General features: G+C 44.1%; 2 protein-coding genes, 1 long non-coding RNA gene and 1 pseudogene across 11 annotated transcripts; 2 read left to right on the top strand and 2 right to left on the bottom strand.

Annotated features, from left to right (window-relative positions):
* Positions 1–41,677: 41,677 nt before the first annotated feature.
* Positions 41,678–56,095, bottom strand: ACKR3 (atypical chemokine receptor 3). Of its 5 annotated transcripts, none has more exons than XM_009238274.4 (3): positions 55,951–56,034; positions 44,956–45,017; positions 41,678–43,593 (listed from the first exon to the last, which is right to left on the bottom strand). In XM_009238274.4, exon 3 carries the CDS (start codon positions 43,565–43,567, stop codon positions 42,479–42,481), a length of 1,089 nt encoding a protein of 362 aa, XP_009236549.1. In that variant the 5' UTR covers positions 43,568–43,593; positions 44,956–45,017; positions 55,951–56,034; the 3' UTR covers positions 41,678–42,478. The 5 variants fall into 5 exon arrangements, with proteins under 5 accessions (XP_009236549.1, XP_054406003.1, XP_054406004.1 ...); XM_054550028.2 differs by lacking the exon at positions 44,956–45,017 and adding an exon at positions 53,910–55,721 and having other exon boundaries at positions 55,951–56,031; XM_054550029.2 differs by lacking the exon at positions 55,951–56,034 and adding an exon at positions 53,910–55,838.
* Positions 56,096–117,718: 61,623 nt separating this feature from the next.
* Positions 117,719–287,970, top strand: IQCA1 (IQ motif containing with AAA domain 1). 5 transcript variants are annotated; one of them, XM_009238278.3, is made up of 19 exons: positions 117,719–118,089; positions 127,892–128,216; positions 131,688–131,807; positions 136,785–136,976; positions 138,075–138,146; positions 159,811–160,016; positions 184,608–184,692; positions 204,124–204,249; positions 221,129–221,204; positions 228,274–228,380; positions 228,553–228,648; positions 233,710–233,777; positions 237,489–237,571; positions 246,093–246,200; positions 250,406–250,605; positions 267,464–267,550; positions 273,720–273,897; positions 280,541–280,779; positions 287,338–287,970. In XM_009238278.3, exons 1-19 carry the CDS (start codon positions 118,079–118,081, stop codon positions 287,464–287,466), a joined length of 2,508 nt encoding a protein of 835 aa, XP_009236553.3. In that variant the 5' UTR covers positions 117,719–118,078; the 3' UTR covers positions 287,467–287,970. The 5 variants fall into 5 exon arrangements, with proteins under 5 accessions (XP_009236553.3, XP_024099605.2, XP_063569218.1 ...); XM_024243837.3 differs by having other exon boundaries at positions 117,786–118,089; positions 233,713–233,777; XM_063713148.1 differs by lacking the exon at positions 246,093–246,200 and having other exon boundaries at positions 117,786–118,089; positions 233,713–233,777.
* Positions 206,663–216,337, top strand: LOC129058176 (large ribosomal subunit protein uL3-like; annotated as a pseudogene).
* Positions 259,145–273,763, bottom strand: LOC129058177 (uncharacterized). The gene is made up of 4 exons (XR_008523127.1): positions 270,676–273,763; positions 265,686–265,899; positions 261,298–261,540; positions 259,145–260,304 (listed from the first exon to the last, which is right to left on the bottom strand). It is a non-coding gene; the product is annotated as an uncharacterized LOC129058177 (long non-coding RNA).
* Positions 287,971–288,358: the final 388 nt, after the last annotated feature.

Here is a 288,358-nt window from a genome sequence, read left to right as displayed (position 1 = left end):
TTTACAGCGGCCTGACTCCTCCAAGGCATTTTCAGCCGACCCGTTGCTAAAGCAATTCTTTGCTGCCTGACCATTCTTTACCAGTGGCTTTTCTGTACCTAAGAGTCAGACTTTAAAATAACCCCTACTGGCCGGGTGTGGTGGCTCACACTTTTAATTCCAGCACTTTAGGAGGCCGAGGTGGGCAGATTGCTTGAGTCCTGGAGTTTGAGACCATCCTGGGTAACATTGCAAGACCCTCATCTCTACAAAAAATACAAAAATTACCCAGATATGGTGGTGCGCATCTGTAGTCCTAGCTACTCAGGAGGCTGAGGTGGGAGGATCCCCTGAGCCCAGGAGGTCAAGGCTGCAGTGAGCCAAGATCATGTCACTGCACTCCAGCATGGGTGACAGATTAAGATCTTTTCTCAAAATATTAATAAGTAAATAAATAAAATAAAATAACATTCATTGCTTAAGTACACAGGCATTTGAATATCTTATAAAAAACATGCATGTAAACAGCACACAATAAGGCAAAATGGAGAAGCCGCAAGTATATGAAAGAACAGACCTGGCAGAGCGAAGTCCTCAAGTTTCTTGAAATAAGCTGGTTATTACATCCAAGCAAGCTTTCGCGCAGGCGTCCTGGAAAATAGAGCACGGAGGGAAGTATGACAGGTTTCCCCTGGCAGATAAAAGGATGCCTACTGGGCAAGTAGTCAAGACCAACTTTTCCTGGCAGGAATTCATAAACGAATACGCATCGTGTATTTTTTCATGTTCCATGAAACTTGGAACTTTCCGTGTGTTCCATGAGGTAACATCATAGACAAATTACCCCCAGTGGGGCTGGCGTTCCTCATGCGGCAAGAGAGGAGAGGCCTCTGGAGCTCACACTGGGGTGCAGAAGCAGCTCCATCACAGCCACATTTCAGCGTGTGGTGTTCGCAGCAGAATCCAGCCCTGGGAGGTCTCTTTGCCTCTGGAATTGTTTCCAGCAAATTCAACATCTTGACAGACTTCTGTCATTTGCAAATTTCAGCCACGGGTCTTCCACACTGGCATCCAGTGACACTGGTCACAGGACTGAGCAGGCAGGTCCAAGGGCACTGACTCTGTGTTCCTCCCAGGGGCTTCGACCCAAAGACGCCGACATGGCATCCCAACTGGGTCAGTCTCGGACAGGCCAGCTTCGCCTTGGTCAGGAATACTGCGTCTCAGATGTGGGGTGGGCCACCAGGGAGAGGGGCCACAAGGAGCAGAGGCCAAGGGCAGAGCACACAGCCCCAAGGGTGGCTGTGCACCCTAGCAGCCTGGAGGACCCACGGGAAGCCCAGGAGGCTTCTGGGCCCCAAAGCCCCAGCGTTGCTTTCAGATCATGTTTACGTTATTGAAAACTTCATTGTTTTAAATTATTTTTTCCTAGGGTTCACTCTGCCTCACAGTTTTCCTTTCATTGTTTGAAGTATTGTTGTCTGCTTGTTTTTATTGTTTCTGTTCCTAGTTTATAGAATAAGATAAGCAGGAAGCAGGGTTCACGGGGTGGGTGGGGGGAGACTTTGCCTCATCCAGGCAGGCAAGCCCCTTCTTCCTTCCAGGAGGCCCCAGGACACCCTTCCATCCCCCACACCTCCACCGCCTCCCAGGCCTCCCACCCCCAGCACCCCAGCACCTTCCATGGGGAGTCCCTACAAGACGCATGCCCTTCTAGACCAATCGTGACTCACCCGAAGGGAAGCCCATCTGTGCTGTCAGGCAGGTCTCTGAGAAAGTACCGGGCTAAAACCCGGTCTCTGCCTCTGAACCCACCAGGCACCAGGCACACCTTGCTAACCCATCAGTCCTCCTCAAAGCCTCTCACCAGAGTGCTGCCAGCAGCTCCTGCAGCCGGGACCTGTTCTGCCACCCAACTGCGCAGCTTAGTGCCTTCCAGGTGCCTTCCACACCTACGAGGTACCACATATGGCAATCTCATGAGGCTGCATGACACGATGGGAAAAGCACGTGTCTTAGGTTTGGGTTCCCAGCCAGCTCTTCTGTTTCCGTACCTTGTGCTCCTGCACGACGCCACTAGGCTGCTCTGAGCACCGCTTGCATATCTGTGGATGGAGCAGTGGAGGCAGCCGCCCACAGTCGCATGGGGAGTGAGACCCCGCTTGTGAACGTCCTGCCACAAGTCCTGTGGTGTGTTAGTATCTGTCACTGTGATTATGAAGATAACAATAGGCTGCCCCGGAGGGATAACCTCCCTATTGCTGGAGCACATGACCCACACCTGGGGACTGCCAATGCCATGGGGGCAGGGCACAGGCATCGGCCAGATCCCGGGGGATGTGTGACTCCTGTGGACTCTTCCCAGCCAGAGAGGTGAGTCCCTTCTCTTTGTGCCTCTCCTGTGTCCAGGCCTCTGTGGGATGGTGACGAGAAGACAAGAGATGCACCAGCCCTCCTCCCGAAGAAACAAGATGGTCACACAATCAAAAACTGCAATGGAAAGGCAGATAGGGCTACACAAAATCAACAGAATCAGGTTAGAGCAGAAGAGAGAGGATTGAAGATGGACATCCACTCCACCTGGCCCCACAGGTTGGATGGAACGAAGGCGGGAGGGAGGGAAGAGGTGAGGGTGAGGGAAGAAGGAGCTCTAGGGGTGAAGGCAGAGGTGAGAAGGGGCTGCACAGCTTTAGCTCCCTGCAGAGTAAGCAGGGGCACCATTTTACAAACAGGCCAAGTCGCACATCTCGGAGCAACTCTTCTCTCAACTGTACCCTTCAGAGCTCTGGTCCCCCTCTCTCTTCTTTTGAAAGAGGCACATGCTCCCCCTGTCCCCACTTGGTCATCTCCCATTTGCTGCTGGCCACCACCTGGTCCTCGGGTGTCCCCAGCTTCCCTGACCTGGCTCACGGCTGTGCTGGGCACTGGAGCGCTGGATGCACCCACAGCCCTGGGCTGCTCTCACAGCTCCCTCTGCTCCATGAATTTCCCTTGCCCTGGACAGATCCCCTGTCTGGTTCTCTCCTACCCTCTTGGATTTTTCCTGCTTGGCCCATTTCTTAGATCCTACATCAACTCCCTGATTCTTCCCCTAAACTCTGCTCCTCTCCCAGTGTCCCTGAGACCATGAAAGGCCTGTCACCTGTCTGAATGAAATAGCAGAGGTAGCCTATAGCCTCCAGGAAGCCACCTCTTTCTATCCTTCCCACCTCCCAAATAAGCACCTGACAAGGCTGCCCCTCTGCTGAGCTGTGATGTGGCTGTGACCCTGGTACTCTCTGGGACATGCTCCCCCTGCCCCCCGCCTCCGGGCTCCCATCCCCCTGCTTCACCTCCACTGTCCACCATCAGCCATGCTGCTTTTTTATTTCCATTTCTTTGCTGTCAGCCTGTTGCTGGCCCTTCACCATCCACCCCAGCTGTCTCCTGCCATGCCTCTCTGCCCCCACACTGTGTTCCCTGCACTGACACAGGAACAGATTTTTCAGACGGGGTTGGGTGCAGCTCTCTCTCTCACCCACAGGGCCCAACACTCAAACTGTCCCTTATTTTTTTACCCGGAAAACTGCTTTTCCTCCTTCAAGATCCCACCAAATGCCCCTCTTCTGGGAGGCTTTCTGCATTGTCCCAAGTCATGGGCCACCCCATCTTCTGTGCAGTGCGAGCGTCTCATGCAGACCTCATCTCTCATGCAAAGCCTCAGAGGCTGTTTGCACACTTGTGACTCCACCAACTCACCAGCCTGAACTTTTTGAGAAGCCATCAGTGGCTGAGCCCTTTTCATCTTTGCATTCATTGTGCCTGGCACACGCTAGGCACTCCTTGGTGTTGGATAAATGAAGGAATGCTTGATTGAGCCAACCTACAACCTGGGGTCTCCTCTACTAAGAGTAAACATAGAGCCTTACAGAGAATTCATTTTACACTAACTTACAAACTCTGCAAAACAACTTTCTCTGAATTCTAAGAAATCCAGTATCAAAGCCCTTGATAGGAGGCTGACATGTACACAGGACCAATCAGAAAGAGGAATTCAAGAAGCTCTGGGTTTAGCAGCATCCACTGGTCTGTGCAAGGCTTAAGCCTTGGAGCCTTCTGCAGGGAGGCAGTGTTGCCATTCATCCCTGTCTATGTCTGTATCAGCTTCAGGGAATGCTGTAAATTTCATTCCACGTTTATTCTGCAAACAAACATAATAAAATGTGAAGGGCTCCAGCAGCTTTGGTGAATGAACAGCAAGGGAAAGCCATCCTCTATCTGCTGGATGGAGCAAGCAAGGGAGGCAGTTAAGAAAAGAGCTCATCATGTCAGTTTCCACGTCTGCCCCTTAATCAGCTGCAATGATTGGGTTACATGTGGAAGGCCCAAACGTGGTGGTGGTCCCCAAAGCAGGAAAGATTGGAAGAGGGGAAAAGTTTTCTGAATAATAGTTACCTTGTTGGAGTCGAATCTATTTCCTGAGCTTATAGAAATCAATGCTCAGTGCTTTCTGAGTCTCAACATCATCTCCTTCAGAAAGTGGGACAAAACCCAAAGGCGTGAAACCTCACAGCATTCTCGCTTCTTCTGCATGGCAAATCCACATCAGAATTCCGGTTGGCACTCCTTCGCCTTCTCTGTGGGTCCAGTGAAACTTTGCACAAAGCTCATACTCTAAGGGCAGCCCCCAAGCCTCTGAAACAGAGCAGGTGGAGGAGCCAGCCTTGTTCAGGTCCAGTTCTCCTCTGTCTCACAGTCACACCCTCCCCATATCTCAGCTTCCCATGGGGATTTAGAAAGCCCAGCATTGGGAAGCTGCTGATTGAGCACTACCAACATAGTCTCTCTACAGCAGGTAGCAACATCCTCACTTACTGTTCAATCATTCATTCACTCAACACTTATTGAGCACCTACTGTACACCAGGCACCATCTTCAGCACTGAGGATCCTGCACTGGAAGAGGCAGCCACGCCCCGATCTGTCTCCACACTGGCCACCCCTTCTCCTTCCAACTCTCCTCCCTGGGTGGCTGGTCCCCATGTGGTCATGGAGCCTCTCGATGCTATGGCTTGTTCCTTTTCTAGCTCCACTTTTTTCCCTAGACATGGAGGTGACTTCAACAACCCATTTCCAATCTTATTCTCTACTGCCTAGGGTTAAGCTAAATAATGTCCCATCTGCTCCCCAAGCAAAAGATGCTCATGTCCTGATCTCCAGAATGTGAATGTTTCTTTGTAAAGGGGGACTTTGCGGATGTGGTTAAGGATGTTAAAATGAAGAGATTATCCTAGATTATTTACGTAGGCACTAAATGTACCCACCAGTGTCCTTCTAAGAATGAGGAGTGAGAGCTATGGCCACAGAAAAAGAGAAAGCAGTGTGTTGAAGAGTGCAGAGATTGGAGCGATGTCCTATGGAGACGGAGGAAGGGACAGAAGCTGATGAACGCGGTGGCCTCTTAAAGCCAAAAGAGGCAAGAAAGCAGATTCTCCCCTAGAAGCCTCCAGAGGGAACCAGCCCTACCAGCACCTTAACTTTAGCCCAGTGAAACTGATTTCAGACTTCCGGCCTCCAGCACCGTGAGAGAACACATGTGTGCCTTTAACCCACGGAGTGTGCAGTAAAGTGTTAGAGCAGGCACAGGAAACTCACTCAGGCCTCTTCCCTCAAGTGGGGATTTCATGGTGCTGCAGACATCAGGCCTGGAAGGAACATTCCAGGGTGTCTAATATTTCTCCAGATTAATAATATTCATTAACTCATTGATTGGGCAACCATTACAGAGCACCTGTCAGAGTCCTGCCTGGTGCCACTGCTGGGACTGGAGGTGAAAACAACACACAGCTCCTGCCCCGTGGGGCTCACCTCCCTGTTTTGAGATTTGCTTGCACACATCCAGCGACAGGGAGCTCACTGCGCTCCAAAGAAGCCCGTTTTATCCCTAGACTGCTCTGGTTGTCTAGTCTTTGAATAGGACTCTTTGGAAATTTCTTCTTCCAACCACTTCTGAGAAAGCGATCTACCCCTTGAGGACTGCAGGAGTCCAGGGGCTTCCTCTGCAGCTCATCCCACATCCTTTGCCTTTGTGAGCACAGCCTGCAGCTGAGTCCCTTGCCCAGCGGCTGAACCTGCCTCATCATCCTCCAGAATCCCCAGCCTCATCCACACCCGCCATATGCAGACACACCTTCCTTGTGCCCGTGCAGTTGGTTTTGGGAGGGCAAGTACATTTTGCCTACAAAACTCCATCCTTTAGATAGGATCTAGTTCTCCCCACCAATAATGTCATGCATCCTGTTCACAGACCGCTCAGCTTTATGTCGTCAGAAAAGTATTTCTTCTGTTTCTTAGTTGAAGTGAAAACCTCAACAGTGATCGCTAGGCAGATCACTTCTAGCCCATGTCTCCTGATTCCAGGTCTGCTCTTCTAGGGGCCACTAGACAGACATTCTGAGGTTCTGCAATCTGGAGCTTGCCACCACCCTCATTGCTTTTCCATTCAAGACAGCGCTGGCTTCTTCCTAAGAAAGCAGTGGTTAAGGTATTCCTCACCCTCACCTATCTAGAGGCCCAGACCCCGACCCTTAGTGTGAAATTCCACTAGCATTAGGGCACCAGGCAAAACCCTTCCAGAGGGATCCCACGAAGAGGCACGGAGGCAAAGCGCATGGTAATCAGGATGCTGGCCTCCGACAAAGATTGGTGAAGTCTTCCTTATTGGTTCTAGGAACTGCAGCCGGATGCCCAAAGCACAAGCTAATCCTCCCCACAGAAAACAGATATCAGTAATTAGGAGCATGCCATTTATTGGAGACAAAGGACGGTATAACTAGAAAGATAAGTTTGGGAGGAATGGAAGCAAACAACCAATATATAATTAGGAGGTGGTGATCTGGAAGATGGCCTGGTATGCAAAAGCCCCCTGTGAAACCTCCCAACCTCCGCCACCTCAGAAACACACTCTCCCTTTTTTTGGCTGATGTCGTAGCTTGCTCACACTTTGGTTACAGCTTAAGGAATAAAGAGATGACTACAGTCTTTATGTGAAACATTTATCTCTGTTTCACATTTATCTCTGTTATAATCTCTGTTATAATCCTCCTACTACCCAGAAATAACCACTAATAACAATTTGTGGTCTATCTTCCTGGGTCTCTTCTTAAGCATGTACACACGTGAAGCTATTATGGAAAATATCTGCATGGAAATACCTTCAAAATATGTATTTGGTTGGGTCTTTTTACATACACACGCTCACATGCTGCATATTGTTCTGTAATTTGGTTATTCCGGTCAACAGATGGTGTGGGCTTTCCTTCCTCATCTGTGTATATCAGCTTACTTCACTCATGTTCCTGGCGGCAGAGCATTTTATTGTATGGGTGCCCTTGTGTATGTCTAGTTTTTCTCTTCATGATGAACATCGTGGTTGTTTCTGAATATCTTCTATAACGAATGGTGCTTCCCCTTCCCTGAAGTCTCTGTAATCATTTGCTGAAATTGGTCTCCCCAGTTCCTTTCCGGGATGTGTCTCCCACCGTTCATCCACATGCAGACCCATGTGCCACATCCTGAGGTCCGCGAGGTTCTGCCGCCTTGGCATGGCCCACACAGTGGCCTCTCTGGAATGTGCTCTGCACAGCCACTTGCCTGTCCACCAGACGTGGCTCCTCCTCCCACGCTCAGCTCCGAGAACACTGCTCCTGAGGACTTCACGGGTCTTCTTGTCTTCAGAACACTCCTTCCTGTGTCAGACTCATTTCACATCCCTGTACCTAGCACAGTGCCTGGAACACCGTAGGCATCCCATACATATGTGTGGAATGGAAACAAGAATGAATGAAACCCATGCAAAATTTGGCACATGTGGGTGCCTCCTGCAGTCGTGGGTGCCTGCAGGCAGTGTCCAGCTCACTGCTGTAGGCCTCTTTGGAGCTACTCATTTGCATTGCCTGAGTCACTGTCAGCCACCATGCAGTGTCACGGTCCTTTAAGCAACATGTGCTTTCTAAATTCCATCCCGGGGAAGCGGTTGGTGGAGGTCACTGAGCACAGCCTGTCCGAGACACTGAGGCGGAGCCCCTCCAACAGCGTCTCGTTGGGTCTTCCTCAGGAACCGCACAGGGTAATTCCTGCCAAGACCATCTGTACTGGGTTGAACAGTGTTCCCAAAAGTTCTGAGTGCACCCAGAACCTACAAATGTGACCTTATTTGGAAACAGGGTCTCAACAGATGTAATCAAGTTAGATTGAGATCCTGTGGGATCAGGGTAGGCCCTGAATCCAATATGATCAATGGTCTTCAAAGAAGAGAAGAAACAGAGACAAGCAAGCGGGGGACATCAGGTGACAAGAGAGACAGAGACTGACCTATGTAGTCCAAGTCCTTCAGTCCAAGGGACATGAAGGATTCCCGGCAACCACCAGAAGCCAGGAAGAGTCAAGGAGGGTCTCTTTCTTCCACAATTCCAATGGGGAGCAGGCTCTTGACTTTGAGCTTCTAGTCTTTCCAGAGCAGTAACAGGACACATTTTGTCATTTTAAGCCATCCGGTTTGTAACACTTGGTTATAGCAGCCATCAAAAATGAGCACTGTACACCACCATTCCTTTCCTCCCTCATTAGAGAATGAAGTCAGGGACCCTGGTTACACGAAACCTTTCCAAGACTGATCCACACACAGGCTCTGGTACCCTCAGAGAGACCAGCAGACCCAAAGTGGGCTGCATAATTTGCAGGGCCCAGTGCAAAATAGAGATGCGAGCTGTCTCGTTGAAAATGCTTCCTCCTGTCTTCCGCAGACTTTCTCCCAACCCGCCATGGTGGTGATTTGCTACTGAAGTCACTCTCCCTTGGGCACAGGATGCAAGGCAACTATAGACCTCCAAAGGCATCTGTGCCCATCTTGGCCCTCCGGGAGTCAGAGGTGGCCTGCAGTGGGTGTTGGGCATGGGTGAGGCACAGGCAGCTGCAGGGAAGCAGCAGGGACCTCAGTTCCCAGCACACGCTTGAATGGCCCATCGACTTCCCTTACTAAACACAAACACAAAGATAAAACCATGAAAGACTTCCAGACAGTGACTGCAGAGCACTGAACCCCAAGTGCAGGCCCTTCTGAGTGGAAGCCCATGACTAGGCTGCTCAGCCACCCAGGAGGGCGACCCTGAGTGGACCACCCCGAAAGCCACTCAGAAGGACACAAACATTATTGAAGTCTATTGCGTGCCTGAGCTTGGCAATTTAAAGCCTTGTCTCCCATTTCCACCAGGCCCTGGTGTGGTTATTCCTTTTTCTCAGATGAGAAAACTGAGGCTCACAGAGGTGAAGTCAGGTGAGCCCAGGTCTGCTCTTCTAGGCCTGGCCCGTCTCTCCTTACACACTCAGTTCCCCCATGGCAGGTCGGCCTCAGCCATCTGCCGGCCTGCACAGCAGATGGGGAAGAAAGTGGCCTATTTCCAGAGAAAGTTTGGGGCAATTTACACTAAGAAAGTTGCAATAAATCCGAAAACCACAGAAGCAGGAATACAAAGACAAGACTCAGAGAATAAGATGGGGGTGACAAATATTTTTACCAGAAAACCTAAGGCGAGATAAACAACCTGGATCAAAGTACAGAGCTTAGCTCCAAGCTCTCTGGCAGCTGTGGCACCATGAGGACTTCATGACTCCACGGCTCCTGTCCTCCAGTGAAGGGAAGCAGCTGCCAGAGGGACCTTTCTTATAAGGCTGCACTGCAGAAAGCCTGCATCCCCTGTGACTTGGATGATGCAGACAGCAATGACAGACTTCAAGAGTTTTGGGTTGCAGTTTTACAAAAACAGGCAGATGCTCCAAACCTGGTCATTTCATATAATGGTGCTTTGGATAAACTCCAAGGGCATCACATTTAGGTGACTGTGGAGCCAAGGAAGAGTGACTAAGTACAATATATGATCAGGTTCACCTAGGCCTGGTGCTCACATCCTGAGCCCTGTGGACTGAGCTGACTTTCGGAAGGACTTGGGCAGGAATCAGCAGTGGTCCCCCACCAGCCCCGACAGACTGCTGCACACACGACTTTCATACACAAAAACTCTGTTTTGAGTAAAACAAAAGGTTAAAGTAGCCAACATAATATTCTCTTTTTTAAAGGTGGTAATTTTTGTTTTCATTTAAGAAAGAAGCATGTGTTTCCAACAGCCTGACTTTGGCTGCCATGTAAAATGTGCCTCTGGCAGGGAGATGTTCATTTGGTGGCCTCAGCAAACGCCAACCTTGGAAGGACTTCAAGAGAAATCACAACCCAGCAGATGGAATGACAGAATCAGAGAGCTTGCAGTCAGCGTGGAGAAGGGACAAGGTGGCCACAGCCAGATGGGAGACTCCCAGGGCTTGGGTTCAGCCGAGGAGAGCCTCCAAGGTGGGAGGGGAGGGGCCGCCTCCCAGCCTAGCCCACCGTGGACCGGCCATGCTCAGACCAGCTCAGCCTCCTCATCTGTACACGGGTGATCATGGGAAGAAAGGCTAAATGAGCAAACATCAAGTACTGGACACAGAGCTGGAGACAGGCCCTCCCAGGCATCGAGTCCCTCCTTCATCCAGCTCAGTTTGCCCACCACCCCTGCCTGTTCCCATGCACACCCTACAATAAGGGCGGTGTTCTGGGTCCTGTGGGGGAAGGTAACCTGTAATAGAGAGCTCTTCTGGCAAGGGAGCACCTGGTAGCCCAGAGTTGCATGACTCCTGGAAAATTTCTTCAATCCCTAGGAAGGGGTGGCTGCTGCCCTGTGGGTCTTGGTAATCTTAGCTTGAAGGAAGACAGTACTAGTGGGGAACTTGACCAATTGGAAAACGTCACCACCAGCCTTCCTGCTTTTCCTTGATTCCCACTGTTCCATGGATGCAGCAAAGGTGGCAGGGAGGAAGCTGACACACACTGGAGCTGCAAAGGGACCCCAAGACACAACAGCTGATGGGTTCCGCTTCAAGCCAGGTGAGGCTGCACGGGACCAGCCCAGGGTTCAATAACCCATGAGGCCTGCAACCCCCACCAAAAAGCCTCTAGGCACAGCTTCAGAGAGCAGAACAGACTTCTGCCAGGCAGAAAGTCAGCTTTCTGTCCTGCACACATGGAGCGAAGGGAGGAGGGCGGGAGAGTCCAGAGGACTGGGGCGGGATTTCGAAAAGCTTTAAAGTCACAACAGTTGTTTTGAAGACCGCCAGGTAGGAAGCAGCCATGAGCCCTTTGTCTTCGGAGACAGGTGCTGGACGGACAAAGCAGAAAACGGGCAGGAGGGCAAGCCCAAGCCAGCTGGCCATGCCAGACAGGCTGAATAAGCCCTGCCTGAAGGTCAGGTAGGAAATCGTGGGCGAGTAACCCCTGAGGTTTCACGGGACTCCCTGTGTAAGTCAGGGTGGGATCGGTACTAACCTCCACTTACCCTCAGGGGAATAAAGACTCAAACAGGTAGCAGTTAGAGGGTTTTTCTCCAATGTGTGTAGTTGATCCACAAGACAGAAGCCCTCTGGGGGTGTTTTCAGGGGCCTGGGTGTTTCCAGGATTCACAAAAAACTGAGCAGCAGACTTTCCCCTGGTGCTGGCCAAGCCCTCTGTAGGGAAGGCATTTTGAAAGATGGTGGGTGAGTAGTTCCTTAGCTTCTGTGCACAGGACTGTTCATAGCAGAAACCAATTGTTTTTCCCAAATTAACCTTCTCATGAAAGAGAACCTAAACATTAGCAACTAAAGATCAATCATTTGTTGCTTTCCAAGGAGTGAGCTGTCCACCCGTTCTCTTCGGAGCATCCTCTTCCAGTGCGTTCACAAAAAAGGACTTCTGACACCCCTTCACCATATGGAAGGCAATGCAGCTGAGTGTGGGTGAACCAGGTACAATCCTGGCCCTTGGGGGATTTGCAGGCTAACAACAAGGGGACTTCAGCCTATGGCCATTATGGTCAGACACACAGTTAAATAGTGACGAGCTTCAACTCACATTCTCCCAACCCCAGGCTCTGACCCTCTCAGCAGGCTAACCCCACCCGACCCCCACATCTGACCCAATGTGAGACCCCACAGCTTCAGGCTTCCTGAGTGCTGGTCCCTGAGAGCTAAGATGGCCAGTAAGTTTCCCCTTCTGGGCCAACTCCAGCTGTTTGGCAGTAGCTTCTGTGAACACTGTGTTAAAAGGATTTTGAGCTGAACCTACTGGACTAAATGGCAAAGTGAACAACGACAGATAAACCACACCGGCTGTGCACATCAAAGATGTTGATGATGATTTTTTTCATTCCTGACCTGTAAATATTTCTGTTCAGCCAGCTTCATTCCAACAGATTGAACCAAGTGAATGACCCAACTTCATAAGAGCTCCTCTAACTCAATATCACATTGACCTTCATAACCTCAAAGCACAGCCTCCACCCCTCGTGACTTGCCCTGGGTCTGAGCGTGCAACATGAAGCCTGCCTGGCCCCAGGGCACAGCTCGTCTGAGATTGTTAGCAAAATAAATTTGGACCTGATTAGTTCACTTGAACCCTCCACCAGCAAGAAGCAAGCTTGAAGATATGGGCTGATTAATAATTGTTACTGAAGCTGAATGCAATTAGTTATATAATTTTGAACAGTTGAACTGTAATTCCACTGAGCTTACATCACGAGACTGAAGCATTAGCAAGGATTACTTTCAAAGGGCTGATAGGTATGACTAAACGTCCATGCACACTCCACTGTCTTTGAACCAAGTCCAGCATCAGAGGCTCACTATCAACATGACATTGCTTTAATGAAACATTTATGGAACGAATACACATGAGGATTTCTTTCTTGAAGAACCCCAATGCCCACTCCAGGTCCTGAGAGAAAGCATATGCTCCTGGATGGTGCATTTTGCATGGGCTGCTTTTCCCCACCCCATGCCCCCATGAGGCATTCTGGTTGCAGCTGTCCCTGCCACTCTCTGTCCAAAGCATGGCTTTCCCCCTTGCTTCTGTATTGTCATGACCAACACATTGTGGAGCTTCACTTTCCAAGTGCTCCTGCAGCTGCTGGTGACCTGAAGAAAGCCCTTTGACCTCACAGTCCTAAATTTGCCCCTTTGAAGATCATGGTGGTCAATGGATTCCATTTGTGCACCCTTTGGGTGCATTCCATTTACAAGAACATGAATCTGGACCTGGAAACTATTTTCTTTTTTAAAAAGTATATATGGTTTGCTTAATGACTTGTGATTTTTTTTTAAAGTACATATGGTATACAGCTAACCCCTAAATTCCCGAACAGCCACGTTGCTCTCCGCTTTTCTACATTAAGCCACATGGGCGCTTGGGGTGCCATCATGGCGTAGGAATTGCTTTCCTGCTCTTTTGTGATTTGCATACATTAATATAAAAGGCACTTAGAAGAGTGCCAGCTATGAATAAGGACTCTGTATTTCTTTATCTTCATCAGCCGGTCACAAGCCATCTCTTTCTAATTCCTACCATGCGACATCAAAAAGAAAATCCATCCTACTCTATCATAAAGAAAACAAGGCCTAGGGATGGAGGAGACCCATGCTGTGGGGCCCCGGCCTCACCCGCCTGCCTTGTTGAATGAGAGATCTCAGGGGCCCTGCCTTGCAAGGTGGCCGCAACCATGAGCGATGACTGATGACAGCCCTCCCCACAGGAGAAGAACCCAGTGAGTTGAGGCTGTTTCCCTCGAGGCCACCGCTCTGTAGGGTCTGTTGGCGATCAGAACAGCACAACTCAATATCCAAGTCTCTTCAACATCAGCATCTCCACATCGCCTGCCATATCACAGGCCTTTCCCACCTGCTTCCAAGGCCTCTCTCGTTTAGTGATATTTCACCGAGGAGCTGTCATTTAAAAACCTTGTTTTATTTTGAAAATTTAGTCCTACGAAAATGGGGGGCAATTTTGATTTCGTCATTCATTATTTGTTTAATTCCCCGTCTCTGCTGCAATATATCCAATGTGGTTTAAAAATATATAGAATAACCTGATTTGAAAACAAAAACAGGCTGGGCGCAGTGGCTCATGCCTGTAATCCCAGCACTTTGGGAGGCTGAGGCAGGCGGATCACGAGATCAGCAGATCGAGACCATCCTGGCTAATGTTGTGAAACCCTGTCTCTACTAAAAATACAAAAAATTAGCCGGGTGTGGTGGCAGGCGCCTGTAGTCCCAGCTACTTGGGAGGCTGAGGCAGGAGAATGGCGTGAACTCAGGAGGCAGAGCTTGCAGTGAGCCGAGATTGCGCCACTGCACTCCAGCCTGGGCGACAGAGCGAGACTCCATCTCAAAAAAAAAAACCAAACAAACAAACAAAAACAAAAGGACCAAGCAAAAGTGAGAAAGTAAATAGGTGATTTGAGTGGTGGGGATCAGCTGTAACTCAGCTGAGTCTTGCATTTTAAGGAGATGGTTTGGGCCTATGGACTCCATCCCCCTTCCATCCTTACGACTTCCTGTTGAATTATCTTACAAAAGAAGAAGGGAAATTCTGTAGCTGGGTTGGAACATATTGGTGTCACCATGGGTGCATGCTGCAGTGCTTGAAAAGACATGAAAAAGAACTGACAAGGACTCCCACTGACGGTGGCTGAAGGGACAAGGCCTCTACTTATTGGAGAGGTGACAAAGCCATATTGATGAAGAGCATGGGGAGCAGAAGGTGGATTGCCAATGTCCTTGAAGATTCCATTTGTCACAGCGTTATTGACTCATTAACCATTGCCTGCATTATTATTTCAATGAATCAACGAATTCAACTAAATGACATGGAGATATAATCTTTTATTATTCATCCATATATCAAAATAAAATTAATAGGGAGTATTTGGGTGATTTTACATGAGAACACTTAATCAGAAGGTAGGCCTCCTGAGCCACGAACTTTAACAAGCACAAATGCAGATGCTGGTGACTTGACTGGGTCTTCCATATGAGCTGGTTCAATGCTTTTACACCATGGCTAGTGCAGTGCCTCAGGGTTCTTCAACTTTTATCTGCGTCTAATTGCACCCAAAGAAAAGATTACGTATCTCAAAAATCTTACAGCTCCATTGAGCTGATACAATCTACCTTACTGACGGACAAGGAAACTGAGGCTCCCCTCCATGGGATCTGCTGCCTTAAAATTGAGCCCAGCCCAGGATCCAGCCTGGAATCCTCTGTAAAATTTCAGGCAGCTACCATAGTTTTGAAATTCCATTCATTTCTGTAATTTCTATTAGCCAGATCATTTTATGCTTGACCTTAGCCACACTTTGCAATCTTTTGACTGGGTCTTCCAGATGAGCTGGAAGGTCCTACCTGTTCAACGGTCTCACACCATTCTGGATGATTGGATGTTATATCACACACTATACATAAAACTATTACAACATGACAGATTATGCATTGCAGACCTGACATTCTTCTAACAGGACTCGATAAGAAAGGGAGGTTTTTGCATCTTTTGAGATTATTCCAGAAAGGAAAATGTAAAACAAACCAGCCTACAGATATGGCGTAGCCCCTCCATGTGGGTTAGCTTCTTGGAGGCCTACCGTTTCTGCTAGAAGACTTGGTAAATGATTGTAAGGACTAGCAACAGCAGTGACACCTATTCATGAAGCCTATGAGCTTTTAAAGAAATGGTTAAAGCCTGGGATTTTTATCTCCTGTTTAGCTTGCAGAAATGTCAGGTCAGGTACCATGTGAGACAAACACACCAAAGAGCGTCTAGGACCGGCCTGCAGCCCTGGCATTCCAGGTCTCTCATCTGGTATTCATTAGACAGTAATGTTATTAAGCTTCTAGTCACACAGGAGAAAAAGAACCATGTTCAGAAATGTGAAGATATTTGAATGTCAACAACCAGGCTCTACCTCTAGGGACAAAGTGTTCTTGAAAGAAATGTTATTGCAGCAACAAATCTGTTTTTCTGGTGATTTCACCCCATTTCCACCATGTTGTCATCAAAGTTCTTTTTCACAAATGAAGTGGCCTATGCTCCCATTCTTCATGTGGGAAAGACGCTTTGCTGCTCGCTGTAAAGCCTGTCTGTATCTCTCACTACCCCAGCCCCAGGAGGCTGGAGCACGCCGTTCAGCAGGTCAGGCAGGTCCATGGGCTTGGTTGAGGTCACACAGCCAAGAAGTGGCAGAGCTGAGTCCCCGCCCAGCACACCACCCTGGGATGCCCCCTCCACAGTCCCTGAGCACCCCATCCCTGCTATGGACTGAATTGTGTCCTCCCAAGATTCACGTGTTAAAGCCCTAAACCCCAGTGTGAAGGTGTCTTAGAGATGGAGTCATTAGGGAAGTAATTAAGGTCAAATGAGGTCCTAAAGGTGGGGTCCTTGGAACTGGTGTCCCTAGAGGAAGAGGAAGGAACCACAAGTCCACCCTGCTCCACACACACACACACACATACACACACACACACAGCAGAAAGGCTATGTGAGGACACAGAGAGAAGGCAGCTGTCTACACACCCGGAAGAGAACACCACCAGAAACCACATTTGCTAGCACCTTGGTCATGCACTTCCAGCCTCCAGAGCCGTGAGAAAATGAATGCCTGTTGCTTAACCCTTGGTCTGTGGTTCTTTGTTATGGGGGCCCCAGCTGATAAGACAGCCCAAAGACATGGAGGGTGAGGGGAGGATCTTAGAGGGATGAAGGAAGGGTCCTCTTTAGAAAAGGGCCCAGGAAGCCAGGGCCTGAGGCCACATTCCGAGAAAGTGAGCAGACAATGGGTCCAGGCCATGAGTCCCACAGGGCCAACGGACGAGGTTGTGCTGACCGTGTTGTGGGGTGCATGCTGCAGCGCCTAAAAGTACATGAATAAGTGAAGACAGAGCCCCAGGTGCTCCCTGAGAGGGACTCTAGGATATGTTTAGGGAGGTTCAGTCAAGGGCAAAAGAGCAGACCTCACTCTTGCCAGGAAGGGGACTGCTGTGGGTCTGGGCTTTACACGGGACACTGTGCTAAGCCTGGCCAGGCACCACCCCAGAAGCCCAGGGACAGGGATGGTCAGAGGCCATCTCCAAAGGGTGCAGACACAAAAGCAGAGCAGTGCCCCTTGTGTCAGGAAAGCCAGTCTCAGAAAAGGTGCCCTTGGTGCCAGGGCTATTGGTCCTCCTTCTCCAGCCAGCGCAGGAAGCAGGGTCCAAGAGGAGTGTCTCCACTCCATTGGCAGGAGGCAGACGGGGATGCCATCCAATGTCCATGATCAGGCTGAGGACCAGTGGATCTGGGGTGAGGCTGGAAGGTCCTACCTGTGCGGGCAAAGCAGGTTCATGCATTTATCAAACGTCTGCTGAGAACTGACTACATCGGACACTGGTTAAACCTGTTGGAGATCCCAGAGAGCACAGGTTCAAGAGCACAGTGGAAGCCCTTAGGGGGAATGGGGTCTCACCAAAAAGGAGCAAGCCAACCAGTAACTGTCTTGTGAGCAGGCACATGGCAGAGAGGGAGGAGAACACGTCTTCTCAGCAAAGGTAGTTGCAGAAAGACTACAACGAAGTTTGAACTTGTTCCTGAAAATGAAGAGACATCCTTGAGGAATTGAAATCTAGATGTAAGATGTTCAAATCTGCCTTTTGGAAAAGCCACTCTGGTGGCATTGTGGAGGAGGGTGAATCTGGAGGGCACAGGGACAGCAGGAAGGTGAACACAGTGAGCCCTAAGCCAAAGGGGGGGTGACACATGGACAAAAAACCATCTGTGAGCCCCTGGGGATGAGCTGGACTAGCAGGACAGAGAGGGAGGAGGACTCCCAGGCCCCCAGGTTTCTGGCTTGGGTAACAGAAAATGATGGAGCCCGTTCATATGGTGGGAAGACAGGAGAATGCGTGGGGGCAGCTGGAGAAAAGGTGGCGGGTGTGAGCAGGCCAGTTTGCCTGAGCTCCTGAGAAGTTGCCATGAAGCTGTCCAGAGAGCAGATGGGAACAGGCATCAGGTCTCAGACAAGAGATCTGGACTGGACGTGCCAAGCAGGGAGCTGCCTGGCCCATAGAGGCCCAACACATGTTAAGGACACTTTATGGGCGGAATTGTGCCCCAACCCCCAAAATTCATATGTTGAAGCCTCAACCCCTAGTATCTCAGAATGCCGCTGAGTTTGGAGATAGGACCTTTGAAAAGGTAATAAGGGTAAATGAAGAAACAAGGGTGGGGCCCCTAACTACAAGACAAGGAGAGAGGCCTCAGGAGGAACCAAACCTCGAGCTGAGACTCCCAGACTCCAGAACTGGGAGAAATAAATTTCTTTGTTTTAAGCCATTGGTCTGTGGCGCTTTGCTCTGGCAGGCTGGGCTGCCTGATACAGAACCCTGACATTCTATAAGTTTCATCTTATATTTCGACGAGGCTGTTAGGGCGGTCCCTAATCCAATCTGACTGGTGTCTTTATACGAAGAGGGGATTTGGACACACAGAGAGACACCAGGGATGTCTGCACACAGACCTTGTGAGGACACAGAAGAGAGAAGGCCATCTGCAAGCCACGGAAAAAGAGCTCAGAAGGAATTGAATCTGCCAACTCCTTGATCTTGCACGTCCACCTTCCAGAACTGTGAGAAAAATCCATTTCCGCTATGTGAGCCACCCTGGCCATGATACTCGGCTACAGCCACCCTAGCAGAGGAATGCATCGCCGGAGGACAACTGAGGAAGTTGTGAGCGAGGACAAAAGGGAAATCAAAGGCTACAGAGAAGGATCCGCTGCTGGAGACCCAGGAGAGAGGTAGCCAAGTCCATGGAGCACCAGGAATAGACACTTATGCAAAAAGTACGTGATGTGGCCACTCATGAGCAAAAAGCAAGGGCTGTTTCCACAGAGAAACAGGGACAAAGCCAGGTCGTGTGGCTGGAAGGAGCGACTGGCAGTTCAGCCTGTGGACACAGCAAGAGCACATGGTGCCCCAGGAGGCGTGGACAAAAGACAGGAATGGGGGAGGCAGCAGTGCTGGCGGGGTCAAGGGACAAAGGATCCAGGGAAGATTTTTAGATGTTGTTTCACTTTGCGTTTGGTAAAGAGCATGTGTGTTATACAAGAAGCCTCAGCCCGCTGCTACAGAAGAGGGGAAGTAGCTCATCTGTGGCTGGAATGCGTTGTCACCAACAAGATCCCGGCATAAAACAAAAGGCACACTCAGCTGGGATTGTGGAGAGAATTGAATGAGGGGGTGATGGAGAGGATGGTGGGCAGCCCTAGGGAAGCAGAAGGGGCCCTGAGACACCTAAGGACAATGTCATTAGACATCCAAGCCTGGGGGATGAGGGGGAAACGGTGACACCCACGTGTGGTGAGAATTGGAGCTGTGGAAGGAGAGGTGCCTCATGGAAGCTGTGCAGGATGCTGGTGCTGCCTGCCAGAACCACAGCACCGCGCAGGGAGGGCTGGAGAGAAATGGCCTGATGCTGTCTCATCTCACCTTCTGATCTCCTGGAAACTCCTGCAGGAATTCTAACCGAGGCTAAAGCACCAGAGCACAGCAAAGAGGGCAGGCCATAGGGTCACGCCGCAGGGCACAGAACAGAGTGAATAACGAATTTGGGGGAGCTGTGGGTTCAATTGCGTCTTCCCTCAAAAAAGGCTGTGTTGAAGTCTTACTTTCCGGTACCCTAGAACGTGACCTTATTTGGAAACAGGACTGTTGCAGATGTAATTAGTTAAGATGAGGTCAAAGTGGAGGAAGGTGGCCTGTCATCGGGATCACTGGTGTTCTTACAAGACGACGTCCACGCGTGGACAGACACACAGCGTGAAGCCCTGTAAAGACGAGGGTCACAGCGATGCATCCTTGGCCAGCAAAGGAGCGCCAAGGATGACCAGTGACACCAGGCACCCAGAGAAAGGCCTGCAACAGATGCTCCCAGTGCCTCCAGGATGAGCACGGCTCTGCTGGCTCCTTGACCATGCACTTCCAGCCTCTAGAACTTTGAGACAATCAATTTCTATTGTTCGAAAGTACCAGTTTGGGGCACTTTGTTACAGCAGGAAATTAGTAACAAATTTCCTGTGTACCCAAGTACACAGACTGACCAGCACGTTTAGACAGAACAGGGGAGGACAAGGTGCCTGACTGGGTAGGAGTGGCAGAAGGGGAAGGCTTCCTGGGAAGAGAAGGGGAGATGAGTTTTGTGGTGGGGATGCTGGAAGAAAGCCCAGGGCGAGCCCGTCCTTCCTCCTTGCTTTCTGCAAGGTCATCTGCATTCAGAGATAGGGTTTGAGCTAGTGGGTGGGGGCTGGAGGGGGAGCTCGAGGAGCCAGAGGAGAGCTGGGGACATCTGGCAGGGAAGGGAGGAGGTTTCTGAAGAAGGGTGCAGTCGCCAAGTGCCTAAGGGCTCTGCCCAGATGAAAATCCACCCTCTTGATTGGCACCAGTCTACACAGTCATGTGATTTTTCTCCAGCCTGGAATCAGAGGGAGTGAGGAGCTGCTTGTGTAAACCCAGGGCTGGGGCTTCACAGCACCATCCACTAGACCTTCTGCAAGGAACGAAATGCACCATCATCTGTACTGCCCAACGGGACGGCCCCGGACACGCTTTAATCCTGGCTGGTGCAACTGGGAAACTGAATTTTTAAAAAGAATTTAAACTTAAATAACCACAGGAGGCATTTTGCTACCATATTGGACACGGCATACAATACAGATGGCGAGGGAAAGTGAGGTCAGTGTGCGCCAGGGAGCACCTCAGATAGCTGGGACCAGCAAGCCTGGAGGCAGAAAAATGTAAGGCTTATCCAAGCAAAGGAACAGTCTGAAGTCATTAGAAACTTAATGATTCAAGGGGATAATTGGCCGCTTGCCTTGGAGTTGCTGGGTAACGAATGTCGTGGGCATTTTTAGGGGTGCAAGTGATGCTGAGGTGTGAGCTCTGCAGTGTGTGGCTATTTTCTAACATGACAGCTCTTTTCTCCATTGACAGAGGTCACAGCGCCCTCCAAGTGCCTTGTGCTCCTATGAAGAGGGAGCAGCTTTCTGAAATTTTTAACACCTTTCCAGATGTGCTGAAGAGATCCGTCCTAGAGATGTTGCAGGCGTGATATTTTCATGGCATTTTAAAGTATCACTGGATCTGTCTTCCAACATTTTAAAGAAATCCCTTAGGGGGGATAAGATGCCTGTTGACTAATTAAACTCAGTAACAAGCCATTTGCTCTCTCCTGGGGCTTACTAAGGTACAGATATTCCATAAAGGAGTCCCTAAAGGAATTGCATGTCTGTAGAAAAATAGTCAGTCACACTTGCATCATCCACTAAATTCTTCGCTCGTTTTATTGATGACAAATGCATTTTTGGAAACTTGGTAGTTTGCCTCCATGCCCATAAGGCCTCTTCTTATGAATTCTGGAGATCCATGGATGGGGAGCTGTGTTCCCCACACATATGATAGAAAAGCAAGCTGGGATGTGCTTCCTCTGGGGTCCAGGCAGAGGTGCTCAGCCCAGACCCCCCAACTCTCAATTCAGTCCTCTCTGTGATACTACGCAGTGTCATCTCCTGAACACCTTAGGCCAAGAACAAAACAAAAATATTTTAAACTCTTCAAAGTTCCATAAAATTTCCACCATCAGTATACATGCAGATGCAAGAAGAAAGGCAAAAGGAATTGTCTTGTAAACAGCCACACAAAAGAATTCTAAGTATAGAGGAAAAACAAATGTTGGCATACCTGCATTTGTGCCAGCAATGGAAAAGCCCACACAAATTAGATCAAGTGGTAGACCATCCCTTTTAAGAAAGTACTAGAAACCCAGCCATAGGGTCTGAACTGTGGTTTACACCATGCAAAAAGCTGCTCTGCCTTCCAATGCCAACTGCCAGTTGTTATAAATCTCCAGCTGCCAGGAGACCAGGTGGCCTGTCATGTGTTTCTCAATAAAATTAACAGGATTCATAAAAACCTACCTTGTACAATATTCTTCTTGTATTAACCAAAAAATCTGTGTTAACTCCTTGTTTAGGCTGGCTGTGGGCTCAGCCAGTGTCAGCTTGGGGCTGCCAGTCACAGGGTCCTCGGGGTGTGGGCCCTACTTGTTCCACGCCCTGGTGGTTCCCTGCTGTCATAGCTCTATGTCCTCACCATTCCAGCTCAGCAGCTATGTCATGGGGGAAATCCATCCAACTACAGATCTGTGAATTTTTCATGTATAATCCCTTAGTGCTCTATTTTTTTTCCATTTACTCAAACCTAATTGACAAAGTCATTCAGAGAAACTTTATTAAATATTGCCATTTCAGAAGTAAGAGCTTTTATTTTAAAGGAGTGGTTATGATGTCACTTGGGAATTTTGAAAAACAACTTTGTTTCAAAATCTACGAAGTTGGCCTTACCTCTTGAAGTCTGAGTGTTATCTCGGTAAAGTGAGTATTCCCAGACGATGTTTTCAGAGGGGAACAAGCTGGTCAACCCATACACAGGTGACCAAAACAGCAATCGCTCTCTCTAGCCAAACATCACGTGAGGTTTCTCTTACTAAAGCAACATCCAAAGCCCGCTTTGGCTCCTGTGGGTAAAAATCAATTACAACATCAGCATGAAGAGTGGGGTTTCGTGATTAATGGAGTCATTCTATACAGAGTATTTAGTAGCATAGCTAAAGTCCTTCACGAGCTGTGAAGCTACACAAACAAAAGTAGCTTTGGCTTGTGAGTTTTGTTCTCATGGGAAAATATCATTCAAAATAATATTTCATGTTTATTTCTTCTTCTGAAAGTTACATGCCAGGAACTGGAGGTGGAGGTGAGAGTCGGGAGAACCAGGCAGAGGCTGGATTGGAAGCTTTCCCATTGCCCACTGGAAGCAATGTCCTCATCACACTTCACTCCTGGGACGTGGGAGGGTGCACCGTGATGACACAGGTTTTGTTGTGATGACGGACACTGTTTACATATCTATCCACGCTCAGCACTCACCACCACCACCTGCTCCTGCAGGTAATTAGAGAGGAGCCTTGCTTCCCCGGGGCTGTCACTTGTGTGTCTTGGCACGATTTATGTTTTTTGGTTTTCATTAAAGGAACCCACAGATAGTTGCTTTCAAAAACCCAGTCTGCCCTAAGGACATGGTAAGTCTTGGCCAAATTTATGGGAGTTTCATGAACATGCATAAAACAATCAGCTGGGTCTGAATGAGTGAAGTATCTTTGTTACCACAAAGGGCACAGGACTCATTCATTCCTTCCTAAATTCAGCAAATGTGTGTGGGTCCTCCAGTGTCCTGGGCACTGCATGAGGACCCGAAGACATAAGAGGAGGAGGACTCAGTCTGCCGTTTGTTGCTTCCACTGCCTTCCTCCATCTCCTTTTATGTGAAAAGTGTAGTAGAGGCTGGAGAACCCACAAATGAGATCCACATTCTTCCCTGTCCTGGTGTTCCCAGAGCAACTTGGTTCCCATTCTTCCCATCTCTTCTCGGCCATCCCCGAGGTTGCTGGACAAGCAGTGGACAGACTGGTGTCCAGGGACAGTCAGGTCAAAAAGTCGTTCAGGTGAGCATATGGAGTAGATTCTGATTCTGGTCCTAGAGGAATTCCACCTCCTTCAGGTAGCCCTCGGGGACTGATAAACCAAACTGGAACCCCACCTCTTTGCTGTCATGCTACTCCATCAATCTTGAGTTAAGTGACTTTAGGGAACAGTGCGTGACCATCACTTACACAGGCCCGGACTCAGACAGGGGGTTATGCAAGTTGTCAGTGCAGGTGGGGCTGTAAACTTGCTATTTATTTTCCCCACTTTTACGAATGTTTAGAAACATGTGAATTCCTCAAACAGTATGCATGTAACCACAGGGTGTGGTTTTAGGAAGAAATCGCAGAGGACTATTAAAATAGAAAAGAACTTCACCTTTGGAATGTAAGAACAAAGACCTCTGAAAAATCTATATTAAAAGAGTGACAACCCACATGTTCTCACCTATAAGTGGAAGCTGAACAATGAGAACACAGGGACATGGGGAGGGGAGCAACACACACTGGGGCCTGTCAGGGTGGGGAGTGAAGGGAGGGAGAACATCGGGATAAATAGCTAATGAATGCTGGGCTTACTACCTAAGTGATGAGTTGACAGGTGCAGCAAACCACCATGGCACACGTTTACCTATGTAACAAACCTGCACATCCTGCACATGTATCCTGGCACTTAAAAATAAAAATTAATTAAGAAAATAAAAAAATAAATATTGAAGAGTAGCAACACAGAAAGGATTCTTTAAGATAACCAAGAAGACTGCAATGCAATGTGCTGTCTGGTTAAAGTTAAATCTGCCACATTTGCCAATGGTGAAATTGAGCTTATCAATTGGCTCATTTGATAACCATTCTCCCAGCCCCTCTGGTATGTAGGGGCCTGTGAGGGGCATCAGGCATTCACCTGTGTGTCAAAAGCTTTCTCACGCATGTTCTCAATCCTCTTTTCACCATAATGACAAACAATAGAGCAAGGCTAAAAACAAAAAAGGCAGACCAGCAAGGAGCCAGGGTAACCAGAGCTAATGGGACAAGTACACCATGCACAGCAGTGTAGAAGGGGTTTATAGGACCATCTCCATGAATTTGCAGAGCACCCTTGGAGACAGATACTTGTATGGGGTCCACGTTCTAGCAGAGACAATCAAGTCTCTGTCTGAGAAGCCGAGTCACTTGTGCAGAGCAAGAATTTTAATCTAGGTATGTCTGGTTCCCAAACCCTGTCACCATCTCTGCACCAGAATGTGCCAGAGAGAGAAGCAGGCTGCAGTTGGCAGGCAGAGGAGCCAGCTTCCTGGGGCTGGCAGTCCTTGCTTCCAGAACCAGTCTGTACACTGGGAAGTCCATTCCAGGGAAGTCCAGAATGAAAGTCTGGGCTTAGCAAGATCCTGGCAATGCAGATCCAAGATAGTGAGAGCCACTGAGGATGGGTCCAGGGGTCCACTCTGCAGCCAGGGACATCCAAGAAACAGCTCCCAAAATGGAATGACACACACTTCATCGGGAGCTCAAAGCCAGAACGGACCCCAGTGGTCCTTATCTTCTCAGGCTGGGCAGTTTCTTGGAACTGAATTAAAACCAAAATGGGTCCATTCTGTCTGTATGTTTCCTAATTAAGGGAGGGGTTAACAAAAACATCCATTATCTCCCCGCATCCATTCAATTGCTTATTTGGTGCAAGAGCCTCTGTTAATCCTACCATGTTGAAAGGCATAGGCCCTGTGCTAGAACCTGGAGATACAAGGGTACTGAAGCTACCTCCCCGAGGACAACTTTTCTTGGAATATGATGCAATAAGACACTAACCATAGAGAACCTAACAAAACACTGCTGAGTATGCAAATAGATGGGCATTTGCTAGATCAAGTAACCGAAATTAGACACTAAATATAAGAGAAGAGCTTGTTACAGAAATGACAGTCTTTTAAAGCAAAGCAATGCTTTCAGATTACAACTACAGCAGGAAGCTCGGCCTCCCCAATAAAGGATCTTCACAAAGTCCCTCTGGCCTCCCCTAAAAACAGTACCTCATTTCAGATATTTCAGGATTTAACACCAAAAACGAGCCGCATGGTTTGGTTTTTCCAGCCTTTCTAGACGACTCTATCTTTATCCCAGGGATCCAGCTTCTAAGAATAACTTTCTACCCATAAGGCAATCCATACTATTTTTATGCACTGTCAGGAAAAAAGAATGAATTGTCAGTTTAACAATCTTATGGTAATCTTTTAAGACCAAATCTAGCTATCAGAAAGAAAGGAGGGGAAAAGTGAGTCTCAAAGTTGAAAAGCTGGTGTAATTTGCTTGATATTAAACCTACCTTCTCATCTTTCCTTCATTTTGACTGGAACACCAAAGGTTCTATTTGCCACTTTTAGATATCACTCCTGGCATGCAATCTTATTTGGCCTTTGGATGACTTCTGGCTTTGGAGGATTCTGTAAAACAAATCTATATTTCATCAGGTGTATCTGCTCTTGAAACCAACAACTCAAGGACTGATGCCCAAACCTATAACTTGAAAAAGGGGGAAGAAAGAAGAAAATTCTTTAATAAATTGGATTTGGATTTCTGGCAGGGCTATGCTTTACTCTTGGCAGCTGGGCTGACTGTCTCAGAATATCCACTGGTTTCCTGATGTGGAGTCTGCATAGATGAATTTCTTTATCTGGAGTCACCCCGGATGGCAGCAGTGACTTCAGAACCAGCCAGTCTGAGGTCCACATAAGGGACTCCCAATCAGCTGTGTCCAGTGGGCTAGTCTGGTGGCATTCCTGGAGCTTCAAAATACCCAGAGCTCAAGCCAAGACTGCCAGGAGCACCGGCTTTTGTACCAAGAACATAGTCACCTTTTTATTTTTTTTTCTTTTCACTTTGTGGGTCTGATACTACTTTATAAGTAAAAGCCCATAGAGATAATTCTTTTTCTTTCACAGGAAAAAAAAGACAATCCATATACTATTCACTAGCTCAGTTTTCAGGGCACTGAGCAGGAAACCATTTGACATCAAGAGAGGACCGATTCCAAGGATGTCTCCTGATAAGATGAGTGTTGGTGGACCCTAGCTCTCTCTCTCTAATAATTTCGGAATTTATCTATTGGAGTGTGAGACAATTGTTTAATAATCAGTTTAAATCAATCATGTTCCAGCTTTCACAGTGTTTGTTATCACTGCATTAACTCTAAAGGCAGCACAAGGCAATGTGAAGAGCTTAGAGCTTAGTTAGAAGCTCTGACTTTTGCTCATTCATTCATTGATTCATTCAACAACTATGCATTGAGTACTTGGCAAAGAGCCGGCGTGCTGCTGAAAACTGGGTGTACAGGGACAATCTGGTTCCCAGTTCAGGCTCACTCTAGTTGGAGAGAGGTGTGGTAAAAGAAGGCAAGTCAAAGTGCTACAGAGCCCAGAGAGACAAATAACTTCTAGGCATCTGCTGGTAAGAATTACCCTATCTTGAGTGCACAAGGTTACCAGGCACTATGCCATATGCTTTACACACGCTATCTGATTAAATTCTCAAAGCCAGCCCTTGAAGAAGATACCCAACTTCAAGCCATGAAGAAGATACCCGACTATCCCCAAATTATTTTAGATATGGAAACCAAAGCTCTGAGGTATTAAATAACTTTTCCAAACTCACACAGAGGGGGAGCCAGAACTAAAACCCAGGTCGACTTGAACCCAAAGCTCAAGTTCTTTACTATCTTTTTGCACATTATTTGTTTATCTTAAGACCTCCAAGACTAGCCCTTTCTGTCTGCCTCCTGCAGGTACCTTGGTAGTGGGGTGGACAGGTAAAAAATAATGCACATATGCAAAGCATTCTTAGGAAACTCCTGAGTTTTCCATACAAGGAAATGGTCAGTGAACTAAGAAAGATTTTGAGATCTTTTAACAACCTTGTAACTTAACTTGAAGCTGAGATATGGTTACTTAAAGGTAACTTATTCAACTGATTTTCAGATTCTTTTCTGTAGCCAAGCTTAACCGCCGCAAGATTCCTAAGACCTTAGGATGCCAACCTGGCTCACCTCCTGGGCATTTACGGCAGGGTCTGCCTCTCCAGGGTGCTTGTTAGGAACTGTCTCTCTAAGATGCTGTTGACAGTCACTCATTGCAATCAGGCTCCACAAGTGCTGGACATCTCCATTTTTTGCAGGTCCCTCTGTCCTATCTAATGGCTTCATCGCATGAGATTGGAGGCAGCTGATCTCCACAGTTCACATGGAATTTCCTCCTGCTCTGGCTCGCCTTAGTGGAGCCAGTTGTACAGGCCTAATTGCCTCTCCATTACAAAAAGGTACCTTGCGGATCAGTTGTAATCCATGACCTCAGGCTCTTCCTAAAGTGGTTTTAAATTGGTTCACACACATCTCATATGTCTCCTATGACTTAATTTTTCCATGTTATGTTGAACACATTTTTTGGGATGGGTGGACATGCATTATAATCATTTGCCTGGATGCCACCCAAGCCAGGGATAAATACACATTCACAGAAGAAACCATATCCTCCCCCTCTCCCCCCACAAAAGACTTACTTATTTAACAGTACAGGTAGGTGCCTCTGGGGCAAATGCTTTCCGTTACACTCAATGCAAGCCACTGTCGTCATGCAACTTTCCCTACAGCCATCTTTTACAACCCTTGAAAGGCATGCTCCATCAGGGTCTTTCTTGAGATCGTGTTTCCCAAGATGTTCACCCACAGGGTAGGCCTAAGATGGATTTGCACCATTACTGACCTCTCTATTTGGTTTGCCTCTGGGAAGCTCAGACTTAAAAAGAAAAACCAAACTTAACTCTTAGACTTTGTGGAACCTGAGTCCTCATTCTAACCTGACTGATAATCAGAGTCACCTGGAAAATTTTAAAGAGCATGCATTGTGGGGCCCACCGCAGAGCTCCTACACCAAACTCACCACGGGTAGACCCTGAGGGATCTCTTTTGTTTCCAAACCTTCTCAGTTGGGTCTCCTTGCTGCCTTGGAAACCCTGCCATGTTCAATATTAGCACAACAGGCTAAACGAGCTCTGCGGGCCAGTTGGAATGTTCTACAATGAAAGGGCTCCACGGTCAAGGACGCTAAAAGGCTTTGTTTCAGGACTCCTCAGAGGTTGAGATGTGCCCAGGATACATTGGGAATTTCCCACAATGCAATGCAGCATTTCTTACACGTATTTGTCTACAAAGCACTCTTTCTCAGGGAGTGCTGCTAGAAGTTTAACTCAGCGGAAACCCCTTACCCCAAGAACAATCCTAACACTATCACCCGCAGACTGCCAGCAAGTCACCTGCCCCTGCTGCATCTGTTTTTTCTCTGTAAAACAACGTTGACCTGCACCTGTTACTGGCTAGGTGTGTTATGCCCGTGCACAGCAAGCCAATCACTCTGGTGATGGGTTTTGCAAAAGAGAAAAGATTTTATTCACAAGGCTACCATGTGAGGAGATGGGAGAACAAATCTCAAATCTGCCTCCAGGAAAATAGAGCTTAGGGATATTTACGGGATAGAAAGCAAGTGGTCTAAATTGTGGGGAAAGGTGGCTGGCAGGTAGGAAAAGGGAGGTAATTGGGGCATCTGCACAAGTGGAAATGAACCACATGGTTCTTCATACAAGATGTGCAGAAAATGGCCACGGGCACATAATCTGAGGGTGGAGTTCTTGGCCCTCTGATATCAAAAGGTCACTCTTCCAGCACCCCAGCAGGTGGGCTGGTGGGCTCAACTGGCTTGAACTGGACAAGAGCTGCCCCCTAATTCCTGAAAAGCAATTTTAAACACCTGTTACTGGTCTGGGTGTGGTGGCTCATGCCTGTAATCCCAGCACTTTGGGAGGCCAAGCCAGGTGGATTACCCGAGGTTAGGAGTTCAAGACCAGCGTGGTCAACATGGCAAAATCCCATCTCTACTAAAATTACAAAAATTAGCCAAGCATGGTGGCATGCACCTGTAATCCCCGCTACTCAGGAGGCTGAGGGAGGAGAATCACTTGAACCCGGGATACGGAGGTTGCAGTGAGCCGAGATCGCATCAGAGATGCTGTGCCAGCTTTCAGCGTCAGAGCCAGGACATCGGGACACAGCAGCACTCCACACATCACTGGCCAAAAGTGTAGCAGTTAGCCTTGCAACTCAACAGTGTGCTACCTCCAAAAAGTTGAGTGCCTACCACTTGACACATGTGTGTGCACTTGCACATGCAAACACATACACACACACAAACATACTAAGCACACACACATACATATACACACCACACACACAATACACACACCCCTACACAACACACTGCACACACATACACACCACACACAATACACACACCCACCACACCACACTGCACACGCACATACATATACACACAACACAATACACACACCCACACACAACACACTGCACACACACATAAATAACACAAACACAATACATACACCCACCACAACACACTGCACACACACACATACATATACACACTGCACACACAATACACACACCCACACACAACACACTACACACACATACACACCCCACACAATACACACACCCACCACAACACACTGCACACACACATACATACACACATTGCACACACAATACACACACCCACACACAACACACTGCACACACATATACACAACACACACAACACAATGCACACACCCACACACAACACACAGTACACACACATATATATTCAGACCACACACACAACACACTACACACACCCACAACACACTACACACACACACATACATATACACACTGCACACAGAATACACACACCCAACACAGCAGGCTGCATACACACATATACACACCACACACACAACACAATACACACACCCACCACAACACACTGTACACACACACACATATCTACACACCACACACACAATACACACACCCATCACAACATACTGCACACACACAACATATATATACACACTACCCACGCAAAATACATACACTCATCACAACACACTGCACACACACACACATATACATGCCACACACAATACACACACCCACACACAACACACTGCACACACATATACACACATGCCACACACAACACACACACTCCATACACACATATATACACATATGCTCATATGCACACACCCCACACACAGCACAACACACACACTATAGACAGACACCCCATTCACACACCTATACACACACCACACACACAACACAACGTACACACACTATGGACTCACACCCCACACACACACATATACGTACACCCCACACACAACACACCACATACACACAACACAACACACACACGCACATATACACACTCCACATGCAACACAACATACAACACATCACGCACACACATACACACCCATAAAATCACCCAAAATGTCAAGCTGTCCTCTCTGGAGCCTGGGTCATTTTTGCCATTGCGTAGTTGTTATTGCTAAAGGAAGTGCTTCCTTATACTTTCTTGCTTTCGCCACTGTGGGTCAGAAACATGATCTTTATGTTTAAAGATGTCACGTGTGCACTACTGGCCACACTCTGGGGTGTTGACTGAGGCTTAACAGCTCGCTTCACAAAGTCGACGAAGCATGAGAGGAGTGTTGACCTTGTGCCGGCTGGCAGGGCAGGGCCACACTGAAGCCATCAGAGCTGCACTTTCGGGAGAACTACTCCAGCCTTCGTGTGAAGGGTGACTTGGATGGGCAAGACGAGGTCAGAGACAAACTGATCATGAGACATGAGAGGGACAGGATGAAGGCGGCAGCCCCAGTGGTCAATGACAGGGAGGACTGGCCTGCGTGGAGAAGGTGAACCCATAAGGAAATTGCTCCAGCTTCCTGGTAAACACAGACCGACTGCATTGCTTATCTCCCATCCCCCTCAGTCGGGGTCCACTCAGGAGATGCCCATTTGAACAAGGAAAGTTTCATACTCAGAATATGACCCATAACAACAAATAACTGGCTTCCTTTTCCAAAACCTCACGATCGTGGCAGCGAGAAAATAAGAATCAACAACTAGAAATACATGTACAGAGATGTGTGTGTGTGTATTTGCCTTTTCCTCTCACCTTTTGCTTTCTGTCGTCTTCCAAAACCATAATGAAATCAGAAGGCCAGAGAGGGAGAAACCAACAAGAAACAAACTTATTTGTGCCACAAAACCCAAGACGTAAACACCTACCAACACCCCACTGGGTGAGATTAAAAGCATTATGATCTGAAAAACCCTGGTTGGATATGAGACCCTATATCTCGTCCTCACTTCAAACAATCAGAAGCTCGCCCCACCTGCCTGGGCAGAAGACCTAAGTTCACCCCATGAGGAAAGCAGACCGGAGGCTCTGGGCTTCAGGACACCAGGCACAGGCGATGGGGGGCACATGGCAAAGCCTAAAAATAGGGCAACTATGTGAAGGTTACGTGCTGGATGCTACGGCTCCTCCATGCCCCTCCCAGGCGCCTTCTCAGGTTGATACTTCCAGGGACATTGAACAATTTTTCTCCGGAAAAATAGGCCAGCCTGAGAAGAAGGCCCCTCAGCCACTAACATCCAGGGAGACCACAGGGGGACATCTGGAGACCTCAGTGAAATTCACTGGTCACGAAGCTCAGGTCAGCACAGAGCTTCCAGCCGGGCTTCTAGTCCTCATCGTAAAATGTGACTCCATCGCCAAAGATCAGTAGCTATTTGAGAAAAGCCCTAATGTGAAACACAGAAAACAGAAGAAGGAAAAAGGAAAAGAGAGGAAGAGGGAAAGCTTGGGTGGCCCAGCGTGAAGCAAGGCCCTGCGTGGGAGGAGGCAGGCTGACAGTGTGCATACCTGCATGTAGGACTAACAGCGCACATGCATATGTGTAGGGCTGACAGTGTGCACATCTATGTGTAGGGCTAACAGTGTGTACACCTACGTGTAGAGTAGGGCTGACAGTGCACACATCTGTGTGTAGTTCTGACAGTGCTCATACCTACATATAGGGTTAACAACGTGCACTCCTATAGATGTAGGGCTGACAATGCACACACCTGTGTGTAGGTCTGACAGTGTGCACACCTATGTGTACAGTAGGGTTGACAGTGCACACACCAGTGTGTAGGGCTGACTGTGCCCACACCTATGTGTCCACCTGTTAGTGGACAGAAACGTCCCTGGAGTGGGTTGAATAGTGTCCCCCAAAACAATATGTCCCCTGGAACCTGTGAATGGGGCCTTCACTGGAAAGAGTCTTTGCAGATGTAATTAACTTAAATATCTCGAGATGAGATCATCCTGGAATTAGGATGGGCCCTAAATCCAATAACAAGTGCTCTTAGACGAGAAGGGGAGGCAAAATGAGACAGAGGCGGAGGCCGAGTGAAGACAGAGGCAGAGACGACGGGAGTGATGCATCTTCCAACACAGGCTTGCCGGCCACACCAGAAGCTGGAGGAGGCAAGGAACCCACCACCCCACAGACCCTCCAGAAGAACCAACCCTGACCACACCTTGGCTTCTGGCCCCCAGAAGTGTGACAGCATGAATCTCGGTGGTTGTAATCCAACCAGTTTGTGGCAATTGGTCACGGCGGCTTTAGGAAACTAATAGAGTCCTCACACTGTCTGAGCAGGAGGCAGGAGGCAGCAGGCAGCATGCCTGGGCACAGGCTTTAGCCCTGACTGGTGGCGTTCAGACGCCAGCTCACAGGCCAGTGCCCTGCGGCCCCTCACCCCCACTCCTGCTTCCCTTCTCTCTGAAATGAGTGGCCTCATCCTTTGCACTAGCACTGCCTACCTGGCTGGGATGGGTTGTGGTGGCACACAATGGCTCTTTCCGTCTCTGGGTTGAATTTTAGGCTGTACATGAGGGGCCAGGCACACAGCAAGTGCTCAGTAATTGCTCCTATTTCATTCATTACTTTATCTCTGTTAGGCTTGTGTCCCCCCAAAATTCATATTTTGAAGCCCTCACCCCCAGTGTGGCTATATTTGAAGTAGGGCCTCTACGGAAGTAATTAAGGTTAACTGAGGGCATAAGGATGGGGCCCTGACCCAATAGGATTTGTGTCCTCCTAAGAGAGACACCAGAGAGCTCATTGTATCTCTCCCTGCACAAAGAGGCCATGTGCACACACAGTGAGATGGCAGCCACCTCAAAGCCCAGACCTCCGGGAGGCCTCAGAATGAAACCTACCTCAGGGGCACCTTGATCTTGGACTTCCCAGCCTCAGGAACTCTGAGAGATTTCTGGTGTTTAGGCCTCCCAGTCCGTGATGCCTTGTTGCAGCAGCTGAGCTGACCGATACAACATCTGAGCTCTGTTCTCCTGGGGCCTCCTTTGGCCCTAAGCTGAGGATTTAGGAGCAAGTACCCCAGTCAGGGAGTGGGTGAGGCAGGAGAGGGGAGGGGAAAAATCCAATGGAAGGTGTGATCAAGGGGAGACTCAAAGCATAACGCACACCCTGAAGCTGGTCCTGCCTTGTGGCACAGGAGCTGGACAGCCGTACTGCTAGGCACTGACTGTGGGACTCCAAGGCATGTCCAGCCCTCCTTATGTTGAGGGGTCCCAGTACCCAAGGGCAACAGCTTGAGGGGTGCAGGTCAAGTTTTCAGTAACTCAGTACACAGGCCATGTGGGGAAGGGTCGGGCAGAGGACAGGGGATAGAGAGCCGTGGGCACCAGGCACCTCTGCCCGTGCCCAGATTGGGTTTTGCATGTAGACATGACCCTAATTCCTTGGCTTAAAAAAATTTGGTGTGGGGGAGGGTGCGATATGATGAAGACACTGGGTCTTGCTGACCAGATGAGACTGTGAGCGATGGAGACACCGGGTCAGGGCTGGCCAGGTGAGACCGTGAACCCAGTGTGAAAATCTGGTCTCTGCCTCCTCCGAACCGCCACGGAGGCCAGCACAGGCCACTGTGGTGTGTGCCACCAGGCAAGGATGAGGAGAGGAGCTCAGGCTTACAGAGAGTTGCCCGTTCCTTCTGGAAACACACGTCCAGTGCTACATTCTACAGCACGGAAGGGAATTAAAATTTTGCTTCCCCACAAGTTCTATTTATACTAATTCTGTTATCGTCTCAAGAGGCCCCGCCTTAGGTGCGGGGGTGAAAACTGCTTGCTGCCCTTGGTGTCTGGGTCTCAGCCCAGGCTTGTGCTCATGAGCAGTGCTCCAGAGGGTCACCCGCCACGCATCCCACACTCTATGGGCACCGCCTGCAGCAAGGGTGCGGCTCAAGGGTCTGCCTGGGGTCAAGGGATCCTCAAGAACAACCAGAGCTTTCGAAAACCTCCAGGGAAAAAGGGAAACCCATCTGACAGATGTCGTTTTTGGCTAAGCAGGATTCCCAGATAGTTATGAACTCTGAGCTCCTTGTTTGATTGTCTGAGGGGGGAAGACAAGGTCCCAGGCTGCACAGCAAAGCCAGAAGGAGGCTATAGCCATTGACCCGCAGAGCCCAGAGGGCTCTCTGTCTACTTTCCCGACTTCCTGGCCCCAAGCCTCTTTTTCTGTCCTCACTGTTAGTGGCCATGATGACCTTTGATTCCTGCCATCAATAGCTCTTACCGCACAATGATGACAACATCAGTGTTGGTCAACTTCTGAACACCTCTCAGACACCTCCGCTTTTCCTTAAAGTGTCTACCCCCAAAAGTGACGGCATCCCAGGAACTGAGGCCTGCCATCCCCATACCTCATCCCCGGGGCTTGCCCTCCGAGGTCCCGGCCATCGTTGGGCCAAGATAGGAGGACTCCTTTTTAAGCCTTCCCAATTCCCCCCAATCTAAAGGATCCTTCCAGAATCCTTCTCACCATGTTGCCCCTTAATGATTTCTCTATGTTTCATTCCCCCTCTCCCCTTCCAGGCTGGGAGCATTTTAACAGGCAAAAAAAGTTACCCTCGGCCATCTGTAACATTTTTAAGACAAGCACAGAGCAGGGCACACAGTGGTCACGCACTAAAGCTTGTCCATCAGTGAGTAAACGAACAAACGTGTGGATGGATGAATAAATTAACAAGAACGAGTGTGGAATATGTCGCAGGGAAAGACATTCACCATCTGCACAGCTGGGCAACGGACAATTTTTCATTTACACTTTGGGCTCTGCACGAAATTCAAATTCTCATTACAGTGTGGCACGAAACACAATTCACACTTTTAACAACGGCCCTGAGAAACGCAACAGTGGGGAAACCTTTAATGCGTTCGTCCTATTGACGAGCCCCGCGTAAAGGAATGAAAAGATTAGCTTCAAACACTTTCATGTGAAAGGCTAAAAGGAAGCAAATCCAGCATGGCACGGTGGAGCCCAAGGCCCTTTCAGACACGCCACCACCACCGACAGGACATGTTTGCCGCTCGCCCCATGACATGTTGCCGTGCCAACATACATTCTGAGTCACCCAAGCAGATTTAATGCCATCGCCACAATGACTTTCTCTTTGCCTTTTCTTCTGAAAACTGTTAAAGGGAAGATGCCGATCTACCTAGGAAATGATTTTAATCAGTTTAGTTCCGGAAATAACTATGGAAATTCAGATTTTTTCATTCTGCTGCTTCTGAGCATTACAGGGTAACAAATGGCTGATGAAGCCACCACTTTTTTTCTCCCTACCCGTCGGGAGAAATGACATGATTGTCAGCCATTCCGAATCCCACATGGAAAGGTCTGGGTGCATAAGCATATGAAAAGCCAACAAAAATGAAGCTTTTGAAAAATAAGAAAAACTCCAGAATTGGGCATTCCTCTTCCCATGCCATCCAGATAACCATATCCCCCTTCACAGGGGTCCTGCCCCCAGGGCCGTTGATCTCAGAGCTGGAGAAGCCCAGCCCTGAAAAACCTAGACAAAGGCCATGAGCACCGCACCTGACAGCAATAGACAGGTGAACATGAACCCCTCGTAGACTTCAGACAAACCCAGAACGAATGAGGCACACTAGAGGCATGATAGATTTCAATACTGTGACATAACCGGACAGCACGTGGGTTAAGCATTGGGCAGTATAAAAATGAATCATGCAGATAACAAAACCAAAAAAGGCTTAGAAAAGGGTTAGGAACATTTGTGTGGCCCTATGCAGGTTTCAAAGCACTTCACTCATTCTTCTATCCATTCACTCAGCTGCATTGATTCTCATATATGCTCTCTTTTAATCTCTACAACAATCCTTTAATAAAGGTGGAGAAGTAATTTTGAGGGTGAGGAAACTGAGAAGAAATATTTCTAACGCCATGGAGCTAATAAGAAGCAGAACTGAATCTATCACCCTGGTCTCATTCAGTCCTGTCCACAGCTCTGTCCCGCTAACCATGTTCTTTCTGGAGCTTTTTAGGCAAAATACTTTAAATCTTAAATTACAATTTAAAGCCTCCCAAGGGTACTTAAAATGTCTACTAATGTTTAATTTGTGTGTTCCTATTTCAGGAGTACATCTTTTATGTAAATGGCAAATGCCCCAAATTCCTGTAGTTGAAACATATTTGGGCACTGTGGAGATGCTGGCGCGAATCCACATTGCATGATTGTCTGTGCTGCCCTGGCCTGTAAGGGTTCTGCTGAGTTGAGGGGCAGGAAATGGAGAAGCCATGGCTCTAAGGACTCAGATGCTTTTCCCCAGCTCTTTGTACCCTCAGTGAACCCCCTAGGCAGTGAAAGGCATCCAGAACTCTTGTGTCTTAATGGTTAGCTTTATCCTAGGCCAGCGTCTCTCCACCTCCACTCAGTTGACATTTGGGACTCAGTAATTGTGTTAGTCTGTTTTCACACTGCTGACAAACACATACCCGAGACTAATTTATAAAGAAAAAGAGGTTTCATGAACTCACAGCTCCACATGTCAGGGGAGGCCTCACAATCATGGTGGAAGGTGAAAGGCAAGTCTTACATGGCGGCAGGCAAGAGAGAAGGAGAGTCAAGTGAAAAGGGAAACCCCGTATAAAACCATCAGATCTCATGAGACTTATTCACTACCACAAGAACAGTATGGGGGAAACTGCCCCCATGATTTGGAGGAGGCTCCAGGAAACGCCATCAAGAAAGCCAAAGCTGCTTTTCTCCCAGCTGCCTCAAGTTATCTCCCACCAGGTCCCTCCCACAACATGTGGGAATTATGGGAGCTAGAGTTCAATATAAGATTTGGGTGGGGACACAGCCAAGCCATATCAGTAATTCTCTGTCTGGGGGCTGTCCTGTGCATCACTGGCTGTTCAGCAGCATTCTTGGCCTTGACTCACAAGATGACATTAGCATTCCCCACCCCAAGTTGGGACAACTAAAGATATCTCTAGACATTGGCAAATGTCTCCGGGGGGTGCAAATTGTCCCCGGTTAGAATGAGTTTGAGACAGATGTGCCTCATCTTTTCACTCACCACCCACAGGCAGATATTCTCTTGCCCGATTTCTCTGAAATGCATAGTTTCTTCTCAAGAAAAATGCAAATTATGCCCAGAGAATGTGATCGGAATGGCTGTTGTTTTCTGAGCATGTACTATGTGTGCCCCAGGCACCGTGACATGCATTTTGCAGAGACTGTGCGATCTCATCATCACGATTGCCCTATGAATCAAGTACTATCATCATCCAACATTATAAACAAGGAAGCTAAGTTTAGCAAAGCTAAAACCTGGCCCACATTCCCCAGGACAGTAAACAGTGATGGCTCTTTGGGCTACACACTTGGAAGAGGCCTGAGACTTTGAGAAGGTGGGTCTCGACCCTGTGGCCCAGGCTATCGCTAGGATGGTCCTAAACATGCACATGGAAACTGTGTCCAGGAGTGTGTGTTGGTCACACAGATGGTAGCAAGTCCAGGTGTATGCACAGGTCTGTGTGAGCGTCAGAGACTGCACGAGGTGAGCAAACTCTGCTACTCTGCCAGAAGAGTTTATGCAAGATTCAGGCCGTCCTCAGCCATCCTCAGGGCAAACGAACCACCATAAATCTCAACCGCGTATGAGTGATTTAATGTCCTATCAAACCTCATTCAAACTAATCTTGTTCCATATCAAATGTCATTGATATCGAGACTGTGGGATCTTAGCAGGCCCTGCATAAATGCAAACCACCAGGGACCTTTTCTTGGGAAATCCAAGACTGAGAAACAGGAAGTGGGAAATGTTCTATAGCAGTCGGTCGATCTTTTAAAGCATTTAGCCCACCTGAAACCACTGCCCCTGAAGGAGTAAAATCTCAGTGGCATAGACCCATGCACAGGTATCCGTGGCACTTAGGGGCAAAAGCTCATACCTCCAGGAGGAAGCTAGGGGAACTTCCTCTGTTGTCTTCCTCAGCCATCCAAACCAACAGTGCAGATCCACAGCACCCCACGTTTCCCCAGAGTTCTGAGATACCTGTGCTTACCTAAATGTGATGTCTCCCAGATCCATTATGTACATATAGCCAATATCCTCAGAGTAGAAGCCCAGTAAGGCAGAATTTCCACATTCCTAATAACATAGACCATGCCCCAGAGCTGCTGCCTCCTGGAGAGGCCCCAGGAAGCATCCGGCTACAGAAGATTCAAAATGTACTGCTGCTCTGCCCAGATCTGACCACAGATATCAGTGGGGTCTCATGCCAGGTTGCTTCGAGACTCTTGGAAGGACCAAAAGCCATCAGCCAGCAAATAGATGGTATTCCCTTGTGCTCAGATGATTTCCCATCTGGCCTTTTCAGCGGCATTATTTTTCTTCTTCACTTGCAGGGAACCCGGGGTACAATCAAGGTCAGCAGCTCATACATTGAACCAGATGGAAAGCATTTAACACTGACTCACTGATGACGGGCTGCCATCCGGGCTGCTGGGGGTGGCCTTCCGCTGCCCACTGCCTGCCATGCCTTGGGCATTTCAATCATGAAACAGGAGCAGAGTATTAGACCCTGGGATGGGAGGAGGCTCCAGGAAGCGCCATCAAGAAAGCCAAAGCTGCTTTTCTCCCAACTCTGAGGTCCCACCCTGTGCCTGGGGCTCCAGACATCCTTCCTGGGGTCCAAGGTCGTGGCGCTAACAGCTTTCTTACCACATCAGGAGGCGGGTGTCTTGGAAGATCTGTACAGAGAAAAGGATGCCAAAGAATGACCCTCCAATGGCAGCACTGCAGGCCCTCTAGTCCCTGGATTTGAGCAGAGCCAGGGGTCTCCTGTCCACCCCTCCACCCTTCAAGGCCCACCCCATATCCAAATACAGCTCACGGTTCTCTCTGCCTCCTCTGCACCACAGTTATAGGGTGGGGCTGATTTTTTTTTTCAGTATTAACTCCCCTCCCCTCAGGACACTCTGTACCCCTTGACCCAGCCTCTGTTATCCCACCTGGCTCCAGGGAAGGACCCTGCAGTGGAAATCAAAGGAAAGAGATTTTGAGTCCAGATAACTAGGAATAAACCAGCAAGTCTTCCAGCCCCAGGCAGGACAAAGAAGGGGATTTTTAGAAGGAACAGAAAGAACACAGTCACTGGAGCATTCCCAAGATGGAGCCTGCCCCTGCAGACAGCAGACCCCAGAGACGTCGGAGGGTCTGGGACAGTAGGCCACGGTGCCCTGGGCCCTGTGGGAGATGGAAAATCCCCCCAAAGCAAAAGGTGCCACCTGGTGAGTCCGGGTCCAGTTCAGTGTCACCCTCCTTCCCTGCCCCCTCCACTGCAGTGTGGGAGGAGGCAGCTGGGGCAGCCCCCAGGCTGCAGAGCAGCAGAAAAACAGAAAAGGGCCAGACCAGTCTCACCGTCCTGCGAGGCAAAAGCAGCAGCAAGAGCCATATGAACAGGGATGGCAGAGGAGCCCTGCAGAAGGATCGACAGGTCCTCTCAGACAACCACATAGACAGACAAGCCTGAAAGACCCCCACCCACCCCAGCACTGTTAGCCCCTGGGAACCTACTGAAATTCTAGGGTAAGCGGGTGGGAGAGACCGCTGGATGGACTGCAATGGCAATTCAGCATAGCAATTCAGTTGAATGCTTTTACTGTTCCAACTATTGCAAGGCTGAGCGTGTGGACTGCAATTGATGCCCTCCTCCCCCTCCCCATTTTGAATTTACTACTAGAAAAGTGTATTTCTACCTGAACTTGACTCCTAGAAGGCTCACAGCAAACATGCAAGCCATTTTTATTGTCAAGGAACACATATTTGGGTCGAGAACTTTCCTGATTCCATGTTGCCACCCTACCTACTCTTATTTTCCCTTCTTCTTGGTATCTTTGCCTCTTTGTATGCTGTTATCCCACTATCTACATTATTGTTATCGGACCACAATATGTATATACACCTGAGGATGTACATGTGTATCAAGAACATATTTCCAGTAAGTTACAGCCCTAGTTTCAAAACTCTAAGCTGTGAAGCCCTTTGCAGGAAATAGGAGCCCCCTGCAGTGGACTCGGTCTATGAGCCCCTGGGGACTGCAGGGCTGCTCATTGTGGGTCTGTGGGGCAAGGACTTGCACAGAGTGCTTTCCAACCTAGCAGCAGCCCCCAAGCCCACAGGTCAGACGAGCATCTGGGTCTGCCTTTGTGTTGGCAAACAGCTCTCTGTGCAGAGACGTCTTGGCAGAGGTGGAGGTGGTGAGGGCAGTGCTGGGAGCCCAGCCCCTCTCTGAGCCCCTGCCCAGCTGACTCGTCTGTTGAAGTCTCCGCCATTCTTGTGGCTCCAGGTAGAGTTAGAGAGGGCACAGCAGGAATTGGCCATTCTGAGAGCACTCTTTCCAACCACTAGAAAGGACATGCGCAAGCTGGGGATTCGCTCATTGGATGGCCTCAAGAGGGTAGCTGATTGGCATGGTTTAAATGAAAACTCTGAATAGGAAGTATTGCCCCTGGAGGTGTTTACCTTAGCAGACGAGATTTAAGGGGCTGTGCCACTGGCCCTGGAAGCACACAGGTGGTACAGATGAGGACACCAGTCCCGCACCCTGAAACTCTCCTGTCTGGATGGAGAGTTCAGACTGGCTCTGAACAGAGATGGCTCTGGCCAGCAGGAAGTAGAAGCAAGTGGCACCTTCTCTGTGCCAGCCTTCTCTCCTAGCTGGACCCTAGCAATCATCCCCCATACCAAAAACACTATTGCCTGAAAATTTAAAAAAAAAAACCATGCAGTGTGCTCAAATGTTTTTTCTTTTTATATCATTTCAAACAAGTGAACCTGGTAGCTTTTGCTTTACAGTAGCACTCTTTTTCTAAGCATGTTCATTCAGTTGGCCTGTGTGTGCCGTGTATATCCACGTATTATCATGCATGGTACTCAAGTGCCAAAACACGCTTTTAAAACTGAGACTTGATGCATTTTTAGGAAACAAAAATCTTTATTAAAAAAAATAATAACTTACAAATTGAGAGAACTCTCTGAAATGAGACTGTTCGTTGTGTGCACAGATTTGCAGTCCAGAACAGTTTTTTGTTTTTTTAAAATGTAACTTTACAATACTTTTAATGTCACAAACTGCATTACAAAGCAGTTTTCGTTCCATATCCCGTGCCGGTACAAAACACCACACAGATATAAAACTATGGTAAATAAAACATTTCAGCCAAGACTGGCATATATTTATATATTTATATATATTTATATATATAAAATTTCAAAACAGCTAACAATTAGTGTCATCCTTAGTCAAAACTGAAGTCACGCTAACCTTAAAACTATAACACTCTGAATATATGTCAGCACTATGCCTCCCAAACAATATTTAAAATATATTTAACTTTCAAATACATTTATAAGGTACACCAATAGTGAGAAAATAAAGTCTTAAAATTTAAATACAAATCACCATATAAAAAATTCAGGAAACACAGAAAATCCTATCTTACAGAAGTCTAGGCAAGCCTGTCCTCAGCTGGCTCTGACGCACAGCACTGCTGTGCGACACAGCTCTGCCTGTTGCAAAACTGTCAGCACGCACAGCCAAATGACAGCCGCGTCGTCAAGAGAAACAGAGAATGGATGCAGGGGGCACGTGCTCCCCTCTTCACGCTACTCAAGCATCAAGACCCGAAGCTACTTTGCTTTGCTCTAGAAAACCATAGGGCCCATCACCCTGTTCAAAAACAAGTAAACCCGTCCCAGAGCCTCTCCAGGGCAGATCATTTGGTGCTCTGCTCCAAGGCAGAGTACTCCGTTTCTGAGACTCTGGAGGCATCGATGAGCTTGGTGAGCCCTGTTTTGGCCGAGTACTTGAAGATGAAGGCCTTCATCAGCTCGTACCTGTAGTTGCGATTGATGAAGCTGTAGAGGACAGGGTTGACGCAGCAGTGCACCAGCGACAGGCACTGTGTGACGTGCAGGGCCGTGAAGAGGGCGTGCTCCAGCCGGCAGGTGAAAGGGATGTAGTGCAGGATGGAGAAGATGTCCAGCAGCACCGCCACGTGGTAGGGCAGCCAGCAGATGAGGAACACCACCACGTAGGAGAAGATGATCTTCCGGCTGCTGTGCTTCTCCTGGTCACCGGACGCCGAGATGGCTCTGGCCAGCAGGAAGTAGAAGACAGCAATGACGGAGAAAGGAACGGCGAAGCCCAAGACAACGGAGACCAGCTCCATGCCGATCAGCCACTCCTTGATGCTGTGCTCGGGGTAGAAGGACCGGCAGTAGGTCTCATTGTTGGATGCAGACGTGACGGTCTTCAGGTAGTAGGTGTCAGGCAGAGACACGCAGAAGGCCAGCAGCCACACCAGGATGCAGACGACACGGCGTACCATCTTCTTCCTGCTGCTGGAGGTGTTGGTGAAGTAGGTGATGGAAAGGTAGCGGTCCACGCTCATGCACGTGAGGAAGAAAATGCTGCCGAAGAGGTTGATGGAGAAGATGAGGTGTGTGACTTTGCATGTGAGCTCGCCCATAGGCCACTGGTTGTGCTGCACGAGGCTGACCACCCAGACTGGGATGGTGAGGACAACCCACAGGTCGGCAATGGCCAGGTTCAAGATGTAGCAGTGCGTGTCATAGCCTGTGGTCTTGGCCTGGATATTCACCCAGACCACCACGGAGTTGGCAATCATGCCGATGACGAAGATGAAAATGTAAATGAAGGAGAGCATGTAGAGCAGGACGCTTTTGTTGGGCATGTTGGGGCACATCACCGTGTCCACCACGATGCAGTCGCTGCTGTTGCACGGCCAGCTGATGTCCGAGAAGTTCCCTGGCTCTGAGTAGTCGAAGAGATGCAGATCCATCGTTCTGAGGGGGGCAATCAAATGACCTACGAGAAAACCAAGCAAACGAAAAAGATGGAAGAGAAAAGTCACTTCATTAGAAAAAACTCAAGTTTCAGGCAAAAATGCTTTTCCAAGGCCCTGATAGGCTCAGCTGTTTGGGTTTAGCTCTGTAATATCTTTGCAAAGAAGGGAGAAAAAACATCCATAATAAAACTCTCCAAAACAAAATAAATCATACTCTGAATCTAAATCCATGTGGTGCTCCAAGACAGAAACTGTGTTTGCTTTCTCCATCTTTTCATGGCTGTATTCTCAAGACACCGCCAGCCTGGCTGTGCCCAGGGTGTGAAATCAACACAGTACGGGGCCAAAGAAACGTCAGGCAGCTGAGCCCCGGCCACCGCAATGCTGATGGCCCGCTCACTCTCAGCAGGGGACAGTGGAGCCATTTTATCTACGTCCCCAAAGAATGGCAGGGTTGTCCTCTCCTGGCACTGCTGTATTACAAGTGTCCTGCTTTGGTGTCTTAATGAAAGCATTTCAAATCCTCCTCCAAATTTGCATTTATAATGTGACTCAGCACTTTTTACTCTTCTGCTAAATTCACATGTAAACCTGGGTCTCAGGCGGCTCCAGTGTGCAGTCATAAAGCCTCTGGAAGCACAGTGCAGGGTGCCCCACTACTTAACTGCACCCCAAACCTGAAGACTCTGGGTTGGCCGTGTGGTTTTCAATGAAGGGCAACCAACCAACTGTCTCAAGCTCTGGGTCAGCACCTGTTTTTCCATTCCTTTATTTGTTCAACTGCTTCAAGAGCAAAGTGTGCCAAGACTCAAAGCACAAAAATCACCACCTGCTGCATTTCAGGAGAGCTGACCATTTTCCCAACTGTTTTCCCTGCTGACCTGAGGTGAGACCAACACTCCATCACCATTTCACTCCCAGCCAGAATTCAGCCACGGGGTACCATTGTTATCTGGCACTGATTTCTCCAGATAGACTGACAGGGGCTGTCTTCTACTGTCAGTCCGCCCATGGGAAGGCCCTGAAATCCCTCTAGGCCACGGTCCTGGGTCAGCAATTAGCCCTGCCTGAATCCCACTGTAAAATGAAAACCTCAGCCCAAGGATGCACTGTTCACAGTGACATAGTCAGGTGGTTGCCCTTCTGCCTCACCTGTCCCAGGTAATGACTGGCCTAGAGTCAAGTCATTATTTACGAAGTTCATTTAAAGTGGATTCCAGGTTACATATGAGAATTTCCTGGAGGATCAAGGACAAGGGTCAGGGGATCAGTGTCCAGGTGGCTACGCTAGTGGTATGCAAAGCCACAGCTGGGAAGCCGCCCACTCTGAGATCAGACATTCCTGGGTTGGAATTCTGGCTCCTCTATTCATTAGCATTTACCTTGAGAGTTAATATGTCTGCATCTGCCTCCCCAGGACAGCAGCACCTATCTCACAGATACCCTAAGAAGAAAGAAGAAAGGGCCTAATTCAGAGCTTAGCCCTAGCCAATGCTCAATAAAACGTCACCCCCTTCTCCCTCCCTGGTCAGGAAGAAAGAACCCTGGGGATTCTCCCACCTAAGGGGAGCGGTTTTTCCCTTCAGCAAAAAGCAGAACCTTGTTTAATTCTATTCCCCTGGAAAACTGGCTCTTACTGGCTGAGTCATAAATACCCCCGGTGGAGCTCACACAGAGACTGGGTTGTTTGATGGGCTTTTCCTTTGGGACAACATGAACAGAATCCCTGAAAAGTGAGAAATTTCGCGGCCTCGGCGCCACAGCCTCCACATTCACAGCAGAGGACCTGGCTTGAACCCCAATTAGCGGAGACTGTTGCAGGCTTCTGGGCACTTCCCTCTGCGGGATGTAAATGACTGTGGGGTCCCCTCCTGGTGACCTAACCTGACTCAGTGTCCTCCATGGCCAACAGAAAGGGCTGGGCCGCCCATGACAGCCGCATCCCCTCCCCTCTAAAAGCCCTCCATGGAGGGAACCACGCTGGTCCTGCAGCGGGAGGCCTGGCAAGCCCTGATGCCCAAGCATGGGAGGGTGCCCATTATGGTGAGCAAGGTCAAGGTCAGGACAGAAACTCAAAGCAGGAGGCTCGGCAGACTTGTCCTAAGACGCAGCTCTAGAACTCCAAAAGGACGTAGGCCCAGCAGGGAGCTGAGGACACCCTGGCCTGCCAGACTGCGTCCAGGGTGGACAGCCAACCCCAGGCTGTGCCTTGAAGCTACTATCGCCACCTTCCCTTGGCCACCAAATGACCCAGAGCTGACGTTCCACTCTTCACCCTGTGATGGCAGGAGACAAGGATTTCACCTTTGCTCTCCCACATGGCCCTACTGCAACAATCCTTGTTCCTTTGTCCCATTTCCTTAAAACGAAACACATTTGCATCATGGCTTGGTTTCCAAAACACTTTCACCCATGATCTCATCTGACCCCAGAGTCCCGGGGAGCAGAGGAGCTTGAATGGAGGACGGACCCACAGCTGGGCAGCAGCAGGGACAGCAGCTGGGTCCAGAGGGCAGCTCGGCTGGCGCCTGGCTTGGGCTCCCTGCCCTGTCCCCACTAGCACAGCCACACAGCAGAAGCTGCCATAAATCCTGGGTTTTGGGCCATTCACAGGGGCTAGAAAGAAATGACCCTCAGTCTTTGTTCGCCAGAACTTGGATCCCGAATCCGTCCCACCTCTCTCCCCCACCATGGTGACATTCCTCTGGCTCAGGTCTTACTCGCCCTCCAGTGTAGAGACATGTCAGATGTCAACTGGCCAGGCGCCTGGCCACCGCTCAGCATGGACAGGCCCCAGCAGGAGGCAGGGTCACTCAGTGAGAAGACGCCTGGTTCCCACATCTCGAGTGTGTCCTTCCTTCCAGTTCCTCCACTCTTAGCACAAAACAGACACTCACCCACTTTGAGCTACCAGCAGCCTTCAGTATTCTCAGAGCCCAGAGTGGGACTGAGAGGTGGAAAAGGGCTCAGGGACCCCCATCCAGCCCTTGGCTTTCTACCTCTGCCTCTTTGGGTGAAGAAAATTTGATTTAGGGACCATTGGTCCTCTGAGTCAAAAACAGTATTTCTGAGATGGGAACTTCCCCGCTCAGCCGTCCTGGCCTCTGTCCTTGCTTCTCCCCTCCTGGGTGGCACAGTGGGAAACTTCCAACAAGGGCATGGCTGTTGCTGCCCAAGGGCTGAATGAGAGAGCAGAGGCTGGAGCTCCTCACTGCCCCACCGATCACCGGCCACCAATCATCAGTCACTGATCACCGATCCTCAATTATTAACCACCAGTCAGCCCAAGGAACAGCAGCCCACACTGGGACTGGCCAGGAAACAAAGCCAGAGGCCCACACCCTGACCACCTGCTTTCCTCTCAGGGCCTGGATGGGCCTCTCCCTTCCCACCACCAAAGGCTCCAGTGGTCAGATAAAGGAAGGAAAGTACAGCGAAAAGGGAGATTAAGCAGACAGTGCAGTCATCAAGTCCTCCGCAAATTTAAATGGGAGCTAAAGAAAACAAAAAACAGAAAAACAAAAATGTCATACGATAGCTTAGCCTTTTGTCATTTCGGTATTTTTCACGCATTAGGTTTCAGAAACAAGAGCTGTCTCCAGAAAACAGATTATTATTTGACAAAGACAATCCGCTTATTCAAAATAGGGAACTGCCATGTAACATGGAATGTGGTCTGCAACAAAGGCTCTGGCCGCCCCAGCCTGCGTGCAGGACGTTTAGGGTGGGCAGGGCCCACTTTCACTGAACACCATTCACTGATGGTGTGCGTCCGCTATTGGAGCAGAGAATCTTCCTAAATTACCTGCTTAGATCTTAATAAGTGACACTCTCAGAATCCCTGATAGGAACAAAAGCTTCATAGGGCAAACTATGAAATGTGTACCCAGGGCCCCTGGTTCTCAAAGGCCTGGTGACAAAGCTCCCTGCAAAATCTGAAAGTGGAGAGAGGGAGGGAGGCCTCTAATGAACCCTCAGAGGGCCCTGCACAGAAATCACAGGTCCCCTCAAGCAAAAGCAGGGGATTACCTCATCCCATACAGAAAGAGCTGACTGCATTCCGCACAGATCTGGATGGGCCAGCCCTTGGTTCCTTGTATACATTCTTAATGCTTCTCAGCCTGTGCGGGGTCTGTTTACGCTGGGAAGCTGGGACGGCCGATAGCCACAGGGCCTGAAGGAGACATCCACTTAGACCAGTCACCCTCTGCTGGAATCAACCAGCAATTCCATTCCCGCTTGAGGCCAAGGTCTAAGAAACATTTCTGGGTGTGAATCAAACCTGCCCACTGCCTGCGTCTCTAGGGCCTCAGTGCCCACGCCAGGGCAGGCAGGGGAATGAGACCCACTTCTGACACTTAGGTTCTAAGCTTCTGCATAAAAGATTCCAGGGGGAAGGAAGGGGAGGGGGTGCAGAACAAAAGACGTTTCTTTCCAGTTCTATGATGATACAAATTCACGTTTCTCTCCTCAAAATATCCATGTGTCTCCAAATGTACACAAGATGTTTTTTAAAGCAGTATTTATTTACGAGCAAACACTGGAGACAACATAAATGTCTTTTAACAGAGGCATGACTCAGTAAAGCCTGGTGTCTCCGCCATCTGGAATATAATACAGCTGTGAGAGGGAGGCCTCCCTTCATCCACAGGGAGAGTTACGACACGCCGGTCAGTGAAAGACAATGCGCAGATGCATGCACACACAGCACAACCCCAGACACACACATACACAGCACAACCCCAGACACACACATACACAGCACAACCCCAGACATACGCACACACAGCACAACCCCAGACATATGCACACACAGCACAACCCCAGACACACACACACACACAGCACAACCCCAGACATACACACACACAGCACAACCCCAGACATACGCACACACAGCACAACTCCAGCTATGCAGAAAGAAACACAAAAATTACATTTGTGTATTTTTATATGTAAATACACGTGCACGAAGGCATAGAAAAAGACCTGCAGTAAGTATAAAACTTGGGGCTGGGAAGGTAGGAGGAGGGAAGAAAAGGAGACTTGTAGTTTTCACTCTATGAACTTCTGTGTTATTTGAAATTTGACATCGAGAAGTATGTAAATTTTCATAGAGGGAGGAATGGTCCACAGAACAATCGAGGTTCATGTTGCATTTTCCTGGACCACAGAGACCCAAGGGAGAATAAAAAGCAGTGAACGTCAGCTTTCATTCCCTTTTTCCCAGCGCTTGCTCTGTTTTATCTCATTCATTCCTTCGTACAGGGGTCACCTTTTTAGCGGCCCTGTCACACGTTGCAGTGACAGGGAGAGAACTCTCCTGTGGCCGGCAGTGGGCAAGCACCTGTCCAGCCCTCCATCCCTGCCAGCCTATGGTCTGCAAAGGGACTCCTCTGTCACTCACAGCCCAGATGGTACTGGGGCTCCTCTTGTCAACTGCAGGACTTTCCCGGAGATGCACCTCTCTTTTCTGGGATGTTTTATTCATCAACCAAGTATCCTTGACAACGACCATGCTGCAGCAAGCAGCCTGGGGTATTTAGCTGCATCCAAATGGTCTCCCTGGGCTCACTCTGCAAGCTGAGGGTGAAGCCAGAATTAGAGGTACTCAGGTTTAGAGCCTCCATGGGTGGTGGCTGAGTATGCAATCAGCATGTCCTCACGCTAGTTAGTTCCTTCCAGAGAATGCCACGTGTTCAGGCACCTGGCCAGTGTCCCTCCAGACTCCCTTCCATACGTTTGCAGTCTCCAACCACAGACTCTTCCCAACTGATACCCTCTGCCCTTCTGCTTCTCCCACCTTCTGCTGGCCCCACACTGCACATCTCTATTCTGGAATGTCTTTTGTACCATCACGTTGTTCAGGTTTCTTGCCCCTCCACCTCATTCCTACCAAGCCCCGCACCCCCCAACAAGTCTTCTGTAACTTTGTGTAATTACAGCTATACAGCTATACAGCTACAGCCATACATAGTAGGTGCTCAATGAGCCAGCAGTTAATCATGCCCCACTGAGACCAGCGACCGTGGCCAGCAGCGGAGACGGGTGTCCAGGAGAGACTTTTCTGAAATCGTCACCGAGCTGGTGTTGACGGAATGAGCCTCTTGTTCCAGGAGGCACTGCTCTGGGGCACGTGAGGACAACAATTCAGAAACATCTCCCCCCAACCCCCGAGACCCCGCCGGCTAATTGGGAAGGCACGCAGGCCCATCACCCCCCAAGCATGAGCAAGGTGGTGCATGCCCCTTCAGCAGGAAGATGAGGGGTTTCCACTCTGGTGGCTTATGGGGGACTTCAAGGAGGTAGGGGTGATCAAGGATGTTCCAGGAAGGCAGAGCCATGGGTAGAGTCACCCAGCCTGGCTGAGGCAAGGACTCTCCACAAAGAGCAGATGGAGGTAAGAGTTGGGCCTTAAACGGTGGGCAAGGAATGTGTCCGGGGCTTGTCCACGCAGGAGCCAGGAAGGTCTAGAGCAAAGCCATGGCTTTGGAGCAGAGGAGGCTTTGAGAATGGAGGTGATACGAACCCCACAGACAGCTTTGCAGTGGGGTGCTTTAGTAGCTGGGTGCAGACCAGGCTGCTACACACACGTCACTCCTCTATAGTGGTACAGATAAGATAACTCAGGAAAGGCCTGGGGCCCCGGAACCAGCTCCGAAAAGGGGGGCCCTCCAGCCATCTGGGCCCTGCAGGACCTCTGCCTCCTTCACTGGCTTTCTGCAGTGTGAGACCTTTGTCATACAAGGGAATTTCATGAAGAAACTTGGTATTGTCCCAGTCAAGAGCTGGGACAGTGGCCCTCACTTTTTGCACACCTGGAAACTGAGGCCAGGCCAAGTGAAGAGACTGGGTTATGGTGGGCTTGTGGCTAAGAACAGAGTTCTCTTCCCCTTTCCAACGTCTCCAGGGACTCTCCAGCGGGAATCATGCTACAAAAGCAAACGCTCTGGTCTCTTTGAGCAGATAACACCTCTTTCACCAGGCCAGCCCCGCTTACGCTGAGCCTGCAAGTTGGATCAGGAGAATCCACACTACCTCTGAAGAACCATTAGGCAACTGCGCATCATTGAGTGGGGTGTGTGTGTGTGCATGTGTGCATGTGTGTGTGTCTGTGTGTTTTTAACCAATGCTACGTCGAATCTATGGGGAAACCAACCAAGTAACCTAGGGGAGCTTTGGCCCAGGCGGACTCTCTGTGACTATCTGCTAGGGCTGATAGCAGAATGGGGAGCTGTCTGTCCCCTCTGCTGCCAGCAAATGGAAAACAGTCTTGACTACACATTCACTAGTGACCGTGAGTGATCTTATTTTATGCAAGTACATACCTGCTTTGAATTACTTGAGAACTCAAAAAACAATAACTACAGAAAACTCTATACCCTGATTCAGATACAGTCCACCTCTTCCCAGGGTCCTTAGACATACTTCACATGAACATGTGGGATATCCCCGTCCACTTTAAGGATTTGGTCGATCAAATAAATCCCACGTCCAGAAACCTGATCTGGTCTATTGTGCTCAGCTGCCTGACAGGGAAGCAAAGCTATACCCACAAGAGCAGGTCCAGAGATTCCCACGTCACAAAGGCTGCCGTCTGGGCTGGCCCAGTGTAACCAGAGCCCTGATTCCCACCCAGCTTAGGACTAGGACGAGGCAGTGGGAGGTCAGCCAGGCTAGGAGAGCCTCCTCACCCCCGCCCTAAGCCAGACACAATGGGGTTCCCAGGAGGACACTGTGCAAACTTAGGCTCTGCATATACAACTGAGGGAGGATGTCCACATATCTGTTATAGCAGGAAAAGCAAAAGATGCTTACTATCTGGCTGACCCAGACTTCAAAACGCAAAGTCCCCCACACTGCCCTGGGCTCGTTATCTGTCCCTTTGCCAACAGCGGTTCAAGGCCACCTGAGATAGTCTCGGCCCTCATCCACTTTTTCAGTGCCTGGAACAAAACACAGTCTGCTTCCAAAACTACCTGTGGCTCTTTAAAATTGTCACCATAAAATTATGCAATTCCCTGATCACTTTAATATCGAAGCAATAGTGTTTTTTTTTTTCAATTCCAAATTAGTCGATAAAAGCATCAAATATTCCCTGCAGGAAACCATCAAGTATTCAAAATCAGAGCCGCCCCCTGCACGCCTCCCTGTCCTGATCTGTCTATTTCTGGCCTGCTTTCTTTTATTTCAGCAGAAAATACGTGTCCTGAAGCTTTGTCTTTTCCTTCCTGGACTTTAGTAACACTTGACATGACATAATCTTTAGTTTCTTTCTGAATTATGCCTACATACATGCAATCCAATTGAAGGTGTTTTAGTACTATTCTTGCTTCTAATAATAAAACTAAGTTATTTGATTGCCTGGTTTAAAGGTACAAATGCCTTCTGGCCCCAAATTCCCCTCATGTTCTACAAAATCACTGAGAAAAAAGTCTAAAGTTTTGCAATCTTTGAGGTCTTTTTCTTTACCCTCGGCTACTCTTAAGGTTTATAAAGTGACTGCCCTTCAGCCTCAGGTTTGAGTAACTTCAACCAATTTCCCTCACGTCGACTTGAAAACAGGAGCTCTCTCCCTAAAATGATCACACAAAAAGCCACTGTTCCTGATTAAGTAGAGTTTTTTGTTTTGGGTTTTTTTCTTTTTTTTTCATTCAGAAAGCCTATACTTGGCCTGTTCTGGGCCTGATTAGAAATCATAATACCTTCTCAACGCTTCAACGACTTGCTGTTAATACGGGGAAAACACACCCCCAAAGCCCTGCGTGTGTCGCACAGGCATGCTGCCTTGGCGATGCTTTATGGAACTTTTTTAAAACTACGACTGCAATGTCTGCCCCTTAAAATAAAAAAGCTGGTGGGCAGCAAACTACAGCCATTTCTCCATTTTCCTTTGCTTTCCCACCCCCATCCTGGGCAGCTTTCCCCCTCCCCCCAATCTCCTGGAGGTTGTGGCATTAAGCTCTGCAGTTGTGTGCACATTCAAGTGTTTATGGCAGAGACTGGGGGAAAAAGAGCAAATTGTTTCCAAGCTAGAGCTCCCATGTGCAACTGTGCTTTAGAAAAAGGCTTTCCATCTGGGGAAAGCTCATATTCTGATGAAAGAAGGACAAGCAGTTTATCCATTTAAAATCTATGGAAAGTTAAAGCACAGAAACCAGCAGCCTCCACTTTCTTTGCTAGGCGTGCCTAGCTGATGTCCACATTTTTCCTGGAATAAATAAAGGGACACTAAAGGCAGCATCTGCCTTTAAAAAAGAAAAGAACAAAGTTACCATGTTGAGACTTTGCAGACTGAAGTTTCAGGGGATGTCACTGCACCAAATACATTCAAAGGGCTGTAAACAATTTAAGGAGGCTCTCTCCCACTTTTGAAACACTAAGTAATCCTGTTGTGAGCAAAAGGAAAGAAAGAAAGAGGAAGAGAGAAAGAGAGACAGCCAGTCTGACTTTTACAACTTCTCATTCTCCCTGGAAGTTACAAGTCTTGGCTAACCACCCATCCCTGACCTCACTCCAAAGTTCTCTCAGTCACTCCTTGAATCTTTGCACATGCCAACAAAATTGAACAGAATCCACATTTTACCTGAAGAGTATATTTAAATTGCAAAATAGTAGACTTGTGTGTGCTTCCCCCCCACCTCCCAATTGAAGTTGGACTTAACACCTTCTAAGAGAACAATACTCAAATTAGATTAGCAAGCGTGCCATCAAGAGAAGACCCGGCTGTATTTAACATTCACGTTTATAGCTTCCGGACTTACAGACTCTGGTAAATCCCCCAAAGTACTGAATTCAAATACATCTTGGACTCACAAAGATTCTCAGCAGTTTTCTGCTCCATTTAAGGATGCCTCTTAATAAAGTGTTCATCGTTCTGGAATTACGTATTTACTGCCAATTTTATCTGTTTCCAAACTGATATACTAGAAGCAAAACAGGTAAACAGTGGGTGCCAAGCTAATCCCCATGCCAAATTGGTCAGGCAGAATGGATAGTCTGTGTTCTTGCAAAGTTCCCCTGCTTACTGGAGCTTAAATAGCCACACAGCAAATAAACACCAGATTCCTAAATACACATGGAAATTTCCTTCTGCAAGTGACTTAAGAAAACTGCCCTTTGCTTTCTGAAGAGAAAGGTGAAGCCCTCCGAATTAGCAAAAGCACTTTGCAATGCAGCTACGTGCAGCCTGGGTTTTCAGAAACCAGACCCGCAGACTCAAAAGCACCCATCTGAGCGATTTTAAAGAAGTCCTTTGAAAAAGACCACTTGGCTTAAGAGTAGAAGCCGTGCCTTCTTTCTGAGCAGAGCTGCTGCCCGAGCACCGTGTCCTTACCTCCGGGCTGGCTGGGCTGGCTGGGCTCGCTCGCCTTCCTGGCTGTGCTGTGCGCTGGCTCCCTTAGTGCTGAGCACTTTGCAACAACTGTGAGCTCTGCTGGCTGCAGACTTGCATTATATACACTGCAGAAAGGAGCCTCTAGCCTCTAGATGGCAGCTTTGTAACCCACATCTCTCTCTCCCCCGTGCCACCCCCATCCCACAGGCAGACACACACACACACACACACACCCCTCTTGTAAACCTCACTAGTCTGTTGTTTCCTGCACAAGTGTACTCTTGGGAAACCCCAGCCTTCTTTCATTTGCAAAATCTGATGAAGCCACAAAGTCCAAACCCCATGGGGGAAAATGTCAGCCGAAGAAAAACTGCAAAGAAACCCTAGTGCTTGGCAAAATCATCAAATATTTATCTGGTCTCAGGTATATCTTGAATAATCCCATTAACACCAAGAGTTCCTGTGAATGCCTCTTCGCTCTAGGGAGGACTTTGTTCCCAAGACAAATTACTCTGAACTTCTGAACTTCGATGTTGATTTACTAAGCCTGGGTTTTCCTTGTTAATTCCTCCAAAACAGAAATAACAGTTTTGGTATAACCAATGAATCGATACCACACCGTATATCCCCAAAGTGGGGAAAAGAGTCTTTATAATAGATTATACTTGAATACTTTTATTTGTAAAGGACTTTAGGTACAAAATCCTTGAGACTCTAATCAAGATAGTATTCTACAGTGTCTGCCCAGTGCCAGACACGCATTAGGAAGATAATAAATGCCTTTTGATAATGTCTTTTTCTGAGTTGAGTCTGGCAAACACTTTACTACAATTATTGCAATCTACATTCTTATTTGGAAGCGTATTGCTAAAGTTCCCCCCATGGAGGAGTTCAACCTAAAAATGTTATCCAGGTGATACTCATCTCTAATGCCCCATTTACAAAAATCGCCCATAAGATAGGGACCCAAAGGCCACCCGCCAGCCCATCCCATGTGCAATGCTCTGGCTTTCGTATTTGCTTTCTGATCTCCTGGAGTTCTTAAAGAGCGGCTCAAGTGGAGTGTGTGAAGGCACCAGCTGTATTCACGCCTTCTCCAGAGCTAAAACTTTTCGAGATTCTTTTTATACTTCTACTAAAAATAACAGCAGACGCTCGGTCCCAGCGCTGAATCTGGGGGACTGGGAGGTCAAAGTCTCACGTGGCTAGAAAGTCTCCGTGTGGAGAAAGCCCTTAACAAAAGAAATATTTTGTTTAGATAAAAGCTTCACATTTTTCTCCTGAACTGGCTGCCCAGCGAGAGGCGAGGTGCACACCTGCTCTCCGGGGGCCTCCGGAGGGGTCGCCCTGGGGCCGGCCTTTCCCAGCCCGAGCGCAGCGTCCCGCCACCGCCTCTGCAGGGCGGCGCAATCACTCTTCGTGTCACATCGGCACCAAGCACATCTCCAGGCTCCCCAGAGATGCTGGAAAGGAAAACTGCGAGCGACTGCGTCTACCCACACCCAAGATCTAGGAGAGACCTCGACTCTCCACAGCATACGTGTCCTGACTTTTTCTGTCCTGTTTCCTTCTTGTGGGGGACCCTGTGTCTGAGCCCGCTGGAAATGTACGGGGATCCCCTCTGGACTGCAGCTCGGTTTCCGCTTTCTGTGGCTGTAGCCGTGACTCCCGGGCCTGTCCTTCAGAGAACGCGCTCCGCATTGCAGAGCCTGCGCGCCCGGTGGAAACACAGAGTGGGTGTGAATCCGTTCTGAGCTAAGTGTACAGTCGCTGGAAGAGAGACCACATGGGCTGGGGACCCCGGACAGGATGCTAACGTGGAGGAAGGAAAACGCAACGCAGTTTTTTAAAAAAGGAGAACCCACTTCGTGCGTCCGGGGCCAGAATCCACGAGGCCGCCTTGCAGCAGCCTGAGCCCTGCCCCGCCAGCCCCGGCCCCGCGCCCTCCCACAGCCCCGCGCCCTGCCCCGCACCCATCCACGGCCCGCGCCCAGCCCCGCACCCACGCACTTCCCCGCGCCCAGACTTGTTCCGCACTCACGCACGGCCGGGCACCCGGCCCAGGCGCCTGCGAGGATTCTGGCCCCAGGGTCACCGCCCTCTCCTTTCGACGTCCCCCACCCGTCCCCTAGTTCCGCCGGGCGGGGCTGCTGGAGGCTTCCAGACGGGGAGGGGCGGACCAAGCGCCAGCGGGGAATGAGGCGGGGTGGGTCGGGAACCCTGGCCAGGCTCGCACCCTGGGAGGAGGAGCTGGGTGCTTGGGGCCTGAACTTGGCTGTCTCCTTGGGCCTCCCACCCTGTCGCAGAAAACAGTACTGGGGGAAAACGAGAGGGCAAGCAAGCAGGGCTTTTTGAGAAAACGAGATTCCATTGCCCTAGGACCTAAAAGTCTCTTTTCAAAGTTTTGAAGAGTGTCTCTGCTTTTGGAAGATTGTGTTTTCAGTGTAAGGGCAGAACTCCACCTCCATCCTCTAGGGGTCCCGGCTGGGTCCGAGAACTAAATTGACATAAGATAGATGAATAGGAGGAAAGCATAGTGCAAGTTTCACGCGGCATGGGAGCCCTCATACAGAAATGCAGACCCGGCCGGGCGCGGTGGCTCAGGCCTGTAATCCCAGCACTTTGGGAGGCTGAGGCGGGCGGATCGCGAGGTCGGGAGTTCGAGACCAGCCGGGCCAACATGGTGAAACCCCATCTCTACTAAAAAATACAAAAAATTAGCCCAGCGCGGTGGCGCGCCTCTGTAATCCCAGCTAATCGGGAGGCAGGAGAATCGCTTGAACCCGGGAGGTGGAGGTTGTAGTGAGCCGGGATTGCGCCATTGCACTCCAGCCTGGGCGACAGAGTGAGACTCTGTCAAAAGAAAAAGAAGGGAAGGGGGAGGGAGGGAGGAAGGAAGGAAGGAAGGCAGGCAGGCAAATCCTCCTTGGGGAAAGAAAGAAAGAAGGAGAGAAAGAGAGAGAGACAGAGAGAGAAAGAAAGAAAGAGGAAAGAGATGAAGACCCGAGCAAAGAAAGCAAGAAGGAAAGCAACAGAGAAATGCAGGCCCTAGCAAAGAAAAAGAAGGAAGGAAAGGAAGGAAGGAAGGGCAGACCCAAGCAAGCAGTTCGCGTCCACTACTTAAATACTGAATTGAACAGAGAAGAATAAACTTTGAAAATATGACTGAAAAGATTAGAGTGATGCTGTGCAGTGTTCTTTAGGTGGCAGCTTCTAGTCCTAAGGATAAGGACGCTGTCTTTCCTTCTGCCATGGGGAGAGTGATCTTGCACCTGCTGTTTTTCAAGTGCCTTTCACTGAAACAGTTACCATGCCAGAATGCATATTTCAACCTTTTCAATAAGGTCCGATATAATGGTTCCTTTGGGTAGGAATGTGTTTGGTGGCACCTAATAGAAAACTCAAGAGAAGGCACGAACAGGACGCTGTCCCTACCGCTGTCCCGGCTGACCCAGAACTCAAAGTTCCTGGATGTTTTGCTACCCCTGAGTGCTTATTGGAAAGGGGTCAGGAAGGGGTTTCAGCTAAGCTCCTCCCTCCTTCCCTGTCTGTAATCTGCACCTGGGGTTGTATGCCCCAAAGGGCAGGCAGTCAGCTCTGTCTGCTCTGGGATCTGATTTGCCTGTAGATGTGGCACCACCAGGCTTCTTCCAGAAACCGCACCTGACTTAAAAGTGTGAGGATCCTGGTGGGCCAGAGCGGCGGCAGGTAGGGTCTGTGCTCTGGGAGCCCCGTTAGAGTGGAGACAGTGCAGTTATGGTGACTGTGATATGACCCCAGAAAGGCTCAGCTGAGCCGCTGGCCTGAGGACGAGGCGTTCCTCATTCTTGGCGTTGTGACCCTGGGAAGAAGCTTCATTATCGGTAGCTGGGCATGGCAGGAGTCATTTCACCTGGGACCGGACGCTCCCCCAGAAAAACCGCAACACCAAGCCCCTTCTGCAGGGCAAGGGCCTAAAAGCAAAGACAGCCCCTCAACTCAAGGGAATTGGGTTCCTCTGTCCAGACAACCTGGCTTGGAATCCTGATATATACACACTGTAGGGGTGGGAAAAGTCTACCTCCTTCCTCTTAGGGTCCCAGCTGAGTCCAAGAATTTAATCCACATAAGATACATTAACAGGAGAAAAACTTAATGCAAACTTCACGCAGCACAGAAGCCCTCATAAAGAAATGAAGACCCCAAAGAAGTAGCTAAAGTCAGTTAATTATGTAGTGGATTGGACAGAGAAGAGTTAGTTGTGAAGAAGCCACTAAATTATATGGAGAGGCTTAAAAGATAAAAGTTATTTTTAACAAGATCTGTACAGAACTCTCCCAGTTTCAACTTTGACTATATAAAAATGTTGCATCATCTAGGGAGGGCATCTTTCACATAGGAATTTCACCCTCTGCTTTTAAGAAACAGCAGGAAGGTCAAAGTCATCTTGTTGCACCTGCTGTTTTTAAAGTGTTGAACTTAGTCAATACACTGGAATCGCATATTTTAACCTCTTCAACACCATGTCTCCTCAGATAACAGCCTCTTTGAATGTTAGGTTCCTATCTTTAATAATTATAATAGAACCTTCTATTCTAGCTGGGTGCTTGTCAGGATTAAATGAGAGGATGCACATGGGTGGTTTCTTGCAGGTACCTAGAATGGCTATTTCTCTTCCGCCTCTCTCCTCTGTCCCCAGCCAAATTCTAGTGATAGCATACAGTTTTAAAGGAATGCAACAGATATATATTCCAAGGCTTGACAACATTTTTGAACTCTCTGATGAAGTTTAGAAAGGTTTAATAGTCATAGGTAAATCTGAGTGTTCACTGTTTTCCCATCTTTCTGTTAAGTATGTTGCCTATCTTCTTTCATTTAATCTTCACAGCAGCCATAAAGGTGGCACTGTCTTTGTCCCACTTTTGTAATTGAGGAAACTGAGGCCCAGAGAGACTAGGTGACCTGCCTGAGGGTGGCTGTGACTGAATGGCAATGGCGTTCCAATCCAAGTGTGCTCGATTTCATGGCACATGCTCTTACCTAGTACCACAGGAAAAATATATTCTTAAAAGAAACACAGTTGTAAAAACCTATAGCAGAGGGTGTTAAGTCCTAAGACTGCAGACTTTTTTAAGTCTTAAAAGCAGACCCTAAGGTAAGAGTTCAGGGACAACTGATTTATTAAGGAAGTGCTTTCAGAAAAAAAAAAAAAAAAAAAAAAAAAAACTAGGAAGGAAAAGAGAAAAGGGCAACCAAGGGTATGATTTCTGGCTAAATCTCAGCCTCAGTGTGATCCCCGTGGCTCTCTGAGCCTGAATGACACCCTGAGTTTGCCCCTGTTACCAGATAGAAGGTCTTGACTGAGTGATCCAGGTTCTTAGCACATTGAACAAATAATTGAACAAAATGCACAAACAAAGCAACAAAAGAACAAAGCAACAAAAGCACAAATGTATTAAGCGAAAGTACACTCCACAGAGTGGGAGCAGGATCCATCAGGCGGCTCAAGAGCCCCAGTTGCAATGTCTTTAGGGTTTTTATTAAACTAGAAGAATTTGGTAACACCCCTAGGTACCCTTTAGAGGCCTCCAATAGAGTCCTCCAATTGGTTACACCTTATGCGAATGAAGGATTGGCCTGTGACCAATCAGGCTGAAGTGAAGGCTTCGCCCCTGACCAATCAGAGGCATTTCCCGAGCGGAGGTTTTTGTAGAGGGAGGGGCCTCTGGCCCCTGTCATAGGGGCATGGAGAGATGGAGTTTTCCTTTCGGTCCAATTCCAAGAAGTCAGAGGCCGGTGGGCCTTAGGCTCCCTGTCTCCAGACCCTATTCTCCTGCCTCACCCCAGCTACTGTCACAGGGGCTGGGGTTTCATACCCCTACATCCTCCAACTACTGGATTAGGGCTGCTGGATGGTAAGAGGGAGAGTGCAGCCCCTCAGATACTTCCTGATCACAGCCTGTGTGGGCACAGCGGCTGCAGTAACCCACCTACAGACAGTCTCTCAAGGGTTAGTTCCAGTCGCAAGCCTGGGCAGTAAACCCACGTTAACGGTGGAGGGGAGGCACATCAGAACCTAAGGGGGTCCCGGAATCTGGGAGCAGCAACACCAGTATCCACTGCACTAGGTGTCTATGGCGTCTCTCATGTCAATTTTGACCAAAGCAGAGGAGTGCTCTCTAATTAATCCTCAGACCACTCTGCTTCTACCTCAGGGCCTTTGCACCTGACACTCTCATTTCCTGGAATTCTCTTTCTGGCCTGTTATATGGCCATCTCCTCATTATTTTGATGCAGGCTTAAATATAATTGCTTTAGAAAACCTTCTTTTGCCATTCTAACCAAAGAATCTTCCCATCCTAGTTACTCTCTTCTTATCCTATTTTTTCGTGGCACTTACTACTATCCAAAGGTATCAGTGCACTATCTATCTTCTCCCCAACTGGAGTATAAATCCCTAGAGGGCAAGAATATTGCTATTCTATTCAATTCTGCATCCCTGTTTCCACACACTGTGCTTGGCACTTGCCGGATGCCCATAAATATTGACTAAATGAATAAAGTCAGATGAATGACACTTGTGAATCAGGTTTTTGTCCTCCCCATATTTTGCCCACCTGCTTCATCATGGAAATATGGGAGTAGGGCAGGGGGACAGTATCCAGGGTAAATGTTTTAGGAAAACTTAACACATATACTTTGAAAATTGGAAGTAGTTCACACCTAGGAATATGCAGATACTCATATGAAACCAATACACTTATGAAAAGGCGGGGCAACTTCCTTAGTCATTGGGGAAATACAAACTGTAGTCACAATGCCATCCAACTGCACACCAACCAGAAGGGCTTACATGAAAATTACTGAATGTGAACAAGGATGTGGAACCACCAGAATTCTCATGCACCAGTCTTCTCCAGTGCTACATGGTGAGAGACCAGCCTTTCTTTCCTTTTAAATTTCCTTTGCAGACCAAAACACATGGTCCCTATTGCACGTGAAGCTCCTCCCACACCCGCCTCATAATGCAAGTGTGACAGTATCCAAACCGGTCAATGCACTGCTGGACGTGAAGAGCCTATGTATTTGTATGTCAAAGCAACATCAAATTTCTATAAAAGTTTCTAAATGCTGACACTTAATTTCTGAATTTACCTCGTTGCAGTCTAATAACAAATAGCTCACAGTCCACATTCTGAGGGGCACTGCTGTCCCTGGGGGTAGGAATGTGAATTGGCATGTCCACTTTGGCAGTATTCACTAAAGTTGAACATGCTCATTCCTTGTGACCCAGAAACTTCACTGCAAGGTACATGCCCAACTTCAAGTTGTATACATTGCACCAGAAGAAATACTCAAAAATGTTTACAGCAGGACTATTTATGAAAGACCCAAACTGAAAATAACTGAACATTACTAGAAAACATTATAGACAAATATCCTTCATAAAGATAGACATAAAACCCCTTTAAAAATAAAAAAGCAAAGCAAATCCAACAATATGTAAGATACACTGTGACTAAGTGGGATTTATACCTGAAATGCAAAATAGGTTTAACATTTGAAAATAGTATAACTTGCTAAATTAATAAAATAAAGCATTTGACAAAATTCAAAATCAGTTCATGATAACAACTTTACGTGCACTAAAAATAGAACGATTTTGATTTGACTTACTTCCCCAATTTGACATTCCACATGTATGAATTTGATGTAGGCCTCATATGAATACTTAGAGCCAACATCATACTCAATGGTTGAACACTTCACTTCTAAAATTGAGAACAAAGCAAGGATATTCATTTTCACCATTTCCCTTCAACAGTGTACTAGAATCTCTAGCTAATGCACAAGGAAGAAGAAAAGAAATAAAAGCCATATGGATTGGAAAGAAAGATGTAAAACAACTTTTATTATCAGTTGACAGGATTATTTATGCAGCAAATCCTGATGAGTGTACTCATTAGCAAATCCTGATGAGCGTACAAAACAACTTCAAAAACTAATAAGTCAATTTAGAAAAGCCAAACAATACAAACTCAGTATACAAAAGTCAGTCATGCGGCCGGGTGCGGTGGCTCACGCCTGTAATCCCAGCACTTTGGGAGGCCAAGGTGGGTGGATCACCTGAGATCAGGAGTTCGAGACCAGCCTGGCCAACATGGTGAAACCCCATCTCTACCAAAAATACAAAAATTAGCCAGGCATGGTGGCACACACCTGTAATCCCAGCTACTCGGGACGCTGAGGCAGGAGAATCATTTGAACCCAGGAGGTGGAGGTCGTGCCACTGCACTCCAGCCTGGGCGACAGAATGAGACTCCGTCTCAAAAAAATAAAAGTCAATTGTGTTTGTATATATCACCTTGAAACACATAAAATTCATAGGAATAGATTTAACAAACAACAGTCATGACCTCTACACTGAAAACAACAAAAATAGTCCCGAGGGAAATTAAAGAAAAATAAAACAAATGGAGAAGGATCTTGTTCATGGATTGGGAGATTCACTTGTGTTGTTATCATTTTCTTCCCATATTCTTCTTTTTTTAGATTTTATTTTAATGTGGTAAGAACACTTAAAAGGAGATCTACCTTCTCAACAAATTTTTAAGTGTACAATATGTTATTGTTGACTAGATATAATGTTATACATTTATATATCAAAACTTTATGCTTAATGATTAGTAACTACCATCCCCCAAACCTTCACCTCTAGTAACCATCGTTCCACTCTTTGATTCTATGAGATTCACTATTTTAGATACCTCATATACATGGAATCCTGGAGTATTTGTCTTTCTGTGACAGGCTTCTCTCACTTAGCAAAATGTCAAGTTTCATTCATGTTGTCACGTATATCAGAATTTCCTTCTTTATTAAGATGGAGTAATATTTTGTTGTATGTATATACCACATTTCCTTTATCCATTCACCTGACAAAGGACATTTAGGTTGTTTCCTTACCTTAGATACTGTGAATAGTGCTGTAATGAACTGGGAAGTGTTTGTATCTCCTCAGGACCCCAGTTTCAAGTCTTTTGGATAAATACCCAGATCTGAAGCTGTAAAACTCCTAGAAGGAAGCAAAGGGGAGAAGCTTCATGACATTGATTTTGGCAATGACATCAGAAGCACGGGCAACGAAAGACAAAATAAACAACTGAGATTACATCAAACTAAAAACCTGCACAGCAAAGGAAACAATCTATGGAGTAAAAAGGCAACCTATGGAATGGAGGGAAATATTTGCAAACCATTTATCTGGTAAAGGGTTAATCTCTAAAATATATAAGAAACTCCTACAACTCGACAGGGAAAAAAAAGAACAATAATCTAATTTTAAAATGGGCTAAGGACTTGAATAGACATTTCTCCAAAGAAGACATACCTCTGTCCAATCAGCATATGAAAAAAGATCATCGAACTCAAGACTAATGGCTGAATGTCACTAGTCATCAGGAAAATGTAAATCAAAATCACAATGAAATATCACCTCACACCTATCAGGATGGCCTTTACAAAAAAAAAAAGGCAACAAGTGCTAGTGAAGACGTGGAGAAATTGGGACCCTTGCACACTGTTGGCAGGAGTGCAAAATGGTGCAACCACTATGGGACACTCAAAAAAATTAAAAATACAACTACCATATGATCCAGCAATCCCACTTCTGGATATGTATTCAGAAGATTTGAAATAAATGTTGTTAATGTCAGTGCTCTCCCAAATTGCTCCATAGACTCAATGTAGTCCTAATCAAAATCTCAGAAATTTTTTTGTCAAAATTGGCAAGTCGATTTTAAATTTTATTGAAATGCAAAGGATCTAAAAATAGCTAACACTCTCTTGAAATGGAAAGTGTTGAAAGACTCACAGTTTGCAATTTCATGACTTATTATAAAGCTATATTAATGGACCTAGTGTGGTATTGTCACTAGGACAAACAGAGCAAGGAAACAAAATAGACAGTCCAAAAATAGACTCACACACTATGGTCAATTGTTGTTTGACAAAGACACCATGTGACTGTTGAAGGACAGTCATATTAATCTGTGGTGCCAAAAAACAAATAGTCATCTCTAGAGGTGGGGACAGACTGGAAGGGAATTTTCTGGGGGTGGTGGAAATGTTTTGTGTTCCCACTGGAGGAGTGGTTATGTGGGTATACACATTTATCAAAGGACATCAACTGTACAGTTAAGATCTGTGCTTTTCATTAAATTTTACCCCAATAAAAAAAGCAAGTTGCAGAATGTTCATATAAAGTGATACTATTTATTTACAGTTCTAAAGCACTCAAAGCAAAGCACATATTGTTTGTAGAGCTATACAAAAAATCACAGATGGAAGAAAGGCTATGTACCAACTTGAGGACAGAGGTTACCCTGGGGCAGGGAGAGAGAGGGAAATGAGATGGAGGGAGATACATAGGAATATTTTCAAAGTCTCTATGATATTTTTATTTTTTAGGCAAAAATATTCACATTTGTTAGACCTTATTGGTGGGTACATAGGTATACTTTATATTACTTGCTGTTACCTATATTTGAAATTTTTCATTCTCAGCTTTCGGTTTCTTAAGAAAACAAAAAACCCCGAATAGAAAGTTCTGAGTGAAGCATTACTTTCTCTACTTTCACTTCATTGTAAAGTTTGACACAGAAAAGAATTTTTCTGATCTCTGAGTAAGGCCAGGAAACTTTTGCTATGAGAGTATATCAAAGCACAGAGGGCCTAATGGGCTACAAAGCACATAGGGTCAAACCCAGGTCACATTTTTCTGAAAAGTTGGTAACATTCTGAAGTATTGTGATTTCACACTCCTCAAACATCAATATATAGATTTTAGCTTCAAAACATAAAAATGATTCAGCTTAAAAATATCTAAGTCCTGAAGGGAATTAAAGAATAAATATCTCAGTATATCTACTGCAATTATTTGGGTTGATCATGGTTTTAAGATTTAAATTTTATATATGCTAATAGTTACATTTTTTTTGGTTTCCACTTACATTTGAAAATACTCTAAAGAGCTTAAAACAACATGAGACAAAATTAATAAGGGAGACCCTTCCTTCCTTTTTATTTTGAAATAACCATAAACTTAGAGAAAAATTTCAAGGTAAAGAACAAAGAATCTTTATTCCCTGAACCATTTGAGAGACAGTTGCTGAACTCATGCCCTGTCACCCTCAAAATACTTAAGTGTGTATTTCCCACAAATAGGGATATTCTCCCACTTTATCCCAATGTAACCACAAAATCAGGAAGTTAGCATCAACACTTTCCTTCTTTCAAGTTCCCAGACCCCACTCGAGTTTTGCCAGCAGAGGTAGGAGGTCGGCAGGACTCGTCTCCCAGACCAGACTGAGAACAGGCAAAAACTAGAAAAAGACACAAAAAGCGCCTCTGGTTGTTCTCGCTGCCCATCACCCTTGGTCATTCACGCCAGCGCCATGACAGTTTACCAATGCCATGGCAACAGCCGGAAGTTACCACCCATTTCCTAGCTATTTCTGAATGACCCGCCCCTTCATTAGCATGTCATTAAAAGTGGATGGAAATATGACTAGCAGCAGCCCATAGGCTACTACTCTCCACGCACTGGCTATGGGGTTGCCCTGCTCCCCAAGGAGCAGGCACGGAGATGCATCACTGCCGGACTCAACAAAGCTGCTTTTTTCCACCACCAGCTGGCTATTGAGTTCTTTCCTGAGCAAAGCCAAGAACCTGCCCTGTATCACAACTATCCAGAGCGTCTCTGTTCTAGAGAAAGACTCCTCAGAATCACGTGGTGCATTTAGTTGCTGGTCTCTTCAGTTTCCTTCAGTCTGGCCCAGTTTCTCAGTCTTCCCTTGACTTTCATAACCTGGACACATCTGAACATAACAGGTTGATTATTTTGTAGAATATCCTTCCATTTGGGTGTGTCTGATGGTTCCTTATGATGAGATTCAGGTCTTACGTTTCTGGCATGCATATCATAGAAGTGAGGGTGTGTTCTCATGGCAACCCATCCGGTGGTCACCAATACCAATTTATCCCATGAGTGATGTTGTTCACTGTGATTGGAACTGACTGTCAGTCTGTTCCACTCTCTTTTCTTTATGTCATTAATAAGTATTTTGAAGGAAGATTCTTTAAATGTGTGCAAATGTCTCATTCTCAAACTTTCAGTTTATTCATCTGTTTGTTTCCATCTGTATGAACTTGTGGTTTACTGTTCTATTTCGTGAGTTATAATCCATTACTCTCAGTATTTAGTTGACAGCTCAGATTATTCCTGATTTGGCCAGTGGGGGCTAGCCCCTGTGTCCTTTCAATATATGGCCATCATTCTTTGAATACTTCCTTGTTTTCTGGCACAAAAAGTCAGTGCGGGCTCATCTTGCACTTTCTTTAAGATTCCCTGGAATCTGCCTTTCCAAGGAGCCTTAGAGGAAAACAATATTTAGAAGCCAAGATCTGGGTGCAAAGTGTGCTCCTTGCTATTGGTGTGTTGCAACTCCCAGGCTCTCTCAGTGGTAAAAGCCAGGACATCTATACGTATGCACACACACACACACACACACACACACACAGACATAAGTTCACATGAAAATATATATGCACATATCTGTATTGACAGTAATTGGTTCCCACCAGCATCTCTAATTCCAATCCATTATACAAAATTCATTCAAGTTTTCTCCATTTCCATGTTTGTAACTCCCTTCTCCGTAGTGAGAGACCTAGCTTCCATTGTCCTCGTTATAATTATTTATTTGCTCAGTCCCATTGGATGTAACTTTATTAGCTTCTTATTGTTGCTGAAACAAATCACCATGATGTTAGTGGCTTAAAACAAGACAAATGGCCGGGCGCAGTGGCTTATGTCTGTAATCCCGGCACTTTGGGAGGCCGAGGTGGGGGGATCAACTGAGGTCAGGAGCTCGAGACCAGCCTGGCCAACATGGCGAAACCCCATCTCTACTAAAAACACAAAAATTAGCCAGGGATGGTGGCAGGCACTGTGATCTCAGCTACTTGGGAGGCTGAGGCAGGAGAATCACTTGAACCCTGGGAGGCGGAGGTTGCAGTGAGCCGAGATCACAACATGGCACTCCAGCCTGGGCAACAGAGTGTGACTTCGTCTCAAAAAACAACAGCAACAAAAAGACAAATGTATTTTCTTACAATTCTAGATATCCTGGGCTGAAATCAATGCGCCAGCAGGGCTGCCTTCCTTCTGGAGGCTTTGGGGCCACATCTGCTTTCTTGCCTTATTTAGCTACCAGGGGCCACCTGCATTCTGTGCCTTGGGCCCCTCCTCGAATCACTCCAACCTCTGCTTCCATCCTCACACCCGCTACTACTGATCCCGTGCCTCCCTCATATAAGGACCCTTGTGGCTGCAGTGACTCCACCTAGATAATTCAGGATAATCTCGCATCTCAAGACCCTGAACTTAATCACACCCCTTTTGCCACATAAGGGAGGATTCACAGGTTCTGGAGCTCAAGATGTGGACCTCTCTGGGGGCTCTTATTCAGCCTCCCAGCCTCCCACAGTAACTCACCTCCCATCTCCATGGCAAGCCCCACCCTGGCTGCACACAAGCATCCTCTTCTTGCTCAGGCTGCAACCCCTCCACGTTCCTGGTCCCCCGGTGTGGATGTCTTCCTCACCCTGTCTGGGACCTGATACCCCGACTGGGCGATCCTTCTGTGAAAATGCTCCCCTCATCCCACATGGACTCTAACTCCTCACACAGGAGCCCCCACCCTGGATACCCTCCTCACCCCACTCTGAGCCTCTGTGGCTTCCATGGCAGACTCCCCCCACCTAGTTGCTCTAGATCTGAATTGTTGAGAAAGGAAGGGGAAGACATGGGGAGGAGCAAGATCTTAGTTTCTAAATATGCTGTCCCTAAACGTCCTCCACAACAAACTCCCAGTTCTAGCTAAAGTGACATTTGCTTCTACAGAAGCCCTGTGGCAAAGGAATGAGCCAATGCCTCCTGCTTCTTCTTTTTTTTTTTTTTCCCTTTAAGGTAAGAAGGCCATGTAAGTTGATATTATTTGTTGGTAATTTCCAGAAACCCAACTAGAACTAGTTTAAGCAAAAAAGGAGGCATCTGCTGGCTCATGTAACCACACGGAGGCAGAATGAGGGCGGAGCTGGCCTCAGGAATGACAGGAACCAGGGGCTGTCATGACATCAGGATGTCTTCTCTGTTTCTTTTCTCTGCTTCTCTCTCCTCTTGGATGCATCCTCTCAAGCTGGAATCAGAGCTGAAGGCAGCTTTTAGGGCTCATTTCTTCTTAGTTTCATGACCAGGTATGAAAAGAGACTTCTCTTTCCTAGTCCCATTTCTGACACAGATCAGGAGTCACTCCCTAGATCAATCACCATGACCAGCAAAATGGGTCAGTTATGGATGAAATGGCAAAATATGAAATGGTCCAATGGTCCTGCTCCATTTTGCACCATCAGAGTGCAGCTGGAGCAAGTTTTTGAGGGGAGATATTCCCCACCCCTGCAGAGACCTAGACCTATAGAAGTGTACTCATGCCCATGATTGGTATAGAGTGAAGATTCTGAATTGTCACAGAGGTAAGATGTGTAGTTTACAAGAGACAAAGCAAAAGCAAAGAAAAAGCACAGCAGAAAAGTGGCTCATGTATTTGAAGGGCTGTCAGGTGAGATCTCGTTATTTCCAGAAGCAGCACTGCTTCAGTGTGAGCAGGAACTTCCTGAGCATCTCAGACAGGAAGTGGGGGCCACCTGCCGCTGTGGATGCCTCAGCATGAGCTTGGCAACCACTTGATTGGCGTGTGAGGATTTGAGATTCAAACCCTGAGGATGGGGGATGGAATATAGGACCTTTAAAGCCCCTTCCAAACTTGACATTCAGTGAACTCCTACTCTGATGCTTATTGACTCACCACCTCTCAGCTACAAATGCACCCTTTTTGCCTGTTCCGTGAAAATAAGTGTGGGCCCCTTTAACTATTTCTACTTTGCCGGTTGGCATGATATTAAGCTTGACCAGAGATGGTGCCAGAGAGATACAGCAGGAGGAAGGGTTTTGTTTCCTAGTTTGGTGTGTTAGCATCTAGGGCTCCTGCCCTGCTCGCACCTTCTCTGGTGCCCAGTTCTCCCAGTGCATGGCAGCCAGACTCTTCCCTGCACCCCCTGCTGTTTGTGGTGGGTGCCTCTAATGAGACACTTCCCCATGAACAGCTTTCTTGGTGCCCAAGAGAACAGGTTTCTGGCACCCAGGGAGTGCTGCAGTGCTCTCTCCAAAATCTAAACCTCAGCCCTGGGGGCAGGGGCTTCTCCCTGGATGCCCTATCTCAGCCCTAGTGGTCATGACTGCTCCTATGTCCACTAATCCCATCTTCCTTAGAGTTCTCTCTACTTCTTTCTAGCCAATCCCTCCTTACTCCAGTCCTCTGTTATAATTAAAAATTCTTTGAATCAAATATTCCCTGTTCAAGTTACCGTGGAGTTTCTTTCCCTGATACATCTGCCTTTCTTCTAAATATTACTTTCTTCCTGATGCCTTTCTGGATAGCTCTTATTTGGAATTCATTACTCCCTCTGGATCCTCAGTGATGCTCCACGTTATACATATTTGTATAAGATGCATGAAGAGTTAATAACCCCTTGAAGTTAAGGGACTATGTCTTACTGACTTATTTTCCCAGAAAGGAGGAAGGGAGAGGGCAGATATCAGAGCCACCTGGGACTTTTTCCAGTGACATCTTCCTCCATGAGATTGAGCTCCGTATCCACCCAGGATGCAGCCCTGAGGCTCGCCGTCACTCCTGGTGTACTGTGTCCTCATGAACTTCTGTCCAGGACCCTCTCCAACTGTGATGCAGACAGCAGGTGGGAAACAATTTTCTGAAAAAAGCTCTACACAAACAGATTGTTAAATAACAATGCAGGATAAGCTTCCCAGAATAACGGAAACAAGTAGAGATGAAATATTCAAAACATTACCAAAGAAAACATTTTCATTTTCTAAAGACGTCTGAGACACTCCACTCCCTTTACTGCAGCAGACGCTGACAAACCAAGGGGACTCACTCCACAAGCCCAGCACTCGTAGTTCGCAGCTGCTCTGAACACAGGCTTGCTGGTGCCCCTCCCGCATGGCAGGAAACCCTCCTGAGCTTCAGGGGCTGGTCCACATACTTGCTTTCAACCGTGGCCAGAGAATTGGGAGCTTCCTTTTTGGTTCTCAGACTTTAAGCAGGTGCTTCTGCATCTGTGACTTAACTCACTGAATTTTGATCCTGTTCCAAGCAACCAGGTCATTTTCCAGCTCAGCCTGTGTTCTCCTATGCTGGGAACCTTGGTAATGTGTTTTCTCTCCCTCTGGCCCTTCTTTATTGGCTTTTCCATGTCCTGTTTTTTTCTGCCTCAAGAAAAATTAAAGAGTTCCCCTTAAGGGACTGTAAGCATATATCTGCCAAATGGCACCTGTGGTTTTCCTTAGGCGTTGGATAGATGATGAGCAAGATCTTCCATCTGCCCCTCCAGGTCCACTCTCTGCCTTCCTCCACCTACTGTCTGCCTGGAAGGCTCCTGGGGCCTCTGGCTTTGGAGTGGGATTCACCCATGGGGCCCTCAGTAGGGGGAGGAGGAGAGGGATATCACCTGCTCTCCCCCCCAGGGGGCACTGCAAAGCAGCCAACCGCAGGCAACTCAATCTCCTCCACAAAGGTGGAGCCAGGTGTTGCGCGGCCTGGAAGGGACAAAATTAGGGTGGTCCTGTAAGAAAAGGAATATCACATGATAAACACAATGCCAGTGTCACTCCAACCACCAAGCATGGGCCAATGTGCAGAAGGAAATAAGAATGGGAAGAGAAATAGAATAACCTGATCCTGGCTAAAATGTGTGACTTCTGCAAATTTCTCAAACACTTTGCTAACATGAACACATCCTGAGGCCTCTCCTAGGGCCTGGGAAGAGGCCCGTACAAGTGGCCAGCGTGATATCTCCTTAACCTTCCTATGACCCTACTTCTCGGCCCTGGGGTCCCCTCCCTCCCTGTGTCCCTCCCTCCCTTGTCCCTTCAGTGGCTACATGCTCTACGTTATTACTCAACTCCAAGTTTCCTACACGCAGAGCATGTCTCTGTAAATATTCCTTTGAAACCAAATACTTCTGAAATCACCCTATTCCAACTGTGTCATCATAGTTCATCTATATTTTCTACCTTTTTAACAATAGCAAGCATTTACCATTTTTTCCAAATAAAATTATCTCTCTCCCCTCCTCCCAAAAAGGAAAGTTGTTTTGAATCACTGCCATGATAGTGATCACCACTACACAAGAATGAAAAGGAGAGGAGAAAGACTGGGAGGACAGACACCAAAACCTGAGAAGTGACTTTCTTCAGGTGATGGGGACTGTTGACAGTTTCCCTTAGTTCTGATTTTACTAATTTCCTCAAATTTTCACCATGTATAATGGAAAGTAGTTGAATGAACTTCAGATGCATGATCAGCCCTTCTCTCCCCAGCATCTGTCCCCTCCGACGCCCTCACATCCACCCGGAGGACACATTGAGAAGTCCTGGCCAGGGCGACTGAACAGCAAGGTCTCCCTCCCTTTTCACTCTCCTTTCAAGGGCTCACAATGCACATTTCCATCTTAAAAGACCAGCACCATTTTGCTCTGGGAAATCCCCTGGGTCTTCCTTACAAAAATGTAAATACCCTGAATCAGAGTATTGGATGGGAAACCCAGGCAGAAAGTTCCACGGCAGTAGAGACCAGGTTTCAGTTACCCAAATGCTGATTAAATAAGAGAAGAAGCCAGGCCCGAGTGCACAGGAGGGTCCCCAAGCCACGAGGAGGGGAAAGACCAGCAGGCCGACCAGAGCTGAGCCTCTGAGCAGAGGCTGTGGCTACTTGATCTGCCGGGACCAGGGCAACGCTGTCTCAGAGTCGGGTGGGCCCAGCCCCTCCTAGCCTTTTGTAAGGGGTCCCACATGCAAGGCTCAGAGAACTAAGGGCAAAGGGAGCCAAGCCCATCAAGGTCTTGGAGGTCTGGGCTGAAATATAAATCAATGCTGGTTCACACTGAAAAGGAGAAGCATGACATTGTTTCCAAACAGTCCAACGCACATTTTGTTATTTGCAAATATTCTATTTTGCCTTTTAGAAGCCATTGTTCTACTAGACCAGAGCGGGGAAGGGGAAGGAGTCTAGATACAGTCCATTTTTACACTGGAGTCAGTTAGACTGCGAATCAGCTGGTGCCTGGGCCCAGTTTTCCCACAGAGACAATGCACACTGGGAGATTCAGGTGGCAGGATGGCCCCTGATGCCAGCTGACCCACAGCACTGCCGGACTGCTGTGCCCACCCAGTACCTCAGGGTTTCAAGGGGAAATGCTGTCTGAGTCCCTCCTGGGGGCCAGGAGCACACTTTCCTTCCTGCAGCCACAAGGCTGGCCTTGGGGGCAGCCACTTCCAGCTCAAAGCCACCAGTGGGGTCTCCTGAGGCTTGACAAGGGACTCAAATGGCCAGGTAGGAGGGGAAATGGGGCTTGGGGCATGAAGCCTGAGAACTGCACTTCCTGGCCTTGCCTATATGTGGAGCCCTGAGCACCGGGAGGCTGAGGGAGAAGAGGCACCAAGCTTCCACTTCTCCTGGTGCTTGCTGGGTTCCTCCCAGCCCTGCCCTCAGGAAATGTGAGATGCAGAGGCAGGGCCTGAACTTGTGGAGAGCCCAGCAGGGCAGGTGTGCCTACAGGGCTGAGGAAGGCAGGGAAACTGAGGCAGAAACTTCCACAGGGAAGAAGGCACTGTCCCCATAGCAAGGACTTACAAACAAGGTGGAGGATTAGTAATATGAAACCAAAAGGAAGGGCCCGGGCTTTCCAGCTGTAGGAAATAGAAAGGTAAGAGTCATTCTTGCAGCCACCCAGCCGGGGCAGCCGTGTGTGAATGCACATGACACGGAAAGTGGTTTCATGAACAATAAACATAAGGACAGCGGTAAGAAATATGTATTGAGTAGCTGCTCTTTAATGGAGACTTTGACTTTGCATTGCTCTTTGAACCCTGGTGACAGCCCTGCAGAGAATTACTAAGACACCCATTTTACCAATGAAGGGCTGAGGCTCCGAGAGGTTTCATGCCTTGTCCAAAGCCTTGCTCAGCGACGAGGTGGCAGGTCAATCCCCAGGTGACTGAGGGATACTAGATTCATTTGCTCTCTGAGAGCCCGCATTGCCCGAAGCTAAGTCTCAGGCCTGCTCACCCCTAGCCTCACCCTTGGTGCAGACCACCTGCCTGAAACCAAGCAGAGTAATCTCACAAGCTGGATATCCTCAGAAGCTGCTGCCATAAATCAGCATGTATTTTACTGCCCGATGACGTGAAGAATGCTGACACATCAGCCCTAACTACACCAATGGAAACTGAAAGGTTTTCTTTTGCCAAGGTGAGCAGCGTGCACACTGGCCTGGTAGATGTGTGTGCAGCTGGGTACCCTGCCACACCCAACATCTCCCACGCGGACCTCGTCTTGCAAAGCCATACTGCCACATTACGTGTCCGGTGGACCCCAGGGGCAGGCACGAAGAAGGATGTTGTTGAATTCTCCTCACACACCGCCTTCACTGTGCAGAATGGCCAGGAGGAGCCAGCCCCTCACATGGCCTTACGGATGAAAACAGACTATGCACCCACAGGAATCCACACTGCTGCGGTTTGGCTGTGGCAATAGAACTGGAGCAGTTGATGAACCTGCATTTAAAGAGCCCTTGTCAAAAGGGCCCTGGGTACCTGGGCAGACAGTGCCTTGCCCACAGCAGGCAGCCTTAGCATAGGCCCTCACAGTTGGGGATGTCAGCAACACCAGAGAGCTAGAAATTCCCTCTGTCACATTAGAGAAACTGATGATTTGCAAACACAGTTTACCCATCAGTCCTCCAGAAATGAATAGGTTGAGACACAGTTCACAGCCAATTTTCTTCTGCCACACCCAAAACAGATCATGTCCACTTTCAAAATGCACTTCCCAGGGATGTGCAGGGCTCCACCATAGTTGCACCTGCCACAGCTATGGAGGGCAGGTCCGTGGTGGCTCGTTCCCTTTCACCCATGGGTTGGGTGGACCACGGACCACACGCAAGTCTTCCAGCACCAACTGTGATCCTACTACTGTTCTCACACCCAGAAGTGCAGCCAAGGGAGGAGGGTGCTGCCCTAATGAACATCTTGACTCCACTATTATTTAGTTAAGAATTAAATCACTTGAAAACCTACTGGCCACATACCTCCCAGTAGACCAGACACACCACTTAGTCAAGCAGCCTCATGAAGACTAATCTTTCTGAGAGACAGACATGCCACCTCGCTGTGTGCGGGGACCCAGAGGATGTGAGCCTTCAGGTCATTAAGGAGGAATGCAGGATACCTAGGTTACCCTGCAGCAGGGACAGGGAACCGATGGAGCCCTCAGCAGGGGAGACTATGTAGGCTTCCACAAAAGGATATGGGCAGGCTTACAGAGGCCAAGGAGGGACTGTGGAGCAGGCTGGGGCCAGCAAAGGTGGAAGCTGCTCCCTTTCCGCTCACTCTGCCTTTGGGTCTGCAGGGTCGGAGCTAGGGTTGGAGGAGAAGACACACGGAGAGGGCAGGGGCAGAGAGACCTGGACCTGAAAAGTGTCTCTGCTCAATTTTATTGGAAATGAGAAGAGCTTATCTCATATTGGATAAGCAAAGTTTACCATGAGTTCTTAGTAACACATTAAAGCAGTCTCAGGTTCCTTCCAAAGTGGACCTAAGGTAATTAAGGTTTTTCATCTAATTAAACTATGCCAATTTTAGACCAAAAGATGCTCAAGTTAAAGTTGTAAGAATAGCTTTAAATATGTGCGCCCTTGTTGCTTGTCATCAGGAATGACACTCCAAAATGATCATATGACCTCTTTAGATGCATGTGCATGAGATTTTAATAAGCTAGTTGGCAAGAAACTCATCCAGTAAGTATAAATCACAATTAAATAAATACTGAACTGTGCTAATGTGAGTTTTTATTGGCTGTTATGTCAGAGAAGGTCAACATCTGGAACTCTCTTCAAAAAATGCTCCATAGTCTCTGCCATTAGAGAGTCACATGGAGCTCTCCTCCCAAGTTGAATGATAACTCTTACCTGTAAGGTTTACGGTGTTCTTGCTCAGCTGTCCTCTTCCTGAATTGGTTTGCTCATGAAAGATGGGGCGGGTGACAAAGCTGAGAAGTCAGATCAAAGACCTCCCTGCAAGATGCCATACCCTCCCTGGGAAGATTAACGAGGGAGATGGTGAAAATCTTACCATCTTAACCTAGGTTCTGGTGGGAGGGAGAAAAAATGTTCCCTGAGAATTCAAAATAACATACCAGACTTTATGTGGGTTTAGGGCCTGATTTCATAACATCTTTGTGGTCCAAAAATATCTTGGCTAAGAATTCAGTTTAAAGTAGGCCTTCATGCAGTAGCCAGATTGAAACAAACACACATGCTTTCTGGGAGAAGCAGTCTCAACCTAGGCCTCAAACCATTCCCTGAATACCACTGATCATGAGTTCATAATAAAAAATAAATAAATCATAAAATACATGAAAAAACCCAAGATACTATGAGAATTAAGCAGGAACAACAAACAGCAGAATCAAACCTGTAAAACTACAGTTATTAAAATTATCAGATACAGACTGCAAAATTAGAATGTAGAAAAAAACATAGACATAAGAAATGGGAAGGAGAAATGAAAACTAGGAAAGGCCAGTGGGAATGCGGAAGATATGTCTAATTGCAATTCCAGAAGGAAAGACTTCAGAGAATGGGATGACACAACAATCAGGGGAAGTCGCTCCTCTGAGTTTTCCAGAATTGATGAAAGACACAAATCCTCAGATTCAGGAAGCACAACAAATCTCAGGCAGAAGGCATTGGAAGAGCTATCACCCAGATACACTGTAAAAAAAAATGCATGAAAGATAACAGGGAAGATCTTAAAAGCAGCCTGGAGAAAAGGCAGACTGCACAAAGAATGGGCAATTAGATTGAAATATGACTTTTCAGCTGCAAAAATGGAAGCTAGAAATCAGTGGATTCATATCTCTAACATGATGAAAGATAACAGCTGTCAATCTAGAATTTTAAGCCCAGGATAATTACCTATTAAGAATGAGTGCAAAAATTTAAAGAACATTTTAACTATCAAAAAATTGAGTTTTCTACCAGCAAACCTTCCTTAAAGGAACTTCTCAAAAGGTTCCACTACTTAAAGGAATAAAATGGTCTCAGAAAAAAATGGTCTGATATGCAAGAAGGAAACGTGAACAAAGAAAATAATCTGCTTGTAGGTAAATCCAAACCAACTTTATTCATATATTTGTGGAGCCTATTCTTTGTTTATAAAGAATATACATTCTTTGACAGATAAGCCTAGAGATAAATTTTCCTCTCTAAAGAGAATTTCTCATTTAGGACCTGAACTTCCATAAGTATACTAACACTTTTATACTGTATGACTTGAAATATGTTAAAAAGCAAGAAGAAAAAAACAAGAATAATATTTGTAAACAGTCGTTAGCTCTCTATAAAGAGGCTCTGGGCAACTTTTATTTCCTTCTTCACACTGTGCTAGGTTTTCTGCAGTTTCTAGAATCATTATTGCTGAGGTCTCACAACCACCTGTCATGACAATGTGTGTCTATGGACAGGGGTGATGGATGCCATCTAAGACAGGTAGAATAAGAAGTCTCCACCAACCTCCAACTCTCTGACTCTAGAGTCAATGCTGCTGAAGCCCAACAAGAGAGGATGTACTGTTCAGGGGAAGACAAAAGTCAGAGGGCCAATGCTGCATTGATTTACAGTGGGAACAACCACCTCGAAGGCCAGCCCCTTTCTCTCCCTGTAGGCAGCTCTTAGAGAGAAGCCAAAACATAGTGAGAACATGCTTTCACTGGGGTGGATTCAGAGCAAAGGGAGTGGGCTAAGTGAGCCTCCGGCATAACGGTCACAGGAAACACAGCCTCCTTGTCCTTCCTGCCAGTGGGCTGGGTTGCCCAGTCCCCTGAACGAGGCTCCCCATCCCCAGGCAGGGTCTGGATGGCACTGCCCACATCTGTTTGCTTCCGGTGCTCTGCACACTCTATGCTGCCCAGGTTCTCCAACCCTCTCTTCCTGTAGTGAGTAAAGCTTCAGGCAGGAGGGTGGTCACGTCTGGCAGGCCTGAGCACTCTGTCCACGGTGATTGGATGTCTGCTCATCTTTGGATGTTACAATTTAAATCTCAGAGCACACTCTGATAACTGTAAATTTAATTTATCATTATAACCACCAAAAACTGACAAAAAATTTTATTAAATTTATAGTGGAAAAGTATCTATGTAGTAAAAATCACAGTGTGAACTAGCCCTGCCCTTGTGGAGAGAGATGGACTCAGAGAGACAGAGGGGGAACTTCATTGATCACTGAAGTAAAGAAGTGTGTGTCAGTGAGTGGGCCCTGAGAAGCCATCCTTCCAGAAGGAGGCCTCAAAGAGGTCCTTTTCCTCCAGGAGCACACCTGTCATCAAAGTACCCATTGTGCCTACAACAATGTAAAAAATCATCTTCCTATCACAAATTCAACAAACTTAGCTAATTATCTAGCTTCTCCTGGGACCAAGAATCGTTAGAAAGAAAATTCTGGTACGGGAGCAAAACATTGCGTTGTTGGTGCTTCACAACTCACCAAACGTGGTCCTGTATCTTCTCCAGGAATACATGCAATGAGTCTCCGAAAAGGAAGCAAAACTCACAGTGGTGAAACGTGGCCCCTCCTTTGTAGTCATGCTGAGAAACAGAGAACAGCTGTCCGCAACTTCATTTCCTTTCTCGCAGACTTTAAACTTGGGGCTTTTCACTTCTCATTACGCCGTATGTTTTCGGTGTGTGAAATTCAACAATGATACACTAAACCAGGCAAATAATTTAATAAATAAACATGACTTCTCTTTCTAATAATATAAATTTGTTTGGCTTGGAAAACACAGTGAGCTCTCCCCATAAGAACTATAAAGTATATTCCCAGGGGTTTTATTTTACATCCCCAGATAGAAGAGATTCCGTGTCATATACCATGAAATCTTAGTGTTTCATAACCAAGTTGTAAAGTGCAGCATTGGAAGTTGATTTTGTCCGTCTGCCACAATTTTATTGACGATTTGATACACTCATTCTTCCCCGGAGCCCTAATATTTTGTGCACTCTTCTTGACATACCTTGAACATCATCGTCTAAACATTGATTATCTGCCTGTGGCACTCTGGCTCCCAGATCATGGGGTGTAGCATGTGTCTTTCCTACAGATATCTGCACAAATGCGGAAGAAATGTCAAATAGAAACCCTGAGTTTCTATGTGATGTGACTTTGAGACGGTAAATGAAGCGGAAAGCCTGGGTGTTGTCTTCTCAGGCAGGGTGACAGGAGGAGGGCTGTGGATCCCAGCAGAGGGAGCATTTCAGACCCGTGAGTGAGCCCACCAGGCACGAACTCTCAAACTCCCCTGGGCAACAGAGCCCCTGGAAGTCAGGGCGTTTGTCTCACATCCTTCAGTTGCTGAAAACAGAAGCCCTCCTAGCCACATGAAAGCTTCTAAAGATGAAGAAGGCACAGAAAGGACCCGGGGTGTCCCACAGCACCCAAGGGCAGTGAAGGCGAACACCATGAGTGACTATAGCGAACAAGCATGCCCGGCAGCCCCGAGATATCAGGCTTCTTGGGGGCCACGTGTCTTCCCCACCTCCGCTCTGCCCTGGTTGCCAGCCACCACCTGTGGACCAGAGTTCTCCTCTTTGGAGTAAAAACTAGTGGCCTGAGTCTTCTACAAATATTCCAAGTGTCCCCAATTAAAAACAAACAAACTCCACATTCTGTCTTCTATATTCTGTTATACTTTCTAAGATTCTAAAACAATTACCTACACTCTGTTCTCTACTTTCTCCCAAATCTAGCCCACATCTCTCTCCCAAGCACAAAACCTGGTACCTCGAATTCCTGATCTGAGCCAATCATTATCCGCCTGACCTCGCTTTTCCTTTTATTCCCTCGGCTCGGCTACAAGACCACCATTCATCCAGGGACTCAGCCCAGAATCCCGGGGGCCATCTTCATTCTGCCTTCATCTTCAAAATCTGCTCGTCCCTATTCCCATCGATTTAGGCCTCCAGGCATCTCTCCAGCCTGCCCTGAGCTTACCATCCCAAGCTACAAGCCCTCAGTCTTGCAGGGCCTGTGCTCATGCAACGGCCCCCCAGCCCCAGCACTGGTCTCCCTGCCTCCAGACCTAGCAGTCATTTTCTCCGACCTGCTCTGACAGGAAGCCACTGAACCTGCAAAGCTGATCATACGATGACCCCTGACACAACTGAATGCCTTCCCCCGATCCACAGCAGTTGTAATAACCTTTCTGAATCCTGGATCCTTTTTTGTCCTTATAAAGATATAAACTCCTCCGGGCGTGGTGGCTCACGCCTGTAATCCCAGCACTTTGGGAGGCTGAGGTGGGCAGATCACAAGGTCAAGAGTTCGAGACCAGCCTTGCCAATATGGTGAAACCCCATCTCTACTAAAAATACAAAAATTAGCCGGGCATGGTGGTGAGCTCCTGTAGTCCCAGCTACTCGGGAGGCTGAGGCAGGATAATCGCTTGAATCCGGGAGGCAGAGGTTGCAGTGAGCCAAGATGACACCACTATACTCCAGCCTGGGTGACAGACCGAGACTCTGTCTCAAAAAAAAAAAATACATACATACATACATATATGTGTATATATGTATATATTAGCATATATACATATAATACATATATGTATATATTTTGTATATACACATAATACACATATGTATATATTATGTGTATATACATATATAATACACATAGTATATATTATGCGTATATACATATATAATACACACATGTATATATTATGTGTATATACATATATATAATACACACCTGTATATATTATGTGTGTATACATATAATACACATCTGTATATATTATGTGTATATACATATAATACGTATATTCATATATTATGTGTATATACACATACAATACGTATATGCATATATTATGTGTATATACACATACAATACGTATATGCATATATTATGTGTATATACACATACAATACGTATATGCATATATTATGTGTATATACACATACAATACGTATATGCATATATTATGTGTATATACACATACAATACGTATATGCATATATTATGTGTATATACACATACAATACGTATATGCATATATTATGTATATATACATAATATGTATATGTATATTATGTGTATACACATATACGTATATGTGTATATACATATACGTATATGTGTATATACATATACGTATATGTGTATATACATATATGTATATTATATGTATATACATAATATATACATAATATGTATATGTACATTATGTATATATATACACGTATATGTACATTATGTGTATATACATAATACTTATATGTACATTATGTATGCACATATAAGTATATGTATATTATATATACACATATACACATACACGTATATGTGTATATTATGTATACACATATATGTGTATGTGTATAATGTATATACATATACGTGTATGTGTATAATGTATATACATAATACATATATGTGTATCTTACGTATATACATAATTTATACATAATCCATATATGTATATATTACGTATATACATAATATATACATAATCCATATATGTATATATTATGTATATACGTAATATATACATAATCCATATATGTATATATTATGTATTATGTACACACATAATATACATAATCCATATATGTATATATTATGTATATATACATATATACATAACCCATACATGTATATATTATGTATATATACGTATATACATAACCCATATATGTATATATTATGTATATATACATATATACATAACCCATATATGTATATATTATGTATATATACATCTATACATAACCCATATATGTATATTTTATGTATATATACATCTATACATAACCCATATATGTATATATGTATATATACATATATACATAACCCATATATGTATATATTATGGATATATACATATATACATAACCCCATATGCATATATTATGTATATATTATGTATATATACATATATACATAACCCATATGTGTATATATCATGTATATATACATATATACATAACCCATATGTGTATATATCATGTATATATACATATATACATAACCCATATGTGTATATATCATGTATATATACATATATACATAACCCATATGTGTATATATCATGTATATATACATATATACATAACCCATATGTGTATATATCATGTATATATACAGATATACATAACCCATATGTGTATATATCATGTATATATACATATATACATAACCCATATGTATATATTATGATATATACATATATACATAACCCATATATGCATATATTATGGATATATACATATATACATAATCCATATATGTATATATTATGGATATATACATATATACATAATCCATATATGTATATATTATGGATATATACATAATCCATATATGTATATATTTAATACATACATATATATAATACATACATACATATATACATATATATATATAAACCCTTCTCCCAGGAGAAAAAATAGCACATATCTGTAACCACTATGTCATTGAACAAGCACAATTCAATTCGTGGATATAACGATATAGTAATTTTATTTTGAATCCCATCAACCTTTCAAATTTACACTGGATGCTGAATCTTCTCCTGCTCTTGAATGACATTTAGGTCACATTTCATCAGTATTCTGGTCACTTCCAGATAATACAAGTGCCCATCCAAGGTAGTAGTTAAAACAACCAGTGTAGTGACTCCATTAAAATGTGCGATTTCGCTTGTAGTTACCCCTCCTTGCCGGCCCATGCCTTCTGTAGGCTGGGCACCCACTCTGGAGGGTGAGGGCTTCATCTCTTTACCCATGGTGTACATTTATCCATCCACTCCCCTGGGGGTGGGATTGGGACTCACGACATATCAATAACCCTCTCCAAAATTTTCTTTTTATCTCCAAGCCCTTTTCTATACTCTCAGTGTGGGTAAAGTGTTAAGAGTAATAAAGCTGCCTGTTTTCTTCACCACCTCCTGCAAAGTGGCCTCAAACTTTGCTTTGGAACATAGCAGTCATTTTCTTGGGGATCCTCTGAAACCGACCAAAATGATTCCACTTTTATATCCTGCTCCATATCATTTCCACGGGCCCACAAAATGTGAGCCCCATCCTCCCAGATGGGTGCCTGCCACTGATCCACAGCCCCTGAGACCAGGAGAGATCCCCAGAGGCAAGAGGGTCTCCTTCTCACCTTCACCTCTCTCTGTCCGAAGCAACCTCATTTTCCTTGTCTGCTAGAATAACTCTCACTCATTTGCTTTGAAAATATATGTCCAAGTAGCACCTCACCTGGAAAGAGTCCCTGATTTCTTCTTAAGTTTGGTAAAGCATTGATTGCACCCAACTGTCATTGCTTTATTTCCCAGTCTTCCACAATGAATTTATAGTCCTGGAGGGCAAGAGCCACATTCTTTGTAGCCTTGACATTTATCACAGGGCCCACATGAAGAATGTATTTTACAACTAGTAACTAATGGATAACTCAATGTCCCCCAAACAGAATAGAAACAATGGCATGATGTACTACTACGCAAGCTATGGAACACTCTGAGTTTCTCCAAGACCCTCTTAGAATGAAGGGGGAACATCCCATGTTAGATTCTCATATGTGAGTGGCATCCCAGATTGATATATACTTTCCTGTTTATAAGAAATGTCATATCCTTTTTTAGTTATATGTAAACTTAATTCAAACCGAAATGCAACTGCTCTTAAAACACCACAATGCTGTTTAAAACAAAATCTGTACCACTCCTTCCTAACCCAAAACATGTGTAAATAGGATTATAAGTTTCGTGCTGCCAATTTGGTTTGATGGTGTAAAAGACCCAAGATAGTCCACATGCTGTCAGATAATTATTGAGTCAAAGCTATTTGAAAAATTTTCCAACTTGTTTTTTTAGGCAGTGTGCCTCTACATAAAGAGGGATAGTAATTTTGAAGACAGGGGGTCCCAGTCTCCAGCAATTGCTGGTGTAAATGAGTGGCAAAAGGCAGACACAGATGGGTACATACAGCCCAGGGCGCCCACCACTGGCCACGCCCTCTCCTGGAGGGACCTCTGGAAACTGGCTATGAGGTTGTTCTTAGCTGGATTCCATCATAATGCTCTACATGATATTGCAGATTATACAGTGTCCCCAGGCAAGTCTGTCTACAGCAGGGAGATGTCAGTCCCTAAAATGACCGCCTCAGTCAGGATGAGCCCTTCCTCTTCCCACACAGCAACAGCACATTATGAAAACTCAATTGCTACCTTGCCTCCCAACCAGCAGAAAGGTCATGTCCAGTGATGTGCTGCTGTTTAACAATCTGCTCCTTGAGGGGGAAAAAAGCTTTATTTTGTAGCTCTTGCCAATGTCTATAGTGTAAAAACTCCCATCTTGGCTGACTGGAAACTACCAACATGATGTCACTGAACATGGACTTGGGAAGAGACAGTGCAATCTGTCTCTTGTTAGGCCCTAAACTTTCATCACCAAGAGGTCCATCACCAAGGTGGAGGCACATCTCCCTGCTGTAGACAGACTTGACTGAGCACACTGTATTAACTTGCAGTAGCATACAGAGCATTATGGTGGAATCCAGCTGAATTTGTAGATTGTTTATTTGTTGTTTTAGTTCGTTCTCATGCTGCTAATAAAGACATACCCAAGACTGGGTAATTTATAAAGAAAAAAAAGAAGTGTAATGGACTCACAGTTCCACATGGCTGGAGAGGCCTCACAATCATGGCAGAAGGTGAAAGAGGAGCAAAGTCACATCTTACATGGTGGCAGACAAGAGAGCATGTGCAGGGGAACTCCCATTTATAAAACCATCAGATCTTATGAGACTTATTCACTACCACGAGAACAGTATGGAGTAAACTGCCACCATAATTCAATTATCTCCACCGGGCCCCACCCTTGACACGGGGATTATTACAATTCAAGGTGAGATTTGGGTGGGGACACAGCCAAACCATATCATTTTTATACCCACTGTACAGGCATTAAGCCCCTGCTGTGTACGTGGTTCTGTGCTGAGTCAAACAAAACATGGAGTAGCAGATCTGTGCTAGGACACAGGCAACCCATTACTCTCAACAAAGTACCAAATAAGAAGTACTGACCCTTGGGAGATTTTCTTTATAATAGTATGACTCAATCATTTTGACTTAGATGCACATTTCTACATTTCTGAGAAGGAGAGAAAGAGGTGGAATCCCAGTCCTTGGACAGGGGAATTCTTTAGAAACTTGAATAAGGCTATGGGAGTGCGTCAAACGAGGGATATTTCATGAACCACACGTTCTTTGGTATTTAAAAAAGGCTGAAACTGCTGGTATTAACACATACCACTGGCTTTTTTCTGTTGTGGTAACATTTTTGGAGCAAAAGTAGAAAAAAAGTAGAAAAAGACTGAAAGTTAAGAAATTAGAAATGCAAAGTAAGCTTTATTTTTAAGAACTTTCAACAACTTATACTTTTATAATTTTATAAGATTATTGCAGAGAGGAAGGGAAAATACATGTTTTCTACAGTGATATCAGATAAGGATAGCCAGTCAATGCTTTTTATAGATGAGCCCAGAGACAGGGTCAGAAACAGATCCAAGTCACTACAGGCGCCAACGTAAAAATATAGAGATGCTAGCAAGGAGCTGTGCAGTAAGATGTCTCCAGTTGTCTTGGCTTGGATTCTGCCGGAAAGTGGAGTAATCTATAATAGGTATTTGGGTACAAGTGATTTAAGTACTTACTGTAAAGTTACAATAATCATGACTGTGTGCTATTGTGTAAAGACAGACGTGTAAATTCATGGAGCAGGATACACCCTAGAAACTGGCACACACATACATGATCCATCGATTTCCCACAAAGACACCAATGCAATCAATGAGGAAAGGGTGGTCTCTTCAGTAAATGGAGGAAAAATGTGGATAACCATGTGAGGAAAAAATGAACCTCAACACTAATTTTGCACCACACATTAAATTCATTCCAAATGGATCCTAGATGTAAATGTAAAAGATTAAATTATACAACTTGTATAAGAAAATAAATGTTTTGTGACCTTGAGGCAGAAGATTTCTTAGAACATGAAAAGCACTAAATATTAATGAAAAAAATGACAAATTTGAGTTAATTAAAGTAAAACCCACTGCTTTTCAAAAGACACCTATAAAAATGAAGAGGCAAGTCAGAGACTGGAGAAAGATATCTGCAAAGGGCTGGTGTCCAGAATATAGAAAGAACCCGTATAACTCAATAAGAAGACACACAACCTAACAAAAAAAAAAGAAACAGGCAAAAGATGAACACACAATTTATTTACATATATGAATGGTCATTAAGCAAATGAAAAGATTTTCAACTGAATTACCACCAGAGAAACACAAATTAGAACCACAATTCTTAGACACTATTTTACAACTGCTACAATAACTAAATAAAAACACAGACAATGTCAAGTGTTGGCAAGAATGGGGAACAAGTGGAATACTCACATATTGCTGGCCACAGTGTAAAATGGTACAGCCATTTTGGAAAACTGTTTTGCAGTTTCCTATAAAGTTAAACATACACTTACTATATGATACAGATGGCTGTGTCCCCACCCAAATCTCACCTTGAATTGTAATAATCCTCTTGTGTCAAGGACGGGGCAAGGTGGAGATAGTTGAATCATGGAAGCAGTTTTCCCCATACTGTTCTCATGGTAGTGAATAAGTCTCACGAGATCTGATGGCTTTATAAATGGGAGTTCCCCTGCACATGCTCTCTTGCCTGCCACCATGTAAGATGTCCCCTTGCTTCTCCTTTGCCTTCCTCCATAATTGTGAGGCCTCTCCAGCCAGGTAGAACTGTGAGTCAGTTAAGCCTCTTTCCTTTATAAATTACCCAGTCTCAGAAATGTCTTTATTAGCATCATGAGAACAGACTAATACAATATAAGATCCAGCAACTATACTATTAGGTATTTACCCAAGAAAAATGAAAATAATGGCTGGATGCGGTGGCTCACACCTGTAATCCCAGCACTTTGGGAGGCCAAGGTGGGTGGATCACTCGAAGTCAGGAGTTCGAGACCAGCCAGGCCAACATGGTGAAACCCTATCTCTACTAAAAATACAAAAATTAGCCGGGCGTGGTAGTGAACACCTGTAATCCCAGCTACTAGGGAGGTTGAGGCAGGAGAATCGCTTGAACCCAGGAGGCAGAGGTTCCAGTGAGCTGAGATCACACCACTGCACTCCAGCCTGGGCAACAGAGTGAGACTCTGTCTATCAAAAAAAAAAAAAAAAGGAAAGAAAAATGAAAATAATGTGTACACAGAGAGAGAGAGACACACACACACAAACGTGTCTATCAAAACTCATAGAAGTGTTATTCACAATAGACAAGAGCTGGAAACAACCCAAAGGCCCATCCAGACATGATAATAAACTGTAGTATTTTCTTACAGTAGAATACTACTCAATAATAAAAAGGAGCAAACTACAATAGAGTCAGCAACAGGGACGAATCTCAAAATAATATACCAAGTAAAAGAAGTAAGACACAAAAGTAGGCATAGTGCATCATTCCAGCTACATGAAGTCCTAGAACCTGAGAGCACAATCTATAGCCCTGACAAGAAAGGTGAGCCAACACAGCCTGTCCGCGGCTACTTTGCCCTGAGCTAGAGTATCCAGGCTTAGCAAATGAAAATACAGGATGCTCAGCTAGGTTTCAATGTCAGGTAAACCACACATCACTTCTTAGGATAAGAATGTCCCATGCAATATCAGAAATGTGCATGGCACCTACCTGCATGGAACATACTTATACTGAAAAACTATTCCTTGTTCATCTGAGATTCAATTTTAATTAGGCAGTCTGTATTTTATCTGGCAACCCTGCCTACACTGTAGCTTGCTGTTGGCTTTTTAAGGGCAGAGCAGATATTTACTCATCAAGAGGTCCACTAGACTTGGTCTTACCCCCAGCCACTCCTCAGAAGACAGAAAGCAAGCTCTGCCCCAGTCCACCTTAGAACTGCAGCCCCTTTCCATGCGTGGGGCCAGTTTTGCCCTTGATTTCTCCAAGGGACTCCTCAGTAGGAGGGTGGGGGTGGCAAGTCTTGCCATCCGTCCAAGGTCAGAGTGGTGAGTCCACACCCAGGGAGGGCACCTGGCTTCCCCTGTCGCCACAGACAGAGCCCAATCTCTAACTCAGATGGATCCTTTTGACCACATTTTTAGTATTTCAAATTGTGAAAATATATCATCACTGTGTTGCTGTTTCATTTTGGCAATTTGTGTCTGTTCTGCTTTTCTTTTCAGGAGACATCTAAAGCTCCTGTTACTTTGCAGAACACACTCAATCACAGTTAATCCAGTCAGGGATTATGGCCACACAAGGTTTTTAGCAAGTTTCCGAGAAGTCAAATACCAGGTGTGGTGTGTGCTAATATTAACCACCCTGCACAAGGAAAGGATCTGATTTATTTATATTGCTTTTCACGCTAGAAAAAAAAAGAAAACAAAACCTCTTTGAATCAAGACCTGTTAAGAGTTGTTTGGGGAATTATTTTTAAAAGAACTATTCTTTTTGGAATACCTACTTTCAACATAAACACTTTCTTATTAGGTTATTTTTATTTTTCTAGCCTAGCAACTAAAAAAGTGTAATCTGCAAGAGCTGATTGCCTAATAGAAGCACATTTGCTTGCTTGAAAGAGCATGAATACGCATTAGTGAAAGAAAGAAAACTGAATTTGATAAGAACATTAAACCTTTTGGAGAAAATGCAGACAAAATAAAGGCGGTGGAAGAGAGCACGTGGATGATGAAGCTGGGACGCATTTTCCCTCCCTCCAGTTCTTCTTGGAAAATTCCTAATTCTGGCTCATAAATAATAGTAGCAAAAAGGTAAAAACATAAAATTAAAGCAGCCATGTAAAGAGGCAAAATTCTTTGGATTTCAGCCATTCAGAAGGACAAGTCGTCCAGGTCTCATTGTGTACAGAGATATCCAAAGGGCCCTGTATCACTTGCATTTATGTCAGGGTGGCCCAATGGAGAACTGCTGTTCAAACTTCGGGGTCATGGTTTATTATGACACTGATAAAAATGATGAACCTGCTTGCTAGAAAAAAGCATATGCACCCATGGGCCCATACATTTACAGGCCATTCAAGACGTTGAGACACTGCCCCAAGCCTATTCATGGAGTTCTGGTAACAATCCTTGTGCTAGGCAAAACCAGCCTCCTTACCAGCTTCCGCCTCCTCCTGGCTCATCTCCACCAGCCGCTCACACTTAGGACCAAGGCAGGCTGCCCCTGGGCTTGACCCTGGCCTCCTCCATTCTCCCTGTCAGCAGGTGGCAGCCATCCCATTGCTGGTATTCTTAGAATCCAATCAGGATTAGTAGACTGCTTGCCACAGTGCTACACAGCCAGGTAACACCGTGTTTAACCAAGCAGTGGTGAGAGATTTAGGGCAGGAAAGGGGCTGAGCTTCTGCAATGCAGAGAGGCAGCATGGAGCCTCCCAATACCACTTCCGGCAGGGCCCAGGGCAAGTCCGTTGCTCTCTCTGAGTTTCTGTGTCCTCATCTGTAAATGGGAATGATAACAGTGACTGCCATAGGAGCTGCAAGAAGGATGAGACGATATTATGCATATAAAAGTGCCAGACAGTTTCTAGGCACCTAGAACCCTCAAGAGGCCAGCTGTCATAACTGCCGAGAGTTCACATGCATCTGTGTTTCACTATTAGTTTCACTTCACACCTGCAGAGGGATTTACACACCACAAGGCATTTCCTTTGGAAATTTATTATTGTAATTCACTATTAACTCACAATACCCAGGAGATAGGAAATAAATTATTATTCCCATTTTACAGGTGAGAAGACTAAGACTCAGATAGATAGGTTAAGTGAGTTGCTTTTCTTGATTCCCAAACCTGGTACCTTCCCCCAGAACCAGGTCATCTGGCAGAAACCCAGGAATTGAAGGTGATCAATGTTCCCTCCACCAGATAGAAAGACATGGGTTACCCACAAGCTACAACCAAGTCCGTGAACAGCACAGAAGCCTTTCTTGTTCCTGTCATATCACAGAGCTCTCTGCTTGAACTCAATCTCATGGCTTCTCATCCCACCTTTTACTCCAGCCACTGTGGCAGTAACCAGCTTCCTGCAGGAGGCACCTGTGGACACCTTTCCTATGACACACGCATGGTGTGCACACAGCCTGGGAATGACTCTGTGTGGCAGCCCTGGACAGAGGGAAGGCATGTACTGGATGACAGCTCCTCCTTCTGTCCTCAGGCAGACCGCTCTGAGAGGCAAGTCCCCCCCAGCTCCTCAGTGCCCAGTGGATGGGATCCCACAGCTCACAGTGGCGGCCAGCCTGAGGAAGCACTGTGGAAGACCTTGCCCTGCTCCCCACTTCACTCTCTCAGCCCTGCTCCTGTTCCCTGATACGAGCTCCCTGAACAAACCCCGTCATGCTAGGCCTAATACCTGGAAGGAACCCAATCTCCAGCAGGAGCCCTTGCTCTTGTCTGTCTTCCTTTCCTCCCACTGCCCTCCCCGCCATCCTCTCTGCACCCACCTCCCTCTGCTGGCTCAGCTAGGGGAGCCTACCAGACTACCAAGCAAAACCTGTCTTTATAAAAGCTGCTGTGACTCAGGACTTGGAAAGTCCCCTACCCGACTGGGGCCTATCGTGAGGTAGAGAATGGGAGGAGAGAGAGGACCGGGAAAAATAACGAATGCGTACTAGGCTTAATACCTAGATGATTAAATGATCTGTACCACAAACCCCCATGACACAAGTTTACCTATGTAACAAACCTGCGCATGTACCCCTGAACTTAAAATAAAAGTTTTAAAAAAAGGACTCCCCTCCCAAGGGACTGGATCCCAACATCAAGATTCCATGACTGATTGCCTGACATCAGCCCTCCCCTTCCTCTAGAAGTCCCCAGGTTGAGACCCGGGCTTTCCTCCATCATGGCCAAGCCAACTCTGTGGGGACAGAAGCACTGCTCCTAAACCCCCACCCCAGGGCTTCCGCCTTTCCACCCAAGGGGAGAAGCCAGCAGCCTTCCCCATCTTCCCTCGGATTCCTCCTTCCGTGCGTGACCTTGACGGGTGGCCCTGACACTTCAGCCAGGGTAGTCTGGTGCCAATCTTGACTGGAGTCAGACCCACAGGCAGCTGATTTATTGGAGACAGAGTCTTCTTAGCAAGTCTCCACTTTCGGTTGATTCTACACCCAGGGCCTCACACACACCCATGCCTGCCTCATCCCGACCCTCGGGTACAACACCAGGCTCATATCTGCCATGTTTGCATCAAGCACACAGCCAAGCTCTGCCTGTGAAACATTAGAAATACAATGAGTAATAACCATGGCATTCCCTGGCCTGGCTCCAAAAACACTGCATTGCTCCAAATCTGCTCCATCCTAGACCCCCAACCCAGTTTCCTGCTGATGTTTCGACTCTCTTCCTGGCCCCTTCTGTGAGTGAGAAAATATGTGAATATGGAACTACAGGACTGGAAACAAGCATCCACATTTGCGAGAAAGTTTCCTCCTCAGAGCCGGAAGGGCCTGGAATCCTATGGAATTCAGAATAACCAGAAATGGACAAAACCTCCACTTGAATGGATGAAATTCCCCCGAATAATAATAATGGGAAATTGCTTGCCATGTCCCAATAAGCCTTAGTGGGTCCCGAGGAAGGAGGCCATGGGGATGGAACTTCTCAACCCCAACTGTCCCCTGTGAGAGCCCAGCCTGGCTTCTTTTCAGTTAGGATCCCAGCTGCATCCCAAGAGGCTGTCCATGTCATTGCCCACTTTCTGAGCTGGGAAAACTCTAGATTCTAGCCATAGCCCCATACTATATCTGAGTAGTACATGGAAGAATCCTATGCCAGGCCAATGAAGGACGAGAGAGCCTCAGGAAGGCCACAGAAACACAGATTGTGAAAAAGCCTTTCCTTCACCATCAAATCCTTACATCTGTCTCTCCACCATTTTCCTCTAACCACTCAAGTCCCAGTAGTGGTAAGACCAAGACTCAAGGTCAAGAACAGACCTCTTTTCCTCCTCTCCATCCTAACCAGTTAAAGAGAAATCCAGGAGAATTAGAACAGAGATCTCCCATTAAAAACAGTTCCAAGATGTTGCCTCAACTTGTTGAGTTGGAAAGGACTCAGCAACAACTTTCTCAGGCAAGTTGACTCCCAGGAAAATGAAGCAAGTCACCCGCATTAAAAGCTAGAATTCTTTGGAGGTGTTGCCTTCAAAGACCCAATCCTTATAGTAATTCCACCCAAACACATTTGCCAAGAATTTCCTTCCCACCAGGCAATTCGCTCTCAGGGCTGGAGACATGAAGGGAAGGGACCCGATGCTTTTCATGCAGGGGACCCACGTGTTTCCCTGAGAAACCCTCATACAAGGCTGAGTCTTGTATGACAGTGGGACTGAGCAGGATAAAACCAAACACTTATGAACACCAGGGTCTGATGGTTAGCAGTGCAAAGGCCCCAAACACCAGAGAGCAGAGCAAGGCCAGCGATTGCTGACACGTCAGCCATAGAAGTTGCAAAGCCGGGAGAGTCGGAGCTGGAGGAACCGAGGGCAGCACGGGACGACTGTGAGCCACATCTTCCCACCTTCTCCCTGTTGTGGTCCTCCTGCTGTCCCCACACAAAGCCCATCAGAAAGAGGCCTGGCCTGGATGGTGATGCAGATTGAGCCCAGACATCCTTGGTCCAAGAAATGTAAACTTTAAGGTACACTTGGTTAGTGTTACTTTTATAAACTAGGCTATTTTTATACAATTTTTAGCAAATATACTACATAAAAGGGAAATTTTCCCTTATATTTTAGGGAAGGTAACCATCACAATGCCATTGTCATGTGATAAACTACTTTGTCACAAGGCCACTGTACGACTGTTCAGAGTTTGGTGCCTTTAAATCTGATCCCCATGGACCACACGCTAGAAGATTCCAGTTGGCAGAAGCATGTGATGCCATGAAGCTCAGCAGGACAGGGACAAGGCAGCTGTTTCCTGTAGGGCTGTGCATCTCCACAGCAAGTGCTCGCCCAACTGGGCTGTCTCTCCTCTTCCATGAGTGGGATGAGATGCATTACAACCTGCAAATGCTTCAGATGGAAAAAGCCTTTGGGCTTCCTCCACCAGATCTTCTGGAGGGGTGGGGGTGGTCTCAGCAGAAGCAGCTGACTGAGAACAATGATATTTCTTCTAAAGAAAATGCGACATTTTTGTGGATGAGTGTTTGGGGGTCACACAAAAGGAGTTGTCTGATCAGTTAATAGATGTATAAGGTGTCATATGGGTTCCTAGTCAAGTCATCCTCAGGTAAGACTGGCACTAGATGGGGTAAGTGGTGTTCATGCCCCAAACCTATCAATGGCTTCACTTCACTTAGGCAAAACCAGACCTCAACCTACCCACCATCTCCTCTTCACCTTTAAAGAACAATCAGCAAAATGTGTTCATCCATCTGTCCACTCATCTATCCATTCATCCACTCATCCACCCACTTATCCATCCACCCACTCATCCATCCACTCATCTATCCACTCATCCATTTATCCATCCATTTATGCAACCTTGCATTTGCTTACCAGATATGTATTGAGTACTATCTAGGCACAAATCTAGGTGATCATAATTAAGACCAGTCCCTACCATCACAGAACTTACATTACCAAAAGGAGGTAGGCAGTAAACAGATCAAAAATATATATGACACAATTTCAGGTGATGAAGTTATAAGAAAGAAAAGTTAGCAAGAGTTGATGGAAGGCATGGAAGAACTATTAAGTAAGGGATAATTATCAGTCCCTGATTATTTGTAATGACTCTATCGCCATATGTACAGAGCACACCAGTCCTAAATATCTTCTCTAAGCTGTATCAGACTATTTAAGGTTGACAGGAAGAGATATGCCCAGATTACTTTTGTTAATGAGAATCATTCCTAAGTATGTATTGCCAAAATGCCTTTCCAACTTTATTCCAATTTATAATCTGACCACAACATATAACTGAGTGGGTCTCCAGATTCCTCACTGACTCCTGGGTGTTATCATTACTTCCAGTCATTGCAATTTATAGATCAAAAAAAAAATTTTAAACAATTTTTAAAATTTAATTTGCATTTCTTTTATGACTTGCCCATTCATGCCCTCTGCCAATCTCTTGTAGTGTTTTCCACACCCTCTTCTTCCAGCCTTACCCTTGTGCTCAATAAGCCATCTAAACACAGGGGCACCTGCTAGTCACCCATTGGTGTGCTGTGACAGACACCTGCCACTCCCACCAGAGAGTTTTCTGAGAGGTGGTGCCATGGGAAGCAGCCGCAGCCGGTGCTGGGGGAGATGGAAGTTAAAGACTTCAGCTTCCTTGCTTTTCAGGTGGGGTAACTCTGGCTGTCTCGTCATCGCTCCTCAGTGAGAAGGAGCCCCGGAAGCCACAGTGGAAACCTGCCTGAACCTGCACCCTTTGTTGGTTTCTTTTTCTCTCCTGTCACATTTTCCCCACCCCGATAGCAGTGCTTTCTGGGATTGTCTCCCAAATACTCTACTTGCACTCAATTTCTTGCCTTACAGTCTACTTCGGGAACCCAATCTGAAACAGTGTAATGAGGACATTTACTAGATTGGACTCAAGGCCCACAATTCTTCAACAGCAAAGAGAGAAGTGATCAAATACAGCAGCCCAGTTCAGGCACCACTCCCACATGCTGCCAATAAGGAGGGACCATGGACTGATGCCCGAAAGGAAATCAGAGGTTGGCTTGTGGACCAGGAGACCAAATACATGGGCCCTCTCACCTGCTGTGTGACCCTCTTCACTGGGCTGGCCTTACCCCAGGGTCTACCCTTGTGGAACTGTATCTAACACAGAGCTGCAGACATCTACTTACCTCAGATGCAATGCCTTTGGGCACCTGGCCTGTGAGTGACGGTGAAAGAGAGGACCATTTTCCAGGTGATGAAGGCAGTATTTGCCTTGAGGCTTCCCAGCCTTTCATATGTAGTACTTAAGCTCCTTGGATCCCATTCGTGACTGTTAAGTGAATGTAACTTCGGAGGGTTTAGGAAAGTGGGGAGGTGGGAAGAAGAGCCTTTCAACTCCAAAGAAGGAAGACATGATAGTGAGGCAGCACCATAAGAAGCCACATGGGGTCTGAGCGTGCTGACAGGGTGACTCCAGGATCTCAGCCTGGGAGGCAGCTGGCTCGTCTACTGCGAATGCTTCCCTAGACCACCAGAGCTGTGGCACAGACACCTGCTCCCTGCAGATGAAGAGAGCACCAAATTGTGCAATGAGGCCTTTTCTTTTCATGGTTCTACGGTTTTAAAAAAGTTTGTATATTGGTGGGGAATACACGGATGAATACAAATGTCAGGTAATTCCACGCCCACCACAGCTCTCCCTGGATTTTCTGACAGTTGTGTCTCTCTTCTAAAACTTCCCATTGTCCCTTTCGGCTGGTATGCCCAGATCCATGTCATATTCAGAACCTGTGTAGAGAACTAGGGAAAGGCAAACCCAATTTTACACAGTCTATTCTCTGACTTACATAAGTGGAAGATTTGGAGATGTTGTTACCATGTCTCAGAAACTTTTCAGCTCTGACTTTCTGATTGTTTTACTGTTGCTTGAAAATCTGATATAAATATGTTCGTGTTGCCAGTATCTTCAAAATTAACTGTATAATGGCTGTATTAGGGCTGACACTACAATTTATTTGGCTGTTCTCCTAATATTGAATGCCACTACTGTACTGAAAATAAATTCATGCAGAGAAACTTTTTCTGTCTTGGGAGAAATTCTCAGAAGTAAGTAGAGGTCATAACATTCTAAATCATTTCCCTGGGGGTGAGCAGTAGAGGGTAATTATGTCCTCTGATTACTCCTGGGAGTTAACATTTTCTCACTTATTTGTATCGATTCTTGTGATGTTTACTCATAATCTCCCTATTCACGTGCTGACTACTTCATGTGTTTCTTATCAATCTGTGTGGCTCTTGATGTAATATGAATATTGTCTCTGGGATTTCTAATGTAACCTTTTCCTAGTTAAGCTATGAGTGCTAGGCCTGCCTGACTTTAGATCCTGAGAGCCATCTATGGATCCATCTCTATGCTGTGCACAACAGCAGAGCATCCTGTGAAGTCCTGAAGCAAATCAAATTCATCATTTTTTGAATGAGCTCAAATGTCTTTGTACATGCAACAGAGAAATCTGGGAGACAGACCTCCTGGAACTGCTGTCTGTTCCACTATCTTCTTAGATGAACATTTTGGAGCTTTCTAGAAAATTTCATTATTGTTTTATAGCCCAGTTTTTATTTACTAATTATATTTTTTCTTATGGAAAAAAATCATGATCTACCCATGTTTAACTTGTGGGTTTAACAGTCAGTGTTGACGATCAGTAATTATTCTATATAATAGAAGTCCTATATTGAGAAGACTCTATTACAAAAAATGAAAGCTAAAAAGTTTTGAGAAATAATAGATGGCAATGTATATATGAAATTTGGTATGAAACAGCATATAAAATAATAATTCCACTTTGTTTAGAAATGATTAACAGTTTAAACTTAACATGTGACCATTTCCCCTTCATAGAGCCTTGAGCATTTCCTCAGTGAACAATATATTAGAACATATATGGTATTTTACCAAGTACATGTTTACTGCCTATGAAAAGCAATGGATTGAGAGGCTCAGGGTTTGGCATTTGAAATCTGACGAAAAGCAGAGAGAGAAGGATTGAACAGTGCTGCGCTGGGAAGCAGGACGGGGCCGGCAGACCCACAGAGAGAGTGAGGTCACGGGGGGAGGCTGGCTCTCTCTGTTCCTAGCAGTTTTTCTGGAACAATGGCCCTTATGCGGTCTAGCTGATCTTGGATTCTGGATATGTCCTTGAGTCTTCTTAACATATCCTCTTTTTGTGTAAGTTAGTTGCATGGATTTCTTTTCCTTTTGCCAAGTGATTCCAGTGGTAATGCACTTTGCAAAGCTCTCTCAAATTCTCTCTTGTTCTGAGAGGTTCTAGACTGTAAAAGTCTTCAGGTGAGTCCTGGCTCTGCTACACTAGCTGTGTGACCTTAAGAAAGTTATATGACTTTGTTTTCATATTCATACAATAATAATAAAGCTTGCCTCACTACTATAAAGTCTAAAGGAGAGATAGATATATAGATATATAGATACAGACATAGATATGAAAGGTGCTTTATAAACAAGAAAATGCTACTGATATGGTTTGGCTGTGTTTCCCCACCCAAATCCCATCTCAAATTGTAATCCCCCACTGTTGCGGGAGGGACCTGGTGGGAGGTAAATGGATCACAGGGGCAGTTTCCCCCCATGCTGTTATGATAGTGAGTTCTCATGAGATTTGATGGTTTAAAAGTGGCAGTTTCCCCTGCAGTCTCTCTCTCCTGCCACCTTGTGAAGAAGGTGCCTGCTTCTCCTTCACCTTCCACCATGATTGTAAGTTTCCTGAGGCCTCCCCAGCCATACAGAACTGTGAGTCAATTAAACATCTTTCCTTTATAAATTACCGGTCTCAGGCAGTTCTTTATAGCAGTGTGAAAATGGACTAATAGAGCTACATTCAGCCTTTTGATATTATTTTGTTCCCAAAACCACCCTGAGTGGTTTGTAGGAAAAATGCCATCACAGCTGTTTTCTGGATGAGGACTCTAGAGTCATGTGGGGCTGCGAAGCATGGAGATAAGGCCCAGCCAGAGCTGACTCCATTGATGGGTAGCAGAGTCAGGACTGAAACCCAGGCCCATGCAGGCCCACGCAATTTCTTCTAAAGGTCCCCACTGATGGGGTCAGAAAGGCAACATAGACAATGATTATGTCTGGAGTCATTCAGGGCTTTTCTTTCCGGAGAAAGCACAACTCCAAACAGTAGGTTGTAAGCCTGGTCCCAGATTCCCTCATCAGACACAAGGTGGAGACACAAGGCATTTCAGGGCGTTTCAAGCCTTCCTCTCTGGCCAGAGCACTTATGTGATTCGCATTTAGTGTAATTATTGATGTCGTGGGATTTGAGCCTGCCATCTTGCTTTTTTCTACTTTCTCTGCCTTCTTTTGTCCCCACCTCTCTTCTTAGAGAGGAGCGCAGGTCAAGAGCAGAGTAGGCTCCAAGGTGGAGGTGCCACAGGAAAGTGGCCCTGCATCATGGTGGGGGACAGCAAAGTGCTGATGCTCCCTTGGGTTTCTAGGACTCAAAGGAAACGCAGAACCAACCCTTTGTCCTTTGCCACTCAAGTGAGATTTGTTTGATAAAGATACATTTTTCACTTTAGTAACAAGAATGGTTTTATTTATTCAAAAAAGAAATGCAGCAATAACTATAAAGTCAAACATTTTCATTTGCCAAAAGTAGTAAAAGAAAAAATACTAATTGTCCATCAATTAGTATGGCCTTCAATTGTTGATAAGATAAATCACCAGCTCACTTTCAAGGGCCCAGGAAAACAGAAAAGATGTCCTAGTACTCAGATCTTCTAATTGCACGTGAGGCAAAATCTGTTTATTTATACACGAGAAAGAAAGAAAAAGGGGGAGGCAGGCAAAGAGATCCAGATGAAAGTAATGTAAGCCCTGTAACTCTTTAAATGATCTGATATTGGCAGATACATGGCTGACTTGAGATAAGCTAGAGAAGTATCCTGTCTACATCGCCGGGCAGGGAGAGTGAATCTGGTCACAGAGAATGAGATTCTAGTATATGGGAAAAAGAGAGGAGGCCCAGGTTCAGCTTTGCATGGAGGCAGTGTTAACGCTCAGTGTCTCAGGTTTGCAAGCCACTAAACATCTCTTTTTGCTAAGCCAATTTGAGTCAGTTTTTTCCCTCCATTTACAACCTAAAAAAGCAAACAATCCTGCTTTAGATGAGGGAGAACTGGCCACAGACAGGGCTGGTAGGAGCGGGCCATGGCAAATGTGTGACTCGTCTGATCTTTGAAGGCCACACAGGAATGAAGTAACTGACGGAGTTGCTGTGCAGGAGAGGGGCTTGCCGTTCTCAGCCCCAGAAAGAGCTCACGTAGGCCGCTAGGCAGTAATGTGTCGTTTAGTGAAAGGTCTCAGCTCTGGAAGAAGAAACGGAACTAAAATTTTCTTCTCTAGGAAAAAGGCGCCCATATTGGGAAGGAAAACATGTGGTGGTTTCTGGTGCATGTTTTGGTTTATCTTTCACCGAGAAGATAAGGAACAGCCCTCGTCTGATAAACAGCTTGAGATTCCAAGTTCTCGACATTGCTAGCATTCATGTTACAAGTTTAGTCTTAAGTACAGTGTCAAAAAACCTAACCAAGGGGGAGTTTTTAGTCTAAGCTGGGACATGGTTGACAATTGTTATTGAAAGCATGTCTGGTGTGTTTACATTTCTGTAAAAGGTAACCCTCTCTGAGCCTGGAGAATGAGAAAAGCTATCAATAATGCCTCTTAACTTGTTACAAGTTCACACCAGGTCAATGTGCCACTAATAATTCCTTCAGCCAGAAGATTTATGTTGCCCCACCACTAGTATTTATTTTACGCCATGAGCAATAGCCCTCTTGTCAGCTCTCAGTGAGCCCATGTAAACAGCCTTGGTTTGCCGATGGTACCTTTACCCCACACCCCTCGCTTCTGTCAAGAGACTGATGCACCACCTGCAAGCTGGGTTTGCCTGCACATGAGAAGCTGGCCACCAGGGTCTACTGCAAGTTACCCTGAAGCCTGCTGGTCACTACTCTACTGCCAGTGTTTAAAGCATGTGTGTGTTTAGCACCTTTTATTTTTTATAATAAAGGAAAGCGGTTCAAAGTAGCGTTTTGTGCCATTATGAAACACAGAACATCTCTAAAACAGGAGAGGCCCTGGAGAGTGGCACCATTTAGATGATGTTTTCCTGGGCTGACTGCAGGCACTCAAGGGATGCTCAGTGAAGGGATCAGGTGGAATCTGCTTACCAGGACCTTAGGACAGCAGCAGCCCCTCCCTACTGTGCCATGACCGCGCTCAGCCTTACAAGAGGTCACGTCTAGAGTGGATTTGCTTCCTTTATTCATGACACAAAAGGGAATGCAAAAAATGATCAAGGTGCAAACTCTACATTTGGAAAGGTTGTAAAGTGGTGAGAAATGGATACGAAGTCCAAAAGAAATTACAGTAGTCTGCCTTTATCCTCAGGGGATACGTTCCAAGACCCCAGTGGATGCCTGAAACCTATTGAACCTTATATATACTGTGTGTTCTCCTGTACATACATACCTATGGTAATGTTTATAAATTAGGCATCGTAAGAGACTAACCACAATAACTACTAATACAGTAGAACAATTATAACAATATACTATGATATGAGTTATGTGAATGTGGTTTCTCTTTCTTTGTCTCTCTCTCAGAATGTCTTATTGTGCTGTACTCACCCTTCTTCTTCTTGTGATGGTCTGTCTTGATAAAATGCCCACGTGATAAGATGAAGTGAGGGAATGACTTAGGCATTGTGACATAGCATTCAGCTACTACTGACCTTCGACGATGCATCAGGAGGACCATCTGCTTTGGGTGCCCCTGGATCATCGAACCGTGACCATGTGGATGGTTGGATGTCAGGAGCAGATGATGTGGATAACTAATGGGTGGGTAGCATCTACACTGTGGAGATGCTGGATGATTCATGCCATGGGTGGGTCGGCACAAGATTTCATCACGCTACTCAGAGCAGCGTGCAATTTAAGACCTAAATTGTTCATTTCCGGAATTTTCCACTTAATATTTTCTGACCATGATTGGCCATGGGTAACTGAAATCACAAAAAGCGAAACCACAGATAAAGGGGGACAACAGTACAAAAGCAGGTGGGAGGTGTTAAGCACCTAGAGACAGCAAAGGTCCACGAGGAGCTGGCAAGGCGTGGGCTCACTCTGGATGGGGAGATCCAAGAGGGAGACAGCTGATGTGGAATACTTTGCTTCACACATACACATGCACATATGTGCGCACACACACACGCACATACACATCCATGCACATGAACCCACACACATAAATGCACAGATGCACACACCCACACATTCTAATTCCGTTACACTTGCAGAGCAGGGTCCATTCTGCAGAGGGTTTTCACAGGCATGACCCAACCAGCCTTGCAACAACCCCACATGGGAGAGAGATTTCACAGAACATCTCCATTCGATAGAGGCTGGCCAGCAGGAGATGCCACTTCCAAATACGTCTATTGTTTTCTTCATTAGCCAAAGTGTTTATTTTAAACCATCTGACTTAATGACATGTGGCAGGCAGAATTCTAAGATGGTCACCCAGATTCCCACCCCTGTTAGATATGCCTTTAAGCCCTCTCCCCTCGAATGTGGGCAGGACTGTGATTGGCATGAAATATTCGCTCCCTTGCTGAGACTTCATTGTAGTGGACTAGAGAGAGGTTCTCCAGCTGGCTTTGGAGGAATGAGCTGCCATGCTGGGAGAGGACCATGTGCGTGGGACCTGAGGGCAGTTTTCAGGAATGCCACAACTTCAGGGAAAAGAGTCCTGCCGACAGCCATAATAGCTTGCAAGAGGACCCAGAGCTCCAGGAGGGAACGTAGCCTAGTCAACACTCTAGTTCAGCCTTGAAGACCTCAGGAAGGCAACCTAGCTAAGCTGTGCTCCCGCTTCTGGACAACAGAGACTGCGATACTAAATGGCTGCTGTTTTAAGTCAGTGAGTTTGTGGCAATCAGTTACAAAATAATGAAAAATGAATACAGAGCACATCTTCTATATGGTTTATCCATTTCTCCTTTTTTTGCCTTCCCCCCACCCCCCACATCTGGCTATTTATTTTCTCCATGTGTCTCTGTCTGAATTCCGTATCCGTTACATTGTTTAATAATAATAGAACTTCCATATCACAGAAAAAAGCAAAAGTGAGCCTCGTTAATCCTAGTTCAGCTCTTTTTTTTAAAATTTATCCAAGACCTTGAAAGAAGCAGAAATAAAAGTAATCTCACTCTCACTTCTGGTTCTGTGGAAAACAGAGATTTATTCTTACCAGAAATCCCTGCATTTTCAACAAATAAACGAAAAGTTTTGATTTGGCACATGATTGTCCCAGATCAGCAGAATGGCCAGTGTGTGAGCACAGGGTCAAGACCTTCGTGCTGGGATCAGACTAGGAGGACACCAGAACCTCTTTCAGAGTCTGAAGACATTCCATCAACCATAAGCAGAGGAAACAGAGTCTCCTGATTTGTCTCAGCAGTGTGGAGATACCAACAAACGGGCCAGCAGCCCAGGTCTCATCTGGCCAACCTGCACACCTGCCCTCCTCCTTGCATCTCCAGGTCTCTGGGCACTTTTCGTTGACTCTTGTTCATCCTAGTGCCTTTGTTTGTTTGTTTTGTTTTATTTATTTATTTATTTATTTTTATACTTTAGGTTTTAGGGTACATGTGCGCAATGTGCAGGTTAGTTACATATCCTAGTGCCTTTTTAGAGGAATGCGGACGAGGGCCGCATGCCCTGGAGGCGGCCTTCTCTAAGAGGAGTAAAAGGTTGGAAGTTTGGTTGCTCCAATGTCAAATCTTTCTATACGAGAGAACTAAAACTGAACTCACAGTTCAGGTCACTTCTAGATTTGAAGTAGATAATTGGAAGGTGTATTCACAAACAATAACAATAATAAGTATATAGAACATTAAAAAGTTAAATGAAATTACAATTTGACTACATACCATTCATTTAAATTCTAGATGATTGTAATGATTTCATAGCATAGTATCTCATGATCCATGGCTTTTCTGAAATGATTTTTAAATTCAATCAGTTACAGTCACAGGAAAGCCATCAGTACTACAAATGGAGGTGCTGCCTTTCTTATTAGCTTTATGCTACAATTATTGCCTATGTCATTAAATCTAGATGTAGCAAAGACAGAAAAAGAACAGACGTTAAAAAAACAGTCTGAAGCAGAAAGTGTAAAGAAAGAATTTTTGGCAGAGAAACAACAAGTCCTATGGAGCGTAAAAGCTAAAAGCAATTACTTATTAAAATAATAAATCTTTCCAGCCCTGATGAATTAAGCGGTACTGGATCAGCCCTCCCATCAGAAGCAATGATAGAACTGGATCAGATTTGTGAATTGTCTGTTTTTCAGGCATTTTCAGACCTGAGGTAGCGCAGAATCAGAGAGAAGAGAAAAGTAACAGGGATGAGCTGTGGCTTCTGGGAGGAGGTTACAGAAAGACCCTGGCTCTCCTCCTGCTCCTCCTTTCATGCTCTCTCCTGCCTGCCCACTCAGATGGAGTTCAGCTACCATTCTGTGAGCTGGAGAGGCCTGCGTGGAAAAGAACTAAGGAAAGCCAAGGAAGAACTGGATTCCTCAGTCCAACAGCTCACGAGGAATTTAATTCTGCCAACAACCACTCAGGTAAGCTTGGAAGTAGACGTTTTCCCAGCTGAGCCTTCAGGTGACACCACGGCACCTGCTGTCTCCCTGACTGCAGCCTCATGAGGAGAATTCAAGGCAGAGGCACCCCACTAAGCTGTGCTTGGATTCCTGCCCCACAGATACTCCGAGCTAATAAATGTGTGTTGTTTTAAGTCACTGGGTTTGGGGATAATTTGTTATGCAGCAATAGATAACTAATGTAGGATAAACAACAAAGAAAATTAATCAAAACAAAGATTGCCCCTTTGAAAATATCGATAAAAATGATAAACCGCTAGCAAGATCAATCAATAAAAAAGAGAAAATATAAATTACCAATATCAGGAATGACAAAGGGAATATCACTATAGATCCTATGGATACTAAAATAATAATGTGGAATATTATGAACAACTTCATATGGTAAACCCCACAACTTATATGAAATAATAAAATTACTTGAAAGGTACAACTTATCAAAACTAGGAAGAAATGGAAAATTTGAATAGTGCTATATCTATTAAAGACATTGAATTCTGAGTCAAAAGCTTTCCACAAAGAAAATTTCAAGCCCAGATGGCTTCTATCAAACATTTAAGGAAGAAAATAGCAATATAACAGAAACTCTCAAAAAATACAGGAAAAGGAGCACTTCCTAATTTATTTTATGAGGTCCAAATAACCCTGATAACAAAACTTGACAAAGACATTAAAAGAAAGAAAATTACAAACTATAAATGTAGATGCAAAAATCTTCAACAATATCTTAGCATGCAAAATTGAGCAGTGTATATATAATAAGTGTAATCCACCAAGTGCAGCTTACTCCAGATATGCATACAAAAGTCAATCAATGTACTTCACTCCATTGACAGAACAGAGAGAACCATATGATCATTCCAAACATGCAGAAAAGCATTCAACAAAATCTAGCAGCCCTTCAGAGGGAGACCCACACATATATGGACACCTCACTAGTGACAAAGGTATCACTGCAGAGCAGGGGGAAAGGATGGTCTTCCTTCCTTCCTTCCTTCCTTCCTTCCTTCCTTCCCCCCTTCCTTCCTTTCTCTCTTTCTTTCTTTCTCTCTCTCTCTGTCTCTCTCACTCTCTCCCTCCTCCATCCCTCTCTTTCTCTCTCTCTTTCTCTGTTTCTTTCTCTCTCTCACACTCTCTCCTTCTCTCCCTCCTCCCTCCATCTCTCTCTCTTTCTCTGTTTCTCTCTCTCTTTTTTCAGAAACAGGGTCTTGCTCTGTTGCCCAGGCTGGAGTGCAGTAGTGCAATCACAGCTTACTGCAACCCCAACCTCCTAGGCTCAAGCAGTCCTCCTGCCTCAGCCTCCTGAGTAGATGGGACTACAGGTGGTCCAAGATGGTCTTTTTATAAATAGTGCTGGTTGATTTGAATTTTCATATAGAAAAGACGGAAATTTAATCCATCTACTTCACACACATTTTTCATAGAAAAATTAATTCTCAATAGATTATAGATCTAAATGTGAAAGATAAAACAATGAAGCTTTTAGAACATAACATAGAAGAATTTTTTTTCACCTTGAAATAGGTAAAACATTTCTTAAACAGGACACCAAATAAGCACTAATCTTAAAGAAAATGTTGATATATTAGATTTCAGTAAAATTAGGAAAATCTGTTCATTAGAAGACACCATTTAAAAAGAGAAAAGGAAAACCACAGGGTGGGAGATCTTTTCAATAAAGGCATTCAACGTAGACTTGTGCCAGAATACATAAATATCTTCTACCAAACAATAAGAAAAAGATAGAGGAAATTCAATAAAAGTGGGTCAAAAGATTTCCATAGGCACTTCACAAAATATCCAGACGGTCAAAGAGGTATACAGAAAGATTCTCAGTACCATTCTTACCAGAGACGTGCAAATTAAAGCCCCTATGACCGGATGCCCACCCCCCAGCAGGAGGTGAGTGGCAGGTGAGAAAGCAAAGCTGCTCCCCATGGCTCACATTACCACCTGAGCCCCACTCCTGTCAGATCGGCGGCGGCATTAGATTCTCGTAGAAGCGCGAACCCTGTTGTGAACTGCATATGAGAAGGAGACAGGTTGTGTTCTCCTTATGAGAATCTAACTAATGCCTGATGATCTGAGATGGCACAGTTTCATTCCAAAACCATGCCCCCAACCCCACGGTCCGTGTAAACATTGTCTTCCATGAAACCAGTCCCTGGTGCCACAAAGGTTGGGGACTGCTGCCCTATGAGAGAATGAGACTACAACTCTAAAAATAAAGAAAAAGATAGAAAATACAAAGGGTTAGGAAGCCTGGGAAGCAACCAGAACTCTTATTGGTAAAATTGAAGAAAACATTTGCACAAACATGTTGGAAAACTTTTTTGTCAATGTCTTCTGAGGCTGAACATGTGTATACCCCATAGTCCAGCAAGGAGTATGTGTGTGCACTGAAAGATATGTATGTGAATGATCTCAGCAGTGTTACTCCCAATAATCTAAGCCTGCATGCAACCCAACTGTCCCTCAATAGTGGAATGGATAAATAAGCTGTGATCTGTTCATATGTGGAATACTACACAGCAATGAAAACAAACTACATCTACATGCAAGAACATGAATGAACCTCACGATCAATCATAGGTAAGTTGAAAGGTGCTAGATACAAAAGAATAAAGTGGACCCTTGAACAACATGGATTTTAACTGCATGGGTCCACTTATATGTGGATTTTCTTCCACCTCTACCACCTCTGAGACAGCAAGACCATCTCTTCCTCTTCCTCCTTCTCCTCAGCCTACTCAACATGAAGACGATGAGGATGAAGACTTTGATGAGGATCCCCTTTCATTTAATGAATAGTCAATATATGTTCTCCTCCTTATGATTTTCTTAATAACATTTTCTTTTTCTTCAGCTTACTTTATTGTAAGAATACATTATACAATACATACAACAAACAAAATATGGGTTAGTGGGCAGTTTATGTTACCAGTAAAACTTCTGGTTAATCGTAGGCGGGTAGCAGTTACATTTTTGGGGAGTCAAAAGTTACATTCAGATTTCTGACTGCCTGGAGGGTTGGTGCCCTTTTAACCCCTGCATTGTTCAAGGGTCAACTGTACACTGTATAATTCCATTCCCATAAAGCTTATATATGAAGTCTTTCTTTACAGTGGAAAAATTAACCTTTGGTGTTAGGCAGCATTTGACTTTGGGAAGGAGGGATAGAATGGGTTTGGAAGGGGGCCTCTGGGAGCCTCTGGGATTCTGCTATTCTCGTGAGTCTCGATCTGGGTATTTCATACACAGGTGTTTTCGAATTGTGAAAATGCATTGAGCTGTACGCTAAAGAGTTGCCCACTTTACTGCACTTATACTTTTATAAAAAGTCTTTTTAAAGTAGCTATTTAGTATTTTTACCTGCATTTCATGTCCCAGGACATCTACAAAGTCTGAAACCATTTTCGTAGCATGAAAAGTGTAAGTAAACAACTCCCTGAGAATACACTAGGCAGACACATGCCCAGGATGGCTTTAATACGTAAACCTCCACAGCAGCAACAGACTGCATGGGGTCTAGACCAGTGTGACGCCTTGGGGGAAGCTGACAGGCGAGGGTTAGCGGCGTTCTGCCTGAAGTGAGGGCTGCTGCTCCTCCAGCCCTGGAACAGAGCAATGCCTCATCCAAGGAAGTGCTGCACTTCTCAGTGGAAAGAGTGAGCAGGGCAGAGCACGGTGGCTTATGCCTATAATCCCAGCACTTTGGGAAGCCAAGGAGGGTGGATCACTTGAGGTCAGGAGTTCGAGACCTGACTAGCCAGCATGGCAAAACTCCATCTGTACTAAAAATACAAAAATTAGCAGGGCATAGTGGTGGGTGCCTGTAATCCCAGCTACTCAGGAGGCTGAGGCATAAGAATGGCTTGAACCTGGGAGGCGGAGGTTGCAGTGAGCTGAGATCATGCCACTGCACTCCAGCCTGGGTGACAGAGTGAGACTCCATCTCAAAAAAAAAAAAAAAAAAAGAATAAGCAGAGGACAAGGAGACAGACATTTGGCAGACAGATGGAGGAAGAAACAAGCCTACAAGAATTCCTACCAGCCTCCTGCCTGATATTTTTTAAACCAAGATTATATTTCTATTAAGTCTGGTGGTATTCTATGATTAATTAATAGATTAAGTAGACATTTTCTCTGCTCTTAAATTACATCTTGCTGATGTAGTCAGAGCCATTGCCAATTCAAGACTTTAAGTATGTCTCATTAATGACTAAGTGTGTCACATTTTTAAGAGATGGGGTCTCGCTCTGTCGCTCAGGTAGTGGCACCATTATAGCTCACTGCAGCTTCAAACTCCTGGGCTCAAGCAATCTTCTCGCCTCAGCCTCCCGAGTATCTGGTGTTACAGGTGTGCACCATTGTACCCTAGCTTCACTTTTGTTTTATGAACAACACAGCTGTTATTTGTAATTAGCTTTCTACTCTCGGTACCAAAAGCTATTGTTTTGTTATAAGCACTGTGAAAATAAAATAGTAAGAGGCGGGATATGAGAGTCAAATAGTAAACACACACACCAGAAATTGGACAGACATATTATTTATTCAAAAGTTTTATCAAAATAAAGGAAACCGTCACTTGAGGTAGGTTTCAGACTGAATTTATCAATGGCTTGTGGAAATCGTGTTCATTTTAATAGACAGCAGGTGTTAAAACAATTGAAAAGTGACCTTCTCTGCATCTGGATTACAAAAGCTGCCTCAGTGTTTGTGAAAAAAACAGGATAGTAAAAAAAAATAAAAATAAAAAACCAACATCCTGCCTCCAGCTAGTTCCTTTTTCTTTTTTCTCACACTGGGCAGTTTTATTAATAGATAATAGCAGCAGCTCATAAGAAACACACACACACATTTACACTCATTTCCCAGTGGAAGTGATGTTTATTTGACGTAAAACGGCTTTGCTGTTTGTGAGATCTATTCTCTTTGGAACTCTATTCAGAAGGTTACATACGCATTGCTCATATCCCTTTAAATTAGTTTACTAGCATATTCTCAACAAAATCTATCAACTCAGATTCACTTCCAGTGCAAACTATGCGTTGATATGTTACGGTAACAGACTGGAGAGAAGCCGAGATTCACAACCAAAACTGTTTGCTGTTTGGGAATGTTGGTGTCAGCTGTTGCAGGAGTTTGTAGTTATCATTGTTCTGAATGCAATGTGCATGTTATGAGCCCTCAACGGAACACCCTGTAGGGAGCTGGTCTTTGACACCTGGGATTTCTGTGAAGCCTAAACTGAGGCATACGGCTAACAGAGATGCCGATTTTGAGCAGCCCTCCAGACTTCCCCAGTAGCTTACAGGACTACCGGCCACACAACAGCATGCTGGTTTAAATTTGTGCCAAGTGCTTTACATACATTGTTTATTTAATCCTTACAGCAATCCTCTGAGAGAAGTAGAACTGTCCCCATTAAATTATAACATGCCATCGACCTTAGGGGTGGCTCAAAATAAGTCAAAACTGTGAGTGTTAAATCTCGAAGTATTAGGTCAAGGGTCTACCAATGCTTACTTTTAATGATTATGAATTAGTGAAACACATTTGATTTAGCTCCAGGTACGTATTCGAATTGAACAAGCTTAGCGTTTCATACATTTCTTTTCGTACAGACATAACATCAGACATGAAAAGTGGAATGTTACCGCAGACAGTTTAATATCTGACATTTTAAAATACACCTCTTATGTAGAATGACATTTTATACTTAGAAGCATAGAAAATGTTTCTTACATCTAAGTTTAGAGGAGAAGGCCTTCAAATTCAATGTGAACTTTACACCTTTTCACTTTCATCTCCGCTGACTTCACTCTCTGCAGTTCTGCAGGCCTACCTGAGGAACGTGTTGGAACTGAATCAAAGTCAACCAGAAACTTCCACTTCCCTTTCACTGTGCCTAGAAGTGCCCATCAAATCACGGTAGGATCACAGCAGTCACTGTTCTCAAACTCCAGGACTCACACTCAGGGACAACTCAAACGACAGACTTATGACTTATTAAACAGGGAGGTAAACCCATCTTTCAAAGACTCAATTCCTTCAATACAAATTCAGTGAGGACGTGAGGAAAATTTCCAACAATGCTACAAACATTGAGTTTTCAGAAAAACACTTCGTGAACGAAATCTCTGGAATATAAAACATGTGAGTCAAATGATCACCTGGATACTAAGTACACAAGGTCACACCAGTTTTCTAGCAAAAGGCAACTTAAAAACCATTCAAGGAGTTCCATCACAATGCTTTGAGTGACACAGGGGGTATTCTTCCCTTTGTAGAGAAATAGACTTGGGTTCAGAAATGTTACTAGACTTTATCCAAGTCACACTGTTAGAAAATGGAAGAATCAGCTGGGCGCAGGGGCTTATGCCTGTAATCCCAGCACTTTGACAGGCCAAGGTGATGGATCACCTGAGGTCAGTAGTTTGAGACCAGCCTGGCCAACATGGTGAAACCCTGTCTCTACTAAAAATACAAAAATTAGCCATGCGTGGTGGCGGGCGCCTGTAATCCCAGCTACTCAGGAGGCTGAGGCAGGAGAATCACTTGAACCCAGGAGGCAGAGGTTGCAGTGAGCCGAGATGGTGCCATTGCACTCCAGCCTGGGAGACAAAAGGGAAACTGAAGAAAGAAAGAAAGAGAGAAGGAAGGAAGGAAGGAAGGAGAGAGAGAAAGAGAGAGAAAGAAAGAGAAAGAGAGAGAAAGAAAGAGAGAGAGAAAGAAAGAGAAAAGAAGGAAAGAGAGAAAAGAAAGAGAAAATGGAACAATCAGGAACAGTTGCTCCAACTGACTACAATTTTACAGTAATCAGATGCCCAGTTTTTATTTTCTAATGAACAACCAGCTTATAACATGCCTGACTACATTGTTACCTATTTTTGAGCATCAATAAACTAAGTAAAGTATTAAATGAAAATAAGCAGCATGCTGGGCTCTATAGACTCATAGGCATGATCCACACATTGCGAGAGTTTTAGAAAACCTATAATTCGGAAGGAAGGGACACAATGTGACACTGGGTGACTCCCGCTGTGCCCTAGCCAATAAGAGAGGCATGATGCCTTCCTGGCCTTTCTCTGGGGTGTTACAGAAACCTTTTCAAGACTTACCAAAACAGCACTCTGCCACTTACTCCAGCTGGTTCCTTAAAGGCTGAATCACATCACCAAAACTCTCAGGGAAGGGTCTATGTATGGTGTGAGAACACAGAGTATTGGGATTTCTTAGAAAGAAATAAGGGTGGTGAGATGCCAGTGCAAATTATATCCCAGAAGAGTGCTTCTAGACCAGGGTTTAAAAAATGACGTGCACTTGGCAGAGGAATACATCTTCAAATTCCTTCTTTCCATTTATCCTAAAAATAAGTTTCTGACTCCCTAATTTGAAACATCTTCCCATATGCTTATCACTTTTGAGCTACCTTCCTGTCTCCTTCACCAAGCTTCAGTAGGTGCCTCTGTACTTAGTCGCTCTAGCTCCTCCATTCTTCAGCCTCCATTCCTTCCCCAGCCCAACCTCCAGCTCTGCTCCTTCGAGCCACCTGCCACTGAAGCCTCAGCTCAGCTCGGAATTCTCCCTCTCTGAGCCACACCGCAATCCCATGAATTGTACTTTCTCAACATTTTATACCTTCTCCTCCATTCTTCGTTTCTCATTCAAAAATGTCTAGGTATCAGTTAGCTTCTCCTTGGTCAATGTCAGTGGTCAGTTCATAGCCAGTGCCACCCCCCAAGCTGCCAGGAGCCTTAGGCGAGTTCTTCAGTCTGTTGTGCTTAGTTTTTACAGCCTTGTCTTTTGGTAGAGTGTATTTCTCTCTTGTCATGCTTCTCTCTCTTAAACATACAATGTGCCATTTTAGCTTTGTAAGTGTGTAATTCAGTGACATTAATTACATCCGCAATGTTGTTGTACAACCATCACCACTATATTTCAAAATTTTTCATCACCCCAAAAACTCTGTACACATTAAGAAATAACTCCCCACTCCCTCCTTCCACCAACCCGTTAACCTCTAATCCACTTTCTATCTTTACAAATTTGCCTGTTCTAGACATTTCATATGATGTGGAATCATACAAATTGTGTTCCTTTGTGTCTGGCTTATTTCACTCAGCGTAATGTTTTCAGGGTTCATCCATGCTATAGCATGTGTCAGAACTTCATTCTTCTCTACAGCTGAATGTTGTTCTATTTACATATACACCACATTTTGTTTATCCACTCATCTCTACTTCTTGTCTTTGAATTGGTCCCCTGCCTCATAACCCTGTCAATTATCTTGCTCACATAAACCTCCATAGTTTGAGGGTCGCCGTACAATTCAGTCCAAACTTCTCGGCCTGCTATCAAGTCCATATAACATCTGGCCTGAGTCGATTCCCAGGTCAAAGGCAAATACCGGCTCTCGATTGAACATATTCCTGTACTTTTCCTGCTGCTCTACCTTTGCCGTGTTGTTTCCTTCACCTGGCATGGTCTCCCATTTCCTCAGGTCAAAGCCCCACTCACCTATTATGTAGCTAGCTCTAATTCCACCAGCATAACACCTTCCACTTTCCCAAGGGCAAAGTAGCCCCTCTCTCTTCTAAACTCCCAAAAGACTTTGCACTGTGACATTTAATCACCTCCTACCTTTATCTCTGCTACTCTACTCCCTGAAGGCTGAGTTCCTATCAAAGGTTTCTTTTTCTATTGCACCGCATTGAGTATTGTGCTTGGCATAGTATAGGTGTCCATAATATTTGCCCAACTGAATTCATACATATTGAGAACAAGGAGAAAAAAACATTTTCCCAGATACCTGGCAGTCTGATTATGAGGCTGTATAAAGACATGTACATTTGACATAAAATAAGACATCAACTGTTTAGGACAAAAACAGTAACTGTGGAAGAAATAGTGACCAATTTAGAGGAAATTATTTGAAAAGTGAATCAAAATAATGATTTGGACCTCAGATGCCTAGCAAGATACAGAGAATGGTTACTAAACAAGTAAGCTTAGGGTTTTCATGTAAGAAGAGAAAATAAGCTTATTAATATCACTCCGGCTTGGCAGGATGGGACCCTGGAATGGGACTGAGTAGGACAGAGAGACCAGGGTGGATGGAGCAGAGCTCTGGTCCTCCCTGGAAGTCCAGGACCTGCTCTGGTCCTTCAAGGAAGTAGCTTCTCCCTGGTGGATGTTAATGGTCAGTTCCATGGCCAGTGCTCTCCCCCAAGCTGCCAGGAGCCTTCCTGGGCAAGGTCTCAGTCCACTGTGCTTGGTATTTACAGCCTCATCTTTTGGTACAGTGTATTCCTGTCTTGTCATGCTTTAGTCTTACCGTTACTGGGGGAAATGGGAGGGGGTGTTGGCGAAGGAGGTGAGGAAGGAGCCTGGGTCCTTGGGTGAGAAGGTGGGAGCAGGAAGCATTGCATTGTCCCCACTTTGACTGGTTAGTGGCTGGCCTGCCACCATGTGGCAGGAAAAGGCCCTGCTTCCTGTTGCAGCCTGAGTTGTCTTAGGCTGAGGTGTAGACAGATGAGCTGCTTTGGGACACTTTAACCCCGGTTCAGGCCTAGTAAGGAAAAAGTTCCCTGGTTTGGCTGAATTGTCATGGCACAATGAAAAAAAACTATAGGAGAGAATTGTGCGGTTCTGAGTGACTGATGACTCATTAAAATAAAATAGGTCAGGTTCTGGCCCAGTGAACTTCATGTGATCACAGGAAATATTCCAGACCATTAAAATGATTTGTGAGTTTTTAGAAAAGGAAGCAGAGATAACAAGTATTATCATCTTGGATTTTCCAAAAACAAGGCATGCCAGATGAGCCTAATTGTAAATTTCTGTAGTTACTAATATAGTACATAAGGCGATGCTATAGCTAGGATATAGCTGCATATTACTGTGCACTTGACAATCCTTATCTCATGGATTTGCTGAGGGCAAGGAGAAATACAAGCCAGATGATAGCATGGCTGGCAGGTTTATAACTTGTGGATTGATGCTAACTTGAACTCATTTCTGGTGCCATGCTGTGGGCTCCCCGGCTTTGTCATAGAGAACATGTGTATCAATAGCATGGATCATTTGAGGGATGACATGGAACTGGATGGGATGATGAATGCACTGAATAACAGAGGAGACATTCAGCAGGAGACACTGTAGGCAGTTTTGGGGGGTTAGCTGACTACGGGCATCATGAGTCATCAGTGTGTCGTGGCCGCCCTACAATGGATCTAAGGTGTGGAGACTCAAGGAAGGGCCCCTTTTGCTACTTGATGCAATGCCTACCACCTCCCACTAGAAGCTTTTGTTTCATTGGTTCATGTCTGAAGGATGCTAAGTTGTGTTAACATCATTACAGAGGGAAGGAGAACTTAAAATCTTGTAATGTAGAAGCTGAGGGTTCTTACTCTGTAACCAAGAGGACTTTGATTAGGGGCAGGGGGTGCAGGTGGACAGGTGGACATGGGCTTAAACTTTTCAAAGACTGCTCCCATAAAAGAGGGATTGGAAGCCGGGCACAGTGGCTCACGCCTGTAATCCCAGCACTTCAGGAGGCCAAGGCAGGTGGATCACCTGAGGTCGGGAGTTTGAGACCAGCCTGACAAACATGGAGAAACCCTATCTCTACTAAATATACAAAAAAAAAAAAAAATAGCCTGACGTGGTGGCGCATGCCTGCAATCCTAGCTACCCGGGAGGCTGAGATAGGAGAATCGCTTGAACCCAGGAGGCAGAGGTTGCCGTGAGTCAAGATCGCGCCAAGATCTTGGCAACAAGAGTGAGACTCCATCTCAAAAAATAAAAAAATAAAAAATAAATAAATAAAAAAAAGAAGGATTGGATTGTTCTGTTTTTCCCTGGAGCTTCAGTGTAAAACCAAAGAGCAATAGTGAGAGTTTTCCGAAACCAGAATGGGCTTCCCAGAGGGGTCAGGCACCCCTCTCACTGCAAGTGTGTTGGCAGAGAAGGGATGCTCAGGAGGTGGCAGGGTCCTGGGTACTGGACGCATCTGAAGGAAGCAGATCTGATGACCAACCTGGAACAGCCCTTGCAGGCGTATTACCCCACGTGAAAATGCACGTGTGATGAGAAGCCTGTGTTCTCCTGAATGATCCCCTCCTCTCCTCCACTCCTGCAGGCAGAATTCTTCCTATCAGAGCCAACTTTTTTTCTATTGCATGGTGTTGAGTATTGTGTTTTTCACAGAACAAGTATCAATAAATATTTGCCCAAATGTCACATCTACCAAGAAGACTGAGAAGACTAATTTCCCCAGGGACCTGGCAGTCTGGTTCTGAGGCTGTATGAATTATTAAATGCTGAGGATAAAGTAACCTTTTCTACTGTATCCATGTACCTAGGTAGCAATGATTTTTCCTAAAGGATGGGTTGTTATGAGAACCAGTTTTTAGTAACATTTGTCTCACAGAAAACCTATTTTTTAAAACAAATATTAAGGTAGGTGTTGCTACCAACAAAAAGATAATAGGTGTGTTATCTTTGAATCCAGACTACCAGGTGATTTGAATACCAACTCCATGATCATTTTGAGTATGGCTTTGGACATACCGTTGCTTAACTTCTCTGGGTTTCACTGAGGTCAGGAGTTCAAGACCAGCCTGGCCAATATGGTGAAACCCCATCTGTACTAAAAATACAAAAAAGTAGCCATGTGTGGTGGTGGGTACCTGTAATCCCAGCTACTCAGGAGGCTGAGGCAGGAGAATAGCTAGAACCCAGAAGTTGGAGGTTGCAGTGAGCCAAGATCGCACCACTGCACTCCAGCCTGGGCAACAAGAGCAAAACTCCATTTCAAAAAAAAAAAAAAAAAAAAAAAAAAAAGGTTGGTTGGGGGAAGAAAATATTACCTACCTCACAAGGTTAATGAGATTTAATGAATGATCTATGTCAGATCCTAAATACTTCCTGGCAGAGAACAAGAGGTCAATGGGTGCAGCAACTGGCAAAGCTCATAAGATATAATCACAGAGGAACTATATTTGTTCTCTTGCAGAATTGAGAAGCCTTGTTCCACCGTCTTCTTATATGGAGTATTATGCTAACCTTTTTCACCTGATTTGTATCTTTTGATTGTCTGTATTTCATCATCAAGTAATTTATTTGCTAGAAGAGTTCATGGGTGGCTCATACTGAATGGTGCCTACATAACAGCCAATCCTGCCTTTTTCTGTGCTGACAGAGTCCTGATTGGGTTCTTTTATCTACTTCTCTACCTCTTAATGCAGGTAAATCCTCATTACTCTAAAGCAGTAATGCATATCATATTTCCCTGCCAGTTCTTTTTCTATCTTGGGATGTCACAGTATGAGGATATAAGACCCAGAGCTGTGACAGGCATTTTATGACCACAAAGGAAGTCATTTTGTATGGTTACTATGACAGCTCCGAAAGATGGAAAGACCATTGAAGACTGATCCTTGATGATGTCACTGAGCCACTGAGATCATGAGCCATCACCTCTATTCTTGGTGTTAAGGGAGATTTTAAATCTTCTTATTGTTTAAGCCAATGCTCACTGGTTTTCTATTATTTGCATTTGTTAACATGTCAATCTGTACATGAGTGCTGTATCTCTTGAGGGCTTTCATATTGGGACTATTAACTTGAATGAGTAGAAATATTCTTGGGTCACACTTTTCCCTCAAGAACTTTGTAAATATTGCTTCGTTTTCACCTGACATCAAAATCCGAGGCTAGCCAGATTTCTCCTACCATTTCTCTTTGAAGTTCAATAATGTATCCAGGACATTTCCTGATGTTGGGTGTTGTATATCAGTTTTCCCTGGAACACAGTGAGAATTTCTGATCTGCAGATTTAATTCTTTTATTTCAAAAATGTTTCTTGTATCTCTGAAAATAGTCTAATGTTGAAGGTCTTTCTTGCAGGAATATCAACTAACCCGTTTTGTAAATTGCTCAGGTGTCTCACTCTTTCCTCTCTACATTTACTGTAATTGAGTCAGGTTTTTCCTCTAAGTCAGTAATTCAGCTGAATTGTGCCTGGTCTATTTCTTGGTTTTTCTAACTCATTTTCTGTATTGGACTACTTCTGTTTTTCTTTTGGTTTCCTTAGCTGTGTAATCTTCTTTCCTTTCTCATTCTGTTGTTTTATATTTTCTCCCAGTTATTTTATTACCTTAATGTTCTTATTAGCTTATTCTATAACATGGAACACAAGTAAAGATTTTTCTGTTTTGGCAGGGCACGGTGGCTGACGCCTGTAATCTCAGAATTTTGGGAGGCCGAGGCGGGCAGATGTCCTCAGGTCAGGAGTTCGAGACAAGCCTGGCCAACATGGTGAAACCCCGTCTCTACTAAAAATACAAAAATTAGCTGGGCATGGTGGCAGGCGCCTGTAATCCCAGCTACTCGGGAGGCTGAGGCAGGAGAATTGCTTGAACCCGGGAGGTGGAAGTTGCTGTGAGCTGAGATCTCACACTGCACTCCAGCCTGGGTGACAGAGGGAGACTCCGTCTCAAAACAAACAAACAAACAAAAACTAAACTAAACAAACAAAAAAGATTTTTCTGCTTTTATTTATTTGGTTAGATTTTCTCCAGACTTTCTTTCTTTCACTTGTCTGGCCTATGTTATAATCCTTTCTTTTCTTCTACTTTTATGAAAGTCTTGGTTTTAGATATCGGAAATGCTGCTTCTATCTTATTCCTATTTAACATATATTGCTCTTTGAAAATGTTCTATTTGTTCAAATATAATGGAGGCGAATTCTCTTTGACTGTCTTCTCACTGTATCTGAGTTCCAGAGCTGAGATATTACACTTCCCTCTGCTTTTCTGGAACCTGAGTACACACTGGGGATAAGGACTGCTCCCCTGAATCCACACAACTTCCGGGCTCTATGCTCTCTTCTGAGATTTTGATAAGCTCCTTTACCACCATCCTCCCACTCTTGTCAATAGTGTGCCCTATTCCTGTGACAACATGCCCTTTGACTTTGAATCTTTGCCTCAATTCAATGTAGGGACCTAGAAAAAGGCAAGTCCTAGAGATTTCTCCTGTCCCTGCTGGGGTCCTGGGAGCGGTAGCGATTAACCTCTACTCAGGACGGTTTTATCTGGCCGGATTTCCCCAGTTGTTTCCTGGTTCGGCTCACCCTTTCATCTCCCTTCTTTTCAGTGTGTCTTCTTTGTATCAAAAAGCATTAATGAGAATTCTTGGTGTTGTGTCTACTTGGTCTCTTCCCCCTGAAGGGCTTTGGGAGAGTAGAGATGAGACTGGACACCATTCTCCACTGCATGCTGCTCTTTCACTGAGTTTTTGAAGTTAACGGTACAAGGTTGTACTCAATTTCTAGTCTGAGAAATAATTTGCTCCATTATTTGAAGGGGGTGCGGAGGGCTGGCTTTTACTATGTTTTTGCGCATTTCATTAGTAACGGTGGGGGAGAGGTTTTGTGATCCTGATTATCATTTTTACCCTGATGTCCTCTCCACGCCTTTGATAGCATTAAACCTGTTGTTCCAATAGGAACTGCAGGGTCTAAAATGTGCAAATAAACCTCAACAGTTACTAAAGACGAAGAAAGAAGAGCAATGAAAGCCAACACTCACAGCGACTTACGGATAACTGTTAACAACATCCACACTGCATTTTACATTTACAACGCACCCGCGCCTTAGTTCATACTCATTAAGTCTCCGAAGGGCGCGTCTGCGTAAGTCTTGGGTCCCCAGAATCTAAGTCTGCACTTGGCCCAGAATAGTTGCCCAGTAAAGTTCTGAACGACTGTTATACCCACTTTACAGATGGGAACACTTAAGACCACCATCAATAAGGGCCTTGCGCAAGGCCGCAGAGCTGAAGGTGGATGAAAATGGGGCCAGCAGGAAAGCGGGAAGACGGCCTGGAGGACCACGGGCCAGGGGCTGGGGCCCGGAGCTGGCTCGCCAAGCAGCCCGGCCCCGCGACGCAGCGCTCGGACTCCGACCCGCTCCCACGGCTGCGCCCACCCAGGCCTCCTGCGCTGTTCCCGCAGCAACAGGAGGCGGTGGCGCAGGCGCGGAGTGCGCGGGGGGGGGGGGGGGGGGCGGGGGGGGCGTGGGGGGAGGGGGCAGGCGGAAGGCAATGCGCAGGCGCGGCGTTCCCGTTGCTAGGGCCGCGTCGCGCCCACATGAGTGGCCGAAGTGAGGTTCGCGAGTCTCCGGGTCGCGACGGGAAGGAGTGAAGCACCCTCTCTGCGCCTGCGCGCTCCGTGCCTGCGAAGCAAACGCGGCCTCACCTTTTCCTGCCCGAAGCAAGAGATTATCGCAGTCCTGGTTTCTCTCTCCAGAAGACCTCCCCGCCAATCCTCTGTAGCTCCTGGTAGTGCCCTGACCCTGCTGCCACCGTCCTTCAGAGAGCAACGGAAGAGCTTCCCGGAGGGAGAGGAAAAGAGGGAAAGTAGCCAACAATGTCGAACGCGTAAGTGATGGGCTCCCAGCCACAGCCATGGGGTGGGCTTCCCCAAGCCAGAAGGTGGCTTGCTCTCTACTTCTCTTATTTTCTTTTTTCTTTTCTTTTCTCCTCCCCTCTCCTCTCAACTTCCCTCCTCTCCCTCACTTTTTTTCCTTTTAGGAAATTCAAATATGCCTCGGGATAGAATATCTGCTTATTGTGAGCAAGGAAGATCATACACTTAGATCTCCCCCTCCCCTACGCATCCCACCACCCCATGAGGATGAGCTCCCAGTCTTCCCTATACCCGCCAAGCCCTTAGGGGCTATTGCTGAGAAGCAGTATGCCATTTTGTCTGCTTTTTTTGTTAATCTTTCACGGTAATAAATACGTTGCTTTGTGAAAACACCCGGGTCCTGAAATTTAAGTCTAGAAAGATCTTGGGAAAGCATTATTGTCATTTGCTTTTCACAAACTCGAGTGGCAGTGGTACTGAAAGGAGTGTGTGCCTAGCACTGTGTCGTTTACACAGCACTTGCACAAAGTTACCTCATTTAGTCTTCATAAGAATAATTTCAAACAGGTAGTACAGTGCTGACCCTGTGGACACTGTTCTAACTGCTTCACAGCAACCCTGTAATGTAGGGGCTGTTAATATTGTTATTTCCATTTTACAAATGAGGAAACTTGGGTATGAAGAGGTGAAGTAGCTCACACAGCAAGTGAACAGTGCCAAGCCAGGCACTGTAGCTCCAGCCTGCACTGTTGCTATTACATACCCTATTTTCTAGGCAAGGAAATAAGAACAGAGAGGTTAAAGACTTGCCAGGGTTTGGGAGTGGGGAAGATCAAGAGTTCTGTTTAAGACCTATTGAGCTGGAAGTGCCCATTGGACATCATGTGGAGATGAAATAGGCAGTTAAAATATTCAGATCTTGGGTTCAGGAGCGAGACCCATGTCTGAAATATAAACTTGCCCGCTGTCAGCCTGTGATGGTCTTTGTGAGACATAGAATGAATATTAATAAAGAAGAGGTGTAAGGACTGAGCCTGGGATCATCCACAGTAAGGCTGGGGGAAGAGGAGACCTGGCAAAGGAATCAAAGACATGATCCATGAGGAAGAAACAAGTGGAAGAAATAATAGTGTTTCCAGGAGAAGTAACTTCTTTCTCCTCTGTCAAGTGCTCCTGAGACAAGTTGGGGTAGAACTGAGAACTGACTGTTGATTTGGCAGTGTGGAGTTCACCAGTGACCTTGACAGGAGCTGATTGAGTGGTATGATGAGATAGAAAGACTTACTCAAGTGAATGTAGGGGGAGAGAAACTATAGACGGTGAGCATAGCTAACTCTTGAAAGGAGTTTTGCTGCAAAGGAAAGGAAATATGTTGGCAGCTAGAGGCAGAAGACATGGCTCCAAGACAGAAAACAATAGAATGTTTGTGTGTGGAAGGGAATGGCCCAGAATGATATAGGAGGAGGAGGGAGAAGTGGGTGACATCGTTGGTAGTGAGAGGACATGGGATCCAGGGGGTGCTGGCCTTAGGTAGAGGAATTCAGCACTTAGCAATGGAACAGGTGGGAAGGCAGCATCAAGATGCTGTTCAATGGGTGGGTGCCCTGGAGGTGGCCTGGAACAATCATGGTAGATAGAAGATGATGGGGACTGAGGGGCAGTGGTGACAGCATCAGATGAAATGGGATTCAAAGCCAGGGAGTGTTAGGAGGAGGGAAGGCAAATGTCTGGAGGTGCACTGAAGAGAAGGGGTCCCCTTGACCCAGCCCCACAGCCAGAGACAGAGGGCTCTGGGGGGAACAGGAGTCTCTACTGAGAGGGCTTGCAAGCAGAGCCAGGCCTTCCGTAGAGCAAGAAGGCAGGGGGAGTATTTGGGGAAGAAGACGGCAAACTAGTTAAGATTGGAAGATTCAGAAGGTTTTAGCACATGCAAAATAACTTGAAAAGAATTCCCATTGTGCAATATTTTGATTTCCCACGGAAGTGCATATATTCAAGTGAATACTCAAGTGTTTCCCTCCCCTACCCACTCCGTTATAGGAAAACTGCCAAGCTGTAGAAATAACAGTCTGGTCTTTTTAACTGTCATATTCAGTCTTCTCCATCCACAATCCTCCTGACTTCAAAATCTGTCATATCTCTAAGTCATATGCTCAAGTCTGAAACCAATCATATACTTTTAAAACTGTTAAGTAGTCTCATGGATAAAATATTACCTTCTGTTTGCAAAGTGCATTTAAAATTCCAGGAACACTTTCACACCTGTTGTTCCATCTGTATTAGTCCATTCTCACACTGCTAATAAAGACATACCCGAGACTGGGTGATTTATAAAGGAAAGAGGTTTAATTGACTAACAGTTCTGCAGGACTGGGAAGTCCTTAGGAAACTTACAATCATGACGGCAGGTGAGGTCAAACATGCCGTTCTTCACATTGTGGCAGCAAGGAAAAGTGCAAAGCAAAGCTGGGGGAAAAGCCCCTGATAAAACCGTCAGATCTCGTGAGAACTTACTATCATGAGAACAGCATGGCGGTAACGGTCCCCATGATTCAGTTACCTCCCACTGGGTACCTCTTACAACACGTGGGGATTATGGAACTAAAATTTAAGATGAGATTTGGGTCGGGACACAGCCAAACCACATCACCATCCCACAGTAGTCCCTGGAGGTGTCCAGAGTTGGTCTCATCATCCAGGTTTGCCAGTGAAGGAGGCGTAAGCACGAAGAGGTTGAGTGACCTCCAGGGATGAGCTGCTCGGGACACTGGTTTCTATTTTAAATGTAGAGCACTTTTACCTTTGAAAACCACCTTGCCCTACCCAGGGAAAATAAAGACATTTTTCCACGCAGAAACTCGCACAGGAATGCTTCTAGCAGCATTACTCACAGCAGCAAAGAAGGCGGAAACAACCCAAGTGTCCATGGGCTGGTGAATGGATAAACAAAATGTGGTGTATCTGTACAAAGGAAACTTGGCAATAGAAAGAAATGAAGTACAAAGTATGCGACAGTGTGGATGAACTTTGAGGACACCGCACCGAGGGAAAGGAGCTCAGCACTGAACGCCCTCCCCCTTCTTGTGTGATTTCACTTCTGTGAAATGTCCAGAATAGGCAAAAAGAGATGGAAATTAGGATAGGGGTTGCCAAGGGCAGAGAGGAGTGGGGAATGGGGAGTGACTGCTTCACGGGTGTGGGTTTCTTTCCCAGTGATGAAAATGTTCTGGAGTTAGATAATGGTGGTAGTTGCACAACTCTATGCTAAAAACCACTGAATTGTACACTTGAAAAGAGTGAATTCTATGCTGTGTGAATTATCTCTCATCAATGCTCTTACGAAAAATCATCTTGCCGCCTCTCTTGTCTCATTTGACCTTCATGGCTGGGCTCAAGCAGAAGGAGGCTGAGGCTGCAGGGCGAGGAGGTGGGGCGCAAGGCCAGATGGGCTGAGCGCAAAGTGGGGGCTCCCCAGGCTGGCGTGGCCGAGGCATGGTGCCCAGGTCCCTGGCGGTCCAATGCGGGAGGGGGTGTGGTCACATGGAGAGGCACCAGGACAGCTGGGGAGCAGGAAGCCAGGGACAGTCTTGAGGGAAGAGGGTCTGGTGGAAAGAGATGACGCCGTCTCTCAGCGCTGAGGAAAACAGGTAATGATACAGGGATCCGTGTGCTTTCAAAGCAGCTCATTTTCCTGTCAGCCGGGAATCTTTGCCTGGTCTCTCCAGACAGGGATCCCCAGACAGACTGCAGGTGGCGAAGAAAGAAATGGCAGGACGCAGAAGGCTCAAGCCACCAGGACTGTCTTTGACCAAAAATTCCAGTTATGCGTCAGCTCCGTGAGGCCCTGGAAGAGTCCTGCTTCTCTGACCCAACTGAAGCCAATGAGGGCTCTGACCTGGAGCGACTGGGCTCACCTGGATAGTTCTGCCCACAGCAGGTCTAGACATCCAGAAAGTCTGGCTGTGCTCTGCCCCATCAGGTCGGCTGTGGTTTCCCCCTGGTGGAAGCAGGAGCCTCTTCAACCCAAGATCTCTTGCTGTTGTTGACTTTGGGTCTTTGTGGGGTTCAGGTCACCCTACCTGAACTTCACAGAGGCAGCCTCTTCAGGGTATTGTACAAATTTAATGCTCGTTGGTGTGGCCAGTGTTGGAAGTATAAGATGCCTTTTAACTTTTACTGTCTTTTCCACTCCCATATTTAAAAGTTATTACTAGATTTATTTATAGTCTTTAGTCTATTGTTACTGAATTCTTGGCCATATTAAATCTGTATGTATGTCTCGAGAGTCTTCTGTCTTTATAGCTTTTCTTTTCTTTTTTTGAGATGGAGTCTCTCGCTCTGTTGCCCAGGCTGGAGTGCAGTGGTGCAATCTCGGCTCACTGCAACCTCCACCTCCTGGGTTCAAGTGAGTCTCCCATCTCAGCGTCCCTAGTAGCTGGGATTACAGGCGCGTGCCACCACACCCAGCTAATTTTTGTGTTTTTAGTAGAGACAGGGTTTGTCTCTTTAGACAGGAACAGGTAGTGCCTTCTGCTTGCGCCGATCTGTACCTAACATTCTAGAATTTCCTTTAGTTAGATTTCATGTGGCTCCCACCATGTGAATTCTTAAATATTTAATGTTCTTTACTGGTGCTGTGAATGGGTTTCCTCTTTCATTTTTTTTCTCTGCATTAAAGTATTGCAATTTTGTTGTAATTTTTTTTTCTTTTTTTTTTTTGCTGGAGTGCAGTGGTGAGATCTCGGCTCACTGCAACCTCTGCCTCTGGGTTCAAGCAATTCTCCTGTCTCAGCCTCCCAAATAGCTGGGATTACAGGCGCCTGCCACCATGCCCAGCTAATTTTTGTATTTTTAGTAGAGATGGGTTTTCACCATGTTAGCCAGGCTGGTCTGGAACTCCTGACCTCAAGTGATCCACCCACCTCAGTCACCCAGTGCTGAGATTACAGGCGTGAGCCACCACGCCTGGCCCTTGCTGTACTAATTGATGTATTTTTGTTACTGATTTCCTTGGATTTTGCAGTCATGCCATTTATAAGCAGTGGTGTTAAAAAATGGTTTATATTAATTGCTTACATATCCCCTTGTCCTTTTTTACTGCTAATTTTGGGGGCATATTTCTAGCATTTCTCCACTGAAGGTCCATTGGGTCACTGGTTTTTGGCACTTTGAAGAAGTCATCATTCTTTTTTTCTTGGTGTGTGGGGAGGGCATTTTTAATCAGGCCTGTGCTGCAAGTTACAATTTACTGAGCATCTTCTTGGCATCTATGAAACAAGCTGGGGTTTTGCTGTACTGTTGCTCTTTGGAGTTATGCTTTCCTCTGTGTTGAACTGAAAAGCACTCCTGCAGTCAACCCTCCTGGGTTACAGGGAACAATTCTTTTGATCTGGAGCTGCGGTCTGTTTTCTAAGTGGAATTTCAGATCTGAGTTCTAAACAAAATTACCCTGTCATTTTCCTCTTGAATGTTGTCCTGGCAGGTTTGGGCCCCAAATCCTATGAAGTCCACAAAGCAACTTGAGCATTGTTCTGTTTTATGTCAACAGTTGTCACACCTGTTAGTATGTCCACACCTGTTAGTATGTCCAGCCTGTGTCCTCACTCAGGCCAGTGAGCACCTTGGGTTTACTGTCCCTTCTTGGGCCCTAGAAGTCTGGACTTTGGAAAACTCACACCATGCTGAGCCCCTGTTCTTGATCATTGTCCACAGGCAAACCATTCCCTTGATCGTCTCAATCGTCTTTGCTTCTTCCAGCCCCTCCTGCTTGTCTATTTGAGGTGGGACAAGCAGAATGTGAGAGGGTCCCAGGAGCTTTGAACTGGCATGAGGTGTTGCTTTTGTTGTTGTTCTTTTGAGTGATGGTTGTTGTTGTTCCTGATCAATGTAATTGTTTATTAGTCACTAATTCTACCAGGAGTCAATGTGTGTTCTGTGTGATATGGTTTAGATTTGTGTCCCCACCCAACTCTCCTGTCAAACTGTCATCCCCAATGCTGGAGGCGGGTTCTGGTGGGAGGTGATTGGATCACGGAGGTGGATTTCCCCTTTTGTGCCATTCTCTTGATAGTGAGTTATCATGAGAACTGGTTGTTTAAAAGTGTGTGACATCTCCCCACCTTCCTCTTGCTCCTGCTCCCACCATGTGAGATGCCTGCTCCCACTTTGCCTCCACCATGAGTAAAAGCTCCTCGAGGCCACCCCAGACGCAGATGCTGCCATGCTTCCTGTACAGCCTGTGGAACCGTGAGCCAATTAAACCTCTTTTCTTTATAAATTACCCAGTCGCGTGGTGGCTCACACCTGTAATCCCAGCACTTTGGGAGGCCGAGGTGGGCCGATCACTTGAGGTTGGGGGTTCGAGACCAGGCTGACCAACATGGAGAAACTCTGTCTCTACTAAAAATACAAAATTAGCTGAGCATGGTGGTGGATGCCTGCCCAGCTACTTGGGAGGCTGAGGCAGGAAAATCACTTGAGCCTGGGAGGCAGAGGTTGCAGTGAACTGAGATCGCACCACTGCACTCTAGCCTGGGCAACGAGAGCAAAACTGCATCTCAAAATAAATAAATAAATAACCCAGTCTCAAGTATTTCTGTATAGCAATGCGAGAATGGACTAATACACAGTGCCAAGTGGAATCCTAATTTTCTGATAATAACCTTCTTTCTTATAATAAGCTGGTCTGGAAGGGTGCTCTTTCACTAGCAATAGTTTAAATATTGCTAAGTTTTGAGAAATCTGGCATTCGGACGTGCTGGGGATGGGATTCTAAAGGCAGAATTCAGTCTCCTGACTCAGTGGGGTGTTGGGGGGAAGAATTTTGGTTTTACGCTCAGTCTGTTTGCTTGTGGTGTAACTACCTCTGTGTCACGAGACCCCTCCTTCCTCGTCTGCTTTCTCCCTGACAAACGGGAAGCAATGAAATCAAGTGGTTTAGAGCATGAACTCTGGAGCTGGACTGCCTACATGTACATCCTGCATTCAAACTGTGTGACTTTGGGCAGTAACTTATCTTTGCCTCAGTTTTCTCATATGTAAATTGGACTAATAATTATGCCTACCTCATAGGGTTGTTGTGAGGATTACACGAGTTATTACATGGAAACCACTTAGGACAGTGACTGACAGTATATAAATGTAAGCTATTACCTTCGCCATCATCATCATCATCATTATCATCATCATCATCATCATCATCTGAACCCAAAAGTCTTGCAAACATCAAGATACACTTTTACCTTTTCGCCAGAAAGGTGAAAAAAGCATGTTTAATCAGTGCTTCAATAAATGATGCTTAGTTTGTAAGGAAGAATGGAGCATGTTTGAGGAATGGCAGATGGTGAGCCTGGGGCAGAGGGTGCCTGGAGGGGATGCTTAATAATGACCTTGGGAATGTAGAAGAGAGAGTCCCAGTCAAACAGGGTGGCTAACCATGGGTACTTATCTCCTCTTCCTCCTGAATTGCCTCCAAAATGGCAATAAAGGATTTTAAAGCTACGAACTCACAAGGACAAAGAAAATATTTGACAAGAGATACCAAGAAAATGCAGGAGGCCAGGCACAGTGGTTCACATCTGTAATCCCAACACTTTGGGAGGCCAGGACAGGTGGATCACTTGAGGTCAGGAGTTGGAGACCAGCCTGGCCAGTGTGATGAAACCCCCATCTCTACTAAAAATACAAAAATTAGCCTGACGTGGTGGCACACGCCTGTAGTCCCAGCTACTCAGGAGGCTGAGGCAGGAGAATTGCTTGAACCCAGGAGGCAGAGGTTGCAGTGAGCCAAGATCGTGCCACTGCACTCCGGGCTGGGTGACAGAGTGAGACTCTGTCTAAAAAGAAAAAAGAAAATGTGGGAAAGGGAGAGCAGGCATGGATGAGAGGGAATGGAGGAATGGCAGAGAATGTGGGACCTGAAAGCCAGAGAATGGGGCTGGGGTGATCAAAACCCAGCTGTTTCCCTGGGAAGCCAGGCGGGGGCCTGGTTCTTCTGGGACAGGGCTGAAATTGGAGGACTGCTTGCAGATCTGTATAGGCCACATTTAGGCTGCCAATCACTTGTGTACCCCAGAGAGCAAGTGGCTAAGGCACTAGCCAACCAGGCAGAAGATGGCACATGCAGCCGACCTGGACTCAGGACGCCAGGCACAGGTAAGCACGGGAATGAGTGGCCTGGCTGACAGTAAACAAGAGGTGAGCCCCCTTGACCAGCCTGCTTCTCCTTCAGGGGATTAGGGCTGCCCCCTCCCCTTAGCATAGGGAAAGACCTTACAGAGAGATACTGACATTTTTGGGTTTCTCCTTCATCAATGATCAGGGCTCTCCACACCCACTTTCTACAGTGAAGCTCCTTCCCAGACACACTGACTTTCCAGTTCACTTTTCAGTCCTGGTTCTTGAACGTAAAAGCAGAATCAAAAAATCACCTGAAATTTGGTAGGGGAAGGTGGGACTCTCTACCATGAATGTATTGGCCCTGGCAGGAAAAGCGGGGACACTCATGAGGGCCTAATAAAGGGACCAGTAACAAAGACGTGGACATAGTCTCGGGAAACGGCAAAGGATGGGGCGGTATTCTGGGGCCAGTCACAGCAGGGCCACCACCACGCTAAGGCTTTGGTGGAAGGGCACACCCAGCCTTTGTTGCCTCGCCAGGGTGTGGACAAGACGGTCATACTCCTCTGCTCTCTGGCTTCCTCTCTGTTCAATCCACTAACTCAACTCACTGGAATGAGGGCAGAGAGCCCAGCTGGTGCATTCCAGAGAGCTCAGCCTCCCAGGCCACAGTCTGCACCTCACCTCACTTTTTTTTTTTTTTTTTTTTTAAGACAGTCTCGCTCTGTTGCCAGGCTGGAATGCAGCGGCACGATTTCGGCTCACTGCAAACTCCACCTCCCGGGTTCAAGTGATTCCCCTGCCTCAGCCTCCTGAGTAACTGGGACTACAGGCGGGCGCCACTATGCCTGGCTAATTTTTTTTTTTTTTTTTTTTTTTTTGTATTTTAGTAGAGACGGGGTTGGCCAGGGTGGTCTCGATCTCCTGACCTCGTGATCCACCTGCCTCGACCTCCCCAAAGTGCTGGGATTACAGGCGAGAGCCACCACGCCTGGCCTGCCCCTCACCATGCCCAGCCTGCACCTCATTTCTCACACTGTACATCATGGTTCTAAGATTCTTAGTGGTTGCCTTTTGCTGTACTTCGTTCATTCATTTTTCACTGCTGTGTGATAGTCCATTGGTGAATATACTACAATGTATTTATCCACTCTCTTATTGGTGGACATTTATGGTATCTCCAGGTTTTTACTATTATTTAAAAAATGCAAGTGATCATTCTTGATGCATATTTACAAGTTTCTCTAGGGTATAATTATTCATTCATAGGGTATTCACACGTTCAACTTAATAAGAAAATGCTACATTACTTTCCAAAGTGGTTGTTCCAATATATACTTCACCAGCTGTGTATATGGACAAATAAGTTAACTATTCTGGATATCAACTTTGTCATCTTTTAAATGGGTATAATGATAGTGGCTTTATGGGCCAAGTGAGGAACAACTTTATATCATTTAGACAAAATGCTTTTTAAACTATTTATTTGATGATAATAGTGGTGGTACATATTCAGAAATCAGAAGGACATCAGAACAGGATATAAATTGTCTATCAAGCCTTGCAACTGTATAACGATATTCTTAGCTCACACTTGATTCTGTGTTATATTTTGCTATACCAGAGGCCAAATGTTTATGTTTTACCAAGTGATTTTTATTTACTGTGTCATCTAAATTCTCTCTCTTCCCCCAGAATGTATAATAAGATGTGGCATCAGACCCAAGAAGCCCTTGGTGCTTTACTCGATAAAGAGCCTCAGAAGATGATTGAACCACAAAGAAATCAGGTTTTCATCTTTCAGACATTAGCCACCTTCTACATAAAGTATGTGCAGATCTTTAGAAACCTGGAGAATGTCTATGACCAGTTCGTCCACCCCCAGAAACGAATACTGATCAGGAAAGTCCTGGACGGGGTGATGGGCCGCATCCTGGAGCTGAAGAACGAGATGGTGGAGCTGGAACTCACGGAGTTCCATTATTTCGATGATATCCTGCAGGATCTCAAGCTGGCTCCCGTAAGCACTCCGTTGTTTTCTTAGTAGTTGATTTTTGTTATAAATAAGATACATACCCGATATCTGTACCCGATACCTGACAGACTTCCTGTCCATGTTTACTAGTTGGTGTATGGAAAATCTAAACATTTGCCTTCAATTATACCATGCTGTCATGGACAAGGTTTGGGTTCCCTTTGTTTCTGGTGCAGATGCATCTGCACACTTCTTGGCTGTGTTAGGCACTGTGGTGGCTGTGGTCTTACTGACATCGTAGTGTCTGCCCAGGACTGTTGGAATGCAGTGGGCCAGCCCTTTCATCAGCACCCTTGAAACACAGACCCTCCCAGCATCCAGTAGCAGCGCCCGCTCCTCTGTTTCCATGGAATCTCTCTGTAGCCTGTTGGTCACAGGTTCCCTATTGCCAAGTGGATGCATCTCCTCCTTACTTTGGGTCAGTGGTGACCCAGGGGAATGTATGGCTTACATGGCAGTGGGCCTCAGACGTCAAAGGAGAGCTCATGTGCTTGCTCTCCCTCCTTCCCTCTGCCTCTTCCCTCCTTCCCTCTCTCCCTGGAGCCCTCCCTGCTGGTGCCTGGCAACCACAGCCCCCTCCTGTGAGCATTCGGCCCCTGCTGCTGCCCTCTGATGTTCCTGCTGGGCATAGGGCCTCTTCTGACTCAGGCTGGCTGGGCTGCCAGGGCCACTGGCCACCTCCCCTCAGTGTCATGGTCCTGGGAGCTCACCTTCATTTTGAAAGGAACATTTCCTTGAAGTAAAATCAAAAGGAGAAAGTCTTTAATTTTCTACATGAGGGTTTCATGTTTCTTCTCCTTGAAAATATATGGGCTTTTATAAAGGTACCTTTCTTTCTGAGATAGGCTTTCCTCACATTGTTATTTTATCAGAATGGAGTAATGAGAATAACTGAAATGAATGAAAATGTTGACGATTATTCCAAAAGTTTTATGTTTATTGCATTCATCTATAAGAGCATGGGCTAATCACCAGACTTAATCTGGTGCACTTTACTACTAAAGTGACAATATGAACAATTTAGGATAACTGTGAAACAAACAGTTATTAAATCATATTCCGAAATTTAATTAATGAAGTAATACATATTCCTAAATTTAATTAATGAAGTAATACTACATTTATTGGTTGAATTTCAAGAATAGGAAGTCATGCCCCTGTTGTTAAGGAATAGTGCATTTGGGGCTCTAAGCGGCGGCCCCTCCACGGCCTTGCCTTTCCTGCTGCATCGGCCAGCCCCTCTGCTCCAGGGACATCATCTTCCTAAAGGCCATGCCATTGTTGCCATGGGGATGGGGCCACCAAGCACCAAGAGGAGTGACAAACGAGCAGATGGCATCCAGGAAGCCTTCGTGCAGAGGGCGGTCAACAGTGTTTCCTAGCAGTCCTGGAAATAGTGACTGAACCATGTGCTGTCACTGAATCCCACATGGTTGGGGTGGGCTTAAGGCATCTTCATTCTTGGCCACATCCCCAGTACTGACAAACACCCAGCTGGGTTCCTGCACTTGGTTCCATGAGTTCCCCAGATCCTTCCTTAAACTGCCCCTTAGTCCGAAGACTGTGTCTGTAACCTGCCACGTGAGGAACCTTTCCTAATGGGCCCACCTCATAGAGAGACATATATGGCAGGGAAGAGGCTTTCTCTACCACTGGAAGTTTCCTAGATTCCACTCCATAGGGAATGAGAAACCTCAAGTTTTCAGGGATGGACATGAAACACATCATGGACGAAGATGGAGCAACTAATATCTCTCTTCGCTTCTCTTCCATTCTCAGTGACTCTGTTTTCTCTTCCTCGAAATCCTAACTATAATTTTTTTTAGATGGAGTTTTCCTGTTGTTGCCCAGGCTGGAGTGCAATGGTGCAAGCTCAGCTCACTGCAGCCTCCGCCTCCTGGGTTCAAACAATTCTCCTGCCTCAGCCTCCCAAGTAGCTGGGATTATAGGTGCGTGCCACCACACCCGGCTAATTTTTATATTTTTAGTATAGATGGGGTTTCACCATGTTGACCAGGCTGGTCTCGAACTCCTGACCTCAGGTGATCCACCTGCCTCAGCCTCCCCAAGTGCTGGGATTACAGGCATGAGCCACTACGCCTGCCTGCTAACTATAATTTTGTGGTACCAAATGGACCAGATGGAGCTATAAGACAATGAGGTTTTGTCTTCAAAGTTATAAAAGTACCACACTTGAATGTGCTTGTTAATAAATAAAATCACATTAAATCAAAGTGTCATCATTCTTCTCCGATTGCCCTCTCTCCTCAGGCCACACCCACCCACTAGACTCTGCTAGTTCACTCTCCAATCACCCCCAGCACTCCATGAGCCTCAGAAAGGTTTGGTGTTCAAAAGACATTGCAACCTCCCAGAAGTCAGGGGGATACTGTCCCACCAAGTCTTAAAAATGATACCCTCTTAGGCTTAAATGTTTACTTAGGGGAAGCCCTACCCAAAATTCTCTGGGCTGGAGGGAGGTTATGGGGAGTCACACCTAGAATTGGAAAAAAATAAGATAGCCAATTCTGAAAACAAAGACCTTTGCTTTCCTGTCAAAACAGCCAGGCAGGTCTGACAGAAATTCTAGGATAATGTTTCTCAGTGGGATTGGCCAAGGGCATACCCATATCCTTAAATAGCACTTCTGTACTCCTTTTTACTCAATTTGGACTGATAAATGTTCATCTGACCCCCTGCTAGTTTGAAATATTTGGTGACATGCACAAATGAAGGATAGAAGTTTATTATATAAAAACAAGTTTCATAATAAAGCAAACTACTTTTGTAAATAATTTTTGCAATGGGAAAATTTAAACTATTTGTTTGATGATAATAGTGGTGGTACATATTCAGAAATCAGAAGGACATCAGAACAGGATATAAATTGTCTATCAAGCCTTGCAACTATATAACGATATTCTTAGCTCACACTTGATTCTTAGCTCACCATTGCAAAATTACCCCATTTTGCAATGGGGTAATTTTGGTAAAAATAAAACCCAATTATTAGAAAAAAAAGTGACTATTTACATACAAATAGTCAATAGTGCTAATGATAAATTATTAGGTTTAATTCAAAGATCTCTACAGCTTAATACTTTACTATTCCCATTTGAACCATTATTTTAGGTAAAACGAGGTAATATTGTATTTCTTTAAAGAAATCCATTAAGTAATCATTAGTTAATTGAGGCCTAATTGATGTGAACTCCTGATGCTTTTCTGTAATGATTAAAGCAAGGGGCATGGCTATGATTTTCTTTTTGATTTTGTGTCTCTTTAGTAAATGAATTCTCTTAACTCCACTGGCCTCATTTTTTTTTTTTTTCTTAAATGAAAATGGGAAGTAAAGCAAGCGTCTTTGATGTGCACATCCTTACTGTATATTTTAAATAAAGTTCCAGTCCTGAAATTGTGATGGAAATACTCTTTTTTATTCTTTCTCTTCTCTAGCAACAATTAGATATTCCCATACCCAAGTATTTTTTGAAGGAGAAGTTGGAAGTAATAAAAGGAAGAGAGAAAATTCTTGCTCAAATATTAGCGGATGGCGGAATAGATACATCTGACATGGTTTGTATATCATTTTAACAAACATTAATCCATAATCTGTGTAACTTCCTTTTTCTGCTGCTCCTAATTGTGTGAGCAACACTTAGATTATTTTCAGTTTAAGGAGAGAATGATCCCTCCCTCCTTGTTATACAGTACATAAGAAGTTGCATAGCTTTTGGACGTGCTTTTGGTGATATATAATCATTATTTTTCAAGAGCTTAGAAATTGAGATCAAAATGTATGTTTTGCTACTTTAATCAGTATCTGTTGATTATCAACGCAGTTTAATGTTTCATCTCAAATTCATCTAGCTGAAGTCAGAAGCTAAATGTTGTTCATGTAAAATAATTAAGTGCTGACATAACTTACTAGGAACTTGAAAGTTACTACACTTTCTAAAAATGCTGATTGGCCTTTTATAACTGCAGGTTGAGTGGATATGGTTTGACTGTGTCCCCACCCAAATCTCATCTTAAACTGTAGCTCCCACAATTCCCATGTGTTGTGGGAGGAACCTGGTGGGAGGTAATTGAATCATGGAGGTGGGTCTTTCCTGTGCCGTTCTCGTGATGGTGAATAAATCTCATGAGATCTGATGGTTTTATAAAGGGGAGTTTCCCTGCACAAACTGTCTTGTCTGCCAGCATATGAGATGTGCCTTTCACCTTCTGCCATGATTGTGAGGCCTCCCCAGCCACATGGAATTGTGAGTCCATTAAACATCTTTCTTTTGTAAATTTCCCAGTCTCAGGTAGGTCTTTATCAGCAGTGTGAAAACGGACTAATACATTGAGTGACACTTGGATCATCTTGAATGGACTGTCATTGGGGGAAGAATAATCCATAAAGATCCCTCCTGGGAAGCAAGGAGTAGAATCCATTTAGTTCTGTGCCCCAATACCTCCTTTGTCCCCAGGATTTGTGCAGCTCCATCTTTTTCCTATTTCCACAGCTGTCTTAGTCCTGACTCATGACCGCCTCCTGGATTCTTGCAGTCATCCCCCATGCAGCCTACTGGTGGGGAGTCTTCTTCCCACCCTTTCCACAGGGCACTGTCCTATCTACCTTCTGGCAGGATGGCAGGTCTGCCTATACATTTCAGTAACTCGCTGCCTCACCCTTCTGGCTGGCCTTCATGGCCTAAGCAGTAAGGCAGCACTTGTCCATTCAAGCTGGGACACGCCAGGGTGAAAGGGGCACTGTGAGTAACTATGCTGAGGCTGCAACTGCAGGCCAGGGTCCCAAGGTAAACCAGCACCTGCAGTCTTTCTACAAATAGCCCTCATTGGCCATTGCCAGCCTGGGGGATGGTGTTAAGGAAGATTCCAAGTGTATGCTGAGGATGGCAGGAGAAAAAAGTGCCCTGTGTGCCTGCCTCAGAAGACAGGTGAAATGCATGCCCTGTATTTGCCAGCCCAGTGCTGTCTCATTTCCCATAGGCATGTTCCATGCTGGATAGAGGGCTTGTTCTTCTCCCTTACATACCTGCTCATCAAAATGGTACCCATTCTGTGGAGCCTAACTTGATACACCATCCTTCAAGAAACCTTTCCTGACATACTGGCTTAGTCCATTTTGTGCTGGTATAACAGAATACCACAGACTGGGTAATTTAAAGACAATAGAAGTTTATTTTGCTTATGATTCTGGAGGCTTGGAAGTCCAGTATTGAGGAGTTGCATCTGGTAAGGGCCTTCTTGCAGTGTCATAACATGGCAGAAGGAATCACATAGTAAGAGAGCAAGAAGTAAGGGGGTGAGCTCATCCTTTTAGCAGGAAAGCTATTCCCTCGATAACAGTATTAATTCCTCTTGAGGACAGAGGCCTCATGACCTTATCACCTCTTAAAAGTCCCACATCCCAACACTGTTGCATTGGAGACTAAGTTCCTAGCACATGAACTTTGTGGGACACATTTAAACCATAGCACCCATTTAACTCAAGATGACCTCTCCTTCCTGTGCCCCTGCTCCCAGCTACTGGCCCTTGTTTTCCATTATGAATTCCTTAAAGTCCATTCCAAAGCCAACTTACTTGGGGGTCAACTAGCCATCCTTTCACCACTGGGCTCCTGTGTCTGTGCTTTCGTCCATGCATCAGTCAGAGTGAAGCACTCACACTTCATTCCCCAAAGGAATCCCTTTGCACCAAGCAGTGATGAGCACTGCAGAATTACTAAAGATTTTGTGTTGGAAAATGGAGAAGGAAGATTACATTGCACTCACTACAGTGAAATCCTAAAAATTCCTCTTTGCCATTTATCCTGCTCACTGTTCCTCTTCATTTGTTCTCAGTCACAGCAGGCAGGCTTCTTTGTTCCTTCAGCATCCAGCTTTGGCCAGCCCCTATCACCTCCACTGGGTTAAGTACTTCTTCTCCACCCCAGTCTCATTTCACATGTGCCAGGGGCTCAGCAAACCACAAGGACTTCCCTGCTGCAACTTCTCCATGGCCTTTGGTGTCTCATAAGGCCCCTTTCTTTAAGCTGCTTATATACAGTATATACCCCAGAAAGAATATATTGTGTGTGTATATATATATACATACAATATATATAACCCAAGAAGAATTTTGATGCATGAAAATTATTGTCCATCTCCTACATTAATATCCACTGTGGGCCTCCTTAAATGCTTAAAAATGTTTGACATGTTGAGTTCCCTACTCAAAATCCCTTAGAATTATTTGATAATGGCCACGACTATTTTCAGAATGACAGCCCGGAATCTAAAGGAAAGAAGTACAATACTAACTCATGTTTGCTGGGTACTGTATGTTAAGTTCATCATCTCATTTAATGCCAGAATGATAATCGTTCTACTCTAACTTGACAAGTGCATTATTGAAAATGTGTGCTCACCGCAAGTTTGAAGCAGTGAAATCTTACTGAAAACAAAACTCAGAGGGATTGTTATGTGAAAGAGCTTCCTCATAAGCAATCACATTCCTTGTGCCATGTTGGAGGGTAGTGGGTGGCTTAGGGGAAAGACGGTCAGTCTGTTCAAATTGGCTCCTTCTCTTCTTACCCATGGGATCTTGCATAAGTTACCTTACTTCTTCGATCTTCAGTTTTCTTCACTCTTAAGTGGTCACAGTAACACCGGCCTTGGAGTTTGCTCTTGTGAATATGATGAGCATGCGTACAAAAAGCATCTGACATCTACAGGTTCTCAGTATACATGTACCTTTCCTCTCCTTCTCACTCCTTCCTGTGCCCCCGACCCTGGCCTTGTTACACAGAGGAGGGATCATTCTGGCAGCAGTGGCCCTGGTGACAGCGCCCCACACATGAAGCCTCAGCACCTTCACCTTGTCCTGCTGTGGCAACCATTGCTGCCCTCTGAGGCCTGGAAACAGGCTTCACCTATGCTTTGGTGCTTTTCTTTTTAAATTTATTTTTAAATTCTTTTTAGAGACAGACTCTCACTCTGTTGCCCAAGCCACAGTGCAGTGGCATGATCATAGCTCATTGTAGCCTCCAATTTCTGGGCTCAAGTGATCCTGTCGCCCAGCTTCCCAAGTGGCTGGGACTGCAGGTGTGTCCCACCACACTCCACTAATTTAAAAAAAAAATTTTTAGAGACGGGGTCTCACCCCTTTGCCCAGCGTGGTCTTAAAATTCCTGGACTCAAGTAATCCTCCTACCTCGGCATCCCAAAGTGCTGGGATTACAGGTGTGAGCCACTGTGCCTGGCCTCTTTGGTGCTTTTCTGACTCCAGTGATCTGTCCCTTCTGCTTCCATCCATGCATGGACACCCCCCAAGCCAGGCCACGTGAGCCCCTGTTCCCTTGCTCTGGGGCCTCTGGAACAGCACTGGGGCCTCCCACTGAGCCTGCTCAGAGTTCACACAGGCCTCAGGTGCACCCAGAGCCCACACAGGCCTCACCTGCACCCAGAGCCCACACAGGCCCCAGCATGTACCCGGAGCTCACACAGGCCTCACCTGCACCCAGAGCCCACACAGGCCTCACCTGCACCCAGAGCCCACACAGACCTCACCTGCACCCGGAGCCCACACTGGCCCCAGCATGTACCCGGAGCTCACACAGGCCCCAGCATGTACCCGGAGCCCACACAGGCCTCACCTGCACCCGGAGCCCACACAGGCCTCACCTGCACCCAGAGCCCACACAGGCCTCACCTGCACCCAGAGCCCACACAGGCCTCACCTGCACCCAGAGCCCACACAGGCCTCACCTGCACCCAGAGCCCACACAGGCCTCACCTGCACCCAGAGCCCACACAGGCCTCACCTGCACCCAGAGCCCACACAGGCCTCAGCATGCACCTGGAGCCCTTTGTTCTTGTCCCTCTTTCCTCAAAAAATGACACAGCCCCTTGCCTAACTTTGTCTCCACATACACCATGTGAGATCTCCCAAAACAACCTTTTACTTACCAGCCCTGATTTTTCTGTTTTACCAGGACTCATCATGTTTGAATGTTTTAAGATGCAAGTTTATAGACACTGGAAGACTTTTCATGTATAAAATTAAATGCCCCAAAAATGATTTCGATATTAGTTGTATTCACTGGGCATTCTGTACTTGATTTTAAGATCAGCATTTTACTTCACATATATTTTAAATTTTAAAAGCTCATATTAGAGGTATGTTTTCCATTTCTATGTTTCTCCTCTTAAGTTAATGAAATATTGATAGCAATTTCAAGTTTTACTGAATCAATTTTATTGACATTTTTAGTATAATTTGCTGCCAACCTAAAATATCATGGAGCTAATTAGTATTTTGTTCAGAAGGATAAAGGAAAGTCAGGGGGCCCTTAAATTTGGGATCACAGCATGAGCATGGCATGTTATCAAAATATACATCATTCACTGGAAAAATGAACAGTGTTCAGCGGTTCTCACACTCCTCATCAGCCGTGGAGACTCTTAGCAGGATTCTGTTTGAAGTAAGCATGTGATGTGTCTGGGATCAATTGATGTGGTTAACATGTTCAAACATTGGTTTATCTTGACTGTTTTTTGCAGAAATACCCTGTAAAGAGTATCCCTTTCGACGAGGCTGTTAAATTAATCCAGATTGCTGAGAGGGCACGGCAAGGTCGCCTAAGGGCGTTATTCATGAAGCAAATCTATCTGCAAGAATATAGAGCAAAGCAATCCAAGATGCTTGGCAAGAAAGTGACAGATACCTGGGCTGCTGCACTCCGCATTCAGAAGGTGCAAACCTAGGGCTTCTGGAGTTGGGGTACATGGTGTCTTATACACTAAAGATACATCCCAGTTTTGGGGCTGAGCTTCAAAACTCAAACCCCAAATCCTACCCTTAATAAAACTGGATTACATTCCAGAAAGATTTATTAACTTACCCTGGGGAAACCATTAACTAAGCTTGGTCATATTTTCAAATTTTTACTCTAAATAGGTATTAAACTCAGGGCATTTTATTCAAATATTGTTAAAGACCATTGGTAGTTGTTTAAATGAATGTTGCTGAAATGCAGTGAGGACATAAATCCTTAATGGATTTTTGGAATACATTCACACACAGATATATAATTACAGAAGGGGGACCAGGCCTTAATAGCTTCCAGAAACATGCAGCAGCCATCACTAATAACCAGCACATCAGTGTCCCTTCTAGAAGGAATACGTAAGGTTTTCTTTCCTTATCAGATAAGCACCATGGATTTGTGCCCCATTTTTTTTTCAAATAGAGGCTAGGTTTACTTACAGGGAAACGCAGCAGATGGCAATGTGATACAAACTAGCATTAGGTTTCAGACAAAGTAAGTATAAGGACATAAAATTAGGCCAGAAGATGAGGACTCTGTCCCTAATTTTCCCTGAATAGGAATAGGAGAAGGTGATGGGGAAGGATGGATAAGAGTCTGTTTGCTTTCAGGTTTCTGTGGGAATATAAAGTTGTAGCATCTGAGTTGAAAGCTTGAGTTGTACATTTCTTGGAGGTTACTGTATTTCCCCACATTACTTTGGAAATTTTTCCTTTAAAACCATGAAGTGCCATCCTTAGATCTAGCCTCACATTCCTGCTACCTAGAATGTTCCTCTTGAAGAAACCAAGGTAAAGGAATCTCACTGATAACAATTACAGGTCAGTTCTGTGGTTCATTCTTTTTAACAATGTTTTTGCCTGTGATCACAGAAGAAAAAATATTCCATCAACACACACATGGGTAGCCTAGAGCTTAGGATTAGTTGGCATTTTGAGATGTGCAGTTTATATAGGAGAAACTGCAAGCCATGTTTTCTTTATATTTGTATGTATTAAACAAGTAACCATTTATTTGTTTTTAGGTTTGGCGACGTTTCCATCAATGTAAGGAAACTGAAAAACTGAGAGAAGAGGAGATGATCTTCCTGGGTATGGTAAGTTTTTTTTAAGAGATAGCATCTGGTTTTCTTAAAGACAATAGAACATGTGAGACTGTGTCTTCTTTAGAGAGTTTTTGAGGGAAGAAAGGAAAGAAAAATAAATGATTTAATGGAATGGAGTCACCCATATGTACAGAAGCCTGCCCAGGGAGATCTGAAGAGATCAGGGTTATATCCATTTACACATTTCTGTGCAAGATGCGGAATGCTGTAGATGTGTAAACAGGCTAGGAGCCGTCACAACCTGCTCTTCCTGTCTGATGGCAGCAGTGCACACCACTATATTAGTATGGACGGTCACAATGGTGGGTTTGCATTGATACAGCTGGCTTTTTTTTTTTTTTTTCTGGTGCTGGTGATTACTGAATCATAGAGATGGAAAGATGGATTAGGTGGATTAGTTATCTATTGTCATATAACAATGTTACCACCAACTTAGTAGCTTAAAACACCAATTTGTTGTCTCACAGTTTCTCAGGGCCAGGAATCTGGGTACACCTTAACTAGGTCCTCCACTCCGGATCTCACAAGACTGCAGTCAAGGTGTCAGCCAGGGCTGAGGTCTCAACTGAGGATCAACTGCGGAAGGGCCTGCTTCCAAGCTTTTGTGGTTGCTGGCAGGATTCTGTTCCCTGTAGGGCATCAGATCCTGGGCCACAGTTCATGCCAGCTGTTAGCTGGAGGCAGCCCCCAGCTCCATGCCATGTGGGCTTCTCCATATGGCAGCTGGCTTCATCTAAGCCAGCAGGGAGAGGGGGACTGCCCAGAATCTTATGCAAATGATCACAGAAGTGGCATCCCATCACCTTTGCCCTATCATATTGGTTGGAAGCAAGTTATAGGGGCCACCCACACTCAAGGGGAAGGGATTACATGAGGGAAGAAGACCAGGAGGCGGGGTCACTGGGACCATCTTAGAGTCTTGTCTGCTGCTAAAGATTTTTCTGCATGCTTTGCCTCATCAAGTGCACGGCCTCTGAGGAAGGCTGACTCATCCTCTGCCCGAGCCCCTCCTGAAAACAGAACCTCTGCCTCCCACAGGAGCCCATTCTCTTTCATTGAACTGCAATTGGCCTTCCTGCAGATCCCACTGCCAGGCTGGGCTCTGTCCCTGCAGTAGCTTGGAATGTGTCCTCTTTCCCTTTCATATGACAATCCCTTAAGCACTTGGAGGCAGCTCTCAAACCCCCTGAAGCCAATTCTTTGCAAAGCTCATTATGACCAGAGAAGGGAACCAGTTAGTCCTAGTGGGGCTTTGTTGACCTGCTCAGTTTTCATTAAAGGACATTGTAATTTTAAAAAGAAAAGAAACAAAGCCCTTTGGGGCCTCATTCCAGCATTGACCTAAGGTGTGTTCTGGTGAGCTACTTGGCTTGATACCCCCATCCAGTGCCCAGGTAAAAATGTTGAAACAGAAACATTCATAAATACAATGACTCAGTCTTTGAAGATGCTAATAACATACAAAGCCCTGGTGAGGCTAGTCAAGAAAAGAAGAAAAGAAAATACAAATGTATGACAAATATGTATGTATATGTATATGTATATTTACAAACACCTGGCATATATATATACATACATATATATGACATATATACATGTAGTCATATACACAGTATACAATGACCACAGGCACTAGCAAGTTAAAAACTATTAGGTGATGTCATGAACAACTATGGTCATAAAATAGAAAACATTGAACAGAGAAAACTGTCTAGGGAAGTATGAATAGCAGAACTGACCAAAGGAGAAGAAACCTAAATAAAACAACCATGTAGCAAATGCTGAGAAGATTTTCGAAGTCCTTCTGTTAGTTTTGGGTCCTGTGAGGGCAGAGGCCATGGTGGAATTCGGCATGCAAGAGATTTAGCAGGAGAATGTCTGCAAAGAATAAAGGGAGGGCCCCAAATAAGGAGGAAGAACCCTCAGATCACGACGCAGGTCGAGAAGGAGGCACCGAGGAATGAGGGCTGAGAAGGGGGAGTCTCCGCCTGCAGCACAGTGCCCATAAGGAAACTTAAATCGCTTTTAAAAATCCATGCTAATGAAAGAAAAGAGACCCAGTAAGGATGATACTCAGTTTGGGCAGGGACCCAGGGGCAAGTACAATCTCAGGGACTGCTACTGAGGGTTTAATTGCCCACCTTTCTAAGTTCTGTTTGTCTCATGACGAACACACCTTTTTTCCCGGTAGTGCCAACCTTTGGAATTTCTTTGCTAAAAAAAAAAAAAGCCAAGAATATGAGCAAAGTATACAATATACACATATTCATATTAGTATAGTTTTAGAGTTGTAAGAAATTGGTGCCCAGAAATAGTTAATTAGTTAAAATATCCTATGATGTATCTTTAGAAGTGATGTTTTAGAGTTTCTACATATTTTGTGAAATGTAAAATATGAACGCCATGATTCTATTTTTTAATTTTTGCTTAGCTTACATCTTTCTGCAATAAACATGTGTTTTATGTCTAAAAAATTACAGATAAAATGCGTGTTCAAAATTATGTCAGAGGGGGAAAAGACATGAATCATGACTTAAATAATTTGTAGCTTTTAAAATTGTACCTTCATCACATAATAGTCAATTTGAAATACATTTTGCCAATTCTGTGTACTTAGCAAATATATATGTCAGGTAGGACAAAAATCGGGATTCTTTTCTTTTCTGTCTATTTATAACAGTAGACACAGTAGAAATGTCAGAGAATAACATAACAAGTAAAACAAATACAACATTTTAACCAATGTGAGGATATGGTTTTCTTTTTAATCTTCTTTTCTTTTTAGGTTTAAGTGTTAATTTCTAATACTGCCTTCCTCTTCTCACTTTCAGGGAAAATAAATAAAGTGGTCACCACTATGTGGTTGATACTTTAAATCCTTTTGTTCTGTGATCAACCATAAACCTAACCATTTAAGCCATATTTTAATTAAGTCTTCTTGTATAAATATTCAATTTTCTTTTGGGGGATTTTAGGATTTAAAATAAATTAAAAGATTTTGCCAGTGGTATTAAGTATAACTAAAATATAATTTAGTTCAATTTTCAGGATATTGCCATGTAATTTTCATCAGTTTTATAATGGCACATTCTAAATGACATGGCAAGTTCGTTTAGTTTTAGAATAGTTTACATTTTACTCTGGCCCCTCATCCTGCATTGCTTCATCTGCAGTCATGGCCTCTCCACATGGCCTTTGTTGTTCGCACATAATTACTTTGCTTGAGGAAAGAATTCAAGTCCATGTTCCAGAAACTTGGAACTGCCTAGTTTCCTGGTGGAGGGGCATGGTCTTACCATATCTGTGTTTGTAAACTCTGAAGTTGTGATATCCAAGCTTACTGCCTTAAAAAACATAAGAAATAACACCAGAAGAGCAGATATGATTTCAAAAATATCTTGATTTTATCACCTACATTCTTGATTTCTGTTTGATCTCTGTGTTTCAAAAATAAGCCAACATTTGTTTTTGGAAATTGGAACCCCTTGGGACCCAGCTTGTCCTTTGCTTTTTAGTTGTTTAGGTGTGCTGTCAGAATCCAATGGGTCAGCAATTTCTGCAAGTTGTTATAAATTTTTATGATTTAGAAATTCACTGGGTGGAATATTACTCAGCTATAAAAGAGAAGGAAATTCTGACACATGCTGCAACATGGATAAACGTGAAGGACATTATGCTAAGTGAAATAAGCTAGTCACAAAAAGACAAATACTGTATGATTTCACCTATATGCACTATCTAAAGTAGTCAAACTCATGAAGGCAGAAAGTAGGTGGTGGTTGCCAGGGGCTGGGGGAAGGAGAAAAGGGGAGCTGTTGCTTAATGGATACAGAGTTTCCATTTTCAAGATGAAAAAGTTCTAGAGATCTGTTGCCCAATAATGTGAATATAGTTAACACTACTTAATGGCACACTGAAAAATAGTTAGACTGGTATGTTTTATATTATGTTTTTTACCACAATTAAATTTGTTTTAAAAAGTTCACTCACACATTGAAATGGTTCTGTATAAATCATGGCTCTTAGCTAGTGGTCAAAAATACAAAATAAAAATTACATGAGATTCTACTGTAATTTCATTGAATCTTTAAAATATCATCAATTGTAAGATGCATAATTATTTTTAGGTGCCATTAAGAAAAAAAAATGCTGCCAAATAAACCAAAACACAACCTTGAGTGTAATACACATCCATCCCTAACTTCAGATATGCTAAACCATGAAAAATGTACATCTTAGAATTAGTGAAATGGGGTAAGTGGTGTCTGTCTTATTAGCAAAATATGAAAAGTTTTTAAAATTATAATTATTGACAAGGTAGTGATGAGATGCTCATTCTTAACACAAGGAGTTAAATGGACTCAGCCTTTCTGAAAGCCAGTTGGCAAGTTGCCACAGGATAGTTAAGATATTTATATTCTTCATCCTTAAGTTATGTTTCTGTCTTAAGACACTCACCAAAAATAGAGATGTGTGTGCATAGAAGTTCCTGACAGTGTTCTTTTTAATAGCGAAAAAATTGGGAATAACTTATTTTAGTATTCTTACAGTATGTATCTAGTTAAATAATTACAACGTTAAATAATGTATGATGTCCCTGTATAATGTAGTGATATGCCAGCATTAAAAAGTATGTTTCTGACTAATTTTGACTACATGAAAATGCTCAAGGTAAAAATTCAGGATTTAGAATTATACATATAATATGTATAATTATACATAGAATTATACATATAATATGTATAATTATACATAGAATTATACATATAATATGTACAATTATACATAGAATTATACATATAATATGTACAATTATACATAGAATTATACATATAATATGTACAATTATACATAGAATTATACATATAATATGTACAATTATACATAGAATTATACATATAATATGTACAATTATACATAGAATTATACATATAATATGTACAATTATACATAGAATTATACATATAATATGTACAATTATACATAGAATTATACATATAATATGTACAATTATACATAGAATTATACATATAATATGTACAATTATACATAGAATTATACATATAATATGTACAATTATACATAGAATTATACATATAATATGTACAATTATACATAGAATTATACATATATGTACAATTATACATAGAATTATACATATATGTACAATTATACATAGAATTATACATATTATATGTACAATTATACATAGAATTATACGTATTATATGTATAATTATACATAGAATTATACATATAGTTATTCATATAATATGTATAATTCTAAAGTATATAGATTTCAACTAAAGTGTAGAGATTTCAACTAAGTATATACACACATCCATGCACATACAAAAGAAAGAAAGAAAATATGCCAAGTCTGAATAAAACTGATGTTTTAATGTGTGAGCTTTGGGAGATTTCTTTTTTGTCTGTAATCATCTTCATTTTCTAAAATAGTCAAATTTTACTTTGTTAATTAGAAAAAAAAACACACATTTAAAAGTAAAAGCAGCTCACCAAAATGTCAGAATAGAAGCAACCTGGCTTCAGTCCCCCCAACAGAAAATCAAAAACGAATATCCAGCACCAAGATTATCACCAGCAATGTCCCATAACTCAGATTTAAGGATGACATGACCTCCAGGGCCACAGAGAAGTAAAAAAATTCTGAGCCGATAGTAAGAAAATCAGACTTCTATATTCACAGTGCTCCTCCCCGCAATCTGCCAGGCACCTCATGTGTGGAAAAATCTCCCCCAGACTCATGGTTTCTACCCTGGAAAAAGATCAATGTAAACAACCAGCTTCCCCATCTTGGGTTCCCTTGCAGGAGAGCTATCCCTGCCTCAACCTACAGGAAGCATCATGAGTATCTGTAAGGATAAAAACCTTTTAGGTCAGCCAGAGACAAAGGGAAAGGCAGGACTAGCATCCCCAGCCCACAAAACTCTTCTCTGTATCTTGGCCAAAAGAGATGCAAAGTCAGAATGGCTGTTCAGCAGCACCACACTGTAGAAGGCAGGCTCCACAGGTACCCTGGGCACAAACCACTAGCCAGCCTCCCTGCATAGCAGGGATATCCCCTTTGGGACCTTCCCCACTGGGACAGGCAGCACTCCAAACATTTGCTAGAGCTAATGCAAACCTGGGCTTAAGGTTCCATACAGTACTGAAAAGGAGGCAGCTACCTAGCAATAAAGGAAATTCAACAGGTAAATTGTAAAGAACCCCTAAGCAAACATATCAAAAGGAAACCAAAACAATCCAAACAGAAAAGACTGGAATAAATAACTGATTCTTCAACGACAAGACATAGACATACACCAACAAGAAATAACAGCAAGCAGGAAATGTGACCTCCTCAATGAGACAAAGCAAGAAGCCAGTGACTGACCCTAATGAAATGGCAACATGTGTGCCGTCATATCAATAATTCCAAATAGCAATTTTAAGGAAACTCAGCAAACTCCAAAATAACACAGGAAAGCAACTTTGAAATTTGTCAGAGAAATTTAACAAAGGTATTGAAATAACTTCTAAAAATCAAATCCTGGAACTGGTAAATACATTTGCTGGATAGAAAAATACATTAGAGGTTCTTAACAGCAAAATGGATCAAGCAGAGGAAAGAATCAGCTTAAAGGCAAGCTATTTGAAAATACACAGTCAGAGGGGAAAAAAAGAATGAAAAGGAATGAAGAATACCTACAATATATAGAAAATTACCTCAGAAGAGCAAGTCTAAGAATCATTGGTATTCAGGAGAGAGTCGAGAAAGGGTAGAAGCCTTATTCAAATAAATAATAACAGAAAACATTTCAAACCTAAAGAAAGAAAAAATATCCAAGTATAGGAAGGTTAGAGATCACCAAACAGATTCAACCCAAATAAGACTATCCCAAGGTATATAATAATCAAATTCTCAAAAGTCAAGGAAAGCAATGGGATTCTAAAAGCAACAAGAGAAAAGAAGCAAATAACATATAATGGAGCTCCAGTTTGGTAACAGACTTCTCAAAGGAAACCATACAGGCCAGGAGGGAGTAGAACAACATATTTAAAGTTCTGAAAGGAAAAAAAAAAACAAAAACAAAAAAAACCTGTCAACCAAGAATACTGCACTCAACAAAGCTGAACTTCAAACATGAAGAAGAGATAAAGTGTTTCCCAGAGAAACAAAATTTGAGGGAATTCATCACTGCCAGACCCATCTAACAAGAAATGCTAAAGGGAGTTCTTCAGTCTGAAAGAAAAAGACACTAACATGCAGAAAGAAAACATTTAAAGATCTAAAAGCCACTGATAAAAGCATACAGACAAAGCCAAATTACTCTAATTCTGTAATTGTGGTGTGTAATCCACTCATATCTCTAGTAAGACTAAAAGACTATCAAAATTAACAGTAACTACAGCAGCTCGTTGAGAGACAAGTAATATAAAAAGATGTAAATTGAGACAACAAAAAGTCAAAATGTGGGGAGATAAAGTGTAGTTGTTTTCGTTTTTCCTTTGTTTCTATGCCTTTCTTTGTGATCAGAGGTAAGTCCTCATCTGTTTAAAATAACTTATATGACTTGTTGTAAGCCTTATGATAACCATAAAGCAAAAACCTATGATAGATACACTAAAAATAAAAAAGCAATTAATTAAAATATATTGCCAGAGAAAATCACCTAAACACAAAGGAAGAGTATAAGAAAGGAAGAGAGGAATTACAAACAACCAGAAAAAAAAAATGTAAATGGCAGTAGTACATTCTTACCTATCAAAAATAACATTTAATGTAAATGGACTAAATTCTCCAATTAAGTGATAGAGAGTGGCTGAATGGATTTTAAAAATTAAAAGATCCAACCATATGCTGCCTACAGGAAGCCAGTTTCACCTATAAAGACACACATGAACTTAAAGAAAGGAATGGAATAAGATATTCCATGCAAATGGAAAAAAAGGACAGGAATATGTATACTTCTATTAGATAAAATAGACTACAAACTGGCCGGGCGCAGTGGCTCACGCCTGTAATCCCAGCACTTTGGGAGGCCAAGGTGCGTGGATCATTTGAGGTCGGGAGTTCAAGACCAGCCTGGCCAACATGTTGAAACCCCGCCTCTGCTAAAAATACAAAAATTAGCCAGATGTGGTGGCAGATGCCTGTAGTCCCAGCTACTCGAGAGGCTGAGGCAGGACAATCGCTTGAACCTGGGCAGTGGTGGCTGTAGTGAGCCGAGATCGCACCACTGTACTCCTCAGCCTGGGTGACAGAGCAAGACTCCATCTCAAAAAAAAAAAAAAAAAAAAAAGAAAAAAAGAAAAAAAAAGACTACAAGGATTGTAAAAAAAGAACCCAAAAAGGCTACTATATAATGATAAAGGGGTCAATTCAGCAAGATAATATAATAATTATAAATATATGTGAAACCAACATCAGAGCACCCAAATATAAAGCAGACATTAAATCAACCTAAAGGGAGAGATATACTGCAATACAATAATAGTAGGTAGCTTCAACACCCCATTCTCAGTAGTGGACAGATATCCAGACAGAAAATCAATAAAGAAACATGAGAATTAAGCTACACACTAGACCAAATGGACCTAACTGACATTTACAGAACATTTTACCCAACTGCTGCAGAATACACACTTTTCTCATCAGCACATGGAATAGTCTCCAGAATAGACTACGTGTTAGGCCACAAAACAAATTTTAAAAATTTGAAATCATATCAAGTGTTTTTTCTGATGACAATGGAATAAAACTAGAAATCAATAACAAGAGAAAACTTGGAAATTATACAAACATGGAAATTAAACAACATGCTCCTGAATGACCAACGGGTCAATGAAGAAATTAAGAAGAAAATTTTAAAAGTTCCTGAAACAAATGAAAATAGAAATCAACATATGAAAATCTATGGGATATAACAAAAGCAGCACTAAGGGAAATGTTTATAGCACGTAAAGGCCTACATCAGAAAAACAGAAAGAGCTCAAACAACCTAATAGTGCACCTCAAGGTACTAGAAAAGCAAGGAGAAATCAAACCCAAAATTAGTGAAAGGAAAGAAATAAAGATCAGAGCAGAAATAAATGAAATTGAGACTAAAACACACACACACAAATATGAACAAAATGAAAAGTTGAGTTTTTGAAAAGATAACAAAATTGACAGACATTTAGCTAGACTAACTAGGAGGAAAAAAGAGAGAAGACCAAAATAAAAGAAATCAGAAATTTAAGAGGAGACTTAACAACGATACCACAGAAATATATAGGATCGTTAGAAACTATGACAAAAAAAACTGTACACCAACAATTTGGAAAGCCTTTAAGAAACAGATAAATTTCTGGACATGTACAACCTACCAAAATTGAACCATGAAGAAACAGAAAACCTGAACAGACCAATGATGACTAATGAGATTGAATCAATAATAAAAAGCCTCCCATCAAAGAAAAGTCCAGGACCTGTTGGATTCCCTACTGAATTCCATCAAACATTTAAAGAATTAATACCAATACTACTCAAACTATTTAAAAAAATTAAAGAGAAGAAAAGACCAGGTGACACTTGAACCACACAGGTTTGAACTGCATGGGCCCACTTATAAGCAGGTTTTTCTTCTGCCTCTGCCACCCTTAAGACAGCAAGACCAACCTCTCCTCTTTCTCCTTCTCCTTAGCCTACTCAATTTGAAGACAGTGAGGATGAAAACTTTTATGATGATACACTTCTGCTTAGTGAGCAGTAAATAATCTTCTCTTCCTTATGATTTTAATAACATTTTTTCTCTCGCTTCGTTGTAAGAATACAGTATGTAATACATGTAATATATAAAATATGTGTTAATGGACTGTTTATGTTATCAGTAAGGCATCTGGTCAACAAGTTATTAGTAGTTAAGTTTTGGGGAGTCAAATGCTATGTGTAGATTTTTTTACTGTGTGTGGCACCAGCACTCCTAACCCCCATGTTGTTCAAGGGTCAACTGTACTTTCAAACTCATTCTATAAGGTCTGGTACCAAAGCCAGACATGGACACAACAAAAAAAGAAAACTACTGGCCAACATCCCCAATGAACATAGATGGAGAAATCCTCAACAAAACACTAAAAAACCAAATTCAACAATGCTTTAAAAAGATCATTCACAACAACGAGAATACGTGGACACAGGGAGGGAAACAACACACACTGGGGCCTGTTGGAGGTGGAGGGCGGGTGGAGGGAGAGCATCAAGAAAAATAGCTAATGCATGTGGGGCTTCATACCTAGGTGATGGGTTGATAGGTACAAACCACCATGGCACACATTTACCTATGTAACAAACCTGCACATCCTGCACATATACCCTGGAAATTACAAGTTAAAAAAAATACAATCGGAAAAAAAAAGAAAGATCATTCACCATGACCTAGTGGGATTCATCCCAGGGATGCAAGAATGGTTCAACATACACAAATCAATAAACATGAAACCACATTAACAAAACCAAGAACAAAAACCATGTGATCATTTCAATAGATGCTGAAAAAGCATTCAGTAAAATTCATCGTCCCTTTATGATAGCAATTCTAAACAAACTGGACACCGAAAGAACATACCTCCAAACAGTAAAGGCAATATATGACAAGCCCACAGCTAACATCACACTGAATGGGGAAATCTTGAAGGCCTTTCCTCTAAGCTCTGGAGCAGGACAAGGATGCCCACTCTCACAACTTTTATTCAACATAATACTGGAAGTCCTAGCCGGAGTAATTTGGCAAAAGAGAGAAATCAAAGACATCAGAGTTGGAAAGGAAGAAGTCAAATTAGCCTTTTTTGCAGATGATGTGATCTTATAGCTAGGAAAACCTAAAGACTCCATTAAAAAACTGTGAGAATTTATAAATGAATTCAGTAAAGTTACAGGTCACAAACCAGCATGCAAAAATCAGTAGCATTTCTATAGCCAACAGTGAAAAATCTAAAAAATTCAAAAAAGTAATCCCATTTACAGTAGCTACAAAAAATATGAAACACCTAAGAATAATTTAAACCAAAGAAGTGAAAGATTTCTACAAGGAAAACTATAAAACACTGATGAAAAAATTGGAGAGAACACAAAAAATGGAATGATATTCCATGCTCATGGATTGGAAGAATTAATATTGTTAAAATATGAATACTACCCAAGAAATTTACAGATTTAGTGCAATCTCTATCAAAATGATATTCTTCACAAAAATAGAAAAAAAAATTCTAAAATTCCTATAGAACCACAAGAGACACTGAATAGCCCAAACAATCCTGAGCAAAAAGAACAAAGCTGGAGGTATTACATATACCACCTGACTTCCAAATATACTACAAAACAGTAGTAACCAAAACAGCATGATACTGGCCTGAAAACAGACACACAGACCAGTGGAACAGAATTGAAAACCCTGAAATAAATCCATGTATTTACAGCCAATTTATTTTTGACAAAGGCTTCAAGAACCTACATTGGAGAAAGGACAGTCTCTTCAATAAATGATGCTAGAAAAACTGGATAACCATATGCAGAAGATTAATGCGAGACCCCTATATCTCACCATATACAAAATCAAATCAAAATGCATTATTATCAAAAAGACAAAAAATAATGGATTCCTGCAAGAATGTGGAGAAAAAGGAATGCTTGTGCACTGTTGGTGGGAATGCAAATTAGCCACTATGGAAAACAGTATGGAAGTTCCTCAGAAGACTAAAAATAGAACTATTAGGCTGATAGAAGCATTAACAGTAATGGCAAAAACCACAATTACTTTTGCACCAACCTAATACTGTATGATCCAGCGATCCCACTATTGAGTGCATATCAAAAAGAAAGGAGACCAATACATCGAAGAGATATCTGCACTTGCATGTCTGTTGCAGCACTATTCACAATAGCCAAGATATGGAATCAACCTAAGTGCCTATTAACAAGTGAATAAAGAAAAGTGTGGTATGTATATACACAATGGAATATTATTCAGCCATGAAAAGTAATGAAATCCTGTCATTTGCAGACATGAATGGAACAGGAGGTCATTATGTTAAATGAAATAAGCCAACACAGAAAAACAAAAATCACATATTCTCACTTATACGTGGGAACTAAAAAAGTGAATCTCCTGAAGATACAGAATAGATTGGTGGTTACCAGAGGGCTGGAAGGGCAGGCGGGTGAGGGGAGATGAAGAGAGATTGATTAATAGGTAGAAAAATACAGTTCTATAGAAGGAATAAGATCTAGTGTTTAATAGTTCAATAAAGTGAGTATAGTTAACAATAATCAATTGTATATTTCTAAATAGCTAAAAGAGTAGGATTTGAATGTTCCCAGCATAAAGAAAAGATAAATATTTGAGATGATGGATAGTCCAATTACCCTAATGTGATCATTACACATTACATAAATATATCCAAATATCACATATACCCTGAAAATATGTACATCTATTATGCATTCATTTTTTAAAATAAAGAAATAGTACTACATTTTACAAAACAAAAAAAGTAATATTAAATGGCAGTAGAGTTTCATAAATTTTTCCCCTAAGATCTCCAGATTGTTTGGTGTATACGGATAGGTAGGTACATGATGATATGTCAGTATTTCTCTGTTCAACACCCGTAAGAGACACATGGATATAGAATGATAAAAACAATTGTTATGTCCAGTTTTCTACTTTAAAAATTAAATTAGAAGTCAAAAGATTTAATCTAACACAATCTAAGTTTAACATGAAATTTTACTTTAGAATCAGTTGGGATTCAACAACTTCTATTTAATTAGAGTTCCATTTTATTTAATTCAGTCTACATTTACTGAACACCTATGCTGTGCCACACACCAGAAACTTAGGCAATGGCTAAACACAGTTTGTTCATGCTGAAGTCTTACTAGCTTACACTGATACCATACAAAGATAGAATTACATGTTTTTAACTTTATTTTAGTGTTACTTTGTAGTTTACATGTACTCAGCTCAAATGAATGAAGTTTGTATTAATTTTTTCAGCAATACACAGTTTGGTATAAAGAGAATAACATCTGTTTTGTATTCCATGTGACTTTCTTCAGTTTGCTTTTTTTTTGAGTATGTCTTCACTTGGCATTACATGTTCTATTGAAATTGTACACCATTGAGAGATATAGGGATTCAGTTTTTAAAAGAATGTTGTCTTCTGTTCACTGTCTGGAAACCATTTTTAAAAATCCAAAATCTATCACCCTAAATCCAAGAAATGTTTGCAATTGAATGTATTTTCCACTATATCACTGGTTAAGATATTACCTACTCATTTTAAAATTTATTTTTTGTTATTTCATTTTGTTGCACTATACCAGTGTAGAAACCATTGACTTATCTGATCAAAACTGTATTTGTATCTTTAGGAGATGCTTGGCATATTTCTAGGAGTGACTATTTAGTAACTGAAACCAGAATTAGAGCAAGAGACATCATCATGCCTTCAATTCCTGACCAAATGTTTCTTTTACCACTGTCATATAAATTTTTTTTTTGGATATTGCCATTTTAAATATTTATATTCTAAAATCCACAAAGAAAAATAAATAGCACTCTAAAAATTTATGTGCAGTTATTTTAATTGGCAGAGCCAATGGAGTGGATCAAGTAGAAGGAAACTTAATGATTGTAATACATTTCATTTTGTGGATCCCTTTGAAATAATTTGTCCTACAGTCATGACCATCATATATTTTATGTTACCCTGAAGCTATCAATGTTTGCATTATAATAAAGAACACTGGGGAAACACTTATTAAAGAGGAAGACCTGTCACTTTTAAACGCGTCTGCTGAATCCTAAAAGCACCGTAAAACCCTGTTCACTTTCCCATTCTAACGTGAAGCAAGCTGTATTCTAAATTATTTTTTGGCCAATACATTCAATTTCTTTCTTATTAACAACTAACCTCAAGTACGAGCTTGGGCGCCCAAATGAGCGTGGCCGTCTCCCGAGACTCCGTTTGGGAAAGCTCTGTGCATATTGTAACTGTGCTTTTGTTGCCCTCAGAACATGGGGTTCCTCTTTGGGAATTGCTCTCAAAGCCAAAGTGAGCAAAGAATCTAAATGAAATGCTCTTTGATGATCACACTTTCATTTCAAAATGAAATGAAACTATGTAGTCTAGCTTGGTCATGTGCATTATTCATCATATTTGCTGCAGATGATCTTTGATTGTTTTTATTTAAAAAATATTATTCTCAAAAAATAGATTTGCTGTGATTTGTGGGGTTTTGTTTGGCTTTGTTTTTGTTTTGTTACACTTTTTAAATACAAAAGGGCTGTTCCCTACATGTCCTGGGAAGGAAGCAGCACCTTGGAAACGAGTGTGAGTTTCCAGGCACCAGCTTTGAAGGCCTGCTCCCCTGCATTGAGGGAGAACCAGGCATGGGGTTGGGGGACAGTTGGGAGTGTGCACTTCCCAGGCAGACAGAGCTAGGCTCAAAGCCCAGCTCTGCAGTGTGCCAATGGAAGGATTTTGAGTGACATACTTAACCAGTGAGCCTCGGTTTCTTCTTCTGTAAGGGCAGGAGAGTGCTACCTATTTCACAGAGATGCTGTTAGGAGGCCCTTATGACAGATTGAAGGAAAATGGTCTAGCCTGGAGCTTGGGATAGGATATGCCATTATGGAATGCTGGCTGATATTAATTATCTTGAAAAATTATAGTATGTTGTCACGATATCTGACTTATTTCATACAGTGGAAAACTATCAAGAACTATAACTTTTCATGCAACAAAACACAAACTATTCAAAATAAATAGATTGTTGTGTAAAATACATGTGCAACTGAGTTTAAACTGTAAAACGTCCTGGCCTTTGTCATCATTTACTGCTGAAGTTATGAACTGAAAATGTAATCTGTTAAAAATATGATCCTGTAAAGCAAAGGGTTTGGAGTAGCCCATAGGGTTTAAATCTCACCTGCGTCTACCATAGCTAGCTGCAGGGGGGAATTGTGGAGGCAAAAATGGTGCTACCTGTGCACACAGCTTGTGTTGTTGCACCAGCAAAAAGTTTGCAAACACAACAAGCAGTGTGTCCCGTACAACTGTGTCTGCAGGGCCATCAGACACCTGAGTGAGGAGATTAGAATTTCAAGAAGGACGCCTGGAAGCATCTGTAGTTTCAAAAGGCCACTTCAGGAGGCTTTGGGGAGAAAAGGAAAAGTCACCGTTTTCTTTTCTGTTACGTGGGATTTTGCAATCTAGTTACTTGGGAACCTCTGGTTTTATTTTTAGTTTTTTCTTCGTATTGGGATGCAGTTTTATTCTTGTCTCAGGTCTCCAGATCATCAGAGACTAAATGACGAAAATAATTCTCTTCCTTACCCTCCTGTTTGTCCCTTGAGCCCAGGAATCCTTTGTCTACATTCCAGGGCAGGACATCTGCCTTTACTTATCTAATATGAGGGCTCATTGCAAAGTGCTCTAATGCATCAGATTAAAGCCGTTAAGGTCAAGAACCCTGGAACCAACCTACCTGGGTTCAGATTCCAGTTCAACTGTTTTCTAGCTGTGTGAACTTGAGCTGGCACCTTGACCCCTTTGTGCCACAGTTTCTATACATGCAAAATGGTGGTAGTAATAACTCCTAGCTCATAGATTTGTGTCAAGCATTAAAGAAACTGCTATCTGTAAGGGATTTAAACTAGTGTCTGGCAGTAGTAGCATGCATTAAGCACTATATAAATGTTAGCTGTTAATTTTTTAAATAGCTTATAATCACGCATTTAGATGCTCATATCATTCATAATTCAAAAATCCTTCTTAAATTGCCATCTTTTACCTATTTAAGTTAGCAAAGATCAAAAAAGTTAACGTTACAGTGTTGGCAAGGTATAGAAGCACAGACATTGTCATGCACTTCTTGTGAGGGGAGAGTAAATAGTCCAGCCTCTTTGCAAGGTAGTTCAGCAGTATTACAATTACAAATGCATATTTTTTATAAAAGTATGGTCTATAGTACCCATTAACTTTTTTTTTTTAAGTCAGAGAAAACCTATCAGCAGAGAGAGACAGCAAAGCACAGAGAGTAAAAACAGAGACTCCAGAAATAGATGCCTCAGTCCAAAGCCCCAGTCACTTCCTGGCTGTGTGACCCTGGACAAGTTCCTTGACTTCTGTGTACCTCAGTTTTCTCATATATAAGATGAAGATAATAATGCTACCTAGTAGCATAAGGCTGTGTTGAGAAATAAGGGAGTTAATACTTTTCAACCACTTAAAATAGTGCCTAGCAAACCATAAATGCCATCAGAGTGTTTATTTTAATATATTTTTAAAGAAAATAGTACACAAAAGTAACAGATGAAAAGCCCACCACTAATTAATTACAAGCACAACTAGACCTCTTATAACCCAGTTCCTAATAAAGCAATTTTTTTACATACTAAAACTTTTTTTAGAAATTAGGCTTAACAGGCTAGAACATTTTTTATTCTTTAATAGTTTTGTGCCCACTAAAATTGTTGCATCTAAGATAAAGATTTACCATAATTTTACTCTGAGCAGAGGGCAAAAGCAAACCATCAGCTCTAGCTATCTGTACTATCTTTTTTCACTTCTCCTGCTGGGTTCATCTTTATGAGTAGGTATATTGTATAAACACAGATACATAAATATAGATATATTACTCTGAAATGAAATGATGAAACAAAATGGCTGATTTTAATAAACTAAAGAACACCCCCCTCTTCACATGATCTTGAAATGAACCAACTGAGGAGCGGTGCATTCCGCAGCATGAGGTCTTCCATGTGCAAAATTAGAGCCAGGGCATGAGGCGAGCCCAATGATCTGACCGAACACGCGCCTCTAAGTGCTTCCTAATGAACACTGAGGTGTCCAGGGGGGATGCGGTGCTCATCAATCTCTGCATTGACGATGGCGAGAAATTTCACAGGATGGTCATTTGCTGGGAATAGATGTCTACCCTGCTCCTTCTTCGCCTTTGGTAACAACAAAGCACCACAAAGAGCACACTCCGGCAAGACAGCGAGCTGCCCCAGAAAGTTAACAGCATTCAGTCACTTATTTGCAAGTATATTTGCAGCTGATAAATTGAACAGACTTGCATTTGGACAAATGTCCATTTTCTCTTACTAATTTGAAGAAGGATTTTTAAAGACAAAGCCCATCAAACATTAGATAAGCATTTTAAGTTAATGGACCGTGTAGTCCTATTTCCCCACAAACTCAGGAGGCATCACATTATGTCCTATTTTTACAGCAACATCAATTATTAATATGTATATTTTTGCTGACAGAGGACCTTGCTATAAATGTAGGTTTCGTTATCCAGTTCTGGGTCATTAACTATGGAAAGCTTGTAAATATAATGGTTTATTCACATGGGAAGCCTTCATTAAGATGCATTATTCTACAGCTGATGTATTTCAATATATAGTATACTATTGTGTTCTCTGTCTCCCTTTAATATTTGTAATTTATTTTTAAATGAGTTGCTGTTTATGCAGTGAGTTAACAAATTTGAATTCCACATGACCAAAGTTGCTAAAGAGGAAAAGATGTTTTAGCCCAAAGGAAAAGCTGCTCATTAACATAGGACCTAAATATGTTATAACCTTTAAATTCAAAAGCAACCGGAGAAAGGAGCCACAAATGACCCAAATGTATTTTTGTCAGAGAAAGTCTATATCAAGAAACATGCATGAATACACACATATTAACAGCACAGCATGGTGTAGTAGGAGAAACACAGCACTAAAGGAGCCGGGAAGCCTCATTGCTGGATTCTTCATTAACATGGAATGACGGGAAAGTCACTGAGTTCTGAACCTCTGTTTCCTCATCTGTTCAGTGGGATAGTCATGTCCTCATTCTTACCTCAAATAATAGATGTGTGGCCAACACGGTGAAACCCTGTCGCTACTAAAAATACAAAAATTAGCTGGGCGTGGTGGTGCACTCCTGTAGTCCCAGCTACTCAGGAGGCTGAGGCAGGAGAATCACTTGAACCTGGGAGGTGGAGGTTGCAGTGAGCCAAGATCACGCCACTGCACTCCAGCCTGGGCAACAGAGTGAGACTCCGTCTCAGAAAATAAATAAATAAATAAATAAATAAATAAATAAATAAATAAAATAGATGTGGACATGAATAAAGAAACGCAGTACAGGAATATGTAAGACGGAAACCATGCCAAGGGGCTATTAGGAAAATCCAATGACAGCTGAGTGTTTTGTTGCACTCATGGATTGTGGAAGTACTAGGAGGTTTCTTGGACACTTCGTATAGGGCTGTTAACAAGACACAAATCAGAGTCATCTGCTCATTCATTCATTTTTAGGGATGAAAGGAGAAAAGACTCAGGTAAAATATAGTTTGTCTGTATACATCTATGAAGGAAATCTTCAAATAAGAACAGGAACAACATAATTTGGAGAAAAGCAACATCAGATGATACATTATACAGTAGATAATTGTGACATTATTAATACAAGACTTCAAAACAATTTTACACTTTCATCACAGGCAAAAAAAAAATTTGAATCATTTATTGCAGAGATCCATTTTAACATCTCCATGAAAACTAAATTAGCCATTGGAGAGATTAAAGTCTCTATATGAATTTATGCTTCTGTCTTACACACTTAAAATGTAAGCACTAGGAAAGAAAAACATTACCTGGACGATATAAGAATTGGATATTTTTAATGATTATATAAAGGAAATTCCTGCTGTTCAGTTTTGACACAAAATGCATAATATAAAGAAAAGTCATGCTTTTGAGTACCTTATTGAGGCAATTAATGATCATTTGTTTTTAACATTGTTCTTTAAAATGATTCTGTAATTCTCATTCTATATTCGCTTTTCTATTACTTTAAAAAGTAATTTTTAGGGTTTTTTTTTCCTAGCATCATAAAAGTTGTATGTTCTCAGCCGGGCATGGCGGTTCACCCCTGTGATCCCAGCACTTTAAGAGGTAGAGACGGGCAAGTTGCCTGAGTCTAGGAGTTCAAGACCAGCCTGGGCAACATGGCAAGACCCCATCTCTACAAAAAGTACAAAAAATTACCCAGGTGTGGTGGTGTGCACCTGTACTCCCGCTACACAGGAGGCTAAGGTGGGAGGATCACTTGAGCCCAGGAGGCAGAGGTTGCAGTGAGCTGAGATTGTGCCATTGTACTCCAGCCTGGGTGACAGAGTGAGACCTTGTCTCCAAAAAAGAAAAGCTGTTTGTTCTCATTTTACTAAACTTAGAAAACTGGCTCAAATTTCCTTAGGATTTTCTAATGCATATATTTACAAAGTATGATACGTGTGGTTTCCTTTTCTCTTTTAACTGATTTTATGGGGTGAGTGGACCCTGTATTTTAATGACATCCTCATTGTGAAATCCCTCCCACCTTTAGAGGTTCATAGGTATTTCTTAGAGAGTGTGTGTATATGTGTGTGTACATTTGTGTTACATTTAACTAATTAGTTTAAAATTTATTTTAGTTTATGACATGAATTAAATCTTTAAGATAATGATTTTTTCCAAGTAATTGACTTAAGTTTATAGTTTTGCTAATGTCTTTTCTAAACAGGGTCTTGAATGTTACCATATTCTTGTTTCACAGCTTTCAAAATGGACTTTAATGTTGTTCTCTTACCGTTGGACGTTTCTTTACTCCAGAGCTCCCTAGTATTCCTGGATCTCACCCACTTAGCTATTGGTGCAGCCTGTCCTAATGACCAGAATCACAATAGTGTTCGCCATAGTGACTACAAAAAATAAGAAAGGAACAAGTATAAAATAAGAAACTATTCTGGGAATGTAAGAGCACGCCAAAAATTAAAACAATAACAATAACCACTCCAAAATTTAAATAATCCAAATGATACACATAACTGAAAGTCAAATTGGTTCTGGAAGATAAAGCTAAAGAAATCTCCTATTTGCACTATACCATAGTGATTTTTTTTCTCCTATTTACACTGTCAACTAGTACAAATAGACAAATGGAAAATATAAAAGCTCAGAGTCATGAAAGATCAATCTGGTAGTCTGGCATTTATCTAATGCTAATTGCAGACAAGGAAATGGAAAAAAAGAAATAATAGAAGGAAAACTTGAAGAGTTGAAGGCAATTCTTTATATTGAGTAGACCTACCAAAGGAGAATACAATGAATGAAGAAATGCCTACACCTATATACATTTTGATGAACTTTCAAAACTCTAAGAGTAAAGCATTATAAACACTTTCAGGGAGGAAACAGCTTATTTGCAAAGGAACAACAATTAAATTTGCAAAAAAGGAACTGGAAACTCTACATATTAGAAGTAGAATTCCTCAAGGGAACTACCAAAATGCCATTCAAGTGGGAGGGGCCAAATGAAGACATCTTTAGAAATGCAAGTCCTTATAATATTTTTGGCTGTACATATTCATTCTGAAAGTTACACTCAAGGACATACTTCAGCAAAATGAAAACTAAATACAAAAAAGAAGAACGAGGGTCATATGATTTGGATGTTTGTCCCCACCAAATCTCATATTGAAATGTGATTCCCACTGTTGGAGGTGGAGCCTAGTGGGAGGTGATGGATCCTGGGGGCAGATCGCTCATGAATGGCTTAGCACCATCCCCTTGGTGATGAGTGAATTCTCTCAGTTCACACAAGATCTGGTTGTTTATACGAGTCTGGGACCTCCCCTTCTTTATCTCTTGCTCCCTTTCACCATGTGAGGCACTGGCTCCCTGTCACCTTCCATCATGATTGTAAGCTTCCTGAGGCCTCGCCAGAAGCCAAGCAGATGCTGGCACCATGCTTCTCATACAGCCTGCAGAACTGTGAGCCAAAATAAACTTCTTTTCCTTATAAATTACCCACTCTCCAGTATTCTTTTATAGCAGTGCAAAAATAGACTAATGCAAAGGGTAAACAGAGAAACAAGGACATCTCATAGTTAAATGTAAACATATCTTGCTTTTCAAAATTAATTACAGTCTATGATATTATAAAATGAGAGGTTGTAGGAAGAAAAGTGAATACGTGCATAGGTCCTATACTTGTTCAAAGAAGCTCTAGATTATGATAAATTCTAGAGAGAAATATAGATGTTAAGTAACATGTTACAATTTTAAGATACCCAGTAGAAGATTAAAATAAGATGTATAATTTTTAAACCACTATATGACAAGAATGAACAAAACTAACTCCATAAATCCAACAGAAGGTAGGAAAGGAAGAAAAAAAAAAACAAGAAAGTGTGTTAGATAAAAAACTTAAGATGAGAAGATTACCTCCAAATGTTTCTTCTATACAATGAATAAAATTTTTCTTTTCTATAATTCTCAGATTGAGTTTTTTTAATCCAGATCTATGTTGTTGACAGGAGAGAAACCTCAAACATATTGAAGCTGAAAACTTCAAAACAAAAGAACATAAAGCATTACATCAGGGACTTTGGATTAAATACACTGAGTAAATGCACTCAGTTAGCTTTGCTTCCTCTGGATGCTTGTATTTCTTATTTGCCTTTGCTAAGACACTATGGAAGATATTAACACATTTGTTTAGTTTCTGATATTTTTACCAACTCTGTAACTTTTATTTCCTCAAACCTTATTGCTTGTATATATTTTCAGAATCCACCTCCTCTCTTTAATGAAGTCAGTGCTACAGTAATCCAGGCAGAAAAGGTGGACCGCCTGCGGAATGAGGTGCAGATAAAGCATGAAGAGGACTACAGGGAAGCCCTGGTTACCATCAAGAATGACCTAAAGTTGATAGAAGGCCTGGACATCAAGGAGAATCTTCAAGACCAGATCCGGCATTGGTTCATCGAATGCAGGTGAACATGAGCTACGTCGTGACATATCCAGTCTATTCTTTAGTGGCTGAGGTTATTGTATGTTTTTAAGCACAGAAGCATGTTGATATAGAGTCATGAGGTTTCTTGGCTTCGTTTTAGAAATGTGAAATGCCAAGGCTAAGAATTCAGAAATTAATTTTTTTAAATATGGAAAAATGGCCCACATAGTGCCTCTGTGACCACATGGCTTGGAATATAATGAGTGCATGACATAGCCCAAGGATGGCAGGACTTCACAGGCCAGGTCTGTCCAAAAGCCAGGGGACCCAGAAACAACCTTCCCTTCTGGCATCTAACCAGCCTCTCTACTTGTAAGAAGCTTGAGATTCTCAATCATGGTCCCTCTCGGTCATAATCCTTTGAGGCAGCTGCTGATTCCTGGGACTAGACACCTGGTCACCCGGTCTCCTTGAAATGATGGTGTGTTAGGTGGTTCTTGCATTGCTATAAAGAAATATCTGAGGCTGGATAATTTCTAAGGAAAAGAAACTTAATTGGCTCAAGGCTCTACAAGCTTTACGGGAAGCATGATGCTGGTATCTCCTCCTGTTTGCCTCAGGGAGCTTTAACTCAACTCACAGCAGAAGGTGATGCAGGAGAAGGCATGTCAAATGGCAAGAGCAAGAGCCAAAGAGAGAGTGCGGGGTTGGCAGCAGGGGGTGGTGCCACATACTTTTAAACAACCAGATCTTGCAAGAACTCACTCACTATAGCAAGGACAGCACCAAGCCATGAGGGATCCACCCCCATGACCCAGACACCTCCCACCAGGCGCCACCTCCAACACTGGGGATCACATTTCAACATGAGATTTGGAGGGGGCATCCAAACTTTATCAGATGGGTAGATAGGTAGTTTTGGAGACAAGGCTCCAGGTGTGTTCATATTTAAGGGTGTTCTTTAATGTTCCTAAATAAAATGGTAAATGAGTTAAAACTTGTTTACAAAAGATGGTTTGTAAACGGTATTCATCAGAGAATTTTTCTACACAGCAGAATACTTTGTTGGTAACCTAATTAGAAGAGTTTTTTAAATCAATTTTGTTTCAAGAAGGGAAGAAAAGAGGGCAGATTGTTATGATCAGTCCCAGGAGCCATAGAAGGCAGGCTTGGCCATCTGTTTTCTTGATGGGGTATTGCATCATATCACTTCAGGTCTCAAGATGCTCTGATGCCAACTGTGGTTAGCTCATCAGGACCAGAGAATTTAAATGTTGGCAATAGAAAAATCAAACTTTCTCTCAGAAGATTCTATTAAAAGATATCTGTGGCAGGCAGCCTCTAAGCTGGCCTCCAGTGATCCCTCCGCTGAAGTGTTAGCTATACCTAGTAACACTTCCAAAGACAAGAATACAGCTAGAGTGATGGGATATCACTTTCATCTGGCTCCCCTTTCCTGCTCTCTCACTTGCCTTCTCCCTTGCTGGCTCAGAGGAGTCAGCGACCATAGTGTCAGCTGCCCAGTGGAGAGGCCCACAAGGCAAGGAGCTGGGGGAGGCTCCCAGGCAACAGCCAGCAAGAAGCTGAGGGCCCCCTCCAGCAGCCTGAGAACTAAATGCTGCCCACCAACCACAGGCATAGACTTGGAAGTGGATCCCCTCGACCCAGGTGAGCCATCAGATGAGACCACAGTCCCCGCCAGCACTTTGGTGGCAGCCTTGTGAGAGACCTTGAAGCAGAGGCGCCCAGCTGAGCCACATCTGGTTCCCCACCCAGAAACCATGACATGATATGTGTTTGTTGTTTCAAGCTACTAAGGCTCAGAGTGACTTGTTATGCAGCAATAGATACCTAATACATATCAATTACTTTTACAGTGATTTACAAAAACCTAAACTACTACAAACTTCTTGTGTTAACTTCATGTGGGATCCTAATACACTATCTCCTCAATAATACTTCAATTTTATATCAAAGTTTCTTTACGAATGTTTGCTTCAATGACATGCTTTTGACTGAGAGTTCCATCTTTTCCTACAAAACAATTTTAAAAGTGATTACTTTTAAAAATTCAAAATTGATTACATTTGTGAGGTTTTCTTTCCATGTCTTATTTATCAGGTATATTTTATTGCAAAATGGGATATTTTGAATGAAGGGGTATTTAAAATGAGGAATTTGATGTTGTGTAAATTCTGTACTGTTGGTGATGAATGGAGACAGAGGGCTGCTGTTAATTGAGCCGACGGTATCGATGTGCACATACCCCTCTTTCTCCATCCCTTTCCTCCTTGCCTTCTGGGGATGGTTTCATGAGAGCATACATTTGTCAAAACTTATAAAATTCTATCCTTGAAATATGATCAGTTTATTATATATCACTCAGGCCTCCATAAAGCTGTTAGAAATATATCACAGTAATGGTAGTATATCAGCAAAAATGCCAATGCTTTCGTTCTTTAAAATATCATGTTCTGTTATCCAGAATACCAAAACCCAGTTTTCCAGTGCTACCATCGTTCTCAGACTCCCACTCCTGCTCATGGTATAAGACTTGCATCTTTACCAAAAATGGGTCACATATAAAAGACAATAAATAAATAATTTTAAAAAGCGGTGGGGGAGGGAAGACTTGCATTTGCCAATTATAGGTGACTCTGTCTCTTCTGGTTTAAAGTAGTCTCTTTCAGGTTAACTGTCTCTCGTGGATAAATGTGAAGTCAATTTAAATGTCTTTCTCTCAAGAATCTTGCCCCATTTTTCTTCTCCTTACTGCATCTGACTGTAAAAGGAAATTCCATATCCTTGGACCAACAGCTGGCAGCTGGGGCAAAGAGTGCCAGGCACACCGTTTCATACCCTGGTGGTTTTTTGTTGTTTGTTTGCTTGTTTTTGAGACAGAGTCTTGCTGTGTCACCCAGGCTGGAGTGCGGTGATGTGATCTCGGCTCACTGCAACCTCCACCGCCCAAGTTTAAGCGATTCTTCTGCCTCAGCTTCCTGAGTAGCTGGGATTACAGGTGCACACCACCATACCAGGCTAATTTTATATTTTTAGTAGAAACAGGGTTTCACCATGTTGGCCAGACTGGTCACAAACCCCTGACCTCAAGTGATCCACCCGCCTCGGCCTCCCAAAGTGCTGGGATTACAGGCGTGAGCCACCGCACCCGGCCCCTGGTGGGTTCCTGCAGCCATGTGGTATGGCAGCACTGGTCCGGCCCACCTGGTCTGTTGGGGGCTTCCTTTGCAGCCCATGGTTTCCGCCACATGTCCCCAGGCACTGGCCACCCACAATCCAAGCCTCTTGGGTCTGAGCCCAGCTCTGCTGGCTGCTGGTTCTCCCCCATGAACATAGGTGGTGCCAGGCCCAGGTCTCAGGGGCCTATCCAGCAGGTCCCCTCCATTTTGCTACCATCAACCCCACACCATCCTGCCCAGGTGGGAAGATGAGCACCACCTCGAAGTTCTCAGATTCTCCTCAGCCACTCCAGGGCTTCTGCTAGGGTCTCAACATGCACCCTGTCTTTGACCGAGGCCCTTACAGGATGGGGCCCAAGGGCTCAGGGTCCCCACCCTCACTCCTCTCTTTCCTTCCCTCACCGTGCTGCCCCCACTACTTTGTTGTTCAAGTTGAGAGTGACTTGTTAGGAAAGCCCCCTGACTGTTCCCTCCCAGGTTCCTTCTGTTTCCTCCTTTAGCTCTGAGAGCCCCTCCACTTTGCTCTTCTAGGCAGTCTGGCACAATGATTAGGAATGCAAACTGGAGCCATCACTTCCCGCAAAATAGCTGTGTAAGCTTGGGCAAGTCATTTAGCTTCTCTGTGCGTCAGTTTCCTCATCTGTGATATGAGGACAAGAATTGTCCCTGTTTCACGGAGTTGTGAACAGATGAAGGGTGCTTAGACCTCTAAGTGTGGGCCACTGTCATTTCTCCCAGGCTGTAACCACTGCTCACTCAGATGCCCCCTCTCCCATGTAAACTGCAAGTCCTATTAAGACTGTGCCTGGTACTAGGATGAAACTGGTATATATATTTCATGAATAAGCAGTGAATGGTGCAAGCCAATGGTATTACAGTTTTTCGTTCTTATTCAATTACATAATTGGGTCTGGAGAAAATATACTTGGGATGATTTTGTGCAGTTGCCATCATGGAAATGCAGGTAGAAAGGCATTGTTTCAAAAGAATTGTCTTCTGATTAAATCACTTTGGTTTACACCTAAAACTGTCCTCAATGTTCATGAATTTCTCTTATCAGGAACTTCCCCCATTTTCTCGTGTGTCAGAGAATAGGTATTCAAAAATATATTTTCTGTAAATGAAATGATTCTTTACTTTCATATAGACAGGGTAAAATCTAATTTGTTATTAAGTGGCAAAACCAAGTTGAAAGCACTGTGTACAACTGTAACCCCAAATATGCTAAAATATATATTTTATATTCACAAACACATTTAACTTATTAAATATATGTTTGCAGTCCAGTCACGGTGGCTCACACCTGTAATCCCCATACTTTGAGAGGCTGAGGTGGGCAGATCACCTGAGGTCAGGAGTTCGAGACCAGCCTGGGCCAACATAGTGAAACCCCGTCTCTACTAAAAATACAAAAATTAGCTTGGCATGGTGGCGGATGCCTGTAATCCCAGCTACTCGGGAGGTTGAGACGAGAGGATTGCTTGAACCCAGGAGGTGGAGGTTGCAGTGAGCCAAGAATGCACCACTGCACTCCCTCCTGGACAACAGAGCAAGACTCTGTCTCAAAAAATAAATAAATAAAATAAATATATGTTTGCAGATGGATGGAAATTTCAGGAAGAATACACTAGAAACTGTCAGCATGGCTACTTCTAGCAGCTAGAGTCGTGGGGTTACTTTTTGTTTCATATTTTTCTGTACTGTTAGAAGTAGAGAAAATAAGTATTATTTTTATAATAAAAACCCTCATTAAAAAAATGTATGTGAGGACAAAGAAAGGCCATCTATTTGGGTTGATTTTACATTTTTAAGACACCCTGATTTTAGAAACGTCAATGAGTATAATACCTTGGGCACCCGTGGCAACCATCTTTTGACAAAAGGGCAGAGAGACGGGGCTGGCCGTGGATGTGAGTTGCTTCCCCACCTGAGGTCCCGGCAGGGTCATGGGAGACGGGAGCAGCTCTGGATATCATCCCGGGAGCACGTTCTCAGTTGTCCCAGGGTTTATGGATGCCCTTTGAAGATCCAGCCCTCACTGGCCTGTCCCTTGAGAACACTTTATCCGGTGTCCTTGACCTGACAGTTTGGAGTCCAGTTAGAGTCATCCTCGTGGGTGTGCTGTGCAGACTTCACAAAGATGTAAAAATGCCTCTTTTTGAAGTAATGGAAGGTCAAGGGTGAATTTATTTTCCTTAATTGGATTACACTTATCTGATTGACTTTGATAAAATCCCTTTCCTTGCTTTTTTAAATCAAAGGCAAATAAAAAGCAAATATTGTCTTTTGAAACATGAAACACAGTCAGTCCTCAGGATAAATTCCAATAGGACACACAATGACGGCTCAACAAATTCTTAAAAGTTACAGTTAATATGCATTCCCACGATTTGGAACACTTATGCTTATCTCATTGAATCAGCACTTATAGTTGTCAAAAGGGGTTGTTTTTTAAGTCAATTCTTACGTTATTGTATATGAAGTTTTTTTCCCAATGTTAAAAGTAATGTTCATTGTAGAACATTTGCAAGATAGAGCTTAAAGAGGAAAATTAAAATCATCTGTGAGGATATAGAGATAGCTACCATGAAATTTTTTGATAAATTTCCTTCCAGTCCTTTTCTCTCACATATATATATTATATATATAATATATATGATATAATATATATTATATTATATTATTATATAATATATATTATATCATATATAATTATATGATATAATATATAATATAATATATAATATATATATTTATATATATAAATTTATATATAAATTATATATATATAAATATATATATATATAAATTACAGTTTTAGGAATTCTTTCTCCAGTTTGTAAAATTTCACATTGAGATTTCGCTTGTCCTTAAAATATTCATCCAAGGAAAACTATCTTTGTTTTGATGGCCTCACTTTGGATTGCATGGATGCACTAGTTAATTAATTGATTATGATCTTTTTAAATATTTTACCAAATTGATAAAAGAAAAATGGTATGTCAGTCATCTTTTAATTTGCGTGTGTTGTATTAATAGGGAGATTAAATAATCTTTTGGTTTCTTCGTCACAAGCATTGTAAAATGCCCAGTCATTTATCCGCTTCCCTTTTGAGTGTTTTTTTCTTTTCTTTAAGTGATTTCTAAAATGTAGTTATATATGTATTACAGATGCTAAAGCTTTTTGAATTATTGCAATAATGACTTCTCAGTTTATCATTTGCCTTTTTTTGTTTTTTGAGCCGGAGTCTCGCTCTGTCGCCCAGGCTGGAGTGCGACTGTGCAATCTTGGCTGACTACAACCTCCAACTCCTGGGTTCAAGAAATTCTCCTGCTTCAGCCTCCCGAGTAGCCAGGATTACAGGCACCCGCCACCATGCCCAGCTAATTTTTGTATTTTTAGTAGAGACAGGGTTTCACCATGTTGGCCAGGCTGGTCTCAAACTCCTGACCTCAGGTAATCCATCTGCCTTGGCCTCCCAAAGTGCTGGGATTACAGGTGTAAGCCACCATGCCTGGCCTGTCTTTTTTTTTTAACTGACTTATAGGAAAGCCAGAAAGAGAGGGAAATAAAGCAACAGTGAGAAAAACGATACCGTCCCCAGCAGCCCATTGCCCATTTTCTGCCAGTGAATGCCCTCTTGCTGGCTGGGAGCCCCTGGGCATCACTTCTCTGATGCTGTGGGGTCAAATGAGGTAATGCCAATAAAATACTTGGGCCCCACAAATTACTTGTTGGGTTTATGCATTTTATGTGTACATTTTCTGTTTTGAATGAGATTTTCTTCAAATATTTTCGTTATTATCGGTTGCATACTTGTATGTAGTTTGTGCATCCCTAAGTGAATTCTCACATTAGTGCTTGTAGTTTTTTAGTTAGTTCTCTTGGATTTTACGTCCTGCCCCCACTCTGGTGTGTTTTCTCTTGCTTCACACTTAAGCTCTACAGGCCTAGAATTTTCTAGATTATGTGATAGTTGTGTTTATTTTTCTTTGTACTGGATGAACAATTTGAAATAGCTATTTTTGTCAAATATTGCAATTTAAGGAACATGATTTGGGTTTGGAGGTGCTTCAGTTGTTCATCAAGCAAACATTGATGCCCTCTACTTAAACCTTCGGCCCTACCTCCTACTCCCAGAGTCACAACTCAAGTGTGGGCTCCTTCCCTGTACCCTGCCCCTGGCCTCCCTTGTAATTGGAACCATTTTGGTGGTTGGACACATTAGATGTGTATTCAACAATAATAATAATAATAGAGTCTCACGGTTACCAAGCACTCATTCTGTAATTCTATACCAGGAATTTGAAGTGCTTTATACATTAACTAATTTAACCCTATTATTGGTTTGCTATTGAACTGTAACAAATTACCACAAACTTGGTGGCTTAAAACAATAGAAATTTATTTTCTCCCAGTTCACAGGTCAGGAGACTGACATCAAGGCGCTGGCAGGGCTGTGCTCCCTCCAGAAGCTCCCTTCCTTGCCTCCAGGAAGGGGGCTTCCAGCATTCCTTGGCTTGTGGCCACATCGCTCTGTTCTCTGCTTCTGTGGTCACATCACCTTGTCCTCTTCTACATGCGTCTAACCTCCTTCTACCTCTCTCTTATAGGACACTTAGGACTGCATTTAGGACATACTTGGCTAATCCACAATCATCTCCCCCTCTCATGGACCTTAATCACATCTACAAAACCCCTTTTTCCATATGCGATACCATTTACATTACAGACCCTGGGGATTAGCACTCAGTATCTTTAGGGATCATTATTCCGTGTCTACTACAACTCTCAACAGCTCTATGAGATGAGCGCCATAATCCCTTTCATTCATGAATAACGTTCATAATGAAGGAAGAAATTACAGACATTTGTATTTGTCCAGACCAGGGCTGTGCAATAGGACTTTGTGCAGTGGTGGAAATGTGTTTGATGCACACTGTCTGGTGTGGTAGCATCTGGCCACATGTGGCTACTGAGCACTTGAAAGGTGGCTGGGGTGACTGAGGATCTGAATTTTTAATTTCATTTCATTTTATTTCATTTAAATTTAAGCTTAGATGGCCCCTTGTTGCTAGTGGCTTCCATATTGGATAGAGCAGTCATGGGTACATTTGTTGTCAGAAAACATCTTGCTCTGATCGGTATTTTTCACGGCTTGAACTGCCATCTAGGTCTCAGGATGTATCAATAAGCTTCATGTTAAAGAATCATAAAGGGGTCTCAGCTGTAACTTCATCCAGCCCCTTGGTGTGATAACAGAGAAGCCTGAAGCCCAGGTGGGCTGCGTGGCCCACAGCCAGCCTTGGGACTGTGGGCTTCTGCCACTGAAGATGCAGCAGCCTCTCCTCATCTCCCCACAGGCTTCGGAGCCACCTGAGTGGCTGTCATCTCTGGACCCTGGGACTGATTCTAGGCCTCAGGGTCTTTCCAAGTGAAAATTCCAAATTGCACCATCATGGAGCATTGCCATTTCTCCACCACCTACGCTTGTTACTTAATTTGTTGAAAATATGCCTGACTTCCAGCTCATTCTTCAGTGCAGAGGGAGGTAAACACCCACCCTCTACCCCACTCCCATCAGGTGCCAGCTCTGGCACTGGCCGAGGGGCATTGCTAGTCTGATTTTAGCAGACTCCTTTTAACTGACGTAAGCTTAAGGAATCTGAAAGTGATGTAAATTAGGTAGCCACATTCCATCTTTTAAGCCAACACATAATCAGTCAGAAGTGGCCTGGGAAAACTCAGGAGCTTGAGGTTATCGGGGTCCTCAGCAGGTGAGCCTGATTGAGGGTGTAGACCAGCCGCTGCTTTCAGTCTTGTGATGTGATGGTGTCTTCTGCATCTCTAATCAACAAATGCATTGCAAATGCCACACACATGCAGAGGAGCAGAGGCCCTAGAGCCAGGCTGCCTGGGTTCAAATCCTGGCTCTATCACTTGCAGGCTGTGTGACCTTGAGCCAGTTACTTAACCTCTCTGTGCCTCCATTTTCTCATCTTAAAAAGGAGGGTAGGGGTAGTAATAGTACCTACCTCATAGGTAGAGTAATATAGATTTGTAAGTATAAAGCCCTTAGAACAATATGTGGCACAAAATACACCCTCAGTAATCATGTTAAACCTATAGGAAGTCCATCAGATTCTCAGATAAATGACTTGCAATTTGGATGTTTCCCATATCCATAGTACCCCATGTTTTTATTCTGGAGTCTGGGGCCTTTGTATTCACAGCTGTACACAGCTTCTGTGGCTCCCACAGTCAAAATGCTGCGTTGCTGACCTACAAAAGGAGAGGCTGGCTGGTGGTGGAGGCACAGAGAGCAAGGGCTGCCAGGGGTGGGGGTGGGCATGCAGCTGAGGGGATAATAACAGGGCAGACAAACTAAAAATTAAAAAAAAAAAAAACAGCACGCAATGTGCTTGAGTCTCCAGGGCAGGTGAGCAGCATGCCTCCAGATTGCCAGCAAATGCACATTCTTTTTGCAGGAGGTCTTGAAATGCTTCATTATTTTTTTTGTTTTCATTTTAAAAATTAAGATACAGCTTAAATGCAGTAAAATTCTCCCCTTTCAGCGTACAGTTCTGCGAGTTCAGCTTTGTCGTTTGAAGGCTTGCGGGACCTGGGGAGACCTCCAGGTTCCTCGTCTGTCATCTTCCCAGTAGATGCCAGTCGAATTTGAGAGCTAATCCGCAAATAGCGAGAGTGACCATACTCACTGTCCAGAGACCTTCGGGCAATGGACAGAATGTCGCGTCTTCACGTTCCTCCCTCCACTCCAGCCTGATGCTCTCCCTGCTAGTATCTCCGAGCTCTCAGGCCTGCAGCACCTCCCATCGCTAGTCACGCCTTTAAAAGCTGGTCCTTTCTTTCAGATGAACTTGCATTTCTCTACTGCTCCTGCCAGGCAAGGGCACGGCACCAGGGGCTGCCCCAGGAAGCTGTCGTGGGAACCCAAGGCTTAGACATGCTCAGTGGCTTTCTCAGGGCTCATGGCTCATAAGAGGTGAGGCTGGAATTCATATTCAGGTTTCTGATTCCCACAACACCAAGTGGGTCTCCTCCTTCCGAACATGCCAGCACGAATGTCTTCAGCCACGTGAGCAGAGGAGTAGTAGGTGCTCAGCGTCATTTTGTTGGGAACAGATGGTGGTTGCACAAAGTCACGCGGCTCACTATGTGCCACCTGGGAACCCAGGTCTTTCCTAACTCCTAATTGCCTCTCTCCTACTTCTTAGCATCTTCATGCAGAGCATAGTGATGGTTCTGTGTAGTTAAAAGGAAACGAGAAAAAGACAGAGGAGGGGAGAAAGAGAGAAGGAGAATAATCACGGGATTTGAGAAAGCTGGCTGTGGCTTGCCCCAATTATTTTATAGATGACAAAGCAGATTCAGAAAAGTCAGGTAACTTGGCTAAAAACCTGCCTAGTTACTGGCAGATTGAGAACTACAATCTGGGTGAGTAAAGACTTTTTGAAACATGAGCATTGTGTAAAACTAGAATTGTTTCTCAAGAGAAAGTTCAGAATTGTTCTCTCTGAGGACTTCTAAGGACATCAAAGGAAGCCACCTGAAGGTTCACAATAGATATCTTCTGAGGACCATGGCTGTATGTATTCTTTCCCTTTGTAGTCCAAGTTTTCTGCATGGAGCATGAATTACTTTCAGCATGAGAAAAGAAGTTTTAGAAAGACAGAGGGAGACTGATGGTCACATACAGAGAGGTGAGTTAGAGGCTCATTATTTTGAATTCCTTGTGTAATTATATTTTTACTAAATTCTCAGAAGCAGCTGTGATCTGTAGAGATGTGAACCATGTGTAGGTTACTCATATGAGAAGGAAAATGACTTTTTCTACTGTTTGCTTTGGCGGAAAAGATATTAGGTTGAACGGTGGAAGAGGTGGGATGAGAACTTAAGGTCCAGGCATTATTCACTGAGGCCTTAGGGACAGGTGCACAGCTCACGTGAAATTACAGGTTTTGATGTCGGTCGTCACAGGAAATCAAGTTAAGAACATCCAGCAGCTCTAGGCTCTCTTGGTTTATCCGGGCGCCAAGTCATGATGAAAGACAGATTCAGGGCTCTTTGGCAAATGCACTGAATGGATTTTCTTTTTATAGGCCCGCAGGCTGTTCCAGGTTGCACCCTTGGGTCCAGCACACCCTCTGTTGTGCTTTTCTGTCCATCCCACTGGAATGCAAGTGATAAGCAAGCTCCCCGCTGCTGCTGATGGGGCATGACCTGAAGAACCCATGGGCTAAGCAGTCACTGCTGCCCTCCGCATGCCATCCAGGGCAGAGAATCACTCTAAAGAGGGGAAGGACACCACTAAAAAAATTAAAACTGGGCCAGGCACGGTGGCTCATGCCTGTAATCCCAGCACTTTGGGAGGCCGAGACGGGTGGATCACCTGTGGTCGGGAGTTCGAGACCAGCCTGGCCAACATGATGAAACCCCCGTCTCTACTAAAAATACAAAAAATTAGCCAGGCGTGGTGGCAGGCACCTGTAATCCCAGCTACTAAGGAGGCTTTGGTAGGAGAATTGCTTGAACCCAGGAGGTGGAGGTTGCAGTGAGCTGAGATTGCACCACTGCACTCCAGCCTGGGCGACAGAGTGGGACTCCGTCTCAAAAAAAAAAAAAAAAATTAAAATCGGTGCTATCCTGGGAAAGTGGAGGACCTCAAATCTACTGCATCTCTGCTGCAGTCACCGTAGCTGGGGAAGTAAGAGGACTTGGGAGTCATATTCTTTACACTACTTAATGCATCTGCGGCAGAGGACAGAGCTGTTCTTTGGATATAGAGCCATTCGGTTTGTTCTAGCAAGCTCTTAATTTCTGTGTCATTTGGAGATGTATGTCAACATGTATGTGTTGCTTTGAGCAGAAACAATCAGGCCTTTGTGTTTCATAAATATGATAGATATTCATTTAGCACTTGATCAAATAAGGCTGGGGGATCTTCAGAGTTTGCCTCTAGACCCTAAAGTTGTCCTTTTCTTCAACTTACTCTTGTTGCTACTTGTAAAAGATTACTTCTTTTCAAAAGTAGTGCATAAGAAGTGAATTCAAATGTAAATGACTGAACATTTTGCTAACCTAACTTTTCTCCTATGTCTGTTTTCCTAAGCTTTCTGGATTCCTGAATTAGAAAAGGGAATGACCTGCTCCTATCAATGAGGAGGGGTTGCTGGGTGAATGATGGCGCAGGTTTTGAACGATGGGTCGGTGAAGAGAAAGGGATGACAGTGCCTTTAATGGGAAAATCTTTCCATCTCTTCCTAAGGTACTCTCTTCTTCCCTGGGTATTCATTTTTCTACACAAGTAAATATTTAAGAAAGGTGAAAATAAAGCATGCATCCCATTTTCTGAGTAGAAGAGTAACCAGAACCAAAATAGCCAATTGTGTGCTGAGTAATATATTGTTCCTTTTAATAAAATTTAAAAAAAAAAAAAAGGAGGTTGGATGGGGAGGTTCCTGTAGGAGTCAAGCCTGAGGAGAATTCAAGATAATACTTCCGAATCAAGAAGGACGCTTCGGTCTTGAGTGATAACTGCTAAGACTATCCCGGTAATAAGTAGAAACATCAATGAATAAATCAGATTTTGTAAGGTGCCGCTAAGAGGTTGCCTTGCTTCGCATAACACTTTTTCCTCCCCTCCTTTGAGAAATAGTGAGCCCCTCAGTCTCCCAAGAAGGGCCATGGTAATTAAGTCCATGTGCAGTCAATTGCCTTTATTGAGTGTAAGTGAATTTATAGGCAGCAACTGCCACCTTTGGAGGCTTCTGTGCAGTGGCACAAGCTGCTTTCTTTAGAACGCAGGAAAAATTTATGAGCCTGCTGACATTAATGGAGGTGGCTGGATGACTTGGGGGGGGACCGGCCAGAAACCCCTCCATCCACATATTTTTCATACTTGATGAAACACAGATAAATCTCTGTCCTGTGAGTCTGAAATGGTGAGGCCCGTTGAAGCTCAGTGTTGGACCTCAGGGGAAAGATTGATCATTGTAGTAGCTCTGCTTTCTAAATCACTGCGAACTCCAGAGATGGTCATTTTCACATTTGTGCAAGAATTTTTGACAATATGCATAAATTTTTAATAGGCCTTAACTTGACCAAATGCTCCATACCTCACAGTTGCTAACCGAAAGATAGCAGGCATACATGTTTCTCTTATCCAGCTTTTGCAAACAAAAGAATGTAAAGGCAGATGGCTATGTTGAATGTGTTTCTATTAAGAAAGTAACATTAATCATGGAATAAATTATGTAAAAAATTAACATTGCCGTCCCCAGCATTGACACATGTAAATCAAAGAGTTTCCAGAGCTGAAAGGAACTGTGGAAATTGTCTACTAGGCATACATACTTATTTTTAAATAACTAAATGAATAAAGCTTGTTCAATTGCACCATTCTGCAGAGAGGAAAACTAACCAAGTACCCACCATGATACAATGATTTGCCCTAATCGCACAGCTAACTAATCAATGGCAGCTGCCCTGGGCTGCTTCCTTTCCAGTAAAATACAATTTTCATTATACATCTAGCCTCCCAACTGCTTCTTTATCGGGTGTAAAGCTTTATTTTAAAGTTTCTGATTGGAGCCTTCACACCCACAGCATGGCGTCCTTGGCCAGTGGGCTCCACTGGGTTCCCCACCTGTGAGCCTTACCATTTTAAGTTCTTACATAAAAGGCATTTGATAAAATTACTCGTCTTATTTTTAAAATTTTTAAATAGAAAAGGTTAATTCACAGCATAATAAAATGTAAGCTCGATAAGGACAGAGATTTTTATGTCTTCTGTTCACTGCCTTTTCCCAGAACAGTATCTGGCATAAAATAGTCTATAGGGATGTTATGAAGGAATGAATGAAAAACCAAGTATTTTTTAAACAAGACAGCTATACTCATATATTTTTATATATAAAGTGTTTTTGTTTTATTTTAAACAAGACAGCTATACTCATATATATATATAAAGTGTTTTTGTTTTATTTTAAACAAGACAGCTATACTCATATATATATATAAAGTGTTTTTGTTTTATTTTAAAGACAGCTATACTCATATATATATATAAAGTGTTTTTGTTTTATTTTAAACAAGACAGCTATACTTTTTTATATTTTTTTTAAACAAGACAGCTTAATGGAGAAATACTATAGGTCTTCCCAGGAAAGGAAAGGACAATGTAGATGACCTTTGCCCCTAATGTAATTAGTGCCATAATATAAATTATTGATAATACAGTGACATGAAAAGGAAATAAAAATGAATACTTTAAAGAAAGTGGCAAAATGTGTTTTTAACAATCAGTGATGGGCTAAATATGGAAGAAAAGTATAAGAACCTTATGAAAATTGAAGTCTATGAGTGTTAAAAGGAAGAAATGAGAAAAGACTTGAATAAATGGAGAAATGGACTATGTTTCTGGTTAAATAGAAAGATGATAAATCTGCTCTAGGTAATTTATAGAGATAACGCAATTTCAATTAAAATCCCAACAGGATTATTTATTGAACTTGAAAACATAATTGTTAAAGTCATTAGGATTAAAATAAAATGAGAACAATAAGGAAGGACAAATGGCACTGGATAGTCAACTTTATTATAAAGAAAAACAAGGTAAATGCATCACACTAATACAAAAGCATAAACATACATCAGACAAAGTGGAGAGCCCAGGAGCTGACAGAAATCGATGGAAATGACTAATGTATGATAAATGAAGGTTAAAAACATGGTAAGAATGGAAAATAACAGAGTTGCAGTAACTAGATTGCTTTAATTGTTAAAGCCAACAAATAGTAGAAAGCTGAAGAGGCTGGGTGTGGTGGCTCACACCTATAATCCCAGCACTTCGGGAGGCTGAGGCGGGTGGGTCACGAGGTCAAGAGATCTAGACCATCCTGACCAACATGGTGAAACCCCGTCTCTACTAAAAATACAAAAATTAGCTGGGTGTGGTGGCGCATACCTGTAGTCCCAGGTACTCAGGAGGCTGAGGCAGGAGAATTGCTTGAACCTGGGAGGTGGAGGTTGCAGTGAGCCAAGATCACACCACTGCAGTCTAGCCTGGCAACGGAGAGAGACTCCGTCTCAAAAAAAAAAAAAAAAAAGAAAAGAAAAAAGAAAGCTGAATAGAGAATGTAACTCCCCTAAAGACAGGTCACAATTTCCTAACTCTAGAAACAAAAATATTTTCAAAGAAAATTGGACCCATTCCACTGTAAAAATTATAAAGTCAATAATCAAACTCTAAAACTAAGACATAAAACCAAACATGATATTTATTTTTATTACAAACCATTCTATTGTTTTATGTAATTACGTAGTTCCTATTTGCTGTAGCAAGGACAATAATACTGAAATGTATGTTTTTTAAATTAGCAGTCTTCCTCCCTCCAGTCCCATGCCTCCAAGCTAATCCAGGTGGACAGCTTCTCACCTGTGTCCGAGCACCTGCAACTGTAAATACACACATAAGGGTTTCTCCTCCTGTCCCTTTTTCTTTCAACCAAAAGCAAAGTGGCAACTCATGTCTCTTCACAGCCTGGTTTTTCCTCTTATTATTTCAGGAAGTGAGCGGGCTTTGCCCAGTGTGCTTCCATCATCCGGCAAAACACTGGCTGGGGAGAGGAAGTGGTTAACATGTAAGGCGTCTTAATTTTCCCATTTAAAATAATGAGAAATAGGTCTCCAAGAGAGTGTTTCCTGCACAGAGCACCTGATTTTCAGAACAGATTGTTGCGGGGCTAGCAGAGATGCCTGTAAGCCATGAACTAAACTGACGTGAATTGAATAGAGTAGTAGCATGCCACAGGTCTAGCCAGGCCAGCAAGGCAGGCACACAGCCTCCCACAGTGCAAAGGAGGTTTCTCTGCCCCAAGGGAGTCCCAGCCCCTGCTTCCGGACTGTGGGGTTCAGGGGGAAATCCTTCCAGGTACGATAAGGAAATGGCAGCAACACGGCCTGAATCACTCGGCTGCCAGGCAAACACCCCGTGGACAAAATAAAGTATTGCGGAGGCAGAGGCGAGAGAGTGTGCAGGTCTGGCTGGCCCTGGCTTCGTGACAGAATGGTGCCTTGGGGAGGTGCCTCCTACAGCAGAGTGATCCTTTTAAAACAAAAGACATATTATGCCATGTCTTGGCTCAGAGTTCCCAGTTCTCTCGCTCAGAATGAAACCAGTGCCCATACGGTTAGGTTCATCTATGTCCCAGTTTACTAGTGTCAGGCCTAGTTTATGTTTGATTAATAACAGCACCTGGTGGGTGTAGTGGCTCATACCTGTAATCTCAGCACTTTGGGAGGCCGAGGCAGGCAGATCATCTGAGGTCAGGAGTTCGAGACCAGCCTGGCCAACATGGTGAAACCCCATCTCTACTAAAAACACAAAAATTTGCCAGGCGTGGTGGCACGCGCCTATAATCCCAGCTACTCGGGAGGCTGAGGTAGGAGAATCATTTGAACCCGGGAGGCGGAGGTTGCAGTGAGCCGAGATTGCACCACTGCACTCCAGCCTGGGTGACAGAGCGAGACTCCGTCTCAGAAAAAAATAAAAAATAAAAACCTAACAGCGCCCTCTGTCATTCTTAAAGGTACCCTGGTCTAGGCATGAAATTCCATGGCTCCCCCACTTATAACAGTCTGTGTGATAGTCTCTGCCCCGACCCCCGGCCTTGTCCCACCGCCTTACAGCTGCTCTGCTCTCCTGGCTGCACCTTGGGCTCTCCGGAGGCCTCCTCCTCAGAGCCTGTGCCCATGACTAAAAAATAATAATAATAAATACGGCCAGGCGTGGTGGCTCATGCCTGTAATCCTGGCACTTTGGGAGGCCAAGGGAGGCAGATCACTTGAGCTCAGGAGTTCGAGACCAGCCTGCACAACATGGTGAGACCCCGTATCTACTAAAAATACAAAAATTAGCCAGGCATGGTGATGTGCGCCTGTAGTCCCAGCTACTCAGGAGGCTGAGGGAGGAGAATCGCCTCTGCACTCCAGCCCAGGTGACAGAGTGAGTGAGACTCTGTCTCAAAAATAAGTAAATAATTAAAAATATACCAAGTGGCACATTCCTTCACTTGCTTTAAGGTTTTGCTCAAATGCCATCATATCAGAGAGTCCTCCCTAATTATGTTGTATAGTATAAGTTTTTTGATCAAATAAAATAATTTCCCTCTCATCTTACAGCCAATGGTCTTACTGAGGTGTGTATCTTTGGGGTAGAGAAAAAGGGGGATGTTAAGCTTTGGGGGGATGATTATCTCAGTTTTTCTTTGCAGTTTGTAAAGTACTTTAATAGATGCAGAGATCTTTCCTAATTAAAACAATTTTAACACAAAATTCTCTGCAAAATTATTGTGTTGAATATGCTGCTTTTGTCCATAATAATTATTTAAATTGCAGCTTTCCCTCAATTATACTTCGAATCTTAATTCCAAAGCCACTTGATTATCTGCGAACTGTTTTGCTGATTTACAAAGTTGATGTGCAGCATGTGCTACAATGTCACTCCTGAATCCGCCCTCCCCCACCCTCCCCCGGCCAGCTTTCATTTGCTCTCAGATTGCCGCAACAGGCAAGGTCCAAGCCCAGCATGTGCTACAGTGTCACTCCTGAATCCGCCCTCCCCCACCCTTCCCCGGCCAGCTTTCATTTGCTCTCAGATTGCCGCAACAGGCAAGGTCCAAGCTGACTCTTCGATTGGGCATCCAAACCACGAAATGGAACCAGCGATGCAGAAAATGGAACTCATCATGTGGTCACATGAAAAATATAACCTGGACTATCTGTGTGAGGACTCTCTCATTTCACCCAAATCTACAGAACAAAACAGAAGAGGAGAAACAAGAAAGGCAAAGGTCACCCAGGAACACAAAGTGTGAGAAGTGGATGCTGATTTGGTCAGACCGTTGTAGGTTTCTCAGGTATTTCCGAACCATTAGTCAACATTTGGTCACCTACAAGTGAATGCTGGTGCCTTTCTTAGGAATTACACTCCTCTGTAGGAGTGATCCTCTTAAAACATAAGTCCCATCATGTGGCTGATGCTGTCATGGAGGAGATAAGGAAATCTGTAACACAGCGGCCCCCAACCTTTCTGGCACCAGGGACCTTTCTGTCCAGGTCTCTCTCCTCGCAAGCTCCCAGCGTCTCTTCACAGCGTCTTCCCTTCATTTCTTCTTATCACAAGGACACCAACCCTACTGGATGGGGCCCTCCTGCTCCAGCATGACCGTGTCTCTGCCAGTTCCATCTGCAGTGATTCTGTTTCCAACCTGGTCGCATTCTGAGGTATTGGCAGCTGGGACGTCTGCATGTGACTATGAGGGGGCGGGGGGCGCAGCACAGCCCATCATCCCTTGTGAGAGCTACTTTAATGGAGACAGGTCCCATGAAGAGTTCTTGAAGAGGCAGGCTGGGAAGGAGACAGATGAGAGAGTCACTGGAGGAGGCTGGGAGCTCAGGAAGCTGCATGTTTGTTAAATGAGTGAGACCTGAGCATCCCACAGATCTACGGGGGAGTGTCCGATCGGGATGAGGCACGGAAGGAGGAGAGGGTCCCCAGGAGCATGACGTGGGAGATGCCAAGGGCCCAAGAGACCCCATGCCCAGCAGCCGCAGTCAGGGGAAGTGGCAAGACAGGTCCGAGGTGGACGAATCGGCTCTTGAAGATGGTGGCTCCCCTCTGCCCTCTCCCTGGGACACACAGGCAGACAGTGCCTGAGCCCTGAGGAGTGTGTGGCTGGCAGTGCCTGTCCAGGGCCCAGAGCCCAGCATTTGGCAATTCCAGTTGTTTGAATGCTGTAGATGCCCACACCGTGTGGCAGCCCTAAGCACAGCAGAGGGTTTTCCAGGCATTCGGCCTGTGTGTCCCAGGCACCACAGTTGGTGAACATCTGTGTCCAAGCATCCAAAGGTCAGCCTGTGCCTCTCCAGGGGCCTGAGACCCCGAGAAAACAAAGACAGGGTAAGTGCCCATTAGGGCAAGAGGGCGGCTCCGAGGAATCAGGTTCCACAAAAAGCAGAGACTTCAGTTTCCACTTTTAACCAAGAGAACCGTCTTCCTGACGCCCTGTAATTTGGGGTCCTGAGTTAACTCCTGGAGAAGTCCCCAGATGGGCCGTCACCTGCAGTCAGTGCCTCAGACCCCATCTGTTTGCACCAGAAACATCATGGGAGCCAAATATTTTCCATTCACTGGTCTGTGATCATCAGCCCTGCCCCCCCTGAAGGTTTTACACCTTGTGCAGCGTGCTGAGCCCAAAGCACAAAGCACTCATCACCTCGCAGCTTCCTTACAATTAACGGCAGGAGCAGGACCAACTGTGCCTTGATTCTGAGGAGGCTTAGTCAGGATGTGTCAGGATGGGTTCCTGTTTGTGCCCCAGGACACAGCTGAAAATGGGGGGAGGGAGAAATCCAACAGTCAAGGGGGTAAAGTCTCAGGAATATAAAATAGAACTCATAACTGTCTCTCTTAACATGCTCCAAGTGGCCAAGTCACAGGCAAGGAGCCAAGGAGATACTCAGTCAGTGCAAAGTCAGGGGATTCTGGGAGTATCGCACAGCAGGGGTCCAACTTCTGTGGGAACAGAGGCCTCCTAGCCACCCACGGGAGGGACAGATGGAGTGCAGTGAGCAAGAAAGGGATAGTGCACACCCATCTGTTTGCACAAGCATGTGTGGGTGTGTCTGTTTATGTGTGACAAAGAGCTATCAGGCACATTGTCACTTTCTAGATACAAATTTTATATTTTTAATGTGTACCCTACAACAGTTTTTTTTTCATTCTTTAAGGATAAGACTAATTAAATTTCAGATTATGACTAATTATATAAACTAACATGACAAAGGAAAACTAAATATGTTCATCTATTAAAAATAGCCCAGGCAGAGTGGCTCACGGCCGTAATCCCAGCACTTTGGGAGGCTGGGGTGGGCGGATCACCTGAGGTTGGGAGTTTGAGACCAGCCTGGCCAGCATGGTGAAGCCCTATCTCTACTAAAAATACAAAAAAAAAAAAAAAATTAGTCAAGCATGGTGGTGCACACCTGTAGTCCCAGCTACTCAGGAGGCTGAGGCATGAGAATCATTTGAACCCAGAAGGCAGAGGTTGCAGTGAGCCAATATTGTGCCACTGCAATCCAGCCTGGGTGACAGAGCAAGACTCTGTCTAAAATTAAATAAATAAATAATATATTTAATATTATCTTTGCCAAAAGCACCATGATAATGTAATATTATTAAATCTTAGTATGACAGTCGATGTGTTCCATAATTAAGAATTCCACGTTAGAAATGATGTATGTAAATTCTTTTTGCTTTTTCATATGTCACTAAGTTTGTTTTGAGTCCTCAAAAACACTCAAGCTTTACGACACGAAAATAAAATTATGCAGTGAGGTTCCTTGTAAAAGTGGTTATTGAAGGAATAATGTGAGTGGGACTGAAGAAAACAGTGCTGTCATTTTGACTCCTAATGTATTCATGGTTTCTTTCTAAGCCCTGTCCAGGCTGGGCAATGCACGGGTCTGTGGCGGAGCGTGGTAAGTTTAACAAGGTTTCAGACATGAGTCTTGTGGACAAGCACCACCTGGGGCCCAGTATCCGCATCAGCCATATGATTGTGGAATGTGAGCTGTGTGAGGGCAACCTCATGAAGAATAGCTAATGGACTCTGGGCTTAATACTAAGGTGATGGGTGGATCTGCCATCTTTGAATGTCAGATCTCTGTCTCCCATCACTGCATCTAGAATCTAGTTGGGACTAGACAGATATTTGTTGGTTGACTATATGAATGAAAGGTTGGATGGATGGAGGAGTGAATACGTGAGTGATCCCACCAAAATAACTCCTGTATAGAGAAAGAGAATCAGGTTCTGTGTGGCCCCAGAGGGTAGCTCAGTGGTCCAGGGAGTGAGATGACAGTTCAGTGTCAGAAAGTATCCAGAAGTGGATGGGCTGCCTCAGGGGAGTGAGCTCCCCATCATGGGAAACATTTAAGCAGTGGCCAAGGGAATGGCTCTCAAAGTGTGTCCCAGGACCCCTGGGGGCCTTCAAGACCTGTTCAGGGGATCCAAAAGCCAAACTGCTTTCAAATGAATGCCAAGACATTGCTTGCTATTTTTGCTTTGTTGACATTGGCACCAATGGTACAATAGTAGCAGGGAATCAAGCCAGCAGCTCCAGCACTAAAGTCACTGTAGACTTCACTGCTGTACACCTGCCTTTAAAAATAATTTTATTTAATCTAGGCAATACCATTCAAGACATAGGCATAGGCAAAGATTTCATGATGAAAACGCCAAAGGCAATTGCCACAAAAGCAAAATTTGACAAATGGGATCTAATTAAACTAAAGAATTTCTGCACAGCAGGAGAAACTATCATCAGAGTGAACAGACAACCTACAGAATGGGAGAAAATTTTTGCAATCTATATATCTAACAAAGGTCTAATATCCAGAGTCTACAAGGAACTTAAACAAATATACAAGAAAAAAAAAACCCATTAAAAAGTGGGCAAAAGACATGAACAGACACTTCTCAAAAAAAAATTCATGTGGTCAACAAATACGTGAAAAAAAGCTCAACATCACTGATCATTAGAGAAATGCAAATCAAAATCACAATGAGATTCCATCTCACACCAGTCAGAATGGCAATTATTAAAGAGTCTGGAAACAACAGGTGCTGGCAAGGTTGCAGAGAAAAGGGAATGTGGAAGGGAATTGTGGAAGACAGTGTGACGTTTCCTCAAAGATCTAGAGGCAGAAATACCATTTGACCTAGCAATCCCATTACTGGGTATATAGCCAAAGGAGTAAAAATAATTCTGTTATACAGATGCCTGCATGCATATATTCATCGCAGCACTATTCACAATAGCAAAGACATGGAATCAACTCAAATGCCCATCAATAATAGACTGGATAAAGCAAATGTGGTACATATACACCATGGAATATTAAAGGAATGAGATCATGTCCTTTGCAGGGACATGGATGGAGCTGGAAGCCGTTATCCTCAGTAAACTAATGCAGGAACAGAAAACCAAACACTGCATGTTCTCACTTATATGTGGGAGCTGAACAGTGAGAACCGTGTGTCCCCCACAGATACATGGAGGGGAACAACACACATGGGGGGATCAACATACTTGGACACATGGGGAGGGCCTGTTGGGGCAGGGGTGTTGGGGGGAGGGAGAGCATCAGGAAGAATAGCTAATGGACTCTGGGCTTAATACTAAGGTAATGGGTGAATCTGTGCAGCAGACCACCAAGGCACACATCTACCTATGTAACAAACCTGTACATCCTGCTCATGTACCCCACAACTTAAAATTATTATTTTTCTTTCAACTTTTATTTGACAATGTTCTTGAGGATGCAGTAAAAAATAATATTATTCAGAGTTGACCCTTGAAACACATAGCTTTTTAATGTTCTATGTGACAAAATCAGCAGTGCTTATAAATCCCTTCTGCTGCACACCAAAGTGTGAAGATTGTCTCCGAGAAACACCTGTGAGGGGGTTAAGGCTCAGACTGAACCAGCCATTTCTTAATGGAACGTCATCTTTCCCTTGAGAAAACAACTGACAAACTCTGGACTTTGGGTTTTGGGGAGACTTTTCCTCAAAAGTGAATCAGATGAACCTGAAGAAGAACAAACCATCAACAACAGTTGTTGCCAATGGTAAAATTTGAGCTTTCCAGAAAAAATTATGATTTTGGAAAATTTGTATTCACTCCTATGAGTTGGAGAGGTTCCCATGACTTAGACCTTCCATTATAAGATCTGTGGTGTTATTAATGAATGTGATTTTCAATATGATGAAATGTATCAACTGTGGGAAGACCCACATAATTCTGCAAACCATTGTTTTCCAGTGACCAAGACCTGAGGACACAAAATCATGCATGGGCAAAAGGTCTATTCCAGGCAAAAGACAGATCCACAGATTTTCCTGTGACAGAGAGGGGGAAAGTTCATTGATATGGGTTCAGATTCCACATCACAGCCAGCCTGTAGGAAGCTACCAGTTGTCTAGCTGTGGTGTAGTATCAAAGCAGAATATTCAGTTAGCTAAAAGGGCTATTAAAATACTTCTTCTTGTTCTATGTACTCATCCATGTGAGACCAGATTTTCTTCCTATACTTCAACCAAAACAAAAGATTTCCACAGACTGAGTGCAGAAACAGATATAAGCATCCAGTTAGTTGCCATTCAGCCAGACACAAAAGAGACTTGAAAAGATGCAAAGCTGTGACACTCTTCTTGCTAGTTTTTACCTTTAGTTTTGGAAAATATATTTATTATCCATAAAACGTTATTTATGTTAACATATAATGAGCTTACTTTATTTTTAAATTAACTAAAATATATATTTTATAAATTTCTAAGCTTTAATTTTTTGTTTATTTTGGAGATAGGATCTTGTTCTGTCACCCAGTCTGGAGTGCAGTGGTGTAGTCATGGCTCACTTAAGCCTCAAATTCCTGGACTTAGGTGATCCTCCCACCTCAGCCTTTCAAAGTGTTGGGATTATAGGCGTGAAACACTGTGCCCAGCCAGATTTAATATTTAACACAGTAAATTATTGATAGCTGTAACTCATCTAGCAAAAACTCTTTGGGATCCTCAAAAATTAATAACAATATAAAGGGCTTCTGAGGCCAAAAGTTTGGGAACCAGTTTTTTAAGAGCCATTTTAAACATGGTGGTCACCTCTAAACCTCAGATTCTGTACTTCTGTGAATTAATGGAACTAACTTGGCAAGTAGTCTTACGTACAATAAATATAACATTCATGTCAAAGTCAATTTCTTTTAAGAATACTATCTACCCCTTCTGAAATTCTGAACATTAAATTTCAAAGTCTGCTTTTTTAAAATGTAGAAATTATGTGGTTACGGAAAAATAATACTATTTGGAACCCATATAGGGCCTCAGACTTAACTAAAACCTGAAGCATGGGTGTGTTATTTCACACATTATTACTAACTGTGTAATTTCGACAACTCCATCCTCCTGTTTAGTATGAAAATCCTGTGTTTATCCTCAATTTTAAACAGGAAGAAATGATTTGTGCTTCTGTCTTCATTCTTAACTCAAACACAAAGCATCTCAACATTAAAAAAAAAAAAGAAGGAAAAAAGTACAATCTGTTTTAAAGAGAGATGTTTGCATCAGACTAACAATTCTCTAGAGGAAGGAAACCTGCTACTGAATGTCATCAGTACCTTCAGTTTCTTCAAGACACCATGCCCGGCCCTTGATCTACAGGGAACCCTCTACCCTTAATGACCATCACTCATTTAAATGAACATAAGCAAATAAATTAAATGGGATATCTAACAAGAGAGGACTTCATTTCTATTTTAATTTGCTATTTTTTTTCTGCAGAAATTTAACCGGGACATTTCCTGAGTACCCTGACATTGAAGAAGGAGGGTCAGCTATTATTTTTTCTAACAAGACCATACAACAGGTACAAATATGCTTGAGATATAAAATGTAAATATATCAAATGACATTTCTTTAAACTTTAAAATTAATGAATTTATAGCATTATTAGGTCTTGGTTATTTTCCTACAAATATTTACATGGAAATACTTTTGGGTATTCATCATTGTACACACTTTCATATTTATTCAAAATGAGTTCTTTTTTTTCCCCCGTCTTATCTTTGAAAGAGATGTGATGATGTGTGAAAGTTGTTTTCTTAGTAAATTCTGAGTAGCTTGGCTGCAGGAGCCCTTCGTGTTCTGGTCCCAGCTTCCCTCTCCCCCTCATCTCCAAGCCCCACCTCCTCAGCAGGCCCTTGGCTCCAGCAGTCCACTCACCTGTGCTCCTGGCTCATGCCACTGCTCCTTTGGGCGTGCCATGCTCTTCCTGAGTTCTAGGGGCCTTTCTGCTTAGCTCCTGCTCCCCTGTCAAGACCCATCTCCTTGCCTTTTTTCAAGTGAAACACCTTTGATCATCTCTGTAGATGCTTCAGTGGCATTTGATGAAATTGATATTTAAAACTATTTTTTTTAATGTCTTCATAAACTAGGAATAGGAAAATTCTTCTTAGCTTCACAGTATTTAGCATAGAAACCAAGAGAAGATTTGCATTATACTCAATCATGAGGCATTAGAGGCATTGTCAAAATGAAAATCAATAAGGACAATTTGTCTTATCTCCTGGGAAAAGCACAAATTTTTCCCCAACTGCCCAGAACCTGGGTGACTAACCCTTCCTGTAAAGCCCTGTGCTATTAACATCACTCATTTGACATTTACCCTATGCTACTTCACATGGACACCTTTCTTTTAAGGGGCCTTCAAACATACAGCATTTTATTTGAATTTCTATTAAACTGGTTCACCATTTACAAGCTTGTATCCTAACATTCATGTGCATGCTTTATCTCTTCCTTAGCCTGTCAACTTCTCAAGAGGAAGGACTTTTAATTTGCATATATAAACGTTCAACAAATATTTGCTGAACAAAAGAACAGAAGGCTTATCTTCTCCATGAGATTATAAACCTTCTGAGGGCAAGAACTATATTTTACGATTCTCTAAAATCATAGAATTGAGTGCATAGTAAGTGCTCAATATTTATTTAGTTTTTCTTAATAATGATAATATTAGTTTTACAGCCATGAGAACATAGTCTCTAATTTTTTAAATTAAATTAAAAACGTTTTCTTTTTTAAGGAAATAAAATTGTTAGGTTAAATCTGTTGGAAAAAAAATAAAATCAAGAAAAGAATAGTTGCTATCAGAACTATTGGTGAATGTTTCCTTGGACATCCTAAAAAATGCCAAACAAATAAGAAAAAGGAAAGAAGTGATAAATATTTTAAAGTGATAATTTTGTCATTGTTTTAAGATCATGTAATTATCTCCCTAGGAAACCCAATACATTTAACAAGAAATTATATTGACAAATTATACAGAATTGTACAGAATTACACTGACAAAATCTCACTGAAGAAAATGAAAGAAGACTTGAATGATAGACTGAACAATTATTTATCTGGATAAAAAGACTCAATAAAGTACAAATACACACTATCCTTTTATTATTCTATGAAGTTAATGCAGTTCCAATTAAAATCAAAACAAGTTTTTATTGACATAATTATTTTCAAGTATCTGAAGAATGAATGCATGGAAATATCCCAAAAGTTTTTTTAAAAAACTGTGATAGGGAACTTTCCATATTGATATAAAACAAATTGTAAAGATATAAAGTAGCCAAAACACCACAATGTTGGAAAATGAATAGACAGATAACAAAAATAACAGATAACATTTGTTGGACAAATATTCTGTGCCAGGTACCATGCAAGCACTTTATATAAGTCAACTCATTTAATTCTTCCAAACTATGAAGATCAAAAATTTGGCCAAATTAGTTGTGGGGCTGAGGTTCAAACTCAAGGAGTCTGACTTTAGAATAGTGTGCTCAGAAATTTAGTCAGGTACACATATCAGAATTCAGTAGTGTACTGATGACATTTCAAATAAATGGGGAAGGACAGACTAATAAATAATATTATTTAATAAATAATAACTGGCTCACCATTTGGCAAAATCAAGTAGAGCCTTCCTTATTATACCAAAACAAATTTCAGATGAATTAAATATTTACATGTAAAAATGTTAAACCACAAATTACTAAAGAAATTGTTTGAATTGGAGAAAAATTTCATAAGCATGTCACCACAGGCAAACACCATGAAGAGAATCTGCCCATATACTTAACTGCACAAAACTCAAATAGCAAAATGGCCAAAAAAAATCACAAATGAAGTTCAAGGTATATGATAACTGAGGAAAACATTTGCAACATACATGACAATGGGTATTTTTCATATATAAATATTTCTCAGAAAATAATAAAAATTGGAACACCCTGATAAAAAAGCAAAGAATATAAACAGGAATTTAACATAAGAAAAATTTTTAAAACTCACTGGCAAATAAATGTATAAAGTAATGTTGCCATATCTCTTTTCACCTATAGTACTGGTAAAAATTTTAAGTCATTGTAATGACTGGAGTTGGTGTGCATGTGGGAAAAAGTCACTCTCATACATTGCTACTGGATATGTAAATTAGCATGACATTTTTAAGTGACATGGATCAAACAAATATCAAAACTTTTCATGTGTATGTGCTTTGGCTCATAAATGCTCTTTGAGGAATTTATACTAAAGAAATAATAATAACAGAAGTTGTCATAGGCCAGAGATCAACATCCTTTTTTTGTAAAAGGACAAACAGTAAATATTTTAGGCTGTGGCACATACATTCTCTGCTGGCACTACTCAGCTCTGCCAATATGGCATTGATATGCTTTGTCTCTCTGTCCCCACCCAAATCTCATCTCAAATCCCCACATGTCAATGGAGAGACCTGATGGGGGTGGTTTCCCCCAGACTGTTCTTGTGATCGTGAGTTCTCACAACATCTGATGGTTTTATAAGGGGGCATTTCCCCCTTTGTGCTCTCTCTCTCTCTCTCTCCTACCATCACGTAAGACATGCTTGCTTTCCCTTCCGTCATGATTGTAAGTTTCCTGATGCCTCCCCAGCCATGTGGAACTGTGAGTCAATTAAACCCCTTTTCTTTATAAATTACCCAGTCTCAGGCAGTTCTTTATAGCAATGTGAGAATGAACTAATACAGGCATCAAAGAAGCCATAGATAACATGTAAATGATGGGCATGGCTGTGTTCCAGTCACACTTCATTTCAAAAATGGGCAGGCGGCCGGCCAGAGCCGGCCCATGTGCCATAATGTACTGACCCCTGCCATGGATGCTGTTCACGTCTGCCTTGTTTATTGCATTGACAAAGAAGAAAACAGCCTGATGTTCTTTAACAGGGAATTCGTTAAGTAACATGAAGTTCTCTGCAGCAGTAAAAACCAGGCATTAGCTCAGGGTTTCAGGACTTCAGCATGACTGACCCTGCTGTCAGCCTCCCTGTGTCCCTGTGCTCCCCTCCAAGAGCCCCCAGAGTTAAGCACACAGGAATTGCTCTTCCTTCACTTCTCCATCAGAAACCAGCCTCTGCTCCCAAAGGCTGTCTCAGCCCTCTAGAGGACTCCTCCCTCCTCCACTGAATTCCGTGAGCACTAAATATTGACCCTATTATTTGGCAGTTAGTCAAGCCCTGCCTTGAGTGATTGTCATTTTGATTTGGGGTTGTTTCACTTTTTGTATGTGTTTAGGTGTTGTCCCACCAGCTAAATTGCCAGGCACAAGTTGTGTCTTGAAAGTCCATGGCAAGCATCCAGACACATTTTATGTTCAGTTAGAAAGGTAGCGATTATAGGATTAAGAATGTTGGTAGAACATCTAAATTGCCATGAGAAACATTAAAAAATACTAGTCAAAAGAAAATTGAGAATGTCTGGTTAACACATTGAAAGAGAACAGAGGAGACCACAAAGCAGCTTAGCCTTGAAAGACAGATGATTGAAGAGTCAGAACGGCATGGTGATTACAAATCACAGTTCCCCCACACACTAGACCTGCAACCTTAGACAAGCTTCATCCCCCCACCCCCAGATTCAGTTTTCTCATCTGTAAATGGAGATTACTAGCAACATCTACCTCCCTGCCCTGAGGTAATAATTAGATGAGACAATACACGTGAGGTACTTAGAGCAGAGCTTGGCATATTGAAACCCTTCAGAAAATCGTAGCAGTTGTTACTAACGTTAACAGTAGCCATTGTACTCATAGCCTGAATGGAGAATAAGCCAGGCATTATCATTATAACAGTAAACATACAAGGCGAAATACATATTAATAAAACACAAAATAATACAAATGCTTTTCATGAAACGAGCATAACGTTGATAAAAAAAAAAACCCAAAAAAGATTGAACACAAAAAAAGACACAGATCTGTCTCCCTTATGAGTATTAACACAAACATTTTAACTGAAGTGTTAGCACACTAAAATCAGCACCACATTAAATTAGTAAAACACCACAAGTGGTGATTATTCCAGGATGCAAGAATGGTTTGGGTTAAGGATGTCTATGAATGCACTGCATCGTATTAAAAAATCCAAAAGGGAAAACCATAAGCTCCTCACTATGGAGGCTGCAAGGGTATTTTACAAATTTAACATCCATTCTTGATATTTAAAAATAGAACTCCACAAAATTGGAATAGATGTATACTTGTTGAACATTATAAAATGTTTCTTAATTCAAAACCCAGTGTCATGCTTAAAGAAATTCACTAGAAACATTTCCACTAATGAGTGTCAGGAAAAATTCAAGAATGGCCATCATCACCACTATTATTTAACATTGTCCCGTAGGAACTACTAAACAGTATATCCCCTTTCTAGTGTTCTAAAGGGGAACAGAAGAGGCAAATGATCACCTTTTGCACATACGTTCAATACTTAGAAAAGCAAAGAGAATAAACTAAAGAGCAAAAAAGCAAAGAGAATAAACTAAAGAGCAAAAAAGCAAAGAGAATAAACTAAAAAACTACTTAAATAATATGAGAAGCAAGATGGGGGGATTACAAAATTAATATGCAGAAAGCAATCACTGTTGTGCATCCAAACAGTAGCTAGCTAGAAAATATAATGTAAGAGACCATTTACAACAGCAACAATGCAAAGATGAAATGCCCAGGAATAAGCTTAATGATAAATGTACATTCTACGTGAAGAAAAGCTTACAACACTCCTGAGGGATGCGAGGAAATGGAAAAGCATATTGTGCTCATAGGTAGGAATGCTCACACCATACATACCTTGACTCCTAAACATCATTTGTAAACATAATATGATCCAAATGAAAATACCAATAGCATTATATTGGGGCATTGGCGGGGAGGAGGCAGGGAGGATGACCAAACTAAACTTTAAGTAGAAAGCAAATAACCGAGAATAACCAGTGGAATTCTGAAAATGAAGCATGGTGAGGAGGAACTAGCTTTGCCAGGTATGAAAACATATTCTTAGGAGCCCATTGGCAGACAAAAGATTAAAAAGACACATCAGTGGAAAAGAACAGAAAATCAAGAAATAGACCCAAATACATATGGAAATTTATAATAAAGACAGCATCTCAAATGTGAAATGAAAAAAGGAAATAAATAGTATAAGAAGAGCCAGGTTGTCATCTAAGAAAAAGGAAAATTAAATTCCCAAGTCTTTATACTTTACTTTGGAATGATTCCAAATGGATCAGACACTTACATATAAAACAAAACAAAACACAAAAGGACTAGAAGAAGCTAAGAAAGAAATATGTCATAACCTCAGAATGGGAAAGATCTTTCTAATTATGGTACAAACCCAGGAATCATAGCAGAAAAAAAATTGATAAATTCAACCACACACACAAAATGTTTTAATCCTACGTGGAAACAATGACCCTGAGTAAGGGAAATGACAGATGACACCCTGAGAGAATTATCTGTGATGAGTATCACAGACAAGAGACCTTTCTTCTAATATGTAAGGAACTCCTACAGCTCTACAAGAAAAAGAATAATAACCCAATACAAAAAACAGCAAAAGGATATGAATAGACAGTGCTCAGAAAAGAAAACTCAAATGAATTTGAAACATAATAAAAGATGTTCAACATATGAAAAGACGATCAACCTCACACATATAAGAGAAATGCAAATTAAAACTACACAGACAGACAAAATTGATCAACTGAACCTCAACAAAATGCAAAACTTTTGCACTTCAAAAGATACCATTAAGAAAATGAAAATACAAGTAACAGACTGGGAGAAAATATTTGCAGAATACCTACCTGTTAAAGGACTTACAGCCAGAAAATACAAAGTACTCTTACACCTCAATAAGAAGACAAACAATTCAGTCAAAAAACAGGCAAAAGACTTGAACAGACAATTCACAAAGGAAGATGTGTGGATGGCTAGTAAGAATATGAAAAGATGTTCAACATTATTAGTCATTAGGGTAATGAAAATTAAAACGGAAATGTAATGCTATTTCACACCCATGAGGATGGATACAAAAAAAAAGACAATTACAAATGTTGAAGATGTGGAGAAAAGGGAACCCTCATACATTGCTAGTGGGAATGTAAAATGTTGCCACTTTGGGAAACATCATGCCAATTTCTTAAAAAGTTAAACATAAATTTACCAAAGTACCTAGCAATTCTTCTCTTAGGTCTCTATCCAAAAGAAATGAAAACATATATCCACACAAAAACATTTGTAGATGAATGTTCATAGCAGCATTACTCATAATTGCCAAAAATTTGAAACAACTTAAATACATATCAACTGGGGAATAGATAGGTAAAATATGGTATATCCATGCAACTTTATATTATTTGGCAATTAAAAAGGCACACACAACTGATACATGCTACAACATGGATGAACTTAAAGCATTATGCCATATTAAAACATTATGCAATGTGAAAGAAGCCAGACACAATGGACTATGTGTTTTATGATTCCATTTATATGAAATGTCTAGAAAAAGTAAACCTGTAAATACAGAAAGTAGATTAGTGCTTGCTTGGTGATATGCTTTGGTTGTGTCCCCACCCAAATCTCATCTTGAATTGTAGTTCCCATGATGCCCATTTGTTGTGGGATGGACCTGTTAGGCAGTAATTGAATCATGCAGGCAGCTATCCTCATGCTGTTCTCATGATAGTGAGTGAGTTCTCACAAGATTTGATGGCTTTGTAAGGGGCTTTTCCCCCTTTGCTTGGCACTTCTCTCTCCTGTTGCCATGTGAAGAAGGACGTGTTTGCTTCCCCTTCCACCATGATTGTAAGTTTCCTGAGGCCTTCCCAGCCATGTGGAACTGTGAGTCAAGTAAACCTCTTTACTTTATAAATTACTCAGTGTTGGGTATTTCTTCATACCAGCATGAGAATTGACTAATACACCTGGGAAGGAGAGAGAAAAGGGATTAGCAATTAATGGAAACGAGAGAATCTTATTGGGGTGATAGAAATGTTCTAAAACTGATTTATGGTAGTGGAACACAACTTGATATACTTGCTGAAAAATTATTGAATTGCACACTTGAAATGGGTGAGTATATGATATGCTTCAATAAAATTATATTTTGAAAAGAGAAAACAGGCACCAGGCCAGATTTGGCTCTGAGGCCAAAAAAATTGATGGCTGACTTAATAGCCAGTAAAGTGCACTTTTAACTTTGGAAAATTTTGCTCAAGTTGATAAGCAGGAGCAAAATAAATTTAATATTGGCTTCTCGAAAAAACAAAAGCGACTACATTTTCCACCCATGCAACTGGCAAACAAGATGCACTGTTGACAACAAGCATGTGGGGAAACAGGCCCTCTCCTACACTGCTGGCAGAAGGGTAAATTGACACAACCCATGGTGGGAAGTTTAACAGTATTACAAATGTGCATACACTTGATCCAGCATTTCTACTTTAAGGAATTTATCCTGCAGATATGTTCACCACCTGCAAAATGATATTTGCATGCATTTATTCATGGCAACAAAGTTAGTAGTAGCAGATTACTATTAGAAATAACAGCAGATTACTATAAGAAATAACCTCAATCTTATTTGGTAGGGGAATGGCCAAATAAATTGTTACAATACACCTGTGAAAAATGAACTGTGAAGCTCTGTATGTACCACTAAGGAAAGATGGCCAAGATATATTATTAGGTGAAAAATGCAGAACAAGAACAGTATGTATAATACGCTAACATTTGTATAAAATGACAAGTTGATGTTTATAATGTGCATTTGTGTGTATACATGTGTACATCTCTGTGCACTTGGAAGATTTTTCTATCACTGAAGAGTGCAGGTAAAATAAATTTTGTATTGGTTTAAAAAAGAGACAACTTCAATGACATATTACTTTTCACCTATACAATTGGCAAACATAACACAACGCCAGTGTGCTCTGTGTGTGTGTGTGTGTATGTATTATATGTGTATTTGCATATATGTATATAAAATGTCTTTAGAAGCGTATCCAAAGTATTTGGGTTGACTTTTTAGCAAGTGTATTATGATCAGCCACACACTGGAAGTCACCACAAACCCCAGTGGCCTGCTTAGCCCAGGGCTCCAGCAGACCCCTGCTGAGGAACTCAACAGCCCTGCTGAGGAACTCAAGACCACCACACAACTACCTGCAGCTTTCACCACAGAGGACCCCTCAGGGTTTGTTATCATGAACCCCAACAGCATATTCTGCAGAGGATCCTACAGTTTTCATAGCTGAGGAAACCAACTGCCTGCACAGAAGCAGTGGACCCCCTTCAGCTTTCACCACTGAGGACACTGCATTTCTTTTCACCTTCACAGTCTCCAGGTGCCTGAGTCTCCTACCTGTCCCCCACTGGAGCTACCCGGAGCCACATGACTGCTCCTGCCACAGTGACCCCAGCCCAGTGACCCACCCAAGTGGCCTGCGTGTTCCCTAGGTGCCTAAATCACCACATCTCCTTGAAACCACCCCAGCTACTGCCTCCACAGGTTCTCTGGGCCAGGGACCCAGAGCAGCTACTGCATGCATGCCAGAAAACAGCCTTGGAGCCTCCTACCACAGACTCCAACCCCACCACTGCATGCACCCAAGGCTGACTCCTGTAGCCAGGCTATTGCAGTAGCTGCTAGCCTGGCCCCCACAACTAGATGAGCATAACCAGTTGGCCATGCCCTCCAGCAACTATCCCCACACTGTGCTTGTTCCCAAAGCTGGTCCCTGTAGCTACATGTGCATGCACCCCTCCAGCTCAGCCTAAAGCTGCCCATGCATACAGATGGTGTTGCTGGCCTGCAGCTGGCCTCTGCAATTATACATATGCAAGCTGCTGGCCCCCACTGCCACATGTGCACCTGCAGCTTTGTGGCCCCAGCCACAAAGGACTAAGCAGGTGCCAACATCACAGACTCCAGCTGCCTGAAATGGCAAGACTGAACGCTCCCCCAGATTTGGAGCCACCACATACCCCAACACTTGGTACCTCACAACACCAGACCTGATGCTACAGTGCCCCCAGCATGCCTCTGTCCCCCCACCCTGCTGCCCACAGGTGACGGACTTTCCTTACCAAAGCCAGTCCATAAAGTCTGGAAGAGGTGACTACTTCTTGAAATTTGCGGACTCATTTATAAGACTATATGAAGAATCAGGGAAACATGATACCACCAACGGAACACAATAAACTTTCAGTAACTGACCCTAAAGAATTGGAGATCCATGAATTACATGACAGAGAATTCAAAATAAGTATTCTAAAGAAGCTCAGCAAATTACAAGACAATACAAATAAACTATTTAATGAAATCAGGAAAATAATAGCAGAACAAAATGAAAGAAGGATCTACAAGACAATCAGAAAGTAATAAACAAAGTAGCAGCAATAAGTTCTACCTGTCAATAATTATCTCAAATGTAAATGAATTAAATTCTCCAATCAAAAGACATAGCATGGCTGAATGGATTTTTTTAAAATTACCCAACTATATGCTGCATACAAGAGATTAACTTTACCTTTAAGGACGCATATAGAATGAAGGTGAAGGGATAGAAAAAGATATTCCATGTAAATTGAATCCAAAAGAAAGCAGGGGTAACTATAATTATGTCAGACAAAATATACTTTAAGTCAAAAACTGTAAAAAGCGCAAATAAGATCATTATATAATTATAAAGAGATCAGTTCGTCAATAGGATATAACAATTGCAAATATATATGTAGCAAGCATCAGAGCATATAAATATGAAAAGCAAATATTAATAGATCTGAAGGGAGAGATAGATTACAATACAATAATAGTAGGGAATTTCAGTACCTCACTTTCAACAATGAAAAGGTCATTCAAACATAAAATCAATAAGGAAACAATGAACTTGAACTACACTTTAGACCAAATGGACCTAATAGACATATACAGAACATTTGATCCAACAGCAGCAGAATATACATTCTTTTCAAATGCACATAGAACATTCCCCAGGACAAATCATGTATTCAGCCAAAAAACAAGCCTTATCAAATTTAGGAAGATCAAAATCATATCAAGTATATCTTTTCAGACTGCAATGCTGTGAAACCAGGAACAATAAAAGGAAAATCTTTGAAATTTCATGAATAGATAGAAATTAACAACATGCTCCTAAACAACCAGTGGATCAAAGAAGAAATTTAAAGCCAAATTTTAAAATGTCTTGAAACCAATAAAAATGGAAACACAACATACTAAAACCTATGAGATGCAACAAAAGCAGTACTAAGAGGGAAATTTCTAGCAATAAATGCCTACACCATAAAAGAAGAAAGATCTCAAACAACCTAACATTATGCCTCAAGGAACTAGAAAAAGAAAAACAAACTATTATTAAGTACAAAATTAGTAGAGTAAAGAAATAAAGATAAGAACAAAAATAAATGAAATGGAGACTCAAAAAAACAACAGAAAAGGTAAACTAAGAGTTGGTTTTGTGAAAGATAAAATTGACAGGCTGTTAACTAGACTAGGAAAGAAAAGAGTCAGACAAATAAAAATGAAAGAGAATACATTACAACTGATACCATAGAAATAGAAAAGATCATGAGACTACTATGAATAATTATATACCAGCAAATTCATTAGCCTAGAAGAAATGGATAAATTATTATACAACAACGGGACTAATCACGAAAAAATAGAAAATCATAGTGAGTAGAGAAATTGAATCAGTAATCAAAACCCTTCCAATAAAGAAAGGCCCAGGATAAAATGGCTTCTTGTGTGAATTCTACCAAACATGTAAAGAACTAATACCAATGCTTCTTAAATTCTTCCCCAAAATTGAAGAGAAATAAATACTTCCAAATTCATTTATGAGGCCAGCGTAAACCTAATACCAAAACCAGGCAAGACACTGAGAGAAAAGAAAATTATAAGCCAATGTTCATGATGAACATAGATGCAGAAACCCTCAACAAAATAATAGCAAACCAAATTCAAGAGCACATTAAAAGAATCATTCACCATGATCAAACAGGATTTATCCTTGGGATGCAGGAGTAGTTCAACCTATCCAAATCAGTCAGTATAATATACCACATTAACAGAATGAGTGATAAAAATCATATGATCATTTTAATAGATGCAGAAAAAGTATTTGACAAAATTCAGAACTCTTTCATGATAAAAACTCAACAAATTATGCAGAGAAGGAACTTAACACGATAAAGACTATATACGAAAAGCCCACAGCTAAAATCATACTCAATAGTGAAAATCTGAGTTTTTCCTCTAAGATCTGCACAAGATAAGGATGCCCACTCTTGCCACTTTTATTCAACCTAGTACAGAAGTCCTAGCCAGAGCAATTAGGCAAGAATAAGAAATAGAAGGCATCCAAACAGGAAGGGAAGAAGTGAAATTGCCTGTTTTTGATCTTGTATATAGAAAAATCCAGAGGCTGGGCACGGTGGCTCACGCCTGTAATCCCAGCACTTTGGGAGGCTGAAATGGGAGGATCACTTTAGCACAGGTTTTTGAGAATAGCCTGGGCAACATAGCAAGACCCTGTCTGTATTAAATTTTTTAAAATTTTGAAAAAGAAAAAAGAAAACCCCAGAGACTCCACTAAAAATACTATTAGAACTGACAAACAAATTTAGTAAAGTTGCAAGATACAAAATCAACATACAAAAGATCAGTAGCATTTCTATACACTAACAGTGAACTCTCTGAAAAAGAAATCAAGAAAACAATCCCATTTATAGTAACATTCTTTTAATTTAGGTATAAATTTAACCAAGGAGGTGAAGGATCTGTATATTGAAACCTGCAAAACATGCAAAACATTGATGAAAGAATTTTAAGAGGACACAAATAAATAGAAAGATATCTGTACTCATGAACTGGAAGAATTAATGTTGTAAAAATGAACATATTACCCAAAGTGATCTATAGATTCAATGTAATCACTATCAAAATTTCAGTGACACTTTTTCACAGAAATAGAAAAAGCAATTCTAAAATGTATATGGAACCACAAAACACCTCAAATATCCAATGAAATCTTGGGCTAAAAGAACAAAGCTAGAGACATCACACTTCCTGATTTCCAAATATATTACAAAGCTACGGAAAGCAAAACAGCATGATACTGGCATAAAAACAGACATAAAGATCAGTGGAACAGAAGAGAGAGCCCAGAAATAAACCCACACACTACAGCAAATTGATTTTCAACAAAGGTGTCAAGAACACACAATAGAAGAAGGATAAGTCTCTTTGATAAATGGTGTGAGAAAACTGTATATCCACATGCAGAACAAGGAAATTGAACCCTTATCTCACACCATATACACAAATTAACTCAAAATGAGTGAAAGCCATGAACAAAAGACCAGAAGCTATAAAACTACTGTAAGAAAACATAGGGGAAATCTCCATGACATTGATCTGGGCAGTGATTTTCTGGATATGACCCCAAAAGCACAGGCAACAAAAGTAAAAATAGATAAATGGGATTGCACCAAACTAAAAAACTTCTGCACAGCAAGGAAACAAAAGAGAAGAGTCAGCCTATGAATTGGGAGAAAATATTTGCAAACCATACATCTAATAAGGCGTTAATATCCAAAATATATAAAGAATTTAAAGACTGCTATAGCAAGAAAACAACCTAATTTAAAATTGGGCAAAGGACATGAACAGACATTTCTCAAAAGAAGACATACAAATGGTCAATATGTACATGGAAAAATGCTGAACGCAACAGACATACGCAAATTAAACAGTGAGATATTACTTCACACTTAGGATGGCTGTTATCAAAAAAACAAAAAATGACAAATGTTGGCAAGGATGTGAGAGAAGGAGACCCTTGTACACTGTTGGTGGGAATGTAAATTAACACAGCCATTATGGAAAACAGTGTGGAAGTTCCTCAAAAAATGAAAAATAGAACTACTATATGATCCAGCAATCCCACTACTGAGTATGTATCCAAAGGAAATGAAATCAGTGTGTCAAAGAGATGTCTGCACTTCCATGTTCATTGCAGCATCGCTCACAATAGCCAAGGTGTGGAAGCAACCTCAGTGTTCTTCAATGGATGAACGGATAAACATAATGTATTGTATATACCCAATGGAACATTATTCAGCTTTAAAAAAGAAGGAAATTTCTGTCATTTGTGACAACATGCATGAACCCGGAGGACACTGTGCTAAGTGAAATAAGCCAGGCACAGAAAGACAAATACTGCATGATCTCACTTATAAATAAAATCTAAAAAAAAAATTTGACTTACAGAAGCAGAGAGTAGAATAGTGATTACAAAGGGTGGGAAGGGAAGATCACGGAATGGAGAGATGTTGGACAAAGGGTACAGAGTTTCCATTAGACAGGAGGAGAAAGTTCTGGAGATGTATTGTCCAGCATGATTACTACAATTAACAATATTATATTGTATATTTTTAATTGCTAAGAGAATAGATTGTAAATGTTCTCATCACACACAAAAAATGCTAAGTATGTAAGGTGATGGACATGTTAGTTAGCTTGACTTAATCATTCTACAATGTGTACATGTATCAAAACATCATGTTGTATACTGTAAATATATTAAATTTTTGTCAATTATGCCTTAATAAAAAATAAAAATAAAAAGAGAAAGTGCATCTTCTTGGCTAGTTAATAGTATGGGGAGGAAACCTTTCACTGTATTTATGTATAATTACTCTTTCATAACTTTCGAATTGTGAACCATGAAAATGTAATACTCAAAAATTTAAACTAATAAACTATAAAAAGAGAGAGATGAAATAAACTGTATAATTGGTAAGACTTTAAAAGGCTTAACTGGTAAGGCCACAGTGAAATGTATACTCCACAAATAAGGATTTCATCTTCTTTTCAGCTGCTCATATTTATATATCAGACTTTTTTTTTAAGTCTTTACATTTCTGAAAGTTTTTTTTTTATACTTTAAGTTTTAGGGTACATGTGCACAAAGTGCAGGTTAGTTACATATGTATACATGTGCCATGTTGGTGTGCTGCACCCAGTAACTCGTCATTTAACATTAGGTATATCTCCAAATGCTATCCCTCCCGCCTCCCCACACCCCACAACAGGCCCCAGTGTGTGATATTCCCCTTCCTGTGTCCATGTGTTCTCATTGTTCAATTCCCACCTATGAGTGAGAACATGTGGTGTTTGGTTTTTTGTCCTTGCGATAGTTTGCTCAGAATGATGGTTTCCAGCTTCATCCATGTCCCTACAAAGGACATGAACTCATCATTTTTTATGGCTGCATAGTATTCCATGGTGTATATGTGCCACGTTTTCTTAATCCAGTCTATCATTGTTGGACATTTGGGTTGGTTCCAAGTCTTTGCTATTGTGAATAGTGCTGCAATAAACATACGTGTGCATGTGTCTTTATAGCAGCATGATTTATAATCCTTTGGGTATATACCCAGTAATGGGATGGCTGGGTCAAATGGTATTTCTAGTTCTAGATCCCTGAGGAATCACCACACTGACTTCCACAATGGTTGAACTAGTTTACAGTCCCACCAACAGTGTAAAAGTGTTCCTATTTCTCCACATCCTCTCCAGCACCTGTTGTTTCCTGACTTTTTAATGATTGCCATTCTAACTGGTGTGAGATGGTATCTCATTGTGGTTTTGATTTGCATTTCTCTGATGGCCAGTGATGGTGAGCATTTTTTCATGTGTCTTTTGGCTGCATAAATGTCTTCTTTTGAGAAGTGTCCGTTCATATCCTTCGCCCACTTGTTGATGGCGTTGTTTGTTTTTTTCTTGTAAATTGGTTTGAGTTCATTGTAGATTCTGGATATTAGCCCTTTGTGAGATGAGTAGATTGCAAAAATTTTCTCCCATTCTGTAGGTTGCCTATTCACTCTGATGGTGCTTTCTTTTGCTGTGCAGAAGCTCTTTAGTTTAATTAGATCCCATTTGTCAATTTTGGCTTTTGTTGCCATTGCTTTTGGTGTTTTAGACATGAAGTCCTTGCCCATGCCTATGTCCTGAATGGTATTGCCTAGGTTTTCTTCTAGGGTTTTTATGGTGTTAGGTCTAACATTTAAGTCTTTAATCCATCTTGAATTAATTTTTGTATAAGGTGTAAGGAAGGGATCCAGTTTCAGCTTTCTCCATATGGCTAGCCAGTTTTCCCAGCACCATTTATTAAATAGGGAATCCTTTCCCCATTTCTTGTTTTTTCAGGTTTGTCAAAGATCAGATAGTTGTAGATATGCGGCATTATTTCTGAGGGCTCTGTTCTGTTCCACTGGTCTATATCTCTGTTTTGGTACCAGTACCATGCTGTTTTGGTTACTGTAGCCTTGTAGTATAGTTTGAAGTCAGGTAGTGTGATGCCTCCAGCTTTGTTCTGTTGGCTTAGGATTGACTTGGCAATGCAGCTCTTTTTTGGTTCCATATGCACTTTAAAGTAGTTTTTTCTAATTCTGTGAAGAAAGTCATTGGTAGCTTGATGGGGATGACATTGAATCTATAAATTACCTTGGGCAGTATGGCCATTTTCAAGATATTGATTCTTCCTACCCATGAGCATGGAATGTTCTTCCATTTGTTTGTATCCTCTTTTATTTCATTGAGCAGTGGTTTGTAGTTCTCCTTGAAGAGGTCCTTCACGTCCTTTGTAAGTTGGATTCCTAGATATTTTATTCTCTTTGAAGCAATTGTGAATGGGAGTTCACTCATGATTTGGCTCTCTGTTTGTCTGTTATTGGTGTATAAGAATGCTTGTGATTTTTGTAGATTGATTTTGTATCCTGAGACTTTGCTGAAGTTGCCTATCAGCTTAAGGAGATATTGGGCTGAGACAATGGGGTTTTCTAGATATACAATCATGTCATCTGCAAACAGGGACAATTTGACTTCCTCTTTTGAGGAATTGAATACCCTTTATTTCCTTCTCCTGCCTGATTGCCCTGGCCAGAACTTCCAATACTATGTTGAATAGGAGTGGTGAGAGAGGGCATCCCTGTCTTGTGCCCGTTTTCAAAGGGAATGCTTCCAGTTTTTGCCCATTCAGTATGATATTGACTGTGGGTTTGTCATAGATAGCTCTTATTATTTTGAGATATGTCCCATCAATACCTAATTTATTGAGAGTTTTTAGCATGAAGCGTTGTTGAATTTTGTCAAAGGCCTTTTCTGCATCTATTGAGATAATCATATGGTTTTTATCATTGGTTCTGTTTATATGCTGGATTATGTTTATTGATTTGTGTATGTTAAACCAGCCTTGCATCCCAGGGTTGAAGCCCACTTGATCATGGTGGATACGCTTTTTGATGTGCTGCTGGATTCGGTTTGCCAGTATTTTATTGAGGATTTTTGCATCGATGTTCATCAGGGATATTGGCCTAAAATTCTCTTTTTTTGTTGTGTCTCTGCCAGGCTTTGGTATCAAGATGATGCTGGCCTCATAAAATGAGTTAGGGAGGATTCCCTCTTTTTCTATTAATTGGAATAGTTTCAGAAGGAATGGTACTAGCTCCTCCTTGTACCTCTGGTAGAATTCAGCTGTGAATCCATCTGGTCCTGGACTTTTTTTGGTTGGTAAACTATTAATTATTGCCTCAATTTCAGAGCCTGTTATTGGTCTATTCAGAGATTCAACTTCTCCCTGGTTTGGTCTTGGGAGGGTGTATGTGTTGAGGAATTTATCCATTTCTTCTAGATTTTCTAGTTTATTTGCTTAAAGGTGTTTATAGTATTCTCTGATGGTAGTTTGTATTTCTGTGGGATCGGTGGTGATATCCCCTTTGTCGTTTTTTATTGCCTCTATTTGATTCTTCTCTCTTTTCTTCTTTATTAGTCTTGCTAGCAGTCTATCAATTTTGTTGATCTTTTCAAAAAACCAGCTCGTGGAGTCATTGATTTTTTGAAGGATTTTTTGTGTTTCTATCTCCTTCAGTTCTGCTCTGATCTTAGTTATTTCTTGCCTTCTGCTGGCTTTTGAATGTGTTTGCACTTGCTTCTCTAGTTCTTTTAATTGTGATGTTAGGGTGTCAATTTTAACTGAACAACCTGCTCCTGAATGACTACTGGGTACATAATGAAATGAAGGCAGAAATAAAGATGTTCTTTGAAACCAACGAGAACAAAGACACAACATACCAGAATCTCTGGGACACATTCAAAGCAATGTGTAGAGGGAAATTTATAGCACTAAATGCCCACAAGAGAAAGCAGGAAAGTTTTACAGTTTCTAAGGTCCAAACAATGTCTGTGTTACAAGTGCTCCAGTACAATGAAGACCTGGGCAGCCACACCTTGATTCTATGAGTCAAGGTGAGCCTTTGTCTGTTTTGTTTTGTTTTGTTTTGTTTTGTTTTTTGAGGCAGGATCTCACTCTGTCGCGCAGGCTGGAGGGCAGTGGCTGGATCATAGCTCACAGCAGCCTCTACCTTCCAGGCTCAGGTAATCCTCCCACCTCAGCCTCCCAGATAGCTGGGAGTACAGGTGTGCACCACCACGCCTGGCTAATGTTTTGTATTTTTTTATAGACATGGGGTTTCATCATGTTGCCTAGGCTGGGAAAAGATCATTTTTGCATGGCCAAATATGTGTACAACACATGCTTCACCTCTTGCCTTTCTCCACACTAGGATAAAACGATATTAGCCCTTGTCTCCCCACCCCCAATTTTTTAATTGCTCCATCTTCAAAGGCAACTGCTGTACTTAATCTGGAGTATGTCATTCCCTTACATTCCTTTGTACTTGGACTACATGTGTATGTACCTGAGACTGGAGTATGGATTGTTGGTTTCACTCTGTGCATTTTGTACGATGGAATAAGTTGACATGTGTTCTTATACATCATGCCTCTTTTCTCCCTACATTATGAAATTCATCCTGGTTAAGCACGTGCTGAATCCCAGCTCAGCTACTCACTAGCTGTGTGTCCCTGGCTGGGATACTGCACTGTATGTGTCCCAGTTCCCTCATCCATAAAACGGGGCAACAACAGCAACCACCGTGCGTCTGGTGTAGCAGTGCAGGAGTCTGACTCTGTGAGGCTCTCAGAAGCATGCCCGGCGGATCCTAAGTGCTGTGTGCGGAGATGCTGGCTCCATTTTAGAGCTGAGGAAACTGAGTCTCAGAGGGCTTATGCAGCTTGTCTTGGCCACATGACGAGTCATGAGCAGAGCCCCGGGGGCCAAACAGGAAGCGTGTCCTGTCATTATCACCTTTATTTCTCCTGGAATTCACAGCTCTCTAAGGCAGTGAGTGAGTGCTCAGTGAACACTGTTGTATTGAACTGAATTATATGTTTTTTTAACAAATCTATAATAATTCTCCAGTGGTGCTAATCCTATGTGAACTGGATACTTTTTAACAAATATTTTATAATTTAGGAGGATAAAAGGTCTTTTGTCATTGTAGGGGATATAAATTAAATCACTGGTGAAAGAAACGAACTCATGAAAATGGAAGTTATTGCAAGAGTGGCTGTTGCCATTGGAGCCTAGCAGGAAACAGTGGCATCCTCCCCCTGGATTTTGACGAGCTGTGGGCAGGGCTGGCACATCCAGCTGTTGCTGAGACGTTGAGGAAGCTATGACCTCCCCTAGAGTTTGTGGAACCTCCAAGAGCTGGAGTGGGTGGAATTAAGGAAGGAACTGGGCTCAAAAATGTCGAGACTCTCTCTCCATCTACACTGAGGCTGCTGCCCCCTATTCATGAATCCAGCTAAGGGTAGATGGTAGGCAGGAGCCCCACCATGCCCCAGAAGGGGTGAGCCTCCAGGGTCCAGGGCCAGGCAGAGAGGTGATACTGACCAGCACAAAAACTTCCTTTCAGACAGGGAAAACAGTCCTTCTCTTGATAGGGATCTATGAAAATGGTATAATTATTTTGGTTTTCACTAGGTTATTGAGGATGTCATTGCAAACCAAGAGGAAGAAGAAAAAAACGAAAAGAAGAAAAAGAAGAAAAAGGAAAAACAACCCAAGAACGCCAAAAAACAAAAGAAAGGAACAAAGGAGAAAAATAAGGTAAAATATTTGTATGAAATTTTAGAAATTTGATTTCATTTTCTTTTTATTGACTTCTTTGCTTTAAGTCAATGAGATATTTACAAATCTGATGGGAGTGCAGCCATTTGTTTCCTAGAGAAACCATGTTATCGACCAACAGGTTTTCAGTTTTTAAATACTGATCAGCAATCTATTGCCACATTTTCTATAACTTGTAAGTATCAATTAGGATCAGTCGTAGTTTCAACAACTCAGATACCTCACATGTTTTTTCACATACGTGATAGATTTGAGTTTTCCTTCCTCAAAATAAATTATCCCACTTGTCTTTCCTCAATGGTAGAGAGAAGTAAAAATGCTTAACAAATCAAGTAAACACTGGAAAGTCAAAATAATCATACTAATTTAACCAAAATGTGTTCATTCAAATTTATCATCTAGCACTGACATCTGGATATATTTTAACAGAAGTATTTGTTACCAAAGGAAATCAGAGTTCACACAGCGTCACATTGGGCCCGTCCTTCCAACGTGTAGGGGGGTTGGAAGCGGAGGTGGGATGAACTTGCCAATAACTGGGGGGGTCTTCATGGTGAAGCCTGCGGGAGAAGTACACTCTTAGGGCCCACATGCTTTCAGCATAAACTCTTTCTATGAGAAATAGATCTCAGGCTTGAAGATGGCCTCATCCTAAAACATGACTATGTTTGAAGTAGAGTGTGTTGCAGTCAGATACCACTTCATGGCTGACCAAAATCCAGTCGGAATCAGCTCTGAAGAGTGGATCCTTAAAGACATTTATGCAGCCAACAAACATATGAAAAGAAGCTCATTATCATTGGTCGTTAGAGAAATGCAAATCAAAACCACAATGAGATACTATCTCACGCCAATTAGAATGGTGATTATTAAAAAGTCTGGAAACAACAGATGCTGGCAAGGCTGTGGAGAAATAGGAACACTTTTACACTGTTGGTGAGAGTGTAAATTAGTTCAACCATTGTGGAAGTCAGTGTGGCGATTCCTCAAGGACCTAGAACCAGAAATACCATTTGACCCAGCAATCCCATTACTGGTATATACCCAAAGGATTATAAATCATTCTATAAAGACACATGCACACGTATGTTTATTGCAGCACTATTTACAATAGCAAAGACTTGGAACCAACCCAAATGCCCATCAATGATAGACTGGATAAAGAAAATGTGGCACATCTACACCATGGAATACTATGCAGCCATAAAAAAGAATGAATTCATGTCCTTTGCAGGTACATGAATGAAGCTGAAAACTATCATCCTCAGCAAACTAACACAGGAACAGAAAACCAAACACCTCATGTTCTCACTCATAAGTGGGAGTTGAACAATGAGAACACATGGGCACAGGGAGGGGCACATCACACATCCAGGCCTGTCGGGAGGTGGGGGGCAAGGGGAGAGAGAGCATTAGGACAAATACCTAGTGCATTCGGGGCTTAAAACCTAGATGATGGGTTGATGGGTGCAGTAAACCACCATGGCACATGTATACCTATGTAACAAACCTGTACGTTCTGCACATGTATCCCAGAACTTAAAGTAATATTAAAAAAAAAAAAAAAAGATCACGATCCTGCTGTGACTCCAGTCTGCATCAGCTCTCCAGAGTGAATTGGTAGAGGTTATGATCCACAGTGACTGTTGAGAGGCAGTGACCCAGCTCCAGCTCAGACAGCCACAGTCATGCTCCTCATGTTACAAGGATGGTTCTGACCAGCACACAGACTCGCGAATTTCTGTGTGGGAGGAGCAGCACCGAGGATCTGGCAGACTGTGTCTGGGAACCCTGGTGCCAGGTCACAGTGAGAGAGAAAAGGGATAGCCTGTGCGGTCAAGCAGGACGAGCTACTTGAGTTAGAAGTTACAAGCAAGGGAGAAAGGGGAATGGTAAACATAAAATCACAGCACCCAAATCTGGCACGATGTAGGCAATGGTAACAAAAGCCAACATTTTGGCCGGGCATGGTGGCTCACGCCTGTAATCCCAGCACTTTGGGAGGCTGAGGCAGGCAGATCACCTGAGGTCAGGAGTTCGAGACCAGCCTGGCCAACATGGTGAAACCGCATCTCTACTAAAAATATATACCTGCAATCCCAGCACTTTGGGAGGCCAAGGCAGGCAGATCACCTAAGGTCAGGAGTTCAAGACCAGCTTGACCAATATGGTGAAACCCCATCTCTACAAAAATACAAAAATGAGCCAGGCATGGTGGCAGGCGCCTGTAATCCCAGCTACTCAGGAGGCTGAGGCAGGAGAATTGCTTGAACCCAGGAGGCGGAGGTTGCAAAGAGCCAATAATGTGCCACTGCACTCCAGCCTGAGTGATAGAGTAAGACTCTGTCGCAAAATTACATATATATATAAATAAAAAAGTAAATAAATAAATAAAAGCCAACATTGTGTTCAAAACCCCAGGCATGACTGCGGCTGGCCGACTGAAGGCAGTCGTTCCTTCCACAGGCTCGGCTCCTGCACTGTGACCCGCAGTGGTTCTTCCGTCTGCCTTCATTTGTCTTCATCCCTTTCTTTGACCATGTTCCACTGATGCTCACTGAATGAACAAAAGAAAAGAGACCCCCTACTGCTCATTTGCGGCACAACCCGATTCACTGGCAGTAGATGCTGAGTTGGGCCCCTTGGATACCCCTTTCAGGACCAAGGCACTCAAGCACCTGGCTCCCCACATGACAGTGCTGACACTCACAGCTAAATCCCACCCCAGGAATTGCTCCAGTCTAAGGGAGCTACTGCAAGCCAGGTTACACCCCTTCTGGGGCAGCCTGCATCCAAGGATAGTCACGTGATAGTACCAAAGGCCAGCCCCCTCACCTTGCCTGGACAACTCCAAGAGTTCTCCCAGCTTCTGTTGCTCCCTTTGGGATTAGCTGATAGCTCTCTTGCAATTGCATCACAACTTAGCTTCTCCCTCTGCCCAGGGCTGCTTCCCTCCATCTCTTCCTTCTGGGTGGTGTTCCCAGTAGACCACCTACATCCATCTCCATTTGAGTGTTTCCAGGGAACCCGATCTGGGAGACCACCTAGGGCCCTATTGTTCTGCCTATACCCCAGAAGTTCTAGCTTGTTCTGGAAAAAAATAAAAGCCCCCTGAATACAGTTAATTTTAAAAATCATACTCTTACTCTGCAAGATAATTTTGAAGAAGTGCCTAAGAATAAAGAGAATTGGAAGCATTCCAATTTTATTCTAAGAATCTCTTCCTCTAAATATGCACAAGGGAGTTTTATACTTGCAAATTAAAAATTCGCTGTTAGTGAAGCTTGTTCCGTGTAAATCTGAAATTACCAGCTACACAATCTGGTCTTTGTTGGGTGAAAGTATTTTATTAACTAGCTATTAAAGAGTCACTTAACGATGAACAGTTTTGAACAAAAAGCAAAGTTTGAGAACATCAGCATTTATGAAATGCTTGCAAATGAAGGGGAAACGCCTTCAGAATCAGAAATGAAGTTTTTCATGAAAAATGCAGATCTGCATAGTGACAATGTGATTATTAAAAGAAGAAATGGTCATCTCTAATAAAAATTGATATGTTTAAGTTATGCTGCTACACTTCTTAGAGATCAGATTACCCTTTCCAGAGACTTTTAAAAGTCTTACTCTGGTATCAACCCTAGAGTACCTCAAACCATTCCTGAGACCAGTTGTTCAAATCCTTTTGTGAGAATTGACATTTTGACCTATAGCAAAAGGCATTATAATTCCTCGTGGTTAGAGGGCAAGGGAGAAGAGAGAGGAAAATAGTTGTGTCTAAGTTGTCTGGACACTGGCTTATCCCAGCCCTCACAGGGCCCAGCTGCATGATTGTTCTTTCACTATTTTGATAAGACCACGTATCAATTGCCAGTTCTATATGCAAATTGGAAAACTTGAAAAGACCTCATGTTTTAATTGAAATATTAATATGTTAGTTAAAATATTCAGATAATCCTATCTGAATATTTCAACTAACCTCTTTAAATGGAAAATAGGTTATTTTCTAAATGTCTCACAGGTAGAGAGCTAAAAGCTTTACAAGTCCATGAGATCGTTACAAATTAACATAAATATGAAAAAATCTATTATAAGTGCAAAAAAAGTCATGAGAACTGCTGAATGTTTTGGTTGAATTTCACAATGAATCAGTGTTTCTGTGTGAATTTCCAATTTATTGCAGGGCTAGTGGAGTGAGAAAGAGCAGGATTGTCGTGGTGGATCTCTGTAATTGTACACAAGACCATTTTAGAATAAAATATCTTGTGATTAATAATCTTGCCCGCATTTGATCTTTTCATCAAGAAACTTGGTGAAACAGTTTAATGTTTAAAATATGAACATTCGCAGTTCCTTATTTGGATCCATCTGGAGCCCCTCCATACTGAGATACTGAAAAACAGAAGAAAACAGAACAGTCTGGGATGTTCGTCTTCAGCTCAGGGCTAGTGGAAGAGAAAACACAAAAGCACAGTAGTCCTGCCCAGTGGCTCGCACCTGTAATCCCAGCACTTTGGGAGGCTTGGTCAGGAGGATCACTTGAGGCCAGGAGTTGGCACCCAGCCTGGGCAACACAGCAAGACCCCATCTGTACTAAAAACAAAAAAAGAAGTGCAATAAATACATTCAAATATGAGGTTCTAAAAATTAGTCTCTCATTCATAGGCAAGAAAATGAATCTCTAGGTAAACTTCACACCTTACACAAGTATTAACTCAAAATGGGTCATGGACTTAAACATAAAACTATGAAGCTTTGAGATTAAAACAGAGGAAAAACATCCTCAGAATCTAGAGCTAGGCAAAGAGGTCTTAGACTGGACACCAAAAGCAGGATCCATAAAAGGAAAAATTTATAAATTGGGCCTCATCAAAATCAGAAACAGTTGCTCTGTGAAAGACCCAGTGAAGAGGATGAAAAAAAAGCTATAGATGGGAGAAAATATTTGCAAACTATCTATCTGAAAAGATTAGCATCTAGAATATATACAGAACTCTCAAAAAAAATAGTCTTTCTTTTGAGTTCTCAGTTTTAAATCCAAAATTGTTGTGGACTGCAGTTAAGGAATGCTCTGTGGAAAGCACTTTAACAGAAGACAGTGCTAGTGCCAGGAGGACATTTTCTGCTAACTGATAGCAGTCCTGCAAAGGTGCTTTCAATACCAAAGTAATCGCCTTTGTCTCACAGTTGTGTGGACCTCACATTGGCTTTAGAAACAAAAGTCGCAGTAATAGAGCACTATGCAATCATCCTTACAACTGTTTCCTCTGTTATTTTTCAAGCCACATGTTACACCATTTGGAACGATTTAAAGTGGTATTGACCTGTCATAACATGATCACATGAACATTAATGAGTCTTCTCTAAATTCACTCCAGCCTCAAAATGATTAAACTTAGTGCTAAATTCTTCTGGAAAGACCCTTGGACCTTTACACAGCACAATTCACATTGAAAGCATTTGTTTATCTGCAGTGCCAGCAGACCTAACTCTGACCACAGCTCCTTCTCTCCAATTCCTTGGCCCAAAGAGGTGCTCCAAATTGAACCATTAAGCCAACCACATTCTTAGGTTATTTTAGAACATTTCAAACCAAATTTTGCATGACTTTACAAAAATGGAAAAGTGAATGTCATGCATTTCCAAAGGAAGTTATCAGGAATGAGGGTGCCATCAAGGAAATGTATGTCTGGAGCATCTTCTCTGTCCACTGAAATACAATAAGAGAAGAAGATGGAAAGAAGTGAGAGGTTGGCTTGTGGGTGACAGAGATAATAGAGTCCTTAGCCTAGGGAACAGGGGCCCCATGGTTAAACACCCTGCAGTTGTATGTAAACTTTCATGGGAAGGAACATTCTCTGGGGAAAAGGTGTGTGGACTTTCTTCATGTTTTCAAGAGGTCCCTTTTATAAAAAGCTCAAAAATCACTGCTTAGAGAAAGGATATATTTGGTTACACAGGCAAAGGGCCAATGGAGGCACTGCAGACTCAGGATAGTGATGATCTTAGGCACCAGAGTGGCAGAGGAGGCTTGATGGGGGATATGGAATGGCAGGAGACTCTTTCAGGAGCCTACGCTCATAGCCCAAGTCTGCCCACATCTCCCCATCTCCACAGCAACCACCTGACCAAGAGGCATCATTGCCTCTCACAGCTGCAACTGCACCAGCCTCCCAGCCAATGCCCCCACCTCCTCTCCTGCCATTCTACAGCCTGTTCCCCTGCAGCAGCTAGAGTGACCCCAAACTCTGATCGGCATCTCTGACAGCTCTTGGAACTCAAGAGCTATGCAGTAATTATTTTTGAAGAGAAGAATAAATGCTCAGATGAAGATCTGCCCTTGGGTGAAAGTACTGGATATAAAAAGATGAAATAGATGCAAGAGACATCGCAAAGGATGCAAGAGATACCACAAAGGATGACTTGCCTGGCTGACAGGGTGTGGAAGAAACAGGAGGAGACCAAGGAATTGACGTGAACTCCAGGTGTCTTGAGTGGAACAGAGGGAAGATTGAGAACAGATGGACCAGGGCTGGCTTTAGAGCTATTGAGTCAAACCATTGTCTATGGTTCAACAGCTGGAAGTTCAGGACAAACTCAGGAGAGATAAAGACCAGTGGTGCAGATCAGGACATATCCCTGCACAGGAAAACTCTAGTTGAAGGCGGGGCACGGATGAGTTGTAGGAAAATTCATGTGAATGGAGGCTGGAGAATCTGGATTACAGCCACATATTGAGGCAGGAGGAATAGCTAAAACCAACTGGGGGATGGGAACAGCATGGAAGGCAGGAAGAAATCCAGCACCATGAACTTCCTATATAGTCTTCCAACTGGGAATTTCTGGAAGGATGAAAGGAAGGTTTTCTTTCTGCCTCCTGACTCCCTCTGCCATGAGAAGTGAGAACTGGCTGGGCGCAGTGGCTCACGCCTATAATCCAGCACTTTGGGAGGCCATGACAGAAGGATCACTTGAATCTAGAAGTTTGAGACCAGCCTGGGCAACATAGGGAGACCCCCATCCCTACAAACAAGTTTTATAAAAGTAGCCAGGCATGATGGTGTGTGCCTGTGGTCCCAGCTACTCAGGCAGCTGAAGCGGGAGGATCTCTTGAGCCTGGGAGTCAACGCTGCAGTGAGCTGTGATTGCACCACTGCACTCTAGCCTGGGTAACAGAGGGAGACTCTATCTCAAAAAAAGAAAAAAAAATAGACTCTACCAGCAAGATTTGATGGCGTGATGTCTCACAAGAAGTTCGCCACTCCCAGACATGGGTCCCTCGGCTTCCTGCCTCAGAAGTGCACAGCACGCGTCATGGGAAGGTGAAGAGCTGCCCTAAGGATGACCCTTCCAAGCCGGTCCACCTCCCAGCCTCCCTGGGATACAAGGTTGGCAAGACCCACATCGTGCAAGAAGTCAACAGGCTAGGATCCAACATGAACAAGAAGGAGGTGGTAGAGGCTGTGACCATTGTGGAGACACCGCCATGGTGGCTGTGGGCATTGTGGGCTACGTGGAAACCCCTCAAGCCTCAAGGCCTCCAGACCTTCAAGACCATCTTCTCTAAGCACATCAGCGATGAGTGCAAAAAGCACTTCTCTAAGAACAGGCATAAATCTAAGAAGAAGGCCTTTACCAATTACTGCAAGAAATGGCAGAATAAGGATGGCAAGAAGCAGCTGGAGCAGGACTTCAGCAGCGTGAAGAAGCACTGCCAAGTCATCCACGTCACTGCCCACACCCACATGCACCTGCTTCCTCCACGCCAGAAGAAGGCCCGGCTGATGGAGATCTACGTGAACAGAGGCACCGTGTCCAAGAAGCTGGAATGGGGCCGGGAGAGGCTAGAGCAGCAGGTACCTATGAACCAAGTGTTTGGGCAGGACGAGATGATTGACGTCTTCAAGGTGACCAAGGGCAAAGACTACAAAGGGGTCACGAGTCATTGACACACCAAGAAGCTACCCTGCAAGACCCACTGAGGCTTGTGCAAGGTGGCCTGGATTGGGGCATGGCATACTGCCTGTGTGGCCTTCTCTGTGGCATGTGCTGGGCAGAAAGGGTACCATCACCGCACTGAGATCAACAAGAAGATTGACCTGTAAGATCGGCCAGGGCTACCTTATCAAGGACGACCAACTGATCAAGAACAGTGCCTCCACTGACCATGACCTGCCTGACAAGAGCATCAACTCTCTGGGTGGCTTTGTCCTATATGGTGAAGTGACCAGTGGCTTTGTCATGCTGAAGGAATGTGTGGTGGGAACCAAGAAGCGAGTGCTCACCCTCCACAAGTCTTTGCTGGCTGAGACCAAACGGCGGGCTCTGGAGAAGACTGACCTTAAGTTCATTGACACCACTGCCAAGTTTGGCCATGGCTGCTCCCAGACCATGGAAGAGAAGAAAGTATTCATTGAAAGTATTCGTGAAACCACTCAAGAAAGACCAAATTGCAATAGAAGACGGAGCTTAATGCCAGGAACAGATTTTGCAGCTAGTGGGGTCTCAATAAAATATTTTCCACTGAAAAAAAAATGACGAGTGAAAACTAAGGCTATGATGGAGGCAGTCAGGAGGTTCTTTAAAGAGAGAGAGGATCACAGCGGGGAAATGATGCAGCAGAGGTGAGGAGAAGGCTTGAGAAGAAAGTGTAGTCAGGGCACTCCAGAGAAACAAAACCAATAGGAGAGCGATGTATAAAACAATACATGTGGCCTGTGTGTGTGTGTGTATATATATATCCTCTGTGCCCTTTTATATTTATATAGAGAAAGATTCATTCATTATAAGGTATTGATTCCTTCGGTTAGGGAGCCTGAGAAGTCCCACCATCTGCCATCTGCAAGAGGGGGCCCCGGGAGAGCTGGTGGTAGAGTTCAAAGGCCAGAGAGCTGAGGGCCCGTGGTGCAGACACCAGCCCAAGTCAGAAGACTGGAGAGCTGGAGAGCCAGTAACCAGCTGGCAGCTTGCATGGCCCATGTGAGAAATGTGATTTATTTCTTACTGCTGTACTCATAACCAAGAAGCTCTTTCTGACAAAAATTAACCCAGATACCATCAAAGAAACTTGTGATAAATGTATTTAGGACACAGCTATACGTTTTTAGACTTGCCACCGTAGATTCTCTCCTATCTCTTGTATTTCTTTTGTGGGGGAAAGAGTAGCACTCTGCAGCCCTCAAAGCCATGTGGAATGTTGATTCCCTAGTGCTGACAGAAATGCATGAGCAGAAAAGTAAAACGACGAGCTAAATGCAAGCTCAAAAATAGTGGAGATGCAGCCGGGCACAGTGGCTCACGCCTGTAATCCCAGCACTTTGGGAGGCCGAGGCAGGTGGATCACGAGGTCAAGAGATCGAGACCATCCTAGCCAACATGGTGAAACCCCATCTCTGCTAAATATACAAAAAATTAGCCAGGCGTGGTGGCACACGCCTGTAGTTCCGGCTACTCGGGAGGCTGAGGCAGGAGAATGGCATGAACCCGGGAGGCAGAGCTTGCAGTGAGCCGAGATCGCACTACTGCACTCCAGCCTGGGCAACAGAGCGAAACTCCATCTCAAAAAAAAAAAAAAAAAAAGTGGAGATGCTTGATCTGTTTTTCAAGTTTAGTTGTATAAGCTATCACGTTGTTTGGTGCATATTAATTTTTAAATATAGTGTTCAGCCATTACAGTTTCTGGGTTGGTTTTCACTTCTGAATCTAGAGAAGGGGATTACTATTTCACTCTCAGACCAGTGGGAAATCGTCAGCCTCTTCAAAATCACTGGTCGATCTCTCCCCTACCCCAGGATATGGACCCAGAGGGGAGGAGCAGGTAGTCTGAAAGCCGCTGAGTGATCCCTTTGACATTTGAACTTGTATGTTAACAGATGTATGCCAAAATGTATACCCTCATTTCGAAAAATCTAACGGTTGCAGCCCTATTTGAATTTTTCCACAGCCCTACCAGTGTGAGATGTTAGCCATCCCTCAACAACCTACTTCAGATGCACATATTTGCCAATAGAAACTTTTCAACAAAACCTCCATGTATTTGAATCGCTCTTTAAGCCAGGCAGGAAATTACAGCAGCAGTTAACATTTGGGGAGGGCAAGAAGAAGGCGCACGGTTTATCTCTGACTGCCCTCCTAATTTCACAAAGACAAATACAGAGGATAAGATATTTGATAACAAAGCCTCTTCTGGGAACATTTGCATTGGCATCTCTGCATCTCTCAGTATGTCCTACTGACTCTCAGTAAGAAACTTTAGAAACGTTCTCCATGCAGCATTTATCTGTGTTGTGTAAGGGACAAAGTTCACACAGTAGCCGGAATCTTACAAAAAATGGTCAGTTTCCATAAACCAGCTTTTTAAATATGCACTAGTCCCCCCTTATTCTCAGTTTCACTTTTCGCAGTTCCAGTTACCCACGGTCAAGTGTGACCCATAAGTATTAAATGGAAAATTCCTGAGTTTTGAATTGTGCACCATTCTTCGCAGTGTGAATGAAGTCTTACACCATCCTGTCCCATCCCACCATGGACGTGAATCATCCACTTGTCCAGCATGTTCATGCTGTATACACTACCTGCCTGTTTCTATATAGGAAAAAGTATAGTGTATGTAGTGTTTGGTATGATCCGAGGCTTCAGGTGTGCACTGGTGTCTTGGAATGTATCCTCCTTGGAGAAAGGAGGACTACTATCATCTAAATCAAATCGAGAGGCCTCCATAAGTTTATTTTCACTTAACAACTGCTTTGTGCTGAGTGATTTATAACTGATCGGGCCATGAAGAGAAAGTGAGAAGCCAATGAGAAAGCAACAGTCTGCTCTAAAGGAAGCTTTCTGTGCAGTTGAATGTCTCAGCAGTACCCAGAGACCGGGCAGGTCAAGTCTAAGTGCTACTAACTGTGATATTTGAGGAGCCCCAGAGAAAGCAAGGCCCAGAAAACTGGAGCCATGGAAATGGGTCAGTTTGCAAAAAAGGGAAGAAAGTTGGATGCAACAAACCACAGATCATGGCATGCTGGTGTGGCCAAGCAGAAAAGGCAGATACTACAGTGACTCAACTCTGAGGTCAGTCTGCAGGTGAGAACACACTTCTCCTCTCATCTGTTCATTATTTGTTCAGCCAGCAAGCGTGGAAAGCAATGGAGATGGAAAATGGCGGAGGCATGAATAAACACTCCCCTCCAGAAGCATGAAGTCACTTAGGCGGGCCAAATGTAAGAAATTTACATTTGTTGGGTGCCATGGTCTGAATTTTTGTGTTCCCCCACCTACAAAAAATTCATACATTGAAAGCTAATCACCAATGTGGTGGTGTTAGGAGGTGGGGCCTCTGAGGGTGATTAGGTCCTGAGGGCAGAGCCCTTGTGATTGAGATTAGTGCCTTTGTAAAAGAGACCCCAGAGAGCTGCTTTGCCCCTTCCGCGGAGTGAAGACATGGCTAGAAGGCGCAGTCTCTGAAGCAGAGAGCAGCCCCCACCAGACACAGAATCTGCACCTTGATCTAGGACTTGCCAATTTCCGGAACTGTGAAAAATACATTTCTTTTGTTTATAAGGCACTTAGTGTATATTTTCTTATAGCAGCCTGAGCCGGTCAAGTCATTAGGAATAAACACCTAAAAACCATTCGTATAATTTCAAAGCAGGAGAAATCTGTCTACATGGTATATGCATTAAAAAGATAGGAGGACTTTGTTAACTCCAGGCTCATGGTATACTGGGAATGTCCAGACAGCAGCATAACTGCAGGCCACCTTCACATGCCGCAAAGGCCAAGGAGGTCACTGGCCATGGCTCCACCATGACCATTAAACCAGCACCGTTGCTTGACTGGGAGCCTGGGTAGCTAGAACAGTCCACAGGAGATGGCCAGGAGGGCAAACAATATGGAAATCTCTTTTGAGCAATGGGGATAGGAGTCAGGAAGGCTTCATCTGGAGCAGACTTAGGGCATGAAGAGGGTGCAGACTCCCTGAGGCTCCAGGAACTGGGTGTCAGCTGATGGAAGGACAACTTCAATGAATATGTGGCCTTCAGTCTAGCTGCCTGGAGTGGTTTTAGGAAAAAAATGATTCCCAATGTCCACACACCTTGGAAGAAATTCTCACTTAATTGAGCATAATTGGTCTAGGGACATTGGATTTTTTTTTTCTTTTTTCTTTCTTTCTTTTCTTTTCTTTTTCTTTTTCTTTTTTTTTTTTTTTAACTCTCCATTGGGTTAAGTCAAAAAAGTTGTCTGACAGTGGAGTGGGCCACCCACCCTGTGTAGAGGAAGAGAGCGTCAGAACTCGGGTCATGGCTGGCCTTCCTCACCCCAGGAAGTGGGCCAGAGTGTGCAAGGCCAGCCACAGTGGTGGGATGGGATCTGGAAAGGCGACCCCTGCTTTCTATTGGGGGAAACGTGTGTGTGACAGTTACAGGGAGGCCCTGGACCCGGGAACCACCTAGTAAAAGGCATCGGGGGAAGAGGGGCCGTGGGAGGCACGGCGAGCGAGGATCCGGGAGGCAGGAGGACTCAAGGATCTCAGAGGCAGGCGCCGTGCAGTACTAGTACCTAGTGAGTCCCACCCACCCTTAGTAGCTGCTCAGGAAAGGTTCACAGGTAAACAGGTAGGCTCGTGCACTTTCATTTGTAAAAATCAAGATAAGGCCACAAAGTTAGGAAATGAACAGAAAAGCAAACAAAATGAAGTTCAGCCACACCAACTAAAGAAATATAATTTTTTAAAATACCTTGTTACACCTATTCATCCAGCAAAACTTTTAAGCCATAAATTATGATTCTGCTATAACAGATGGACATCACATATGCCTGCAAACTAGCCTCCTCCCCACCCCTCAACCCCCCATTCCAGCCAGAGTGATGTCCCAAGGGGCCAATTCCTTCACACCAGGCTCCTGGGTAGCTGCCCTGCTCGTAATCCAACACCAAGCTCCCTGAAAAGCACAGCTCTTGGTCCTTTCAAGGGCCGTCCTCTTTCTCTGTCTCTCCATCTCTGTCCCCCTGTCTCTCTTTTCCTCCCTCTTCTCTCCTCTGCCGCTCTCTCTCCCACCACTCCAGCCTCATGTCTGTCTGCCCAGCCCCACGCAGTCCCCATGGCTGCCGAACCTCCTTCAGCCATCCCTGTGAGACACAGCCTCCCCATCTGGGCTTCACACATGCTGTTCCTTCTGCTGGAAACCTTTTGCCACACCTCAGTCTCCTTCCCTGGAGCCCTCCCCTTCACCCTCCTCTTCCTCCCCTTCATCCATCTCTAAGAGCACAGCTTCACCAGTGTAGGGGCTCCCAGAGACCAAACATAGAACAATCTGAGTATCCAAAACAAAAATGGCAATAATAGACAATAACATTGACAAAAAAGTAATAAAGGTGTATGACTCCTTAGTGATACCTGGAAAGAGAGAGGCAGACAGACAGACAGATGATAAATAATATATCTGAGGATAAATATACTAATTAAAGTGATTTTAAATTTCTCTTTCGTTCATGAATTCTCCCTCTTTCCTCCCAGGCCTTGCTTTATCCACAGCTAGTCTTTTTCTTGCTGCTGTTGCAGGCTTTTCTCTAATGCCTGGTTCTCTTGGGAGCCAGGAATGGGGCGTAGCTAACCCAAGCCTTGTGTCGTAGGTGGGACTTTCTTACCAGAGAGCTTTGATTTAGTGTGCACTCTGGAAGGTGGGTGAGCTGTGTCATAGGCATTGGGCCCCATGGTGTTTCTGGGTCCAGGTTCTCTCCCTGGTTCCCCGCTGGCTGCAGCTCCCCCTGCACGGCTTATGGGCTGCGGTTCCAGGCATGCCATGCCCCGCCCTCCCCATGAAGTGAGAGTCCCCTCCCCAGCACCCCGAGCCTCCCCGGAAGCTCTTGTGATCCCGTTTCATGCGTCTTCCCTGCTTCCTGGTGACCTGAGCAAATGCAAAGCTGAAAGACACAGTGGACTCAAAGCAAAATGCAAAGCTGAAATGCAAAGCTGAAAAAAGACACGGCAGATTCACAGGGGGACAGACCACAGATGACAGTCAGCAGGGGCAGGAGGTGTGGCCTCTGAGCGAGCTGGTAACCCATGGTCTCAGGGGGCTGTGGGAAGCCCCTGGGGACACTTGAGCCAGGAGGTGACTTGATCAGAGCTACAGTTGCCTCAGAAAGTAACTGAGGCAACCGAGTGTGCCTTTGCTCAGGGTGTAACCCAGCACTGTCTTGGGAGGGAGAGCCGCTGCCAGCCCTGGGCTGGGGAGGATTCAAGGAAGCCCTGGCTTTCCCAGCCACCTGGGGCACGCGCTGGGGAGAGTCCAATGGCTCCACACCCGGCCTCTTTTATTCCGATGATTGTGTTGTATTCTCATGTGTATCAGGAAACCAGTGTATCCACTATGGTTTCACTTCAGCAATAGAGAGTGCCTCTTTAAAGAACTTAAGTTTAAGTGAGTCTTTAAAGAAACGATGGTTCTGTTGGTCAGGAATTCTCAGATCTGGCAAAAATCACAATGAGGGATGCAGTAAAGTAGCGTGACAGTGGAGACATTTTCATCAACCCCAAGGAGACCCTGCACCCATTAAACAGTCCCTCCCCTTCCCCCCTCTGCCCCACCCCTACCCCTGGCCACCACTAATCTGCTTTCTGCCCGTGAGTTTATCTGTTTTCATATAAACGGGATCATACACTGTGAGGCCTTTTGGGTCTGGCTTCACGCTCTCAGCCTAGGTCTTCATGCTTCCTCCGCTCCGTAGCCCATGTCTGTGTTCGCTCCTTTCTGTGGGTGAGTTCAACATTTCATTTTATGGAAATACCACATTGTATTTACCCATTTATCCGTGGATTGAGCCTATACTTTTCCTATTCTTGTTTCATCCAGGAAATGTCGCACACAGGCCAAGCGGCCAGGCCCCAGGGCTGACAGAGTCCTTCCTGCCTGCTGTGTCTGGTGGGAAAAGCGGGCTGTTCTTAGGAAGTGACAATCCTGCAACAAGGGCAGGAAGGCCATCAGAGAGGATTTCAGGAGGACGGGAGGTCTGCTCAGAGTCTGAATTCATCAGAAAGCGTAGGACAAGAGTGGCCTTCCAAGCGGACAGGACAGCAGGGGAAAGAGCATGGCAGGTGCAGGGAGGGTGGCCTTGTCAGCATCTCTGCAGTGACGGCAGAGGCAGGAGGTGGCAAGGGCAAAGGCCACAGAGGTGGGCGGGGCCACTTCTGGGGGACCACACCTGTGGGGGTCGTGTGTGGTCTGCTGAGGGGCTTGGACTGTGTCCTGTGGGGAACGGTGCCTCCCAGGAGCTCCAAGACAGATGCCTCTGTGGGGCTTCCAAGGGAGGAAATCGTGAGGCCAGGTCTGCTGCAAATCCCTTCCAGCAGGAGAGAAGAGAGTGACCTGCGTTAGCCAACCTTGGAGCAAGGGGCCAGGGCAGTGGGACTGGAGGCGGAAGCAGGAAGACCCCAGGAAAGCCTCCGCGGCGCAACAGTGGGGTTTGGTGATTGCTTGGCCGTGGGGAGAGAGAGGAGAAATACCTCTGGATCTGATGCATGGATACTACACAACCACAAGGGACTGTGGGGGCACCGTGTTCAGGCCACCGCATCCCGGAGCCCAACCCTGGAGCGCAGAAACGGAAGGGCCCATCAGGTGCCCAAGTCAGGGCATGCTCAGGAAGCAGCCCAGGGGAGGCACGCCTGCGCCACCCAACTGCCGCCCCTCCTCCCACTGCATAGAGAGTACTGAGCCTGCTTCGGGAACCCGAGGACAGAATGGAGGCCAGCGTTGTTCCTTTCACCCTCTCTAAGGGTAGCAATAGCCATGATAGTGGTCATCGGAAACCTGACTGTTGAGGCAGCGTCAACGTTATTGCAGAGAAACATCACATGTGGGTTTGCAGGGCCTAGCTCTCACTATTAGGCGCAGGTGAACCCTGGCGGCAGACGGGTGGAGTGGGTGTTGTGCTGGGGCTCAGAGCAGAGCTATGGCCTGGGCTGGCAGCAGGTAGCACCGCAGTCTCCCATCTTGGTGCACAGAGTCAGCAGCAGGAGCCAAGGATGGTGGCCAGGCTCTCTCTGCTGTGGGGGGCCCAGGGTAGGGAGGCTAGCTAGACTCTGGCTCCAGGAAGGAAGCAGGGCCCCAGAGTCAGGCGGCAGCTCCAGGCTCAAGGATGGGGCAGGTAGTGAGAGGAAGGAACAGCCCTGGCGCTAGAACTGGCAAGCAGCGCAGCTCAGCAGAGGACGTGGAGTAGCTCCAAGGGCTGGTTACAAGAACGTGGAGGAGAGAGACAGATGGACTCAGGCTAGGAACTCAGCCTTCAGAGCAAGGAAGGAGTGAGCATGAGAAGACAGGACCAGGCTGGGTGTGGTGGCTCAGGCCTATAATCCCAACACTGTGGGAGGCTGAAGGGGACAGATTGCCTGAGCTTAGGAGTTCAAGACCAGCCTGGGCAACATGGCAAAACCCCACCTCTACAGAAAAATTTAAAAATTAGCCAGGTGTGGTGGTGCACACCTGCAGTCCCAGCTACTGGGGAGGCTGAGGCAGGAGAGGCAGGAGGGTCGCTTAAGCCCCGTCTCCAAAAAAAAATAAAGAAAAGAAAAAAAGTTTTTTAATCAAAAAAGAAGACAGGATCAAACTCGGGGCATGGGGTACCCCAGGGGAGGCCACTGAGAAGGGAAAGCCGGTATCAGCAGGGGATGCTTCGGTGAGCCTGGACCACCCATGCCTGGTCAGTGGACACAGCACTCCATACTTAGACGGGCCAGAGGGTCACTGCCCAGGGGGACCAGAACTGGGCCTGCACAGCATGAACCCTGGTCACGGTTATCACAGCGTCTGCGTCTTTTGCTGCCCGGTCTTGCCTGGGATTAACGAAAATATTCTGCTTTGAACAGGAAGAAGATGAAAAATGGAAAATGTCACCAAGTCTTTTTCTTCCTGCAATGAAGGAAGGATGTAACGCATACAAAGGTCAGTTTAGGAGAGCGTGCATGGTCACCGAGACAGCAGCACGTGCTGGGAACCCCATCACAGGAGGCTGCTGCATGCCACTCACAACCGAGACTTCTGCCTGTCTCTATTTTAAATTTCCTGGCCAAGCGAGGTGGCTTGCGCCTGTAATCCCAGCACTTTGGGAGGCCGAGGCGGGCAGATCATCTGAGGTCAGGAGTTCAAGACCAGCCTGGCCAACATGGTGAAACCCCATCTCTTCAAAAATAAAAAAATTAGCTGGGCATAACAGCGGGAGCCTGTAATCCCAGCTACTCGGGAGGCTGAAGCAGGAGAATCGCTTGAACCCAGGAGGCGGAGCTTGCAGTGAGCCGATATCACGCCATTGTACTCCAGCCTGGGTGACAGAGCGAGACTCTGTCTCAAAAAAAAAAAAAGTCCTTTTGGTGGCCTTAAGCATACAATTGGTTAAAAGGCAAGATGCATATAGGATGAGAAGACAGTCAAGACCTCCATCCTGTTTTTGAACCCCTAAGACGTCAGCTGAATGTCTTCATGCTAGTGGCAGGGAAGAAAGATATTTTTAGATTGCTTAAATTAAGAAAATTGATACTGTATGTATAGTGAAATGTCTTATTCCTATTAGACTAAGACGTGTGCCTCAATTCTGACACACGATTTTTTTGTCAATTGTTCAGCCTGATGAGCATAGCTGTCATCTGGCTGGATCCGCAAGTGTAGGAACTGGTCTTTCAGATATTTGCATTTTAATTTCCTAGAACTATTACCCAACTCCTGTGGTTCTACTGTGCCCTCAGGATAAATCCAAACACAGTGACCTGCCAAGGTGACCTCAGTCATTAGTGCTAGTGTGGAAGTTTCTGAAAGATGCAATCCGGATGTGAAGTGGAATCTTTCCAAATGGCAGTCATTCGTGGCCTCCTTCCCAACCTTGGTCTTCTCTGGATATTATTAACTTAATAGATGTATTTTTAAATTGACTCAGGGCTTTCACCTTAATAATTGCACCTTATCCTAAGCAACAATATGAATGTGGTCATAGGTTTGATATGCTAGTGATATAAGATAAAAATGTCTGTGTGCCACTGAAAATTCTCTTACATACCACTAGTGGCAAGGGCACCCCACTGCATGAGATGCTGAACTAAAGGGGAACCCTGGGGGACACGATGACATTGGCAGGATTTGGCAACTCAATCCATTTTCACTGGGAAGAAAGGAGGTCAAAAGGGAAAGCTAACATTTATTAAGTACCTAAGACATGCAAGCCTTGGAGTTTTTCCATGCCCATCTCATTTAACCTTCACAACTGGGAGAGGTAAATGTTGCTCTCCTCGTGTGGGCAGGTACTGGTAGAAGCCCCGCTGTCATCCAAGCTTAAGAATCCATCAACTCCTTAACCATGCAGAGCAGTCACTATCAGAAACACCTTTTCACTTGCATATTCCTTCAACAAACATTCAGCATCTCCAGGGTGTCAGGTGCAGTGCCAGCCCGGAGATATAAAGGTAACACCTGCCAACAACGAGCTTATATGTTGGGGGTTACAGTGGTGGGATGGGGTGGAGATAGTGGCATAAACTGAGTAGTTTCTGTAAGTTCGGATGACAGTAACAACATCCAGTGGGTCCTGCTGGGAGTTACTGTCATCCACACAGTGGGGCCATGGGCCTGGCTAGGGTCGACTGGCATCAGGTATGTGTCTGCAACAACATCCCATCTAAGACTCTGCTTTGCATATCATCATTTGGCCTTTACAGCCACCCTCACTGGCTTGGTACTGCATGTATCTATAAGATAACTCCCACACCTTCAAACATGCCAGGTAACTTACTAATTTGTTTTCTTCTGAAGAGCACCTTTGTGGAGCCCTCCCTCTCAGCTGCGATCCTTGAGCCTTCCTTGGCCTTTGCTGACTTCTTGCCTCTCCCTCATTTTGGTGGAGCTCATTCTCTAGGATGACCCAAGAAGGGACTCGCAGAGGGGAGTTTTGGCTGCCCTGGGCATCTGAAAGCTGTCCTTCACTCACACTCAGACAGCAGGTGCCCCGGGATGTGGAAAGCAGGGCTGCCTTCTCTTCTGATACAACTATGTAAAGACAACTAGGGCACAGGAAGAAAGGAGCCAGAGAGCAGAAGCCTGCTGTCCCACAGCAGGAAGTCAGGGGCTCATGTCTGAGATGGATAAATCAAGAAGTAGCATATGAGCATGTTATATAGACACTAGGAAAAGAACACAGAAACCACCCGAAAGAGCTTCCACGAAACCAGATCGCTACACAGGCCCCTGCAGCCGCTGCACTTCCTCCAGCAGGCTGGGCACACTTCACCTCCGGCCCTCATGCTTTCTGTTCCTCTGGCTCAGAATGCTTGTCCCTTTGGGCCTCGGTGCCAGTGAGGCCTTCCTTGAGGGCCCTTGTGGAGTGACAGTCCCCCTCTGCCCGTGCCCACCCTTTGCCTGCTATACTTACCACTTGGGTATGAGTGTGTGTTCACGGATGATTCTCACAGTGCAATGCCAAGTCCTTGAGGGCAGGGCCTTCCATTATCCACCTGCTCTGAGAGCAGTGCCTGGCCTATAATGGGCTCAATAAAGTCAAAACGTAATAACTGAATTTGTCCTATGTATTTTTAATGAATAAATGAATATAGGAAAGAATGCCATTGGATAATGTAATTGGCAGGTAGACAGAGTGGGACAGGTTTTTTATTATAATCTGTTTAATACTCTGACTTTGTTTAAAACAATGTGTATCATTTCTATACAAGCAAACATTAAGAATTAGAGAAATCTAATGCTCCCATGGGAAGCCAACTCTTGCGACCTGCTGACCGGCCCAAAAGCTCTGAAAACTGTCCACGCCTTTTGTGTAATATCTGTTTCCATTAAGACTGAAAAAGCAAGCAGCGTCCCTCCTAGAAGCAAACCTGGAGTGTCATTTTCCTGGTTGGATGTTGTGGCATTGGACTTGTTATCTGCCAGGTCTTTGGTAACTTAAAGGAATTAAATGTCTTCCTCTTAGAATGCTTTTCTTAAAAATCAAAGGTTTTCCTCTTCAAATAAAACATTAGCATTTTAATCACTAAGATTAACCTCTCCCCCCCCCGCCCCTCTTTCATTGCCCCCCTATGTGTGAAACTGCCTTGGCCTCGCTTTTCACATTCTTAGGATAAAAGCTCTTTCTCCGCTCTAGGAGAGAGTGGGGCAGTTGTTGCCCTTTGAGGGCCATGAATAGCTTCCTGCATTTATAAATGTCCATGAAATTCTTGAAGGGATTGAAAAGTGCCCTGCGCAAAAGTGTCATGAGAAAAGCAAAGTTTCAGTGGAAAACTCAATCCATTTAAACGATCTAGAGAGGAAATGGGCAAAACGGCTCTGTAGTGTTTTATTTTAAATATAGTTGCAACTCCAGAATGAGAATGTGTTCTACCGTACAACTGTTTCTACATAAGTAATCATGGCATGATTTCCCTTCTGTTAAAGATTCTGCCTTCCTTTGATTATTAAATACGTTATTTCCTGATTTTAGTGAATCTAGTGAAAAAGAAAAGTAGCTTCCCATTACTAACAAAGCTGTTTTGTTTAAAGTGCCCTGATGTAACAGGTAGGTGCTGCTATTGCAGAAGATTTAGAAATCCTACAAGGGGGATTGTTATTAGTAAACAGCACGTTATAACACATTTAAACCTTTTCTAGAATTTTCGAGGGAGAATGCTTACAATTTTAACACATAAAAGGAAGCATTGATTCCTTTTCCTATGTTTTATCACTACGTGTTATTCCTACATTTTGAAGTTTTTCACAGTTTAAGCTTATGTACATTTCAGAAAATTTACTAGAAAAGAGCAATTCACTTCAAATGCAGGAGTCGTAAACTCTCCGGGCCTTTGGAGTACATGCATCCTACAAGCTAACCACAAAATCTAAGGGAGTGCAGGGCAAAGAACGAACTTCCACATATTAGTGGCATGAAGCATCTCCTCCACCAATGGGATGCTTCAGACAATGTATGCAATGCTTGTTTTCTATACCCTGGCTCTCGGGCTGGCTCTCACTGGAAAGGATTATGTGTAAGGAGAGTTGTTCAGCCCAGGCTTCCCAGCTGCCTCCTGTAGGCCCACTCCAGCCCATCAGCCTTTTTCGCCTCTTCTCCCCTCTTGTTGTCACACCTGTTTTGGGCTGGCCACCTGCCCCGTGTGAATGAAGACACCCCTTGAACTTTGGCCTCACCTCTGCAGTCACCTTCAGAGTCCCATCTGAGCCCCCTTCCCACCCCCAGCGCTGTGCCCCCAATCCCTGGGCCACCTCTTATAAGACTGCCCTGTCTGGGGAAGGACACCTAAGTGCATTGGTCCTATGAAAAATTTACCACCTTTGTGATTTATTTTTTGTCTGTTTGTAAGCCCACATTAGCCATTCTGAAAGAAATTTGCATCATTTTCTGCATCATTTTCAAAAACCTGCCCAGCTGACCTTGCATCACCACAGGCTGGTCCTCCATATCTCTGTGGCAGAGACGGTGCTCAGCCAGCAATACACACAGCCCTGCCCTTCAGTTTGCTGGTAGGAGGTAGGCTAGCCAAGAGCTCTTGCTGGGTCCTGCTGGAACCCCCACCACCCACCCCGCTCAGACACCTGCTGAGCCATCTGCACTGTAGGCTGTCCGGGAAGTCAGGTGGACCTGCCTCTGCTGTGTGTGGCAAACAACCCCTTCTGCCCAGAAAGTGCTGTGCTCACCTCTGGTATCAGCATCTGCAGCTTGTGAACCCAACCCACTCTTTTTGTTTTTTCTTTTTGAGACAGAGTCTCGCTCTGTTGCCTAGGCTGGAGTCTCAGCTCACTGCAACCTCCGCCTCCTGGATTCAAGCAATTCTCCTGCCTCAGCCTCCTGAGTAGCTGGGATTTCAGGTGCGCGCCACCACACCTGGCTAATTTTTGTATTTTTAGTAGAGACAGGGTTTCACCATGTTGGTCAGGCTGGTCTCGAACTCCTGACCTCGTGATCTGCCCACCTCGGCCTCCCAAAGTGCTGGGATTACAGGCATGAGCCACTGCACCTGGCCAGACCCACCCTTTTTGAAAACTGGAGCTGCATTTCCATGTCCTGTCTTCCTGCAGGTGTCCTGTCCTGAGGGTCCTGACTCTGACCACTAAAGACACAGGCACTGGCCCCAGGGCCCCGATTCCTCTTTGCTGGCATGCACCTGCTTTGGGGCTTTGGGGCATAGCTGTTTCTGGTGTAACTGCTGTCCTGCATTATCCTCTCCCCTCGAGGGGTAGAGAGTGTCAATGAGGTAGGCTAAGACCCTGTGAGATGCTCTGCTTCCTGGGGGATGGCAGCAACTATTTGGGGCTAAACTGGAACTGTATATATTTATTTATATATAAATATTTATTAAAAATAAATTAATTTATTCATATAACTTTATATATTTTATTCCATTTACCATCACCGTATCGGCATGAGGAAGGGGTTATTTTCATTTCTCAGAAAGGGGAATGGTCTCTGCAAAGGCTGTCCCCTGCTAAGGTCACCAGCTGGTAGGTGGTAGGGCAGGGGTTCCACCTGGCCACAAACAGTGGCTCTTGCACCAAGCTGTGCTGCCCCAGGCAGGTGGCAGGTGGCCAAAACCCTCGGGACAATTGTCCTGCCTATTCGCCAGTTCTGAGTTTGCATCAGAATCTCCCCAGTCTTTCCCCACCTCTCCTGAGAGTCTAGCTTTTCCTGGGTCTCACAGCACCTTATCCCTGCCCCTTTCCTTGTTCATCCCTTTTGCCAGTTCCTGGTCCTCTGTGGTTTGTTCAGAGACTCAACCCCTCCTTCCCATTGGTTTGCCCATGTGATTCTCTGGGGAAACTTCTCTATGCTAGGTCTTCATGTTTGATGGCTCTGGGTCTCCGGCAGCCAGATTTGTGCTTCTGTCTGTGACTATGACTTTCCTCCCAATGTAGAGTTAGAGCACCACCCTCTCCCTTCTCGGTCAGTGGGTCATGCCATGCTTGTCAGGGAAGCCATGCTGAGAAGCCTCCTTCATTCATTCACCACCCCACCTGCCTTGGAGGCCTGCAGCCTCTGCTGTCTTCACAAGGGGCAGCCCTTGTCCCTTAGAGGTTGGGAGCCTCTGTCTGTGCCCCGGGTCCTCAGCTGCCTTCCTAGGTTGAAGGTCATCACAGCCCTAAAGGCAGCTCCCAGTGAAGTGGCCAGACTGGGTGGCGGTTGTCAGCTTCACAAATTCCAGCAAATTTCCTTTACATTCTCGACATAGATTCCAGAAAGATGTCTCCTTCCCCAAATGACAAGTCTTGGCTTCCCACGGGAGACCTCTTCCAAGTCCCAGGTCGAGGATCCAGCTATTTCACACCTCAGCATACATTTGGAGCCTCCCTTCTGAGAAAGGAGCTCTATTTCCATTTATTTTAGTGATGAGAAATTATTCTTATTTTGTCTAGGGCCATGTTTCTCCAGGTCCACCCTCCTAACCACCAGGAAGAGGCAAAAGGGAAATTTTAAATATGTGTGATTTCAAAAACATCCAAAAAGTAATTCAGAAATTTAGCTGTTGAATTAGGGAGAAATACTGGGTACTTGTGTGTTTAGTGTTGTCTGTTTTATAATAGGAGGCAAGGGATCATTCCTGGAGAGTTCAACAGGCAACAAAATCTTTCATATTTTAGTGAATCATTTGAAGAAAAAAAGTAAGATAAAACATTACAAAAAAGGTCACCTATGATTGTATAATCCCAGCATTAACATATTGTTTTTACATGATTATAATAATACAGTAGAATACTATTTATCACACTTAAAAAATATTGAGTAAACTAAAACTCAATATTTTTACATCAGCAGTTTTTTTTTCTTTTTTTAGTGTATTTACAAGCACATATATGAATCTCATCTGTCCAGCTTATTTTATTCAAACTTTTATCCTATGCAATAGCATATAAAGTTAGGCTTATGTTTATATTGCAGTAACTTACAATTAACCTATGTCTTTTTAAAATTTCATTAACCTGTATCTTTTTAAAATTTTTTCTTTTTCTTTTTCTTTACCCTTCTGGAGTATAGAAATCTGGATGAAAAAAGATGAGTCTTGGAATTTCTCTCAGGACTATGATCCAGAACTGATCAAAGAGGAGAAACGGAAAGAAGTAGAGTCAGAGATCAGGATACAGGTACGGCTACGTTTATGGTGTAGTAACAGCAAATCATTTACTTCAACCATTGTGCTTCTTTACAATTTCCTACTAATGACCCACCCCATAACTTAAGGGATTTTTAAACTTCACAAACAAAACACAAGACATGCAAAGTGACTTAAAAGTAGTATGTTTTGTATTCTCCTAGGTTGATGAGTTGATGAGACAGGAACTTGAAAACTTAAAGCTAGCTGTGGACAGAGAAAGGGAGCGCCCAATGAAAGCAGGAAAGAAAAAGGACAAGGTGAGTGGGGAAGGAGCCTGCAGAGGGGTGAGGTGGAGCGGATTCAGTCATGAAAAGCAGCTCCTGACATGCTGTGGCATGTCCAGGAGGGCTGCCTATTGCCAGGACACCTCACGGGGAAACATGCCTGCCTTTGGTAAATTTAATTGGTCCACCATTTAACCTCTGGGCCTGTGGATTCATAAATAGGATAAACCCAACCATCTGAGAGTAACATCTCCCCAGCCCCGGTCAGTTGCAGATTCATATTACCCAAGCCCCACTGATAGAATGGGAACTATCAAAAGAGCCAAAGCACATTCCCCAAACAGTCCCCCAACTGTACCTGTACATAGATCTATAATGGAGGCCAATGGTAATGAGCAGGTTTTTGTGAGTGAGGGAATCACAGGGAAAGGAATTGGATGAACTGGAAGTGTAAGTTGCCACCAATCCATCTCACAGTGGTTTAGAGTAGCTAGTTAGATCAGGGTATTTGAAGTTCATTTAGTTTGGCCCCTGCTTCTACCTTCATTCCAGAGACAGCCCTGTCATTGGGGCCAGAATACCCAAGGTAGAGGGCGGAGAGTTCTTCTCCCTGTCAGTGCTGGCATGAGCATAGGCAGCCTTTGCTTCTGTGGCAGCTTTCTCCACGTTCCATGACTGAGCCGCTCTTCCTGTGATTCACACATTTTCTTAGAGGTTTCCACACATTCAGCTGCATTTGTGACTACTTTTGCTAGATCAGGGGCCATGCATGTGGTCTTTTTAGGATGACTGGCTCTTGATCCATTTTGTGTTGATATTATGGTTTAACCCTGAAGGCAACTGAATTGGTGTTCTGAAGATCTTTCACTGTAAGCTGAAAACACCAATTTAATAACCATCCATAGATGAAAGTACCTTCACAAGAGCTCTGGGATTCAGGTGAGAGGCTGCAGCACCTGGGTGGAGCACAGAATCATAAAAAAAAGATGCATTGAAGAGAGTAAGAATGAAAGTTTCACTTTACCCATGTCACCCCAAAGCCCACACAGCCTAGTGCCAAGAGAGATCTCCTAGACCCATGAGTTTTATCTTGGAAGAAAGGGACAGAGAAGTGAACATCTGACTTCACCACAGAGCTCAGCACCAGGCCAGTGAACCCCAGTACCATGGGCCTCCCACAAACCCTGACACCAGGCCCACCCACAAAAATCAGCACTGGGCCTGTCTTTGGACCCCAGAACCATGGGCCTCCCACAAACCCTGGGTGTGCCTTGCTTCTATGGCAGCTTTCTCCACTTTTGTGGTGTAGTAATAGCAAGTCATTTACTGCAACCATTGTGCTTCTTTATTTTTGTGGGCCCACCCACAAAAATCAGCGTTGGGCCTGTCTTTGGATCCCAGAACCAGAAAAGAATCAAAGTATATCACTACAAAACATCATTAAGTTACAAAGCAACTTGTAACTTGAGAGAGGAACAAAAGAACCTCAAAATAGAAATAAACCTAACAAAATGGCAAAAGTAAGTCCTTACCTTTCAAAAAATACTTCAGATGTATATGGATTAAACTCACCAATCAAAAGATACAGAGTCACTGAATGGATTTTAAAAATCCAACTATATGCTATATACATGTGATTCATTTCAGATTTAGGGACACAGGCTGAAAGTGAAGGGATCGAAAAAAGATATCTCATGCAAATAATAAGCAAAAGAGAGAAGAAATGGCTATACTTAGACAAAATAGACTTCAAATCAAAAACTATCACGAGACCAAAAAGATCATTAACTAATGATAAAAGGGTCAATTCAATAGGAAGATATAACAATTATATATACACCTTTAATCAAAGCACCTAAATATATATAGCAAATACTAACATATCTGAAGGGAGAAATAGACAGCAATACAATAATAGTAGGAGAACTCACTATCCCACTCTCAGTAATGAATATATCATCCAGACAGAAAATCAATAAGGAAACAGCAGACTTGAATAATACTAGGGACCAAATAGTCCTAACAGTTATTCTACCCAACAGCACCAGAATACACATTCTTCTCGAGTATGCATGGAACATTCTCCAGGATATATCACATGCTAAGTCACAAAACAAGTCTTAATAAGTATAAGAATATTGAAAACATTCCAAGTAACTTCCAACTGCAATGAAATGAAACTAGAAATCAATAACAAAAAGAATACAGAAAAATTCACAAATATGCGGAAATTAAACAACACACTCTTGAACAACCATTGAGTCAAAGAAAAAAATTCGCAGGGAAATTAGAAAATATCTCAAGACAAAAATGACAACACAACATACCAAGAATTATAGGATGTAGCAAAGGCAATACTAAAAGGGAAGTTTTTCACAATAAATGCCTATATTAAAAAAGAACAATCTCAAATAACCAACATACCTCAAGGAACTAGAACAAGAGGGGAATATTAAACCCAAAGCTAGCACAAGACAGGAAATAACAAAGATTAGAGCAGAAATCCATGAAATAGAGAATAGATAGACAATAGGAAAAAATGATAAAACTAAGAGCTGGTTTTCTGAAAGGATTTTAAAAATTGACAAACTCTATGCTAGAGACTAAGAAAAAGATGAGATTTAAATAAATTCAGAAATAGAACAGAAGAAATTACAACCAATGTCAAAGAAACAAAAAAGATCATAAGAGACTATTATGAACAATTATATGCTAATAAGTTGGACAACCTAGAAGAAATGGATACATTCTTAGAAATATACAACCTACCAAGACCAAATCTAGAAGAAATAGAAAGCTTCAACACACCAATAACAAATAAAGAGGTTAAATCAGTACTCCAAAACCTTCCTGGGATCCTGGAAAACAAAAGGATATTAGGGAAAAATTAGTGGAAACCTAATAAACTTCGGGTTTTTATTGATAATATTGTACCAATGTTGGTTTCTTAGTTGTGACAAATGTCCCATACTTGATGTAAGATGTTAATGTGGAAAATTATGTGAGAGGTATTTCTGTACTGTTTTTGTAGTTTTTCTGTAAATCTAAAACTATTATAAGATTAAAAGGTTTTGTTTACAGATGACATTGTTTTCTTGTGGAAAATCCCAAGGAATCTACAAACTCCAAATCAACTTACATCAGCAAGGGTGCAGGATATAAGATAAACATGCAAAAATCAATTGTATTTCTACATATCGTCAATGAATACATAGACACCAAAGTTAAAATGGAATGTGATTTTTAAATCACTCAAAAAATGAAATACATATGTGTAAATCTAACAAAACAGGTGTAGGACTTGTATGTTAAAACTGCACAATGCCAGTAAAGAAATCAAAGCAGATCTGAATAGACAGACATACCATATTCATGAATTGGAAGACTCAACATAGTAAAAAATGTCCATTAGGATATTTTTATAGGATAGGATTAATGCAATTCTACCAAAATCCCAGAAATATAATTTGTAGACATAGACAAGTTTATTCTAAAATTTATATGGAAAGGTAATGGAACTAGAATAACTAAAGCAATTTTGAAAAAGAAGAATAAAGTGAGAAGGACCAATTTACTCAATTTTAAGGCTTATCATATAGCTACAATAATCAAGACTGTATGCTATTGGTAAAGAGCTAAACACATAGATCAATGGAACAGGACAGAGATTCTAGAAATAGGCCCACGCAAGCATGCCTACCTGACTTTTGATGAAGGTGCAAAAGCAATTCAAAGGAGGAAAGATACACTTTTGAATAAGTAGTGCCAGAGTAACTGGAGATCCATAAGCAAAAAGAAATGGACCTCAACCTAAGTCTCATACATTATATAAAAATTAATTCAAAATGGGTCACAGACTTAACTTTTAGAAAAACAAAAAGAGAAGACTTTGGGGGCTAGGCTAGATAAAGAGTTCTTAGAATTAGCATCCAAAACACAATTTTTAAAAGGAAATATTGGACTTCATCAAAACTAAAGATGATTGCTCTGTGAAAGACCCTGTTAAGAGGATAAAAAGACAAGCTACAGACTGGGAGGAAATATCTGCAAACCACATATCTGACAAAGATCTAGTATTCATATACTAGACATATATAGAACTCTGAAACATATAAACATATAAAGAACTCAAAACTCAAAAGTTAAGAAACAAGCAACACGATTAGAAAACGAGTGAAAGACATAAAGAGACATCACACTGAAGAAGATGTACAGATGGCAAATAAGCACATGAAATAAGCACATTTGAAGCATGTCCCTCTAGGCTGTCACAAGTACCTGAGTGCAAAGCCCCTTGGGAACTAGAGGTAGACTGTTGCCTGGCCCTGAGGGCTCCAGATTTGGGGCTAGATGCTAACAGAGAAAGGCAATTGGGTACTGCCTTAGTCTGTTCAGACTGCTATAACAACGTTCTTAGGCTGAGTAATTTATAAACAACAGAAATTAATAGCTCATAGTTCTGGGAGCTGGGAAGTCCAAGATCAAGACACCAGCAGACTCGATGTCTAGTGATTTTGTGTCTGGTGAGGCCTCATTATCCACTTCAAAGATGGTTCCTTCTAGCTGTGTCTTCACATGGTGGAAGGGGTGAACAAGCTCCCTCAGACCTCTCCATGACCGTGGAACCCTTGTGACCTAATTGCCTCCCAAAGGCCCCATCTCTTAATACCAGCACCTTGGGGGTAGGTTTCAACTCATGAATTTTGGGGGAACACAAGCATTCAGCTTATATCAGTCACCAAAGGTGAGCACAGCTTGACTCTGTATGTCCACACTGCACTCTCATCCTTTGTGGGACACCAAGCCAGAGCCCAGAAAGTCAGAATGCTCTTCCCTGTTTGGAATTTGGCCCTGTGCAAGTTCCACAGTGGGGACCTCACGTCTGTCCACACAAGGACACACCACATAAGCAACTTGGGATTTTCCAGGCTAGTCCCTACGTTCATGATAACACGGCAGCTCCGTGTTCACGCCACCACAATTAACTTTCCACCTCCCACCACCCCCAGAAAACAACGTGCTTAGCTAATTTCTAGGACTTATTTGCTTGCTTGTTTTGACTAAATTGTTGGTTATTTCCTTTTTTTTCGAAAGAAGAAAGGAAAGAAAGGCAAAAAGAAAGAGAAAAAGGCAAAGAAGGATAAAGATCTGACAGCTGACAGGTGAGAAATGGACTTGTTATGTTGTGATGCACATGAGAAGCCCCAGAGAAGAGCACAGGAAACCCCGAGTGCGCCCCCTCTGTGATGCCACGCCCTGTTCATCCTCCACAGTCCCGGAGTGGTGGGAGCCACCTCTAAGTCCTACAAATCCCAGACTGGAAAGATGCCTGAGTGGCCCAGAAGGCAAACCTGGACCCCCATGGCTTCTGACGTCATAACATTTTTTTAAGTTTTAAAATTCATGGAAGAGGTGTTCTTTAAATTATTTGTTTAAGAAATAACACCCTGGTGAGGCTTTTGAGGAAATACGGAGACTCTGAGTTCTCACAGGGCAGGAATCTGCGCGAGCGCCTCTGCTGAGGCCGTTGCTCCTGCCGCGGAAGGAATGAGAGCAGTGAGGCCCAGTCTCAGGAAGGGCTGTGTCCTTTCTCGGAACTTCATGGGCCCAGCTTCAGCGCAGGACGAATGAATTCAAGTGTTCATTTTTAACTTGAAGTGGCCTGAAAGTACTTTAACATTGAAAATAAACAGTACCTAGGATTTCACATATTATCAAGGAATTTAATTAAAATCCCTAATAAATAATGTGGGAAGTAATTTTGAATGTATATTTTTCTTCCCTTGGGTCTTAATGGGTCAACACCTGTCGCTCCCCTGTTGGGGGTTCTCTCCCCTCCCTTGGTCCTGTCGCTCTTCTGTTTGGGGGTTCCCTCCCTTCTCCCTTGGTCTTGTCGCTTCCCTGTTTGGGGGTTCCCTTCCCTCTCCCTTGGTCCTGTCACTCTTCTGTTTGGGGGTTCCCTCCCCTCTCCCTTGGTCCTGTTGCTCCCCTGTTTGGGGGGTCCCTCCCCTCTCCCTTGGTCCTGTCACTCTTCTGTTTGGGGGTTCCCTCCCTTCTCCCTTGGTCTCGTCGCTCCCCTGTTTGGGGGGTCCCTCCCCTCTCCCTTGGTCCTGTCACTCTTCTGTTTGGGGGTTCCCTCCCCTCTCCCTTGGTCCTGTCACTCTTCTGTTTGGGGGTTCCCTCCCCTCTCCCTTGGTCCTGTCGCTCCCCTGTTTGGGGGGGTCCCTCCTCTCTCCCTTGGTCCTGTCACTCTTCTGTTTGGGGGTTCCCTCCCCTCTCCCTTGGTCCTGTCACTCTTCTGTTTGGGGGGTCCCTCCTCTCTCCCTTGGTCCTGTCACTCTTCTGTTTGGGGGTTCCCTCCCCTCTCCCTTGGTCTCATTGCTCCCCTGTTTGAGGGTTCCCTCCCCTCTCCCTTGGTCCTGTCACTCTTCTATTTGGGGGTTCCCTCCCTTCTCCCTTGGTCTCATCGCTCCCCTCTTTGGGGGTTCCCTCCCCTCTCCCTTGGTCCTGTTGCTCCCCTGTTTGGGGGTTCCCTCCCCTTTCCCTTGGTCCTGTTGCTGCCCTGTTTGGGGGTTCCCTCCCCTCTCCCTTTGTCCTGTCACTCTTCTGTTTGGGGGCTCCCTCCCCCCTTGGTCCTATTGCTCTTGTTTAGGGGTTCCCTCCCTTGGTCCTGTCACTTTTCTGTTTGGGGGTTCCCTCCCTTCTCCCTTGGTCCTGTCACTCTTCTGTTTGGGGGTTCCCTCCCCTTCCCTTGGTCCTGTCACTCTTCTGTTTGGGGGTTCCCTCCCCTTCCCTTAGTGCTGTCGCTACCCTGTTTGGGGGTTCCTGCTTCTCCCTGTGTCCCAGCATTACTCTCCCCAAACTCTGTTGGAGGGAAGCTCTGTGAGGGAGAAAGCCCTGCCTAGAGCTCTCTGCGGGGGAAGAGGAGGCCAGAGCACCCAGAGGGGCACCAGACATCTGTGGCCTCCAGGGAGGCCAGAACACTGCCGCGGCCCTGGCAAGCAGCCCCTGGAAACACAGTCGGAGGGAGTGTGGGTTTCTGCTCTCTAGAGAAATGGCTGTCACGGGACATCCATAGGGGGAGGGGCTGCAGGTTTCTCCACTCAAGGCTCCATTGGTTGAGAAGCAGTTCCAGGTTGAGATGCTGTGGCTGACTGCTGCCTAAGAAGCAGCTGGTCAGCGTTTTGAGTCTCAGGTGCCCCAGTTCGTGGGGAGGTACACATCTGTCCATGCATAAACACCGGCACCTCCTGGGGCAGATTTGGGGGGCAGAGGGGCCTCGGAGTCCCATCCCTTGAGGAAGGTGCAGCCCATGCTCACACACAGTGCCACGGTGTCTTCTACTAGCTTTTTTTTTTTTTTTTTTTTTTTTTTTTGAGGCAGAGTCTCGCTGTATTGCCCAGGCTGGAGAGAACTTGCGCCATCTCAGCTCACTGCAACCTGCGCCTCTGGCGTTCAAGCGATTCTCCTGCCTCAGCCTCCTGAGTAGCTGGGATTACAGTTGCCCACCACCAGGCCCAGCTAATTTTTTTGTATTTTTAGTAGAGATGGGGTTTCACCATGTTGGCCAGCCTGGCTTGAACTCCTGACTTCAAATGATCTGCCCACCCTAGCCTCCCAATGTGCAAGCGTTACAGGTGTGAGCCATCACGCCTAGCCTCAGACCTTCTTAATATCATTTGTTCGATTATGTTAGAGAATCTTCTTCAAATTTATGTTAATGTTTTATGCGTATATTAAGTGTTTATATTAAATAAGTATTCAAGTTAAAACACTACAGTTGATACTTCCTTGATATTTATGGGTCAAATATTGCTATCCCAAATTCCACTAAATTAAATATTTCTTAACTTTCAGCAGAGGGCATACTACTTTAAATATGTTTGATGCAATACAACTCCAGTCATCCAAAGACTGGGGTCATTGGATTAACATTTCCCCGAATAGTATTTGGCTTGGGTCTAACTGATATTCTTGGTTATCTTTTAATCACACTAACTTGGATCACAGGACAGTCAGAAGAACTGTCTAAATAAAGTTGTATTTACAATTCTGAACTTATAGAAACACCAGAGTAGGATGGAAGAATAAAGAAGAGGAAAAGACAAAACATCTCGAATGATTATACTGAATAATATTTGAGTTTAACCTATCTAATTTCTGCAAGCTAAACCCCAGCAAGTATCATTGGGAGTTTCATCCGTTATGTGGGATACTATGTCCATTTTTTTCTCAATTAGTATCAATTACCAGTGTACTGGCTATATGCCCAAGGTCCTTTTAGAGAAGTGGTTTTGACATCTGTAAACACTCTGTAAAGTATAACACCCTCCTAAAAAATCATCACCCTCATTGCTTTAGACGTTTTATCTTCCATGTAAGAATTATCTTCAGTATAAGCCTTTGTTCTTTGTAGATGTTTCTTTCAAACAATTGTGCAATTGGGTTAAAAGGAAACGTAAATTTCACAAAGGATTAATGATGTACTACAGCTTGCAGATGCTAGCCGAATATATAATTATAGGTCCATTGCTTTACTATTATTGGGTAATTTCTAATTCATATTTGTGCTATCATGAAGACTGATGGAAGGGCAGACTGCAGGAGTTATAGCTGGTCCCAGACGCCCAAATATATCATTCTTATTAATGGGAAACATCAGATACACACATGGATGAGTGAAAGCATTGTTTTTAAAAAGCCTAATTTATCCCCAAATTGTAGAAACACTTCAGAAATCCTTTTATTTGCATATGAACAAATGTAATTCGAAATAGATCTGGTTTAAGTTCTCCACATATGTTATCATTAACAGAAATACTGCTGATTTCTGTGTGTGTGCCTCTGGAACAGACGCTCTGCTTTCTCCCCAGGACCATCGAGTCTCTGTATAAGGAACTGGTGGAAGAAGGATTACTGATCCCGGCTCTGAAAGTCAACCTCTCTGATTACATTGGTGAGTACACAGAGAATAATGCATGTATGTGTCACGTGTCACCTCTTGTGTTTTGAAATCCCAGCAGCCAGAAATATGTTTTATTTACATTTTTGTTCAAGCCAAAACCTGGCCCATGGTGGCTCCTGGTAAATGTTTGTTGGATTGAATTGATTCAAATAACCTAAGAGGATGCTGTGAACTAATAGATTCTCTTAATAAAATGGTTGCAGCTCTCTCCCCTAACGTAATAGAAGCAGGTTTTTAACCTACTAGCAAGGTTCCTTGGTGCATTCTTTCTGGCATAATCTGATTTAAGGAAATGGGGAATTGTTTATGATTTCACTTGTAAAAAATGCGCCTGGGCAGCACCTAAGGCTTCCACAACAGAATCCTTACTGGAGGAATTCTTTCCAAAAGATACCTTCCAATAGAGACACAAATATTGGGGAGGAATGAGGTGGGGACATTTGTTATCACAGCCTCACCTGATGGTTTTCTCTAAATTTTTTAAAAACACCATGATGACCTGAAAACACACTTAAAGCTTAAAATTCCTCACAACTGTACCACCCTAATGCAGTTATTAGTTTTACTTTTATGAAGAAATTACCCCCAATGAATGACAGCATTCTCCTACATAACCACAGAAGGAAAACCACTCAGAAAATCAAATGCAATACTGTTACCTAATGTACAGTGAACCTTCAGCTTTCCCAATTGTCCTGACAATGTCCTGTATAAATATTTGTCCTTCTCCATCCAAAATCCAGCCAAGGATGGTGCAAGTGATTGTTGTGTCTCTTCCGTCTCCCGTAATTCCTTCCATCAGGAACAGTTTCCCAGCCTTCCGCCATCTTTCACAACACTGACATTTTTGAAGAGTCTGAGCTGTTCACAGACTGTCTCTCAATTGAATGTGTGTCATGGTGTCCTCATTATTCGATTCAGGTTAAACATTTTGACAGGAAAACGATGGTGTCTCCCTGTCAGTGTTTCCCACTGGGGGCACTTAATGCCACTTTGTCCCATCAGCGGTGAGGTTAAGTTCTTCTCTTTCTATCATTCCTTCTACATTGAATAGATATCATTCTTCTGTAAGGAAGTGTGGAATCTTTTAAAGTTGTGTTATCAGTGTAGACACATGGATTCTTTTTTTATTCACTGTATTATCATCTGTCCCTATCATTATCCATCCTGATATTTACATTGACCCAATTTTGCTCTGTGAGGGCAAGAAGGCTGGCATTCTCCTTTGATCAAAGGGTGGTTATTTTAATCTCTTTGCAAGACAGCCTTGTTTTTTTCTTGAGGGCTTAAAGGAGCCCTCACGTTTCCTAATAGCATAAGAATTTTGCCAGAATATTTATTAAGATATGTTTTGGGTTTCTATTTATTTTACTTTCTGTGTTTCTTCTTCAACTGCTGGAGAATTTTCTCCTGTACCTTGATTCTGTTTTGTTAATTCTGTTAATATTTTTAAATGGCTATTTTTAACAGAACCGTCTCTTATTTGTGGTTTGGATTTCTGAACAAAAGATCCTAGTGCCGAGTACAGTGCCTGGCACGTGGTAGATTCTTATTACCTATGTGCAGACTGACTTCTCAACTAATTATTAATTTCTCATCCCTTCTGAACTTTTTCAATGATCTGTCAATTTCCAGGAAGCATCTTTAAGACGCCTGAGATCAAAGTGGAGTCAGCCGTTTAAGAGTGACCCTGATATGGTTTAGATCTGTGTGCCCACCAAACCTCCTGTAGAATTACAATCCCCAGTATTGGAGACAGGGCCTTGTGGGAGGTGAACGGATCATGGGGACAGTTTCTCATGAACGGTTCAGTACCATCCTCCTTGGGACTTTCCTCATGGTAGTGAGTTCTCACGAGATCTGGTCGGTAGCAGGCTGGACACAGTGGCTCACACCTGTAATCCCAGCACTTTGGGAGGCCAAGGTGGACGGATCACCTGAGGTCAGGAGTTTGAGACCAGCCTGACCAACATGGAGAAACCCCATCTCTACTAAAAAAAAAAAAAAAAAAAAGTCATGGCACACGCCTGTAATCCCAGCTACTTAGGAGGCTGAGGCAGGAGAATCGCTTGAACCCGGGAGGTGGAGGTTGTGGTGAGCCGAGATCGCGCCATTGCACTCCAGCCTGGGTAACAAGAGCGAAACACCATCTCAAAAAATAATAATAATAAAAATAAAAACATAAAAATAAAAGTGTGTAGCACCTCCCCCTTTTCTCTCGCTTGCTTTCATTCTCACAATGTGAGACGTCTTGCTCCGCCTTTGCCTTGTGTCATGATTGTAAGTTTCCTGAGGCCTCCCCAGAAGCTGAGCAGATGCCAGCATCATGCTTCCTGTATAACCTGCAGAACCGTGAGCCAATTAAACGTCTTTTATTTATAAATTACCCAGTCTTGGGTATTTCTTTATAGCAATTCAAGAACAAATTCATACAGACTCTAAGTGAAAATGACTTAATCTAACCAAAGTAGTCAAATATCCACCAAAATCTGGCACACTTTGACCTTGTCCATATTTTCATTTTTTCACTTGTCCATATTTTCATTTTTTCCCAGTTAAGGTCCTTAGCTTGAAAGATGGCAGTGTATCTTCCCAAATCCCCACATAGTAAAATAGAGCAACTAGAAAACAAGACCAAAACCCCCCAGGCAACACTTGCACCAAAACTAAATGACAAGTTTTCCCCATTGAGCCCCAAAGTACAAGCTTTAGGGACACCAAAGGACCTGAGAACAGGAGACCCCAAAATAACCAGAGAGCAATGGGCCAGGTAATGTGCAGTGGGCCAGGTAAGAATCAAAGCTGAAACTAGGAGGGGTTTGGCCCACCTCAATAGCAGATGAGTGCAAAGGACCCGAATAAGAAAGTGTGAAGGGGCTGGGGCGGTGACCCACCCCAGTGCCTTCCTCCACAGGGCCCATACTACAAAGAAACTCTTGGGAGTTAAATCAAAATTGAACAGGATGAGAAAGGTAAAGATGGAACATAGAGAAGGCCCAGAAGAAATTAGGGGAGGGGACCAGAGCCAGAACATCTCAGAAAGCAAGCCACCGCATTTTTAACATCTATAAAGACAACACAGGAGGGAGCTCTGTGAAACTGGGAAAGCTATCCTGCGCCACACTTCCTTCTAAAAGTATTGGACTATTCACTCATATAAATTTGATCAATGGAAAAGTTCAAGGTCAACGCCCATGCAAAATTGTCATAAGAAAAAAAGAATAAGAAAACATTAACTTCCCAAAAAGACATCTCCACAAAGCAGGTCTATACTGAAACCTATTTCAAAACAGGTTAATATACAGTAAGAGGTCGAGCGCGGTGGTTCATGCCTGTAGTCCCAGCACTTCAGGAGACTGAGGTGGGCGGATCATTTGATCAGGAGTTCCAGACCAGCCTGGCCAACATGGAGGAACACCATCTCTACAAAAATTACAAAAGTTAGCCAGGTGTGATGGCACACACCTGTAATCCCAGCTACTCAGGAGGTTGAGGCAGGAGAATCGCTTGAAGCCAGGGAGGTTGCATGAGCCAAGATTGTGCCAATGCACTCCAGCCTGGGGGTCAGAGCGGGACTCCATCGCAAAAAAAAAAAAGTTAATATACATTAAAAAATTATAGAAGACGTGTGAGAACAGCATAAAATAGAATGAGTAAAACCCAGAAATGAGGTGACAAATCTCAATAAATATAAATAAAGGGGAAAATGTTTTAGAAAAAAATAAATTATAATGAATACAAGAGCAAATAAAGATAATAATGCTTTAGAAATAAAAGGCGAAAAGACAAATTTTTAAAGTAAAATTAGAAATGAAGGATATTAAAAGAATTCAAAAGAGCATATCAAATATTGATGACAGACAAAGAAAATCCAACATACAGATAATACGAGACCCTAAAGAAGAAAATCAAAGCAAAAGAACAGAAAAAATGCAAAGAATTTTGGCTGGCCACAGTGGCTCACACCTGTAATCTCAGCACTCTGGGAGGCTGAGGCAGGAGGATCTCTTGAGACCAGGTATTTGAGATCAGCCTAGCAACATAGCAAGACCCTTTTTCTACAAAATAAAAAATAAAAAGTAGCTGGGCATGGTGACACACACCTGTAGTCCCAGCTACTTAGCAGGCTGAGGCAGGAGGAGCGCTTGAACCTAGGAATTCGAGGTTGCAGTGAGTCAAGATCATACCACTGCCTTCCAGCCTGGGTGAAAGAGCAGGACCTTGTCTCAAATTTTGATTTTATAAATATATATAATTTTAATTCATGAAAATTTCTTTTAGGCCTTTTCCTGTTTAGAAAAAAAAAGTGCAGCTTGCTGCTCATGCTCATTTAAGTAAACATGCTCTTTGAGGCTGAAGCAAATCTGACTGATTTTCAATGTGAAAATAAAATATAAAAACTGTTCTTGGAGTTATTTCTAAACAGAACTAATATCAGAATCTTCTGAATCATCAGAATTGTCTATTTCAGAAAAAATCAGATTCATCAAATAAATCTTCAGCCAACAACCACTGGAAAACGATGTCAAGCTCATGCATAGGAATGCTACGTTTCCTAGGATTTGATATTTTTCGGCAATCAAGAATGACTATATTTCCTAAATGGAAATACCACTAGTGAAAACAGAATGCTATAAATAGAATGATGTCTTTTGTTTCTGAAGTCAGTATACTAGAGCTATGCAAAAACAATAATAAAAACGAGATATTTCGTGGCAAAGTTATCTTGGGGTAAATGCTGCAGCTGAAAGCACCTCTGGCAAGTATTCTCGGGGCAAACGGGAAAAGGGTTTAAATGTTTAAAAAACATTATAACCACATAATGAAAGACAATACTGTCTATTGAGAATATTGACTCAGATTGATCAAGAAGACATTCTAATAAAAGTGCCTTTGGGTATCTGTGTAAAAGAGATCATATGACTTGGAAAGGAAAGAAAATTAGATTACCCTCAGACTTTTCCACAGCAATGCGTTACACCAGAAGTAAATGGAGTAACATATATAAGATACTCAAGGAAAGGAAGCAGGGTCCTAGGATTTTGTACCCAGCCAAGTTTATTTTCAAGTACATAGGACACAAACTGATAAACATGCAAGAACTCAGCAATTATCACCCTGAGCCCTTCCTGAAGAATCTGCTAAGAATGACCTACTGACAGTCAAAAATGACGCGAGACACCTTGGCACGATGATTGATAGTGAGCATTCTCTGTATACCCATAAAACCAAGACAAGGTGAGGGCTTCAGGAGAGAGAGTGCAATGCATAAGAGCTGTGTGCACTGACAACATGGCATTGCAGACTTCCTACCTTAGGGGACTGGGCTCTTGCACAGCTGGGAGCTTCTTCCTGATCACATAAACTCAGGGGGCTTGGGAATGCCCCCCTGCCTCTGGAAAGCACACTGCTCTCAGCACCCAGCTAAGTCATGCCTTGTCATCTTGTCTAAGAAGAGCATTAATGAGATGAGGACCCAGGCACCCTCACTCACCCTTGGGTTCCCTGGTTTTGAATGTATTATCTTGGTTCCTTTTTAACACCTTGACAACAGAGGCATGGCCCAGAGGGTTCCTCTGTTGCCTATTCCGTTGCTCCAGAGGCCAGCACTGCAAAGCCTGAGTGCCCAGAGCCGTTTATTTCTCCTGCTTCTAGAAGATGAGAGAGGATGGATGTGGGCTGTTCCTCCCCAGCCCTTCATCCAGGCAGGGCAGGAGCAGGGATCCCCGGACACAGAACATGGTTGCCCGGATGGATGTCTCCACCAGGCCAGGAATGCTCTGCACAGATCCAGCGTGCTCAGCCGCTGGACACGAAGTTGCTTTTTTTTAGTCTTCAGATTTGTAATCCCACTCTGTCCTCAACACCATTGAACTCCCAGCAGTCATTGGAATCACGAGTCGTTAGAATCACAGCAGGTAAGAGCTACAGGAGACAAGGGGAGGAACAGAGCCAGAGGATGCAAAGCCTGCACTGCAGAGCTGGGGACGACCCCTTCCTCCAGGCCCAGCCCTCGGCTCCCACCAGCCCACCCCCACCACCCACCCCACTGCTTGCTGCACCCCTGCATGGCCACCCTGCTCCAGAACTGGCCCTGTGCCCAGCAGCAAGCACCTGCCACAATCTCAGGTGTGCAAGAAATAGCAAGTTCCTTATTTTCTTTATATCACCTTAATTTGGCTTCACAACCCCCATACTACCAAGGTGATTTAAACTCAGTCCTTCTTGCCAGTCCCCACTCCTGCCCTAGGTATCCTCAAGGCCCCCAGTTCCCAGGTAGCACCAGGGTGCTGCAGAGATATTCTAGGGGCCAGTGCCCATGAAGGCCCCCCAGACCTCCAGGGCCTGGGGCTGGATGCCCGCTGGTCAGGGACCACTGACCAGTCTCTCCTCCCAAGCTCAAGGAATCTCTCCTTCCTCTCGTCCTTCTGAGGCTGCCTCCCTCCAGGATGCCAGGCCTTTACTTACTCTTTCTGTGCCTCAGTTTCCACTACTATGGGATGAGGTAATTACAGTGAATGCCTCACTAAATCGCTGTAAACATTAAGCAAGTGGCTAGATGGAGCACCCCAGGCTGCACCCTGCACGGCATTCAGCTGCCCCTGGCGTGTGGCTGGCGATCTTTGGTGATGCTTGGTGTAAAACCATCACCTCCCTCTCTGCTTTTGTCTTCACGTGGTGCTCTGCCTCTATGCATGTCTGTCTCTGTGTCCAAATTTCTCCTTTTTTACAAGGACACCAGTCCTGTTGGATTTAGGGTCCACTCTAATGACCTCATCTTAATGAAATCTATCTGCAACAACCCTATTTCCAAATAAGGTCGCGTTCTGAGACGCTGGGGATTAAGACTTCCACTTAGAATTGCAAGGGGATTCGATTCCACCTGTCACGCAGCCCCTGTTTGGTTTTCTGCCCCCTTGATCTGGGTTTCCTGGCATTTTCACACCCTCTATCCCAAATGCCTTTTCGTCTGCCACTTTCTTCTTCCCTCCCCTGTGGAAGATCTGATGTCTGTGCCGGGAATCCTGAACTTTCCAAGTTGCAAATGCACGGATGGGAAGGGGCATGGTCTGCGCGGGGCCACTGCAAACACGGGAATGTGCTTTCAGTGCGAGTCTCAGAACTTGGCAGGCAGCCCGGGCTGCTTGTGTCCTTGCCTCTGTTAGAACCAACACCCACTAATTCAACTGAATATAATTTGTTTAAACAAAATCTGTTAGGTTCTAGAAAATATGGTGCGTCTGGAGATGAATACGGGTTTAGATGTCACCTTGAATGTCATGTTTGCTGGCAATGAGCGCTGGATTTAGTGGTTGTTACAGGATCTCTTTCTATTCTAGTGGAGGCTAAATTAACCACTCTTCTATTTATTACCTGCTCATTAAAAAGTGTGGTATCTGAAGCCATAATAGATGCTTTCATTATCACTCATTCTCCCAACCAGTACCCATTGTCCTTGCCAAGGACGTTTTGTTCATGTGGAGGCTCTGAAAGGCTGCCCCCCGCCCCACAACAAAACAGCGGTCACTGTCCGAATTTTAACTCTGATTTTCTTAGCATTTGAAAATGCTTAAAAGCTTGGGATATTTTCAGTGTTTCCTACACACATAAATGTGCATATTGTACTTGCCGTACACGTGTAGCATCCGAAGCTCTGCAGGACCAGGACTCGCTATAGGAAGAAAGCATCAGGGAAAAAAATCCAGACACGGTGATTCATTCATTGAATATTTTTATTCCAGATTCAGATACAAATCAAGAGAGAATCATATGAACCTATAAAGGTCCATCCTCATGACAAATGGAGACAGCCAAACTAATTTTCTTGGTGACCTTATCTAAATTAGTTAGAAAATAACACTTCAGATTTATGACTAGTTACAATTAAGCCCTTTGATATCTTCTAATTAAACCTGTAAAGATTTATTTCTGCATTATTCCTTTGGTAATCTTAAAAATGATAAAAATGTAAATGAATATTACCCTCAAAAGGAGATGTTTCTATTTATCCTAAATTAGACTCATACCCTTCCTTTCAAATGACTGCATTTTACACTCAGATTTATACTGCTCCAATACAAATTCTACATCGATCTTAAATAACTTATTTTTAAAGTTTGCACAAATGTTATACATAATCTATTGGAATATAAATAAAGCAGAGCCCCCTATATTTTAGCCTTTTTTGTGTGTCCTTCTTTTTAGCACTTTGTCCCATTTCACATAACTCAATATTCAAATGTTGTTTTAGAAAGTATTAGGAGGTTAATAATAGTCAACATAATTCCCAGTTTACTCTAGCTAGTAGAGCAGGGCTTTCTTACCTGGATAGTTTTTCTTCAAACCTCTATCTGAGAAAAGGTGTGTTCTTCATAATGACTCTCCTGATAGGATTCTCTTTGCTCTGAAATGTTCAATTTGTATTCTCCGATCATTTTGCAGATGCCAAAATTATGCAGCTCAGACCAGCGCTGTTTTCCATTTATTGTTCCTCTGTTTCTTTTCTCTCCAGGTGAGTACAGCTACCTGGGGACTACTCTTCGCCAGGTATCCATAGAACCCATGCCCTCCCTCCTAGATGTCAGACAGCTCATCACATTGTACGGAATCTGGCCGTTAGGTAAAGACTCGGCGTGCGTGGATGTGCCTTTTCCAAAGCAGCTTGCACTGCTTGCTGGTTTGGACAGTGTGTTCCTGTTTGTCATCAAAAGTACACTGCTGCTTAACTTTTCCTACTGAGAATTCTGAGTGGGCACAGTTTCATTTTGATAGTGCACCCATGAGCACAGAAACTACTACCAGGGAGAGCACTTCTGCACCCTCTTTGTGTGCCTGCTTAGCAGTGCTGGGCTGAAGGACATACGGGCAATGAGCTGGGGAGATAATAGGCAAAGCAAGTACCTGCAATTACGATTAATCAAATTAGAGAATGAGCTAGGGCTACCACTTGCCTTTTACCCACAGGCTCCTATTACTAGGTCCTAAACAGAGGCAGCCTTTCAGGAGTCAGTGCAAGTGTGTTTCATGGATCTAAAGGATCACCTTTAAGGCCCTGCCAGTTTTCACCGAAGTCTACTCTCACTGCTAAATGAGGTTCAATTGTGACTTTTTTCAGACAGACACACTAGAGCTCTGTGGTGTGCAGGTGGTGCAGGAAAGATGGGCTCTCCGTAACACAGATATCTGCGGCTCACGTTCGCTTTTTTCTTTTTTTTTTTTATGGCTTTGATATGTGTATGACCTGAATCACCAGGGGCAGGGATGGCAACTCCAGCCAGGAGTTTCAGTTCTGACAACAACTCTCAAATAGAAATCACCTTCTGGGTGTTTAATTTGCTTTAAAATGAGATGGGAGTAGTTCAAACCCTCATTGTTCCACTTTGACTTCAGAACTTAAGCCTACTGGCAAGAAATAGTTAATTCCTCTTCTAAATTAATGTCAGAAGTAGTAAATGGAATTTGGGGTTAATATGCATTTATATATATATAATACATATGTTTTATATAATAGCATGTAATTTATATTATATATAACAAATATATCATATTTGAGGGGCAACATAATTTGTGGTCAACAGAATAAATGTATAGATGTCAATGGAAATAAAATAGAGGAGACCTCACACTTCCTTGAAGCATCGTGGAAGGCAGTAAGACAGAAAGCACCAAGAGGCCAGGCGCGGTGGCTCATGCATGTAATCCCAGCACTTTGGGAAGCCAGTGTGGGCGGATCACCTGAGGTCGTGTTCGAGAGCAGCCTGGCCAACATGGTGAAACCCCGTCTCTGCTAAAAATACAAAAAAAAAAAAAAAAATAGCCGGGTGTGGTGGCAGGTGCCTGTAATCCCAGCTACTCAGGAGGCTGAGGCTAGAAAATTGCTGGAACCCGGGATCATGCCATTGCACTCCGGCCTGGGTGACAAGAGTGAAACTCCATCGAAAGAAAGAGAGAAAGAGAGAGAGAGAGAGAGAAAGAGAGAGAGAGACAAAGAGAGAGAGAGGAGGAGGAGGGAGGGAGGGAGGGAGAGGGACAGGGAGGGAAGCAGGAAATAGAAAGAACCAAGAGCCAACAAGTTTGGAAGGGAACGCCTCCCTAATGAGGTTGGTGTATTTCACAGCTGCAAAGGATACAAGGTGGTATCTGTGGTTTCCAAGCTGGCTTTGAACACACCACAGAAGGGCCCTCAGGAAGCACCCCACCTGCACCCTCCCTTTCTCACTGAGGAACCTACTGTCAGAAAGGGCTGCAGAGTCCTCCGGAGAGCAGAGCTGGCTGGGGCATTTGTTCTCATGGCAGGGCATGTGTGCCAGGTGTTTGGAATGCATAGAAACATTAGGCAGATGAATTGTGTGCACAGTTAAGCTTTTGGGAGGCTGATTTACATTTCATACATTAAAATAACATCCTGTTATAAAAGGGAATGTTTGGGGGCTCCAGTTGTTTCGATCACCTTGATGGTGGCCGCTGCCCAGACTAAAAACCCAGCCACTCAGCAGAGGACCTTGAGAACATCTCCTGGCCGCTTACATACTTGTCCAGGAGACACCGGCTGCAGCCTGGGGCTAGGGCTTAGACTCCGAAACCACCTTGGTAGAGAAGACGAAGCCCAGGAAGTATCTGGTCAGCATCCACCCACCCTCCTGGAGGTATTACTGCCACGTAGAGATAAGGGAGAAGTGAAGGGTGGGGGCATGCTCACAGAGCAGAAACCGCGTCCACTGTTTCATCTCCCACCAAACCCCTCCAGGTGGACGTGGTCCAGCTTTTACTGATTCATAAGCAGTTCCAAGACGCAGAGGCACTTCCTTGGAGTCACAGGGCTAGGAAGGGGCTAAACTGGGTTGAGGACACAGAACACTGGCCTCCTTGTTATCTCTTAATCCTCGGAAAGTTGAACAGGGCTCAGGTGCGAAAACTGGAACCATACTGTGTCTCTTGGTAGCTCTACAAGAGGGGCAGGAAGAGCTGTGGACACTGGCACATGTGTGTCCTGCCAGCTCCTGGGCCCTCTGCCCACCTTTGCCCTCCCTGAGGTCAGCCAGGCCCCAGTTGAAGAGGCCTCCCTGGGACCACCCTTTTCACCTCTCTGGGTGACCTTGGTGACCACCCCCTTTCTCTGGAAGGCCACTGCCTGTGTCACTGCCATACACTCTCCTGGGTCCACCCACCCACCCTTGCTCCTCTGCCTCCTGCTGCCCCCTGCCAATCCAAGGCTCTGTCCTCAGCACTGTTCTCTCCTCGCTCCACCGCTCCCAGAAACCTCTCCCGGCCCCCTGGCTTCAGCCAGCACCCCTGGCACCTGCAGTCCCCGACCACCTTTCAGGGCCCCTGACCGCTGGCTCCTCACCCCTCCCTGTGCCAGCCTGGCTTCCCGGCCCCACATGAAGCCTGCCCACACACCCCCTCACCGCACGCTACCGTTCTGCCCATTCCTCGGAGGCCGGCCCAGGTGCCACCTCCTCCTGGAAGTCCAGCCTGAGTCCCCCACAGGGAGCAGTTTCCTCTGAACTCCCTGTAGCTCTCCTGGACCTTCGCACCGCTTGCCTCCCGTTCTCGTTATGGCAACTCAGGTTAAGCTCCGCCCCTGGCCTGAACTCTCCACAGCAAATCCTGAGTCTTTTCCACATTTGTGTCACTCCCCGCCACAGTCCCCACTCCCACAGACCCCCACACTAGCTCCCAGCCAGGGATAGCACAGAGCAGCCTTCCATACCAGGTGTCCAACGCAGGACAAATGAATGTCATCTCTCTCCTGTTGTGGAAAACAGTCTCTCCTTTATCCCATTAGATTGCTGCAGCGCCTACTAACCACATAAAAAGCATGCTCATTGAGTTACATGGTAAAGAGAATTTGCTCAAAACTATTTTCCAAGTTTATGTGGAGAATGGTAGGTAACCATAAAAATTACGTGTCTAATCATCACTTAAATTTTCTGTATCTTTTCAATTATACAAGAAAAAAGAAAAGCATAATCATTATATTGACATTTACAGATTATCAAAAAGAGCCCATTAAGTGACAGAACGCAAACTAACATGATAGTAAATGATTTGATCACAGCACTTTCCAGAATTTAATCCCATTCACTTTTTAGTTGCTTTGTGCCCAATACCTGCTCTGCTTGTGTTCTCTGCAATGGAGAATACTCACACCTGAGGCCCCTTCTGGGCACTAAGGAAATTGATAGTGTGGTGGAGAACACAGGGCATGAACCTCTGAATGACTCCAATAATTCAAGTCACTTCATTATCAAGTGTCAGGTTAACTCTGCCGCTACTGACAGCTAGAAACCAGGGCAGGAGAAAGAAGTTCAGGCTACTGCTGCCTGGATCTCCATCTTCCCTTTATCTCACAACAATCACTAAATGGTAGGCAAGAGGGTTGCAGGGAAATAAACACTTAGTCAACCTTATTGTCTATGTCTCCACATTCCTCTTCCCAAGCTTTCAAAGAATTTAATGCTGCTGCCGACAAGCAGAGAAAGCATTCAAAAAAAAAAAAACCAGCCAGAGGTAGGCTATTGCAGGAATGCTCTTTAAAATTATGATTTTAGGGGAAATACTGATGTGGAGAGGGGGAGAAGAAGGGTATTAAGGACCCGCAGAGACCCTATGGCTCTACCACGAGCCCTGACATACAAATTAAAGGTGCCACAGAGCCGGCTGGGATGGAGGCGTGTCTCTGATTTGAAATGCTTTCGACGCCTTTATCACTGTTGCAGAAAGTGGGGTCACACGATGCAGTTTTGACCTTGAGTTATCCTAGTTGAAGAACCACTGATTTTCTTGGCAGAACATTAGCAACTTTGCCTCTGCCTTTTTTAGGTTCTGCAGCAGTGCATGAGAAAGCTCCTTTGGTGAAATCGCTACTGTTAGCCGGGCCGTCCGGGGTAGGGAAGAAAATGCTGGTCCATGCCATCTGCACCGAAACGGGAGCCAACCTCTTCAACTTGTCCTCCTCTAACATTGCTGGGAAATACCCTGGCAAAAGTGGCCTCCAAATGATGCTGCATGCAGTCTTCAAGGTATTGATTACATTTCTTGGTTTCCAACTCTCCTCCCTCTTTAAAATTACATTTTCAAACCCTGCAGATAATTTCCATTGGCAGACAAGCATGACTCTCTTAAATTTCCTCATTGTCTACTCCTGCAAATTACTTCATTATTGCGTATGGCCAAACACACACAATTAGAAACAACTTTTTCTTTCCATAAGCACCCTACTGTGCCATTCCAATCACCCTCCCTCTGCCACAGGAACCCTTCTGGAAATGCTTTCATGTCTCATTGAAAATTAAACCCACAATTTCTTTGTTCGGCCCACCTCACTGTAATAATTGGCATCAGGTAGAGATATTTGCATTATTTGGATTCTTCCTCACATGACATGAGTTGCCAAGGTATGGCACCTTCTGTGCTTCTATGCACTCCTCACGCAGGTGTGATGGAAAAGCCTGCAGGCACCTAAGCCGACCAGAGTAATGTAAAGACGTGGTGATATCACAGGATCCGAGCAGCTCTGTGATCTTAGCTAAGCTCCTAGCTTCCCTGGGTCTCCATTTTATCATCACAAAATGAATGTGTTTGAAAGAACTTTGATACAGAATATTTTATATTTAGTATCAAGGCTTTACAAAATTTAATTTCTACTTGGTTGAGAACCTCCAGGTTAGCCTTATGCTATTCATTTCAGTTACTGCCGTGCCAGCTTTTACTGTATCAAAACCTACATGGTGGCAAACACTGTCCCATATTGGAGGCTAGGTGTTGGCTCTGTATCTGCTTTCTAAGGGGCTCTAAAGCATGAGAGATGCTCATCAAGAGGCAGTTTACAGGAATGATAAACGGACAGGAATGTCTCCTTAGTGTCATGCTAATACACTGAAAAACAAGGGAGCGACAGCAGTAGGATTTCTTCCCTTAGCCACGTGATCCCTCCCACTGCAGCGACTTAGGACATCCCACTCTCCTTTTCTCTCGTGCTTGTAAGGAAGGAGTTCAGAGAGGAATTTGTGGAGTATACAATGTGTAACCACCATTGTCGTGCACTTTATGGTCATTGTACAACTTTTTTTTGAAATTTATATTCAAGTCATTTACCTACAGTTGATGCTTGAACAACACAGGGGTTGGGGGGCTAATCCCCTGTGCAGTTGAAAATCCACATATAGCTTTTGATTCCCTAAAAGTCTAATTACCAATAGCCTACTGTTGACTGGAAGCCTTCCTGATAACAGAAACAGTTGAATAACACGTATTTTGTATGGTGTATGTATTATACACTGTATTCTTATAATCAGCTGGAGCAAAGAAAATATTAAGAAAACCATAAAGAAGAAAAAATCTATTTACTATTCATTAAGTGGAAGTGGGTCATCATAGAGGTCTTCATCTTTGTCTTCTTTACATTGAGGAGGCTGAGGAGAAGGAGGAAGAAGAGGAGGAGTTAGCCTTGCTGTCTTAAGGGTGGCAGAGATGGAAGAAAATCTATGTATACATGCACCCACACAGTTCAAATGAGTGTTGTTTAAGTGTCAACTGTACCTTTCATTGGGTTATTGTTTTCATTGGTTCATTTCATTGTTTAGGTTAATTTCATATTTTTTAGTATTTCAAAATTTCTGAGAATTTTGAGGAGCTCTCCAACTATATGCATTTCTGTATTTCTCCCTGTAGTACTGTCAGTTGCTTCATATATGTTGAAGCACTGTTATGAGATACATCCACGTTTAGGATTGTTATGTCTTCCTTCCTGGCTGATTATTTTATCATTATGAAATGACCCTTTTTGTCCTGGAAATACTCCATGTCTTGAAATCTACCTGGTCTGATACTAATGGAGCCACATCAGCTTTCTTATGCTGAGTGTATACGGTATATTTTTATGCTGTTTTATTTCCAATATGTCTGTGTCTTTATAGTTAAAGTGCATTTCTTATGGATAGCACATAGTTGGGTTTTGCTTTCTTATTCAATCTGACAACATATGTCATTTAACTGGAACATTTGCTCCGTTTATTTTTATATGCAATTATTTAGATGACTGAGTTCCGTCTACCATTTTGCCATTTGTTCTCCATTTGTTCCATTCCTCTTTCATTCAACTTCTCTTTTCCCGCCTTCTTTTTGGTCTCTTTTTATTTTCCTTTTTAGTGGTGGCCTACGGATTACTGTAGTCATTCTTAACTTATCACAGGCTATGTAGAATTAATATGGTATTTTACATAAAATATGAGAATCTTGTGACAACATAATCCATTTATTATCTCTGTCCTTCATTTTCATATTATACATTTTACATCTATAAATGTTATATATGCCACAATAGAATGTTATTTTTGCATTTCACAGTCATTTGTCTTTTTAAAAAATTGAGAGAAGGAATATAGTCTTTTATACATCTCCATATATTTGCCATTTTTAGTACTCTCTTTGTTTCTGTCAAGTTAAGTTTTCAGCTGGTATCATTTCCCTTTCAGCTAAAGAACTTCCTTTAGCATTTATTTTAGTGTAGATCTGCTGGCAACAAGTTTTCTTGGCCTTTATTTTATTTATCTTAAAATATTTTTACATTGCCTCCATTTTTGCAGGATATTTTTGCTGGATATAGAATTCTGGGTTGACCTTTTTTTCAGCACTTTTAAGACATTATTCCATTGTCTTCTGGCCTTCATTGTTTCTTATGAAAAGTTAGCAAATTTTTTAATTATTTACCTCCTGTGTGTAATGTGTAGATAAATAATTCTATCTCCTGTGTAATCTCCTGTGTCATTATTCTCTGAATGGTTATAAGATTTTCTCTTTGTTTTGATTTTCATCAGTTTGACTATGATGTGTCTAAGCATTCTTGTTTGGTTTTTGTTGTTGTTGTTGTATTTATACTGCTTGTAGCTCACTGTGGTCATTGAATCTGTAAACATATGTTTTAAATCAAATTTAGAAACTTTGGGCCATTATTTTCTCCAATTTGTATTTACTTCATTCTCTGTCTCCTCTCCTTCTGAGGCTCTAATTATATACACATTTGACTGCTTGATATTGCTCCACAAGTCACTGAGGTTCTCTGTTCTTTCTAGTTCCCACATTGGATATTAATCTGTATTCAAATTTACCTATCCTTTCTTCTACCATCTCTAATCTGCTCTTAAGCAGATTAGATTTGCCATTTTTTAGTACTCTCTTTGTTTCTGTCAAGTTAAGTTTTACCTAGTATCATTTCCCTTTGTCAAGTTAGGTTTTCACCTGGTATCATTTCCCTTTCAGCTGAAGAACTTCCTTTAGCATTTATTTTAGTGTAGATCTGCTGGCAACAAATTTTCTTTTTTCTGATCTTCTTATTTTTTATTTCTGATCTTCTTTTGCTTTTCAGTTCTAGCACTTACATTTGCTTATTACTCGTTTTCATTTCTCTGCTGTAGTTCTCTATCCACCCATTTCATATGACCATCTTTTTTCCTTCAAGTCTTTGAACTTAATTGCCTTAGAGTCCTTATGTGCTCATTTCAAAACGGGGTCATCATGGGGCCTATTTCTATTTGACTGCTTTTCCCTTGACCATGTGTCACATTTCTCTGTTTTTTCATCTGATTGATAATTCTTATTGTATATTAGACATTGTGGATGGTACATTGTGGAGCCTCTGAAGCAAGAGGGGCTTTGTTCTAGCAGGCAGTTATATTACTGGCTGATCAGCTTGAACTTGCAGAGACTTCGTTTTCCATTTTGTTAATATGGGTCTATTTTGACTTTGTCTGTGGTCCAAAGCAAATCTCTTAGTCCTGGAATATGGTCTTTACTCCAGGGTTTCAATGGAAAGCCTGTTTACCAAGCTCCTCTGACTTGGCAGTAGCTGAGGAATGTGCCCTGTTCTCTTTGTTTTTCATCTATTGCTTTTCACTGAGCTTCTTGGAATCTTCCCCCACGCAAGCACACATCTAAAGTTAGCCAGTGATTTGAAGGTGAGCTGGAATTTGAAGACAGGCAGCCTGACTTGTGGCCTCCATGTGCTTAACTATCAAGCTGTAAGCACTAAGTTCTTCAGAGGAAAGGTAAAATGAACCCATCCTCTTGCCCAAAAGAACACCTCAATTTGTTCATTCTAAACATCAAATTTTGTTGACATTTGTCAAGTAACAGACAGAAGCACATAAATATAAAAATATTAGTGTTTTGTAAGCATCTATATATCCCAGACTGTTGCATACATCACTATGTATTAACTCACTCAGTCCTTACAACAACTCTATGAGGTAGGCACTACTATCATTATACCCATTTTACTGATAAGAAAACTGAGGCACAAATCATTTTAGTAATTTTCCCGGTTGCAGTGCAATGATAGGCTCTCACACAGTCTGGCTCCAGAGCCTCCAAGTTTCAAAACTGCATTATATGGCCACTCACTGAAATAGGGCTGAATTAAGTATCCGTTTTCTGACTCACCAAACAGTTTAGTAGCTCCTGGTGTGAATCTAGGACAGAGCAAGGATGTGATCTTTCTGTTCTCACTCTAGGAAAGTCTTTGTTCCTGCTGCTGAGAGATTTTGTCTTGATACCAGATAAGCGATCTTTGTGCTTATTAGAATTATCACAAACTGGCATTGTGTGGACTGCAAAATGCTGGGTGTCAAATTATTAAAATGTGGAGCACCACATTCACCCACCTGGGCCACTTCATGTCAGAGTGCCTGACATACACCTCATTAAACTTCACCTTTCTTGTGTATATAACTGATTAATGAAAGACCCAGAGGTCTCAGGAGTGGGAGTCAATCAATTAAAAATTGTGTGCGGTGAGGCTGCCATGTCCCAGTGTGATTGACAGAGCAACTATCTGCATTGCAAAGAGGTATTTGCTTTTAATTAACCAAAGGCAAGCGGGACAGGATGCTTGTGCTAGTAAGTTGATGGCAGGAAGCTGGAGTGCCTGACTGTGCCGTGTGAGCTGCAGAACACCGGCCGTGGCTCGAGGGCAGCAAAATATGGTTCATGGCATTTGCAGGAGAAGGTGAAATAACGGAAGGGCCTGATTCCTCATGGAGTCTTCCTATAGAGAAGTCCTGTTACCGAGTTAATCTCGAGAAGGTAAATAATGCAGCTACTGGGAAATGCTCGTCATTTCTCACTTCAGGCAGGTGGCATTCGCCTAACTCACAGCACCGTGGAAGCGCGCAGGGAAAATGAGTCTCTGATTTATTTCACAACCGTAAATTCAAATCCATTTTGTGAACATTGTGTTTGGAGGATTTCTTTATTTTACACACAGTAACTAATGGAGTAATGAGTGAGGGGTGAGGGGAAGCGTTTCCTTTTTAAGAAATGTGTCTACAAGTAAATGACTATTATTTCAGATTCCCTATACTACTAAAGCTATACATAGAAAAGAATATGCATATCTTGGAAATATAAGGAATATCGTATTTGTCTAACCAATTAAGAAATATTTGACAAATGATGAACATGCAATAAACATTTCACAGGTGAAAGAAGTTATAAGGCAGGGCTGTTGCCTACCACCCACCCCAGGTACCAGCCTCCTTGAGTCTGTATAATAGTAAATCAGGGGACAGTGGAGCGGGAAGGGCTTTTTCTGACCTCTGCCCTGGAGCCAGGCACGTGCTAAGGCGTTTTACACATACTTTCTCTTCTAATTGCATCAAAGCTCTGATGAGGTATGAATTAACGTGCCCATTTTACAGATAAGAAAACTGACACTCAGAGTGCTGAATTTCAACAAAAATGCAAGAGAATCAGAGGACTGACCTCTGGATTTCAGTCCAGGTCAGGCCCCAAGACCATCGCATGGCCCCCAGCTGGCCTCTGGGGAAGCATCAGCTCCGCATGCCCCACCCTGTGGGAGGCTGTGCCCTCCACAAGACACAGGGGCAAGGCCATTCCTGGGCCAGTGAGTCTGCTGGGAATATCCCAGTGTGAGAAGATGAAGCAACTGAAAGCCATTCTGCTTCTTCCTGCATCCGCCTTGCCAGTGAGCATGGCCCTAACCCTCCAGACCTCTCATTAGAGAGAGGCAAGGGAAGGCCAGGGCAGAGCGTAGGGAAGGAGGCTGGAGCAGAGGATGCTTCCGTGGCCCCCTGGATCTGTGGCGAGGGTCCTCTCTGCCTCTGGAGGTTCTTAGGTTCTGCTTTCCTCGCCTCTGCTTGGTGACCTGGCCCCTGAGGGCTGAGTTAGAATGAGGACCTGGGAGAACAGGGTCGAGGCAGTGTCAGCTGTAGGACACGTGACCCACAGTGGTCTGCAGCATCTGGACAAAAGGGACCCTCGATGCTCTTGTGTCCCAGTACCATCCACCCGGCTCCTCTGTGGGCTCACAGCCAGCAGCCTTACGGCAGCACACCAAGAGCTCTTGCCCAGATGTGGTGTGTGGTGGTGTAGACAGCTAGTTCAGGTGTCAGCAGGGGTGCCTGGCCAATTTCTGTAGCTCATAAAAGGTATGTTTCTGTAGCTCATAGAAGAAGACTTGTCTTCCTGATTAATAACCCAGACAAAGACATTGCTGCTATTTGTGGTTGATTTTATTTTAAAAAAAAACACACACACAGACACACAGAGATGTACAATTAGTGTAATACATATGTTAGTCTCATTTTACAAGGTGAATATCAGTAAGGATAATGCAAGGCCTACATCTGGCCCCCAAAACAGGGCTGATCAAAAAGGAGGGGGAGAGAAAAGAGAGGAGCAAGGACATGGGGAGACGGACACAGGATTTAGCAGCTCCAGTGCAGCCTCAGGTGTGGACACAGTGGGAGGCCAGTGCCCTGAGTCTTGAGCGGGTCGTCCATGAAGAGGCCAGGCTCACCTTCCACTGTGTGTAGACACAGCTGCAGGCTGAGGAGCGACGTGCACATAGGCTGCAGAACCTTTTCTTTTTTACGTAGACTATTTTTCAGAGCAGTTTTCGGTTCGGTTCCTGGCAAAAGGGAGGAGAAAGTGCAGAGAGCGCCCACATAGCCTGTTCCCACATAGGCAGGGCCTCCCCACTCTCCACGCCCCACAGTGGGCCACACTGACCATGTGCTACAGTAAGGAACCCAGACAGACACCTCACTAGCGCCCAGAGTCCATCAAAACCCACTGTGGGTGGGGGTGCAGGCCTCTGTATGGCCAACAAGGCCTCTGCCATTGTTTCCCCTGCCTGGAACATCGGTGTCAGTCCTGGGAGGCCACGTCAAACCAGACACCCGGGAGGGGGTCCAGGGTGGGGAGGGAGCCTAGACCCCAACACATAGGAAACTTCTCGGAATTCAGACACATGCACCTGCAAAGAAAGGAGGAGAAAAAAGACACGAAAGAAAGGCCCCTAGACCAGGGTGGGCCATGTAGCCGGGTCCAGCTGTGTCAGAGGCTGCCGTGGGAAGGGTACTCCCAGGAGGAAGGCAACAAGAGAGCCAGGCTTCTCCAGGACCCGGGATACACATCCCTCTCCACCTGTCCAGTGACGACAGGGAGCACACCACGCAGGGAGGGCGTCAGGCTGTGGAGGCCCCGGGCGCCGTGTGTCAATCAGGTGTAGAAACACACTCTGCAGGCTGTCAATCACCAAAAACACAGAGTGGCATCTGCAGGTGTTGTGTATCGGGGCAGTGGGGACAAGGCAGGACCAGGGTTTGATGCCACAAGCATTCAAAATGTTTAGGCAACCCGGAAACACTCGGGGTGGGGGCGATGGAGGTGCCTTGGGAAGTTGAGAATGGCTTTGCACACAGGCTTCTCCAAGCTGGCTAGAGTCTGTTCCACCTGGCGAGAATTCATTGGCCATAGTGTGGTGGGCAGTGGGCTGGGGAGGAGATGGGGCTTCAAGAGTTAAGTTCAGGTGGTTTGTAAGCCTGATGCCCCCCACCATCCAACACCTTCCCCTTGAACACAGTCTGGATAAGCACTAATTGCATCAACATGTTCCTGTTACTAGCACCAACCTGCCCCCAACACACACACACTAACATACACACACACACACACACTAACATACACACACACATGCACACATGTGCACACTAACATACACACTCATACACACTAACATACACACACACACATGCACACATGTGCACACTAACATTCATACTAACATACACACACACATGCACACACTCTCACATTGACACACACATTGACCACATATACACACACATACATGCATGTCCTGTCCTAGTTACTGTGCCCAGTCTTTCCTGTGAGCCCCTGCATCCCAGCTCCTCTCTAGTTCTTTGCTTTGCCTCAGTTTACCTCCCATTCCACCCAGGGTCAGCCCAGCCAGGATTCTCATTCTAGTATACCTCTGCCCTTCTTTTGATGATCATTTATGGTTTATATCCAGCTAATTGCAGTGAGGACTTGAAGTAACCTCTGCAAGTACATAAAAGGTATTACAAGGAAATGGAAACTTAAAATGTAATTTTTAAATAGTGGAAATGCAGGCCAAAATGTCACATGAAGTATTTAAACAGAATCCAAGTGACCACAGTATGGGAAAGTGAGCCCCCTCCCCCTGCAAATAAGCCTCACGCCCCTGCACCCTCCCTAACCCCTAACTCCTAACCCCGCAGCACCTCACTCAGCGACACCCATTCAGACACAGGCAGCTGCACCCTCCACAGGCAGGGACCCTGTCTCCCAACTCCCAGACACCCCTGCCTCCTACCACAGAGCTCTCAGTTGTTCCGTAAATATGTGTGGGATGACTGAATGAATGAATGAGTTTCAGCTGAGACACATCAGCTGAAAAAAATAGTAGCTGTTTTTTTTCCTGCAGTTCTCCTTGGCAAGCAAAATAGGATCCTTTCAGAGAGAACCTCCAAAACGTCCAGGGATCATCTGGGCAGAGCATCTTCATAACCCATGCGTGCCGAAACACAAACAGGTTTTAATTGTTGAGCCATTATCCCCTGAGAATCTAATTCTGATGGTGAATGTTTGACAGTGTTTCTTTGGAAAATACAAAAGATCAATCCCATAAAATACATGTGGATAGAGACGTCTTTAGTTGTTTGCTAGAACTTCCTAGAATTTGAAACGGCATACGGTGGAAATTTGTCTTTATTTCATAATTGACACACAACAAAAACCCTCTAGTGATATTTGATAGTAGCGAAGAGCCCTCTACTGGCAGGTGAAGTGAACTATCCGACAGAACTCTGGAAAGTTCAATTACGAATTAATTCATGTAATTGTCCATGACCTCAAACTATCTGTGGGTAATTTAAATGAAGCCTTTTCATAGCTAAATGAAAATTAGAAAAGCAAAGGATACCATTTTTCATTAGGAAATTGGCAGAGAGTTTTTTATTATTAGTCCTCGTCGAGGAGAAGAGTGTAGAGAGCCAGAGCCCTCATTTATTCCTGGGGAGCGTGTAAACAGATGGAACCCCCGGGCGGGGGGCAGTGCGACAGCACGCATAAAAATGACATGCACAGAACGTCCAGGCCCCTCCACCTGGAAGCCTCTCCTGGCAGTCATTCTAAGGAAATTCTCAGCCAGGTGCCCTAAATAAGTACTATTTGGGGTAGTAAAAGATGGAAACCATCTATACATTCAAAACCAGGGGATTAATTACAACCGTAATGCTGGTGCTTCCTGTTAAAATGATAATGGAGAAATAACTTTCATATGACATGAGCAAGGCAGTCCGTAAAGCAGTATGTGTTGAACAAGATCCCATTTTCGTAAAGGTTCTGTAAGGACAGGAAGTGTTCGACAGTTGATTCTAGGTGGAGGGAGAAAAGGTGTTGTTTATGCCATTCAGTATATTCTGAGATTTTTACTAAAGAACACTGCTTTTCCGCAAACTGTAAAAGCAGATCTTATTCCCAGCAGATGCGCCTGCAAACATTTCTTGTCTGGCCTGCACACTTCCTGCAGCACCAGCCACCCTTTCTTCCGGTGTCTGTGGTGCAAGGAAGATGAGCCCCTCTCCTCCCAGCCCATCTTCCTGCCTTCTGTCCCTAGCCCACGCTATCCCCAAACATTTCCTGGGCACTGACTACCCCATGCGCCACGTCCTCCTCAGGCTTACTGTCTGCCTGTCTTTCTGAAGGAGCTCTCCCTGTCACCTGGCTCTGTTCCCTCCACTCCCTGCCAACGCCACCAGTGACCTCCTCATTACCAAACTCTCTGGCCAGCACAGGCCACCGCTGGCTGTCCCCCTCCTGCTCGTTGGCCCCCTGGCTTCGAGGCTGGCTATTGCTCCAGACCCATCCCTTCTATCCACAGCTGCTGCCCCTCGGCAGCCCGGACCTCCTCCTCTATCATCGTCTTCCCTGTGTGGCCCTGGGCTCTCTGCCACCCTCTCCCAGCCTCATCCACTGTCCCCCTTTACTCGAGAATTCCTTCCATCCATTCCTGAGGCGTCCACTGCCAGTGGTTTGCTGTGGCCTCAGAGGCCCTTCCTGCCCTTGCCTCTCTCCTCCTCTCGGGTCCCAGCAGCCCTCCCTGCCTGCCCCGCTGCCTAGGGGCTCATGGCAGCCGGCACTGACCCCCTCGTTACTATCCGCTGGGCATCTAGCATCGACCCTGCGTTATTACTCTTTGTGAACCTGACACCTAGCACAGTGCCTGGCATGTCAAAGCTCTTCTGTAAATGTCTTATAAAGGAAGAAATGAAAGAACAGCCTTCATTCTACGTTCAGGGCCAAACCTAGTAAAACCTGCCTTTCTTCCCCATGGCAGTCTTTCACGCATTTGAAAACAGCAAACTTACCAGCCTCGAGTCTTCTCTTCTCCAAGAGAAGCAGCCTCTGTCCCTTTCATCCCTCCTGGATGAAGTAGCTTCTGCTTGACACTGCCCCAGTTTCCATGCCTGTCTTCTCTCTGGCCAGACCTGAACATGGTCACCAGGGGTCCCGTGACCAGCAGGCCCCTCAGCTTCCCCAGGGGAAGGTGGGGAAAGCCAGAGATCCGAGCTCTGGAGGGCAAGACTGGGCTGGCTTTAGCATTCTTCCTGCTGGGATGAAAGATAGTAGCGGATGATACAGGTCAAGGAATAGGCATCCCGTCTCCCCTGGCAATGTGGCGGCCGCCTGATCCATGCATGGCCTTGTGGGTGCTGGGCAGACCCAGGTCCCACTCCCACCTCCAGCAGTTACCAGTTGCTGAGCCAGCACGACTCACCCTCACCTGGCTCTGCCTCAGCAGCCTCATCTGTGAAAGGGGACAGCCGCGGGGTGTGCTTGGCACGCATGGAGCATGTGTCCAGCAAGGATGCAAACGGTGTCCTGGATGCCAGAGCACTTTGCAAACAAACGTCAGTTGTATTGTTATCATCATCTGAGAACACTCTTGGGAAGCGTTTTCTGTTTTGTTTGGTAATAATTGAGCCCTTCGAAACCACATCACTCCAGAGTGCCCCCTACAACCCTGTGTGCCCCCAAAGCTGCTGAACTAGGGAGAGGAATTCCTTCACAGGTGTGTGTTAGAAATTCAGGAAGCATGGAATTTCCCCATTAGTTCTGAACGAGCTACACGTTAAAGGAACAATTGCTAACTTCACAGTCAACAGAATGGTGCCGCCATTTTCAAAACAACTGATTTAGAATCAGATGCTGGAAACAAGATTGTGGGTCTCAAAATCATTCCAAGTTAGTGCGACTGCTGTTTCAAGGCTGCACAGCTTAGTTTGTTAAGAGCAGAAAGAGAAAAGTTAACGCTGAAATACTTGGTATTCACATCTGCAATTCCCATCTGGGTTGAGAAAATAGAGGCCCCAACAGGCACTATGGAAAACCCATTGCTTGCCACGTGGACATCGTGAGAAGTGATCCACAGCAGCCACGAGTGCAGTCAGCTAAGACAAGAGACAGTTGCTTTTTTGTTTTTAACTTTTATTTTAGGTTCAGGGGTGTGTGTGCAGGTTTGTTACGCAGGTAAACTCGTGTCACAGGGGTTTGTTGTATAGATTATTTCATCACCCAGGCATTAAGCCCGGTACCCAGTAATGATTTTTTCCACTCCTTTTCCTCCTCCAAACCTTCACCATCAAGGAGGCCCCAGTGCCTGCTGTTCCCTTCTTTGTGTCCATGCGTTCTCACTGTTTAGCTCCCCCTTACAAGTGAGAGTAAGTGGTATTTGATCTTCTCTTCCTGCATTAGCTTGCTAAGGAAAGGATAATGGCCTCCAGCTCCATCCATGTTCTTGCTAAAGACATGGTCTCATTCTTTTTTATGGCTGCATAGTATTCCATGGTGTATATGTACCACATTTTCTTTATCCAATCTGAAGAGACAGTTGTTGATGTGAATATGGTTTCTCCATTTGATTCAATTCTAAAACTGAGATTCTTAAGAGGTACTGAAAAAAAATAAGATCTTGCCTTTGTTATTACAAATTATCTTTTCTCTACAAAGTGTAAACCTTTTACATACAACATCTCATTTTCTTATTTACTTTTGGAGCTGAAAGTAGGGAAGCTTTTGACTTAAACTCAAAATAGCTGTAAGGGAATGATGGCCCCTTGGAGCTTGCCCCCTCCTTGCTCTTCAGCTCCGTCCCTTGGCAGCAGTGCCCAGGCCATGTTGGAAGGAAATCGGGGGCTTGCACCAAGGAGCTGAGAGAATGGAAGACTTGGAGTTGAAAGGGATTAGGAAGTGCCATGAATAGACTGTGGGGTTGTTAGGTGTGGGGAATGAGACAAGGGTGGATACCCAGGCCTCTGGCTTGGGTAGCAGCAGAGTCACACAGGGAATGGGCAGGAGGCAGGATAGAGGGAGGGAAGGTGGCCTTCTGAGGCTTCGGTAGGCAGGCACCATGTGGGGATGGGAAACTCTGGCCTGGAGCTCTGGATGTGCATTTGGTTGTGGTCAGCACGTAGAGGCCAGCTGAAGCTACCAGAGTGGATGAGATCAGCCCTCAAGGTGGTATTGAGAGAGTGCAGAGAAACCAGGCCAGGGTCTTTGGGAACCTGTGCATAAGCCAGCGCATAGTAGACATCTGTGCTTCCGGGCGGGGCTTCCTGACCATGTGTGTTCTTCAGCAGCATCTGGGGAGCTTTCAAAACTGCTGACGCCGGACAACAACCCAGTCACACCAGAATCTCCAGGGCTGAGACCCAGAGGTCATACTTTCCAAAGCTCCCCTGGTGATCCAGTGAGAAGCACTGAATTGTCAGGGGAAGAAAGAGGCTTCCCTCTCTGGCTCACGCTCCGCCCCTCCTCACTTACCTGCTACTGTGAGACTCTACACACAGGGGTCTCTTTTGTCCACCTTCCAAGCACGTGTTGTTGTCAACACCACATGTTGCTGTCGCCTCTGACTGGGTGCATTTCCCGATTGGAGTGACCCTGTTAGGATAGGACCCATCCCGTTCCTCTTCCTGCCCTTGCTGGTCTAGCGGAGGGTATGGTGCCCAGCCAGGATCAGTATAGATCAGCTCAGTGTACAGCATCGAGCTCCATTTCCAAAGGCCCTTGAGCCCGCCCTGCATTTTCTCCTGGATTTCCCTCCTGTGGCAACTTTCTCCTGCACACTGACTACAACTCCGGATTGCCAGCTCAGAGGCCCCTTCGAATCTACATTTTATGCAAAAGCTTTCTTTTTAGAAGCACAGAATGTTTAAGCTGGAGAATCACTTAATACTTTGCTGTGATCTACTAGAGAACTGATTTTATTAAACTTTTTTTTTTTAAATCAAAGATGAAGAGAGAAGACGAGAGAGTTCCTTTATCCTGTAGCATTTTGTCTGTTTCATTGATGAAAGCTCGGGGGCAAAGTGCCCGGCTTGGTGTTTCTCCTCATCAGCTAGTCTTCTTGGCTAGGCTTTGAAATAGACTAGCTTCTCGAGTCCACTGGCAGGTGCTATAGCTAATAACCTACGCGTTGATTTGGGATTTGAGATTTTGATTTTTTTTTTTTTTGCCGTAAGTTATTGGGGTACAGGTGGTATTTGGTTACATGAGTAAGTTCTTTAGTGGTGATTTGCGAGATTTTGGTGCACCCATCACCTGAGCAGTATACACTGCACCCTATTTGTAGTCTTTTATCCCTCACCTCCCTCCCACTCTTCCCCACAGGTTCCCAAAGTCAATTGTATCATTCTTATGCCTTCGCGTCCTAGTGAGCACAAACGATGTTTGGTTTTCCATTCTTGAGTTACCTCACTTAGAATAATAGTCTCCAGTCTCATCCAGGTCATTGCAAATGCTGTTAATTCATTTCTTTTTATTGTTGAGTAGTATTCCATCATATATATAGAGAGCACAGTTTTTTATCCACTCGTTGATTGATGGGCATTTGGGTTGGTTCCACAATTTTGCAATTGTGAATTGTGCTGCATGTGCAAAGTATAAACATGCGTGTGCAAGTATCATTTTCGTATCTTTTCCTCTGGGTAGATACAGTAGTGGGATTGCTGGATCAAATGGTAGTTCTACTTTTAGTTCTTTAAGGAATCTCCACACTGTTTTCCATAGCAGCTCTATGAGTTTACATTCCCACCAGCAGTGTAAAAATGTTCCCTGATCACACCAAAAAATAAAATCCTAGTGGCAAGGCCAAAATAAAGTGCTCACAAATGCAGGTCACCCCCACATTCAGCAGAACGAAGGGTGAGAGGTCTCGTGCTCTAGGTTGCAGTCAGCCAAGATCGTGCCACTGCACTCCAGCCTGGGTTTTATATGTTGGCATGCTTCTGGGGTCTTGCGTCCCTTCTCCCCTGCTTCTTCCCTTGGGGTGGGCTGTCCGCATGCACAGTGGCCTGCCAGCACTTGGGAGGGAGCATGCACAGTGTGGTCACTGGAGTTGTGCGCATGCTCACTTGAGATGCTCCTCCCTTACCAGTCGAATGTCCCTAGAAGGTCATAGACCAGTTAACTCCACCATTTTGCCTCTTAAGGTGCATGGTTGAGCCCACTCGCCCAACCCCTGAGATCTTATCAGGAAGCTGCTGATCACCCGCTTCTGGTGTTTCTGTTTATTGGGAGGCTGCCTTTCGCTAGTGCCGGCTGTAACTAATGATTATTACAGAAATACAGTAAACAACCACCTGCCCATCATGAGATGGTCACCTGACATTCTTGGTGTGTGTATGTATTGGAAGGAGCCCTCTCCTGCCCTGCTCATGCCTGACTAGCTCTCCACTGTAACATAACCACTTACTCGTCTCTGGGGCCTCAGTTCTCAGCTCCGAAGCAGAGGTTCTAGGGCTGGCCCCTCACGCTCGTGGTGAGAGTAGATGAGGGAACCCGCATAGGCTGCCTCAGCTGCCAGCACAGACTGTAGCCCCCAGCCTGGCCTCCAGTCCTGCTTCTGCCACGCTGGACCTGTATGACCAGGGCCGTCACTTAATGTCTGCAAGCCTCAGTTTCCTTGTCTGCAAACAGGGATGATAACAATGGTTCATTGTTACCTGCTTCATAGGGTTCAGATGAGATGAGCAGTTTATTCCACATGTGCTAAGGCCTCCAGGAGGAGGCAGCGCCAGGTGTGTGCTGGCTCTGACCATGTGTGATGCTGGACACAACATAGGTGGCTGATGCCTGGCACATGTCTGCCAACTCACTCACTGCAGTTATCACACCACACTGGCTCAGGGATCAGGATTAAAATTACTGATCTCAGAATTACTGAACTCAGAATTAAAATTACTGAACTCAGAATTCAGGATTCTGAGTTCCTAAATTCTGTGACTCTGGGTCTGCAAAATAACACCTATCAAATGGTGCTTGGCTGGCACTCTTTTCTCCCTGAATGTCCGTGTGTGTTGGGGCCTGGGAATGCAGCCGGCCCAGGCGTTGGGCCAGCGCAAGGATCCAGTTCAATCAGTGCCCACTTCTGCCTTTGAAGGTGCGTAATCTGCTTTATAGCCCTGACTTGCCACTTCGTACATAATGACAGGGAGGCAGACACAGTGGAGTGTCCCTAGTGATTTTTCCATCACTCATTGAATGACTGTCTTGGTTTAAAATCATGCCTGCTGCCTTAATGATGTTTTAAGAAATATAAAAATAGGAGTACATAACGCTGTATTCACCATGGCTTTTATCTGTCACAATTTCGCACAAAGCACAAATTGTTGCAAAAATACCTGAACTTCGCTATCATGGGGGTGCTTTGAAGAGATTGTTAGGTGTACAGCAATTATTCATGGGCCCAGGGTAAGTCCCATCCCAGCTCTGTCGCAAGGCCCTGCTTGTCCAGAGGGGCTCGGAGCCGCCTTTCAGGGGGAGCCTGGGCCACAAAGGCACAGCCAAACAGAGATGAACAAATAGCCTCGTGGGGGCCCAAGTGCTGAAACGGTTTTTCTCATGGTAAGCAAACTTGAATAAACCTGGGAACGGCCAGAGGCGGTAATTAAAACTCGTGGCCCAGTTCTCCATTCATTTTCAGCAGAAAACTGTGGGTTTCTTTCAAGCCAAACTGAGAGGATGTTGAGGTCCTAGAGCAGAATGTTTGTCCTCAAGCTTGTCCTGCCTGTCAGAACAGGACTAACAGAGGAGCGGTTTAGGGGAGGGAGGGGGATTTGTCCTGCTGTGAAGGAGGGGATATGGTGGGGCAGGTTTTAGCTGCAGAACACACTTCTGTGCCTGTGCAGCAGAGCTGATGAGCCGCACAGGGAGCGCCTCACCCTGCTCCTGGAAGAGCAGGTGCACACCTGAGAGGGAAGCGCATTTACAGCCAGGGCTTTGCACACCCCAGAGGGAAGCACGTTTACAACCAGAGCTCTGCACACCCCAGAGGGAAGCACATTTACAGCCAGGGCTCTGCACACCCCAGAGGGAAGCACGTTTACAACCAGGGTTCTGCACACCTGAGCGGGAAGCACGTTTACAACCAGGGCTCTGCACACCTGAGAGGGAAGCACGTTTACAACCAGGGCTCTGCACACCTGAGAGGGAAGCGCATTTACAAGCAGGGCCCTGCCTTTTCCTCTGCAGGTGGCTCGACAGCTCCAGCCCTCCGTGGTGTGGATTGAAGACACAGAAAAAACCTTCTACAAAAAAGTTCCCAACTCAGAAAAGATGGTGAGGACTTTCTCATGCCTTACTTTGGCCTTTTCTTTCCTCCAAAGGAGGCCCTTACCAAGGCCTACCTCTACTTTTTGAGAAGGTCTTGCCTTCTCAAGTGAGGAAGGAAACACTGGGGCTCTCTGTAGTGGTCTCTACCTGCCCTAACTGTATTTGAAAGGGTTCTGTGGTCTGACTTTATGAGACATAGTTTAGAAGGAAAGAAAGTGTGGAAGAAAGGGGAGAGGGATTTTCCACCCAAACATACGATTCAGAGGTAAGAAACAATTTAGAGAACTCTGCTCAGTTAAAGCAAATGGCACACATAGGAGTTATTATTAGGATTTCCTATTGTTCATCATAATAAATAGCAAAAGGCCCGCAATTTATGAAGAAACACCCTCAACAGAACTGCTAAGTGCACAGCATTCCGGCCTCCAGGGAGTCCTGTTTCAATTGCTTCCTTCCTTCTTTTCTCTCCTTTCAATGGTCCCCCTCCCCCACCACTTCCCCCCACAAATCACCAGCAAATTTCCCACAAGTTAAAAAAAAATGTGCAGATACACGAGATTGTTATTCCACATCAATTTGCACCAAAGCAAATAGTGGTTAACTGTGAATTTCTGATTAAATTCATAAGGATTTTAATCACTTTTGATCCTTATGTATTATACATCACTTTTCGCAGGTAGAGATGATTTGGATAAAGAGTGGAAGCTCAATCTTTTCTTCCCCAAATGAGCCTTGATTGCCCTGTCATTTCAGAAAGTCTTCAGAGAACTCATTTATTATTTAATCTGGGACTCTAGTAGTTCGCTCCCTCTGCTGGCGAAGTTGCTGCATTGCAGAAAAACTTGAAAAGGTCCACAAGTAGGTGTGCAAAATGGATGGCAGGAATGACCGGGTTCTCCACCAGGTCCCACGTCTAAGAGAAATGCAGGGCAGCGTTTCGTCTCAGGTGTCACACACCTGGAGTTATCAGAAACCTGGCTCATTTATGGGCAGGGGCTACTCCCTCTCCCACCAGACATCAGCCTGGGGAGTGGAAAACACTGGCCTGGAACTCAGGCCAGCCATGCACAGCATTCACACAGCTGGCTGTGTGTCCTTAAACAAGTAACTTAACCTCTCTGAGCCTCCGCTTCTTTTACTATTAAATGAAAGCATTTCAGCCCGCACGGCCTCTGAGTTCATGCAGCCCCCTGCATTCTCCCACAGTGTCCTGGGCTTGCCATCAGTGCTTGCGGCTGCCTGCCCACTGCACATCTGAGTCTGGGAGAGCAAGGGGAATGAGAATGTTCCTCCTGAGACAGCCAGAGAAGCACTGGGGAAGGAGTGCTGAGAGGGTGCCTTTGAGAGAAAGCTGGAGGCAGGGAATGAAATATAGGCCCTGTAGACACCCTCGCACAAAGGGAGTGGATGTGAGGGGAAGGAGGCCCGCTGAGGAGGGAGCTAAAAACCGTGAAGAAGCAGCCGAGCCTGCAGAACCCTGCCCTGAATCAGCCCTTTTGCTGCTGACACAGAGTGAACCTCTCAGCACCGTCCCTGATTCCCGCAAACCCTGCCCATGCCTAGCTTTTTCCCTGTAGGAAATGAAGGCCACTGGAGGCATGGTCTTTGTTGTGGACGAATCGTATGTTTTCTCCGTTCACTTCCCATTAGAGGAGTCCGTCGTCTGTTGGGGAGGTCAACTGCACTGAGGACCAGGAGTCACATCCTGGGATAAGTCCTAGGGGACTGCAAGCCCGGCCAGGGGACCTGAGCCACCCCAGACTCAGAGCTGCAAGAGGCATGAATGCCATCCTTCGCCCCCCACCGCAGTATTTCCACCCCCAGCTCCAATGCTGCAGCAGGAAAGGGGCGGGGGAGGAAACCATTGCGTGTGCATAACCAGCTCTACATGGAACTCCAGCTCCACTCGGCCTGCACCGTGCTGTGATGGCATTGCGGGGCCTGCCCCTCAGGGAGCAGGGCTGCAGAGTTCCTGCTGCCTTCCCGCGTCTCCAGAGCCATGACTGGGCCAGTCCTGCTGTCCTTCCCAGCCTCCCAGCCTCTGAGACTCTGTGTCTCACCCAAGATCCTCAGCCACCAGGGCCCCAGGTAGCCATGAGCATTGGACGTCCACATTCTGAAGGTGACCAAAAGCCAAGGGCAGCAGAGGCATCCACAGGTGAGGGGAGCCCAGGAGGCATCGCAACCAGCTCCTTATTGCATCACTCAGCCACCCAGGGAGCCCAGCCCTTCCTCCCACCTGCCCCAGCCTCTGTCCCAAAGGCTGCCCTGATCCCAAGGGCACAGAGGCACAGAGAAGAACATCCAGGAGGCTGGCACTCCACCAGCTACGGCCGCCATGCAGGCAACAGGGCCAACCTTGCTCTGGGGTTGAGGGACTCCGGGAAATCCCCTTGAAAATCCAGTGACTGAATGCACCCTCCAGCACCTCTGCCTTTGGGGTGAGGCCCCTCCCTCAGTAAGAGGCAGGAAGTTCACCCAAGGATGGGGCATGGTGAAGATCAGTGAGGTCAGTGACGCCTCCCGAGCATGGAAGCCAAACTTCCCAGGCGCAGGGACACTGCTGCGGACAGGAAAAGGAGGACCCTGGTGGCAGTGGGGGACATCGATTGAATACCTCCTTTTTCCCAAGCACAATACTTATGTCAGGGAAACTCCCAGCAATCCTGAGAGGAAGGTATTGTTTTCTCTGTGACACAAAAGAGAACAAAGGCTCCCAGAAGGCACACAGCTGCTCTCGGGTCATGCTGGGATTCAGAAACAAGGTTGCCAGAATGGGGCCTTCTCCCCACCACACACAGCACAGGCTGGAAGACATGGGGGGGAACCACCAGCTTCGCCTTCTGCCCATAGGGTCAGCCCTCCTGGTGCACCTAAACCACACCGCATCCCTGAGGCCCTCTGAGCCCTGGGGCCACTCTAAACATCATCCCAAAACCTACCTTTGGGGCCCTCTTGTCTTAGAACCAAATGGGCCCTACTCCAGAATTCTCTGTCCTCCCGCCCACACTCCTGTTCCCCTCACACTGTCCTCAGCAACCTTTGAGAGAACCCCTCACATCTCTAGAATTTCAGCAAAGTCCAAACTCCAAGTACCCCCACTCCAACCCCTGCCACTTTTACAAACACACCCCTGCCCTCTGCAGACGCCTGGACCAGGCCCGCTCCCTTTCTCCTCCTTCTAGAAGGAGAGCAGCGTCTCCTCCCATCTGCGCCTACAGTGCACTCAGTCAGCTGTTTGTGTCTGAGGCGAAGGCGGTAAAGAATTAGGCGCACAGGCTGCTTCTGCATTTTCTGCCCCATTACCCTTTGTTACTTCATCTAGCAAGCACCTTCCTGACATCACAATAGTGCCTCCGCCAAGGAATTGCTGCTTTCTTGGGGCTGGCTGTGGCAGTTGTTTTGTGGAGCTAACTGCAGAATAGCAAATTGAAATTGCTGCGTGGATGCTAGCCACTAATTTGAAATTGCCCAAAGTAATACAGTTGTGAGGGGCTGGCAGGCCCCGCGGTAGGGGCGGCAGTTTTGGAGGTGGCCAGGTGATCATGGGGTGGTTTGCTGGCATGATGGATGAGTGCACAGGTCTCGTGCATAATGGATGGCTCTGCACTGGAATGGGGGTTGTCTGAGTGTAGGGAAACTACCAATTGAATGACACACCCATTTCTGTCCCCTGTTCATGGGACTGCACCTCACCGTCAGCAAGGATGTCACTCTGGACATTGCCCAGAATCAATATTTGTTATCCAAATAGGCTGATTCATTTCAAATGTCCCTGCCATTTCAGGACACAAAGGTAGCAGTATCATCTCCTGCCTCAGAAAGGGCAGGGATCACGCTGCCATCACCGTGGCAACTGGGTTGCTGAGGATGGGCTCAGACCATGCAGGTGTGTCTCTACCCCCATGGATTCTCAGTCTCCAGCCTCACCAGGACCCTCGGATCAGTCCTACTTCCACTGTTCTTTGGGCAGCTCACATGTGCACCCTACATGCCCAGTCACTCCCACCACCTGCTTTGTTCCTTAAAGGCGAGTCTCTTCTCACCACCACACTCACCCCTCAACCCACCACCATCAGCTTGCTGCCCCCACCACTCTATAGAAATTGTTCTCACAAAGTTCTTAGGGCCGGGCACGGTGGCTCACACTTGTAATCCCAGCACTTTGGGAGGCTGAGGCAGGAAGATCACTTAAGGTCAGAAGTTCAGGACTAGCATGGCCAACATGGAAAAACCTTGTCTCTACTAAAAATACAAAAATTAGCTGGGCATGGTGGTGCACACCTGTAATCTCAGCTACTCAGGAGGCACAAGAATCACTTGAACCCAGGAGGTGGTGATTGCAATGAACAGAGATTGTGCAACTGCACTCCAGCCTGGATGACACAGTGAGACTCTGTCTCAAAAATAAAAGAAATTGTTCTCACAAAGTTCTTTGACACGAGAAGTGCAAGACTTTTCTGAAAACTACAAAAACATTGTTGAGAAATTTAAAGGAAGCCTAAATAAATGGAAAGACATTTGTATTCATTGGTTGAAAGACTTAATCTTGTTAAGATGGTAATAATTCCCAAATTGGCCTACATATTCAATGCAATTCCTATGAAATCTCAGCTGGCTTATTTGCAGAAATTGGTAACTGATCCTAAAATTCATCCAGAAATTCAAGAGATCCAGCCAAAACATTCTTCAAAAGAAAAATAAAGTTGGGGGACTCACATGTCCCAATTTCATTTTCCAACTTACCACAAAGCTACAAGAATCAAGACAGTGTGGACTGGCCTAAGAAGAGACATAGATCAATGAATCAGAATCAAGAATCCAGTAATAAAGCCTTACATTACAGTTCATTTTGACAAAGGTGCAAAGACAATTCAATTCAGAAAGAATAGTCTTTTCAACAAGTAGTGCTGGGACTATTGGATTGCTACCTGCAAAAGAAAGAGTTGGACCCTTACCTCACACCATATACAAAAATCAACCCATAATGTATCAAAGACCTAAAAATAAGGGCTAAAACTAGAACACTCTTAAAAGAAAATATAGGCATAAATTTTGTGACCTTCGATTAGGCAGTTGTTCCTTAGATATGACACCAAAAGCACAGGCCACAAAAGGAAAATTGCACCTCATCAAAATTAAAAACTTTTTTGCTGCAAAGGACATCCTCAAGAAAGTGAAAAGACAACCCACAGAACAGCAGAAAATGTTTGCAAACCACGTAATATTGAGAGACTTCTATCTATTAATAGAACCTACAAAGAACCCTTACAACTCAATAATGAAAAGACAAGTAACCCAACTTTTAAAGTGGACCAACAATCTAAATACACATTTTTCCAAATAAGATAAACAAATGACCAATAAGCACATGAAAAGATGCAGGAATATCATTAGCCATCAGCCAAATGGGAGCAAAAATGGCCTCGACTGTGCTTGGGAAGTCTCTGCAGAGGCTCTCACCATTGCCCCTGGTGTGCTCCTCCTTCCCCGGCTTCCTCTTTGCTGTCTGCACTGGGGGTGAGGTTCATTTGCAGCCAGGCTGTTGCCCATGGCAACATGGTCAGATCTGACTCCCACGGGCTGGAAGTCGTCCTCCCTGGGGTGCTGAACAGCCAGCCTGTCCTCGCTCATTCCTCTCCCTCATTAGTGCTGAGATTATGCTAAAATAATTCAGTTCAAACTATTTCCCAACTGCTTCAGAGAGATAAGTTTCACAACCTTATGTAACCAGGTATTTTTCAGACATGAGATGCAGGAGCTGGGCTCTTCATTGTTCCAGCAATCGGCAAAGGAAGTCTTGTGTCCAGCTTCCAAACAACTCAGGAAAATGGGAGCACCACAGCTCATTACAGGTCCCTGCGAGCTTCCTTCCGTTTGTAAATCAGCCACCACTTCCCATTCCTAGGGCCAAGATGCTTCCTTCCTTCCCACCCTCTAAATCTGGACACCAGAGGTTGAGGAAAGGAAACACTGACAATTAAAATCTACTGGGTCATACTGGGAAGCACATTCCAAGACCCATCCCAGGACAAACCTTAAGAAATTGTGTTTGTCAGAGCTTTGCAATCACTTTAACAAATGATGCTGCAACGCATTCTAAGTAAATTTTCTTTCATTTTTTCATTCTTTTTTTCTATATGTGGACCAATTTTTTTCTCTCTCTCTCTCCCAGAATGAACCTAAACGCCTGAAAAAACACCTTCCCCAAATCCTGAAACTCCTGAAACCAGATGACCGGATTCTGATTGTGGGGACCACACGGCGTCCCTTCGATGCTGAACTCCAATCTTTCTGCAAAGTTTACCAGAAAATTATTTTGGTGCCCAGACCAGACTATGCTTCCAGATACGGCAAGTACCCCCAGCCCCTTCCCATGCATGGTAGCTGAGGCTGGGCTGTCCACTGTGTGCTTGCCAGGAGGGCGGCCCTTGGACCCAGTGGGCGCCAGATGAGTTGAGGGGAGCCTGCACCCGGTGGGGTGTGCGTACCTGCACCCAACACAGAGCACGTGCTGCAGATATAAACCGCTAGGTCACGTTCTGTTCTTAGCATATATCTCTCTACCCAAGACAAAAGGAAACTGGACAACTATTACCCTGACAGTGACAAAAGCCGTGTGGGTGCTGATTTTTCTTGGGACGGGTAGATTAGGATCACTCACCTTGCACCCATGGTGATGGTGTCTTCCTCATAGAGTGTAGTTTCTTTTCACCGGGTTGGGTTTTCTTTTTCTTCCAGTCTCAAAGTCCAGTTGCATAATGATTTACTTAAAATGAACATTAAAATACAACGAGAGCTTACTTTTTCAATTCTTTCTCCTTAAATAGATTCAAAATCCACTTCTTTTGAAACATGTTTTTTAATGGGAATGACACAAAAAAAGAGCCCCTGGGAGGCAAAGCAGTGGAGTGGGGAGGAGCCTGGGTCAGGGCTCTCAGGACGCCTGGCTCAGAATCCTGGCTCTGCCCCTGCATAGCTGGGTGACCCTGACAAGTCGGTCACCTTCTGAGCCGCCATCTTCTCATCTGTGAAGTAGGAGAACGGTTCATGCCACAGGGCTGCTGTGACGCTCACGAGGTGTTAGCAGAGCACCTGGCCCCATGTGGCCCCCAGAGAGAAAGGGTGTTGGCGGCAGTGATAGTGGAGGTAGAGGAAGAGAAGAGGGTGGCGTGGGCTGGGCAGGAGGGAAGGGCGGGTGGCGAATGGCAAGGGAAGCTGGCGAGAGTGCTGGTGGCTGTTCTGCTATCTAGTGCTGTGTGAAAACCTCCCTGAAGGCTCAAACAGCACATTATTCCATCATGTGCTTCCAAGGGTTGTCTGGGCAGAGCTGGGGCATTCTCCTTAATGTACCTCATGATGTGAGAGTCACATGAAAGTTGAGGCTCCTTCGTCTGGAGACTGGACAGTGTGGATACCCAAGATCGCTCACGCATGTGACTGGAGTTGCTGCTGGCCATCGTGGGCACTGAGAGGGGCCTATGTCAACTGGACAGGCTGCACCTGGCCTCAGTGCAGCTTCTCACACCTGGCAGCTGGGTCCCACGACGGGTTATCTCATGAGCACATGTTTCAAGAAGTTGGGGTAGTAGCTGAAAGGATTCTTGTGACCCAGCCTCACAAGCCACACAGAGGGACCATCACCACCCTCTGCTGGTGAAGAGGAAGGCACAGGGCCAGCCCAGATTCACGAGTGGCCTAGGACACACGGATGTGAATCCACAGGGGTGGCTCGTGGCAGGGCCGCTATAACACTGCACTGGCAGGGAGCGGTGAGGACTTAGAGGTAAGATGGCGATGGTGCTGTCAGTGTTAGAGATGGTGAGGGGGTTGGCGGGAGGTGACAGCATGTGCTAATGGAGACAGAAGTGCTTGCTGGCAGTAGGGGTGGAGGCAGTGTGGGGTGATGCTGAGGAGGCGGGAGATAGGGTGACTGTGTTGATGGTGGTGTGGGTGGCTCTGGGGAGGGTGCTGGGAATGGTGGCAAAGGCCACATTTGACACTGGAGATGATGACGGTCAGTGGCAGGAGCAGCAGACATGCTGGTGCCAGTGGTGGTGGCCGTGGTGGCAGTGGTGGTGGCCGTGGTGGCAGTGGTGGTGGCCGTGGGGGCAGTGGTGGTGGCCGTGGGGGCAGTGGTGGTGGCCGTGGTGCCAGTGGTGGTGGCCGTGGTGCCAGTGGTGGTGGTGGTCAGCATGAATGGTAGTAATACAGTGATTAGGTCAGACTTGGTTTCTGTTCTTCCTTCTCCAATCACATGAGCACCTCAAAGCAGAGGGCATATATGGTCCTCTCTGGCTGTTCGTAAGTTGATGCTCAATTTTTTTTGCCAAAAGAACGACCATCCACTCCCTGCATGCTATAAACAGCTAGCTTATTAGCCACTGTGTTTGCAACATGTGCTTATTTCTGTCTTGATAAAATTGCGATCCTGGCTTTCTAAATCAATGTTATATACAAAATACAGGAAGTCTTTAGGCCCAGCTATTTCTGCATCCATCTAGTGCCTTCTTCATCTTTTAGGGCCTCAAAACGCTCCCCACAAACGCTTTGCACCCGGCCAGCATCAAAAGAAGCGAGGGAAGACAGGATGGAGGAGTCACAGAAGATCTTAAGGACTAGACCCAGAAGAGGCCAACATTTCCTCCAGCCAGATCATGTTGGCCAGAATGAGAAACATGGATGAAGGGGGCAGGGCTATCCAGCCGAGAAAGGAGACAGCACGAGATGGGCAGGCACCACAGTCTCGCCGCAGCCCACACAGCCAATGCCGGGGGTTCCACGCCCCTGGCCTTAGCAGGACTACCCCTCTCTCCTCTCATGCGCTCTTCTTTTTTTCTCCCTTTTTTGTATGGTATCTATATTTTAAGCTATGTTAATGGAATAAGGTAGGGTATTATTAATTCAAAGGGGCTGGAGCATTATTCTGGACTCTGGACAGAATGGTTTCTATTGTTTGACAAAACTATAGGCCCTTTGAAAATGAAGCTATTGATGGATGGTCAGCAATTTTGTTCTTTTGATAAAACACCACGCATTGCTTAGGATTCAGATCACACTGCAGATTCCTACCTGAATCTCCTCACAGCATCGTGATGGGAGAGGAAGGAAAGAAAGCGTCCCTCCACCTGTGGGCAAATGATAAAGCTGCACCAGACACTTCTCTGGGGCCCTGGGTTCTGTCCACTGAAGCACATGCTCCTCAATATTACCGTCTTGGGGAGTGATGTGTTCAGGCCACCATTCTGGCCGACGTCATCGCCCCTCATCCAGCATTTCCTCCAGTGACCTTGAAGTTTTCATAGCCACAGTGGCTGGGACATCTGTCTTACAGAAAGACTGTTCTTGTCTTTGCAGTGATCAAAAGTGGTCTCTTCCAGTCCATAAAGCAAGGGCTGCCAATCCGTAACATAGTCGGTGGCTTAGTCGTCTCTCCACCCGCAATGCAGCTCGAAGGTGTGCAGCAGTCCCCGCAGCCCCACTCCTCAAATTCCTCCGAGCCACGTGGGGACAGACAGTGCTGAGAAGTGAAGGGTGGATTTGTAGAGGAAACACAGCCCTCAGGTTCACCAAACATCATTCAATCTCTCCTTCTTTCCCCCAAACCAAGCTGTCTCTGCAAAGAAAATCCACCCCCCAGGCTGATGGATGCCCTGTCTGGTCCCCAGAAATCCCTCTGGGCTTCCTTTTCTCCACATTCCCAGTGCCCTTCTCCTCTTGCCTCTCTCCCTGGGGTCCATTTCGCTAATAACCCAATTCATCACAGGCCCACCGGGACCCAGCATCTGGTCAGATGGGTCCAGGGTCTGTCTTCAGACTTTTCTGCAATTCCAGGCTTCAGAGGGTCAGAAGCTCACCCACATCATATTATTCACCTCTCAGGCTCTTGGAAAACTCCAAATAAAAATGAATGTTCAGAGACTGCGTCATCTCGAGCGCCAGCCAAGACAGAATCCACTGGGAATGTCGACAGCAGATGAAGGGGAGCCAAAGGCTAGATTCTCTTTCATCCAAAGAAGGGAAAGAGAATGTAGATTGGTCTGAAGATGTGAAGAGCCTTTTGCTTCCAAAAGAGGAAAGTAAAATTCAGCACTTGGCCTGGGGAGAGCCCCTCAACACTCTGGGGCCCCTAGCCTCGGTCTTCACCAACACAGCCATCGCCACACCCCAAGACTACAGTGCATCTGTGCTCCCCACTGCGCTCCTGGGCCAGAGACCCCACAGCCTCTGGGGCTCCCATGCTCACTGCCGGCTCCAGTCTCCACCCAGCCCACCACGCTGTGCCTCCCTCCACACCTGACACCACCGTGGGCCCCAGAGCAGCTATTTAAGGGCCAAGAAACCATGAGTGGGTGGTTGCGCAAAAGCAATAGAAGCGATTCTTTGAAAGACCAACAGCTCGAGTTCATCAGCTGCAGGAAGGAAGCCAAGCCTGGTTTTGCATCCCCTTCTCTGGATCTTCAGATGAGCGGGCAGGTGGGCCGGTCCCACCACAGCTGGGACTGTCTCACAGAGCTCTCTTGCTGCAACTCCAGTAAAAATGGTGATCTATGGTAACCAATGAGTCATGTATTTAGAGGAATCTTGACCGAAACTCTCTGTGAATACCAAGTGTCCTACACTTTAAATGGGCAGCAGCGGGTTTACATGTCCCTCTGGCCCTTGTTGGTCTCACTGCAGGTCTCCAAAGCCTTGATGCCTAATCGTCCACAGCTCGGAGAAACTGGCAGGCCCCACGGTACCGTTCACCCTTTCCCAGTGCAGTAACTGTACTCTGTTACTAATGAACCTCTACTCATCAAATGATTACTCCTGCAAGAAGTCTGGATGATTTGGGCAGAAAACTTCCAAGATTGTGACTGTTGCGGCTTCACAGAGAAGCCAGGGAGAGAGTTCGTTATTGGTTGCCAGGGAGCACGTGGCCCTCGCCCCTTCCCACTGATGGCTCCCTTTTGCACCACGGGTAGGAATTTTGCTCATGCGTGCCCAGAACTGAGTCCGCATGCGTGCAACCCAGCCTGAGAGGTCAACTTCAGCTTTTGAGGCCTTACCTGTGACTCTCCCACAAATCATGTTCCCTTCTCAGCTTCCAGAGTCACCACTCCGACCCGCTGGTACTTTGTTTAGATGTTATAAATTTGGATGGAAGACACACCGGATCTCAAGTGAAGATGTGGGCTAGTTGTTGTTGTTGTTGTTGATCGTTTTTACCATGGGTTATGTTTTCTGATCCCTAACCCTGCAACAGTTCTATTTAGACAAGGATAATCTTCACCAGCTGCCATCCATCGCTACACAAACAGGCTTTGAAACACCCTGTAGCTTATTTTGTGTTGTCTTTTGTAATTGATGTTTTAATGAGGGTTAGGAAACTTCAGTGCAAGATGGAACGAAGAACAATCATTGTTATCGTAATAACAACAGTAACATAGCTACAGAAAGTCAAGTCCCCACCAAATGCCGGGCTGCTGCACTTCCGAGCACTTTATAAACACTGTTGGGCTTGTTTTTCACAGCAGCACTGAGAAGTCAATCCTTCTACGCCTGTTTTACAGATAAGACTAGTTTGGGGCTCAAACTCAAAGAAACCCACCAAGGAAGGAGCAGAGTAGATCAGGGATTTGATGATCCTTTAGGCCAATTTGGGGTCCCTGTGGCCCTCCTTGTTTCACTGCAGGTCTCCAAACCCTGGATGCCTATGCATCCACAGCTCAGAGAAATTGGCAGGCCCCAAGGTACAGTTCACCCTTTCCCAGCAGCTCAGCTCACCCACAGGGCCAAGGACCCCCCAGAAGAGGACAGTGGAGTGAACTACTGGAATAGCTCATGGCCCAAAAGCCAGATTCTCCAGCATGGTTCATAGTTACATTATAGGCCATTTATTCCTTTATAGTAAGTAGATCTTTTCATTTTATCAGCCATTTTTGGATCAACATACTTGTATGATGTAGTCATTTAACAGACTCAGAATTAACCCCTTACCAGGACTGACAATGCTCAGATCAGGTAGTCATGGTCATTTTTTAAAAAATGGTTTCAAGTGTTCCTCAAGTAAAGTCAAAATGGTTTAGAAATATTTGACCAGATTATCCCAGTGCTGAGACTGACAGATGCTCTTGTAAACACCCTTCACCCTTCTCCACCGTCTCGATATAATTAAATAAGTTACAGCAAGTCTGCTTTACTTCCCTTGTGCTCCCTTTACAGAATAGAGGTAATTCTCCAAATAGAGAATGATTTTAAGGATTGTACAGTAATTCATTCCATCTCTAAAGTTAAGCATCCAGAATTATTTCATAATTCATTTTCACAGCATCCCTGTGTTCAAATTGAAATATCATTTACTCCAGGGTCCCACAAGCCAGAGAACACCCAGGCACTCATCTGAAGGATTCTAGTCAACCAATGCGTGTTTACAGTTGCTGAGGGGGAAAGAATAAGGGTCAAATTGCTCTATTTAATAAAATATGTAATACAGTGGCTTCCACTGAAAGGGAACTGACCCTGGCAGTAGCTGATGAAAATTGGAATCTGCATTCTGATTCCAGATGTAAAAATAATGTGAGAAATTAACTTTATATCTAAAAAAATAAGTTAAACTACTTATCCAAACTACTTGGGAAATACAATATTCTGATGAGAAGAGATGCCATTATACACCCTATGAAAATTGCCAGTGTTGAAAGATTGTCAGCATCTTTACAGGTACCACATTAAAACTATACTGACGGTGGTTTTGTGTTTCTCCTTGTTAATTTGCAGGGCACTTGTGGATCTATAGACCTCAGGGTCATTGATATGTATGGCTTAGGGTTGAAAATTCTCTAGAGGAGAGCATTTAGTTACTTGGCTTCAGTTCATTTGAGTTACAAATAAGTTAGAGTAGACTTCTGTGTATTCCTTTCTTGATGAGATGCAACTTTCAACCGAGAGGGAAACTGGCACTGATTTCTCAGTGGTAACCCTTGTTCTCTGTGTCTTTTCTGGATACAACAGTTCTGTGGAAGCAAATCATTGAACGCAATGGAGGAGTCCTCACCAGTGCCTTGAATGTCAGCTGCCTGGCGAAGGTCACTGACGGCTTCACCCAAGGACATATAGTCGAAGTGGTTAAAGGCGTGCTCACAGATCAGAGAATCCGGCGGCAAATTCATAAACCTCTCACTGCAGTTGAGTTTATTACGGCGATAACCAGCATGAATCCGGTGTACAAAGAGGAAGAAGAGAGCTTTAAGGTAAATGGACACCCTGATGACCAAGTCTTAGCGGCAGACACTCCTCACGCTGCCTCCACCCTCTGCAGTTCCGTGGGTTTCATGAATTGGAACTCTGCCATATACAGTGAAATTTGGAAACCTGAAATTTTGGATGACAAAATCTTTGGGGTTTCGGCAGTAAAGCATGTGTCTTCCAAATTTTAGGAAAACCATGGTGTGTGGCCTTATATATTAACAGCCCAATTGCAGTATTGAGTAGCAGCTTCAAAACCATTGGATTCACATAGACACATATACTTATTTTGGTTTTTACTTCATATTTGGTATTATGGAATAAGTTTTGCATAGAGAAATCATTCCCCAAATAGTATATTTCAAGCCAATGCTGTTTGGGGCCCACAATTGTCATGGAACACTTTGTTTTTCAGTTTCAGTTCATTTGCGATAGGAAGCCACAAGATTACTCATCAAAATTTAGTTTTCCAGTGTTTGAATACATTCTGACCTATTCACAGAACTTTTTGGATCTGAAGGAAACTTTGAGAATTATCTCTTCCAACACCCTCTCTTATAGGAGTGCCCAGGCCAGCAGGCACTCCTCAAACTCTGCCTGCTCTCCTTTAAGCAAAAATAAATACAGTGGTGTTGCCTTTCTGAAGGAAGTTTCCTTGAACAACTCCAAAGGTGAGAGATTATATGCATGCAACTGAAGGCCACCACAATATTGGCTGTGCAGTCACCAGAAGGGGCATTGAAATTCTCATCCAAGCCTATCTCTGGGAGCCTGCTTAACATCAGGAAAATTTCCCTCTGCAACACATCACTTTTCCATCAAATCTAAAACTATGATTCCTTCCTGGTTTGCCCCTAATTCTTCAGTGAAGCATTAGAAAGGTGAAAAATAGTCATAATAATGATTTCAGCAATAAGGGTCTAGCACAGGAGTTGGCAATCTTTTTCCATAAAGGTCCAGATAGTAAATATTTTAGGCTTTGAGAGCCATGCAGTCTCTATCACAGGTTTTCAGTTGTGCATCATAGTACAAAAGCACCTATACACAATACAGAAATGAATGCGTATGGCTGGGTTCCAATAAAACTTTATTTGCAAAAACAGACAACAGGCCAAATTTGGCCCATCAGCCATATTTTGCTGACCCCTGCTCTAGCAAGGCTGAAAAAAAATTTAACTCTAGCTGAGTGTTTACCAAGCATTTGAATTATTAATAATGTTCTCGTTAACTGTTTAAACATGTTCATAATTGCTGATATTATCCTCTTCAAATGATACATCATATTCTTTTCTGAAATTCCCAATTTTTTTCTCCTTTCTAAAATACTAATTTTCCTCCTTATTTTGAGGAGTTAGATGATAGGGTGTGGAAGCCTATCCTTTCTCGTGGCTGAGCCTTTAACTTTCTGAAGTAATCTCCAGAAGTTTTTCTATCTATAGTTGCTTGAGGTCTGATCATACTATTCAAGAAAAGGAACTCCTACTGTTTATGACCCAGGATGAGAATGCATATGCTCCACACATCCATTCTTGGTGTATTTGTTTGCTCTATTCATTTTCAAAAGAAACTGCATCATATTCCCATCACTACCCTTTCCACCCAATCCCTTTGTGCTTCCATTACAGCACCAGTGCTTGGCCCTGTGCCTGGCCCCAAGTAGATGTTTAACAAATTTGTTTAGGGACACATTCATTAAACACGTGGATAGATGGAATGACACCCTCACACTCTCCTGAGTAATGTGATACCATTCCTATGGTTCCTTCTAATGAGGCAAACCCTGAGAAATTTCACCTAATTGTGCTTCCGACAACATTATCTCAGATGAAGACCTTGCAGATTCTCCAAACACGTTCTACCCTGCTCCACAGACATGATGGAAAGAATATGTATGATAACGATGATAGTAAGTCTAATAATGTTAGCTAATACTTATTGACTGCTTATTATGTGACAGCCACTGTACTGACTCATTTAGACTCATAACCCCCTGTTTTGCACATGAGGAAACTGAGATATGGAGAGGCATGGTAGGCCGGATAATGACCCCTCAAGGACGTCTACATTCTCATCCCTGGAACCTGAAAATAAGTGAGGTTACACGGCAGAAGGGGATTAAGGCTGCCAATGGAGTAAGCCTGCTAGTCAGCTGACCTGAAGATAGATTATCCTGAATTATCCTGGTGAGTCCAATGTAATCATGAAAAGCAGAAGAGGGAGTTGGAAGAGAAAACCAGAGAGAGCAGTCTGAGAAGGGCACGTTGGTACTCCAGGTAGCCCAGCATTGCTATCCAAAGGTGGAGCAGGGGCCACAAGCCAGAAAAGCAGGTGATTTCTGAGAGCTGCCAAAGGCAAGGGAAAGATTCTCACCTGGAGCCTCCAGAAAGGGACACAGCACTGCAGACACCTTGATTGTCACCCAGTGAGGCCCGTTCCAGGTTTCTGACCTACAGCCCTGTGAAATCATAAATGTGTGGTTTAAAGCCACCACGTTTCCGGAAATTTGCCACAGCAGCAATAAAATAAACAATACAAGAGGCAAGTAACAACTAGAAAGTAGCAGAGCTGAAATTCATACCTTTCCCCAAAGCGAACTATATTCTATACGGGGTCTCGATAAATTAGGAGTTCATCGCCTTAAGTACAAGGCCACCTCACCTTACATTAAAAACAGAGCCAAGGCTAAAAGAAGGAAGAGGGAATCCCCCAGTGCCACTAACAGAGAGGTGCATCTCAAAGACAGGAACAACTCTATGAGCTGATACATGGGTGGCCTAGGGGTGTATAAGATCCAAACAGAAGGGCAAGGGGAGGCCCATGAAAGACAGGATGCTGGAACTGCACAAAGTTGGGACACTTGATAGGTTGCCATGGGGAAGCATCAAGGAACTTGTGATCGTCTCAGGGATCTAGGTGGGGAATAAAAGTGGCCCATAAGAAATCAAAATCCAAGCCTACACCATGCACGTCAGATTTCCAAATCTGTACTACCTCCATAGTCCCAGAACCTCAAGTTGAAATATTAATATAATTTTTAAAATGATATGGTATCATTAAAACCCCTGAAGTCACATCAAAAGCAAAATTAAAAGCCTCTCTGTACAGAAATGTAGCCAAGTCAGGGTACATAGGATTCTACAGGAAATACCAGCCTCTCTAAAGATGAATTCATAATAAAAAATTATGAGCCACAAGCAATAATCTACCCTAAGGAGAGTCAGCAAATGCAGATAACAGAATAGCACTACCAAGAACCTGAGATAAAAGGACATTCTGAAAGAGACTACTAAATAAGCATGTTTAAATTAAAGACCAGAAACATTAGGGAGAAAAAACAGGCAAATTTGAAAAAGAACCAAACAGAACTTTTGACAGTGAAAAAAATATATAGTCATTAAAATTAAAAACTCAGTGAATCGAGGTGGGCAGATCACCTGAGGTCGGAAGTTCGAGACCAGCCTGACCAACATGGAGAAACTCCGTCTCTACTAAAAATACAAAATTAGCTGGACGTGGTGGCACATGCCTGTAATCCCAGCTACTCGGGAGGCTGAGGCAGGAGAATTGCTTGAACCCAGGAGGCAGAGGTTGCAGTGAGCCAAGATCGTGCCACTGCACTCCAGCCTGGGCCACAAGAGCGAAACTCCATCTCAAAAAATAAATAAATAAATAACTCAGTGAATAAATTGTCTGTGGATTGGACAAAACTAAAAGAAAACAAAAGAACTGAAAAAGGGAGCAAAGAAAATTGCCTAGAATGCAGCATAGAGAAAAATAAAGGATAGAAATCAAAGAGAGTTTAAGAGTTGGCTGAACACAGTGGCTCATGCCTGTAAGCCCAGCACTTTGGGAGGCCAAGGCAGGCAGATCGCTTGAAGTCAGGAGTTCGAGACCAGCATGACCAACATGGCAAAACCCTGTCTCTACTAAAAATACAAAAATTAGCCAGGTGTGGTGGTGCACGTGTGTAGTCCCAGGCTGAGGCAGCAGAATCCTTGAACCTGGGAGATGGAGGTCGCAGTGAGCCAAGATCGTGCCACTGCACTCCAGCCTGGGTGACAGAACAAGACTCTGTCTCAAAAACAAAAACAAAAAGAACAGTTTGTGAAAGATAAAATGATAATACCTGCTTCTTTTATGACTAGATCTTTGATATCCCTAATATCACCAGGAAGCATTAAGGGAAGCATCAATCAAAAACATCATTATAAGACCTGGTTCTGTATTTGAGTTTAGAGGATCTTATAGAAGCAGCTGTAGAACTGCTATGGAGGAAAGAATAAGGAGAGAGAGACAGAGCCCAAAACAAAACTTCCCACTCAAAATGAATCTTGGCCAGGCATGGTGGCTCACACCTGTAATCCCAACACTTTGGGAGGCCAAGGCAGGTGGATCACTTGAGGTCAGGAGTTCGAGACCAGCCTGAACAACATGGCAAAACCCCGCCTCTACTAAAAATACAAAAATTAGCCAGGTGTGGTGATGTTAGCCTGAGCAAGACTCCATCTCAAAAACACACACACACACACACACACACACACACACACACACAAAAACAAATCTGAAAATCAAAATTCCAAAACATTTTAGGAAATCTAGTGCTAAATACAATCTGACAAAATGTTTAAATTAATTAAGATGTTCAAAAAATAAATGAAAGCATGACTTCCATTAGAAATGTACAGAACATTTTGGAAAAAAAGAAATGAGAAGAGATAATTATGAAAAAATATTACAAAAAGAAAGCTTAGAGAGTCAGAAGCTAAGGTCTGAATTGCAAAGAAAAAGAAAGAAAGCTTAGAAATTAAAAATATGGTAATCAGTATAAAATGGCAAAGGAAATGAAAGAGGTATGAACTCTAAACTAAACATGGTCAAAGAGCAATCTGTGGACCGGAAGATGGTCCCGGGGAGTACTCCCCAGTAGTCAGCACAAAAAAACAAGAAGGTAAAATCCACAAAAATACAAAGATCCATCAAAGGTGGGTTGAAGACACTGACCTTCATTAATGGAAGTTCTAGAACAAAAGAATACAATAAGTATCAGAGGAACAATCGTTTAAAGATATTATTAATGAGAGTTTTCCTGAATTAAAGATGGATTAAAAATCAATTCCAAGTAAAATAATTTATTAACTAATAAACTCCTAGTAACCAGCAGAACAAATCAAATAAATCTATACCTAGATATATTGTTGGGAACTTAAGAACAAGATTAAAAGCCAGGCTTAAAAGCTACCAAATTACCTACAAAGAAACAATTGGGAAATCAGACATCTCTTTAACAACCATAGGTGCCAGAAGATAGTGAAATAATATCTACAAAGTACTAAGGAAAAACAACTGTCTGCCTAATATTTGTATCCAGCTAAACTGGCATCCAAGAGACAGGAGAAAAGAGACATTTTAAGACATATGAAGCCGCGCGCCATGGCTCACGCCTGTAATCCCTACACTTGGGGAGGCCGAGGTGGGCAGATCACTTGAGGTCAGCAGTTCAGGACCAGCCTGGCCAACATGGTGAAACCCCGTCTCTACTAAAAATACAAAAATTAGCTGGGTGTGGTGGCACATGCCTGTAATCCCAGCTACTCGGGAGGCTGAGGCAGGGGAATCGCTTGAATCCAGGAGGTAGAGGTTGCAGTGAGCTGAGATCGCACCACTGCACTCCAGCCTCAGCTACAGAGTGAGACTCAGTCTCAAAAAAAGAAAAAAAAAAAAAAAAGACATACAAAGACTGAGAGAGTTTCCCACTTACAGCACTTCAGAGAGCAATTTAGCAATATCAAGTAAAATTGAAGATGTTCAAACCCTACAACCCCAGGAGTTCTATTTCTACATGTGTGCCCTAAAGAGGTTATCTCACATAGATACAAGGAGGTGTGTAAAAATTGTGAACTTCAGCATTCTTCATAATAACCAAAAATTCAAATGTCATATATCCATTAATAGGAGAATTGATAAATAACATGTAATATAATCCTGCAATGAAATATTGCTACTATAAAGTTTATAAACCCAAATGTCTCTTAGGTTTCAAATAAAATACAAAAGTTGAGAAAAATGCCATTGTGGGGCCCGTTACAATCACTAAGTTCTTGGTTAGTATTTGGGCTCCATTATTTCTACCGCGGTTTCAATAGCACCTCCCCCAGAGTAGTTGAATGGCCGGCCACCCATTGTTCACTGAACATGGCCACATGTGAACCATGAGTACCCTTCACATTACCAAGAAAACCCAACCCCAGGACACAGTAGGATGCCCGGAAAAATAGGCGACTTTGTTGGGAAGGATTGCTGGTTAGATTTAGCCTGAGATTCTCTGAAATTGTTAACTCCCTGAGTTAACAAATCATGCAGAAATACAGGTTGAAGTTTCAAATCATGCAGAAAAACAGTCTGGAAAACCCACTGAGAAAGAGCTTGTGTTAAGCATACCTTAAATGCCCAAAGTATAATGGCTGCTTGCCCCTTCCTGCTTAGCAGGCTTTTCTTTATTTTTAAGAGTATTGCGGTGAATTGGTGTCATTCTGACCTTTTCCAAAACTTCTATCGTATTTCAGAACTGGTATGCCAAAACCCCTCTGGGTAAAAAACGTGCCTTGGCGATAACAAGAGGCAGCACAGAAAAGGCAAAGGACAAAGGGAAAAGGAAAGAAAAGAAAGAGAAAAAGGCAAAAAAGAAAAAGTAATGCCTTTCTGAAGAACCATGCTTGAGTCTCTCTGGGATGGAGAGGACCCCAACTCACCAAAGAAAAGATTCACCATTGCCCGCCTGAAGAAGCCCTCAGGGGAAGGAACTTAGCAGTGTGCAGGTGAGCTGATGCCGCAAACCCGCTAACCACTGCATGTGCTGTTATGCCTTTCCCAGGCTGGACACCTAGCTGGGTGTTCATCACAACTTTCCACAGCTTTAGTCCACGCCAAGTTTGTATATAACTGAAATTTACTCTTGACACCCTCCACAGTCTTTCCAAGTTGGACTCTTCCTCTCATCAGTACTAGTTGTCAAATTTAAAATGTGACAGTTAAAGAATATTCTAGTTTGACAATTAGTAAGCAATGAGTATATCATCAGTACACTAGCTTTTTATTAATCCATGTACACTGTATAGTATCTTGCATCTATTTTAATAAATTAATTCTTTGCTCTAGTAATAGATTTTATATAATGAAATAAAGCTATTGTCCTTGAACTGACTCGGTAATTTGATTGCTGGAGCGAAAACAGGATCTTACAAATGAACTATTTCGACATCCTAATTTTGAAGCTGAGATAGCTGGAGTCCAGGTCCCACTGCTAATATTGGAGCCTGGACATCATCAGCCCTACCTAGTCCTCGCTGGAAGGACTGAAAAATTGTCAGGCCAATGACTGGATGAAACCATGGCATAAAAATGGGGTAAATGCAGAGAAGAGAAAGCCGACAGGAAGAAATAAAACAGGGTAAATCAGAAAAAGATTAAAGAGTAGGGAAAGCTCGAAAGAGAAATTTAAATTGTGTAAGGATGTGAAAGGTTATTGGTGGAAGATAGCAAGTAACCCACTTCTAAATTGTGGTAAGAACACAATCAGAGGAAGTA

Source organism: Pongo abelii, chromosome 11, assembly GCF_028885655.2.
Source record: "Pongo abelii isolate AG06213 chromosome 11, NHGRI_mPonAbe1-v2.0_pri, whole genome shotgun sequence".
NCBI classification, from domain to species: domain Eukaryota; kingdom Metazoa; phylum Chordata; class Mammalia; order Primates; family Hominidae; genus Pongo; species Pongo abelii.
This window is presented reverse-complemented; position numbering and strand designations above follow the sequence as displayed.

Coding starts and splice junctions, on each gene's coding strand:
- ACKR3 (XM_002813030.6), bottom strand. CDS start 43,567: ATGGATCTGCATCTCTTCGACTACTCAGAGCCAGGGAACTTCTCGGAC.
- IQCA1 (XM_009238278.3), top strand. Junction 136,977..138,074: donor CTGCACTCCGCATTCAGAAG/GTGCAAACCTAG, acceptor ATTTGTTTTTAG/GTTTGGCGACGTTTCCATCA. Junction 160,017..184,607: donor CATTGGTTCATCGAATGCAG/GTGAACATGAGC, acceptor TTTTTTCTGCAG/AAATTTAACCGGGACATTTC.